Here is a 277642-nt window from a genome sequence, read left to right on the forward strand (position 1 = left end):
TGGGCCGCCTTCCCAGCTGCCCAGGAGCTTCCTCTCCTCGCCCAGAATTCTTGCTGAATGTCACTTTTCCTGAAGCCTGACCCTGCACCCCGCCGGGCTGCACAGGTCAGCACACTCAGCCAGGCCTGGTTCTGCCCCTCCAGGGGCCCCCGGATTCCTCACCAGCTCAGAGGTCCCTAACTGCGCCCAGGACACGGTGCCGGCGGAAACCCCAGTCAGCTGACTTAGATCAGATGCACCCTGGCCTAGAGATAAAGGAGCCAGTAACGGATGTCACTTGGGCGCTGGACACAGTCCTTGGTGCCGCTTGCCTGTCACCACCAGGTGGGGTGTCTAGGAGACTCTCCCTGAGCTGCTTGGAAGTGGAATTCACGTGTTTTCTATCCTTGCAAAAGCAGGCACGTGGCTCCAGCAGACAAGGGCCAGGCAAGGAGAATTCTAGAGGAATGTGTGAATTCCTCTACAGTCAGGTCTGGACACAGGCTTTTTATTTTTTTAAAGATTTTAATTTATTTATTTGACAGAAATCACAAGTGGGCAGAGAAGCAGGCAGAGAGAGAGAGAGAGGAGAAAGCAGGCTCCCTGCTGAGCAGAAAGCCCGATGCGGGGCTCGATCCCAGGACCCCGGGATCATGGCCCGAGCCGAAGGCAGAGGTTTTAACCCACTGAGCCACCCAGGCGCCCCTGGACACAGGCTTTTTTTTTTTTTTTTAAAGATTTTATTTATTTGACAGAGAGAAATCACAAGTAGGTAGAGAGGCAGGCAGAGAGAGAGAGAGAGAGGGAAGCAGGCTCCCTGCTGAGCAGAGAGCCCGATGTGGGACTCGATCCCAGGACCCTGAGATCATGACCTGAGCCGAAGGCAGCGGCTTAACCCACTGAGCCACCCAGGTGCCCCTGGACACAGGCTTTTAATCTAGGACTCCAATTACAAACTCGGAGAACAGATTTGTAACCTATTAAGGGGTAATACTGCTAATGCATAAAGAACTCTTAAAAGTGGGGAGAAAAGGGGGCGCCTGCGTGGCTCAGTGGGTTAAGCCTCTGCCTTTGGCTTGGGTCATGATCTCAGGGTCCTGGGATCGAGTCTGGCATCAGGCTCTCTGCTCAGCGGGGAGCCTGCAGCCCTCCCACCCCTGCCTGCCTCTCTGCCTACTTGTGATCTCTGTCAAATAAATTAAAAAAAAAAAAAGTGAGGAGAAAAGGATGAAAAATCCTATTGTAAAATAATCAAAGACCGGAACACAATCACAACAATTAGAATGTCCACGTAGCAGGTTTTTTTTAAAGATTTGAGAGCGAGCGAGCGAGCCCACAAGAGAGAGAAAGGCAACAGCAGGCTTCCCACTGAGCAGGCAGCCCCGTGTGGGACTCGATCCCAGGACCCCGGGATCATGACCTGAGCTGAAGGCAGAGGCTTCACACCTGAGCCCCCAGGCGCCCTCCATGTGACCGTCTTCAGGAGAGAAGAGTGAAGTGGAACCGGGCTCAGGGCGTCTCTGTCCTGCTCCCCTGACAAACGTCCAGAAGCCTGTAGACACCCCTAACCCCCCCCGCGGGCTGGGTGCAGGCCCTGTGCGGGGACTGGTGACCTCTCGGGACTACACAGGCACACGTCCTTGCAGCTGGCGCTCCCGCGGCACGGTGACCACAAGCAGAGTTACCGGTGGCTGACACCTGGGAGGTGGTTGACAAGTGACCAGAAATGGAGGAGCAGGACCCTCACCTGGTTCAGGTCTTCCTGTCACTGTACCGTATCCCGCTCACCTCTGCAGGCCCTGGGCCTCCCTCCTGTCCATCCTGACCCACCCTGGCCTCCGCTGTCAGCTCTGGCAGCGTCCAAAGCCGTGGGACCCGCGTCTCCAGAGCCCAGGGTGTCCGCCCCCCCTGGGAGATGGACTTTGACCGGTTGGAGCAGATGGGAGAAGGGAAACTTGGAAGCCCAGCGGGCAGCCCGGCCACACCCCCACGCATCTTCTCTCCCTCTCCCTGCCTTGTCCCTTTTCCTGTCTCACCTGCCAGCCCGGGACGGCACCCACTTCGTACTACTGTAGCTCAAGGGTGGGGCCTAGGCTCTTCTCCAGGAACCTGGAACCCAGTCTGGAAAGCTCCAGGGTGGGGCCTGGACTCGAGGCCAGTCTTCCCACGCCCCAGGGGTAGCCAGCACCAGGAATCCTCTCGATGGCTGAGGTTCCCCAGCTGTGAGCGGTCTTCTGCTAGACCTTCCCTGCAGAGCCTCAGAGAGGCAGGTGATTGGCTGAAGACCCAGGTAACCTCGCCCCTGTCTCTTTCATAGGACGTGGACGGCTGACCTGGGTCCCGCAGAGGATGGGCCCGAACCTGTGGATGTTAACTTACTTGGCAAGGGGACGTTCCAGGTGTGATTAAGCTAAGGGTCTTGAGTTGAAGCGGTGACCCCGGGCTCTCTGGGGGGCCCGATGTCACCTTAGAGTCCTTAGAAGAGGAGGCAGGGGTCCGAGTCAGACTAGAGGGGCCATACTGCCGCTGGGATGTGGCGGGCACGCGCCAGGAGCGCAGGCCTGTCTGGAAGCTGGAAACGGCAGAGGGTAGATTCTTCCCGGAGCCTCCAGGAGGAAGCAGCTGGGCCCACCTAGCTCGACCTGTCCCCTCCCTGCCCCCAGCACGGTGCATGCGCCCGCGTCGCTCTAAACCACGGCAGCCACACACAGTCGTCCACCAGGAGGGCCTTGGGGGCCGGTGAAGGGGCCTGGGAGAGTCCGCAGTGGGTTTGAGGTGAAGCGTGAGGCTTTTCGGACACCAAGCGATCCCCACGTCCGGTCCTCCCGCCCTCCTGTGCCTCTCTGGCAGGCAGGAGCCTGGTGCTCCCGGAGACCGCCTGCGGACTTACTGGTGAAGGTGTGGGTGAATCAGGGCGGGGAGCACGGTACCTGCCTGGCCAGTGTGACCAGCGCCGGCCCCATGCAGGGCTGAAGGACCCAGGAGAGGCAGTGACAGGGATCAGTGGCTGAAGCCGGTTCTCAGACTCTGGCCTGGAGGGACTGGGGAAAGGGAACCCCACCCTCTCCGGCACCTCTGCCCTCCGGCAGAGCTCACAGGCCAGCCCCCAGGGCACAGCGCAGATGGGAGAGGGGACCTGGACCTCGGCTGTGGGTCAGGTAGGGCAGGCTCATTTCTTGGGGGGGGGGGGGCGGGGAGGGGTGTCCTGTTCAGCCGGCGGCCTGTACCAGGCCAAGCAGCTTCCGGTACTTAACCGGGAGCTCCCGACCGGAACAGAGATCACTGAACGGCAGGACCATCACCAGAAAGATTTATTTGTGGGTGATCGTGAGTCCACAGCGCACAGACATGGACTTGACAATGCCGGTGGGGGCTTTATAAACACCCACACACGCACAGAAGGCGGGCTGGACACCCCGGGGCTGCCCCCGCCACCACCTGGACCTCAGGGACCGTCCCTCCCTCTCCCGCACGGCCGCCGCCACCATCCCAGCTAATGCCCCGGAAGGCCCAGGCCAGCGCGGTCAGGCTCGGAGTCGGCGCCGCCGTTCTCCTGCCCACCCAGTCCTGCCATCGGCCAAAATCCGGGCTAAACGTCTACTTGGAAAGGACGCGGCCGAGCGTCCGAGAGCACTCACACCACGCGCGCACACTGCTGTCCTCCGGCCTGTGTTGTCCAGGAGGGCCGCACCCCGTCCCAGGGCTGCCACCTGCCGCCCGGCAGCGCGGCGGGCCCGGGACACTGGGGCACAGGAGGCCGCGGTGCCGCGCGTTTCGCTTCCCTCTGTTCTTCGGGACCCGCCGAGGGCTGCGGCCCGGCCCAGCGCCTCTCCCCCCCACGGCCGCTCCCTCCCCCCCGGGCGGCCGCACTCTCCATCCCCTGCGGCGGCTCTAAAGCCGGGACCTCGCCCCACAGCTCGGGACAGTGTGGTCAGTACGGGGGGCTCCGGGTCCCCCGAGACCGCCGGCTCCGCGGAGCAGGAGCCCAGGGGTGCCAGGCGGCCGGCGCCCTCCGCTCCTCAGCTGAGCCGGGGGACGCGCGGGCCTGCGGGACGCGGGGGACGCCGAAGCGGGCCCTGCCCGAGCCGGTGTGGGCTGCGGTGGCGGGTGTGCACCGGCCCTGGCCCGCCCCCACCCGGGGCTCTCGGGCCGCCGGGGCTCCGGGCCGGACGCGCACAGGACTCCGGGCCCCGCAGCTTCGGGGCCGCCCGTCCGCCCCGGGAAGAAGCCGTCGGGCGGGAGCCAGCCGCGCTCCGGTGCGGCCGGAGGTCCGCCCCCGCGTCCGGTGTGCGGCGAGCCCGGGACGCATGCGCACGAGCAGCCCGGCCCCCGAGGGAGCCAAGCCCGGCGCGGGCCGCGGGAGAAGCGCCCCCTAGAGGGCGGGTGAGGCGCGCAACTGCCGAGGCGGCCCCGGGCCCCGCCCACCCGCCCCCTGCCGGCGGAGGCTGCAGGTGCAGGGTCGGCTTCCGCAGCCGCCGCGGGCTCTGGACACGCGCAGGGGTCGCGCGGGGGTTCGGGCCGCCTCTCGCCGCGGACGCTCCGACCGCCCGGCCGCCCGCGCCGTCCGGCGAGCGCAGCGCGGACACACACGTGCGCGGACACACGGCCGCTGTGCTCCCGAGCGGCAGGCGTCCAGCCGAAAGGAAGGAGGTGTCCTGGGGGAGGGTCGTCCCTCCAGACCCTCCAGACCCGTGCGCAGCGGACCCGGCGTCCCAGAGCTGCACCGGCTCGGCAGGGAAGGGGGAGCACCGAGCTGCGGTGACGGGAGGAGGGCGGGACCTGCAGCCTGGCGGCGGGCGGGGAACACGGGGCCCAGCAGCCGCGACCCCCGGCGCGCGGAGTCTGGCGGCCGCATGGATCCCACCCTGAGGCAGAGCCCACACTCTGCCCCGGAACCCTCTGCCCACTCTTCCTTCCCTGATTTCCAGTCCAGGCAGGTGCTGGGGGGGCCTCCCGTCAAAACTCCGACCTGACCCACGGGGAGCCGTGCTTGAGGGACGCGGAGCAACCAGCGGGCAGGACAGAGGACGACGAGAGGGACTGCCAGCTGTTCGGGTGCGGGCACAGGGCGCTCGCAGGCGGCTTCCGATGCAGGCAGCTGTGGCCCCAAGCCCCCGGCTGGCAGCCCCATCAAAGGCAGGAAGGGTGAGGGGAGGGCTTGCTCAAGGCCCAGCCTGGCAGCCAGAATGCTGTCACTTCCTTCGCCGCACATTCCAGCTGGGAGTGGACATCAGGTCAAGCAAGGAGGCAACAGCAGAGTCGGGACTGGCCTCAAGACACCCAGTGACCCCAGGGCCCACCCACCCTGCCGGGCCCCCCGCCACCAGCACACAGCATTACTCTTCCTGGATGACGGAGATGGGAGGGGACCGTACACCTGCACGGGGACCGGGCATCAGGGCGCGGGCAGCGCACTCTGGCCTCTGGCTGAACGTGGAAATCACCCTCTGCTTAGTCGTCGGGGCGGTTTTGGCAAACCACGCTCAGCCCATCGTAAAGCCGGGCAACATTTTAAAAAACAGGTTTCAACAAGTTTAAGAAAAAGACAACAAAGCATCATTTTTACCACCGCTGACATGTATTACAAAAATAATGCAGATTAACACGATCACCTCAGCAGGACTTGGCAATGACCTGAAAATGTTTTTTAAAAAAAGGGTATTTTGTAATTCATCTTTAAGGTCTACAGAAGCTTTGAAAAACTACTGAAATCTGTAATCTGGTCCTAAGCAGGCGATTTAAGACCAATACATCTCTCATCTTAAAATATATAATTATTACTTTGCGTGTTACTAAACTATGGAAAGTAGAAACAAAGATTAATTCTAATCTGGACCCAACCTGTATAAAAACACCACTGCTAACGACCACGTGCACTTCCGGATGGGAAATCGTAAGCATGACAACCGGGGGCTCTGGGTGCACGGAGGACGGGGCCCAGGATCGCATGGGCTCCGCGGCAGCACGGGACACACACACCCCTTGCTGGGAGCTGGAGGGTTGGACGGTCTCCCACGGAAGCTGATGGAACCGGACACCATTTCTACAGGAGCCCCACGCTCTGCAGAGGCTCTCTGGACACCCGGTTCCTGCTGCTGGGTGCCAAGGGGACAAGACACCACCTCTCCCAGTGCTCGGGGCTTCAGAGTCAGAGGGACAGAGGAACATGCCCAGAACCCCGCCAGAAAGCTGATGAGGGGGCAGAAGGCTTTGTACATAGAGTACCGGTGAAGGAAGTCAGGGGGACACAAAGGCTGAGCCTCTGAAATAAAAGGTGAACAGGCAGATGGACAGTGTTTGCAGGAGGCTCCCCAAGGCCACTGAACAGACCCAGTGAGCCCCTCCAGCCCCCACCGTAGCGGTGCGGAGGCTTTTCTGCCATAGCACTGCAGGCACACACTCAGGAGGCTTCCCATCTTACCCTCGCTCTCGGTATTAAAAAAGGGGAAAAAACCTTCCTTTGCTGGCTGGTGGCGTGGCCGTCTCCCCAGCTCTCCTTGGCAGTGACAGGCGGCCAGGCTCTACCCCAGGGCTAAGCGGAGCCCGGTCCTCAGAACCAGGACACAGGACAGGGACACATGCCCTGACCTGTGCCCGCCATGGGAGGCGCGAACCACCGAGCCCGTGCACAGCTGCCGGGCACTGAAGCGTGAGTGAGGACACTCAGGACGTGAAGGACAGGGAAAAAGAAAAGCGGATAGAACACGGAGGCCGGCTTTCGTTTTGGGGCGTCCTCACCGCAGTGGAGAACGCTGCCCCGAGGGGGTGGCAGTGGTTCTGGAGGTCACGGGGAACTGCCGCAGCGGGGGGTGTGGGCCGCAGGACAGGACCTGCCTGTGGGACGTGGGCAAGGGGGCTCCCCGGGGCGGGCCTGCCATCTGTCCCCACCCCCCGATCCTGCAGGCTGTGGGCTCCCGGGAGAGCAGGACCTCCGCACCACCCCCCCCCACAGGAACGGGGGCTCGGGGGCCGGGAGCTGCGATCGAGGCAGGCCAAGTCTACGGGACAGGCACGCCTCCCTCCTCGTAGCCACACCTGGGAGTCCTCAAATTTCTGGGCCAAGTGGGGCCAGACAGGCCACCCGGCAGCAGACAACCAGCCTGGTGCCCAGGCCTAGGCTGTGGCCTCCGTTGGCGGCTACTGGGAGCCACTCCTCTGGCACCGTGCCCCAGTCCCTCCCTGGGGTCCAACACCCTCCCCTGCGAGGGGTGGGCACGGCTTCGGCTGGCTTTCCCACCTGCCTCTTGCTTCCCAGCTTCCAGGAGGCATAGAAGGCAGAGGCAAGCAGGGAGGGGCAGGTGTCCCCCTCTGCCCTCCTGCACCCACCTCTGCCCTGGCCCCGTGTGCGACACACCTGTTCCCTGCAACAGGGGCAAACACAGGGCATACTCGACCTGCCGTGTCACTGACTAGGAACACAGCGTGCTAGTGCTCCCACAAGCTGTCCCCAACCCACAGGACCTTTCCTCGTCTCCGTCACGTCAACCAGCAGGTCCCTGGTCCCATGGATGGGCACGACACGAGCAGGCCACCTGAATGTTCACGGTCCTGGAAAGGTGCCCCCCGGCGGGACTGCACAGTGCCCGTGCGTGCTGGGCCAGCTGGTGTTCAACTGTCCCCACGGGACAACCTTCCCCGGCGACCTCCCCAACAGCGAAGTGACAACCAAGACGTCTGAGTGGGAGCAGAGAGGGTCGGTCAGAAAGACAACACAGAGATTTGGCAAGACCCTTCGAGGCGCAAATAGTTACAACCCAAGGGCTCCTTGGGGACACATACAGCCTGGGCTTCTGCAGCCCTAGGCTACTTGGGTCGGGACACATGGCACCCGGAGCCAGGAGAGCCGTGGGGAGCGACATTCCCCAAATTACAGATTTCTGTGATTGCTTCGTTACTCCTGAAAAGCAGGACCAGCACGTTTTCACAATTAAGACCGGTGGGTACTGGACACTCATGAAAGAAAAAGACGACCAGGTTTCAGTCACAGCTCTAAGGCAGACGCTACATGTTCACAGGACGACAAGGGAGACACCACACGCTGTGCGTCGGAGGGGGGCGGCCCAGGGGCCTCACAGCACCGTGGCCTGGACCACGATCTCCGGGTTCTCGATGTCCTTTTTGCTCTGGACCATCCTTAGTTCCAGCTGCGCCGGGCTGGGCTTCAGCCCTCCCACTGCCTGGGCTGCAGGACAAAGCGTCCGTGACAGGGACAGAGCAGAAGCTACCCTGATGTCCCCCCACACCCCACCTGAGCCCTGACAGCCCGCGTCACCCCCTGGAGCTCCCATCCGGAGCTCGCACCCCGCAGGCAGGTCCCTGCCCGAGCGAAGGCAGCGGTGGCGGCGGCCAGCACCAGAGGGCGCAGCTGCTGCCCTTCCAGCTCCCTCCCTTCGCTCTCTGCGCCGGCCGCCTCGCGCGCCCACGGGCCTGGCCGGAACATACCTTTTGCACATCTGATGGTTCGCTGCAGGACGTGGTGCATGGCAGACACGGTCTTCTCACAGGCCACCTGTGGGTGAGGGGGGTGTGGGACACACACACACACAGCCCGCGGCTCCCCCACTCCCGTGATGCCCGAGCCCGGATGGGGTCTTCCGTGTCCACAAGCGCGGTCTCCACCCCGAGTCCCCAGGGCACCGGCTTTACGGTCACATGCTCCCCACCCTGGGATGGGTGATCCCTGGGACCAAGATCCCAGGAGCGCTGGGCAAATGCCGCCGCACCGCAATGAACTACCTCCCTCTGGCTCCTATACCCTGGGGAAGGGCAGAGCCTTAGGACCTGTCAATACTTTCTGGCATGCAGTAGGTGCTTAATACCCATGTTTCGAGAATGAAGCAGGTGTGAAGAACCCACATGGAAAGGAGCGCCCCCGAAGCTGGCTAAGGTCATCGCTTGCTGGCATCTCAAAGACTCAGGGCTTAGCGGGAGCTGGGCACATGAGTGGACGCCCTCCTGCCCAATTCCAGGACCCAGGGTGGCGCCGAGCCTGGATTTGGCCTCAGGCGGCCCAGCAGCAAGGCCTCCACTGGGCACCAGCTGGCCAAGGTGCGCGTACCAGACGGACCGCCCACGGGGCCAACAGAAACAGCAGGTCTGTGCTCACCCTCATCCCTGGGTGTGTGGGCGGGGGCACTGGTCAGACACAGCACGCGAGGGCTTCACATCATAGCGTTATCCCTGCGCCTCGTAGGCAAGAGGGGCTGGACTCTGCCTAAGCCCCACATTTCAGGACTGGGGCTGACCGGGAGGGTGTGTGCCCCCCAGGGAAGACAGGCCCCTCCCAGCGCCCAGTACAGACGGCTTCAGAGAACCCATGTCCAGATCCTAACCCAAAGCTTCCCCATCGTCCGGTGGCCCCCGCACAGAGGAGGCGCTTCCTCTCTCTCAAGCACCCCTCGCTGCTGCCCTCCTGTGCACACTCCGGAGGTGGGGGCCCCGCCGCTGCGCCCCAGTAGGCAGACGGGGCCCCAGCGGCCGGGATGGCCTTGTGCACACGGGGGCCCTGTCCTACCAGGCGAGCAGCAACCACGCCCCTGCCCAGCGGGGCCTGCGCCAGGCGGCTTCACCCCTACATGCTCGCACCTGTGGACGTTCACACACAGTGTGGGGAGTGGGGGGGCGAGACGGACACACAGACAACTCCCAGCAAGAAAGAGCCTCTTTGCAAGTCTGGCTTCGCAGCCCTGTCCCCGGCCCTCCCAGGGGGCTCCCAGCCTCTGGGTCCATCGAGTGGCTGCGGCCATGGTACTTCAGCGTGAGCGCTGACCGGCTGCTCTCCGGTGAGAGGCTCCTAGTTACACACTCACTGAGGCCACACGGACCCCGCCCAGGCCCGGCTCAGCCCCCGGACCCCGTCTGGCTCAGGACCGCCCCGGAGCCACACCGGCCCCCTGCAGCGCGCCGTACGCGGTCCTGCTGTCGAAGCCCCCGCGGCGCTCAGACAATCCCTGCGGGGGCACGGAGGGGGCTGGGCCACTGACCTTGAGGTTGCTGGGGTGTCTGTGTGTCCACGCCAGGAGCATGGCGGCAAAGAGATCCCCGGTGCCCACAAAGACCGCGTCGACCTTGTGCATCTCCATGCGGATGCGCTCTGTCACCACGGAGCCGTCGGGGTTCCCTGGAGAGAAGAGAGCGGCCCATGGGCTTGCAGACCCTGGGTCAGCAGAGGACCCGCCCCTCGGGTCTGGGAACTGGCCGTCCCCCCTGCCCACTCCTCCCTTGCCAGCGTCCCCTCTCAGGGGCTCACTGGGGCAGGCGCCCTGTCCCAAAGAAGGTGGTGGTTACTGGAACCCCCAGCAGCATGGCGGGTGCGGGGGGGAGCACGGCTCCTGGGATGGGACACGGGCAGAACCCGCGGCCGGGGAGCAAGGAGGGTGTCTACGGCCACGGGGACGTGAACTTACTGAAATGGGGGTGTGTGGGGGCGCAGGGGGTACGCCCTCCCACAGACACGGAGGGAGCGGCGAGGAGGCCGTGTGCTCCCTGCGGCGGCGAGAGTGACCCGCAGGGACCGCAAACCCGGGCGCTTTCACACGCTCAGCGAGGGACCCATGAGGCCCCACAGGCCCCCCCGGGACTCACGAATCCTCTGGCTCCCCAGCGCGATCAGGTAGTCCCTGCCCCTCGGGGACGGCAGGTTGGAGCTGGTGATGACCACCGTGTCCGGGCCCATGGCGTGCAGCTCGTCCATGACCTGCCCGGGCACAGGGCGCGTCAGCACAGGTCTCGGGACGAAACACCCAGTGGGTGAACCGGCGGGTCGCGCTCATCTCCGGGAAGGGGGCTCGTCCCCTGGGGGCAGGGGCAGCATGGCTGAGCCGCAGGGACGCCCACCTGCTACGGGTCACCGGGGACCCGGGCAGGCTGGGCTCTGTTGCAGGTCCCAGATGTGCCCCCCCCTCCCGTGTCAGCGGGCTCCGGATGTTTGCGCCAACACCGTGCGAGGAGTGTCCCGGTGCACACGCAGACCCCCGTGCACTCAGACATGACTGCGCCGCACGCATGTGCACACACGGACGCCCCATGTGTGGCCATGCGCACCCTCCTCTGCCGACCCCGCCGGGCGCACACGGGTCCCGGCTCAGGGTGCACAGCGAGCCCACAGGAGACGCTGGGGCAGCCGAGCACCGCACTGTCTCTCCGGGACAGACGTGCGGACCCCCGGCCTTGGCCTTGGCAGGTCCCAGTCTCCTACTCTGGAAACTGCGTCGGCGTGGACGCAGCCGAGCACGAGGCTGCCGGCATGGGACTGGCTGCAGTGTGCGGCGTCTTTGGTGGGGACAGTGCCACCGAGACAGAGGACGCGCCCCCCCCCAAAATCACACCCAGAACGCCCGCCATCGCCCTGACCTCCCAGGACCCCGAGAGGGTGACGGATCTCGGACCCGCGTCTGCGGCTCTATTTGGGCCGCCCCAGGACCCCTGCAGGACCCCCTTGAGCAGAGCCGGCCACGGGGTCGCCCAGGCCCAGACCCACACTGCAACTGCGGTGCCCAACACAAGGGCCACAGCCCCTGCCGGCCCCCAGGGCACTCGGCTGTCCCCTCCCCACCACGCCCGTGCCCCCGACCCAAGCCAGCCTCGGGAGGTCTTACCGACAAGGCTTCTTCCTGACTCTGGATCTTTCTGCCACTCAGTAACCTGCGAACAGGTGGGCACAGGTGATACCCTGCTTCTCTGCCAGAAACGCCCCCAGAGCTGCGGGGGCTGGGTAACGCCTCCCACCCTGCGGCAGCTCGCGCCTGCTGGCCATCACAGACCCGGCTGCCGCGGCGACGTGGCCAAGGACCCGCTGAGAGTAAAACTTAACCCAGCAAGGGACAGCTGCACAGGCCCCTCAGAGGCCCTGACTGTGACCGACGTCCACGGGGAGTCAAAACGCGGACTGCAAACGGCAGGTGATTGACACAGCGCCCTCACAGGGACGGGTGGGCCAGGTCACGCACCCCAGCCCCCAGGGCCCCCAACCCCCACTCCTTCAAAAGACAGCCTCAGAGACGGGGGAACCCGCCAAGCCGCACTGTGGCACCGACGAGCGCACGCAGACACCCCACGGCACCAGACCCCGCTCGTTGCCCCCCAGACTGGCTCTTCATCAGGGGCCCCACGATCCGAGAGACGGTCAGAAGCTCGCTACCGCGAGGGCCCAACCAGCTCCTTTTAATCCCACCCAGAGACTGGGACGTGGGCTTCGGAGCACCTGGGCAGTCCCCTTCATCAGCTGGCGAGGGGGGGCTCCACCCGGGGCCTGTGTCACCCCCACGGGCCCTCAGCTCCTCCCCTCTCCTGCTGCTCAGGAACTCGGCTGGGGGTCAGCATGATCCCAGGACATGCGGCGAAATGACAGCCCACTGCCATTGGGCTGCGGCGCCCCGGGGGGTGAACGGCCCATCCCCCCGCCCTGGCCAGACCTCTGCTCCGCTCTGAGGCCGGGCTGTCCGAGGAGGGAGGGAGGCGCGGCGGCCGGCCCGGCCAGCCCCACGGGGCAGTGTGAAAGCCTCAGTGGCTCCGGGTTACTCACTCAGCCTCGAACTGGTTGGGGGTTATGATGTCTGCAAGCGGCACGACCTTCTCTTTGTAAACCGGAAGGAGGTCCTCCGGCACGTACTGCAGGGGAGGGCGACAAGGCACACAGGCTGATGCACCCAGGAGGAGGGAGCGGGACCAGAGCGTGTTTGCAGAGGAGCCCCCCGGTCCTGGTAGGGGCCCACGACAGGGGCGCTGCACAACGGGCTGACCTCTGCCGTCCCTCCCAGCGCAGGTGTCTCGGGGGCCACAGGCCAATTCTCGCCCGCGGGAATCCACCTTCCTCCCTGGATGGCGCGCCCCCACCCCGGCCACTGCTCTACATGACATTGAGGGTCGGAAGCCACGGCTGGTCTGCTGTCACACGGTTGGGGGAAGGTATAAAAGGCAGTACTAAGAACACGTGTGACACAGAAGTTATAGGAAATTCAAATTCCAGTGTCCACACGTGAACTTCTGCTGGGAGATGGCCCTGTCTGTTCCTTTGCAAAATGTGGCTTTTTCTTGAAAATTTTACTTTTAAGTCATCTCTACACCCAACATGGGACTCGAACTCACGACCCTGAGATCAAGGGCCGTACACGCCCGCAGCTGAGCCTGCTGGAGGCCAGCGGCTTTCTCCTACGGCGGGGACGTAGGGCCGCAGAGATCTGCTCTCTAGTCCTTCACGGGAAACCCCGTCCGCCAACCCTTGCTTCCAGGCAGGGAGGACACGGCCGCGCGCAGGGCCCTGTGTGTGGGCTCCCACGCGTGCGAGGACTAACCATGGAGCCTTGGCCGTTCCATTCGTCGCCCATCACCGGGTCGCACACTGTGGAGACACAGAGGGCATCAGTCAGCAAAACACCTTACCCGGAGGATGAGGGCCCCCCACGTTCCCTTCCGTGTGAAATTTCACGTATGCAGCCGACAGCCTGGAACACACGGCCTCCTTCCTTCGCTCGCCTTGTCACCGGGCACTGTGTGTTTTGCCGTCCCAGGCGATGGAGTGCTCGGGTTTCTATCTGACCCTCACCGTGCCTTTTCTGAGGGGACGTGGAGCAGCACCCCATTTGTCTGCACCCGCACGCCAGGAAGGCCCCATCTCCAGGTGTCGCACAGTGTGGGCCCCCAAAACCCGGCTCCTGCTCCCCTGGACGGGCCCCCACATTAGGGCACTGGCGTCCCCTCCCGGATGCAGGAAGTGTCCCACACATGGCAGGACCCTGCAGAGCCCAGGCTGTGCTTGTCTGAATGCCAGGGCGGGAGAGCGGCCCAGATCATCCACGTCCCTTGCAGCAGAGGCCTCTGGTTGGCGGACACCCTAGGAGCTGGTGTGGCGGCCTGGGGCTAGGGACTGGCCGGCCGGCATGCGCCTCAGCCTCGCCCCATGTCCACCCTCACGAGACAGACTCACCGGGACACCCACACCCTCTGCTGTCCTCTCTAGGCCTGACAGTGGCTACATGCACCCCAACCACGTCCGGCCGCTCCAGCCCTCACGCGCGGACACCGATTACTGCCCGTCTGTCACCCCCTTCCCACAACTGTCCCCACACAGACGAAGACGTTCTGAACCCTTTCCAGAGCCCTGAAGGCACGTGCCCCTGCACGCCCAGCATGTTCCGAGCTTACAGGCCGGGGGAGGTGGACAGGAAAGGAGGGCGCCAGGAGGGAGGCCGCGCCCCCTGTCCAAGGGCCGCAGGTGCGACTCGCAGGTCAGAGGAGGTGCCGGCCCAGCACGTACCATACACCAGCTTGGAGTTCTGCTTCTTCAGCTCCTGCACAATGTCCACCACCGAGGCCAGGAAAGACTTGTCCCTCGTGTAACCTTTGGGAGGGAAACCCGGGCCACGCAGAACAGAAGGGTCACGTCAACCGCCCGGGGACCAAGGCAACAGAGCGCCCTCAAAACCGTTCTGCTTCAAGGAACGGCAGGCGGGGCTCAGACCAACAAGTGTCCCAACGTCTGCGGTCCCTAAGGGGACACCGGGCCATTTCCCAGAAGAAAAGCCAAGGGCTACATGAATGGAAGAGGCCAAGAGAGGTGGACGGGAGGAACACGTCCCCCCTGTCGCGTTTCCCGAGTTCGAGAATAAGCATGTCACGCCTAATGACGCAGGTAAATGCAAACAGGTCCTTCACCGTAAACTTGACTAAGGAAACAATGCGGGGTTGGGGGGTAGGACGCGACAGACCTGGTGTCTGCACCCCACCCCTCCCCAACACCCTGCGGTCCTGCTGCGGGGGACCGGCGGTCACCAGGACGGCCAGGTCACCTGTCCTGAAGGGAGGCGGACCGGGGACTCACCTGTGAGCACGTAGTCATACTTGTTCACGCCGTTCAGCTGCAGACCCTCGTAGAGCTCGTGGAGCTCATCCGAGTTCAGCACTTGACCCTTCCAGTGTGCGTAGCCTGTGGGGAGAGTGCGACATTCAGCCCTTTTACTGAGTCCCGGCAGGTCCCCTAGCAAACTGCCACGTCTGGGGGTGGTTCCGGGGGGCCCCCAGCACATTGTGGCTATCCTTAACCCCTAGGAATGTCCCGTCAACCCTTGAGCTCCCAAAGCCTCCCTCCTCCAAAGCACGTCACCCTCTCTCCCCCCAGCGGGGTCTCTGAGACTGGCAGCACCAGCAGCCCTGGGCGGGGGGAGGGGGGTCCCATCTGCAATGCAGATTCTCAGGCCCGGGCCCCGCCAATGAGCCCGTTTGCGGGGAGGCTGGCATTCGGTTTAGCAAGGCCCCAGCTGATCCTTACCCACAGCAAACGTGAGAAACCTGGACCCAGAGGAGGAGCCACCAAAGCAGGCCCCAGGAGCCCCATCTGGCGTCCAGGCTGAGTGAGTTTTTGTGTTTTCACGTGGTTGGGGGAGAAAAAGTAATTTAGACTTGTGAGAATTCCGTGAAATTCCGCTTTCAGTGTCTGTTCGTAAACCTCCAGTTCTGCTGGGCCTCCGTCGAGCCCCGTCCCTTACACGCGGTCTCTGGCTGCTTTCACGGGGCGCGGGCACCGAAGGGGCCAAGCCTGGTTATTCACCCCCGTGCCAGCCCTACTCCCCAAACCCTGCTCACCCAGGACCGAGCCTCCCTGGCCTCAAGCCATGGCCAGTTCCTTTTTTTTTTAAGATTTTATGTATTTGACAGAGAGCGAGCACACAAGTAGGGGGAGGGGCAGAGGCAGAGGGAGAAGCAGGCTCCCTGCTGAGCAGGGAGCCCAGTGCAGGGCTAGACCCCAGGACCTCAAGATAACCACCTGAGCTGAAGGCACACGCTTCACCGATGGAACCCCAGGCGCCCCCGGGAGCACCCCTTGGAAGAGCCGTGCCCCGTAAACCCATGCCCATCAACAAATGGACACAGGAGGCAAGTGTGGTCCACCCCCACTGGGATGGACTGTCACCAGCCACGCACAGGAGTGATGCACGGGCACACACGACCACGAGGGCGAGCCTGGAGGACATGCAGCTCAGCAGAAGACGCCACTTAGGGTCAGCTGTCATGTGATCATTTCTCTGGAATCTTCAGAGCTGCAGTGAGCGGTCCAAGACCCAGGAGGAGGGCCAGGGGGAGGTCGGGGAGCTGCTGCGCTGCGGGTCCCAGTGGGGCAGGGAAGATACCACCCCCCGTGGGTGTGCGGGCAACCTGCAGCGCCACGCTTCACCACGTGAACCCGCTCGACGGCACAGAAATATACTAAGGAAGAGGCTGTTTACTGTGCCCGGGAGAGTGGGCAGGTGGCAGCTCACAGCGTACGTGGGGACAGAGCCGCGGTCAGTGCCTCTCCACTGGCCCGACCCCGGGACACAAGCAGTGTGGGCGGCCGTGTTCACAGGCCTCGGCAGTGACCAGGAGCTGCTCTGGGGCCCCGTGTATAAACCACGGACCCGCTCATTGAGCAGGGAGCCGACGGCACGGGGTGATGTCCCGGCCGGTCATGCACGGGGTGAGCCGAGCACCGAGTGCACAGTAGGACTGACGGTGGAGAGGGCACCACAGCGAGGCCCGCCCGGACAGCGGGAGCAGCGCGGTGCTGGGCTAGGACACTCGCGGACGGGGATGGGTGGTGCGGTCACTCCCCGTGGACACAGCACCTGCTCGCCGTTGAGTGCCTCGGTTCTCCTTACAGAGAGGCAACGGGCGCCTGAGGGTTGCAGAAGGTGAAGCATCAGACTCGTGGTTGCGGCTCAGATCATGATCTCAGGGTCGTGGGATTGGGTCCCGCACTGGGCTCTGTGCTCAGTGGGGAGTCTGCTTGGGATTCTCTCCCTCCCTCTGCCTCTGCTCACTCTCAAATAAAATCTTCTTTGAAAAATTTAAATAAAAAGGTAAAATGGGGGCACCCAGGGGGTTCGGTCAGTTGAGAATCCAACTCTTGATTTCAGCTCAGGTCATGGTCTCTGGGTTGGGAGATCGGACTCTGGGCTGGGCTCTGTGCGCAGCAGGAGTCTGCTTGTCACTCTCTCTGCCCTTCTCCCTGCTTGTGCTCTCCCTCACATACATACATAAAATCTTTAAAAAAAAATAAAGGGCTCCTGGATGTTCTGTGGGTTAAAGCCTCTGCCTTCAGCTCAGGTCATGGTATCAGGGTCCTGGGATCGAGCCCCGCATCAGGCTCTCTGCTCAGTGGGGAGCCTGCTTCCTCCTCTCTCTGCCTGCCTCTCTGCCTGCTTGTGATCTCTGTCAAATAAATAAATAAAATCTTAGAAAAACCAACAAGATTCTCTCTCCTCTCCTGCCGCCCCGCCCCTAACTTTGCACACACACTCTTCATCTGTCTCTTAAAAAGAAGAGACAGAGAGAAGGGGAGGGGAACAAAGGACCCGAAATATTTCCAGGTCCGAAGCCTTGGGCTGAACCCCTGGGACTCGGGATCCGGCTGCAGGGACCACCCTGTCGAGTCCACGCTGGGGGTGCTTGGGGTCCCTGCTGCCCGGGAGCTGCCCGACAGGTCCCCTCACCAGGCGGGTCTGCCCAGCACCTGGAGGCCGGAGTGGGGGCGCTGCCACGAGCCCCTGCACCTGTGGGTCCACGCACTCGGGGTCTGTCTTTAACCCCCTCTTCTGGGGCGGGTCAGAGGCCCCTTGTGATGGCCAGTCCAGCACCGAGGAGGTTCTGGGAGCCCAGGATGCAGCGCACTACCAAAGGCCCCAGAAGCCCCTCCCGCACCCGGGGATCTGGGCAGAAGCGGCGGAGTCTTGGCTTCTACCGAACTGAGGCTAACTCTGGTGCCGTGCGATGTTCAGCAACAAATTTAATTCCAGCACTGAGTGGCTCAGCCAGTCTGACTCCTTTACGGAGACAGAAAGGCAGGTGGTTCAACAGCCAGGAGAACCTGTGGGACCCGGGGAAGTTATTTCACAGCACCCGGAATGCGCGGCAAAGCAAGTTAGGGAAGGGCTTTCAGCGAGAACTTTCTCCTGAATCCCAAACACCTTCCCCTCCGTCCAAAGCTCACGGCACCCCGTCCCTTCTGAGAAAAACTGCACCAGGAGCGGCACAGCCCATCTTTCCTGGCGTGTGGGCCGGGGCCCAGGCACCCACCCGCATACCGGTAGGCACTCTGCCAGCCTGAATCTAGAAGGTTCTTGCTGCCGGGTCCATCTGGGTTCAGAGTCACTGCAGGAGGGGCGGTGCTGGGATGTTTGCAGGCGGGCAGTGGCCTCACGCCCCTGCCTCTGCGGCACCGTGGGTCACACGGCAGGTGGCCCCTGGAGCCGTGGGGTCAGCCGGTGGGGCAGCGGCCTCAGGAACCTTGTCCCCACGACCCGGGGCCTCTCCGAGGGCGGTGTCCCTCACGTGTCCGTGAGTTAGCAGTTCTGTGTCAAAGCCTCTGTGCACAGGAGTCGCTGTGTCCCCTGCGCTCAGACAGGAGGCACCACACGAGGTCCCCAGGTGCTGATTTCAAACAGAGAAAATCTGGATCCGCTCCACGCCCCCCAGGGGCACATGCATACATGGGGTCCTGCTCAGGGCCCGCGGTGGCACCCAGAAGAGGGCTCGGCCCCGCAGCTAGAACAGGTCCCCATCTCACAGAGGAGACCGGGGTGCCAGGAGGCTCCCCCAACCTGCCCCGGGGCACTCAGCTTCAAGCAGCCAGGCCAAGACCCAAATGCAGCACCTGCACCCAAGGCCAGGCTACACCCCAGCCCCCTGCACCCCGCATGTGCTGGGTGGCCCCCCGACTCCAGCTCCTGACCGTCAGGCGAGGGGTGGGGTCCCCAGATTTCTCATGGCCCTTTCCCGTGTCCCCCTCTCCCCGCTTTCGGTGACTCTCAGGCCAACAGCACCTTACCTGTGTGGTTGGAAAATTGGACGGAGTTCAGCGCATCAACCTCGAATCCCAAAACCTACAAGACAAAAAAGGACCGGCTGTGAGAGCGCCAGGGCGCTGGGGGCAGGCAGGAGGCTCCCTGGAGCTGGGCTCCACACGTGGACCTGGGGGCCATGTGTGTTGGCGAGGGGCCGCGGCCGGAGTACGCGGGGCACCACCACCCAGAGCGCTCAGTCTCTGGAAATCCTGCCGAGTGAAAATGCCCGGAAAGTGCGCAACAGCGAGGCGTCGGTCTCCAGCCACGGAAAGAGGGCTGTGAGGTCCTCTTTGTCTCAGGGATGTGGATTGGAGGCCACTGCCCCTCTCGGGGGGCAGTGCCCAGGGCTCCCCACTGCACAGCACAGCTGGCTGCTCCGTCCCCGGGAGCCCGGCTCTCACGGGCAGGGCCACCCGCTGCGAGGGGGCACCTCGGGGCCAGGGGCCGGCCGCGTGCCCACGGCACAGGGGGCAGGTGACTGCACACAGGCTCCAGGTGCCACGGAGTGAGAAAGGAAGTTTGTACAAAGCAAAAGCTCCTTCTTCAACCAAGGGGAAGAAAGGTTACGTCCACAATGGCCTAGATGCCTCCCCAAGCCACTGTGGGGCTGGCGAAGCGGCCAGGCCAGGGCGATCGTCCCTTCGGCTCACGCTTCCCGTTTCTGCGCATGCAACAGGCAGGCACGGACTCGCTCAGGGAGCAAGACGCACGCATGAGCCGCACCGTCCTCTGTGGGGCCCTTCCCACAACCCACAGCCATCAGAGGGGTGGGAGTCGGGACATGGCCCGGCCCAGCCCGCGGCCGTCGTGTCCTACGCCGGCCCCGTGACCTCCTACGCCTGACCTTCTGGCTGACCGTGGTTGGCATCGCTGCTGACAGACCCAGGCCCAGGGCCCTGCTGCACAGACTCCGACCGCTCTCGGGGCAGCCCGTGTCCCTACTCGTCCCTCTGCAGACCCAGCTCCTGAGAAGTCTGCCCGGCGTGGCACCAAGGCCTCTGGGGCTCGCCGTGAGGGTAAAGCCCCGAGGTGAGGCCCCGACACCCAGGACAGAACCGAAGCCTAACGAGTGTGAGTAGCGCCCCAGGGCTCAGCCGTGACCTCCCGACCCGTGGGAACCAGGCAGGCCCCCAGTGGGAGCTGGGCTGGGGCCCCGGGTCCATCGGCCCCGGGTCCTTCTCCCCCCACCCCTGTGTGAATGATGCGGCCGGGGGGCGGGGGTCAGGCTCACACTCGGGCTCCAACCACAACCTGTCTGGGGGCCACTTCATGCCCAAACAGGCTCACGGCCAGCCTGACCTTCGAGCCACGTGACCCCACGTCAGGACAGCTGTTTAATTCGGATTCTGCTTCTGTTCAGAGCGGGCCAGGGCCCTGGCGCCAGCACTGTGGGAGGACCCACAGCCGGGACAGGGACGGACCTCACCAGCCAGAGCAGGAAAACCACGCCCCCCTCCGCGGGGACGAGTGTGGCACAAGTGTCTTGCCTGGAAACCCAGAGGCACATGCTTACCCAGCAGCGGCACCTGCCTCCCCGTCTCTGCCTGCTTCCTGTCACCCCCGCCGGGTCCTGCCCGGGCCACCCACGTGACCTCTCCAAGTCTCTGTGTCACCCTTTCCTGGGGAAGCACAGCCTTCCTTGACCCTCTCTGTCCCTGCACACAGCTCCCTCCGGGGTGGCACAAGGCTTGAGCCAGCAGCCCACACCTGCCTGCGCAAGGCCACGGAGGGGCGGGGCCTGTCAGCCTCGAAGGATCCCGTCTCCTCCCCCAGCAGTGCTCCAGGCTACATCACACCCACCCCCCTGCGGCCCCAGGGCTCCTCTGCCAAGCCAGCCCCAGCCCTCCAGAACCCAGTGAAGCATTTCCCCTCTGCCCTCTCCCACCCTGGCTGGGTCTCAGTTCACGTTTAGGGCCGAGGGCGCCCACAGGCTCCCAGAGTCCCCGACCACACAAGCCACACAGAGGCAGAGGGACCCCGGGGAGGCACCAAGAGAAGGGCCAAGACAGCCACCCTGAGGGAATGTGTGCCATCCAAGCCCCCTGACCCCAGCGGCTGATGGTGGGGGCGGAGGTAACCCCCGGGAAGGAGGCCTGGGAACGTTAACACCCCCGTGAACTGAGTGCGCGGGTTCATCGGGTTCACAGGCCCGCTGACCTTTGGATTTTCTCCCTCTCCAACCCCAGGAAAACAAGAACAAAGGAGCCTTTTATGACACTGGTCCACAAGGACAGGACGGGGGACCCAGTGGGTGAGAGATTTCGACAAATCGGGAGACGCACAGATACTCCACGGGGCACGGGGTCACGGAGACCTCAGCTCCCGCAGAGGGGCGCATGGGGTGGGTTGGCGTCCCGTGTGATAAGGCGGCGGAGGAGACAGCGGGAGGGGTGCAGGGTGAAGGCGAGACTGGAGGGTCTGGGGAGACACACGGAGAGGTGACACCACGGGCTGTGGGTGGCCAGTCTCTGGCCGTCCCCTCCCTCTCCTGCACACCAGGGACTTCCCGGCCTCTTCCCTCCTCACTCAACACCGCCCGCCCTCCTCCAGGCCTCCCCCGAACCTGCAGAGACCGGCGCACTGACTGCTCTGGTGCTCTGGAGCGGCCTCGGGCAGCTGGGGGGGTGAGGGGACCTCTGGGTGCTGCTCCCGCTCCCGCTGCCCGGGGAGGATCCACGGTGGAGCTCCCCCCTGTGCTTGCTCACCGAGCCACGCACCTGTGACCTGGGACTACCGCGCCTCTCTGAAATATGTAAGCATTTGAGCGGGTGTTACCAGAACTCAGAGAAAGAAAATATGACCCAGAGGCCCTGTGAAACTCCACAGTTGACACTGGCCCTTGGCCAGAGTGCCTGCCCGACAAGCAGCCTCCCGGCCTGCCGGCGCGGCTTCAGATCCCGCAGAATTCTCATCACGGCGACAGACAGCTCTGAACTGGCCACGACACAAATCCCGAGAACCTGCCAACTACCCGCTCACTGCTGCCGGCTGTGCAGATAATTAATCCCCCGAAGCCAAAACACGATGGGAGAATGAAGTCCCTACTTCAAGCTTCAGGGCCAGGGCCTGCTTTTCCACGCCAAGAGCAGCACCAGACATGGCTTCTTACTCAGTGCACATGCTGTGCGCAGGGCATGTACCACTGCAGGTATGCCACTGCGCAGGCGCGGGCCGACCACGGAGCAAGGCCAGTTCAGGGGGCATGCACCCATGCAGAGCCCGTCCCCACCTGCTCCTGAAGGCCGGCGCCCCTCTTGGCTTCCCGCGCAGCTGCTTATGGAAGGTGGCAGGTGTGGCCGCGCTCGGAAGGCAGGTTTCCCGTACTTTCTGAGAGTAGGCGGCCCTTGGATACTGGGTGGAAGCCGGCGCGGCCGAAAGCTAGGGGCACCCCATGCTTCCCACAAGCTCGTGCAGCGCAACGAGGCTCAGACAAGCGGCCTGTATGAGCGCCAGCGGTTTTTCCGGGAAACATCCTCTGCGGGTTTCCCGAGTTAGTGGAAACGGGCCCCCATGGAAGCCGTCTGCGAAAGGGAAGCGGAGACTATGACGTCAGGACAACGGGGGACAGTGGTCCCCGGTTAACACCTAGTAAATCCTCTCACTCAGGTCCCCACTCCAGGGCTGGACCTCACTGCACCTGACACCTCTCCTGCAGCCCCTGAGGAGCCAGACACAGGTCGGTACTTGGTCCAGGAGTCCGGGCTGTGTCTGGACACCCTGGAAGTCCCTGGGTCCCCCCACCCCCTGGCCACGCTCCCCACCTGCTCTGTGTGCGGCCCACACCCAAATTCCTGCCCTGGACAAACTTCATGTGAGTCCTGTCTGGTGGGAGGAGTCCCTTGTGCCCCATGGGGTCTGCGGAGGGACAGGACCAACCCCCCACTGCTCCGGGACAGCCCTGCTTGTGTGCGTGTTCTGTGCGAGTCACCTGGTTCCAAAGTGAGCCTGAGAGCCCACGGCCCCTGGGGACACCCAGCACAGCCGCATCTGAGTGCAGGTAGCACCTCGAGATGGGGGTCTGTGGCCCCAGTGAGGTCACCCAGGTGAGGCCACTCTCCCTGCAGGTGCGAGGCAGAAGCAGGTGTCCAGGTGGAGGGGCAGAAGGGCAGAAGGGCAAGGGGGCCCAGCGCCAGCCGCTTCGGGGCAGGTGCTGAGCAGAGCAGCTGTGCGAGGCTGTCTGGTGTGGGACTGTTGCAAAGGCCGGAGTCACAAAACCCACACGTGTTACATGAGGAACGAATGTAACACCCGCCCAGCCTCAGCCCTCCCTAGGACTTCACCGCCTCTCACCACGAGCGCCGCTCCCTGGCCCAGCGGCTGGACTAGGGCAGGACCCCACATAACGGAGGCCACAGCGGCCACACCTTCTCCACCCACACAGACCGTGTGCGGTCACCACGGCAACGGGCACACACACTGGATCCAGCCTCCGCCACCCCTCACTTTTTATAACCTCTACCAGCACACCAGCAGCACGCAGTCAAAAGACGCAAAAGACCCTTTGAGAAAGAAAAAGAGAAAGCCTGGCCACAGGAGAGGGACCCCCGCCCCCCCGAGTCCCCTCCTCCCAGCACTGCCCAGTCAGTGGCCACCAGCCCCCATGGGAGGCCAGAAGCCCCTGCCTTCCCGCGTCCGCCATCCTGTGTGCCTCGGGACGACGGCAGGCGTGGCCAAAACCCGGGGCTCCGGCTCCACCAGCAAACCTGCTCCCATCCCAGAAAAACCCCGGGGCCTCGGCCAAGCAGACCCCACAACAAAGCCCGCTCCCTCATCACGCAGCTGCAGAAAGCTGGCAGCTCCTGGACCACGGAACCACGGCCACGCTGCGGTGGCAAGCATCTCAGGCTCGAGCAAGCCACTGAGGTTCCTGGCCGACCCCAACTGAAGGCATTTCTGGCGAGGTGCCAGGGCTGGGCTCCCGCAGAAGGGCCCCTCCACCTGCCAGAGGCTGGGGGTGCGGCCGTGTGCACGGAAGCAGCCCGTGTCCTGCTTAGAGAAGGCCGAGGGGCTCCCCCCTCCCATGCCTCCAATGAGCTCTCCCCACCCCTGCTCTCCATGTGCAGGGGTGGGGGGGTGCGGGACATCTGCAGTGACTCCTAGGGGGAGGGGGGCTTTCAGATGCTCCGTCGCGGCCGTGCAGCCACCAGCAGCGAGCGAAGACAGCCGGGACGCCGGCAGGCCAACAAGCCCTGTGTCCTGACCCGCACAGGGGCCACCCTGTGCCCAGATGCAGAGCCGGGGCCCTTCCTGAAGGCGGCTGCACATCGGGGGGGCCCTGGGCGGATGACGCACACTCTCCGCGGCCGGAGCCCCCTCAGTGCCGCAGCTTCAACCCACTCTGCTGACAGCCAACAAGACACGGTCATTAACGCAGCAGCTCGCGGGCGGGGGTGCAGAGCACTCCCAGCCGCAGAAGACGGGAGGCTCTGGAAAATTCCAGCGCGGCTCCCCCACCCTGCCCAGACCACCCTGGTCCCTCTGCAGGAGGGGGTCACTGTCTTCAAGAATCCTCTCTACAGCTTGTTTTGCAAGATCTGTAGCTGCTGCTGCTGCAGAAAAGTCAGAAATAGGAAAGAAGGGACACTACAGCGTCACGTGACCACTGGCCCCCGTCGGGGTCGGCCTTGGGGCTGAGAGCCCAGGCCCAGCCCGCACCCTGGGACTACTCGGCCTGGCGGTTCCGCTCAACCCGGGTCCACTGTCCTCCGACCTCCGACAGGAGCTCCTGCTGGAAACCGCCCTGCAGCCGGCCTTCAGTCCCGTGGCCACCCCTGCCCATGTGCGTGCACCCCTAGCCTCGGCCATCATAGCCCTGGACCCCCGAGACCCCTGCCCTGCTCCCAGCACACCCTGCGCCCCGACTTCCGGGCTCCCAGCGCTCACGGCCAGGACCACGGCCCCCTGCCAGGCCCCGCACACAGTCCATGCACCAGCGGTCAGCTTCTGCTGGGGGCTGGGCTGCGCTACAAAACCCCAGGTGGGGGGCCTCACCCTGAGCTCCCAGCAGCACCCTGGGTCTGGACGGGGAATAGGGCAGCTGCTCTGGGAGGGCAGGAGGAGAGGCACTGCCCCCCTGGCCAGCCACGGGATGCTGTATGGGGCTGGGACCCCGCGCCTGCCTCCTTGCTTCCTGAAACCCCATCACTGATTCTGTCCCTCTGTGTCACTCGTCCACACCGCTGTGGGCTCACAACTGGCTGGTTCTAGGTCAGCGTCCCACATCAGCATACCCCGGGGAAGACCAAGCCCACCAGCCACAAAGCCCACGACCCCTGCGTCATGTGAGCCCCTGTGCACGGACGTACCCGCCCCACCCAGACCGCACGGACCGCGCTACCCCAGACCCCATAAGGCCCAGTCACTCAAACAGAAGCCAGAGCCCCACGCGGAGCACAGCACACACGCACGCCCACTACTCATCACACACGCGCACACACGCCCACACACTAATCACATGCGGGCACACGCACACAGACACGGTGAGGAAAAGATCAGAAAACGGGACCAATTGCGTTCTGGCTTCCTCCATGACAAACAAAGAGGAGTAACAGAAACCTCAGTCCCAACCCAAGAAAGCCGGTTAGAGAACCAAGAAATTGAGCAATTCTGGACCTTCCTGGAGGAACCGCAAAGTGACTCACAGGCTGCTGACACACACACATTCCGATCAGCCGGGACCTGCGGAGGCTGGGAAACGGGAATCACCACAGGAGGCAGTGTGAAGCAAGCAGGGCTACGTGTCCTGGGGCACGAGGAAACATTCCAGAACATGCCTGGATCTGCTCCAGACCCAGCACGCCGCCTCCGAGGAAGTGGAGGTTCATGCCGGGCGGGAGGCTGCTGCGCTCCCTCATGTCAGCGGTCTGGCACCGCTAGCCGCTCCGCGCATCCCCGGGAACAACGTCAGGGCGAAAACCCCGTCTTTTAAGGATGACCTTCTTCCGGAATCTTCCAAGTGCGGTTCTGCTGCAGAAGGCCCTTCTAGCCTAGGGATGCTTGGAAAAGAACGGGAAGATCTGCCTCTCAGCAAGGTCACCTTGAGGCTCCAAGGGTTCCTGAAGGTGAAAAGCTGGAAATAAACGACGCCCGCTGCCCTCACACCGTGACGAAGACCCAGACATGGAATTAAACGGGCATGAGGCGAAGGCCCACAGCAGATACTCTGGGCTACTGGAGGGGACGCTCCAAGGCTGCGCCCCTCTGCTGTGAGCCTGCAGCGACATTGCCACCCCAGCACAGAGGTCATCCCTGACCAAGGCAAGGAAGGCCCCTCCCCCGGAGCCCCCGGAGCCCCCCGTGGGCGTGCAGCCCTGCCACCACCAGGACTTCAGCTTCTGGCCCCCAGCAGGGTGAGAGAATCTCTGTGGTTTTAATGCCGCCATCTGCAGCGCTGGGGAGAGTGGCCCCAGGACACTGACACGACCCCAACCCCCGCAGGTCTGTTCTACCCTCACCGCTATAGCCCAGGAGCAGGTGGTGTGGCTACCTGGGGGGTTCTGGGCGCTCCCCTCTCCCTGGGGGGTGCTGCTGACACACAGGCAGCCGGCTCAGAGGGACGGCACCTCCCGGCTCGGGGGAACTTCCAGTGTCCAATTCCCGAGAGGAGGCCATCCCACTGGCCTCTGGTGCCAGAGGCTCGCTTCATCTCCCGTCCCCCATCCTCCCCGCTCTCTCTGGGCCCCAGAATCGAAGGCCGGAGCAGCAGGAAGGCCGAGCCGTGCACAGAGAGGTGTCCCCAAAGCCCTAGACTTGTCAGCCGTCTCTCCACCGCCAGGGCCATGCAGGCCACGAGCCCACCCTTCCTGTCCTCACTCTGCAAACATGGCATCACCCGCCCGACGCTCTCATTTCTCTGTCGCTGGTCACTAGAACATACTTTGGACTCCGCCTGAAAGCCAAACTCAAAACCAGGGTCAAGGTTCTGCTCCTCTCTTTGGTCTGACCCCTTTCTCTGCCCAGGGAGGGCGGCTGCTCACGGGCCGTGCCTGAGGTGGCGAGCGGTGTGCTTTGGGGACCTGACAGGAGGCAGTCTGGGAACCAGGGCCCTGAGGCCGAGCCTCGCAGGGCTCCCCCCAGCCAGCACAGGTCTGTCTGCATCACACTCACCGGGGAGCCCGGCCCCGGCTGCGTGCAGGAGCCCCGGGAGCACCGCTCTCCCTGTACAAGCCAGGATTGGAAAGGCTCGGCCCGAGGTACCCAGTCCCTGAGCCTGAGATCCCGACACAAAGGGACAGCGGGCCAGTCCCCACAGGGGCTTCTCCAGAGCCCGGCTTCTGCTGCCCCTCCGAAGTTCTCTTCCCACACTCAGCTGCGTGCACAAGCGTGCCTTTGTCTAGCTCTACGGATCGATGACCCTGAGAATGTGCCCCCCACTGAGCACAACTCCGGGCGCTCAGGGATGCCTCCCCCCGACCCCCTGCTGGAAAGTGCAAGTGCGGGGGCCCCAAGCCTATCCCAGGCCCTGTCCAGCCCAGCCCGTCCTGTGCTGAGGCTACTCTGAGGTCAGTCGGCGGCCATCCCCACCCTCTCCCTACCTGGCTCTGCTCCAGCGGTAACCAGACTGGGGGGATGCGGTTGGGGGGGGGGTAGCAAAACGCCACAGCGTTAAGGGTTTGATCCTCCCAGAGCTAAGGGACACAGGCCAAAGCAAGCACTTGCAGGCTGATAGGAAATCGAGACTCTGATCAAGGAAGCAGTGTGCGTGCAGTAAACTAAGAAACTTCTGGAAATTGTTCTTTTTATGGGCCGAACGTGTTCCCCAGATTCCTATGCTGAAACCCTGGTCTTCAGCAATTCAGAATGTGACTGTGTTTGGAGACAGAATCTTTAAAGCGGTACTTAAGGTAAAACGGGGTCATCAAGGTCACGGCAGTGCACTCTGACCCACGTCCCCATGAGAAAAGAGGTGAGGAGACAGACGCGCGCAGAGGAACCAGGTGACCCCACCATCCACATGCAGACGCCGCTCGGGGGAGGCAGCAGTGCTGAAACCTTCGTCTTGGACTTCCAGCCTCCAGAACTGAGGCCACAGACGCTACGGCTTGAGCCGCCCGAACACAAGGACACTGCCCTGTCTGGGGTCCAGCTCAGCGGGGAGCATGTCTGGAGGACCACCACCCCTGGCGTTCTCCCCTCCTCAGCCCTCTCCATCTCCCAATGCTGTATCTTATTTTGGTAATCAGCAGGAAGAGGAGGAAATTAGGGCAAAAGACACACACAGGTACTGAAAAACCAACCCACATCCCCTCCTGGTAGAGGTCCCGGCCTCCAGGAGATGGCCCAGGCAAACTTCTGTGCCAACCCTGTCCGGTCCTCCTGCATGCTGGAGGTTGAGCACAGCGCCCCGGCGCTGGCCCACCTCATTCAGTAGCCAGCACCTCCAAGGGATGTTCACATGCCCCAACTCTTCTGGCCCTAAAACCACCCAGGAGCAGGCATCATGCCCATTCTACAGATGAAGCAACTGAGCTCAGAGTGGAAGAGCTTTCGGAGACCCCAGCCACACGCCTCCTGGGCCTCACCAGCCTAGAACGAAGTGCTGGGATGGGTCATATCAGAGGCAGAGCCCCTCCAGCCCCACGACAGGTGGGAAGGAGATGACGGGACCACCACCCTCGCCCCAGCCTATGTCCCACGGCCCCGCCACATGGGTGAGGATGCCGGGCAGTAGAGAAACCCCAGGTAAGAACCGCAGCTCTAACCCTAAGAGGCACCTTCGCTGTGGAAGTTCAGAACACAGGCCTGGAAGGAACAAGGGCGCCATGATGGGGGTGCCCAGGTGAGCCGAGGAGGGGGACGGTTTGCCCAGTGCAGGGAGAAACAAGGGAGTGTGTGTGGCTGGACAATGAGGAGGGACTGGGCACAGGACACAGGGAAGCCAGCAGGGGCCCCGCACACCTCTGCCAAGGGCAGCTCCCACAACTCCTTGTCCAAGAAGGGCGAGGGCTGCTCCTCTGACAGGGACAGCAGGCTGACGCTGTTCTCAAGAGCCCTTCCTGGTCCCGCTTTTGGGGGGGCCCCTGCTGCACAGACCCTGCACCTTTGTCCCAAGCACAGGACCACCCCAGGGAGTGTGTCCACACCATTCACCCAGAAGCAGAGCTCCCCCTTCTCCAAGGACCGAGGGGCACGCAGGGGCCCAGCCACACTTGCTTCTTGTCCTGGGGTTGCGGGCCAGGGACAAGAGGCTAAGGCGGGCAGTCCAGGAGAGCCACGACCTTGCTGTGACCACCCAGCACTCCTGCTGGGCAAACACGACAGGGGCGTGCCCCTACCCTGGTACTGCCTCTGGGCTGGCACGAAACCCCATGGCATCCAGGCCTCCTCCTGCCCCTCGCCAGGCCACCCAGCCATAACCTTGGGGCTGCAGCACGGAGCAGTGGGCTCCTGGCCTGGGAGACCCCCCCAAGGACAAGCCCGAGCGGCGGGAGTAAGCCCAACAGGAAGTCGAGGCTCTAAATTTGAGAAGCGGCTTCTGAAGCCCAAGGGCAGGGGCCCGGTTCTGCCTCCGGGTCTCCGTTGGTGTCGACACCAGCCGGGAGGCCTTCGCAGCCCCGCCCGCCGCCCCGGACCACTTCCCGGAAGAGTCCCCGGAGGTGGGACCCAACGCGGCCGGCGGGAGCCGGACTCCACCGGCTGGCTCGGCGTCCCCGGCAGGTGCGCGGCCAGCCCCCGCCCTCCCCGCGTCCCGCGCCCCCGCCCGGGGCAGGGTCAGGAGGCCGCCCCTCCACCCCGTCCCCCCCCCCAGTGCCCTCTCCCCCCCGGCCCGTCCCCCGGGAGCCGCAGCCGGCAGGGGCGCGGGCGGCCACTGCGCCACGGCTCCCGCGGGGCCTGACGCTCGGCGGAGGAGCGCGGGCCGGGCGGCCGGGCCAAGGTCGGGGGCTCGGGGTCCGGCGGCGCCTACCTGCAGCGGGAACGTGGCCGCCCGGTTGCCCACGTAGCCGCGGACGACGTGGCTCTGGATGGAGAGCACCCGGCACTCCGCCTCCATGCCGGGCCCGCCGCGGCCGCGCGCGTCTCCGCCGCCCCCGGGGCTCGGCTCGGCTCGGCGCGGCGCAGGCGCTCGGCTCGGGCAGGCGCTCGGCTCGGGCAGGCGCTCGGCTCGGCGCTGGCCGCCTCCCTGTGACCTCAGCGCGGCCGGGAAGCGCGGGTCCCGCTCGGCGCGGGGGCGGGCGGGGCGGCGGGGCGGGGCTTCCCCGGGCCCCGCCCCCTGCCTGCGCCCGCCCCGCCCCCTGCGCGCCCCCCTCCTCCCCGCGCGCCCGCCCGCCCCCAGCCCCCCTCCGCAGCGCCCCGGCGCCATCCTTCGGGCCACCACGCCGCCCCTCGCGGAAGCCCCGGCCGGCGCCCCCCTGCTCTCCCGGGGCTCCCGTCGGGGGACGCCCCCTCACCCCCGCAGCGGTCTGGCGGCGGGCCTCTCCGCCGTGCCAGGTCACCCTTGGGGACCCCCAGCCGCGGGCACGTGGCCGACCCTCCCGTTGCAGGACGCCCGGGCAGGCCACGCACGCACCCCCGCGCGCCCCGTCTCTGCCTTCGGAGCCCGCCGCTGGCGCGAGTCCGTTCCCACTCCCCGCGGTCACTACCCGTCCTTCGCCTCCCACGCCCACCTCCGTGCCCTGCCCCCATCCCGTGAGGCTCCCGCGCTGCCCCCGGGGGCTTCACGCAACAGGACTGGGTGATGGGGGTCCTTGGGCGGCTTGTGTCGGAACCCGTCTGTCCTGGGGACAAGACCGATGCGGGCGGCAGGCGCTGGCCCAGGCGGGAAGGAGAGCAGGGCCTCAGCGGTCCAGCTTTTCGAGAGCAGGGACATCCCGACTAATGCTAACGGCGACATGGAGCGCCTACTGTGTGCTAAGCCCACGGCCCCATGAACGTGTTTAAGCTCCCCAAGGCCCCATGGGGCCGACTCTCATCCAGCTTCCCAGAGGAGGAAGCAGGAAGAGAAACCCGGCCCTGGGGCCTGCCGGGACCAGACGCGCTAGCCGCTGTCCTCACTGCCTGCTCTCGTCCTCCTCCCTGAGTTCAGCGACCCTTGGCTCTCAGGACGCCTCCTGACTCTCTGCCACAGACCTCACCCCTCCCCACCCTGATCTCTCACCTCCCACCCCTCTGCTTTTCTGGACAAACCTCCTGGGCACCGACCCCCACCTTCAGCCCAGGTAAACCCAGAGCACTTGGGGGGGGAAGAGGCTGACAGGCCTCTGGGACCCCAGGCTCTAGTACCCTTCTTGACAGAGGGCCCAGGTTAAGGTCAAAACCCTGGGCATGACATTTTGGTGAGTTCGCTTTTCACTTGGCTTTGGAAAGGTCCTCACTCCCAGGGCACCCATGGACATCAGGCTAGTCACGGGAGAGTCCCCTGCAGAAGCTGGGAAACCGAGTCTGGCCCCAGGGGCACCTTTTCAGCTGCAGGTACTTTGGAGATCACTCAGGTGGGGCAGATAAGGGAATGTCTATTTCGTGAATACGGTTCCTGCTAGTGATTTGTCCTCAAACAAACCTCTTTCCTGGGGACAGATAGTGCAGACCTTGCGAAACCCCAGTCTGCTGAAAAGATCCTCAGGGTCCAGGCCAGCCAGGTGATAGGTGGGGCGCCTCACCACTGTGTTGGGGTGGGGGAGGGGTGCTGAGCCCCACCCCCACTCCCACCTGGTCCTTCCAAGGCAGACCTGCCCTTCCTGGGAGAGGACACAGAGCCTGTCCTGGAGGCTTGCTCTGAGCTGATTAGGAAGAGGCAGCTGATTGCCAGGTCCCTTGGGGGAGAGGGTGGCCGGAGAGGCAAGTGGGTGGGCTCCAGGAGGTTCCCAGAAAGTGGTTCACCGAGAAAGAACAGAAAGAATCTGTGGCTGAGCCTGCTGTGTTTGAGGCCCCCCAGACCCAGGTATGTGTGCACCTCTGTGCCGTGATTATTACTCCTTCAGAAGAGTACCCCTGGGGCTGGAACCGCACTTGGGCCTGGGTCGACCCCCCCCCCCCGCCAATCCCACAGGGGATTGTGACCTGGGAAAAGGCTGGTTGAGCCCATCCCCAGAGTGTATTACCTTCTACTGGAGGTGATCTTCACGGACAGGCTGCCTGTTATGGGTTGACTGTATTCCCCCAATCACATGTCCTAGTCCCGAACCCCAGTACCCACAGGGTGTGACCTTATTAAGAAATGGGGCCTTCCGCAGATGTAATCAAGTTACAGTGCAGTCCTTACGGTAGGCCCTAGTCCAGCACAACTGGTGTCCTTATGAAGTAGGGAGCACACTCTCCTCCGCAGCCCCCAGGAGGAACCAGCCCTGTTCACACCCTGGTCTTGGGCCTCTGGCCTCCCGAGCTGGGAGAGAGAATCCGTTTCTGCTGCTGAAGCCGCCCGGGTCCCTTGGCCATCAAGCTTGGCCCCCTAATGGTTCCAGGCGTTGGCACCGGTCCCGAAGAAGCAGACAGCCATGGAAGGACAAGCTGGCTGGGCTCAGCTCACATCGTGTGTCCCAGATTTTCTGCGGCCTTCCCAGTGTCCAATGTCGTGTCCTACCAGCAGACCGTGAATACGGACTTCAGCCCCAGGAAAAGTCATCACCGTCCCCAGGCTCTTCTGGGCCAGGGCGCTGCCTCTGAGGTCAGCTGCAAGGGATAGGAGAGACTTAACCGCTATAATCACTATTATATTGTCTGTTGTACCCCCAGAATCATATGCTGAAGCCGTACCCGCCAGAGTGATGGTTTCTGGAGCTGGGCTCTGCGAGGTCATGAAGGTCGAGGGACATTAAGGGGCGGCGCCTGACTTGGGAGGTTTGGGTCCTTAGAAGTGCAGCAGCAGAGCGGGGTCCCTGCGTGCAAGCTGAGGACAGGCCCGCGAGCACGCCGTGAGCAGGAGGGGACACCTGTACGCTGGGAAGCGAGCTCTCTCTGGGGCCAAATCGGGCCAAGTCCAAGGGGAACCTTCGACTTCCAGCGCGCGGAACTGGGAGAATTGAGCATCTGTCGTTGGAGCAGCCCGGCCTGTGGGATTTTTGTCCCAAGCTAAGCTAATCACTGCCAACATCCTTCTCCCTGGTGGGCCAGGCGGTTCTTCGATGCCCCTGTCTCTATGGTCAGACCACGGCACCTCGCAGACCACCGTGTCCCGAGCATACGACCAAGGCATGCACACCGACAGTGTCTTTCCCGACACCGGCTTTATCCATTCCTCAAGGTCAACGTGCTGATGAGGCAGGGTCAGGATTCCAAACTCAGCGACATCTCCCCGCATGTTGACCTTGGCTTCTTACAGGTCACACAGAGCACAGCACGAGACGGGCCACACGGCACTTTAGGCAGGGCAGGACGTAGAAGCGAACAACTCCCACGCGACGTCAGTCTGTGAGTGCAACATGAGATAAGGTCTCCGTCGGTCTGGGTCACCTCCTGGCGCTTACTGCTCTTATGTCCCAGCAGGGAGGGATCTTGGTTCCTCTCGGAGATCAGTCGGGCCCAGCCCCGGGCAGTAGCTGCCGTTTGAAGAGGTCAGACACGCAGCGGTCAGGGTCTGAGAAGTCTGACCGTTTGCTGTGAAATCCTCCCTTTGTAAAGGGCTGGCATCAGTCCCGGGCCCTGCGGACCTCCTCTGCTTCTGCTGGTTGTCGCTTCGGGGCTGTGGTCGGCCGGTGCTGGGCTACCGCAGGACCCCCGAGAGCTCACCTCGTGGCTTGACGCACGCCCCTGCTTGATGAGAGAGACTCCGTGGTGCTTTCTAAAATGTCATTGCACTAGGTGCTCTCTGTCCTGCTGGGTGGGTTTTGTTCTTGGCTGAGAGGTGGTCCAAGGTAGGATTTCGTCCTTACTCACAGGTGAGGTCAGCAGGTTGGGAGATGCTGCCATTGAAAAGATAGTCTGCCCCTCGAGGCTTCCAAGAGGTCAGCGCGCCCACACCACACAGGGCCACGTGGGCGAGCACCAGGTGGGTTGGAAAGGGGGTGCACAGGCAGGAGACTTTATTGGGGTTCAAGGAGAGAGGCAAGGCAAGGCTAGTGGGATGGACATCGATTGGTTTAAATACCTTTGGCAGGCTCTGGGGTCCAGGGCTGTCTCTGGTTGTCTGGTCCCCGGGCAGAGCCATGGCAGGAGAAGGGGCGTGGAATGTGGGTCTGGGCTGCTTCCTTGGCATGGCAAAGGCCCGTTTGCTGTCTCTGAGGGTCGGTTGGCCCTGAGACGGACAGTCTCTCCCCAGTCAGCCAGGCCCAGATCCCGGGGCTCGGGGAATACAGAAAATAGGGCAACGCAGGTCATGTAGCAGGGTGAGCTCTGGACACTGGGGTCACCCTGGCCCGGCGGATTCCAGCCCCTCATGGCCATGGGCATCTTGGAGTCAGGCCAACTCTTGGACTCAGTGTCTCCCATTTCTTCCAGTGTAGACGTAAGAAGAGTGTCTCACAGCAGAGCTGAGGGGACCCAGGAGACAGCTGGATGTGGAGACGACACTGGGCGGGGCACCGGCCAGCGTTCCTGGGAGTCTTCTCCTCACGATTTATCAGGATTCCCTGGTCTGCGGGAACCGAGCTGGTGGAAAGGTTCAGTCTCTGATGACCGCTGGACTCCAAGCGGCCACTTCCGTGGGATGAAGACTCGAGCTTGAAATCCTCCCTACAAGCGGCTCCATCCATCCTCTGAGAACAGGCTTCTGCACGTTGCTCAGTTCCAGAATGTTCTTTTTTATTTTTTATTTTATTTATTTATTTTTTAAGATTTTATTTATTTGACAGAGAGATCACAAGCAGGCAGAGAGGCAGAGAGAGGGGGGTAAGCAGGCTCCCCGCTGATCAGAGAGCCTGATGCGGGACTCGATCCCAGGACCCTGAGATCATGACCTGAGCCGAAGGCAGAGGCTTAACCCACTGAGCCACCCAGGCGCCCCTATTTTTTATTTTTTAAAAAAGATATTATTTTAATCTCAAGTAGGTCGAGAGGCAGGCAGAGAGAGAGAGAGAGAGAGGAGGAAGCAGGCTCCCCACTGAGCAGAGAGCCCGAAGCGGGGCTCGATCCCAGGACCCTGAGACCATGACCTGAGCCGAAGGCAGGGGTTTAACCCACTGAGCCATCCAGGTGCCCCCAGAATGTTCTTTTTTTTATTATTTAAATTTTTAAAGTAAGTTCCATGACATGAGGCTTGAAGTCACGCCCCGGAGATGGAGACCTGAGCTGAGATCAAGAGTCAGACGCTCTGGACCCCTGCTGTTGAGCCACGTGGCAGGCTCCGGGCTTCGCCAGGAATCTCCTTGGGATTCTCTCTCTCCTCCCTCTTCTCCCTCTGCTCCACGCCCGGCTCGCTCTCTCTCAGATAAATAAGTAAAATCTTAAAAAAGAACAAGAAGAGGAAGAAGGGGAGGAGGAAGAGGAGGAGTCGGAGTCGGAGTCTGATGCTGAGGAGACTAACCCACCAGGTGCCCCCAGAATGTCCTTCTTGAGAAGCAGCGAGTAGGGTGGGGGCCTGGCTGGCTCCGTTGGAAGAACGTGGGACTCTTGATCGCAGGGTCATGAGTTCGAGTCCCACACGTAGGAGTTTACTTGGTGCCGAGTTTACTTGGAAAAAACGAAACAAAACCCAAAGAGGCAACAGCAGAAGCCCAGGCCTGGGTTCCGGGGTGTCCTTTATTCTGACGGATTATCTCTTTTGCTTTCCTTGCGGGAAGAGCCTTGACTTTTTTAAATGATTTTTTTAAAAAAGTTTTATTTGTTTGTCTGACAGAGAAATAGAGAGCCCAAGTACACAGAGCGACGGGCAGAGGGTGGACGAGAAGCAGGCTGTCTGCTAAGCAGGGAGCCGAAGGCAGCTGCCCAACCAACTGAGCCACCCAGGCACCCCGGGCCACGACTTTTTTGAACCTTGAGAGAGCACTTTGGGTCAGAGTCTTCAGGAACACGAGAGAATCCACTCGATTCTTTCCCTGTGTGGGTGTGGTTCTGCCTTTTACGCCTCAAACACGCTGGTCGGGTTTGAGACTCACCTTGCCATGCTGGGCCAATGAGCTGGTCCCCGAGATGACCTCCGGCCTGTCCCTGACACCGCTCCAGGCCATCTGGAGAGTTTTCTCCCGAAAGTTCAGAAAAATGTGTAATAAGTCACCTTTAGGGGCGCCTGGGTGGCTCAGTTGTTAAGTGTCTGCCTTCGGCTCAGGTCGTGGTCTCAGGGTCCTGGAATCGAGTCCCGCATCCGGCTCTCTGCTCAGCGGGGAGCCTGCTTCCCCTCTCTCTCTGCCTGCCTCTCCGCCTGCTTGTGATCTCTGTCTGTCAAATACATAAATAAAACCTTAAAAAAGTCACCTTTAGCGTGTGAGGGACTATTGCTCATGGCTCCTGACCCAAAGAAAGAGCCTGGAGCGTCCCCTGTTGTTTCTGGCCGGGCCATATGGGACATGTTTCTTCTTTCTCCTTACTGAAACTTCAGGTCAGAAAAGAACCCAAATCTGGGCCCACAGCCGTGGATTTCAGACCCCTGAGGGACCTGTTGTGGCTCACTGTTCACCAAGGAAGAGCACAGCGAAAGCGACGGAATCCGCGGCCGTAGTAGCAGCTCTGGGAAGGGGAGTGGCCGGATGTCCGCGCCGTCCGAGCGGACCCGGGGCGCTGCCTGTTCCGGCGACCGCTCTCTCTCTCACTGTGCCCCACGGGGACCGGTAACGGTTACTCATGGTTTTCTGGTTGCAAGACAAACTCATGTCGTAGACCACTTGGGGAGACGACAAACATCACAGGGAAGAAAATGGAAACCACAGTCCCACATCTCGAGGGCAGACGAGGGTTCGGGTCTTCTTTCTCGGCCCGTCTGTGTGCGTTTACGCGAAGGTGGTGGGTGCTCAAGACACAGACTAACGTGAGACTTTCTTCTTCTTCTTCTTTTAAGATTTATTTATTTGGGAGAGGGAGATAGAGAGAGGGTGAGGGGAAGGGGCCGAGGGAGAGAGAGAATCCCAAGCAGACTCCATGCTGAGCACAGAGCCGGACATGGGCCTCAATCTCACGACCCTGAGATCATGACCTGAGCCAAAACCGAGAGTCGGACCCTTAACCAACTGCACCATCCAGGTGCCGCTTTAGACCTTTTTTTTTTTTTTTAAGATCGCAATTTGTGGACACCTGGGTGGCTCAGTTGGTTAAGCGTCTGCCTTCAGCTCGGGTCATGATCCTGGGATCCTGGGATCGAGCCCTGTATCAGGGTCCTGGGATCGAATCCCACATTCAGGCTCCTTGCTCACTGGGGATCCTGCTTGTCACTCTGACTGCCCCTCCCCCTGCTTTTGCCCCCCCATCCCTCCCTTCCTCTCTGACGATGGAAAAAAAGATTTTTTTTTTAAAGATTATAATTATTTGACAGACAGATCACAAGTAGGCAGAGAGGCAGGCAGAGAGAGCGAGGGGGAAACAGGCTCAATCCCAGGACACTGAGACCATGACCTGAGCCGAAGGCAGATGCTTAAAGCAGACTGAGCCACCCAGGCGCCCTATCGCTGCCGGCGCGACAAATCAACCAGGAAGCGTGAGGGAAGAGGGTGGTGAAAAGAAATTAAGAGACAAAGAGACGGGGTCAGGAGGGACACTGAGGAGGATGTCCAACAAGGCCGATTTTATTCCCCGGCTCACAAGCATTTATAAGGCAGAGCACACTAGGAGGAGGAATACAGCAGTACCTAGTCAGATGACCGCTAGTTTCTGTAACAGTTTACATCAACTACGAGCAAACCCCGTGATGCCAGGTAGTCTCGGCTAAAGCCATTAGCAGGACAATCAACCAGGGAGTGGGTTATGGGAGGTACAGAACAGCAAGGACCAGCTAAGAGTTCCTGAGCCTGACTGCATTGTTCCTTCTGTAGGGAGAGCGTGTGGGAGGTCACGTAGGCGAATGCACGGCACAGAGCACAGACCCTTTCTCCGTGTTCCTCAACTTTCCCGTCCTTAACCCCTCGTCAAGGGGTCTGGACTTCAAGGAGACACAATTCAGGGCCTGGTTTTTTTTTTTTTTTTAAAGATTTTATTTATTTATTTGACAGAGAGAGATCACAAGTAGGCAGAGAAGCAGGCAGAGAGAGAGAGAGGAGGAAGCAGGCTCCCTGCTGAGCAGAGAGCCCGATGCGGGACTCGATCCCAGGATCCTGAGATCATGACCTGAGCCGAAGGCAGCGGCTTAACCCACTGAGCCACCCAGGCGCCCTCAGGGCCTGGTTTGATCCGCGACTCCAACCGTGCCGTGGCCTCCAACAGCACCCCAAGATCACGACTTTGAATGGCTAATGTACATTCATAATACTACATTTTTACACCTCCCACACGTCCTCCAATATTCTCAGTGACCTTCTCTGCCTGGTTCACCTCCCTCCCACGGAGCCGCGAGAACAGGATGAGTGTCTTACTGGACGGTTGCGTCCAGTGCGATGACAAATACTTCACTAGACTCACTCGTGGGTAAATCTTCACGTGCATCCCTGACTACTCAGTACTAAGTCGTGGACACGGAATGACGGGTACGCAAGTAGTTCGCGCACCTTTTGCTCCTAAAGGTGAATTGTCCAATTTCACTCCCATTGGTCCCTGACGATCACTGTAGCTCGGCGGCTTCCGGACCATGAATCTCTGTTTTCAAGGAATCCTTAACAATTGGCAAATCAAAAACACAGGAGACAACTCCAGGTATGACTCCGTATCATTTCTCCCAAGAGTGTTATGGAAGTCGAAAGGGCAAATAAAGGGGATGAATATAATTGTGGTCTGTGTGCTTCTGAAATCACACTGGGCAGGGGTGACCTGGCCCGGGTCGTGTCCCCCTGGAGGCCACGGGAGCCCTGGGCTCGCATGCCCTCAGCCCCACCTGTGGGCCTCACGCAGGAGGGCGGCGGCCTGGGGGGCTCCCCTTTAGCGCATCAGCACCTCATCTGGAAAAGTCACAGGGGCTCGTGGGTGGTTCTGCTGGAAACACGTGGCACACATGTGGCACTAGCCAGTGCTATCCAGGTCCCAGAGGAGTTGAACCCTCCTTTGGCTGAGAGCCACCACCGCCGAGACCACACGTGGGCTGGCCTGCAGCGACTCGGGCCGCACCCTGACTGATTGCTTCTGTATTGGGGGGTAAATGAAATGTATTACTGAAATGGATTTCACCTGTTTTTTTTTTTTTTTAAATGTGGCTCCTGGAAAATTGGAAGTGACAGCTGTCCCCACGTTTCCACTGGACGGTGCTGGCACTTCCACGACGAGTGGCCTGCGGTCCTGGACCCCGAGCAGCCACCGTTGCTGCCCGCACGGCGGTGCCTGGCATTTCCTGGCGATCGCAGGCAGAGCCCGGGGCCCCTTCAGCGAGCCGCCGTGCGGTGCCAGGAACGGGAGGGCACTCAGTAGCAGGTGGCTCAGGGTGGGAGCTGGGCCTCCTCCTGCCTCTGCCAGGCCCCCTGCAGGGTGACTATGGAGCGTGCAGCGCCCCTGTTCAGACTTGGCTCCCTGCGTTATCAGGCGTCTCTCCTGGGGAGCGGGTCCCTGAGCAGGGCGCGCTACCTTCCCCAAGTCCCGCCTCCTCACTGTTCTTAGAATTCACTGACCAGGTGCCTGCCGCAGGGCCTTTGTGTGTGCGACTCCTTCTGCTGGACCTTCTCCAGACACCCACAGGGCTCACTTTTCAATCTCTTTGGGCCTGTGTTCAAATGCTACCCTCTCGTGAGCAGCCTCTGCCAGCAGAGTCAGGTAAGTTAGGGCAGGGACGTCCGCAAATAAAACCATGGATCTTACCAACGCTTGGCCCAAGCAGCAGCACTGCCAGTCTCTGGACTTCCATGAGCTCAGCAGAGACTTAGAAGGTAACACAGTGTCGAGTCTGGTACCAATCTGTACAGGCTCGGGCCAGGGTGATCGTTCCTCCGGACAGCACCCGCCCTGAGCACACTCCCCCCCCCCCCCCCCCCCCGGGAGCTCTGACTCACCTGTCCTCCCTGCCAGTTGGCTCCAGCCGCCCCTGCAGCGCAGAGCCAGACAGAGTTGAGCCTGTCACGGAGTGTGGGAGGGTGGGTGCCCCGGGGAGCTCAGAGTCCGGGCGTGCAAACGGGGAGTGCGCCCGTGCGGACCACTCTTAAAACTGGTAAGGACAGGGGCGCTTGGGTGGCTCAGTCTGCCTTTGGCTCAGGTCACGATCTCCGGGTCCTGGAATCGAGCTCCCTGCTCAATGGAAAGTCTGTTCCTCCCCTTACTGTCCCCCAGCTCAGTTGTGCTTTCTCTCTCAAATAAAATCTTCAAGAAAAAACCCCCAAAATAGAAAAAACCCAAAAGCTTTGACGTGTGCGGTTTTGGGTCTGTGGTGGGTGAGTGATGGGACTCCCGGCCCCAAGCCCCAGGCAATGGGTTTGCTCCCTGACACGTGCAGCATCTTAGGACGGGGTGGGTGCCGGCAGAAGGCCCCGTGCCCCGCCCCCCCACGGGGCGAAGGGTGAACGAGAGCCAGGCAGAGGCCGTCGGGCCAGGCAGGAGCCCCTTCTGGGAGTTTGCACGCAATCGAGGTACAGCCTGCAAAACCTGGGCTACGTTTTGGAAAAGCGAGAGCCCGAAACCCAGCTGGCCGCTGTGGCAGGAGTTCCCCAAGGGGACCTGGGGTCAGGTCAGGGCGACGAGCAGCGGGGACAGGTCCCACAGGCATTCGAGTTGCTATTTGAGGGGCGAAGTCACGCTCTGCGGGCTGGTCTGAGATCCAGACCACAGCCGAGGAAGTCTGGGAGCGCGTGCAGGTAAAGCTGGAGCACAGCCCTGGCGCCCGCCCGCCCACCCAGGGAGCCCGTCGCGGTCCCCCCATGCGGTGCGGCAGGTCACCCGGCAGACCGGCCTCACGCTGCAGTGCGGCCTGTCTCTGGGGCAGAGCTGGATGTCTCCGCCCGGGACACGGCACCTCTCTGCTCACGTGTCAGGTGAGGCCGGGGGAGCAGAGGCGTCCGGCTGGTAGTGGGGTTTCTGCACAGGCAGGTGCGGGGATGCTTGAAGGGTCCAGGAGCCGTGCCCAGCAGCCCCTCACAGAGCTGGGGTAAGGGCGTGTGGGGGAGGGACAGGGCCCTGAGCCTCCCCGTCAGGCATGTGGGCGGATGTCAGCGTCCGCCAACCCCCGCCTTCCGGTCGTTCCCCAGAGGCGTACGACATCAAGGACTGATGTGAGTGCAGACAGGTTCTGTTTATTGGACTTGGCTCGGATGCGACGGACACACTGCAGACAGAAGTACAGACCGATCGTCAACACACGGTTCTTGCCAGCAGAGCCAGGTAAATCCAGAGAAAACACACAGATCAAAAGACAGGTTCCATTTCATGTCCTTTCCAATACCAACAAGCGCTTCCGCACGTCCCTGACCCTCCTTTGTGCTTGCGGGTACACGGGAGTTAGGACTACGCATTTATAAAGTGTGGTACCAAATTGTACAAAACTAACCAGACAGGAGGTCGGGGGCAGGAAGAGGACTGTTTTACAAAATACTAGATCACCAGCGTTAAGGTAGGCGGTTTCCAGTTTCGGACTTCCAAGTCCCCTTCGCTACTCTGCCTGGGAAAATGACGTGCACCGTGTAGAAACTGGTATTCTAGATACATTTCTTTGTGCAACACACTCGTGTGTGTGTGTAACAAGAATTAAAAAAGTTTTCTTCCTTTGTTGCCAAAATCTAGGTATTAAAAATACGCCCCCGTAAACCTATGGAACTTACCCACAGAGTAAGTCAGGACAGATTGGGAGGAGGAGGGACAGGGTCCCCGGTTGCTCCTGGACCCGAGTCCGGAGGCACGGCTTCACTAGCAGGCCCATCTCCCGGAGCAGCAGAGGCCGCTGTGCGTGTGACGGGAGGTCCCTGTGTTCACCCAACTGTGCCCTTGGGTGTCTCGCTACAACATCTCAAGCCCGCTGGACTACACGGCCTATCTTTAAAGCTAAATTAAAAACCATTAGAAAAATAATCTGGCCAATGGTAATGGAACACTTTTTTCTTAGACAAAAAGTTAAAAATACATGACTCTTCCAATCTCATCTTCTGCCGTGATCGGGCTTGGTTCTGTCTTACCAAACGCAGCACTACCCGCCCACGCAAACACCGGCCCCGCACCTCGGACGCCAGACTTCCCGTTACAGTGACTGACGGCTCAGTCGAGTCACGTCTTCTCTCAGGGACTAATCAGGACCGAACTTCATTACAGAGCAGGCAAAGGACAGGGTGCACACCCCCCTTCTCGGCCGGCTCCGCTGCACGGGCCGCCTGACCCCGGGGGCGCGTAACTGCAGACAGAGTCCCACCCTGGCGACGTGATGAGAAACTAGAGTCACGTCAACACAGCCCCGCCAACCAAGGGGGCCTCCCTGGTCAGGCGAAGCGGGGGCTGGTCCCACTGAGGCAGCCCTGGGGGCCTGCACGGGGTGGAGGCAGGAAGGGGGAGGCAGCCCACACTCCCAGGAGGCCTGAGGTCCCCTGAGCAGACAGTGCGCACCAGGGCAGCACCGAGCACCCCCACCCCCACGTCACAGACCCCCGCGTTCATTCCTTTCTTGAGGTCTGTGATTTGTATTCGTAAACTCTAACGGGAGCCGGGGGCCCAGGGGCTCCCCTAAGGTGACCACGTGATTCCCGAACGCGCCTCCCACCCACACTCAGCTCGGGGCCGGATGCAGCTTCCCCGCGCTCCGTCCCGCTCCTCCTGCGCAAGCCTGAGCGCCCGCCTCCGACACTCGTAGTGAGCGAAAAGCAGAAATCTACGGAAATCTTCAGCGCAAGCTTCCATGCTTCAGGACAGGGGCCGCGAATGAATCAGACGCACACGCAGTCCCCAGAGGCCGGTTTCGGGCTTCCAGCGGGAATGCGGGCCGCCCGACGCTGCCGCCGCGCCTGCGAAGCAGAGCCTTTCCACCCGGAGTCAGGAGGGTGGCTTCCGTGGAGGCCGCTCACTCCGGCGGGCGCAAAGGCTTACAGGGAAGGGAAGGAGGGCGACCAGAGCACGGGACCCCGAGCAAGGAGTGTGCTCCGTCGCGGGTGAGCGCCGAGGAGCATCGCTCACCGGTCAAGACACTTTGGGCTGGCCTGAGAGGTAGGAACACGGAAGGAAACAGGGCCTAGGGGAGGGAAGGGGCGACCCGAGGGCGGAGGCTCTCCTCTCCCCGCCCCTCCTGCAGGTCCACGTTATTGCTGGTCGGGTTACGGGCGTCTGCCCGGCACACACTGCCAGGAGTCCGCAGACCGGGGGAGACCAGGAGCCCCCGTGGCCGCCGCAGTGCTGGTGCCCGAGCTACGCTGCCGCCTCCAGGCTCCCGCGGCCTCAGTGCCACGTGACGGACGGTCACTGTGCTCGGCTCCCAGGCTGGTGGGGGTCCCAGAAGTCACCGCAAACGCCAGGCCCGGAGCGCTCCCACCGGCGGCGTGTGTAGCAAACCCTTCAGGCAGAGGCCCGCAGCGCCTGCTCACACCTTGTTGACACGGAGATCACGAGGACTTAGAAACCAACAGAAAAGGCCCCACCTTCTTACAGTTATAATTTATAGACTCTGTACAAACGCAGTCTCTGCGAGGTTCTGCGGCTACTAGAAGAAGTCCGCAGCTGTCGGCCTCCTCTTTGGCGTGGCGGGCAGCAGCTTCCTGGTCCCCGGTGGGGTGCTGGTGGGTGAGCTCGTGGGGGTCTTTAGCACTCCATGCAGGGGCCTCTGCTCAGGGTTGAAGGCCACTCGGGAGGGGCCCGTGGGACTGACCAGGATGCTCTTGTCTGTCTTCTTGAACTCTGGCCCGGTTGAAAGCAAGGCCCCACGTTAATGCAGCAGCACTTCCGACCTGCCTCCCCCGGCCAAGCAGCGTCCCCCATGGGCACTGTCACCAATTCACACCGCCGGCGGCTCCCATGGGAGCCAGGCCATGCACCCCAGCAGGGCAGTGCCTGTCCCGAGGCGGAGAGCGGGCCCAGGGCTTCAGGAGGAAATGGAGCCGGCATCCTGGTTCACGGGGACGAATGAACCAATGTCTGCAGACACCATGGGAGGGGAGGGCCGATGGGTCTGGTTCTGAGAGGAGGGGGGTCAGGGGCGCTCAGGGAACATGATGAGCCTGAGGCTCGAGCGGCGGCCACGAGACTTTCCTTCCAGCTCTCTGGCTCCCCCCACCGCCGATGTCTCCAGCTCCCAGAACAAGGCCTTGCAAGCCCTGGGGCCTCTCAGGGCCTCGGGATGGTCCCTCCCCTCCTCATGCACACACACGTGCACACACACATGCACACACGCACACATTTACAGGTGGGCCCTACGAAGAATCAGGTCTTAAACACACTGCATCCTTTTAGAGTCTGGCTTCCGTTAACAAAACAAAACAAGCCGATCGCACCAAGACTAAAAGCAACCAGACGAGAACGTCCCTACTTCCGTCTCCCCTGGGACATGGCTCCCGAGGCAGCCACCGCTGGCTACCATCCGTCGGTGCCCCAGGCCAGGCCAGCCTTGCGCATTCTCAGTGGTCCAGGCTCGACAGGGCTTTCCACCGCGCCGGCTCCCAGGCAGACATGCCTAGAGGCCCCAAGGAAACCCCTCCGCACCCAACCCTGGCCGCCCCACCCAAAGCCTGGCGGCGGGACTTCCGACTCGGGAATAGGTCAGGGCCTGCGTCTCCCACACTCACCTGCGGTCATGTTTCTGTTCAGCCCGAAGGTGACTTTCTTGGAGCTGGATGGCGTCTTGTCTCGCTGCAAAGGGAGAACCACCAAGGGAATGTGACAGCAGTGGTGGGGGCGCTTGGCCGGGCGAACTGCACCGCCCCCCGGACACCCTCCGTCAGGACAGGCCAGCCCTGGGCCTGGTGTCTCTGGGCACACGGCAGGCACCCTGGGGGTGATGCAGGGCACGGCATAAGGTCTGAACCTCCCAGCCGACGGGAGAGCTCAGCTCTTCAGAGCGGCAAGGAAGCCCATTCACCTGGAGTTTCACGGTCTCACACACACCAGGGACGGACTCTGGCTTTGGGGGGCAGCGCACATGCTCCCCAGCGTTTCCCACACAGACAGATCGGGGGCTTCTAACAACTCAGAGTTAGCCAAGATGCCTTCCGTCTAGAAGACTCCGGGTACGGGCCCACACTGCATGAAACACCCCATTTCTGGTGAACCCCCCAGTTCTGCCCACACCATTCATGCTTTAAGGCCATACACGTTTCAGGACAGGAACTTGTCTCCTGTCCTCGGGGTCACGTGGCAGGTGTCCCCGGGACACGGTACGCGTACGCGGCGAACACAGGCAGTCGCCCCTCCGCTAGTTTGAGCAGGTGCCGTGGCAGCACCTCCTTTTCCCAGAACGGTCTCTGTGCTGTGGGCCTCCCGGCAGGGCCAGCCCAGCAGCCCCCGGCCCACTGGGCTTCGGTCTGCATCTGGCTCCACACCCCCAGCGGCACCTGGTGGAGCTGGCCATGTGCTTTAGCGCGACCCCGACCCGGCCTGCCGGGCGTAGCCGCCACTCCTTCCCCCACCCTGACCAGTCCTCCCCTGTGTCCTAGGCAGTGACCCCTGCTGACCTCCTCCAGGTCTCCCCTGTTCCCAGGCATTCAAAGACGAGGCTTCACCCACGGCACCTGCAATCCCCGCAGCCAATCCCTCAGGCCATCCCAGATTGCCGAGAGATGAGCCCGTGCGACCCCTGCCCTGGGGACCCCCAGCACGGCAGACTGGGGCTCCACGGACAGCAGTGGGCTCACTGAGCATGCTGAGCTCACGCACCTGCATGGCACGGGGCGCAGAGGCGACGGCGGTGCTGCTCTTGGCTTTTCTGAAGAACAGCGGCTTTGGTAAGAAGGGGGTGTCGAACTGCACAAAGTCATTCTCTGGCCTCAGCGGCCGCTTCTTGCAAGGGCTGCAAACGCCCCCACCCTCCTGTGAAGGGAGGGGGGAGAGGAAAGATCACACCGTGTGCAAGGGGGCACCGGGGCCCACAGGACACGGCGTCTGCAGCTCAGACACTCCCCGCCCCCCGCAGCACTCCCTGCGCCCGACACGGCGAGTGTAGACTGCGAGTCCCCAGCTGCTCAGCCACAAGAAGCCGCGCTTATCTGTCTTCCCACTTAGCTGTCTCTGCTCTGAAGATGCCTGCCTTTCAAAGACCACCTGTGACACGGAACTCGTCTTCTCATTTCTGACCAAAGACCTTACCAGCCGCTGAGACGTCGGGGCCAGGAGAGCGAGCATGGGGTCTAGTTAGGACCTGCAGGATGGTTATGGCTACGACCCTCCCCAGGTGTGCGCAACCAACTGCCGGCCCCCGAGGCCCCTGCTCCGGCAGATGTCACGCCGCTGGTCTCTGCAGGGTCTCGGCGTCCCTAGCTTGGAAGCTGCTGCCTTCCCTCAGCAGACCCCATGGTGCCGTAAGCAAGGGCCTGACCTGGAGGCCTCTCTCGCATGCCAGCACCCCACAGCAGAGACACACGACTGCTTTTGAGAGGGAAAACCCTCCCTTGAACGCATTTAGCAATTGTTCCGGTGCCGAGGAAAACTGTCTAGGCCTGAGAAGTAAGACGAGATTGCTCGGATAGTCTCAGCGAAGAAAGAGACCAAATGAATGGTGCGCGGGGGCCGAGGGACGGGGGTATCAGCGACAGAGCTGCTCAGGGGACGGTCTAAGGCGAGACCGGGCTTCCCAGAGCCCAGATCCGTGTGTTTCCCCAGCTAAGACTTTTCCCAAGCACAGACTCACCTACCTAACTGGTCAGAAGCACCGTTAGCCTGGGAACAGTGCTTAGCTGAGCAGACACGGGTGCCCCTGACCCACGGCCTCAGCTCCCTGGGCGCCGCATAGCAGTGCCCGCCCATGCGCATGCTGGACGCGGGCAGCAAGCCTGTCTGGGAAGGGCTAGGGAGGAAGAACTGACAGCTCGGTGGGTCGCAGGGTTGTAAATACTGCCGGGTGTCGAGGTGGCCACACAGTGGGGTGGGGGGGCAAAGGGGAAGGAGGTGGAAAGATCCAGAGCTCCAGACACGTAAGCACGGACAGGCAGACAGGCTTTCCATTAAAAAGATAAGAAAGGTAAGAAACCTGGCCCCAACAGCATCAAAGAAAAGCTGGGAGTTGACGAAGGAACAGGAGAATAGGGCCTGGCGGGGATGCCCGCTCGTGTATACGGCAGGGCAGCAGCGTCCTCGGCCAGGGGCACCCCCTCCTGGCTTGGGGCTGGCCCCTCTGCAGCCACGGGGGGAGCAGCCTGCTGGGGCGGGGGCGCCAGGGCACCGGCGTAGCTCCTCGTTGGCCGGGGCTGTTACAAACCAGGGCTGCTCCTCGGCCCGGAACTCTGGCCTGTCCCCCAACCTCTGCCCCGCAGATTAGGGCCGGCGGCCTTACCAGAGCTGGGACGAGCGTGTCCTTGGCCTCTGGCACTCCGCCGAGTGACACAGACTCAGGCCCCTCCTTCCTCCTCTTCCTCTTTTTCAGGATGGCAGCTTTCTGACCAGACGGGCTGTGCAGGTCGAGGCTGCTGGGCTCCCCCTTCTTTTTCTTCAGCCTCCCACCCGGGGCCAGGGGCCAGGCCAACACCGGGGGGCCACTGCCATTGACCGGGAGGGCTCCCAGTTTCCGCTTCTTCTTCGGGATGGGGGCCCCACCGGCTGGGGAGGCTCCTGGAGCCAGGGCCTGGATGCGGGCGCTGCTGGGGCCGCCGGGGGCCGCGTCCTCCGGAGGCAGAGGTGACGCAGGCTCCACACCCCCGCCCTGCACCGTGGGGCTCCTCTTCCTGGGCCGTTTTCTCCTGCTGTGCACTGGGGTGGGCTGCATGCTGCTCTGCTCCTGGGGGCCCGGGGTAGCCACTGTCCCTGGCTCCATGGGCGTCTTCGGGACTCTGCCCGTACTGGCCTCCGGCTCGCCACCCCCATTCTGCTCTGGGCGAATGGCTTCCGGCCCCGACCCCGAATGCTCAGGCTGGAGGTGGTTCTTCTTCTTCTTCTTCTTCCTTTTTCTCTTCTGAACGTTGGCTTCGCTCTCCTCTGCCTCAGCAAGAGACAACTTGTTTCCTAGAAAGACACCACAGCCCGTGAACAGTGTCCAACGTGGGGATGGCCATAGGCTTTGTCGGGCGCCTTGCTTTCCCTGGCCCAGCCAGGACCAGAGCCTCCGAAGACCAGTTCCCACAGCCGTATTCAGGCCCGTGGGAAGCGCAGAGCCGGGGCGGACGTGAACACCAGCTGGGGGGGGGGTGACGAGTCCCGCGCTCTTCACACCTGCGCACTGCCCCGAAGGTGCCCCCAGGAGGGAACACGGGCTCTCCATCCTGGGAGGCTGTGGGTGGTCCCCTGGACAGCCACGACACTCAGCTCTTTCCCCTCCAGCCGCCAGGAGCCCTGTCTGGGGCCAGGCCTCCCAGCGCTCCCCGACAGCGGCCCGCGCCCGCCGCGCCCTCCTCCCTGGCCAGCACCAGCTTCGCGGCTCACCTCCCTCCTTCTCCAGCTCTGTTCTCTCTAGAACCTTATTTCCTTTTCTCTTCTGCCTTCCTCGGTCAAGGGTTTGGTCATCTTCATCAGCAGAAACACCGTCCACAAAAGCGAACTGAGACGCGCATCCTGCCGGACCCCAGAGCCGCCGCTCGTCAGCCGAGACCGTCAAGACTCCGCACCCGCCTCGCCCGGGAAGCTTCTCCACCCTGACTTGCACGTCCTCATCCCTGCTCTCATGACCTCCCCAACCCAAAGCTGCCGCAGACGCAGGGATGGCACCCGTGGGGGAACACGCTGACAGCGGGGCCCCTGGGGCTCAGCCACCTCGCTCCCGCGGCACTGGCCACGGACGACAGCTTTTCCCCAGGGGCACAACGACCATGACAGCAGAGGAAAGGGAGCCTAAGAGGTCGACTCCTTTTTCCTGAAAAATCAAACCGGAAGCTTCCTGGACGAACAGAAATCCCCCCGTTGAAATGACAAGGACCCCCCTGCCCTGCTGCGGCCTGGGTGCACGGTGGCGGGGCAGCTCTGCCCGCGGACGGCCGTCACAGGCGAGGGCTGCTGCTAACGCTCCCAGCGCCTCTCTGTCCTGTGTCTCAGCATTTGCCGTGACTGCCCCAGCGGGGCCACGCGCAAGTACCGTCACCCGCTGCTTTCCTCCGGCCTCCTCACCTTCAGAGAGATCCCGGAACCTGAAACACAGAACAAGGGCCCCTGAGGAAAGCCCTCTTTTCGGTCTTCCGCAAACACACACGACCTGACGTGTAGGCTGCGCCCTCTGGGCGGGCACAGGCCACTGTCTTTTCCTTCCCCAGGGGAGGCCAAGGGTGCTGGCAGCCAGAGGCCTGAAGCGGGGGAGGAACTGCCCTCCGGGACATGGCGACCTGCAGACTCTGTCTTGGTTCGTTCACACAGAACAGAAGAAATGACAATTTCTTCCTCCGGGCTGGAATAGCTTCCCTCTCTGCTGACAGCCCCTTGTCCTCTCTGCTCACCCAGGGGGAGAAAACACTCCCCGCGGGGCCGGAGCACATGGGAAGCGTGGGGGCTGTGTGCTGGGGGGGGGGGCTGAGCTCTGGGGGCGTGGGGAGCGGGCCTGAGCCCGGCTCTGCCATCTGCCAGCTGGGACACCAGGCGAGCCCCGTGGGCGGTGGGGAAATCAGAGAAGCCGTCCTACAGGGCTTTGGTCAGCGTGGACTCCCGTCCAGTGCTCAGAGGGGCGGCTGTGCAGTCGGCTGCTCCGTCGAGTGACAGGCGCAGCCGCTCTCCGGCATCCCCATGGTAGGAGGGTGGGGCGGGGGCGATGAGGGGCCTTGATCCCAGCCGAGGGGCTCGCCTGCGCCGCCGTCTCTGGCTCTGCTGACGTCCGCCGCTGCCACCACTTCTCTCCGCACCACTAGGAGGCGGCCGCGTGTGGGCAGGGGCGTGGGCAGGGGCCGCACCCTCCCCCACGAGATGCGTGAATACAGGCCGTGCCCACTTGTCACCTACTTTTTGATGAGCTTGGAGAGACGCTTCCTGTTGAAGGGAGGGATGTTCTTCTTGTTGGTGATTTCCAGGAGTCGGTCGGCAACGGCCTTGTAGTCGAACTGTGCGAGAAGAGCAGAGAAACGTGACCCGCAGGCGAACCCACTCTTAGAAAGTCCCTACCGCTGGTGACAGACACCGGCGGCGTGGGACTCCGGGCGCACTCAGCAGGACGGTCCACAGGTGAGGGCTAAGACCCAGTGACCAAGAAGTTCAGGGCCATGTTTGAAAAATCTGTTCTACTTTTTGTCGGGGGACGCTAGTCCTCGTCTGTTCTATTTATTCTTTCCTTAAAAAAAGTCGTGGCAAACCACACCCCATGAAACTTGTCCGGGTGTGCGTCTTTGTCAACTTAACCTACATGTCCAACTCGTGCTTGGGAACACGGTAACCTTTACTGGAAAAGCACGGAGCTGCCTCTGTTGTACGGAACGGGATCTACGGTTCAGGCCAAAGTGGAGACTGACATCTTTCAAAATTCCGTCCCCTTGGTCTCCAGTAAGCTCCCTTGGTCTCCAGCAAGGTCCTCGTGAGGAGGAGGACGTCAGCGGTGAGGGATTAAGGACGGCTGCAGACTCCGGCCGTGCAGAAGATGAGCCGTGACCCTAATTCCCACTTAGCCAGGCCTCACCACAGCGAGTCCACATTCTACCAACCTGGAGCAGGGGCCCGGCGTCCTCCAGGCGCCCTCCAGGCTCCCCGTTGTCGTGGACCTCGTCCTTTCTGGACTGCTGCTTGCCCAGCGCTATCAAAACACACGCAGAGACAGAGCTCTTCAAACACACGGCCAGACTGCTTCCACAGGAGCCACCGTCTCTGTCTCTGCACAGAGAAAATCCTGCCAACACATCTGTCAGCTCCCGAAGAAGTCTGTTAAAGGAAGTCCCGGACAAATCGCACATTTTGCCTTTCAACGACGTCACAGACAAAACCTCTGCTGCCCTCAGTGCCCTCCAGGGCCCTGTCTTCACATCAACCCCAGCGGGGACAGGAGGCCCAGGCACAGGGGAGCAGAGCGCTCGGGAGTCTGTCCTGGTTTCAGGTAAATTTGAGATGATGCACTAACGTCTCACAGGGCTGCTGCGGCAGACACAAATTATTAATAATGCGACTCTTAACATTTAAAGAGCACTGATGCCCATGAAGAAGCAGACAGAAATCACAAGGAAAGCTCACAACTTGTCAAATCCTAGAGGCTGGTTAGTGGTGGGGCCTCCGGGCCCAGCCTGGAGAAGACGGCGCAGGGCTCTGTGCACGCAGGTCCCAGGCAACTTGCAAGACCCACAGAGCTGGGGACAGCCCCGTAATCCTGCAACACCTGCTCAAGGTCACCTGGCTAGTCCCCCCACCCACGCTGAATTTAAGATTGAAGTTTTTCTTCTTTCGTTGTAAAAGAGCAGTTTTTCTGATTAAAAAATAACGCACGGTTGCTGCAGAAAATTGAGAGCAACAGAAAAGGTACAAAGGAAGCAGAAGTCACCCGGACTCTGCCGCGACTCTGCCGCTGGGGCCGGCGACGGTCATTCCTGTAGCCGGCCAGACTTTTAAGGGCATGTGCCAAACCAGGCATCTTGTACGTAGTTTTGTGTCCTTTTGTAAAAAATGCTGAAATTTCCTCTGGCCATCAGTTTTTGAATCTCAGCTTCTTAAGGTCTATGTAACATTTCAAAAGTCTGGGTATACCCGGACTGTCCCGTTTACCTAACGCCACACCCCTCAGCACGGCCAGGGTCAAGGGGCCCCTGAAATGCGGGCTCCAGGGGCAGCCCCAGTGGCAGCAGCCCAGAGGCTTCAGGGAGCCCCAGGGGCCCTGGAGGTAAGGAGGTGGCACGGAAACAATGCGCATTCGCAGTGAGCACACCCCCGACCCTCTGGCAGACATAGGGCCCCATCAAGATGTTTAAACCTCAAAAACCCGAAACAGAAACAAAAGCAAGTGCAACGACAACATAAACCCTGTGGAGACTGGTGGGACCAGGAGGCGGCGCGGGCGTGGCGGGCGTGGCGGGGGCTCCCGGGTGCAGGGCTGCGTGTCAGCGCCCCGGCCTCTCTTCCCAGGTACGGCCCACAGCGGGGCCCCCCGCGACAAACTCTTAGGTTGTAGCAGTGAGACTCCCACGAATGCATTAAAAAGTGTTCAGCTGAGGGCGCCTGGGGGCTCAGTGGGTTAAGCCTCTGCCTTGGGCTCAGGTCATGATCCCAGGGTCCTGGGATCGAGCCCTGCGTCGGGTTCTCTGCTCCTAGGGGAGCCTGCCTCCCCCTCTCCCTCTGCCGGCCTCTCTGCCTACTTAGGATCTCTGTGTCAAATAAATAAATGAAATCTTAAAAAAAAAAAAAAATTGTTCCGCTGAGAACTTTGTCTAAACTGACTGTGGGGGATCCTCTCACCCGGCTGCTTTTTGCTGACTGGTTTCCTCCACGCCGCCTCGTTTTCCGGCTTCTCTTCCTCGGAGAACGCGGTCTCACCCACTTGGGTTTTCTGTTCCTCGAGGGTCTCTTCTGGCCCGAAAGGAGACTGGTCTACGATGACTTCCAGAACACCCCTCGCTATCGTCTGCACCAACGTCTGGCTGAGGGTGGAAGACGGCAGGGAGAAGGTGACGACAACGCGCGGCCCGGTCGTGAGCGTGGGGGGCGGGGTGCCCAGCGCTCGGCCCACTGCAGCCTCCCGAGCACCTGCCGGGACCCGTCACCCAGGCAGCACCGTGCCTGGGCCAGCCAGCCGCACGGCGCGGGGCCAGCGGACGCCAGTGGGAGGGCGTGACTCCTGGGATGTCTGGGGTCAAAGCCAGCAGAGCCCATGCCGGACTCAAGGCGTCCCACATCTTGCACAGGGAATTCCAGAGTCCAGCTGTTCTGGGCTCTGCATAAACCATCGCGGGTGCCCTGCGCCGCGCCTCCCAGCGACTCTACCACCATTGCCCACCGTTAGGCACCGAATGAAGCTGCGAGAGCAAACCCGGGACTCACTCCTTAGTCCTGGCCGCAATTTTGCAGAACGGATCAATAAACTTGAGATTCTGATCTGCCAAAAGCTGAAATTCAAAAACAGAATAGAAACAATGTTTGATACGTCCTAGGAAACGGAGCCATTCACCTTTTCCACACAGGTTATGTCTGGAAAACAGTTCTGTCCACACCCAAAACCCACCGCGTGAACTGCCCAGATGCTCGGAGGCAGGCCAAAGGCCACGGCTGTCTCCAGCCGCCTGGTCAGTCCACTGACCAGAGAAAACAGCCCGCCGACCCGTGCTGTTCTGTGTTCCCTGCCCTACAGACAGGCTCTTCACTGATGTCAAAAACTGTAAGACCAACCAGTTTTTTTTTTTTTTAAAAGATTTTATTTATTTGACAGAGAGAAATCACAAGTAGGCAGAGAGGCAGGCAGAGAGAGAGGGGAGGAAGCAGGCTCCCTGCGGAGCAGAGAGCCTGACGCGGGGCTCGATCCCAGGACCCTGGGACCATGACCTGAGCCGAAAGCAGAGGCTTTAACCTACTGAGCCACCCAGGCGCCCCCAACCAATTTTTAAAAATGTAATATTTCTACTTCCTTTTAATTAAAAAAAAAAGTGTTCACTGCAGAACACCTGTAAAAATAAAAAAGCAAAGATTGCTGACAGTCCCAAATTCAGACAATCACGTGCAAGCAAACCCAAGTCCTTCCACACACTGTCCACGCACGGGTGAATTCACGCTCGGGAGAGGTATCCGCGAGCACAGCTTTATTTGCTGCCTTTCAAAACATCAGTACCGGGGCGCCTGGGTGGCTCAGTGGGTTAAGCCGCTGCCTTCGGCTCAGGTCATGATCTCAGGGTCCTGGGATCGAGTCCCGCATCGGGCTCTCTGCTCAGTGGGGAGCCTGCTTCCCTCTCTCTCTCTACCTGCCTCTCCATCTACTTGTAATTTCTCTCTGTCAAATAAATAAATAAAATCTTAAAAAAAAAAAAAAAAAAAAAAAAAAACATCAGTACCATGACCCCGTCCTTGTGCTACTACTGGACTATGTCCGTTGCTTCCCACGGTCCCTAAGTGAGCCCTCCAGGGGCATCCTTAGCACACAGCCCATGTTCCCGCATGCCCTGTGCCTCTCACCACGCGCTCCCAGCTGGGGAATGATCCGCTGGAAGAGCCTGAGCCCGTTCCCGGCACCCGTGCGGCGGAGTACAGCGCCTCTTCCGCAGCCTGGGGGCCACGGGCAGAGCCAGCGCCCCGGCCAGGCCGGCTACGGTCAGGGGACACCGGCAGCCCCGCGGCGGCTTACCTCTCTCCCTCCCACTTTGGACAGCTCATGCAGATAGATGCCGATGAAGTGGAACTTCACCCCGTTCGGAGACTGGCTCTCGGGGTGCAGGATTTCTTTCATCAGGACATCGAGGAACAGCTTGATTCGGCTGAAGAAACCACACACACGGTTCTATGAACTACGGCAGGCCAAGGCCTCTCTCTTCCCCAAAAGGAAACAGTCACGTTCGTTCTCATGCTCCGCGGCGTGACAAAGCGCGTGAGGCAAGCAATCCGTGCAGAGGGCAGAACACGCGGCACGCGGGCCCGGCCCCTCCAGGAGCCTCTGCGGGCTCCGAGTTCTTCACGCGGGAGGAGGCTCTGCTCCTCCCCGGAGTTAGCAGAGCGGAAGGCAGAGCTGAGGCAACTCATCCCAGCTCGCTCATTGAAATGCTTGAAAAACACACTGTTACTTTAAAAGTTTTATTTTATATTTTTATTTTTTTAAGATTTTTTTTTTTTTTTTTTAAATATTTGACAGAGAGAGCCACAAGCACGGGGAGCAGCAGGCAGAGGCACAGGGAGAAGCAAATCCCCACTGGGCAGGGAGCATGACCCGAGCCGAAGGCAGACGCTCCCCGGAGCCACCCAGGCACCCCTACTTTAAAAGTTTTAAAGCCACCAAATGCTGGTCCCAATAATTTACCGACCTCTCTTCCCAGCCATCTCTCTTCAGAACCTCGAAGGACTGCCTCAGGACCAGACGGATCAGCTGGAGAGAGACAACTTTTGTTACCCAAGGACAGAAAGAAACGTCCGCCGGCAGCAGAGGAAGAGACGCATGGAACCGGCAGAGCCGCATCTCCGAAGTGAGAACAGTGTCACCATCACCGCAGGGAGCGTCGTCAGGAAGTGCTAACGAAGGACCCAGACTCACCGACCGCGAGACAGCAGAGCCGCCCTCCAGCGCGGACGCACATACCGTCCGAGACCGCAGGAGCCCTCGCCACGCCTCACCCGGACACCCTTCCCCTGTCCCGAAGCCGCCGGCCGCCTGCCCTCCCCAGGCCGCCTGCGTGGACGGGGGAGGCGCGCAGGTCTCACCATGTAGAACTTGTCCAGGCGCAGCCGGTCTATCCGCGCCCACTCGCGGTTCATGGTCTGCCAGAACGTCCGCATGAACAGGTGCTCTGCGGCGAACGAAAGGCTTTAGTACTCGGTGTCGGGCTCACGTACGACCACACAGCAAGAAAGTAACACGGGGAAGCAAACTAGGATTCTCTGTTATTTACTTTTCCAAGAATTTTTTTGGCAGCTAGAAAATCTGGTCAACAATTAAGCTCGCTCAGTAATTTCTTTTCCATTTCCACAAAGCCCGTCGTAACAGGAAGGCTGCGGGATCTTGCTGTTCAACCAGCCTGCTCTACGCAGCGCTTCTACCCCCCACAATGCCTTGTTTCTCTCAAAATCAAAAATTCTCTGAGCCTCGTCTACAGGGCCCTTTCCGCCCACCTACACCTAACCACCACTCCAGAGCCCTCGATTCTGACGAGCTTGGACGATCTGCGCAAACTCAGCTTTCAGTTTCGCGTTCTGTGTCAGCTGGTCGAGTTCTAACGAAACGTTCTATTTTTCTCTTCTGAGCCGCGAATCTACCACTCTTCCATCCAAAAATAACTGTTGAATTTTTCAGCCTGTTTTTACTCCTTTTTGCACAATTCTTCCTTGATATGTGAAAACCTAGAGTATATTCCGCGTGTAGACTTCTCTTGTTACGAGTGGGCTGGAGCCCGGTGGAAACATGGAGCCGCTGGGGTCCCTAAGGCCAGTGGGGGCCCGGGGCCGTGCGGCACTAGCGGAACCGACCGCCACGTCTGCCATCTCCTCTCCCTCAGTCAGGGATCAAAGCGCGAGTGTCTCAGGGAGACATCTATCCCTCTGCCTGTTCTTCCTAGTACAGACGGCTCACTGCGCGGTCTACCAGTGATGACCCTCCGTGGCGCCAGTCTTCAGGTCAGCCCGGCCGCCAGAGGCTCCAGCGAGCTCCGGCCCACGCATGCCGAGCCTCTGAGCGCGTTACGGCAGCTCAGAAGGCACAGACTCTGGAGAGTTTCATTTTTAAAAACAAACAAACAAATAAAAAAAAAAAAAAAGAAAAGAAAAAAAAAGATTTTATTTTTTTGAAATCTGTGCGAGGTCACATCATACTGCGCAAGATGCCCCTTTCGGGGTCACGGCTTTCCCGCGGGGAAGGTCTGTCTCCGCCAGGTGCGCACTGGTAGCCCCAGGTGCTGCTCAACAAGCCCCTGGAGAAAGGCAACCCTCAAGGAAAGAGAAACCACAGAGCCTAGTTTCCCAGGCAAGTTACCCAAGCTGATGGACGAGGAAGCTTTGAAAAGCATGAAAATGTCAGGACTTACGGGCCTCTGAGTTGTTAACAACGTGGACGAGTTGGGAAATAGTGTTCGCTAGCTCCTCCTGCAAAGGCGGGGTCGGAGAGAGACAGCGGGGTTACTAGGCGGCAGCACCGGGGCGGGGCAGCGTCTGCTGGCGTCCGGCCTCCAGCCGCGCACCATGACAATTCCACCACACGTGCAGGTCCCAGGCCCAGGGGACTGCTGTGCCACGGGACAGGCCTCTGCGGATCACGCTATGTGTTAGGGACAGCAGCTCTGGTTTCTGCGCAAATGACCCACACGGGCAAACTAGCTGCCAGTTCCTGGCTTTAAACATCTGATCACGGGATGGAGATTCTAGCCTTAGCCCCCAAATTATGGCACAGCCATGACGGCAAGGGGGTCCCTGGCGGTTAGACACGGGGACTGTCACTCCTCAGGGCTGCATGTGGACAGACAGTCCTGGCCTCCACTGGCTCGCGGCAGGCTAGAGTGGGCCCGGGTGGGACGCGAGGGTGAAGGGCTCCCATCCAGGCTCCGCCCAGGGCCCAAGAGCCCCATGAAATCAAGCCCTGCTACAACACGGCAAGCCCGCTGGTGGGGAGAATTTGGTGGTCCGGGTCTAGGAAGAGACCTCCCCTGGGGAGTGGCCACCAAAGAATCCTGCTCAGGACAGGAGCACAGCCCTCGTCAGGGGGACCTGCACTCTGTCCAAGCTCACGTCTTCCTCACCCGCTTTAAATGAACTCCCAGACTGGAAAGGGATGCTCCCGCTCCTCTGTTTTCTTCCCCCACTAAAGCTGTCGGCTGTCACTGCTGAATGTAACTGAAAAATATTTGGCCCTGCTGTCCTACTCAAAATGTGTTCAGCGGAGTAAAAGCAGTAAATCCAAGTGTGCCATCACTCCGCCTGGGGAAGCGGGGGGGGGGCGCACACGCTAATCCAGACACGTCAAAGACGCGATGGGCTTGCAAGCCGGCGTTCCCCGAGGCTCACCCTCTGCCCTACAGAGGCAGGCCTGCTCTTACGCACACGCAGCAAAGCTCTGTCAACACTGAGTCCCCTCCTGAGACGGCTTTGGTGGTGGGGCTCAGCGTGCGTGGCAGCTGGGTCCAGAAGAACACGCACCTCTGTGCCCAGCCTCCGCCTGACGTTAAGGTTCAGGCGTCAGAGGCAGATCCGGGGTTGGTCTACAAAGATCCCGACCCCCCGCACGGTGGCCACCCAGTCCTCACAGGCTCTCAGACCACTGCCGTGCCACGAGTGACCACCCGCAGTAACAGACAAAATAAAACTTGAAAATATGCAGTCAAGTAAAACTTCCATGGGACGAGCTATGAACTATGACAGAGAAATACGGAATCTCCATTGTAGGCACATTCTTTGTTACTTAAAAAGGTGACCTCACTGCCTGGCCCCAGGGTCGCTCTCTGGATGGACGAGAGGCGGGCAGCTGAACCCTGAGCAGTGACGTCACAACGCGTTTACGTGCACGGGACATGGACCCAGCAGGAAACGAGCAAGCCCTTTTCTCCACCTGGGCCAAAACACCCCAGCCATACGACAAAGGGAACTGTATGTTACCTGGAGGAGGGGTTCATCCTGCACCCACATGCAATAGAAGAGCCCTTTCCATATTTTTAGAAGTTCTTCTTGACTGAAACCTCCTAGGGGACAAAACAGCACAAACGTCTTAGAGCCCTCGCATTTCCCGCCCAGAGCCTAGAACCGCCACGCGAGCAGGGACAATAACATGTTTTCATTCTCTTACCCACAAAGGTCTTTTTAAAAAAAAAAATTTTTTTTAATTTTTAAGGTTTTATTTGAAATCAAGTAGAGACTGAGCACGAGTTGGGGGGCGGAGAGGAGAAGGAAAAGCAGACTCCCCGCCGAGGAGCTCAGTCCCAGGACGCCGGGATCATGACCGGAGCCGAAGGCAGATGCTTCACCGACTGAACCACCAGGTGCCCCACAAATGTCCTTTTTATTCTGAAGCATCCACTTCCTCGTGGTATAAAAATAAACCTGTGTAGATCGTGTAGTTTTATGCTTTACGGGGCAGGTGGCAGTGGTGGTACGTCCTCATTCTCTGGGTAGTGTAAGGAAGTGCATGTCATCACAACAAAGTCAACTAGCAAGGCGGTCATTTCCAAAAGGAGCTCCCTCTAGGTGGCCCTCTCTGCCGAGAGCCCGCGTCTCACCCCGGCACGCTCAGGCCGCACTACCCACCTCGGCACGGCTCTTACAAAACACAAGCGCAAGTCCCAGTCCCGTACAACTGCCCTGGGGAAACTAGGACAGCTTTGCGATATTCTTGCAAAGATACCTTATTAAGGATCCTGCCAAGAGGTCAAACGGCCACACCCCGACCTCTCTCCCTCCTGGGTACAGTTTTCACTAACTGGGCAATATCTGCCTGACTTTAAGTGACATCACCTTGCTTAGTCTTGTCCGGACTCATTTTCAAGCCATACACCCCCCTGAGCAAGACACGAGTCACGCACAGCCTTCTAGCTCCCGGGTAGAGCCCCGGTGTCATGGAGTAACTGCTGAGTGACATAAAGGATCGCAAAAATCAGGTAAGTGTACATCCTTGGAGTTTCCAAGCCTATGGAGAACAAACAGAATCCTCGAGGCTTGGCTCATGTCCCCAGTGGTCTGTGTTAACACTTCACTAGGAGACACTAGCAAAACGCTTTTGGAATATCAGAGAAGGACAAACTAGGTGAGTGCCAGGAAGCTCGTATACCCCGGGCATCAACGTACTTTCAATACATCGAAAGGTCGTTAGCAAGCGGCGAACAGACCCCTCCTGATGTACTGAAGTTAGCGCGTCCACAGCGGGAGTGCACTGCCTTCCAAGTTACCCGAGACCTTTTTCCTACCAGCTCTTTTATTACAGTGCATTTGGATTCTCCGTGATAGGCTCTCACTTCAAACCACTATACCAGGAGCTAAAGTTTATTAAAATGTATTTCCTTTAGGGGTTGGGCAAATGACATAGTGAGTGACAGATCTGGAGCCCCAGCCAGAGCGAGTGATGCAGCGGTCGGCTCCTGCCTGGATCCTGTGGCTCAGAAAAATCCACGAGGTGATGGGAGAGCTCAGCAGTTCAGTTCAGTTACTTCATAGGAAGGAATTAAAAAAAAAAAAAATGTGTGATGCTGGTAGTGTGGTTGTGTGAGAAAGAGTCCTCAGGCTCTGGAGAGCCACAGGGAGGTGTGTGGAGGGGAAATGTCTGCGGTTTGCTTCACGACACCCTGGTGGAACGGGGACGTGGACAGAGGGGACAACCCAGGCAGGGAGTAACGGGGCGGAAGCGGAACAGCGAGTCTGCTCCTCTCAGAGGCTCCTGCCCTCCCCCTGCAGACTTGAAGAGGACGCAGAGGACACCTGCCCGTGCCGGAGAGCCTGCGGGAGAAGGGAAGCAGCGTCAGGGCACGGAGTCTGCCAAAGAGAAAAACAGTTCTGGGGCCATCAGGTGAGCTCCTCTGTGAAGCTGTGCTTTGCTGTTTCCCCTAAAAACTAGTCTGGCTTGGGGGCGCGTGGGTGGCTCAGTCGGTTTGGTGTCTGACCCTTGGTTTCGGCTCAGGGTCACGGGATCTGCTTGACACTCTCCCCCCGCCGCTCCCCCTCTTGCTCACTTGCGTCTGCACACACTCTCTCTCCAACAAGTCAAATGAAACAAGGGAGTCGGCATGGATATTTTGTCAAGCTGTAACTGAAAAGAAGTCTTAACCAATAAAGACACATTTTTATTGCAAGATGTTCGTATGTTACACCAAAAGTTACACGATCAAAAGCGCCTTGTTTACTACCCGCTAAGCCCGCAGGGACCCGGCGTGCATCTCTCCGGATCCTCCCTGGGCACGATGTCACGCTCACACGTAGTACAGAAACGCACGGACGCACGGCTGTGTGTGTAACCTAGACAGCGTCACACGTGCTACGCATTCCACATTTGGCCGCGCGCTTAAAAATAGCGCAGCGTATGTTTATCTCCAGACGGTTCTTCTCACCAACTCCAAGCGACAACCTGCCGCACCAAGCACGTGGGGCTCACCCACACCTCTAACAGGCAGAGAGGCAAAGTGTGTGTATTGGAGAGCTTCACGTGACGGAAGACTACGGACCCCAACCCAGTAACGGGCCGACAGCAGACCCCAGACGGCGGGCAGGACAGGGGGTCGGATGTGAGCACACAGTCTGTTTCTTCCCCTGGGAGGCAGCGAAGTGTTGTGGACACGAACCTGTGGCTGGGCCCCAGCTTGCTCCCTACTGGCCGTGCTGTATCGGAAAGCCAGCGGCCAGCCCTGGGCCCGTTCCCTCGCCTACAATGTACGTAGTTTCTGGTTAGGGTCAAAATCAAAAGCATGTTCTAGACGCGCTTTGTGAGAGCAGAGCACTAGTCAGTGCTACTGGTAGGTTTTATGATTTTTCACGGTCTCCATCCACGTGCACGTACATGTACTTTCAATATATGTACAAAAATCATTAGTTTTCATCAGGAATTTAGTTGGTCAAAACATGGTAGCATTTTTTTTTAAGACATTTATGAAGTAATCCCTACCCCTAACGTGGGGCTCAAACTCATGAGCCCGAGATGGAGTCCCATGCTGCAGTGAGCCCCGCATTTTTCTTTTCTTTTCTTTCTTTTTTTTTTACGTGGGCTTACAGTTGACACACTGTGTTACATCAGTTTCAGGGGCTCGCTACAAGCTAGTGTGTCACCCACACGAGGCTGTTACCATGTCACTGCCTATACTCTCCGTACCTTTCACCCTGTGACTCACTCATTCCATAACCAGAGGGAGGCCTCAAGTACCCATTTTTGAAGCATTTAGAGCAAAACAGAGAAATGCTCATCGTTTAACTTCTCTTCACTGTGCGGGTAAGGTACTCATCCGAAGCAGTTTCGGCTCACAACTGCTTTTCATCTGTCTTCTTGGGGCTGACTTCCTCAAAGGAGTGCCACGAAGCTTCTGGCAACAATATGCGTTTAGTTACTTCGCAACAAACGAAGCGAACACGAAGTGAGATGTGGGCAAAGTAAACTCCCACGAGCTGTGGAACGGAAACACCTGACTGCCGCTGAGCACCGAATGAGCCCAGGAGTCATCTGAGGTCTGGTGAGTCCACAGGCGGTCAGTTAAAAACACCCCCAGCTCTGCACGAGGTCCAGAGACCCCCTAAACCTATCAGTATGAGAAAACACTTCCCCCATTACTGAATCTCAGAGCCCATCACCCTAAGATGCACGGTTCTTTTCTGAGCCACCGTATGAAAGCAAGAGGGCAAATAAAGTGCTCACAAGGTTGATTTTAAGAAAGGTTCCCAGGTCTGCAGATTTAAATGTTTAAAGTTGGGGCGCCTGGGTGGCTCAGTGGGTTAAAGCCTCTGCCTTCGGCTCAGGTCATGATCCCAGGGTCCTGGGATTGAGCCCCGCATCGGGCTCTCTGCTCAGCAGGGAGCCTGCTCCCTCCTCTCTCTCTCTGCCTGCCTCTCTGCCTACTTGTGATCTCTGTCTGTCAAATAAATAAATAAAATCTTTAAAAAAAAATGTTTAAAGTTGCAGAATCAAGAAAACTGGGGAGTGCGGGAATTCTGTCTTTTGTTGACTGCTCTCTTCCCAGTGCCAAGACTACCGACAGCACACAGGAGGCGCTGTTTGCTGAAGACGTGAACGAACGAAGAGTACAAACGAGCTCTCGTCTGGGGGACAGCGATCGTTCCGTGAGTGCTTCACGCAAACCGTTAAAACACCAAAGCAACATTTAGCTGCTTGAGGCACCGCAAAGATTTCCAATTTGTTTTCAGAATCATAAGGCCATCAGGGCATCTGGTTGGCCCTGTTGGTGGAACATCTGACTCTTGATCTCAGGGCCTTGAGTTTGAGCCCACTTTGGGTGTAGAGATAACTTTTATTTTTTAGTAAGTAGGCTCCGTGCTGAGCGTGGAGCCCAACATGGGGCCTGAACTCACGACCCGGAGACTGAGACCTGAGCTGGGCTTAAGAGTCAGACACTTAACGGACTGAGCCATCCAGGCACTACAAGATCACTAAAAAACAAAAACAAAAACAAAACAAAAAAACCCCAGAACAAAACACAATGCTATCTATGTTGCTGATGGGCAGTTTTGTATCACTAAGATGAAGAATTTCATACTTCCTTTACTATGCACACGACAACACACAACAAACTGGACGCCTGGGTGGCTCAGTGGGTTAAGTTGCTGCCTTCGTCTCAGGTCGTGATCCCAGGGTTCTGGGATGGAGCCCCGCATCGGGCTCTCTGCTCAGCAGGGAGCCTGCTTCCCCCTCTGCCTGCTTGTGCGCTCTCTGTCTCTGATGAGTAAGTAAATAACATCTTAAAAAGACAAGAACAGGGGCGCCTGGGTGGCTCAGTGGGTTAAGCCGCTGCCTTCGGCTCAGGTCATGATCTCAGGATCCTGGGATTGAGCCCCCGCATCGGGCTCTCTGCTCAGCAGGGAGCCTGCTTCCCCCTCTCGCTGCCTGCCTCTCTGCCTACTTGTGATCTCTCTTTGTCAAATAAATAAATAAAATCTTAAAAAAAAAAAAAAAAGACAAAAACAACAAAAAACCCACAACGAACTGTGAACCTGTCAACGAGATGCACGTCAGGCCAAGTTATTCCCCAACCAGCATTTCACGCTGATGGGGCTCAGTGGCGGCAAAAACCTTGTTTATTCTGTCCCCGTGGTCACTGCCTACCACACTCGCCATACGGTTCGTTTTCCGGAAGCCCAGCGTACTCCACGCAAGGTGGACATGGCGGTGAATGAGAGACTCAAAATAAGTCACTCTCAGCGTGATGGGTGCTGATCAGACTGGTGTATGCCCACTGGCCTCACACCCCCGTGTCCCCGGAGATCCTGGGTCTGCTCGCCAGAGGGGTCTGAGCAACAAGCTCTGTCTGGCCCTCTCAGCCCTCATGGCCTCACTCTGCTCTTGTGCACAGGCCGCCCCGCATTCGCCTGGATGTGCTCCCACCTGCAGCTGAGCAGACAGACGGACGCTCACCCTGTCTGGGGAAGGATGACACACGGACAGGTAACGAAGCCGCAGCTAAGTGCCAGGCAGGGACACACTGGCTGTTCTGGAACCCTGGCGGGGTGGGGTGAGACGGAGGGGAAGGCACTTTGGAGGGAGTGACGCTGGACTGAGCGCTGGGAGTGAACAAGAGAAGCAGAGGCCGAGAGGAGAGAAACCATAGCCAGGAACCGGCACGAGGCCGCCGTGCAGGGGCTGAGGTGGGAGGGCACAGAGAGGACAGACCGTTGCCTGCAGACCAGAAACCCAGGAAGGTCGGACGTGATGAGAACAGTTTCAGACCAGCCCTAGGCTGGTCGGTGGGGGACAGGTTCAAGAGAGTGGCAAACGGAGTTAAGGAGACTGGTTAGGAAGCAAGCTCAGAGTCCAGATGGCATAAAGGGCTCAGGGAGGGCAAAGAAACTCCGAGGATGACACACGAGGACGCAGGAGACAGCGGATGAGGGAGAGGTGTCTAGGACATCACCGTGTGCCCAGCCAGACGCTGACTGGATGGGGACAGAAGTGAGGCAGAGGAGAACAAGTTTTAGGGGGAGGAAAATGAACACTTCTGGGCGTCTGAGTCTGAGGTGCCCTTGGGACACCCAGGCGGGAGGACCCTGTCCACAAGACCTATCTGAGCCGGCAGCAGCCAGGTTTGCCCTGGCCACGTGGGTCAGGAACCTTCAGCGGACTTGGGATCCCTGAAGCCGGGACCCTAAGTGGACTCCAGGGGGATCCCTAGCAGAACTGAAGTTAGCAATCTGGTCTTCCCTCCTTTCCCACAGACTTCCCCTAAAACGGGGTCTTCTCTCTCCTGGGTGCCCCTCTGCGATTTCTCCCCGGCAGAACCACACCGAGGAGGCCAGCGCAGGGGCCCGTGGCGTCTGCTCCGTAGACTCCGAAGGCAGCAGCGCTCGCAGTCAACAAACCCAGACTCGTCCGAGCACGACGCAGAAGCCGCGCTACCCACGGCGCTCGCGGCGTCCAGAGCTCACGGAGCCTTCTGACGGCCTCGCACTGGTCAGGAGCAAACCACAGGGCCCGGTTGACCCGGCCACCGCCGCTCGTCCCGCTTCCAGCCCCAACAGCCTCCGTCTCCCTCTTCTGACAGCCGTTTCCGGGCGCGCTCGCTCCCCCCCGCCGCCGTCCGCACCCGCTCACCGCCCCAGAGGCCCGCCCGGAACAGGGGCTCCCCCTTCCCCGGACCTCCCTTCTTCCTCGCTCAGACTCTACCGCCGCTACCGCGCCCGCACGGCTCCCAGCGCCGCGGGCCGCAGGGGCCCGTCCGTCCGCTCCGCGGGACTCCCGCCAACACGTGCTCCCGCGGAGGCCCTCGGGGCGCGGCGGGGGTGCGGGGGCCCGGCCCCGGGTCAGCCGCCCGCCCCCCGCCGCCCCACTCCCCGCGCCTCCAGGCGCCCCAGCCAGCCCCTCGTCGTCGCGGCGCGCTGGGTCGGCGGGGGGCGGTGCCCGCGGCGCGGACGCGCACGGACGGGCCCCCGGGTCCCGCGCCCCGCACCCCCCCGCCGCCCGGCCGCCATGTGGCGCCGCCGGCCGCCCGCGCCCACCTGTCTCCCTCTGGGTCTTCACGCTGAGGTACTGGCGCAGCTTCCTCACCGCCCGCTCCCGGATGCCCTTCTCCTGGGACGCCAGCCGCTGCGCGAACTGCAGCTCGGCCGGCTGCATGGCGGGGGCCATCGCGCCCGCTGGACCATGCCCGGCCGCTGCCCGCCGCCCGCAGCCTCCCGCCGCCGCCGAGCCGCCCGGGGCCGCGACTGCGCAGAAGGCGGCTGGCGGCGGCGGCAGGCGCGGGCTGATGGCGTCACAAAGGCGCCAGCCGCGGGCGCTCGCGGCGCGTTCCGAGGCCGGGCGCGCGGACCCTGGCGGAGGGCCGAGCTGCCCAGCGGGGTTCGGGGGCGTCCTCCCGCCTCGGCTGCGTGCGGGCGTTCAGCGGCGCGGCTAGCCTGCGTCCGTGGTGCCGGCAGAGGCGGAAGACCGTCTCGGGGGTCTCGAGTCTTGAAGCCCACTCCCGAGAGCTCCGTCCGATGGGGCGCTCCCCGCGGGAGACACGGCGGCGAGCCCTTAACGAGGAGCCGCCTCTGCGCGGTGCAGACCCAGAAGGACGCGGTCCTTGGGGTTTTGGCGGGATGCTGAGGACAGCCCCACGGAGGGGTCGCCCTGCTGGGGGCCAGGTTTGAGCCTCTGCGGCCGTCGAGGCAGCGCCTTCCAGCGTCCCCAGTGTCCAGGTCCCGGGGCAGGTCCAGGGCGGGGACAAGTCCGGGGCGGGGGCAGGGCAGGACCCAGTGCGGAGTCTGGTAGTGTCCGGGTCAGCTCCTGGTGCAGGGATGGCAGGAACAGGGTCAGCGTCAGGTCTTTGCAGGGGATGGCAGGGACAGAGTCAGGGTGAGGGTCAGGTCTCTGTGCAGGGGATGGCAGGTTCGGGGTCAGGGTCAGGTCTCAGTGCAGGGGATGGTAGGGACAGGGCCAGATCTCGGTGAAGGGGATGACAGGGTCACTATCAGGGTCAGGTCTTGGTGCAGGGCATGACACGGTCAGCGTCAGGTGTCGGTGCAGGGAATGGCAGGGCAGAGGCAGGTACAAGGACAGATGCAGGGGATGATGGGCTGGTACAGGTCCCAACATGGATGTAGGGATTTAGAGTGTGGTTGTGAGTCTGTTCCCAGGCCTGGACAACGTTCAGGGGACCCTGACGTTGTTCCCGGCCAGTTACAGAAACGGAGGAAGTCTTAGTTGGGCAGTAACCCCGTCCACCTGATCCACGGGCTGCACCCTACTTTGCAAACTCGGCGGGCATGCAGGGGCAAGTGAATGGACGAGGTGGCCTCTTCCAGTTGGTGGTGGGCGTCTCAGTTGCTGCGCCAGCTGGCTGGACTGCCCTCCCTATCCAGGGCAGACGCGGAGCCCGCTGTCAGAAAGCTTCGGGCCTCGCTAGTGTCGCTCAGAGCCCCGCGAGGGAGCGTAGCCAACCGCCGTGTGCGGACGGTCCCTCGAAAGCACCGCCCCCGAGTGCAGCGTCCCTTGCCAAGCAGGACAGGTCCGGTTTGACTTCCATCACTTGACACTTACACTCGGGTCTCCCTGTCCTTCTACTTTGCAGTTAACGACTTTAAAAAATCCGGTTAAGCCGGGACAGCGCACGTGGGATCTCGCCCACCGCAACCCTCGTCCGCGGAGCCGAGAACGCCGCTGCCGCTCTGCGAGGTTTGACCCTCGCTGCGCTCCGTTTTCGGCCCCGCGTGGTCGCGTTCCCGCGCTTTCGGCCTGAAGGGTCAGAGGGCGCGGCGCAGGCGCAGGGAGCCGAGGCGGCGGCGGCGGCCATGGGCGAGGCAGGCGGCGCTGAGGAGGCCTGTCGGGTCAGTGAGGAGGCCCGGGCTGACCTCCCTCCCCACTGTCCTTCCCGCGCTGGGCGTTTGGGCTTGCGCGGTGCTCCCCGGCTGCCCGGGGCCTGGTCGGTGGCGGGGTGGCCCTGCGCGTGGGGCGGGGGTCTGGCGGGGCCGCTGAGCGCTGGGGTCGGGGCCGCGACGGCCGGACGTGTGCAGGGAGCCCGGCCCTCGGGCCCAGGTCCCCGCGCCGTGGCCTCCGCTGCCGGTGAGGAAGGTGGGGGAGCCCCGGGCGTGGGCCTGGTCGCGGCCCGTTCGCGGCGCTCGCTGGAGCAGGGCGCCCCCCCCCCCCGCCCCGTGCCTGTTGGCGGCCCGACCCCCGGAGGACGCTGCGGGCCGGCCGGGCGCTCGGCGGAGGCGGCAGCTTCGGCTTGGTGCGGGGAGCTGGGTGCGGGGCGGCCGGCGTCGACTCGGCCGTCGGGGGAGGCCCCGTGCAGGTGAAGGGCCGCAGCCGGCTCCCTCGGGGGCGTGCGGGGCGCGGGGCCGGGCCGTGGGGACACCTGCCTGTCTTCCAGCGCGTGGGGGCCCGAGAGGAGTTCGTTAAAGTCCGCAAGAAGGACCTGGAGCGGCTGACGACGGAAGTGATGCAGATCCGGGACTTCCTGCCCCGGATTCTCAACGGGGAGGTGCTGGAAAGCTTCCAGAGGCTGAAGATCGCCGAGAAAAGTGAGTGTCCTCCGCTGCGGCGGCCACGGAGGTGGCGCAGGCCGCCCGGGACGGCTGCGGGCTGCGAGGCCGCGAGCGCTGGCCTGGGACGGGGACAGGCGCCCGCCGCCGGGTCCCTGCCCTTCGGCCTCTCCTCCGGGCCGTGCGGACGCGGCGGACTTCCCGCGGCGGCTGCGCTCTAGAGCTCAGAGCGGTGCGGTCGGGGTCGCGCCTCCCCACGCCGCGCGAGGTGTTAAATGCGTCCGTGACCCGCGTGTGTTCACTTGCTTGGCGGCGAGTGGACAGGTCAGTCGTTCGGGGTAAGATTTCTATACTTCAGAGAGAGCGCGGGGCGGGGGAGGCAGAGTCCCTGGTTGACTCTGCTGGGCCTGAAGCCTCCCGTGGGCTCAGTCCCCCAACCCGGAGGTCACGACCTGAGCCGAAGTCAAGGGCTGCTGGTGGTGATGGCCCCACCGAGGGGCCCCGCCTGCGGCCAGGTCGCTTCCAGGACTGACTGAAGTGCAGAAGTGCCGGGCCTTGTCCACGCGGAGTCTGAGGTTTGGCCTGCGTGTCCGGAGCCACTGCAACGCTCTTAGATTCTGGGATCCGTTCTGCGCTTGCCTGACCGCGGCTGAGTGGCCGTGAACCAGGGTTTGGCGCTTCAGGCTGGTCCGGCCCCCTGCACTGGACACCGCCCCGGCCTGGCCTGCTCTCCAGACGTGTTTCTGGGGGTCGGAGTGTGTCTCTAGCGCCAGCGTGGGCAGGGAGCTCTGGGGACCCAACAGCACACAGTTCTGGTTTGTGCAGATGCTTCTGGTCAGGACGGCAGCCGGGCACGGTTAGAAGGGGGGGTGCTCATGGCCACCACGTCCCCTGTCCTGCTGAGCTTCTCTTTGGAGCCCCCAGATCCACCCTGGGCTACCCTGTGGCGTGCTCTGGGCGGGGGACTCCTGCACACGGCCTGCCTCTGACCTCCTTGCTGGCCGCCAGCAGGGCTTGCAAGTGGACAGCCTGATGGATGGAGAGAGAGGTTGGGTGCTTCCTCCTGCTCCCTCCATGGCTGTGACTCCCACCCCAGGACCTCCAGCGAGTCTCCGCTCTCGCTGGGCTCTGGTAACAGGTGTTCTCCGCGTCCTCCTCCTGGAGGGCTGTTGCTAGCCTCCGGGTGCCTCACCAGCCCCTGCGCTGCTCTCTGTAAGCCGTCCTGCCCGCAGATGTCAACATCTGCGATTTTCTCTGCCACGGAGACCCTGCGGGATATGCTGTAGGTCACCGGTTATGTCGTAGCTCCAGGTCCCCGGCTTCCCAGTCCCTGGTTTTGAGCTCACGCTCGGCCCTGACCTTCTGAGAGCCGCTAGTCACCCACGTGCCCTCGAAGCAGAGCATGTTGGCGTGCTGAGTGCTTGTGCTGCTTTGCAAATTAGTGAGCCGGCATTCTAGAAACTACAGCGGGGTCTCCTGGGTTGGTTAGCACGAGTCCGTCCTTAGTCAGGCTTCAGAGATCACAGAATCATAATTGTGTGTACGAGAGCAAGGGCCACGAACAGACCCGTGCCGACGTGGCCCGTGAGACTTCAGGAGCTCTTTCCTCATGGTCCCCAGGCCCTGTCGTCCTCTCTCCCGCCCTCTGGCCCTTTCATCATGGTTTGCTTGGTGGATGCGTCCTCTGCAGCAGCCTTTTGGCTAGTGGAGCTGTTTAGGGCCCTTCCCCTCACTCCACGGCTTTTCCGTGGGCGGTTTCAGGCACACTGTTTTCGTTCCCATCTTGGTGCCAGGGGCTCCCAGGTTTATCTGGCCCTAGGTTTGGCCCAAACCTCCAGGCTCAGTTAGGGCCCCGTATCCGACTCCTACTTGGCATTTCTTTTGGTCTCACCTTGTTTCAAGTTCTCAGCATTTGTCCTAATCAGCCTGCAGCCGTCAGGAAGCAGCCCGGGTCCGGCCGGGTCAGGTTCGTTGGTTCCTTACCGGAGGGAGACACACCCTGAGGAACTGGGGGCACCTTGCCAACGAGAGGCTAGAGTTGTGGGTTTGGGGAAAGGGTCGAGTTTAGACGAAGCGCACATTAAACCACATTGATCTGCTGGGCCGCAGGCGAAGTAGAGCTGTGCGTGGGGCCATCACCGTGTCGTACTGCCGTGGACCCAGGCCTCGTTTCTTGAACACTACAGAGTTCAGATCAATGTAGAAAATTGTGTCTGGATGTCCCTTGTTTGAAGTCCTGCAGCTAGTGAGAAAGCAGGGCTGCTTCCCTTTGTCCCAGTGACTTTGACCCCGCAGGGGACCGAGGGAGGTTTCCTTTTTACTGGTGTCATTCCAAACAGCAAAATTTCTGGCAGTCTGGGATTTGACGGAATGAGCTTGTTGTGCATAAGAAATCAGCAGTCCCTGATAGGGGTCGCTGTGACCCTTTACTGCCAAGCTGTGTTCTCAGGAGAAACTTCGTTTTTCGGTAACTTGGCAGCTGGACTTACACCTCTGCTGGCCCAGCCCCACAAACTGCAGGACAGGTTTCCTCTGTCTTACCTCTGACTCATGCTGTCCCTCCCCTCCCCTACCTCTGGGCTTCCTCGGTGTCCCCGGGGAGGGGGGCGAAGCTTCCACCTAGAGACCTAGGATCCCCCTCATGGCGCACCCCTCCTCACTCTTCACTCCCCTTCCGCCCCTGCCCCCACCTCTCTTCCCATAAGTCCTTACACGTCCCCTCCTGGCTGGATCCTGAATTCACGAGCCCGCCGCCACCGCTGCCACCGAGCCCAGGCCCCCATCATGTCCCTGAATCCCTGCCTCCTGTTTGTCCACTCACCGTCACTTTCTTTGTCCCGAACCCTGTCGCCCGTGTGGCTTTTCGTAGCCGAGTTTGGTGATGTCATTCCCCTGCTTGTGTCTTCCATGGCTTCTCCTTGCTTTTAGGATAAAGACCAAAAAAAAAAAAAAAAAAATCAGCTCCCCTGAAAGCACCGCCACCCAAGAACCGGAACCAAATGGTAGGCGGCTCGAAGGACTCTGTGTTGCTGGACTGAACCTCAGTGCGCACTCACGTGCTTGCCTGACTGCCTAGACAGGCTCGGTCTTCCTGTGGGTCCCGCCGGGCGTTCGTTCGGCGTACGGTGCTGTCCTTCTGAGAGCGTCATTTTACTGTCCTCCTCCGGTGACAGGCACTGGGGGGCGGGGCCCCGCGTTGGCCTCCCACTGCGTTCTCTGTGCCTGGGTATTTGGTCCGAGGGGCTTCCCCTTTCCCTGCTCGTTGTTCCTTCTGAATTGCTTGGTTCCCGTGGGGCCAGTGTGCTGTGGGCACCTGGGTGTTGAGAGAGAACGGGGGTCCCAGCGGACAGAGCGGGCTTGGGGCCTGCTTCGTGCTGGAGCCTTTACCGTGGACTTTGAAGCTGAGCTGAGCCTTCCAGGGCCTGTGGCCCCGGCCTAGATGTCCTCCCGGAGCAGCTTTTACCCAGTTTTGGCTGAATTTTTGCTGCTTGGGTGACGTGAGGTGAAGAAAGATCCCGTCCTTTTCCTTTTTGTAAGGACTGGGTTCGGCGACTCTTACCTGGGCCTTCTGAGACCAGTCACAGGCGCCGTGGCCTTGAGAATGGCCCCCTCAGAGGCCACCCGGGGACCACAAGGCGGCAGCGGGAGCTGCTGGACACTCCGTCCGTCTGCCCTAGGAGGGCTCTTGGCTTGGGCCAGGATCAGAGCTGCCTTCGCACCTGCAGTCCGTGCGCACTTGTCAGCTAGGAGGTGACGCCGCGAGGAACGAGCGCGGGCGGGGAGCGAGGACAGGGCAGCTCTGCCTGCCTCGAGGGGGAGCTTCGTTTGGGGTGTAGGTGTGGTTGCTTCTGGGGCTCAGGCCCTGCGGGCCCCACGTCGAACAAACGAGTGTCAAGCCGTGAGCGGGCCTTAATTCCGGCTCCAGCGTAGTCACTCCCTGGGGAGCCGGGCGGATGCCGGGTGGAATTTGGGTTCGGGGCAGTTCCTGCTGCTCCTGGGGTCTTCTGGGGCTAGGGGAGCATTGAGGAGCGAGGCGGGCTCTGTTAGAGGCGTAGGAGGAGGGTGTTCTCGGCTGGGGTCCTGGCGTGTGTGCACGTCACAGCCCGGAGACCGCGGGGTTCCCTGCCGGCCTGCGAGCTCTTCCTTCTGCTTGTACGTGGAGCAAGGATTGAGGTGTGGGGGAGTCAGGGTCAGTAAACGTCAGCGGTTTGTGGAAGACAAAATTATTGTCGTTTATTGTTTTTAATTTGCGACGAGACGCAGGTGGAAGTTACCCCGCGGACCGGAGACAGCGACCAGACGTCGTTCTCAGCGGACGATTTCTGATCCGAGCGGGAGGACTTGGGTGGAGGCCGGGGAGAATTCACGGTAGACGCTCGCCACGAGGGGGAATTCACGGTAGACGCTCGCCGGGGGGCCGGGAGTCCTCCGACCGCGGGGTTACGGCTGCGCGGACGGCGCGGACAGGCCCACGGAGAGGTGGTTAGTCTCGGTGCGGAGCGAGGCCCGGGCTCCGCGTGGAAATACGGAGTGGCCTGGACACTGCTTCGGCCGGACTCTCGGACGTGGCCCTGCCTGTAAGGCGGGGACGGGGCCGTGTACCTCAGCAGGTAGTGAGACTTCAGCTGAGGCTCTCTGCGGGAAGCGTGTGGCGTGGTGTGCGGCTCAGGGGGTGCCCTCAGGGAGCAGGACCCCCTCTGGCCGAGGGGCCCCTGAGCACTTGCCGGACGGAGTGAAGAAAGTGCCCCGAGCCGGCAGCCCCATTCCGGCCCGGCCCGCGCGGCTCCGTGAGTTCGGAACACGGGTAGAGGGTTAGGGGTGCGACGGACCGCGTTTGGATTCTTGTTCTTTCTCATCTGCGGGGAATGCGGTACCTGTGGGTCGTCAAGCCTCCGTAAGGTGACCTCGGCGAAGCAGAGACTTGGAAGTACCAGCAGAAGTGAACCGCTCCCTGTTCTCACCGGCTCGCGTCTGTTCATCTAACGATGACGGAGTTATTACTGAGTCTGTGTGTGTCAAGAGTTTTATTTTTTTATTTTTTATTTTATTTTTTATTTTTTTTTTTTTATTTTTTAAAGATTTTATTTATTTATTTGAGAGAGAGAGACAGTGAGAGAGAGCATGAGCGAGGAGAAGGTCAGAGAGCGAAGCAGACTCCCCATGGAGCTGGGAGCCTGATGTGGGACTCGATCCCGGGACTCCAGGATCACGCCCTGAGCCGGAGGCAGTCTATTTTTTTATTTTTTAAAAGATTTTATTTATTTATTTATTTGACAGAGAGAAATCACAAGTAGATGGAGAGGCAGGCAGAGAGAGAGAGAGGGAAGCAGGCTCCCTGCCAAGCAGAGAGCCCGACGCGGGACTCGATCCCAGGACCCTGAGATCATGACCTGAGCCGAAGGCAGCGGCTTAACCCACTGAGCCACCCAGGCGCCCAAGAGTTTTACTTTTATTACTATTTATTTTACTTATTTTTATTTTTATTAACATATAATGTATTACGTGTCTCCGGGGTGCAGGTCTGTGAGTCATCATTCTTACCCAATTCCCAGCCCTCCCCATAGCACATGCCCTCCCCAGTGTCCAGCCACCCCGTGCCCCCACCCCCTCCCCTCCAGCAACCCTCAGTTGTTTCCTGAGATGAAGAGTCTCTTAGGGTTTGTCAGGCACCTGGGTGGCGCCGCTGGTTCATCGACTGCCTTCGGCTCAGGTCATGATCCTGGAGTCCTGGAATTGAGCCCCGCATCGGGCTCCCTGCTCGGCGGGGGTCTGCTTCTCCCACCGACCTCGCTCCTCTCATGCGCTCTCTGTCAAATAAATAATAAAATCTTAAAAAAAAAAAAAAGAGTCTCTTGGGGTTTGTTTCCCTCTCTGGTTTCATCTTGTTTCCTTTTTTTCCTCCCTTCCCTTATGATCCTCTGTCTTGTTTCTCAACTTCCTCATATCTGGGAGATCATGTAATAATTGTCTTTCCTGATTGGCTTATTTCACTCAGCATAATACCCTCTAGTTCTGTCCATGTCGTTGCAGATGGCAAGATTTCATTTCTTTTGTGGCTGCGTAGTATTCCGTTGTGTATACACACCACATCTCTATCCATTCATCCGTGGATGGGCATCTTGCCATGGGCTCTTTCTGTAGTTGTCTTGTGGACATTGCTGCTGTGAACATTGGGGTGCACGTGCCCCTTCGGATCACTACATTTGTATCTTTGGGGTAAATACCCAGTAGTGCGATGGCTGGCTTATGGGGAAAAATGTGTGTCTTAAACCAGAGGCTTATTTTTTAAAGACTTTATTTTATTTTATTTTTTTAGTTTAAAGAGAATTTATTGACATTTTTTTTTAAAGATTTATTTTATTTATTTGACAGACAGAGATCAGAAGTTGGCGAGAGGCAGGCAAGAGAGAGGAGGAAGCAGGCTTCCCACAGAGCAGAGAGCCCGATGCGGGGCTCGATCCCAGGACCCTGGGATCATGACCCGAGCTGAAGGCAGCGGCTTAATCCACTGAGCCACCCAGGCGCCCCATATTGACATATTTTTTACTTACAAGTTGACATGTTTATTTTTTCCCCCTTTCTTAAATTTTTATTTTTTTAAATTTTTAAATGAACAGATAATGTATTATTTGCCCCAGGGGTACAGGTCTGTGAGTCGCCAGGTTTACACACTTCACAGCACTCTCCATAGCACATACCTTCCCCAATATCCATAACCCCAACCCCCCTCCCTACACCCCTCCCCCCGGATCTCTTATGGTTTGTCTTCCTCCTGATCCCATCTTGTTTTATTTATTCTTTTCCTACCCCCCTAACCCCCCACATTGCATCTTCACTTCCTCATATCAGGCAATGTCCACAATAGCCAAACTGTGGAAAGAACCTAGGTATCCATCCACAGATGAGTGGATAAAGAGGATGTGGGATATATACACAATGGAATACTATGCAGCCATCAAAAGGAATGAAATCTTGCCGTTTGTGATGACATGGATGGAACTAGAGGGTATTATACTGCGTGAAAGACTTACTTTATAGAGAGAGTGTGTGTGTAAGCGTGGGAGGGACAGAGGGAGAGAACCTCAAGCAGACTCCCCGCTGAGCACCGAGCCCGTCATGGGGCTCTGTCTCACAGCCCTCAAGCCATGACCTGAGCTGAATCAAGAGTTGGACTCTGACCGACTGAGCCGCTCAGCTGCCCCTAGAATCCTATTAGAAAAAAAAAAATCCTGTTTATATGTGGTACAGTATGTAAAATAGAAGGAAGTTACATTTTCTGCGTATTCAGAAGATTCTGTCAGAACGTTACTTGTAAGATCAGCACAATGAAGGAGTTTTGATGAAAACAAAATACAATGTTACAGGTTTTGGAAATCAGATGCAGTACCATCTTCAGTGTCTAACTTCTATTTTTAGGTTTGGTTTTCAAGTAACAAGGAAAAGACAGAAATTGTAGAGATAAGGAATTGCAAATGGTGAAGTTTTCAACATTTCACTTTGCAGCATCATGATGCTTTTCAGTGAAACCGATCTGAAAGTGTGAAGCCAGTGGGTCAGATGTTTTTGTTTTACAGTGAAGTCACAGGGTCCAGCAACTCCCGACCTGTCCTACTGGCCCAGGTGCATTTGGAGAGAGGTGGCAGAAAAGCCACTGGCCTGTCCTGTAAGACGCTTTGTAAACGCATATGCTGCCTGTGCGATGGTGGGTGACATCACTTAGCAACAGGCGGACATCTGAGCGGCAGGTGTCAGACACTCACCCCAGAGTCTGGGTATGGAATCAGGTACCATTTTCCTGTTGACACCAAGCAAAAATTATGGTCTCGTTTCTTATATTTTAAAATCTGCAACACTAGTTTTAACCTTTCAAAACTTTTTATTTAAATACATGTTTAAGTGCTAATACTGAGAAGCAGCCTTGTTTTGTTCCGGGAACATCAGTAATGAATAAGGACCAGTGCAGCCATGATACACGGGGAGAGACCTGGCTGATTTTCTTTAGCAACAGGAGAGAGTTATTTTGTGTAATTTAAAATTTGTACATGTCAGCATGGTCACATAGAGCCTTCTGTGCTGATGAAGTATTATGTGACTCACGTCGTCTTTGTCTGTTTAAGAAACAGGCAGTAGCCACATGTGGCCAGCTGGCGTAGCACCATTTACTGAAAACACAGCCTTCTGTCCTGTACTACGGTTGGTTTTGTTCTAAGCGGCTGGCATGTGCGGATTTGATTCTGAATTCTTTATTAGTTTTATTATTTGTTTTCATATTGTTTGTTATCAGTACTTACTAGTTTTTTAGCTGTTCTTTTTTTTTAAAGATTTTATTTGACAGAGAGAGAGAGAGAGCGAGATCACAAGCAGGCAGAGAAACAAGCAGAGGGAGAGGGGGAAGCAGGCTCCCTGCCAAGCAGAGAGCCCGATGTGAGGCTCGATCCTAGGACCCTGAGATCATGACCTGAGCTGAAGGCAGAGGCTTAACCCACTGAGCCACTCAGGTACCCCCTTACTAGTTTTTTTCAAAAAAATTTTTTTTTAAAGATTTTATTTTATTTATTTGAGAGAGAGAGACAGTGAGAGAGAGAATGAGCGAGGAGAAGGTCAGAGAGCGAAGCAGACTCCCCATGGAGCTGGGAGCCTGATGCGGGACTCGATCCCGGGACTCCAGGATCACGCCCTGAGCCGGAGGCAGTCGTCCAACCAACTGCGCCACCCAAGCATCCCCCCCCTTACTAGTTTTTAATACTGATTTTTTACTTGGTTGTGTTTTATTCCAGCTTCCCAAAGGAATTCTCTTCTCGTCTTTTGCCGGAACATTAAGCACAGTTATTTTAAAGCTCTGGACCTGGCAGCTCCATTGACTGGGTCACCTCCTGGTCTGCTTGTAGTGTCTACTTTCCCTCTTGGTAATCTCGGTAATTTTTTTATTGATTAACAGATTTTTAAAAAGTGAACACTTGTGGAGGCTTTGGATGGTAGTAATTTCTCTAACGAGTCGGCCCCCCTCCCCTGCACTGTCCACCTCTGCAGCCTCTGTTGCTGCTGACGTGTTGCTGAGTGCCGGGAAGAAGAAGGTGGCTCTGACCTCCGCTCACTTTTCTATGCGTCCGTCTTTTCTGGGATCGCGGCCCACCCCAAGTCCTGGCTGTCGAACCGCTCTGTAGCTTATTTTCATTTCCCAGCTCCGTGGCACTGCTGACCTCTCTGTCCAGCTTTGCTGCCTTGTTGCCTGTGCTGCTTTGGAATATGCCAAGGTCCCTGGCAGGAAAGGGGTGGGAGGCGGGGCTCCTGTGCCTCAGTGCCTGTTCCGGCTCCCTGGGTGCTGGCCCGAGGGCCCCCATAGCTCAGTAACTCTCACATACCTTCAGAGGGCTTCGTTGGTTTAAACTCCGCTCTCCTAATTATTCCCCATGGGAAGATTGGTGTGCATGCCTCGCCATGGAAGCCCTTCCATGTATGTGGTCGTGATTTTTAAGTTGTTAAAAACACACCGCGATGTCATGAAGACAGGCCGTGCATATGATCCAAATGAAAGGAGGCTGAAGGTGAAACTGAAGGCCGTACCTGCCCCTGGGCTGGTGGTTGTGCTGGAAGGAGAAAATACTGTAAAGGGCAGTTTGGGGTCTTTTGACAGAATTTGAATGTCAGTGGTAGATTAGTTAGAGGTATTAATACTAGTTTTTCTAAAGCTGACAACCAGGCAGAGTAGGTGTGTAGGACATTATCCTTAGTGTGTGTGTGTTGGGGGGCAGTGATGAGCAAACGTGAAATGTTGCCAGCACATACGTCTGGGTAAGAGGAATATGGGTATTGTTTGTGTTATTTTTACTCATGCAATGTTCTGTAAGTTTGAAATTATGTCCAAAGAAAAAGTTTGGGAAACATCGTAAAATGGGAAAAGTGTTTATGGAACATACGTGTCCTTTAGGCCCTCTTGCGTTGTTAGCAGCGGGGTTTGAAGGCCAGTGTACTGCGCGGTCTCTAAAGTGTTGGTGGGTGTTTCGAGATTAATTTCCCGAGAGTCTGGCGTTAGTGAGAAGAGGGAGCCCTCTGTTTCAGCTCCGAGAACGATGAGTTCTGGTCCATGGGCTCGGGAACGGGAGAGCGTCAGGAAGAGTACGAGGAAGAGGAAATGGCGGGAAGGGATTATAGGGGCACCTGGCCGGCTGGGTCGGTGCAGCGGGGACTCGCGATACTGGGGGTGTGAGTTTGAGCCCCACGCTGGGTGTAGAGATGACGTAAAAATAAAGTCTTTAAATAAAAGAGATTTTTCAAATCAAATAATGACCCAAAGTTTCTAGTGACCCAAGTCACTAATACCAGAATGTCTCCTGCCCAATGTTCGGCGAGAACAAAAGGGGCCACCGGAAGTGTGATGTAGTGAGGGCACACAGGTGTGGGCAGGGTTTGGGGGAGACGCACGAGGGTCACCCCTGGCAACTAGAGGACTGGGGTGCCAGGACTGCCCCCAGAGCGGCCGGTACACAAGAGGGCAGGTCCCTCACCCAGAAGGCGGAAGCTGCTGGAAGGTCGGCAGGGACGGCGCAGAGGAGAAGCGAACATCCTAGCAGGTCTCTGACCCTGTCCCTGTGGACACTGTCACTGTCCCAACTGAAGAGGAGGCTGAAAGCCTGGGAGACCGCGTACTCCTGGAGCACAGAGCATGGTGGAGGGTAGGTCGGAGGGGCACAGAGGAGGGGGATGGTAGCCGAGGCGGAGAAAGCAGAGACGGTGTTGGAATGTATCACTCTGACACCGTCTTTAACTTTGCGTTCATGTGCCAGTCAGCGGAACCATTTCCCGTCTCTCTGGTTTGAGAAATACGTTAGCAGAACTCTTGACTTCAGCAAGATCCGTCTTAGTTGTTTGTGACGGCGTTGGTTTTCAAGTGTTCAGTGAACGTAGTTTCTAAGTCCGTTAGGGAGGTGTTCAGTATGTGCCCGGCATCTGTCAGCACTGCTAGGTAGGATCGTGACACGCAAAGGACAAAGTCTGCCCCTTTTCCCTGGGACTTTACAGGGAGCCCAAGGAGCTCGCATCTTCAGACGCTGCCGGCGGTGACACAGGTGCTGCCAAGTCCATTGGCAATGCCAGTATGGAGCGGATTCCTGTTAGTCCCATGTGGTCTTCGTCTTATAGAAGATAAATCCAGTGGCCTTTAAGTTAGAAGAAGAGCGGTTTGGGGAGCAGATTTTTGGCAGCATGGGGAAAAAAAATGCTATTTCCATGTTCTGGTTCCAACTCTTTTCCTTTACCCCCTTTGATTTGTTTAAAACACAATTACGGTTAATCAAAGTGTTGTTCGGCTGGCTTGTAGTGTGTAGAAGGATCTGAAATGCACTTAAGCTCTTTAACTAAAGCCCCCCCTTTTAATGAACCCTGAAATATTCTCATTTTTCCACTTTCTGAACTTACACTGTGGACAGGCTGATTAAGTGAAAATGAGATCTTTAGGATGGGTCCTGATCCAGGAAGGGTACATTTGGACCCGGAGACAGCTGTGCACGGGGAAGCTGATGTGAGGAGACCAGGAGGAAGCCCAGTGACAGCGGAGGCTGATGGGAATCCTGGGAGATCCAGGCTGCTGAAAGCCGGAGGAGCCAGAGAAGGATCCTCACCCACAGGTTTCAGAGAGAGCCCAGGCCTGACACTGTGGCCTCTGGAGCTAGGGGAGAAGCTGTTTCTGTTGTCATAAACTGTCCACTTGGTGGTGCTTTGTTGCACATCTTTCAAATCTCAATTCACGGCAAAGACAGGGTCCATCAGCAGCTAATTATGAATTATTTTCTAAACCCATTAGAGACCGATGTGGAGAAGTTAAGAGCTATCAAAGGCACTTTCTTTTGGGGGTGCCTGGGTGGCTCAGTGGGTTAAAGCCTCTGCCTTCAGCTTGGGTCATGATCCCAGAGTCCTGGGATCGAGCCCCACATCGGGTTCTCTGCTCAGCGGGGAGCCTGCTTCCTTTTCTCTCTCTGCCTGCCTCTCTGCCTACTCGTGATTTCTGTCAAATAAATAAAATCTTAAAAAAAAACCCAAAAACCCTTTCTTTTGGATTTGGGATCTTAAGCTGTTTTGGTCAAAAATAATACTTTGACGTTAACGTGAAACAGCTGGTAGTGATTGCGCCTGGTGTGGGCACGCCGGTGACACAGGAAGGGGAGACAGTGATCTCTTTCACAGGGTTTCCACTTCTTCGCTCAGTATTTCAGACGCGCAGCTTTTCCTTTGTAGCGCTGTCTCTGTCGCTGATAGTTCTCCGCACCCTTCCCGTGAACAAGTTAGGTTAAGGGGTACAGTCATTCTCGTGTTACTAAAACTTTTAAAGAAGGAATGTGCATTTCGGAAGCCATATCGATGTGGAAACGCCTGTGGCGCAGGTTGCGTGTCTGCACTGGGAGTCCGTCCTGGCCGCCCTTTCGCTCCGCCGACAGGGAGGCGGGTGCCAGAGACGAGAAGTCAGAAGACGGTGTCGGCTGGGGGGCAGCTCCTTTCCTGTCCTGGTACCGAGGCTGGGCGAGATCATGTCTTGACTATGTATAATGTGTCATTCACTGTCCATATTCCTTCCGTCCCTGTTTTGTTTTTTTATTTAAGATTTTATTTATTTATTTATTTGAGAAAGAGATGGAGAGAGAGCGTGAGGGGGGAAGGTCAGAAGGAGAAGCAGACTCCCCGTGGAGCCGGGAGCCCGATGCGGGGCTTGATCCTGGGGCTCTGGGATCATGCCCTGAGCCAAAGGCAGTCGCTTAACCAACAGGTGTCCTCCTCCTCTCTGGTTTTTTAAAAAAAAAAAGCCATGGAAACAGTATCTTCTCATCATTAGGCCTAATCGCAGTGGCTGTGTGTTTTTCTCTGTTTGAGGGTTAGCAGAGGGAGTGGGTAGAGAAGCGAAATTCTTCTGTGTGACAAATATTTATAAAATTCCAAGTGCCATTGTAGGGATTTGGGGTGTATGGGAAAATGAACCCTGAAAATGTCTGCCTTGCCAGGGGTTTGTTCAGGGCTGCAGGCCCCGCTGGGGACCACGGGAAAAAGCGAGGTGTGGGTTTTGTCGGAAGGCGGTGGCAGTGCTCCCCTCCGGCCACCAGGCGGCGGCCTCGTACAGCGGAAAGGCACCTGCCGCCTCCGGGTGCTTGGGGTGGGCGGGTGCGGACTTGGAATTCTGTGCGGCACCTGGGGGGGAGTGGGATGTCTGATCCTGCCCGTCATTATGGCAGCCTGTGGCAAGGTCAGGTACAGCTACACAGAGCGACTGTGAAGTTGTCCTAATGAGAAACTTTTGGGCGGCCAGAATTAATTCCTGCCTATTTTTGTAGGTGCGGCTTATAGAGATGAGATGTTGTGTCTCCTTTGCCACGTTTGAGTGACGGACAGCTTGATGATACAAGCAAATTCAGAAGTGAGCTGGAAAGAAAAAGCTTGCACCACTAATAATTTTATTTTAGTTCCGTTTTTCTTTTTTTTGCTGACCACGTACACTTCATCATTCCCTCATAATTACAAATAACGCAAGTCTTCATTTACGTTGTTCACGGCGCAGGTGGGCCGCTGTCAAAGCATAGCCCTGGAGTGATGGCTGATTTCCTGGGCGGCCCGGGCTTGGAGGCGGAGCAGAATCCCGGGGAGGGTCCCGATGTGGCGTGATACGTGGCAGAAGGAAGACTTGAGCAGAAGAGATAGTCCCACTTTATTTCCCGTGGCTTCTGGGAAACGCATTTTAAGGGCACTTCTGCCAGCCGGTTTCAGAATCTGTAACTGAGTTCGCAGCTTTAGGTGCTAATCTTCCCTCTAGGACAAAGGTTCCCTGGAACACGCAGACTCCGTTTCTCCAGAGCTTCGGGGATGCCCCTGCTGTTCTTGGCAGTCCCCCGCCTTCTCCAAGCCCTGGGCCATGAAGCCGCACCCCTCCTCTTGTCCGCACCTCCCCCGAGCGAGTCCGCCAGCCGTCTCCCCCTCAGGTAGAGGGAAGTGCCAGCTCGCAGGCCGCTGCCTCCCACCACCTTCTGGTTTTCCGCCCCCCCCCCCCCCCCGTTCCGGTTGCTGGGCTCGCGCTGGCTCTCGCTGGTTATGTGTTGATTTCATTGTGTTAATGACCAGAGACGGGCTGTCGTCCTGAAGCCGTACCTCTCAGTCTGTTCCCAGACCAGCGCCCTCTGCCTCACCTGAGAACTTGCTGGAAGGGCAGGTTCCCAGGCCTGAATTGGCAGCTCTGCCCTTTAGGGGCTCCTGGTGGACAGTAACACGTGGGGACCACTGTCCACAGCATTGCTGCTTGAGTCGGACAAGGTGTGAGTACTGCATTCCCTCAGCTCTCAATCTACGGTCGCATAAAAATGGAAGATTTCTTAGTGCCTGAAGTCAGGACGCTTAAATTTTTAAGTCCAATATTTCTTTGCTTTTTAAATGTCAGTATTTCTACATCATAATATCTTTTATTTAAAATTGATCAGACGTGGGATGCCTGAGTGGGTTAAGCCTCTGCCTTCGGCTCAGGTCATGGTCCCAGGGCCCTGGGATCGAGCCCCGCATCAGGTTCTCTGCTCAGCGGGGCGCCTGCCGCCCCCCACCCCCTGCCTGCCTCTCTGCCTGCTTGTGATTTCTCTCTGTGTCATATAAATAAAATCTTAAAAAAAATTAAAAATCAGTCAGACTTTGATTTCAGACACAAATGTGGATATCTTGAGGATTTTTGTGGGCTTTCGAATCACCATCTGAATGACTCTCGTGAAGAGGAAGAAAACCTTAGCTCCTTGCTCTCACGGTGGCCTTTTCTGGTCCGATCCCGGCTGCTGCCGCCCCTCTGTTGACAGCTGCCGCAGCTCTTCCTCCCGAGCCAGTCTGCCAGTCGGTGTGAATCAGCCCCGGCTGCCACCGGCTCCGTGCCGAGCCGCCTCCTGCTTGCTGTGGAGCAGATCCAAGTCTGTGCCGCGAGGCAGGCGGGCTTCTCGGCCTGCCTTCCGTCTCTTACATAACCCACTTCCTTACAGCCTTCACTACGAGTCTGGCAGTAAAATGAGGTCTTAAAACCCGAGACTGAAAACAACAACAAAAGTGCTGTCTGGTATGGGCTAAAAATGGACAGAAACCTGGCAAGCAGAACTTTCAGAATGTCGGTCATCAAAGGCCCGGCTCTGCGGCTTAGCCCCCCCCCCCCCCCCGAGCGGCCAGGGCCCATTTTCCTAAAAGATGTGGCGCGATGGGTTCTTAGAGGGACCCGTGATTTGAAACACTGAGTGTTACTGTGTCTCTCTCTTTCTAGGCCTGGAAAGGAAAGAGCAAGAGGTAGAGCACCTGAGGACAGACTGTGCGCACTTCCGAGCCCGCCTCGAGGCCGTGCAGGCTGACAGCCTGAGAGAGAAGAAGGTAGGACGCCCGCAGGCCGCCGCCGGACCCCACAGAGCGCTGGGCGGCCGCACTAGCCCTCGAGCCTCAAGAGACTGTAGTTTAAAATGTACAGAATTACGGGGGCGCCTGGGGGGCGCCGTCCGTTAGGTGTCAGACTCTTGATTTCCCCTCCGGTTGTGATCTCAGGGTCTTGGGATCGAGCCCTGCGTCAGGCCCAGTGCTCAGCGAGGCGTCCGCTGGAGATTTTCTCTCTCCCTCCCTCCCTCCCCCACTCCCCATCGCCGTCCTCTTGCGCGTGTGTGTGCTCTCTCTCTCAAATAAATACGTAAGTCCTAAAAAAATAATAAAACGTGTAATTCTGAATGCTTGGAAGATAGTCAAACATTTGATTTTTTGACCATTTCATGTGGAGGCTCTTTACTGGTTGCCTTGTGATTGTCACTTCCTGTTTATATTACTCTTTTTACTTCTCATTTTTTAAAAAGACTTCTTTGAGAGAGCCAGCGTGTGTGTGGGCGCGCGAGGGGGGGCAGTGGGAGAGGGAGAGCGAGAAAGAAGCAGAAGCAGACTCACTGCTGAGCGAGGAGCCAGATGCACGGAAGATCTCAGGGCCCCCAAGGTCATGGCCTGAGCTGGAGTCAGGAGTCAGACACTCAACCGACGGAGCCACCCAGACGCCCCTAATTTTTATGTTCCCACTTGAGGGCACCCGGGTGGCTCCATCGGCGAAGTGTCTGCCTTGGGCTCGGGTCATGGTCTCAGGGTCCTGGAATCGAGCCCCGTGTCAGGCTCCCTGCCACTCCCCCTGCTTGTGTTCCCTCTCACTCTCTCTATCAAATTAATAAATAAAATCTTAAAAAAAACCCACCACTCCTGGACATTAAAAGCCACAGCATGATAAGAATCTTGAAGAAAGTGCACATTATAATTTATAATCAGAGATGTATTAATTAGAAATATTTGTACTTAACCTAGGGGATCATTACTGATCATAATTTGTTGATGTTAGAAGTAGCCGATGAGTTTTATTATTTGCTGAGACTAATAGTATTTCTTCAAAATTACACATTCATGGTGTTTGTATGGACTTAGTTGTTGCCCCTTCTCGTCTATAAAACTGGAACGGTCCTGCCACATCTGATGAAATTCGGAGTGTGTATGTTTTTATTTTTAACCCCTGAGACGATAACAGTGTGAGGAACAGTAGCTAGCATATGCTGTTCCCTGTGCGCCCGCGGGTGGCCCGCCGCTGTCCGTGCCTCTCCCGTGGTCGACCCACCACGGCGGGCTCAGGAGGCGCTGTCAGCTTGGAGGGGGCCAGGTAGCGGGTCACAGGCCAGCTGCCTCCTGCGGAGTGTCTGGTCACGCTGCCTCCTTATGGGAGGGAGTTCCGACGGTTTGTGGCTGCTGTGGACTTTCCCCCAAACTGGTGGATTTTGTACAGACTTTAATACTGAGCAAGCAGAAAAGGTCAGGGAAAGAGTTTTAGTCTCGAGACTGAGTGAGGTCGAGTGTCACATCATGAGAGTTGAATCTTAGCTTTGTCCCGGGCTAGGTCACACTGAGCTAAGGTGGAGGGCTGGCTTGTTTGTCGGGGCCCCAAGGGTTCCTGGTCTCAAGGAAGTCGGCCGGCAGACCAGAAGGAGTTTGGTAAAAGTTAGCCACGTGCCTGTCGGTTTGTGACTTACTGAAATTGCTGAGACGTCCTTGTTAAAGGTTGAGACTTAACTGGGCAGAATCTTCGCTTTCCTTTTCTTCCTTAATCAATAAGGATAGGGGAAATGGGCGCTTTGTGAGCATTTTAGATGCGATACTTAAAAGTACGCCCGGGCACCTGGGGCCTGAGGAGTGTGAGCATCTGACTCTTGACTTGGCTTAGGTCATGGTCTCAGGTGGTGCTGACCCAGAGATCCGTGCTGGTGTGGCACCTGCTCGAGAGCGTCTCCCCCTGCACCGCTCCCCTGCTCATGGGCCCGTGCGTGCCTCTGCACGCTCTTAAATCAATAAAGAACAGAAAAAAACCCAACCATTCCGGTCAAGCGCGAGCGTAGAGGATGAAAGGGCCTGGTAGAGGAAGGTCAGACGAGTAGCGTGTTCCTGCCCTGACAGTTTGCCCTGAGTTAAGATGTGCAGATATTTTGGATTAAACGATTTCCTGTTTCCCCTGAAGTTTCCTGTTTAATTGTCCTGCCACCGTGCTACAGAGGGGAGCCCTTTCAAGTTTGCCGTGGCAAGGCCACGTCTCTTCTCGTTGTACAGAAAGGACAGCTGCCTTTTCCGTAGCCTTTTCTGTGGTCTCTGTCCAGGTCTGCACAGATCATGAGGCGGACTCTGGAAGCTTCTTTTAGACTTGTGCAATCCGGAAGGAATGCAGGGGCCGGACCCCAAATGAGAGCTCCGCCAGCAAGTGCTGTGGTATGGGCAGACGTCACGCGCGACAGACAGAAGCTTCTGGGTCCAGGCTGTACGATACGATGAGGAAACACAGTGTGGACTCCAGCTCGTAAAGACGTGTGCCTGCCGAGCCCCAGCCCCAGCCCTGTCCCCCGAGAACGGCCACCGGACAAGGGAAGCTTGCTTGTGGTGGTTGAATCAGATCGGTGCGAGGCCAGCTGGGCCGTGCTGTGGACTCGGGGGCCGGCCGAGTGCCCCATGAGGATCCCCTTCACCCACATGAACTTGTCAGGACTTAATTACTGTTTCTTACTTTACCAGCCGCTCTCTTGAGAGATGTTTCGCGTGACAGAGCTGTCGTGCTGGTGGAGTTCGGTCACCTGTAGTGACTGTGTGTGCGTGCGCAGTATTACCACAGCCCACGCTGCTTTTGGTTAAAGTTTTTAGAAAGAATTATGCATGGCAGGAAGGTACGGAGAAATCCGGGGAGGTCCCCTGTGCCCTGCAGCCAGCGTGCCCCGTGGCAGCATCTGGGCTCACTGCGGTGTGTGGCACGAGCGGGAGACCAGGGAGACGACCCTTGGGGTGTGTCTGTACATCACCGGTGCGCACGCACTCCTGTGTGTGTGTGTGTGTGTGTGTGTGTGTGTCTAACTGGTTCCGTGCAGTTTTTTAAAGAGGATTTCATTTACTTAGCGTGCGCTGGGGGGGAGCCGGGTGAGCGGGACGAGTAAACTCCCTGCTGGGTGTGGGGCCGCACGGAGCCGATCCCATGACGCAGAGATCAGAACCTGAGCGGAGAGCAGGAGTTGGACGGTCAACGACTGACCCCCGCAGGCGCCCCCCAGTGCAGTTCTGTCCCACGGGGACGTTCCTGGGACCACCACCATCTTCTAGAGGGTGAACTCCTCCATCAGCATGGACGTCCCCTCACGGCCCCCTGCCGCAGCCACACGTCCCCTGCTCCCCGCGCTCGCCTTCTGGCACCCACGAACACGGAGCTGCCACGTTCGTCCTTGTGATTTTATGTCCAGAATGTCATGGAAAGGGAATGTCATGAAAATGACTTTTTTCCCTCAAATTCATCCAAATTCTTGCAATCAGGAGTCTGTTCCTTTTTATTGCTGTACGGGCTTCCACGGCACGGAGCTGTCACAGCTATCTAACTGACTTCCTCCCTCGAAGGACAGTTGGGTGGTTTCCGGCTTTTCACTGTTCCCGAGAGCGGGACAGTGAGCATCCGTGCGTAGGTTTCTGTGTGATCGTGCGTTTTCATTTCTTTGGGTAAATGCCTAAATTTGCAGTCGCTGGGTTGCATGCTAATGCATGTTTCATGTTTTGTTTTGTTTTTAAGGATTTTATCTATTTATTTGACAGAGAGAGATCACAAGTAGGCAGAGAGGCAGGCAGAGGTGGGGGGAAGCAGGCTCCCCGCTGAGCAGAGAGCCCGATACGGGACTCGATCCCAGGACCCTGAGATCAGGACCTGAGCCGAAGGCAGAGGCTTTAACCCGCTGAGCCACGCAGGCGCCCCAATTCTTTTTTTTTTTTTTTTAAGAGATTGGTTTATTTTAGAAAGAGAGGGGGCATGAGTGAGGGGAGGGGCAGAGGGAGAGAGAGACTCTCCAGCTGACTCCCTGCTGAGTGAGGGGCCTCAGGGGCTCGATCCCACCACCGCGAGATCACGGACTGAGTCAAAAACAAGAGTCCGCGGCGGAGCCACCCAGCTGCCCCTGCGGGTTTGGTTTTGTAAGGAATTGCCAACTTGTTTAGCAGAGCGGCTGCTCCATTTTACGTTCCCTCTGGCAGCGCGTGAGTGATTCACTTGTTCCGCGTCCTACCCGGCATCTGCTGGTGTCGCTGGTTCTGTTTTGGCTGTTTCGGCAGGCGTGTGCCGGCCTGACTCGGCGGCTCTCTCCCGGCTGATGGCGTCGAGGCCGGCCGACATGCTCGTCGGCCGTCCGCGCGTCCTCTCCTCGATCTGCTCGTGTCTTTTGCCCACTTTCCCATGAGCTGCTGCTTTTGCCCGTTGGGAGGGTCTTGCCTCCGCCAGGCAGACGTCCCTTACCGGACGGGCGGTTCGCCCACCGCTCGTGGCAGGCGGGAGTGAGGTGCTCCCCTGCTTGCTGGGGTCCTCCCGGGGCACACGTGTTCCGTCTGCTGGGGTCCCGCCTGTGGCTCGTTTTCTTCCGTGCTTGCGCATTTCGTGCTCTAGGATCTTTCCCTGTGGCCCTAGGTCCCCACGATTTCCGTTTGTCTAATATTTTCCTATGTTATGTTTAAATTCTTGATCCATGTTGAGGCAAGTTTTATTTAAGTTATAAATTTCGGTCGAGGTTTTTTGTTTTCTGTTTTTTTTTTTTTTTTTTTTTTTTTTTTTGTCCAGTGGCTCTTGTGCTTGGTGGAAGAGATGCTCTTTCTTCCACGGACCTGCTCTAGGCCTCGGGGGGGTCCGTCGGGCTGTTTGTCTGGTGTGTTCTTGCTTCTCGCGTCTGGGAGCTGTTCTCCCGCCTGAGCTCGCCGGCCAGGTTACCGTGGCCATGTAGTGAGCCCCAGTGTTGGGTCAAGGTTTCTTCCCGTCGAACATTTCTTTCCCCAAATTGTCTAGACAGGCCCTTTACTTCTCCATATACGTTTTGTAATAAGCTCCTCTGTGTGTGTCAACATTCGTGCTGGGATTTTGATGGGAACGGTGTCAGGCCTGCAGGTGAGTTTAGGGAGAGCCGTGATGCTGTCTGTCGTGTTCTGCCGTCCGTCGACGAAGCACGTCCTGCCACTTCTGTGCGTTGTCTCTCATCTCTCGTCACCGGCCTGTGATTTTTCGTACACGGATCCTATACACGTTTTTTTTTTTTAGATTTTTACTGGAGGCTTTCATTTTCTTTCTTTTTTATTTTTTGGTTTCACAGAATATTTTTATTCAACTGTAAGCAAGTTGCAGAATTAATACACCATTCGGAAACTCCCGACTGGCTTTCCTTCCTCCAGTGAAGAGCGATCAGTTTAATGGTGGAGACCTGGGGCTTTCTCTCCCAGCCCCGCAGCTCGTCTCGCCCACCGCGCCGAACCACAAAGCGACCCTCCCTGTAGCTCCTTCCAGTACTCTCTTTAAAGGAACCAGAGACACTGACCCCCAATAGCTGGTCTCAGACATAGCATACTAGGGGGCTGGCGGTGTCATGAAGACGGACCAGAAGGTGCCATCAGGCCAATTCCAGACTCAGACTCGCAAAGGCAGCAGCAAGGAACCTGGTTTAAAAAACAAATCTGTTTTTTAAAAAACCTCCCTTAAAGAATCGTTGATGCTCTGCTCGATTCCCGTAGACCTGATCTTCTCGCCTGAACTTTTTCTTCTTTAAATTCCGAGTTGCTCTTCTTATGTTGAGGACTTTCTGCCGTCCTAGCACCAACATGTCCTCCAAGGCAGAGTTCAGATTTGATCAGAACATAAAGGTATGACTGTTGAATTACAAAGGACAGGCAGAAGGGAAGGTCAGCCTGAGCTCTGTCTGCGAGAACGGGAGCAGGGAAGGGGGGAAATCTGCCGGCATCGCCGAGCTCGACATACCGCTCGGCGTCTCCAGGATGTGCCCTTCTCGGGGCTCCTTTCTGCCTCCAGACAGCTGCTCACCGAGCTGGACCCGTCGTCATTCTATTCAGCCCGGAACACGTGCTGGCCACCAGGGGCCCAGGCTCATACTTCTCATGGGAAGATGCCACTTCGAATTTACCAGAGCGGTCTCTGGATTGGCTGCTGAGAACGACCTTGTCCCACCTCCGTGGCCCACCATGCTCGTAAAGCAGCCAGACAGACGTAAAGGTGAAGGTGTGGGGGGCCCAGATCCCATGTAATTGGAGAGAAATGTGCCACCGCTGATGACATTGCCCTTCATGTTGACCTCCAGAGAAGGGAGCCATTGCCCGGGTTTGCGGTTCTTCCTGCTGGGAGCGTCTGGGTCTCTTGTGACCAAGGCCTGGGTCAAGGCCATCCCATGCCATACTGGTGGGCTGATTCTTAACCTTGATTGGCGTCAACACTTTGCCCAGCTCGTCTGACCTCTGCCCTGGTGTATTTGACCTGCAGTGGGTGTCCTGGCTGCTTGTTGACTTCCTGCGGGGTCAGGGGCCCAGACTACTTGCTGAGGTCCACCAGCATCGCGGGGCCGACCTGGGCAGACAGTGCCAAGTCTTGGCAAGGCGTGGGCCTGTAGCACTGACGCAGAGTGGTCTGCAGACTGGCCGTGGGAGGCATGGGACCAGCGGCTGGTATGCATTTCTTTTTTCTTTTTTTTTCCCCAAGATTTTATTTGTGGGGCACCTGAGTGGCTCCGTCGTTAAACATCTGCCTTCAGCTAGGTCATGATCCCTGGGGCTTGATCCCAGGACCCTGGGATTATGACTTGAGCTGAAGGCAGACACTTAACTGACTGAGCCACCCAGATACCTGGCATTTCATTTTCTTTGGAACAATTTTGAGTGGTGTTGTGTTTTAAATTTTAGTTTTCACTTTTTTGCTGTCAGCACACGGAAACGTGATTGCTTTTTGTGAGTCGATCTTATAGCTTGTGAGCTGGCTGGACTCACTTATGAAGTCTGAGGATTTTTTTAGATTCCTTGAGATTTTATATAGACGTTCACGGCATCTGCAGATAGGGAAAGTGCTCGTTCTTCTACTGTCTCTGCCTTTTGTTTCTTCTGCGCTCTACATGCTGGAACTTCTGCCACCGCGTTTAATCGGAGCGGCGCGAGCGGCAGCTTGCCTTGTTCCTGACCGTGGGGGAAGGCAATCTCTCACCACTAAGTATGATTTAAAAAAAATAGATCTTGGGTTTTTTTTTTTAAGTTTTTATTTAAATTCCAGGTAGTTACATAGAGAGTTGTATCCGTTTCAGATGAATAGTATAGTGATTCAACACTTCGTACATCACCCAGTGCTCCTCAGGACGGGTGCCCCGACTCCCCACCCCTACTTCCCCCAGCCCCCGCCCACCTCCCTGCAGTTGCCATCAGTGAGTTCTCTGTAGCTGAGAATCAGTTTCTTGGTTTGCCCCTCTCTCCTTTTGTCCCCTTTGTCTGTTTGTTTGGTTTCTTACATTCTATGTGTAAATGAGATCGTCTGGTATTTGTCGTAATACTCTCTAGTTCCATCCATGTCATTGCAAATGGTGAGATTTTCTTTTTTTTTTTCTTAAAGATTTTATTTATTTATCAGAGAGAGAGAAAGTGAGAGACAGAGGAGGAGCGGTGGTGGGGAGGGGAGACAGGCAGAGGGAGAAGCAGGCTCCCCGCTGAGCAGGGAGCCCCATGCAGGCCTCGATCCCAGGTCCCTGAGATCATGACCTGAGCCGAAGGCAGACGCTTCACTGACTGAGCCACCCAGGCGCACCGATTTTGTTCTCTTTTATGGCTGAGTAGTATTCCCGTTGGTTCACAGCGAAGTTGAGTGGGGAATACAGAGATTTCCCGTGTATCTCCTGCGTCCGTTCGCTTGCAGCCCTCCCCGCTGTAGACAGAAATGCGATCGTAGCTGCAGTGTTTTGTAGATGCTTTTTATGGACTTGAGGACATTCCCTTCTGATGCTGGTTTGCTAAGCATTTTTATCACGAGCGGGTGCTGGATTTTGTCTGGTTTTCAGAACCTTCCATCCCACACTTCCATCCCATATCTGTTTATACTTAGTCCTCGATCCCTGGCTCCGGCCTAGGCTACCCAGACCTGCCGTCTCTAAAGGTCTGCCTCTTAATGTTTTGTAGAAATACAGAAACACAATGGGCTGTCTTCCACGTCGGTGTAATCTTTGGAAGTTCATTTACATTAGCACGCGTCGGTTGTTCCTTTCTGCGGTACCACGTTTTCTCTCTCTTTTCACCAGTTGATGGACATTTACTTACTTGCAGTTTTTCACTCTGACGGGTAATGCTGCCTTGAATGTTCATGTACACGTGTCCGTGGGGGTATGTACTGTAATTGTTCTTGGGGGCTCCCTGGGGGCGTGGTTGTGGGGCCGTACGGTGAGTGTGCGGCTCCCCTCGTGAGGACCCCCCGTACCGTCTGGCAGAGCGCGTGTGCTGTCCTGCGTTCTGCCCGGCAACATGCGGAGGCCCTGCTTTTCCATATTCTTGTGGACACTTGGTATTGCTGGTCCTTTGAGTTACAGCCGTTTTAGCGAGTGTGTAATAGTATCTCACTGTGGTTTTCATTTCCATTGTCCTTGTGGTGAGTATCTTTTCACGTGTGTATTATTCATTGTGTAGTTTTTGGACAAATGTCTGTTCACATCTTTTACCTTTTTAAATTGCGTTTTTGTTACTGAAACAAACTTGACACACAATGTTACATGAGTTTCAGGTGCACAACTTTGGCCTTTTTCCCAACCAACATCATCTTTTTAAAAAAATTTAAATTCAGTGTAGTTAACACACAGTGTGTTACTAGTCTCAGTGGTAGAGGTCGGTGATTCATCAGTGGCATAGAGCACCCAGAGCTCACTCCATCACGTGCCCTCCTGAATGCCCATCCCCTGGTTACCCCATCTCCCCACCCCTTCCCCTCCAACAACCCTGTTTGTTTCCTGTGATTGAGTTTCTTGCGGTACCTGGGTGGCTCACTCAGTGAAGTGTCTGCCTTCGGCTCAGGTCATGATCCCAGAGTTCTGGGATCAAGTCCCACCTTAGGCTCCTGGCTCAGTGGGGAGCCTGCTTCTCCCTCTGCCTCTGCCTCTCCCCTCTGCACGTGCTCTCTCTTCTCTCACACTATCTCTCAAAATAAATAAATAAAATATTTTTTTAAAAAAGGAAATAATTTAGTTTATTGCTTGTCTTTTTACTTTCCTGATGGTGTCTTTTGAAGAGTAAAAGTTTTAAATTTTGATGTTCAGTTTTTTTAATGGATTATGATTTTGTTATGACATCTGAGAAATTTGCCTAACCTAGGGCCAGAGACACTTTTTCCTGGTGATTTTACATTTAGATCTGTGATTCATTTTGAGTTAATATTATTATTATTTTGGGTTGCCTGGTGGCTCAGTGGGTTAAGCCTCTTGTCTTTGGCTCAGGTCATGATCCCAGGGTCCTGGGATTGAGTACCACATCCGACTCTCTGCTCAGCGGGGAGCCTGCTTACCCCTCTCTCTCTCTCTGCCTGCCTCTCTGTCTACTTGTGATCTCTGTCAAATAAATAAACTCTTTTAAAAAATATATATATATTATTATACATATGAATACTTATCTAGTTGTTTTAGCATCAATTTGTTTAATAGATTATACTTTTTCCATCCAATTGCCTTGGTACTTCTGCTAAAATCAGTTGCCATAAATCTTAATGTTTCATTGATCTTTATGTTTATGCTTATGCTAATACCACACTGGTTTGATTTCTGTAGCTTTATAATAAGTTTTTGTTTTTGTTTTTGAAATCAGGCAGTGTTAGTCCTCTTTAACATTGTTTTTCTTTTTCAAGGTTTTTTTTTTTTTTTTTTGCATTTCCATATGCAAAATGGAAATTTTAGAATCAGATAATCTCTTTGAACAAAGAAGCCTGCTGAAATTATGGCAGGGATTTGCTAGACATTGAATCTGTAGACTATCTGGAGACTATCATCTTACTAATATTAGTCTTCCAGTCCATGAACATGGTATGTCTTTCCATTGATTGATCTTCTGTACTTTTTCTTGGCGATGCTTTGTAGTTTTTAATATACAGGACTTAAACTGCTTTTCTTAAGTTTATTCCTTTTTCTTATTTTTGAAGTTATTGTGAATGGAATTACTTTTGTTGAGTTCTTCTTGATATTCTTGTACTAAATGTGCAGCCCTGTGCCAGGGCATATATGCCTGTAACCACCACATGTGACTGTGGTGAAGACCGTCCTCTCTGGTCATTCTCAGCAGTTACTGTGTGATCTTGTCAAAGGTCATCATAACAGACTAATTGGAATACGGACTGCTTCAGCTGTGAGAAAAGCTAGATTTCAGAAAGGGAATGCTTGATGTAGGTTTGCACATGGCCCCCTGACTGTGGGTTCAGCTACAGACCCCTGAGGAACACATCTAGGAATCCAGACTAGTTATTAGGATGAAACCAGGGTTTGTAATCACCTAAGGCAGTATTAGCGTGTTTCGTCAGTTCAGTGACCATCTTTTATCCTACAATGAGTGTGAATATAGGTCTGAATGTGTATGGCCCTCTGCATACCAAATACCTCTTCCCCAGGGAGATGTGAATGGACTGCCGTCAGTCCAGCTGTGAAGGCAACAGAGTTTGATTTGTGGCCCATTGCTTCCTTTTCTTCCCCGCTAACTGACCTGCACTGACCTCTCTAAAAGAAAAACCTAAAACATCTAAAACACTTTAACTTTTCAAAAAAGATTTATTTGAGAGAGAGCATGCGTGTATGCAAATTGGAGGGGGGGCAGAGGGAGAGGGAAGCAGACCCCCAGCTGACCGTTGAGCCTGACATGGGGCTCGATCCCACCACTCTGAGAGTGGAACCTGAGCTGAAATCAAGAGTTGGACGCTCAACCGACTGAGCCACCAGGTTTCTATATTTCTTGAGTTTAAGGGAACGCTCTCACCTTTTGAGGGAACTTCAGGTAACAGCAACAGTGCAACCAGGGGTGGAGGCTGGGGAGGCCAGGAAGCCCCATACGAGCCAAGAGCCACGTGGAACGAGTCTAGGAGTGTTCATAAGGTCTAAGGGCACATCAGGAGGACGGTTCACTATTAGCAGTCCTGGCTGAGGTTTGCCAGCTGGCCTTCACGTTCCCGTCACACTGGCACTGGCATGCCTGGGCGGCCCTCCTTCCCACTTCTCCCTGTCTTTGCCCCAAATGTCCTAGCCAGGCTTAGCTGTGTCATCTGCTGTCTTTCCACTCGAGTGAGCCGTCTGGAGGGGGCCCTTCTACTGGAAACGGTGCTCTGTGGATCGTCGCATTCAGTTGGTACTTGGTTCAGGTGCCCCCACTGGCGTCAGCTCTTGGTGCCTTATGTTTCGTTTTAGTTGAAGCTGGTTCAAGTCTTTGGTGAAACTTACAAGCTCTAATGCAGCAGTACATTCTTTTTTAAAGAGTGTTATTTTTCCTCTGAACTTTTAAAAAATATGGATCATGACTGTCTAAGGATTAGTTTTCATTTGCCAACTGTTTTCTGTAATTCTGCATGCATTTTTATTTTTTAATTTTAATCTTTATTTTTTTAAAGATTATTTATTTATTTGACATAGAGAAATCACAGGTAGGCCGAGAGGCAGGCAGAAGGGGTTAGCAGGCTCTCCGCTGAGCAGAGAGCCCATTGCGGGGCTCGATCCCAGGACTCTGAGACCATGACCTGAGCTGAAGGCAGAGGCTTAACCCACTGAGCCACCCAGGTGCCCCTGCATGCATTTTTTAAAAAAAGTTTGAGTGAGAAACATGGTAGAGGCATTTGAAGGTTGAGTGCTGTTCATTTGGCGGATCTTATTCTGTTCTGATTTTAGGAGAAGCTCGCTCTTCGACAGCAGCTGAACGAAGCGAGGCAGCAGCTCCTGCAGCAGGCAGAGTACTGCACGGAGATGGGGGCGGCGGCCTGCACCCTGCTGTGGGGCGTCTCCAGCAGTGAGGACGTGGTCAAGGCCATTCTGGGAGGAGTAAGCATGCCCCCTGCCGTCCCGCGTATCGCCCATCCATGTGGAGGGGCCCCAGAGGGCGCCGGGTGTCCTCTAAGGCGCCCACAGATGACGTCCACGTCTTCCGTTCGTCCGTCCGGTAGCGTTGGCGTGGCGGTGTGCAGGGGCCTGTGAGGGCTGGGGCTCTGGCGGTATGTAAGATGAACGACAGAAGACCCCTCCTGTCCCAGACCACTGCACTTCACGATCGTTCCTTGACCTCTGCATACACTTAACGGGATTCACAGAGGTTGTCATATCCACCCTATAACGCAGGTTATTTCCTGGTAACATGGTATTTGATTTGTTGAAAGTTACATGTTCCTTTACATACGTATGTTAATAGTACACTCTCTCTCTCTCTCTCAAAGCTTCCCAGAGGAAGAGAGATCTGACATGGGCTTTGACGAGCTGGAATCGGGGTCAAGGGCACGCATGGGGAGGGGAGAGGAGTGGCATCCTCAGAGGCACGGGCTGAGAAGCCTGAAGTTAGATTTAGGGACGGTGCCTGGGTCAGTGGACCCAGAGCGGGGGCTTAGCACGGTAGGGCCGGGGGCAGTAACATCACAAAACAAGGACGGCGTGTGATTTTGGAAGGCCTCAGGTGCCAGGTTGCTGATTTTACCCAGTAGTTGGCACAACTGGACCCCCGAGGGTCTTGAGAAAGAGAGTGACGGGGCGAGAGACTTCGGGAAGATGGTGCCGACCTCGAGTGAGGTAGACAGGAGCGGGCAGGCGTGGGAGCGAGGCGGGAAGACTTACTGGAACGCCGGCCCCGTGGCGCAGGCAGGGCCCTGCTGTGCGGGGCAGGGAGGGCAGGCCCGGTGCCAGAGCGCCAGAGGGGCCGGCGCGTGTGGCTGCGCTCTAGGCGGACGGTGAGGTTGTGCACGGGGAACAGGTGCAGGAAGGTTTGACAGGAGGCCTCGCGGCCTGGAGAAACAAGTTACGTGTGACTTTAGGTGCAGACGAATTGTGTCCTAACATCTGTGGAGCTTTATTAGGCTCAGTTACCGTAAAACCCAGCCCGCAGTGAGTGTGCAGGGCGCCAGCTCGAGCCCATTTCCAGAGCTGCCATCCCCGCAGCCCGGTCTCACGACACTGTGGAGCCGTGGAGCTGCCTTGTGCGGTTGGTGGGTGCGTCGGCCTTGAAAGTCTCCCTGAACCCGAGTGCCCCGGGAGGCGCTTCAGCGGTTCGGGGTGCTGGGAGGGACCTGCGCTGAGTAACAGAGATGCGAGGTGCCCGCCCCCCTGCTCACCGCCGCCGCCTCCCGACGTGCTGGCGCTTCTCTTAACATTCTGTTTGAAAAGCTCTTCTCCGGTGGCTGAAACCTGTGGTTTCCTGCCTGGACCCAACAGAGAACGTATTTTTCTCGCATATTCCTAGTGGACTCGGGGTGAAGCCCCCGGTACTCCCACCGCTGCGCAAGTTTGCTCTGGTCCCTCCCATGTATTTTGCTCTTTCCGTCGGGCTGCAGCGTAATTTTTCTACGGATTCCAGACTTCCTCTTTTTTGCTTTTTTCCATATGGGAACTTGTAACGAGGGAGTCGACTTTTAAGAACTGCTTCTGTCCTTCACGCGGAGGCTTCCTGTTGTGCCCTTGTGTTTTGCACCAGTATTTGCGCAGGGGTGTGACCCTTTCCTTTCCACACTTTCAGGAGAAAGCTTTGAAGTTTTTCAGCATCACTGGTCAGACCATGGAGAGTTTTGTGAAGTCGCTGGATGGGGATGTCAAGGAGCCGGATTCTGATGAGAATCAGTTTGTGTTTGCTCTGGCTGGGATCGTGACAAGTAAGTCGTCCTTCGGAGACGCGGGGACTGCTAGCCGTGTATGTCGGGTGGCGAATACGGCCCGGCTGTGTGAGTAGGAACGTCTCCCGGGAACGTTTTCAGTGTCCTGAGGTTCTGACCCCACAGAGCCTGGTCGGGTGGGTCTGGGGTAGCCACGCAGTGTGTGTGTTGTGGGGCATCGCCCAGGCGACTGGGATATACTCAGTCAGGAAGAAGACTGATCTGGGAAGCACAGGATGGGCTGGCGTGTTCTCTTCAATTCTGTGCCTGGAAAGGAGGCAAAACAAAACCGTACGTTAGCTGCTTGTTACTTGGAATCACTTTATTAACATCTGGTTAAAGTAGAAGCCTTAAGCATAAGCGGAGCTCTTGCTGCTGTTTGGCAGAGTAATTAAAGGGTTCCGAAAACCCCAATAGTCTCCGAGTATAGTTACTCTAAGGTAGAGTTCTGTGGCAAACCTGCTGTAAGTGATAAAGCCGGATAACTAGGTAATTAATAAACGTACCTCCGTATAGTGGGAAGTGATAGGTAGTAGTGAGTATCACTGTTCTGAACTCAGTGAAACAGATCTGTTGCTGTGACTGTCAGATTTACTCTCGGTATTTTCGCTCTGTTCTGTCGCTCTTTCCTCTCTGCCCGATCCTATGCCACTCTTAGGGCAATTCTCTGCTATGAAAGAGAGACAAAATCTTATTTTTCTTCATGGCATTATCCCTCATTACTGAAATCCGAATGAGGTAGATCCTGTGTAGACATTTTCTTCATAATCCCTTAAAAATTGGTGATTTAAAAAAAATTGATAACACTGCTTTGAACTGGATATAGAGACTCCAACGGTGTCTGGGCCAGTCCTGATTCAGCCCTGCCCCTTTCCAGGCTCGCATGGCACCTTCAGAAGGAGGGGGCTTGTGTTGCTCCACTTTTTAAATTGTTTTAAGGTATTTTTTAAAAAAAATATTTTATTTATTTGACACAGAGAGAGAGCATGCACGCAAGCATGCGTACGTCAATCAGGGGGAGTGGCAGGCAGAGGGAGAAAGAGAAGCAGGCTCTCCGCAGAGCAGGGGAGCCCAATGTGGGAGTCAAGCCCAGGACCCTGGGGTCATGACCTGAGCCGAAGGCAGTTGCTTAACCAACAGAGCCACCCAGGTACCCTGTTTTGAGGTCTTTTTTTAAACAGAATGCAGACTTGGCGATTGGATTCTCTGCTGTTTGCTGGGACCCCAAAGCCCTGTGATGAATGTAATTTGTCATTCTGCTAAGTTGTGAGTCCAAGCTGCTGGAATTGCTGGCTGGCGTGTGGGGCTGAGGTGGCTGGCCAGCAGGTAAAGCAGCCTTGTTGCCGAACATACGAGCTCAGTTTGACCTTATTTATTTCGACTCGGAGGGGCTCACGTGGGAACTCATAAAGAATTGGGAAGTACCCACTTAAATTTGTCACTTATATGATGTGAATTTCACTGGAAGATGACTTCATTAAAGTCCTGCTTCACAGAGACCACGGGGGCTTATGCATCTCTCATACCAAGACTGTCCTCTGGGGAGCAGGCAGTACAGTAACCTTGGCTCAGCTGTCACATAGATCCTCTGCCTTCTAAAATAAGGAGTCTTTAAAAACAGCTGCATGTGCTTGGTATTTTGATAGGGATTGCCTTAAGTGTGTAGATCGCTTTGGGTAGTATAGACATATTGACAATATTTGTTCTTCCAATCCACGAGCATGGGATGCCTTTCCATTTCTTCGTGTTGTCTTTAATTTCTTTCATCAGTGTTTCATGATTTTCAGAATACAGGTCTTTCACCTCTTTGGTTCAGTGTATTCCTAGGTGTCTTTTTTTTTTTTTTTTTTTTAAAGATTTTATGTATTCATTTGGGAGAGAAAGAGAGAGAGAGCAAGCACAAGCAGGGAGAGAGGCAGAGGGAGAGAGAGAAGCAGACTTCCTGCTGAGCTGGGAACCTGACTCGGGGCTCTGTCCCAGGATCTGGAGATCATGACCTGAGCCAAAGGCAGATGCACTTAACGATCTGAGCCACCCAGGTGCCCCTATTCCTAGGTGTTACTGTTTTTGGTACAGTTGTAAATGGGCTTGTTTTCTTGATTTCTCTTTCTGCTGCTTCATTATTGATGTATAGAAATGCAATAGATTTCTGTGTGTTGGTTTTGTATCCTGAGACTTGGCTAAATTTGTTTATCAGCAGATTTTTGGTGGAGTCTTTCAGGTTTTCTGTATAGAGTGTCACAGCGTTTTTCACAGAGCTAGAACAAACAATCCTAAAATTTGTATGGAACCACAGAAGACCCCAAATAGCCAAAGCAACCTTGGGGAAAAAAAAACAAAGCTGGAGGCATCACAATTCGACTTCAAATTATTTCAAAGCTGTAGCCATCAAAACAGCATGGTATTAAAAAAAAAAACAGCATGGTATTGGCACAGAATAGACATATAGCTCAATAGGACAGAATAGAAAACCCAGAAATGGACGCACAATTGTATGGTCAGTTAATCTTCAAGAGAGTAGGAAAGAATGACCACTTGGGAAAAAAAAACCCATCTCGTCAGCAAATGGTGTTGGGAAAACTGGACAGCAACATGCAAAAGAATGAAACTGGACCATTTCCTCATACCACACACAAAAATGATTTAAGAACCGGGGGCGCCTGGGTGGCTCAGCGGGTTAAAGCCTCTGCCTTCGGCTCAGTTCATGATCTCAGAGTCCTGGGATCGAGCCCCGTGTCAGGCTTTCTGCTCAGCAGGGAGCCTGCTTCCCCTGCGCCCTCTCTGCCTGCCTCTCTGCCTACTTGTGATCTCTGTCTGATAAATAAATAAAATCTTAAAAAAGAATGATTTAAGAACGGAAAAGACCTAAATGTGAGACTTGAAATCATCAAAATCCTAGAGGAGAACACAGGCAGTAACCTCTTCGACATTGGCCAAAGCAAGTTCGTTTTAGATGTTTCTACATATCTAAAAACAAAAGCAAAATAAACTAAAAACAAAAGCATAAGAAAACTGTTGGGACTTCATCAAATTAAAAAGCTTCCACACAGCAAAGGAAACAACCAAAAAAACTAAAAGGCAACCTACAGAATGGGAGAAGATATTTGTAAATAACGTATCTGATCAAGGCTTAGTATCCAACGTATATAAAGAACAGATGTAACTCAATGTCTAAAACACAAATAATCCAGTTGCAAATGGGCAGAAGACATCAGTAGACATTTCTTCAGAGAATACTTCCAGATGACCTGTAGACACATGAAAAGATGCTCAATACCACTCATCGTCAGGGAAATGCAGATCAAAACTACAACGAGATACCACCCCACACCTGTCAGAATGGCTAAAATCAACAGTGCAAGAAACAACAGATGCTGGCGAGGGTGTGAAGAGAAAGGAACCTTCTTCCACTGCTGGTGGGAATGCAAAGTGGGGCAGCCACTCTGGAAAACAGTATGGACATACCTCCAAAAGTTAAAAATAGAACTATTCTGCCGTCCAGCAATTGTACTTCTAGGTATTTACCCAAAAGACAGGAGATCACTAATTTTAAAAGATATGTGCACACCTGTATTGGTAGCAGCATTATCTAGGTAAATTATAGGTCAGTTATGGAGACAGATGAAGTGTCCGTTGACTGGTGAATGAAGAAAGAATAGGTAGTTTATGTGCACAGTTAATCAGCCATAGAAAAAGAATAAAATCTTGCCATTTGCAATAAGGTGGTTGGAGCTAGAGAGTATCCTGCTACGTGAAATAAGTCAGAGAAAGACAAATGCCCTATAATCGCACTCATATGTGGAATTTAAGAAACGAGCAGAGGGGGAAAGAGAGAGAGAAACCAAGAAAGAGACTCTTCACTCTAGAGAACAAACTGGTGGTCACCGGAGGGGAGGTGGGCGGGGGCGGGGGGAAGTGGGGGATGGGGACTCGGGGGACACTGGTCCCGATGAGCACTGGGAGGTGTATGGAAGTGTTCTGTCGCTGTACTGTACAGCAGAAACTAATACTATGCTCTGTCACTTCCTGGAATTGAAAGAAAAACTTAGAAAAAAGTAAAATGTACAGACAGTAAACTCGCGCGTGTCGTGGACATCGGGGCACCTGAGACTCGATAGCAGAGACTCGTGTCCGTGACCGTCGCCTCTCCCTGTGGCCGCTTCTCCCTGCCCTCCCGCGTCCTGCACGACCACAGGCAAGCAGTGTGGGGGAGAAGGTGGGCTGCGACGTGAGGCCCAGTGGCCGTTTCCGCTTCTGCCTCTGACCAGCCCCGTGTTTTTGTGTCTGGGACCCTCGGTTTCGTCTTCTCAGGGGAGGGTCAGACCCCACATGGTGACTGAGGTCTGTGCTAACCCTGGGCTTGAGTGGTTGTGCCTGTGCCTAGAGCATCACTTTTCAACCTCAGCACTAGAATCTTCCATTGTGGGGCCTTCCTTTGTGGTGTAGGAAGTCCTCAGCATGCCTAGGCTCTACCCTTAGAGAGGCCATTGTTAGTCCCCGAAGTGTGACAATCAAAAACGCCTCCAGATATCCCCAAGTGTCTCCTCAGGGCAAAATCAGCTTTCTGTGTCACTTTGAGAACCGCTACCCTAGGTCATGACCTTAACCTTTCATGTACATAGACAGATTTAATTAATTAAATCAATTATCTAATTTATTTATTTAAGTAACTAATTATTTAAATTAACTAATTACCTCTCACATCTGGGGTGTGAGAGGTAATTATTGAAAAGTGTTTTAGGGTCATCGAAGGGCTTTTTTGTTTCTGTGTTCCATGGGCCTGGTTCTGACATACTGGATTTAGTCGGGTCGCACAGAGGTCTTGCAAAATCAGGGGAATTAGGAATGTATTATCTACAATATACGGTTAGTCATAGATATTTTCTTAGTTGTCGTTCAGCGGTTGGTCTTGGATAATGTTGGATATCTTGTAATCCTTCCTTAGATAAGAGCTTTCTTTCAGCTGACATTGTATGGCCTAGATAATGGACTGTGTTGTTGAACTGGACTGTTTCCTTAGACGCTCACATCCCTCTTCATCTTGCTCAGTGAGGAAACAGTTATAGTCAACCTTGGAGTTTTCTGGATTAATGGGATGGAGGAGGCAGTTGATGTGCATGTTGGATCAGAGGGATCCCAACAAAGACTGTCCAAGTATCCTTCAGATCTGGGGTTATGATCCGAGAGAAGTAGTGTGGAACTCAGTGAATCCCTGCGGATGTAACTTTCTGCGTGAACTGTTGGTTTTTCGAGGTACGTTGGCCAACTTTATAGAAGGGACAGTAAAGGAACCCGAGCATTAACCTGTTCCAGCGGGAGGGTGGGTGGCATGTGGTTGGGCAGCTCAGCAAAATGGGATACAATTATTTTGTTACATGTTCACAGACCTTGGATGAGTGCGTACCCTTGACCAGTAGGCTTTTTAAAAGCAGGTGACACTAGGTGATTGGAAGGACTGGTACAAGGAATAACCAGTCCTTTTTCTTTGAAGCTGGCTGCCGTTGGCCTGTGGCCTTCTGAGGCTTCTGCTAGAGGGCATTGAGAAAGTTTTGTAAAGATTTAGCAGAACTCTTTTGGCTTTTGCTCTAGTTATGGGATTCCGTCCATAGAATCTTTTCCCCATACAGATCACAGTTCATTCATGCTTATTTCTTGAATCATATACATAGTTTGGACAAACTAATATTCCCATCAGCTAGAATCTGTGTATGAGAGAATTCTCTGGGATTTCTCCAAGTCATCCTTCTATAGTCCCACAGGAGCTAGGTCCCCCAAACTATGAGCAAAACTGCCTTCTGGAGGCTACTTCCCAGTGGGACTGGGCACCCTCTCAGCTCCGAAGGGCGTCGCCGTAAATGGCGCACAGAGGCGGGGCTTTCACGGGGAGATTGCCCATGGCCCCCGGCTCTCTCCCTTGCCCCTGACAGCTGAGTGATTGACTCAGTAAGAAGCCACCACAGCAAATGCAAAGAAACAAAAACCAAACAATAAAGCAAAGGTCACAGTATTAATGTTAGAGGAAACTTGCTTATGTTTCTTTAAGAAAATGTGGTGTCGTATTAGTGCTGTCCATGAGAGTTTTGTAGGAAGCAAGTCCGAGATGAGCAGCAGAGACTAAGTAACTTACCAAACACGGAAACTGTGTATCTATGTTGCTACTGTTATTTTAAACAGCTTTTCTGAGATGTAATAATCTACTCTACAGTTTCCCAATTTAAAGTGTGCACTTTGATGGCATCATGTGATTTGCCTCCATGTCCACAGTCCACTTTGAGTCCTTTTTGTCCCCCTGAGAAGAAAGGAAGGAATCCCGCTAATGGCCGTCGCTCCCCAGTACCGCCATGCGCCAGGCTCCAGGTGACCACTGATCCGCTTTCTGCCTCTGGACTGGCCCGGTCCCTGCTTTTACATGGTATAATCACAGCGTATGGGGCCCTCTGTGCTGGGCTTCTCCCACTCAGTGTCGTGTTTTCGAGGCTTGTCCGTGTCGTGCCTGTGTTTGACTGGGATTCCGGTGTGTGGCCGAACCGCACTTACTCCTTGTCCCTTATCCATCAACTGCAGGGTGTCCGGGTAGCTTCTACTTTGTTGTTATGAATAATGATGCTGTGAACGTCTGTGTCCATGTTCTGGTGTGGACGTGTGTTTGCATTTCTGTTGGGCGGTAGGAGTGGGATTCCTGGGGTCACATGATCATAGGGTTTCAGCCACTTCAGGGGGCTTTGAGCTCATTTTCCAGGCCCACCAGCGATGCCCGAGGGCTGCAGTTGCTCTGCGCACTCGTCCGTGTTCTTAATTAACTTTCTGATCGTGGCCATCCTAGTGGGCGTGAAGTGGGATCTCACTGGCTTTCATGTGCATTTCCCTGCTGGCCAGAAATGTTGAACATCTTTTCACGTACTTGCTGGCCATCTGTATATCTTCCTTGGGGAAATGTTTATTCAACACTTTGGCCCATTTTGAAATTGAGTTACTTATCTTTTTATTATTGATCTGTAGGAGTTTTCTGTATATTCCAGATACCAGTCCCTTAGCAGACACATGATTTACAAAATTTTTCTCTGGTTCTGTCAGTTGCCTTATTACTTTCTTTTTTTTTTTTTTTAAGATTTTATTTATTTATTTGACAAATCACAAGTAGGCAGAGAGGCAGACGGGGGTGGGGTGGGGTGAAGCAGGCTTCCCGATGAGCAGAGAGCCCCACGCAGGGCTCAATCCCAGGACGCCAAGATCACCACCCGAGTTGACGGCAGAGGCCCAACCCATGGAACCACCCAGGTGCCCTGCCTTATTACTTTCTTGATAGTGTCCTTTGAAGTCCGGAAGTTTTAAATTTTGATGATACCCAGTCTTTTTTTTCTTTAGTTGCTTGTGTTTTCGGTGTCATATCTGAGAAACCATTGTCTGATCCAAGGCCATGAAGATTTATCCCTATGTTTTCTTCCAAGACTTTTTGGTTTTAGCTGGATATTTAGGACTTTGGTCCATTTTGAGTTAATTTTCATATATGATGTCAACTTCATTGGTTTGCATGTGAATATCCAGTTGTCCCAGCACCATTTATTAAAAAGATTATTCATTTGTCCTTTCTTCATTCAATCATTTTGATACCCTTCTTGAAAATCAGTTGAGGAAAACAAAACGAGGGTTTATCTCTGGATTCTCACGTCTATCATGGATCTGTTTGTCTGTCGTTACGCTAGTACCCCGTTGTTGTTTCTATTGATGAAAATAAGATGAAATTATTATAAAGCAAAAATAACAGATATAACACATCTCAGCTCTTTGTATATATGTATTTTAGGATTTTTTTAAAAAGACTTAATTTATTTGAAAGAGAGCCCATGAGAGCGAGAACACAGGCAGTGGGGAGGGGAGCGGGAGAGGAGGAAGCAGGCTTCCTGCTGAGCGGGGAGCCCGATGCAGGGCTCCGTCCCAGGACCCCGAGATCATGGCCTGAGCTGAAGGCAGATGGTGGCCCAAGCTTTTTTTTTTTAAGTCATCTCTGCACCCAACCTGGGGCTTGAACTCATGACCCTCAGAGATCAAGAGTCGCACCCTCTTCTGGCTGAGCCAGCCAGGCGCCCCTCAGCTCTGGTTTTTTTTTATCAGCATGCGGAACTGACACCAGATTCACTTCTTAAATTACATAATTACTGTGGTAACTTAATAGAAATAATGGTAAATAATTTGAAGAAAAAATAAACCTAGCGGACCCAAGGACATTTTGACAGAAAGTCCCACGGGCATCCTCTGGCCTTGGAGCTGGCGCCCCAGACAGACCCGCGAGGGCTGGGGCTTCTGTGCAGGAGTTGGGTCATGGTCCTGTTCCTCGGTCGCGTGCTCTTCAGTTACTGGTATGCCGCGGGCTTGGGGGCTTGACGGACCCGCCATGCGGGCCTTGGCTAATTTGTTGGGTGCTGTCGCCTGCTGAGATGCTGTGTGTGGCTTGCCCTGTAGCGCTCTCTCCGGCAACACCCCGGTGATGTCCCCTTCTCTGCGGCTTGTCACACGAGCCACCTGAAGCCTCAGGTCCTCACATGAGCCCAGCCGGCTATGTCCTCCGGGCTCGGCAGGGGTGATTCGCTGCTGCTCCGCAGTGTGTGGGGCCTCGGCTGGGGCGGCTCCCAGCGCAGAGGGGTGGAGCTGCGGGGGGCTTGCAGGGCGGGGGTCTCTCTCCCCTTCAGTCTCCGCTTCTCACGGTACCTGCTGGCTCTGGTCTCTGCATCGGGCAGCCTCGGCATGGTTCGATTTCTTCCTCAGTGACTCTAGGCTTCCAGAGAAAGTGGCAAGAGACCAAGGTAGAAAGTCACACGATGTTGGTTCCGCTATGTTCTGCCCGTCACACGAGTCACAGGGCAGAGACAACATAGGGTTTGTGTGCAGGCGTGGTTTGTGGGCAAGTCATCTCCAGAAACGAAGGACGTGGCTAGATGTAGGTTTTTCTGTGGGGTTTCCAGGAGGTGGTCTACTATAGCTACGTGAAGAACACTTTCCTCTGAAAAACCGTCTTCACATGACTTTCTATCAATTTTTGATGCCAAATGCTTGAAGGTTGCATTTCCTTGCAAATATTTCTTTACTAAAACTTGAGTGTGTCATATACTAGAAAATATGATGGTTAGGTTCAAATTGAACAAAGAAGGCAAGTTCATGTCAGTGAAGGGTCCCATCTTCAGCAAAGCTATAGCTCTTGTGAAATTACATACCAGATAACACTGTACCATTTAGGAAGCAGCATTTGCTGGAAAGGCAAGCAGAAGTGGGGAAAAATCTGGTAGGGTTCAGAGACTTGATGATCTCTCTCTTGATTCTTCTTTGTCCGGATAGACAAAAAGAAAGAGGAGCGTCCAGGATTGACACCGTGAGCTGATCCGGTAGCACAGATGGAATTTTATGTTCGTCGTCAGATTGTAGTCAACCAGAGGCAGAACGAATAAGTGATAAAGTTCATCCTCCATTCTTTTTTTTATTTTTATTTTTTATTTTTTTAATCCTCCATTCTTGATAATTAACAGCAAACTGAAAACAGAAGAAAAGTTCCTGAAACCAGTGAAGGAGATCTGTGAGAATCACCTGAGACGCCGCGTTGACCTGTGGATTACTGGAAGCTGCCCGTCGGGGTCAGGGGGCGGCCAAGGCTGCCGCTGCCCTGCTTCTCTCCAAGTTTGGCCTGGTTGTCTGAGCTGGCAATTTTAGTCCCTGTGGATCATGCTTTATTGTTAGACCTAGCTAAAGAAAAGTCTCAGCAGCACAGACACAAATAAATGCGGGGAGCGCCGATGTGGCCGGATGGGTGTTCACTAGTATGGACAGAGCCAGCAGGAGCCGCGGCCTTGGAATTCCAGTGGGGGCCGGTGGGATTACCTGGTCTCATCAGGGCCTCCGGCCTGCAGAAACGTAATACTTGCCAGCCCACAATAGGATGTAAAATTTAGAAAAGAGCTTTTTCAGGATTAGCGGTCATACTCTTTTTTGATCTCATGATTTCAGTTTGCTACTGTGGTTCGAAGTCGTTAGGCTTTCACTCCCAGGGCTGAAGATGGCTTTCAGTGTGTTTGGTCCCAGATGGAGTCGTCTGCGTCCTCCTCCCGTGTGAACCCTGCCTGCCCCGAGCTGTTGAATCCAGGCCCCGGAGCGCGCTGCGGTCAGGTCGCAGACATACTTAGATCCTGAGCTCTGTTCCCCCGACGCGGTGTCTGCTAAGCACGGGGGACATTGGGACATTACTCAGCGTCTTGGTGACTGTTGTGCCTGTCAGTTACTCTCTGGACTGTCCGCTCCTGGATGGCCGTTCGGTCGTACTTCGAGGGCTAGTCTGCGTTTTCAGTAGGTCTGTTAGGAGACAAAGAGCAAAAAACCACTCCGTCTCGGGCAGGCTTTCCCAGGCCCTGAAGGAACAGTGATTCTGATGCTCCGTCTTCTCTTTCTGTTGCAGATGTGGCCGCCATTGCGTGTGGTCGAGAATTCTTGGTTAACTCAAGCCGGACTCTGTTGGACACCGTGCTGCAGCTTCTGGGGGACCTGAGGCCGGGACAGTGCACCAAACTCAAAGTGTACGGTGGGCGGTATTAAAAAGCTCGTGTGTATTTACTTATTAGTTAGAATTTGCTGACTGGGCTTCTTTTGCAAGTAAACACAGGTAATTTGGCAACAGTTCCAAAAAAGCAGAAGAAACACATGACGTGGAAAGTAAGGGATGCGTTCTTTATTCACTGCTGTCTCAGAAAAATCCTAAGAAGGAAAAGAATATTCTCCCCCGTTAGAGCAGTCAGTGAGCCCCAGATGCTATTATGTGACGCTTCAGGGTTCTGTTAATTGCCTCCACAGTGAGCTTGGAGATGTTTATGACAGCAGTGTCCCATAGCCAGGTACAAAAATCGGACTGGATTTCTGCTGGGTAAAAACCTGGTGGTTCAAACAACACGTCCTTCTCGGTTCTGTAGGTCCGAGTGCAGTGGGGGAGCTTACCAGGGTCTCTGACGAGGGTCTCTGGCCAGAGTCACCGTGTTGACTGGCCCTTTTCCAGAGGCTCCAGGCGGGAGGCTTGTAGGGATGTTCAGGTTGCCAGCGAATCCCGTCCCTTGCCCTTGTGGGTCTGAGGCTCTTATTCCTTGCTGGCTGCCACGTGTGGCTTTTCTAGCTTCCGGGCTCACTGAATTTCTGATCGCACGAGCCACCCGTCTCCAAGCTGCGTGAGCTCACTGCATCCTTCCTCTACGGGGAAGCTCTTGGGCTTCCTCTTCTACCAGCCGGAGAGAATGCGGTGCTTTTGACGGGCTCATAGGTGTAAGTTAGAGATCACGCAATGCACTCCCTCTTAATGGACTCTGAGTCCCTTGATGGGTCATGTCCGTTCTGTTTGCGTCACTGTCAGCCATAGAACTTACCACAGCCAGGGTGTTTCGCTCTGCGTCCAGCCCCGGGGACTAGGGCAGGAGATGTCTGGCCATTTTAGGCTTCTGCCCACCACACTGTTCACTCAGTGGCTGCTTTTCCTCCTTGGAACATTGTTTCTAGTAGCTTCTTTTTCTTTTTCTTTTTTTAAGATTTTATTTATTTATTTGACAGAGAGAGATCACAAGTAGGCAGAGAGGCAGGCAGAGAGAGAGAGAGAGGAAGCAGGCTCCCCGCAGAGCAGAGAGCCCGATGTGGGACTCGATCCCAGGCCCCTGAGATCATGACCTGAGCCTAAGGCAGCGGCTTAACCCACTGAGCCCCCCAGGCGCCCCCTCTAGTAGCTTCTTTAAAGTCTCTGTCATCTTGGCCTGGTGTCTCTTGGTTGTCTTTTCCCTTGTGAGTTAGGATTTTTCCCGTTTCTTCATGTGCAGAGTAATTTGGGGTCGTACTGTGGACATTGGACTATGGGGATACCCCAGGTCCTGCTGAAACCGTGGAGAAAGCGTCGTTTTGTTTGAGCAGGCCGCAGCCTGGTTGGGTTCCCGTCACAAGCTCTGACCAGCCTTTTGGGTCACTTCCGGCTTCAGAACTGCCCTCTGGTGCCACCCGTGCCTGCCTGACGCCTGGCTTGTCACCGGCCGTTTCGTCCCATATGCTGCTTGTGACTAGACTGACACGCGCGGCGCCTGGCGTGAGGCCGGGGCTTCTGAACAGCCTTGTGGGGTCGCCTGCCCGGTTGCTGAACTTCCCGCCGCGGGCCGGGGACTGGGTTTCCCCTTTGCCTGGGCTGCTGGGGTTCTGCGCGCCCTGCCGCGTCCTGCGCTAACGCAGCGTCCAGGGCCGGGGAGGATTTCCTTCCACACAGCTGGGGTGATGTGGGGGCCCCGCGCTCTGCAGAGCCCTTCCCTGCACCCCTGCCCGAGCGGTGCCCGGTGCGTCAGTGCTGCCCCTGGGCTTGGGGGCGGGAGGGTGAACTCACTGGTGGTCGCTGCTCTCGGATTCTATACTTCCCGGTCCGCCCGCTTGCTGCGGTTTGCCTGTCTGGGGTTTCACGAGCCGCTCCGTGCTTTCTGTTCAGAATTCTTAGCTGCGCTCCGCGGGACCAGAGGGCGGGCTGTGGCTTCCGCCTTATTGGAAGCAGATTCTGGAGTCTGTTCTGGTATTTTCTACCAGCAGATACGTGTCCGTGAGCAGTCCGCTACAGCACGGCGCGTGACTCCTGCAGTTCTGCGTATGTGCTCACACGTGCGTCTGTGGCTCGAGTTCATTCCTTTCAAGTGTCCTGCTCGGGAAAACGCGGAACGGTTGGCTTGTCCGATCCCCGACAGCCGAGCACTGGGTTATTTGCAGGCTTTTCTGCCCACGCGGAGCGGTGCGGGAGCGTCTGCGGCGAACTCCCCCTCGCCCGCCCGTGCGAGCGCCGCTCCGGGAGCCGGACGCAGAGGGCGGCGACGGGCAGGGAAGGAGCGCACGGTCCCCGGTGAGGCGGCTGCCGCGTGGCCACCAGCGCCCGCACCTCCCCGACAGCAGCGGCGTTCCGGGCCCCGCGGCCCTCCTCAGTGCTTCGTTCTCTGTTCCCCTCTTGGGAAGACTGTTCTCTAGATCCTCCGGCCTGTCTGTGGGTGGATGTTACGAGCGAGGGGCAGGTCTGCAGCAGTTTTGTTCCTGTGAATTACCTGTTCGCGTCTGTTGCCTCTTTTCCGTTGGGCTCTATCTCTCCCGACGGGCTGTGGTTTCCTACGTGTTCTGGATACTGCACGTTGTCTCTCCTGCTCTGCGGTCTGTGCGAGGTCAGGGCTTCGGGGCCAGTTCGCCCGCTGCTCCGCTTCCGAGGCTAGGCTTTGTGTGGGGCTGCGTCTCTCCTAGTCCCTGTGGTTCAGCATGCGGAGCCCATGCTCGCTTCCTCGGCAGCCCTTGTCCTGCAGCGGGAGATGCGCAGACTCGCATTCGGAGACGTTTGCTTGCTTGCTTGCTTGGCTGTTTTCCTTCTGCCGGGGAGCAGAGCGCATCTATGGACTGTTTGCCTCAAACCCCACTTGGGACCTCGGCATTTGCCATCCCAAAGTGGCTCTCCTGCCATCATGGTCTCTGGCCGCCTTCGGGTTTGCAGGCCACTCGGCCGAGTTTTTCTTCACTGCACACACCCGACCTCGGTCCTCTGGAACCAGGACGTTTCTTGCACTGCAGGTCAACTTCTCTTTTTGGCCTCTCGCTCTCCGGACTGTAACTTGGCTCTTCCCTTTTCATCTCTGTGAGCAAAGGCTGCTCATTTTCAGCAATTTGGGTGCCTCAGACCCCGAGATAGGGAATTTAAAAAAAAGACTTAAATCTTTTAGAACAGTTTTAGTTTCACAACAAAATTCAGAGGAAGATAGAGATTTTCCATATTCCCTCTGGTCCCCATATGTCGTCTTCTCCACCATCAACATCGCTCACCAGAATTTTTTTTGCCAACAGTGAGCCCACACTGACACGTCATAATCTCATCATCGTCCAAAGACTGTAGTTTACCTGCATTAACTCTTCGTGTGTGCGCTTGGTGTGCTTGGACCGCTGTGTTATGACATACGTTCATCAGGGCAATAACATACAGTGTTTCCACTGCTAGAAATCTGTTGTGTTCTCCTGGTTCCTCTTTCCTCCCCCACCACCCCTGGCAACCACTGATCCGTCACCGGCCCCACCGCTGTGCCTTCGCCAGTGATTGAGTCCTGTCGCTGGGATCCCACGGGATGCAGCCTTCTCAGACCGGCTCCTGTCCCTCAGTGACATGCTGTCACGGCCCGTCCGAGTCTTCCCGTGGCTTTGAGTTTTAAGAGTTCTTTGTGTATTTTGGATGACTTTCCTCTATCAGATGCGTCTTCTGCAAATATTTCCTCTCTGTCCGTGGCTTGTCTTCTTACTTTCCTGGCACGGTCTTTCACGGAACACAAGTTTTTAATTTTGATGACGTCAGCTTATCAGTGACTTCGTTCACGGAGCTCGGTATTGTGTCTACAAAACAGGCGTCACTGTATGGGGCGCAGATGTTCTCAGACATTATTCCCTGGTAGCTTTACAGTTCTGCATTTTACGTTGGGGTCAGCGACGCATGTTGACGTAATTCTGTGGCGCACGTAAGATTGGCGTCTGGGTTCATTTTCGTATGTGCAGGCGTCCGGTTGTTCCAGTGCCACTTGTTGAAGAGACTGTCTTCGCTTCCTTGTGTTGCCTTTGATTGTTTGTCCGGCGTCCGCTGGCTGTGTTTGTGCAGGTCTGTTACTGAGCTCTGTTCTGTCCCATTCATCTCTTTGTCTTTTCTGTCACCAGCACCAGGCTCTTTCCACCCCCGTAGCTTCATGGTAAGGCCTGAAGCCAGGTAGGGTTGGTCCTCCAACCCGTTCTGTGCCATGTCGGCTCTTCCGGCCCTCTGCCTCTGCACAGAACCTTACAGTCGGTTTGCTAAGCCCCGGAGTAACCTGCTGGGATTTTGACTGGGACTCGTGCATCTGCCGACCAAGTTGGGGAGCGCAGGCGTCTTGACAATGTGGAGTCTTCCTGTCCATGAAAGTGGAATCAATCTACCCATTTTTTTCTTTTTCTTTTTTTTCTTACTTCCCTTCCCTTTTTCTTCCTTTCTTTCTTTAAGATTTATTTATTTATTTGAGTGAGAGAGGAGGGACAGAGGGAGAGGGAGAGAAAAACTCCAGCAGACTCCTCACTGAGCCCAGAGCCGGACGTGGGGTTGGATCTCACGACCCTGAGATCATGACCTGAGCTAACACCAACGGTTGAACGTTTAACCAGCTCTGCCACTCCGAGGCCCAGTCTGTCTTCCTTCCTTCCCTTCTCTCCCATCTGCCTTTCTTTCTATCTTCCATTTATTTAGTTATTGGCTTCATCAGAGCTTTCTAGTTTTCTTCATGCAGGTCTTATACATATCTTGTTAGATATATACCTGAGTACTTAATTTTTAGGAGGTGCTAAGGTGAGTGGTATTGCATTTTTAATTTCAATTCTACAGGTACATTGTTGGTATATGGGAAACCACTTGGCTTTTGTATGGCTGTCTGGTATCCTGAAAGCTTACTATAATCTTACTGGTTCTAGGAGGGTTTTTTGGTTGATTCTTTTAGATTGTCTACATAGACAGTTATGTCATCTGCGGACAAAGACAGTTTGATTTCTTCCCAAACTGTATACCTTTTTTTTTTTTTAAGATTTATTTATTAGAGAGAGAGAGTGCACGTGTGTGTGTGTAAGAGCAGGGGAGGGGCAGAGGGAGAGGGAAAGAAGCAGACTCCTTGCGGAGCCCCCCATGCAGGGTTCAATCTCATGACCCTGAGATCATGACCTGAGCCGAAACTAAGAGTTGGAGGCTTAGCCGGATGAGCCACCCAGGCACCCCAATCTATTTTTCATCCTTTCCTGTCCTGTCCTGTCCTTTCCTGTCTTCTCCTGTCCTCCATGGCAGGCTCCGTGCCCATCGTGGAGGCTATCATAGGGCTCAGTCTCACAGCCCTGAGATTGTGACCTGAGATCGTAACCTGAGCTGAAACAAAGTTTATCAGATTTGTCCAATTAACTATTCCTAGTTTACCGAGAGTTTTATCATGAATGGGTGTTGAATTTTATCAAGTGCTTTTCTGCATCTATTGATATGATTTTGTGATTTCTCTTTTTAGCCTGTTGATATGACAGGTTACATTAATTGATTTTCAAATATTGAACCAGCCTTGTATACCTAGGATAAATGCCACTTGGTCATGGTATACAATTCTAGATATGCTTTTTGGGATTCAATTCGTTAATATTTTGTTGAGGATTTTTGCATCTGTGTTCATGAGAGGGATGGCCTATAGTTTTCTTGTCTTCGTGTTTTTGGTATTTGGGTAATGCTGTTCTCAAAGAATGAGTTAGGAAATATTCTCTGCTTCTGTCCTCTGAGAGAGATTATAGAGAATTAGTATAATTTCTCCCTTAAATATTTGGTAGAATTCACCAGTGAACCCATCTGGGCGTGGTGTTTTCTGTTTTGGAAGATCATCAAGTATTGACTCAGTTTCTTTAATAGATAGAGGCCTCTACAGATGATCTATTCCTTCGTGTGTGAGTTTTCGCAGATTTTGTCTTTCAAGGAGCAGGTCCATTTCACCCAGGTTGTCCACTGAGCTGTTCCTGATATTTGGTTATTATCCTTTCTGTGGGATCTGTAGTGATGTCCCTTTTCTCATTTTTGATATTAGTAATATGTGTCCTCTGTCAATTTCTTTTCAAAGAAACAGCTTTTGGTTTTCTTGATTTTTTTTTTCTACTTGTTTCTGTATTCAGTTTCATTGATTTCTGTTTTAATTCTTATTTCTTCTGCTTATTATGGATTTAATTTGTTTCTCTTTTTTGTGGTGTCCTGAGGTGGAAACCTAGAAGATTGATTTTATTTTATTTTATTTTTTAATTTATTTTTAAAAAGATTTTATTTATTTATTTGATAGGGTGAGATTACAAGTAGGCAGAGAGGCAGGCAGAGAGAGAGGGGGAAGCAGGCTTCCCCGCTGGGCAGAGAGCCTGATGCAGGGCCTGATCCCAGGACCCTGGGATCATGTCCTGAGCTGAAGGCGGAGGCTTTAACCCACTGAGCCACCCAGGCGCCCCGATGATTGATTTTAGATCTTTCTTTTTTCTGACGTATATCCAGTACTATAAATTTCCCTCTGAGTCCTGCTTTTGCTGCATCTCACAAATTTTGGTAAGTTGTATTTTCATTTTCATTTAGTTCAAATATTTAAAAATTTCTCCTGAGACGTCTTCTTTGGTCCATGTGTCCTCGAGCAGTGTGTTGCTTAATCTCCGGGTTATTTAGGGATTTTCCATTTACCTTTCTGTTACTGATTTCTGGTTGAATTCTACTGTGATCTGAGTAATGGTAAAGTTTCTAATCATAATAGCGGGTTCATCTATTTCTGCTAGCAGTTCTATCACCCTTTGCCTCACGTAGTTTGATGCTCTGTTGTCAGGTGCATATGTGTTAAGGATTGTTATGTCTGCTAGAAGGACTGACCCTCTTGTTATCATGCAAATCTGTTCTTTATCCCTGGTCACTAATTGTGTTCCTAAGTTGCTGTGTCTGAAGTTAATAAAGCAACTCTCCTTTCTCATTACCATTAACATGGCATGTCTTCCTTCATCCATTTATTTTTACTCTATATTTATCTTTATATTTAAAGTGGGTTCTTATGGACTGCCTACAGCTGAACTATGTCTTTGATCTGCTCTGACAGTCAGTCCTTCCATGGGGGCCTGTGGACCATTGACGGTCATGGTGATGACAGATACCGTTGGACTCACGATGACCACACTTGTGATTCTTCTCAATTTGCTGCCCTTGGTCTTTGTCCTGTTTCTATCTTCCCCTCTTTTTCTGCTTCGCATGGTTTTCATCGAGCATTTTATATGGTTCCGTTTTCTCTCCTTTCGTAGCAAATCAGCTGAACTACTTTTTCACTGGTTTTCGTTGCTGCCCTACAGCTCACAGAGCCTTTACGAGGAATCCACTTCCACTTTCAGACAACGCCGTGTCTGCCCCCGGGTGGTAGGAGGGCCTTCTGGTCACGTGGTAGTCATGATCCCTGCCTCCCTGCTGCCTTGAGTTTCCTCACCTGCAGGCTGTAACCATTGATGGCGGTTGCAGCTGTTACTTTGAGTGAACTGCTGATTGAGTAAGAAGAAGAAAAGCAAGTTTTTACTTTTCCTTCACTTATTCCTTCTTTAGACCTCTTTCGTTTTTTTAAGTAGATTTGAGTTCTGACTAATGCTCCTTTTCTCTAAAGAGCTTTTCACATTTCTTTCAAGGCCGGTCTACTGGCAACAAATTCCAGTTGTTGTCTAAGAAAGTCTTCATTTCTCAAAAGATTTTATTTATTTGTCAGAGAAAGAGAGAGTGAGCACAAGCAGGGGGAGAGGCAGAGGGAGAAGCAGGCTCCCCACTGAGCAGGGAGTCTGATGCTGGGCTCGATCCCAGGACCCTGGAATCGTGACCTAAGCTGAAGGCAGGTGCTCAGCTGACTGAGCCACGAAGGTGGCCTTCTTCTTTATTTTTTTAAAGGATAATTTCACTGGATGCGGAATTCTTAGTGTTTTTGTTTTTGTTTTTTCCCTCTCAACACTTTAAATATTTCGCTCTGCTCTCTGAGGAGAAGCCACTGTAACTCTTGTCTGTGGCCGTGTGCAGGTGAGCTGGTTTCCCTTTGGCTTTGATCAGGGCTCACTCAGTCTCTGATTTTCCGCAGTTTGGACACAGCGTGCGCAGGCGTGATTGAGCTTTGCACTCACGCTGCTTGCGTTCTCCGAGCCCCTGGGGCTGCGGTTCGGTGTCGGACAGTGGTTGAGGGAATTCCCAGCCACTCCTGCTTCAGGGATGTCTGCTGCTTTCCCTCTCGCTTCTCCCCTGCTGTCCCACCGCACAGAGGTCACACCTTCCGTGGCATCCCATGGTCCTTGGGCGTTCTGTTCCAGTTTTTCATCTTTGGTCCCTCTGCCTTGCGGGTGTTTGGGTTTCCATTGCTGTGTTCTCCAGGGCAGAGATGCTTTCTTACCATGTCTGGTCCACTAGGGAGCCCATCCAAGGCTGTCTTCATCTCTGTACAGTGTTGTTGACTCTAGAGTTCCTTTCTGGTTCTTTCTGAGGTTTTCCGTCTCTGTTTACATCTGCCCGTCTGTCCTTGCGCGCCGTCTGCTTTGCCCGTCAGAGCCTCCAGCACGTTGGTCAGGGCCGTTCTGAATCCCCGGTCTGACGGTTCCGACACGTCGGCCACGTCTGGTTCTGGTGCGCGCTCTTTCTGCACGTGTGTTCTTTAGCTTTTTGTCCTGTGATTTTTGTCTCGGTAGCCAGACACGAGGACCTGGGTGGAAGGAGCTGCTGTGAATCACCTTGGTACGGTGGTGCTGAGGTGCTGGGGGCGGGACGCATTCTGCAGGTCAGTGATCAGGGCTCAGGCTTCCGGTGAGCCTGTGCCTCTGGACTCTGACCTTCATGAGCGTTTCTCAGTTTTTTCTTCCTCTATCCCCCTTAAGTGGGAGAGGACGGCTAGAGTGGGCTGGTGCTGGTTTTTTCCTTTCCCTCGGTCCGGCAGGCTCTGGTTCTACCTGCCTTCCCCGAGGGCAGGCCCTGGTGGAAGAACGGAGCACCTGGCTGTTTCTCCGAGCGGTGCTTTCCCCCGCGCCTGCTCTGGGGGCCTGCGTGGGCTCCTGGAGGTACGTGTCACCCTGTCGTGGAGGCCTCCGTGAGTGGGTCCCTCGGACGTGTTAATTCTCACACTTGTCCCCACTGAACCGCTGGAGGTTGACCGGGTCCACTCAATTGTCCTGCCTGTGCTTCTCCTGCTGTGGCTTCCGCTCACGGCCCTCTGCTCCAGTGAGCCGTGACCCCCCGTGCTCACCTGTCTCTCCCTCCTTGTCTTGGGGTGACCGTTTGTCCTATGCCCTCCTTGGTCCTTGGGGTCTTACAGGAGCTGTTGATTTTTCAGCCTGGTGAGTTTTTTGCTTATTAGGGTGGTGTGGTGGCCTCCAGCTCCTGAACACGCAGAACAGGAAGCTGCAAGTCCCAGCTTTTTTCTTTTCTTTTTTAAGACTTTAGTTATTTATGAGCAAGAAGAGCGAGCGTGTGCATGGCGGGGAGGTCCCCAGGGCTCCTGTCGGACCCCTCTCTGTGTCCTTGTCAGTCTCCACTCTGGTCTGCGCGGTGGCTGGCTCAGACTTCGGACTCTGTGACCTCGGCCATTTCGCTCTTCCTCCGTTCTCTGCAGATGGCCCCCAGCAGCGGCTTCCCTTCCTGCTCCCCGGGGAGAGGCGGGGGTGGGTGAGAGCTTACTCAGCGCAGCCGCCTCCCTGGCACCCACCCACCCTCACTTTCTTCTCTCACGAGTCAGAGGACTCTGCGTCCTTCTGGGATTCTTGGTGAGGGGTCCTGCCGCCTCTGGTTTTGAGTAGCTGCCCTGGGGGGTTTTCTCAGTTGTCATCTCTGGCACCAGCGTCTTCACATTCCCCCTCCTCTGGCTCCTCTTCAGCCCCTTTCCTCCCAGGTGTGCTGTGACAGGCTTCATCAGGGCCCGACAGGCAGCTCCGCTCAAGCTTGGGTGGCCTTGGCCTTACCATGACATGACATGACACAGTTCCAGGATGAAGGGTGCCTCATGGTGCCCTGTTCGTTTTGCTTTCCTTTGAAGTCCCCGTGGGCCAGTGGCCTTGGAATACACTTGATTCTACTGTGGGAGCTGGGGCCATCTCTTTGGGGGGGACACACCCACAGGGTGACATTCTTGTGGCTCGGCCTCAGTGAGTTCTTTCAGTGTCCTATTCTTCGGGCTGTAGAATTTCCCACTCGCCCTGGTTTATCTGCTTGTTTTGGGGGAAGACTCTACAAACCTAGAAACTTCCGCTATCTCGTGGCAGACGCACGCGCCGAGGCTGGGCCTCTTGAGGCGCTTTGTGCTGGGTGACAGGACTGCTGCCTGCACAGTTCGTATCTCCCAAGCCTTGGCCCCCAGGCCCCTGAGGGGGTCGCCTTCCTGCCACACCAGCCGGGCTGCTGCACTGTGGGCAGTTCTCACATTCAGCACAGCCTCTCGGGTGCCTGGGTGCAGCCCGGGCCGGCCTAGACCAGGCTCCATCCGCCGAGACTGGAGACTTCGGGGCCACCAGCTGGTGACGAGCCCTGTCCACCTCTTCTCCGTGCATTCAGGGCGTGCCATGCCGGGAGCTCCCCTGTCACCACTGGTGTCTGTTCTTGTCACCCAGGCCTGCAAGCAGCACCGGGACCCGCACCGTGACCTTGGGGTTGCGGAGGGCCACGGTGCGTCCTGCCGGCGCTAAAGCTGGTGTGGACTCCGAGCCTCTCCTATTGTGTGTCTTCTCCCGCCCCGACCGTAACATGACACTGGCTTTGCCCTTGTCCTTGACACTCAGGAGCTGGACAAACAAAACTTTTGTTTCATGTGGGAGATCTGAATTTCGGGAATCAGGCTAACTTCCAGCCTTTCTTAGTACCCACTATTTCTTTTGTCTTTAATTTTCTCATTGTTTCATTTCCTGCCCTTAGTTACGATTCTACCAGCCTTATCAAACAGCCGGTGAGAGGCCTTTTAGCGTCTTGTTCTAGCTGCTCCTGAGGGTCAGGCCTGTTGGAGACGTCATCACATGGGTTTGCTGGAGGCCCAGGTTCGAGGTGGCCAGCGGGAGAGAGGAGCCCTCCGGCGGGGCGGGCCGTGGCGGGTGGTCAGGGATTGCTTATCCACATTCCTGAGTGGTGAAAACCACTGGGTCTCAGCACACCACCACCCCCGGATTTGGGCTTGAGACACATGTTCTGTGAAGGGAATGTGTTTACTCTGTACCAGCCGTGGGGTAGCCACAGGGCACGGTTCACCGTTCAGGGCCCGGGGAGTATATGGTGGGTATGGTCAAGGACGGCTGGAGAAGATAGCAGTTCTGCAAAGGTGTTTCTTGCCCAGGCACCTAGGGGTGGAGGATTCTAGAAATGCCCCTGGAGTTGGGGTGTACTTGGCTCTGCTTCTTGAAGAAGTTGTTGGTTGGTTTATGCCTCCACTTGACGGCGTCCCAGTGGTCATCAGCAGGGTTCAGGGAGAAGTCCCGTGTGGAATTTCCCAGGCCCTCTGCTGCAGAAGCAGCTTGTGAGCGCTGCAGAAGACCAATTCATACTTTATAGCCAAACTAGCATCGTTACATCTTTGAACAGATGTAGCTCTGAGTGGTTGTCACCCTGTTTGCAGAGCTGAGCCCCGTTGAGCGATGATTCACCATCCTAAGGACCCGCGGGCTGATTCTTCCCACAGAATCCCAGTTTCCAACGAGGAGAGAAACTTGTCTGGGGTAGTCAGAAGTCAGACTGTGTTTGATAAAGATGATTCTAGAAGCATTTCCACAAACTGTCTTTGTGGCAGTGCCTTAGAACTACCCTGAGGACACTAAGCTTGGAGGGGGACTCTGGAAGTGCCACCACAACGCATTCGGCGGGTGTGTTCCTTTCCCTCTTCCATGCTCTGTGAACTTGTGCGTGGCACAGACGGTTTCAGCTCTGCTTTCCCAAGGCATGAGACACAGGAGGTGCTCAGCAAAGGATGCTAAAGCAGCAAGTGAGATACAGTCATTCACTTTCGGGCGATGGTTATATCTGCTTTGTTGATAACAGTCATACAAAGTGTTAACCACGGTTTGGGTGGCTGGAGACCTTCACATAAGGATCAGATTAATGCCAGTTGAAAAGAAATCTCCAAACAGGATTGGGTTTTCTCAATCATTTCTAATCAATGCTTTATTATGTAGGAGGAAAGTTATCCTTAAGGACAGTTATAACGTATCTTGGTTGGTTAAGAGTTAAATATTATAAGAGTTAAGAGTTATATTAAGTTGGACGCCTGGGTGGCTCAGTGGGTTAAAGCCTCTGCCTTTGGCTTTATGATCTCAGGTCATAAAGGTCATGATCTCAGGGTCCTGGGATCGGGGCCCGCATCGGGCTCTCTGCTCAGCGGGGAGCCTACTTTCTTCTCTTTTTCTCTGTGCCTGCCTCTCTGCATACTTGTGATCTCTCTGTTTCAAATAAATAAAAATTAAATCTTTAAAAAAAAAGAGTTATATTAAGTTATATATACATATATATATATGTTAAGTGTTATGTAAGAGTTAAGAGTTACATATTTTGAAGAAGGAAGTATGTTTTGAGGACAAATCTTAGATTATGCTTGATTTCGTTAGAGTTGGCAGCATTTCCAGATATTAACAAAGGTCATCTGAGCTTCTGCAATGTTTCTCTCTATCATTTGGGATCTGGAGCTGCTACGTATTACTCTTTCTCAGGTAGTAGAGCTTTCAGCCACGAAATGTTTGACATCTAGTGAAGTGGTCTAGTGCCAAGGTACAGATTGGTTGGTGGTGGTTTGAATATAACCTTGATTCTCCTGAAAGATGTTTTTTAGGGTTTCAAACTAGTTTGATCATTCTATGTACATTTTTTAAAAACAAAAAAAGCTGTATCTGGCATTTTCATTAAGAAAAAGGCAAATAACCTAATATCCATATGGTGACAGAGAGAATCCTGCGGTTTACAGAGGAAGCCCCAGCGGGCTTCGTGAGGATGGAAGAGGTTCTGAGTTCAGTTGTAATGCAGATCACAATCAACACGCAATAACCTTTCTTTCTCTTTCACTGGGAAAGAATCAGTATCTGACAGGAGCTTTGGAGAGATATGAGGCCAGAGAACGCGGACACCTGTCCACTCTGCTGGTGGGAGGGAGGTGGAGGCAGGTGGACAGCATCTGTTGCGGTTAATTTGCTCACGCCAGGACAGGTAATCCCCTTTTACGTATATACTCCAGAAAAGGTGTTAGCTATAAACACTGGGATGCTTGTGCAGAAACATCGTAGCGTCTGCGATTGAAACAGCACGTTTGGAAGCCTCTGTCAGCGGCGGAATAGGTGAATGGAGTGTGCTCGAGTCACCTGGGGGTGCATCCGTGAAAATACACTGTTACTGTGCGAGTCAGCGTAGACAGGTGTCTGCCCGTGGCGTGGAAGGTTGCGTATGGCGTGCTGCCACCCATTCGGGCAAGGACGATGGAGTTGTTGGGCTCTGTGCGCCGTGAAAGCACCTGAAAGTGCGTGGCTGGCCGTGACGTGTGACCGACGCGGGGGCAGCTCCCACCTCCCTCAAGTGTCTGTGTTCTGACAGAGATCACAAAGGGGATTTGATGATGGTGACAAGATTTTATTTCTTAACCAGGGATGAGGATATTGTATCATTCTTTGTATCTTTTTGCGGGCCTTTGATGTTACATAGTAGATAACAATTCACCTATAGACTCTTGCTCAAGGTCACACACAGGATTTTACGAGCTGGATGAGGGGAGCCACAGAATCTTTGTTTTGTTTTGTTTTGTTTTTTAAGATTTTATTTACTTATTTGATGGAGAAAGAAAAGACACGGCAAGAAAGGGAACACAAGCAGGGGGAGTGGGAGAGGGAGAAGCAGGCTTCCTGCTGACCAGCGAGCCCAATGCAGGGCTTGATCCCAGGACCCTGGGACCCTGACGTGAGCTGAAGGCAGCTACGTAACTGACTGAGCCACCCAGGTCCCTGGAGCCACATTACAAACCAAATAATCCTAAAACTGGTCTGGAACCACGACAGACCTCAAACAGCCAGAGCCACCTTGAAAAAGAAAAGTAAAGCTATTCCAGATTTCAAAGTTGCATCATAAAGCTGTTGTCACCAAGGCAGTACGGAGCTGCACAAAAGCAGACACATGAGCGGAACGGAGCGGAGAGCCGGGCATGGGCCCGCAGCGGAACGGAGCGGAGAGCCGGACACGGGCCCGCGGCTCTATGGTCGGTTAGTCTTCGAAAGAGTAGGAAAAATGTCTCCTGGAAAAAAGACAGTCTCTTTAACAAATGGGAGCACTGGACAGCAACATGCAAAAGGATGAAACTGGCCCGCTTTCCTACACCACACACAGACGTTCAGAATGGATCACGACCTGTGCCAAAGGCAGACGCTTAACCAGTTGAGTCCCCCCCGACGCCCCAGCCCTTGTGCACTGTTGGTGGGACTGCAAACTGGTGCAGCTCCCGTGGAGAACAGTGCCGAGGGTCCTCCAAAAGTTCAAGAGAGAACTAGCCTACGGTCCACCAGTTGCACCACTAGGAGTGTTCCCAGAGGCTACAGAAACCCTAATTCAAAGGGACGCGTACCCCCTGATGTTCACAGCAGCATTTTCTACAGTAGCCGGGCTAGGAAACAGCCCACGTGCATCCACTGAGACGTGGTGTGCGCACCACGGGATGTTGTCAGCCCTCAAAAGAAGGACCTCTTGTATTTGCAATGACATTGATGCGGGAGCACGAGGCTGGCTGAAGACAAAGCAAAAGCTGGCGCCTTGTACTCCCCCTGCATCCGCTCCCCCTCAGTCCTATGTGTAACATCCCTCAGGCAGCCCTGACTGCCATGAACAATAAGCAAATAGTTAACTTGCAGAGCTCACAATCCTGCTAGGCTGGAGTCTCCCTTGGCTTACAAATGTCCTAAATCTCACTAACAAAGACGATTGATAGCAGGATTGTGACATCCCACCAAAAAGTCTCCCAACTATCTTAACGTTAATGGCTGGTCTAAAGACAGCATTGATCCAGCCGCAAGGGCAAGGCCTCTGGTAGGCCTGGGACATCCTGGTACCTTGTAGGCCCTCTTTAGCATATGAAAACTCCGTTGAAACCTTCCTTCCCCTGACCTTCTCCCAACCGCAGGGTACAGAACCTGCCACCCCTCACAACCCGGGGCAGCAGCTCTTCCTGCCCACGGGTCCTGTCCCCGTGCCTTAATAAACTACCATTTTGCACCAAAGATGTTTTAAGAATTCTTCCTTGGTCATCGGCTCCAGACCTCAGCCCACCGAACCTCACCTAGGTTCTAGAACTTCATCAACATGGCTGGAGCTACAGAGAATTAGACCAAGTGAATAAGTCAGAGAAAGACAAATACCATATGAGCCCACTCATGTGGACTGTAAGAAACAAAACAGATAGCAGAGGAACAAAAAGGCAAACCGAGAAAGACTCAACTTGAGAGAACATACTGATGGCCACCACCGGGAGGTGGGCGGGGGCTGGGGGAAGTAGGGGGGGTGGAGAGTCAGGGGGCACCTGCCCTGAGGAGCACTGGGTGATGTATGAAGTGTTGAGTCACTGTATTGTTCACCTGAAAAAGATCCAACTCCGTATGTAACTACCTGGCATTTAAATAAAACTGAAGATTTAATGGGACAAGCACTTGCTTCTATAATGGGCGCATAGTAAATGCTCAATGAAATTTCAAAAAAAGGGGCGCCTGATGGGTCAGTCTGTTAAACATCTGACTCCTGATTTCGGTCAAGGTCATGATCTCAGGGTCTTGGGATAGAGCCCCACGTGGGCTCCCCAGCAGGGAGTCCACTTGGGATGCTCTTTCCCTCTGCTCCTCCCTCCTGCGCACGTGCTCGATCTCAAATAAGTAAGTCTTTAAACAAGTTTGGCAGGCTTCCAGCTTCCAGTTTCTGTTGGTCATTTGGTCTGAGATGTCCGGTTGCTTCTCTCTCATTGTTCCTTAGCATCACAACTGGTGGTGGGAATTTGGCTACTTTAGATTCTAGCCTAGAGGAGCAGTTGGTGGCTTTTGTTTCTGGAGGGTGGACATCACAAGCCTTTTTGTTTATTTTCATTGCCGGCTGGTTTTGAAGGACCAGGTGTGTTCATTCTTCATTGTTTCCAGTTGTAATTTCTTCCAAGATGAATACGATCATTGAGTCACTCACCTTTACTTCTAATGACTCAGCCTTGTGCAGCAGACCGCCAGGACAGCTTTCTGGCTTCTCACCAGGCCAGTCCACTGAGCCCCAGGCCTGCTACAGCTACGTGAAGACAGTGTCCTTTTCCTTGAAGGAGAGTTTCTTGTATTGCTTTTGTAGCCTTTTGAGTTTGCGGGTGTCTTTCTGTTAGCCTGGCTTTCTGTCCTTCCATTGGCAATGTTGGCTGTGTCTGCATCCCCAAGGCTGCAGAGCCGCAAGCTGTCTTCTGGAGCCTGTAAATCCGTTTATGACAAACCATCTGCTTAGCTTTGAGATAGGAAGCAGCATTTACTGTTTTTGTCCCTGGAAGAAAGTCTGACCCCTAGTCCTATGGTAGTTCGGGAAACAACATTTACTTCTAGTAACCCTGTGCCAGAAGAGTGCATTCAATGAGCAGTTTCTCTTGACTTTGCAATGGGAATCTCGATATATTATTTACAAAGTATTTGTGGTTAGGATAGAAATCTTGGAACAGAAAGCACTTGCATAAGAAATAGGAAGTTCTCTGGGGTTGCTGTTTGCTAAGTCCTCTGCTACCTTGGAGCCATCTCCGGGCTTCTGCGAGATGTAGCCTGGCAATGACACAGGGTCTCGGGTGGTTCTGTGGTCGTTACAATGACCTTTATCCATCCTAGCTTCTTAACGATGCCTAACTTTGACCAAATATAATCTTAAAGACATTTGTCAATTTTGTGGGTCGCCTTTGCCGCGGTAAAGTTAAGTGGCAGTCAGTGGAGAATGTCAGTGTTTCCTGGAATTTGCCCCGTGTCCAGTTATCCCTCAAATGTTAATTTCACCTTTTACGTTTTAAAGAAGATTAGCTAACTTCATGTTCATTTGCTAAGGCAGGGGTTGCAACACTTTTCTGTCAAGGGCCGGATAGAAACTGTTTCAGGCTCTGGGGGCCATCGGTCTCTGTAGCAGTGACTCAGCCCTGGTCTTGTAGCGTGGAAGCCGCGTGCACAGCACGTTGTGTTTTAAGGACTTCCCGCTCCCTGCATTCGTGATCAGAAGTGAGAACTCCTCTCTTAAGAATCCTGGATTGGAGGCCTCAGAAAGTTGTAGTTATGAATATGACCTTTGAACACTTGTAATAACTGGAGAGCTAGAGGACTAGTGAGTAGGTTTTGAAATGTGTAGAACTTGTCAGGAGAACTGGAAAGGAGTGGCAAGTTCGGCTCATTTTGTAGCCCGCGAGGAGGCTGAGGACCATAGTCCGAGACGTGGGCATCACTGCTCTTGCGGGCGATGGTCTAGTGTCGTCTTCTTGAACCTGGTAGCATTGACTTGACTTTGAAAAAGCCATCGAAATACGGGGAGATGGAAGACAGTCTCTGCACGCTTTGCCGGGCTGAGGCCCTCAGTCACGGGGGTGGGTTCACGTTCCCTGTCTGAACTGAGCGCTCGCCCTGTCCCAGGCCCCGGGGAAGCTGTGGCACGCAGCCACCAGCTCTTTCGAGTTTGTGCGGGCTGCGCGGACGCACGTGCCACAGTGTTGCATCAGGCCCTTGTTAATGGCCAGAATCGCTGTTACGGATTTTCTTCTGCCTCCGGCTCCATCGTGTCTTGGCGTGACACTGTTACTGATCCCATCTTGATTTAAAATTTCGATGTTTTGCTGATTGTGGAGTTTGGGGAGTAGTTATGATTTTTTAAAAACTTGCTTTACATTTTAAAGATCCTGGTTACTGAATGTCCTGGCACCCCTTACGTTTGCCCCCAAAGCAGGCGCTTTACTCCCTGCGCCCCAGTGGGCCCTGCTGGTAGGTCACTCTGTCGTACACTGGACGTTGCCCATCTGCATTGGACTCCGGGCCTGGTATCTTTTCCTGGAGAGAACGAGCGTTTGGGTAGTTAGCTCTTCTGGGTTCTTAGCCCTGGCTCGCCCGAGGTGATCAACAAGGTCTGAGCCCGTCCTTGGTTTTCCAGCTCGCACTCTCCACGGGGTGTCTTCATGGCTGCTGTGAGGAGGCGTGGCCCGGCCACTGAGGATGTGTGGCCCTGGCTGTGGCCCCGCCTGTCCGGGCTCCCTCCTTCGCGCACCTGTGCTCTGCTCCTGCTCTGTCCCTACCGGTCCTTACCTGCTGCCGCTGCGCCGCTTTCCCTGAACTTGCACGGTGTGATTGTTACACTTTCATTCGTGTAAGCTCTTCTAGGTTCTCCTCTGGATGGGCATTTATGCGCTCGCTAGCTCCCCGACGGCGTTCTGAACTTCCTTTTACGCCATTTATACCCACTGAACGTAAACGTACCCATTTTCTGTTGCACGATTGATCATTCTAGTATCTGACAATTCTCTTTTTAAATTTTGGTTCTTGTTGGTTCTTGGTGCTGTTGCTTCTGGATTTTGTTTTTCATGATTTTGTGATTTTTGTCATGAAGTCACATTAGTACTGTATTTGTGGGGATTCTTTGAAGATCAGGTTGACGGTTCTTTCCTTCAAGAGGATGTTTACTTTGGCCAGGGAGCTGGAGGCGCTCCTGCCCCGGCTGTCCTTTTTCCTTTCCTTTTTCTTTTTCTTTTTCTTTTTCTTTTTCTTTCTTTCTTTCTTTTTTTTTTTTTTTGAAAAAGGAAGTCAGGAGGGACAGAGGGGGGGAGAGAGAAAATCTTTTTTTTTTCTTTTTTAAAGATTTTATTTATTATTCAGCAGAGAGAGATACAGCGAGAGAGAGAAAACAAGCAGGGCAAGGGGGAGAGGGAGATGTAGGCTTTCTGTCGAGCAGGGAGCCCGATGCGGGGCTCGATCCCAGGATTCCCCCTGGGATAATGACTGAGCTGAAGGTAGACGCCCAACAGCTGAGCCACCCAGGCGCCCCTGAGAGACAGAATCTTAAGTGGGCTCCATGCCTGAGATCCCGACCTGAGCCAAAACCAAGAGTCAGACCTTAACTGGCTGAGCTCCCCAGGGGCACCTCCCAGCTCTCCTTTGTATTAAAATTACACGGCTTGTGGATTTTCAGGCCACACAGAAAGTGTGGATTCATACCAAGCTTGGAAGCTCACTCTTCCCTGGCTTTGTGTGGGGCTCTGTGACCGGAGTCTCTGTCTTGGGTTGGTCTGAGGCTTTTCCTTCTGTCCGTCTTTGCAAAGCCAGTCTGTCGGCCTGAAGCCGTGTGCTTCTGGAGCCAGCCCGCTTGCGCACATGCCTGCTTAGAGTTGCACTTTCCTGCAGTTCTCATCACGGATGTTTCCCTTCGCTTCTTGTAAGCTCATTCGTTCTTTCAGGGGTTTGCAGATCTCCATGTTGTCTTTTAAAAAAAAATTGCTTCGCACTGTGAAATTTGGGGATCGTACTCTGCAGTAGTGTTAGAATCCTTGTCCGAGAGTTTTCCCGGTTTCATTAGACTCTGACTTGCCAGCTGTGCTCTGTTCACAGGATAGCTTGTAGGATCCCGTTTAATTCAGACACTGTCCTGTCTCGAGAGCTGGCTGGGGCTGTGGTGCTCTTCGTGCCTGACGCCGCGGATCAAACACACGCGCGTGGCCGGCGCGGGCTGCCCAGACATCACGGACCGTGTTTCCTGAGTGCAAAGACAGGGTTAGCTTGCAAGCCGCTGACCGAGCCGTTGGCGTGCAGTATCCTTACGAACTGGGGGTCGCCCGTGTGTAAGTGCGGGAGCGGTGACAGAAGGGAGGGCTCGCTGAGTCAGGCCTTGAGGTGTTCTGCGGGACCCGCTCTGCGGCTCTACCCCTTGATTGTGGACTCTGTCCAGGTGGGATTCTATGGGCCTGTGGCCGCAGCTTCCGTTCTCCTGTAGGGTCCCAGGGAGCCACACTGCTTCACATAGGCCCTGCCTGCGGTGCCCGTCCCCCTGCCTGCAGAATGGGACATCGGAGCGGAGGAAAGCCCCTGTCACACAGGAGTGTCGAGGGTGAGGCCTCGCGTGGGGCGGCAGCTCAACCTGTCTTCTTTCCGTTTCAGGTTACTGCTGATGTCCCTGTACAACGTGAGCATCAACCTGAAAGGCTTGAAGTACATCAGCGAGAGCCCAGGATTCATCCCGCTGCTCTGGTGGCTTTTGAGTGGTGAGGACAGGGTGTCCCCGTGAACCCTCTCATAGCGCCTGGGCCCCTCTTCCCCTCTGGCCCGAGGAAGGTGTCGGGTGTTAGAAACATTGGGACGGATTGTCCTGACGTGTTAGCAGGGTTAGCGTTCTTCTCAAACTGCGGAGGCCGCAGTGGTGTGCTAGGTTATGTCTAGCTCTGCTGCTCAAAGGCTCTTTTGGGTTAGTTAGGAGTTTGAGACACAAAGAAAAATTACCTTTAAACATTTTATACTTTTCATTTTTTTAAAAGATTTTATTAGAGAGAGCGCACAAGTGCAGGGGAGGGATAGAGGGAGAAGCAGGCTCCCCGCAGAGCAGGAAGCCTGATGCGGGGCTCAATTCCAGGACCCTGCGATCATGACCTGAGCCAAAGGCAGACGCTTTACTGACTGAGCCACCCAGGTGGCTTATAAAAATTCTCTTATAAAACTGCTGGTAAAGGGTGTTTACCCGCTCCTTTCTCTGTGGACAAAAGAGCGCTGTGTCGTCTGGGCCCCTGAATGTCAGGTGGAGGCACGTGGGGGAAAAGGAATCTGAGCTTACAGCTCTGACATTACGTATATGTTATGTGTACGTGGAGTTTTTGTTTTCTCAGAAATAAAAGCTCTCTCTACTCTTTCTTTTTCTCTCTCACCACTAGTCTATTTATTTTTATTTTATTTTACAAAATTCTCGTTCCATTGTAGTGAACATACAGTGTTACAGGAGTTTGTGGTGTGCAATACAGATGACACTTCTGTGTTACTCAGTGATCATCACGAGACGTTTCCCCCATCCCCTGCCCACCTCCCTTCTGGGGACCGTCAGTTTGTTCTCTGTAGTTGAGTCTGTTTCTTGGTTTGTCTCTTTTCCCCCCATTTGCTCATTTGTTTTTTTCTTAAATTCCATATCCGATTGAAATCTTATGGTACTTGTCTTCCTCTGACTGACTTACTTCCCTTAGCACGATACCCTCTAGCTCCATCTGTGTTGTTTCAAATGCTAAGATTTCATTCTTTTTTATGGTTGAGCAATATTCCATTGTATATATATGACACCTTCCTTATCTTCTTTATCCACTCATCAGTTGATGGACACCTGGGCTGTTTCCATAATTTGGCTGTTGTAGATAATGCTGCTATAAATATAGAGTGCACATATCTTTTCAAATTAGTGATTTTATATCCTTTGGGTAAATACCCAGTACTGCAACTGCTGGATGGTAGCATAGTTCTGTTTTTAACTTTGGGGGTATGTCCATCCTGCATTCCGGAGGGGCTGCCCCATCTTGCATTCCCACCAATAGTAGAGTTCCCCTTTCTCCGCACTCTGGCCAACACCTGTTGTTTCTTGTGTTGTTGACTTTTGCCATTCTGACAGGTGTGAGGTGGGATCTCATTGTGGTTTTGAGCTGTGTTCCCTGATGATGAGTGATGCTGAGCATCTTTTCATGTGCCTGTTGGGACTCTCGTATATTCTTCAGAGAAATGTCTGTTGATGTCTTCTGCCTATTTTCAACTGGATTATTTGTGTTTTGGGTGATGAGTTGTATCTGTTCTTTATATATGTTGGATACTAACCCCTTAACAGATATGTTACTTGCAAATATCTTCTCCCATTCTATAGGTTGCATTTTAGTTTTGTTGTTGGTTTCCTTTGTTGTGCAGAAACTTTTTCTTTTTTTTTTGTCACTTTTTTTTTTAAGTAGACTCCATGCTCAGCACGGAGCCCAGTGTGCAGCTTAAACTCACAACCCTAAGATCAAGACCTGAGCAGAGATTGAGAATCACACTCTTAATCAACTGAGCGACGTAGATGCCCTGAGAAGCTTTTATTCTTGGTGAAGTCCCACTAGTTTTTTTTTGCTTTTGTTTCCTTTGCCTCAGGAGACGTACTGAAAAATATGTAACGGTCAATGTCTGACCATGAGTTTAACGTAAGATTTCGTCCCAATTTATTCATCATAACTTTTTTTTTTAAAGATTTTATTTATTTATTTGACAGACGGAGATCACAAGTAGGCAGAGAAGCAGGCAGATAGAAAGGAAAGGAAGCAGGCTCCCTGCTGAGCAGAGAGCCCGATGTGGGACTCGATCCCAGGACCCTGAGATCATGACCTGAGCCGAAAGCAGTGGCTTAATCCACTGAGCCACCCAGGCGCCCTATTCATCATAACTTTTAACGCTGGGTATTCAGGAGGTGCATATTTCATTCAGGTGTGCGACAAATGGACTTCCCTATTTTTTCATTATTTAGATTGACCTCTATTTGAGCTTCAGTTCTACTTGGTGGTGAAAGCTTATTTTTTGTAACAGCTTTTTTTCAGTTATAATTGATATGCTATAAACTGCACACATTTGAGGCAAACAATTGATAAGTTTTAATATGAATATACACCTGTAAAATCACTGTGCGATAAAGAGTGAAGGTGGGCATCACATCCAAGAGGTACCTGTGTTCAATGGGGGTGCCTCCCTCCCACCCCTCTACTCCCCTCTTCCCAGATACATTCACCCCCTTTCTGCACTTGAAGTTGTTTTCATTTTCCACGATTTTATGTACCTGACGTCATACATCCTGTGCTCCATGTACCTAGCTTCTCTCATCAATCTAATCGTTTTGAGACCTGTCCGTGTTATTGTTGTGGACTCGTAGTTGTTTGCTTTTTATGGCTAAGTAGTGTTCTGTGCTGTGGGTACACCACGACTGCTTATTTATGTGGGTGATGGCAGAGAAATGCTGCAGATGCCGGTGATGGATGCCTGGCGCGTCTCCGGGTTGTGATGATTACACACGAAGCTGCTGTGAACACGATCATCTGTCTTTGCAAGGACATACACTCTCCTTTCTCTTGGGTGAATACCTTGGAGTGGCATGTCTGGGGGCGCGGAAGGTGGATGCTACCATTTTGCACGCCCCTGAGCAGCACGTCCGTGTTTGGCCCCTTGTCCTCGTGGCTGCTTGCGCGTCTCTGCTTCACTCTAGATAGTCCAACAGGGCCATAGCGCTGCCTCCTATGGTCTTAATTTGCAATTTTATTATGACTGGTGATGCTGAGCGTCTTCTCATGCGCTTATTTCCCATTCATGTATCTTCTCTGATAAGGTATCTTTTCATATCTTCTGCCCATTTAAAACAATTGGGCTGTTTTAATTGAGCATTGAGAGTTTTTCCTGTATTCTGGATACAAACCCAAATACTGGATCCAAATGCCGATATTTTCTCCTGGGCTGTGGCTTGTCTTTTTGTTTTCTTAAGAGCATCTTCAAAGAAGGTTGGAGGTTCTTCATATTTGTAAATAAAGATTTGTGTATTTATTATTTTAGAGAGAGAGTGAGAGCAGGGGGAGGGGCAGAGGGATAGAGACTCCCAAGCAGGTTCCCTACTGAGTGTGGAGCCTGACGTGGACGTGGGACTCGATCTCATGACCTTGAGATCATGACCTAAGTCGAAATCGGGTCAGACACTTAACCGACTGAGCCACCCAGGTGCGCAAGAGTCTTAATTTTGATGAAGTTTAACTTACTCTTTTTCTTTTATGAATTGTGCTTTTTTGGGGGCGGGGATAGAAATCTTTGCCCAAGTCAAGATCTTAAGTATTTTAAGTTTGTTTTCCTTTAAGAGTTCTGTGGTTCTGCATTTTACATTCAGGTCTCTGATCCATTTTGGACTATGACTGGCATGCTGCGAGAGGTGGGCGTCCCGGTTCTTGTGTTACGTAAGGCTGCCTGGTTGGCATGAAGTCTCTTTTCTCCACCGGATGGCCTGTGCCCCTCTGCTGAAAGTCACGGCGGCAGATGTGAGGGTACGCTTTGGGACTCGCTGTTCTCTTCTGTGATGCATTTCTGTACCGTTACACCAATACCACACTCTATAATAAATCTTAAAAGTCAGGTGCTGTAAATCCTCTAACAATGTTCTAGTTTTTTCAGAGTTGTTTTGGCTATTTCTGAGTTCTTTGCATTTCTACCAAAAAAATCCTCTGGCGATTTTTATGGAGATTATGTTGTATTGACATTTCGTTTGGGGAGAATTGATGTTTTAGCGATATTGCTTCTTCCAAGCCACGAACACAGTATATATGTCTGTTTATTTAGATATTCTTGGGAGATGGTCTCTCATGTTTCCTTATGTCTTAAGAGCAGAGGAACTGACCTCTTTTGTTCCCGGCTGCCTTTGTAAGGCTGCTAGTACCGTGAGCACCCTCGTCAGGGGAGAGAGCAAAGGGCGGGTGTGTATGGGCATGCAGCAAAGGTAGTGCCTCCATCCAGGGCAATGGTCGGGCAGGCTTACTCCCCATTATGAAAGATTTGGGGCTTGTCTTGTGTCATGCACCGCCTGGCCTATGCATGGCCCTGTGGGATCGGGTCTCGCGGGACTGGCACAAGTGTGGATATGGTGAATAGTGTGATTCTTTTTCTCGGGCTCAGGAGGCTCATATCTCTCCTGCCCAGACCTGTGAACCTATGGCCTGCGGACTTGTTAGCCAGCAAGCAGGATCAAACCCGGCTTCGGTAGTCTCCGGGCTGTGTTTCCTACTGCCTGATAACACCCACCACCAGGGTTTCATGCTTGACCAAATAGCTTGTTTTCTTTTCTTTACTTTTTTTTTTTAAGATTATTTATTTATTTATTTGACAGACAGAGATCACAAGTAGGCAGAGAGGCAGGCGGGGGGCGGGGGGAAGCAGGTTCCCTGCAGAGCAGAGAGCCCGATGTGGGACTCGATCCCAGGACCCTGAGACCATGACCTGAGCCGAAGGCAGAGGCTTTAACCCACTGAGCCCCCCAGGCCCCCACCAAATAGCTTGTCTTCTCTTGAGAACGTGAGCGGAGGGACCCAGAGGATCAGAGGTGGTTGTCCCGGGCGCCCAAGGCACACCGCGTCTGCGGGAGGGGAGGGGGTAGTGAGAGCGGGAGGTCAATGAGGTGGGGGTACCTGCTCTTTCTTGAGGGCCAGTCACTGTTTTAAGTGCTTTAGTAGGTTCACAGATTGATTTCTCCGAATTCCATGATGAGGTGCAATCCTATTTTATGGATGAGGCAGCAGGAGCATTCGGGGCGCAGTGGCTCCAGGTTACGCAGCCGCGGCGCAGGAGCCCTGCTTGGGCGGGTTGGGCTCCAGACCCCACCTCCTGGCCGCTCTGTCGGCCTGCTGCTTGGCCGGAAGCCCCTCAGACATGAGCCTTAGTCCTGAGCGGCATCCCTCCCCCCGCCTGCCTGTAGGTCGGCTTGGCTTGCCTCGGAGGTGGGTGTCCGGGAACCACACGCGTCTCCGTCTCAGGAGCCTGCAGCGGGGGTTCCTTCAGCACCTTCGGGCAGCCGCTCGCTCATCGAACAGGGCTGTGGCTCCGTGTTCCGGGCAGCCCGTTTCAGCGGTGGTGCTCCGGAGACTGTCCGGGGCTGAGCGAAGATGGTCGCGAGTCTCCCTATAATTTGTACAGCCCTCCAGGTCCAAGCCGCCCGCGAGCGTCCGTTCCTGACGCTCCCCAGAGATGGCGCTCTTCGACCAGGTGGCGGTTCCTGCGGACACTCTGGGTCACTCACGCACAGTAAGGGAGGGACCGGGGTGAAGTGGCCTTAATGCCACTTTTCCCCACTGTGGCATCGGGCTTCTTTGTCCACGAAGACAACTCTTGTTCTTCTGATACAGTGAGCACCGCCCGAACCCGAATAAATCTGTTTTCCTGGAAACTTCAGAGTTGCTGCCACAGTCAAACAGAGACAAGGTCCCGTAAGCCCAGGATGTTTGACCTCTGAATTCCCTATGGAATTACTTCAGCTTACAAATTGAAACTTGTTACAGAATTTGGTGCGTGTTTTAGGAGGGTGAGTGTCTATTTTATTACAGAATAGGAAAATAGGAACAAAAATAGTTTCCTGAAAAGTCATCTATCTGCCTTCTTGGTGCTCGGCAGTGGTGGTGTGACGGTTTCCCGCATTCTAGACCCTTGTGACTGCTTAGAGCTAGGAGGGGATTTGACCCCGGCTTCCTGTACCCCTTTGCTTTTAGGTAGATCTGCTTTGTGAAATACACGAGAGAAATAAAAATCTCCTCTAGTGTTTTAGGTGATCTAGGAAAAAGGATTTCATTGCTTCTGGCAATAATGGGGTCCTATTTTTATCAGTTCTCCATCGGGAGATTTTTAAACACATCAACTTTGGATGCATTTGACTCAGATTAAAACTGCAGATTTTCTACTTGGGAATTCACCCAGCCTTTTAGAATCCCACTTTTCTGATCTGTGAAATGAAGATTTCTACCCCAAGCGTCTTAGTTTGTATTAGCATTCAGTCTCGGCAGTGAAAGCTCGTTTTTTTTTTATTTGCTTTGCCTAAAGGTGGCAAGTTATCTCGCGTACCTGGACTTGTCCTACCCAGAGTGCAGGACAGTTGGTGTGAGCCGTCCCTGCCTTAACAACCTCATTTCCTGTAACGTTTGTTGGATTTCACTTTCCTTCCCTTTGTTCAGCTCTGTGCCTGGCTTTCCCCCAGGCTTTCTCCACATTCCTAACATTCCTCGTAGGCTGCAGAACTGGGCATAAGGCCTGTGAATGCTGACGGGGGCAGGGTGTGTGGGGATGGTGGCCGCACGTTGTGTAACTGCTCACGCAAACGAGTATTTCCATCACACTTTCAACTTTATAGTGCCGTATTTCCTCCCATGTGACAGTGTTGCCTCCTGCCTTACAGTTACTGTTGGTCCAAGGGGTCTGAGACGTGTCAGTCCTGCCAGATTCCTGTCTTTAGCCCAGACCTCTGTCCTGACCTCCGAACTCACTTCTCCCACTACTGGCTTGCTGTCGCCACGTGGCTGTGTGAGAGCCTTCCGACGTCCCCCTGTGCATGACCGCCAGCGGCATCCGGACGGCTCCGCATGGACAGCTAACGCACGCCAAGGCTCAGTTGCTCCGACCCCGTGCCTCGCCTTCCCCACGCTGACCTCTGGCCGTGGCCTCCCCACGACAACTCTGTTCCGATTTCTCAGGCCTTTGAAAACCTTAGAGGGAATCTCAGCTCCCTTTCCTTTTGCACCCACATCCAATCTGTTAGGACAGCTTGATGGCTCCACTTTCAAAGTCTGCCCAGAACCTGACCGCCATCTCCCAGTCCCAGCTGGCTTTGGGCCACGTTCATCTTTCCTTCCGAGACTCTGGCGGCTTCCTGCAGGTCTTCCTCCTGTCCGGCTTCTCAGGGCATGAGTTGGGAGCCAAGGGTATGATGGAATGGATCCCAGACCGACTCTCTGTACTGAAAATAGTCAAAATGCTGAGTGAGATGAAAAAAAAAATGTGAAAAATTGCTCCTCTGAGCTAGAAAAAGGGTAATTGTATCCAATGCCCAAAAGCCAAATGAATGTGGGACAGAAGAGAAGTTATGAGACCTGAGCTAATGCCCGCTTTGAGGACATTTGTCAAAATGACTTTCAGTTTCCATGGCCTCGCAGGGTGTAGGGACAGGAAACAAAGACCAGGTCCCCTCCCAGATGAGTACCCTCGCAGGGACAGCCGGAAGCATTTACCAGCATTGCAGGCGTAAACTGAGGGTGCTTTCCAGCCCTCGGCGACTGCAGGAAAACTGCTCTTGGGGAGGCCATCGAGAGGACATGAGTGCTGGGTGAGACCAGTGAGTGGGACCCCGGCAGACAGAGGTTTCCCCCCGCCGTCCACTCTGTCCTCGGAGCGTGCGCGTTCCTTTCTGCCCTGCTCCCATGAGCTGTCCCAAGGATGTAGCCTTGAGATGGAGATGTGGTGTTGAGACCAGTTTGAAGGGATACATGACTGAACCCACTTACGGCCTCTGTGAAAAATTTTACATATTTATTTATTTGACAGACAAAGATCACAAGTAGGCAGAGAGGCAGGCAGAGAGAGAGGGAGAAGCAGGCTCCCTGCTGAGCAGAGAGGCTACTGCGGGGCTTGATCCCAGGACCCTGGGATCACGACCTGAGCTGAAGGCAGAGGCTCAACCTACTGAGCCCCCAGGTGCCCCATGTATTTATTTTTTAATTTGGTAAAGTTTTATTTCAATTCTAGTCAGTTAACACACAGCGTCGTCATACTAATTTCAGGCGGGGCAAGATAGCGGTTCAGCGCCCGATGCTCGGGACCCGAGTGCACCGACTCCTCCCACCCCTCGCTCCCGACCCCCGCCCCTCCTCCCCTCTGGCGGCCGTCAGGGTGTTCATCGTAGTTGAGAGTCCATTTTTTGGCTCATCTCTCTGTTTTTTACCCTCCGCTCGTTTGTTTTGTCTCCTAAATTGCACAGATGCGTGAATCGTACGGTACTCGTCTCTCTCTGACGCTCTTGTTCCATCCACGTTGTTGCAAGTGGCTAGAGCGTGTTCCGCTGTGTGGCGGGGGACGCTCTGTTGTGGATATACCCGTGCCGCAGCGGGCGCGCACGCGGGCTGTCTGCATAGTTGGGCTCTGCCGATAATGCTGCTGCGGACATCAGGGTGACGTGTCCCTTCGAATTCGTGTGTTCGTGTTCTCCGGGTGAAGCGCAGGCGAGTGTGGGACTGTAAGGTAGCTCTGTTTCTGTTGTATTCTGGCGGGGGAGTGTGGGGACGCCCGGGTCTTGTGGCTAGCCGACACAGGCCTTGTGTGTGCGTTCCCTTTGCTTATGAAACCTCCCAGCGGCTGTCCTAGAGCGGCCAGGCTTTTTCCGTGGTCTTCCCTCGCCCTCCGTCTCCAGAGGCTGATCCCAGGTCACAGCCAGGAGGCTCCGAGGAGGCTGTGAGGCAGCAGTCGTCTGACCCCTGGCCCTGAGTGTCGTGGAGGAGGATCTCTTCCGAAAATTTGCTACCCTCGGTTGGTGTTTAGGCAGCTTTGAGGCTTTCATTCAGACCCCATGGGTGGTCCTCATTTAGAGAACAGTCTTTTCTGGAGAGTTCTTGAACTGCAGCTAAGTCCTTAAAGAATTGTTAGAGCTAAGGTTTTAAGAACCTGAGCTCATATATTAAAAATCACAGAAAGTATGGGAAACATCACTAGCGAAGTGATAATAGAGATAATACAGGCTTGCAGACGATTTCAGATATAAGAATTATTGGATTGGTATAAAAATAGTACGTTTAATATGTTTCAAGAAATAAAGGAAAGGACTGGTACATGAGTGAAGAGCCAGAGATTATAGAAAGGACCCGCAGATCTGAGAAAGGAGCAGAGGTATTTCTGGAGATGAGCAGTGCAGTGATTGGATATACAGTTATGAGACTGTTTAATCGCGGGTTGTACATATTTGAAGAGAGACTTACATTGAGAGGGACACACGTGAAGAAATTACTGAGAACGAAGCCCAGAGGGAGAAGGTGGTGGGGCAGGTAGGGGTGTGGAGGGGAGACACAGAGTGTCGGAGCAGGTAGGGGTGTGGAGGGGAGACAGAGAGTCGGAGCAGGTAGGGGTGTGGAGGGGAGACAGAGAGTCGGAGCAGGTAGGGGTGTGGAGGGGAGACAGAGAGTCGGAGCAGGTAGGGGTGTGGAGGGGAGACAGAGAGTTGGAGCAGGTAGGGGTGTGGAGGGGAGACAGAGTCGCCGGGACCAGCCGGAGTTCTGGGAGGACAGCGGGTGGGACAAGCCACCCTTGAAGAGAGCGGCTGAGACGTTTGCCGCACTTGCTTCCCTAACGTGGGACATCTACCCGCTTGTCAGCAGGATGGATGAAAAGCGCCCGCTCCGCGGCGCCCTGTAGTGAAAACCGCAGCATGTCAAGGACGGAGACGGTCTTAGAGGCAGCGGCCAGTAAAGACGTGGCTTCCGGCGGTGGCACTTGGGACGCTAGTGGCTCCTGGTAGCAGCGGCGTCCCGTCTGACGCCGGGAGAGTAGCTGCCGACCGAGTGCGCGGGGCCTCCGGACACATTCATTCCTCGGAGCGGGGGCGGCATGCAGCTGCCGCTGTCCCCACAGCCCTCCCCCGGTGTGTGCATCGGGGCGCGTGGGCGCCGCGGGCATGTGTGAGAGAGCGTGAGGACTTGGGGGAAAGCAGATGTGTGGGGAAGTCTGAGTAGGTGCGGACCGCAGGAAGCGACCAGAACCAAAGCGAGGGGCTTAGAACGCCGGGAGCAGGCAGCCGCGGGGGCACTGGTGGAGCGAGACAGGGGGCGGGTTTAGGAGGGGGTCCTGCCCCCGGGCTGGCGGGGGCCGGGAGGAGCCGCGGGCACGGCTGACTGCAGACTTGGACGGCTCGGCGCAGGCTAGCGCACAGGTGACGGAAGCAGCACGTACAGCCGCGGGTAACCGGAGCACAGCGTGAACTGCAGGGTGAAAACTAGTTCAGAAGGTGGTGAGAGAGAAAAGAAACAACGGGGCAGGAGAAGCGACCAGCGCAGGAACTGTGAATGGGCGCCACGACCCGCTGAAAACCGCGTCAGGCTGGGCCCGAGGCAGTCATCGACAGGGTACGTGGTGTTCATGGCGGTTCCAGCTCGGGCTGCAGAGTGCGTACGGGCTGAGAGTGAACGGAAAACATACCAGGCAGGTTCTTGTCCGTTCATCAGAAGGACATAACCGCTGTGAATTTATATATGCACTTGCTAATGCAGTCTCAAAGTAAACCCCAAAACTATAGAATTTTGGGTGCCTGGGTGGCTCGGTTGGTTGGGCGACTGCCTTGGGCTCAGATCATGATCCTGGAGTCCTGGGATCAAGTCCCCCATCGGGTTCTCTGCTCAGCGGGGAGCCTGCTTCCCTCTGACTCTCCCCCTCTTGTGCTCTCTCTCTCTCTCTCTCATTCTCTCTTTCTCAAATAAATAAAATCTTTTTAAAAAACTATAGAGTTTTGGGTTATAAAGCAGGCCTCAACAAATTTCAGAGCAGAATCGTGAGGAATGTCTTCTTGGACCACAGTACAGTGAAACTGGAAATTAGTGACAAAAAAATAAGTAGAATCCCACATCTAGAAATTAAGTAATCCGTAAGTGAGAGACGAAATCATAACAAATCCGATATTTTGAAGTGAACAATAAAAACATTACATGTCAAAAACGATGAAATGCATCTAAGTAACTGTTATTAGAAGTTTTATTAGTTTAAGGAGGAAGGCAGAAGTTGATGAGCTAAACATCTACTGTAAAGATCTTTGTAAAAGTTGAGACCACCCAAATAAAGTACAAGGAGGAAAAGAAGAAAGTAGAAACAAAGGGGCTGTTACCAGCAGGTTCCACAGCTGGTCTGCGCCGCTGACCGAAGCGTCAGCAGAGCGAAGGCTGGACCCACAGAGACCATCTGGGCTGAAGGATGGAAACAGAAAAGCGTGTAGCAAGTGCTGGAAGTCCGAGGCCTGCGGGACCCCGGGGGGCGCACCAGTACGTGCAGGGCCCGTAAAGGAAGTTCAACAGAGAAGAGAGCAGAAAAACTGAGGGAGTGATGTCTGAAAACTTCCTCCCTTTGATGACGGACAGTCCGTACGGGCAAGGAGTACCGTGGGGTGTCAACAGAGACCCGTGCTGGACGCATCGCAGTCGGACCGTTCGCACTCGAGACAAAGAAAGCATTTCGGAATCAGCAAGGGACCACGACCAGGTGAACGGCTCTCCGCTCGTCGGAAACCGTGGTCGTGGCACGGGGGAGGATCTGTCCACGTTCTGAGTGGAAAGACTGAGCACCAAGAATTCCATGTCCTCCTAAACCACACTTCAGAAGTGGGGGCGAGCCACAAGCCTGGATACATGAAGACGGGGGCGTTTTGTCGCGGGCAGAAAGGGCGTTCCTCAAGCTGGGAGGGCACCACGGCAGGACATCGCCCCATCCTTGCCGGGAGCTGCGGGGGTCACGTGGGGACGGCTGGGGTTTCAGAGCGGCTCTCTCTCCGAACTGGTGCTTGGAGAGATCTTCTCCCCATGCTCAGTATTTACCGAAAAGAACTAAAAACGGGATCTTGAAGAGCTGGTTGTACAGCCCTGTGCACTACAGCGAGGCTTACAAGAGCCGAGATACGGAAGCGACCAGAATGCCCGTCGGCAGCTGAACGGACAGAGGGGAGGCGGGGCGCGCACGGTGGGACCTTGCTCGGCCACAGAACAGAAGGACATCCTGACCCCCGCGGCCACGTGACTGCAGCTGGGGGACCTGACGCTGAGTGCGGGAAGCCGGACCACAGATGCTGCGGGAGTGCACTCACTCGAGGCGCGCAGAGCGGTCTCGCTCAGAAGCTGGGAGTGGAGTGGCGGGCGCCGGGGCGGGGGCGTCTCACGGGGCCGCAGTGTCGGATCTGCAGGAGGAACAGAGTCCTGGGGACGGACGGACAGCGGGCACGGTTGCACAGCCGTGTAGACAGACTTAGCACCACTGACCCATGCCCTTGAAAATGGTTAACAGCCCAAGTTTATGTTATGTAAGTCTTAGCATGATAAAAAGTAGAACATTCCGTGTGTCAGCCGTGGCAGTCTAGTAAGGCCGCATGGGAGCAGTCCGAGGCGATCACGCCCCGAGAGCAGCTTCCCCAGACTGTAACATGCCCCGATTTGTGCGACACACACACACACGAAATGGCATATTTAAACATCCCCACGGCGGTGACTCCCCCTCCTCTATGTTCGTGCTCCTGCGGGGGCTCTGGAAGCTCAGCTCGGCGGTGCCTCGTGGGAGTCTGCGGCGCGGCCCGGCCCGGCCCGGCCCACAGAGCTCGCCCTCCTTTGGTTTCTGTTTCACCTGGAGACAATTTAACATTTTCTTGTTCTTTTGTTTCTCAAATGCCATTTACCTCCAACTAGACTGAGGGTGGGAGCTGGATCTTAGGTTTCTCTCGTGTTCCTGTGACCCCACCGCCTGCCTCTCCCAGTGCCCCTCAGCCGTGGCCTCGGGCCCACGAGCCGTGCAAGCAGCCCCGCGCGGTGCAGCATTGCCGGCAGCTGCGGTCCGATCCCTCAGGCCGTGGCTGCGCTGCCCGCGGGCCGTGTCCTGCCTCCCTTCAAGGTCTGCTCTCCAGCTCTCCACTGGCCCGAGCCCGGACTGGACCGCAGGCTCTTCTGGATCTGTGCCACCTTCTCCCCAGCCTCTGGGCTCTCTGCCCTCGCCTGCCAGCACTTGGCGCCCCACGCGCGGCCTGGCCTCAGCGGCAGACGCCTCTGGCTCTGTACGCGCCTCAGGGTGACCCCTCGGCTTAGACGGAGACCAGTTGTGGCGTAGTTGGCCTCTGGGTGGGGAAGGTTAGCCCTAGACTTAGTTTCTCTGGGGCCGTCACCCTGGTTGCCCACCATGCTCCTGGCCCTTTTCCCTGGAGCGGGCCTTCCGCACTGGCCCCCGGTCAGTGAGGGACCCCGCAGTGCCCAGGGATGGTCTCCACGGCACGGTGGGAGTGTGAGCGGAGCGGGATGGGCTCTTTCTCGTAGACTTTCCTGGCTAGAGCTGTGAAGAAGGCCACTCTGGGCGCAGAACTGCTAGGAGGCGCCAGTCTGTGCTGCCTGTGGCAGTGTCACCGGCAGCTGGAGCTAGGCCCCCTGTGCAGCCCGTGCCTGAATCCGGGGGGAGGCGCCGAGGCCCGGGACGCCGGCAGGAATCCCACCGTGGCTTCATCCTGTCTGTCCCAGTCCTGGTTCTTGAATTTTTTCTCCAATTTCAGGGTACTCTGGAGGCTTCTGTGAATCACCCGTTTTGTTTTCCTTCAGGTAGGTCAAGGCTCGCTTCCTTTTGGTCGGGGTCGTGTACCTCCTCCCTCAGCCCACACCCGGTGCCACTTCGTCGTCTTCCATGGCGCCTGTCAGCCTTGACGCACAGCACAGCTGCCCTCCTCGTCCCGTTGGCGGCTCCTGTCTGTCTTCCACGCTGGTGCGAGCGCTCCGGACGGCAGGGCTCTTCACCTGGTTTGCAGGGGGAACCGGCCCCTTTAACACGTAGGAGGTGCTCGGAACTGTGTCTCCGATGAAGGAATGAAAGACCAGTTGGCTTGAAGGTGTATCCTCTCAGGGGTGAAAATCACTGTTGATGATTTGTTAGATCACAGAGGAGGTGGAGGGCTGGTTTGTACGTCTCTGGGTTGTGTAATGAGGGAGGCTGAGAGGTTTGGAGGCTGGGGAGAGTTGGCCGTGTGACCTCAATGTCCCTGTTGGCCCAGGGATGTGCCATTGCAGGAGCACCGTCTGTGCTGAGTCTGGTCAGCTGTGTCTCTATTACGTGAACAGTGGTGGTAACTGTGTGATCAAAAAGTGAACTGTTTATGACCTTTATTTATAAATGTTTTTTTAAGAAAAGATTTATTTTTATTTTTAAAGATTTTATTATTATTATCATTATTTTTTTTGAGAGCATGAGCAAGAGTATAAATGGGGGAGGGAGCAGAGACAGAGGAAGAAGCAGACTCCCGACTGAGCAGGGAGCCTGACACAGGGCTCGATCCCAGGACCCCGAGGTCATGACCCGAGCCGAAGGCAGATGGTTAACCAACTGAGCCACCCAGGTGGCCAAGATACTTAATTCTTTTTAAGTGATCCCTATATCCAGTGTAGAACTTGAACTCAACGCAGAGGTTGAGAGTTGCAAGCTCTATGGGCTGAGCCAACCAGGTGCCCCTGTTAAGAAAGATATTTAATATAAGTGTTTTGTTACGTTGGTTAAATATTCCTCCTAATGCTTCTGCATTAGGCCAGTGTTCAGACTGGCAGTGCAGTAGGTGTGGTATTTGTCTTAAAGAAAAACAACCCCAAACTCTCCAACAATTGACTTGATATTTGGTCTGCAGAAGGTCTTACAGGCCAAAGAAGTCCACCTTTCTATAGGAGATGGTGGGGCCTGTTCTTTTTCATTAATCAAAATTTACATAACTCTTTCTTTTTAAGAAAAGGTTTTATTTATTTGAGAGAGCATGAGGAGGGGGAGGGACAGAGGGAGAAGTAGACTCCCACTTAGCAGGGAGCCAGAGGCAGGACTTCATCCCAGGACCCTGAGATCCTGACCTGAGCTAAAGGCAGATGCTTCCCAGACTGAGCCCTCCAGCTGCCCCTATGTAACACTTAATAAGAAACATAACTTAAAACACTGGATGTGCAGCCACGGATGGACTTGACTGGTCAGATGACCACGTCATACCTTGAAGCATGGCGGAAAGTGTTTGGCTCTGCACATTGGATCCATCAAGATGGAGGCCATCCCAGATTTACTGTCGTCTGATCAAGGTGTGACTAACTCTCACAGTGTAGAAGCGGGAGCTCGTGGACATGGGGAGAAGTTTGGTGTGGGATGTGCTGTTTGAAGTCACGGTGGAAACTGTGTATCCACATGGAACTATCCAGAAGGCGAGGAGAAACTTGGGAGTGTGTGATCGGCCAGAGGCTTGGGGTGTGGGGTGGTGTGTGCTGCGCAGGCTGCGTCCACACAGCGGAGGGCAGGTGCTGCGCCTGTCTGCCTCACGGGAGGCCGTGGCAATCCAGTGGAGGAGGACGTGGAAATGGCCGAACTTAAAATAAGGAGGAAACAGTTCTCTGAGAAGGAGAAAGTCTAATAGGGTCAGACGCAAGGGAGGCTCAAGACAAGAGGGATGGAGACAAGGCTTTGCTGCTGGGGGCCTGCTGGTGATCTGCGGCGGAGCTTCTGTGGGGACGCGGGCAGGAGCCGGTGCCGCCGGGAGGCAGAGGAGGGGGGTGTTGCCTGGGCCAGGCTAGCCGGACAGCGTTTTGGGCGTTCGTGTCGAGGGCAGTCAGATTCTGACTTCAGAGAGAAAAGTCCCTAAAAGCTGAGCATCAGTGCGTCTCACGTCGAACACATGCAGCTTAGCATCTTGGACTAGGAGTTATCTTCCCTTACGCTCTGTCTTTACATGGCGATTTCCTTTCTGGCATAAAAGTAGGTTCCTGAAATGTGAAATCTGCTTCATGTTTAGTGGTTTGTTTTCATACAGGTCCCTAATGCTGGAATCATTTTCATGATCATCCTCTCTGTTCATCTTTAAGAAAAGACATCCCTTGGGGTGCCTGGGGGGCTCAGTGGGTTAAAGCTTCTGCCTTCAGCTCAGGTCATGATCTCAGGGTCCTGGGACCGAGCCCTGCATCGGGCTCTCTGCTCAGCAAGGGCCCTCTGCCTCTGCCTGCCTCTCTGCCTACTTGTGATCTCTCTCTCTCTGTCAAATAAATAAAATCTTTAAAAAAAAAAAAAAAAAAAGACAAGATGTCCCTGAGTGGTCGTCATCAGCTCGCTAGCGAGGGACTTGGAGCTTAGGGTCGTTGCTCTTTACCCGACTGTGAGACCTCGGCTGAGAGTGCCCCCCTGATTGGCAGGCCTGCCGGCTGTGGACACTCCACTGAGGACATGAGTTTTGTGTCTTCTCAGAAGCCATTTTTACTCAGAAGTCAAAAGAAACCCTTCAGAAGGTAAAACTGGGGAGTTAGTGTTTTCCACATATTTGTTGGGTTCTATTTCTTGGACACAAATACAACATTGTAAGTGCCACAGTTGTGGAGGGAAACACTTATGTCCAAAGGTTGTACGGTCCCAGTAGAGGGAGGTCCTGGCTGGACCAGCAGACACCGACCGGGCAGGGTGCCCCTAGCCTTGTGGACATCATACCCCCGGCCAGAGTGTCTGGCCCCAGAGGCCTGTGTAGAGTGGAGGTGTTGTCAGGGCACCAGAGGCTCTTGTGACTTCAACCCAGGAACAGCCCAGAAGGCAGGGACCCCCCCCCCACCCCCAGCAGTTTAATCCGGGAAGGTGCCCGTTAGATCTCTGCTCGTGTCGCGGCAGGCTCCAGGACCCTTCAAAGTCGTCTCTCATGCTGGGTCAGGTCATAGCACGCCGACATTACTGACGCTCCTGTGCATGACAGGAAACTGGGCACTGGGCGGGGAAGTGTAACCCAGCTCCCAGCCCGGTGCTGCTGGGGTTAGGACCACATCGCCCTTCTTCCCTGCGGTACTGGCTGGGGTCTGTATTTCCAGGACTCTGTGCACAGCTTATCCAGCACCTTCGTCTTCTTCCTCGTGTCTAATTAGTCAGGGCTTCAGTCTCCCTTTTTCTTTTTCTTTTTTGTTTAACGATTTTATTTATTTATTTGACAGAGTGAGCACAAGCAGGGGGAGGAACAGAGAGAGAGGGAAAATCCGCCTCCCCACCGAGCAGGGAGCCCGATGTGGGGCTCAATCCCAAGACCCTGGGATCATGACCTGAGCCCCCGAGATGCCCCTTCAGCCTCCCTTTCATGATCCACATGACTCGGAGAATGGGATCCTAAACTCCAGGAAGGGCTGTGTGAAGCCAACCAACCAACACCCACCCTCGCCGCCCCCGCCCCGCCCTGCGCTGATAGTCACGCTTGGGTCTCTGTCCCTAAAGGTTGTAATGTAGGTGATGGGGAGTGGGGCACGGGCCTCTGGGTTTTCACACCTGCCCAGGTCCCTTTAATGTGTGAGGCAGGTTGCAGGGTTCACGGGCCGACGCTGTTGTACAGTCCTGTTGTCGTGCCCGTGACTGGCTTCAGCTTCGCGGCCTCAGCGGGTCCGTGCCTGGCACCCGTCTGTCCACAGTTGCTGGCCCACAGGCGCGGGAGCGAAGTAGGTCCATCTGGACCCCGAGGGTGGAGGCAAGGCAGCTCCCTCCCTGGATAGGAACAGGGACATGCACTTTAGCCTGATGGGAGCGGGGAGGGCAGCCTGTAGGCGATTCTCGGGAGGGCAGGATGGAGAGAAGAACCCACCCGGGCCTTCGATGACGGCAGCGAGCCACTGAATGCGGCCCGGCCTCTGCACTCGACGAGAGGTGATGGGCTCTTCCTGCTCAAGCCGTCTGAGCCGCAGTCTCGTACTTTCGACCGAACTGTCCTGACGCGCTCTTCTGTTGCAAATCCAGGAAAAGTTCCTAAATTGGGTCCAAGTTTCCCCATACGCAGAGTGAGGGCACGTATGGAAGGTGTGATGGTTGGAGGTCATGGACACATGTGCTTGAAGACTCACCCCGCCAGCTCCGTCCTCCCTGCCTTTCTGTTCTGGACCAGATGTGCAGCAGAGGCTCCCACCGTGAAGCCTGCGGTGCGTGTGACGCCGGGGTGGGGGTTGGATGCTCTGCAAATCCTGCCTGTCAGCTCGGTATCGAGCCAAGCTGGCTGAGCCGCCCGTGCTCCCGGCTCCACCGTAGAATGTAGACGGTGACACCAACCCGAGCCTCAGCGCCCGCAAGAGCTCAGTCAGCCGCAGACCTCGTGCGGCCAGCACGGGAGCTGGGCAAGGAGGCAGGGCCACGCGGGGTCACCGGCACTTGTCCAGTTTTGACCTGCAGGAAGGGTAGCTGTCATAGTCTCAGTGGTGAGTGAAAATTGGGAATGAGGATGTCGTCAGGATAATTAAAACATTATTTTGGCCTCAAATAACATTCAGCGAAGTTTCCTTTTAAGCCGAGTTAGCTGTGTTTCACTTCACTTTGCACGACTGTAAACATCGGCCCAAACAGTAGCTTATGTGTGTGGTTTTCAAGGGTGGGCACAGAGGGCTTCGCTCTTTGGAACACGGAGCACTGTTACGTCATTCTGCCGGGAACCCAGCTTCACTGGGTCGAGGCTGTCATCCGTGAGGTGGGGTAGTGGAGGGTTGCTTTCTACTTGAATTTGTTTTTTTTCAAGATTTTATTTGACAGAAAGACACAGTGAGAGAGGGAACACAAGCAGGGGGAGTGGGTGAGGGGGAAGCAGGCTCCCCGCCGAGCAGGGAGCCTGATGGGGGGCTCAATCCCAGGACCCTGGAATCATGACTGACCTGAAGGCAGACGCCCAACGCCTGAGCCACCCAGGTGCCCCTGGCTTAGTTTTTAATCCCCGGTCGCCCACGTCACGTTTGTGTCAGGAACCGCAGCGGATGCCAGTATGAACTTGACCTGCCCCCGAGCGCTTGTGGGTAGCGGCCGCCGGACTGAGGCCCACGCTCACCACGTTTGGGCGCTGCCCACAGCCGCCTGCTTTGCACAGACGGACACTAGGACTCGCGGAGGTGTGCAGGCACCCCAGGGCCCCACGCCCCGGGAGCGAGCTGCCTGAGCCGCGCTGACTCAGAGGCACGGCTGTGGGGAGGGTGAGCGCTGGGGACAGTCACGAAGGTAGAAAGCAAGTGGCCGACCCTCGACTTCTTGTCCACATAGGAATGGAACTCATGGGGGCCCAGGAGGCTGGTGGCCTGTGTCCGACGTTGCTGTCCTTCCCTGAAACTGGACATGGGAAGGACATGAGTGATGACGTAACGCCCCCGGGCCCGGGCCCGGCCCCTGGCTTCCAGCCTGCCCTCATCTCGGTTGCTCTTTCGACTGTCAAGGGGGGAGACGTGCCTCTAGGGGTTTTCTTCCTCCGCAGCAGGACCCAGCAGTCCGTCCCTATCGTCCCTCCTGAGTCAGCGGGGGTGACTTCTCACTTATTTGGCGGGTCACTTGCCAGCAGTGTTCCCTTTCCTTCCGGCCCGGAGAGATCTGCCCCGCGGTGGAACTGCCGTGATGTGTGTGGAAGCGCCGGGAGCACCCGCGGTGTGGACCACCGTCCCCTGGGGAAGCCGCCGGCCTCCGGGGACGGCACCACGGTTGTCCTGCGGCAGTCGGCAGTCCGCGGCCGCTCCTCCCGCCTTGCTGCCGGACACACGCGGCGTTCTCTCTAGTTCCGAAGGGGTCCAGAGCCCGGAGGACGGGCACACGTCTCACGGCAGGCTTCGGACTCCTCCAAGGAAAGCCTCAGGCCCCGCGCTCAGTTGGGAAGGCCGGGACCGCCGCCCCGAGGAGAGCGAGGCGCACACCCATGCAAACGAGGCCTTGTGTGTCCGTGAGCTCTGGCCTTTGTCTGTGGCCGGCAGCCGGTGGCCAGCATCGTGGTACAGATACACGGCAGCATCTGAAAACCACCAAACGCTGGAGGTCCTGCCGGTCTGAGTTCTAGTTGTTGAAGCAGAAGCCGATAGGAACATTCTGTTTTACGGGCATAGCGGGAACTCCATTCGAGCAAGGAAGACAGGGAGGGCCTCGCGCTCCTGCGTTTCTGCTGCCCCCCCGGGCCTGCGCGTGGAGGGAGCGAGAGGCCGCCGGAGCTGTGCGTGTGCGCCGGCTGGTCTGGCTCTCCTCGGCAGCCCTCAGTGGGAGAGGAGGGGCAACGGCTCTGATCGGGGCATGTTGCAGCGGTCCCCAGGGTGAGGCGAGGCAGTGGGGACCGAGGTCTGTCCGGGGCATTACTGGCTTGGCCCCCGGTGCTTGTCTCTGCGGGATCCTCGAGCGATGGGTGTGCGTCTGTCGGGCTGCAGGGGCTGGAGAACCGGTGCTCTCGAGGTAAGGACCCGACTGGCGCATCTGTCGGGTGTCTCAGAGCCGTCTGCCGGGGTGTGCTGGCCGACCGATAGGGCCGGATTGGTTTCTGTCACATCCCCTTGCGGACTAGATCAATGGCTTGAAAGCGCATGCCTGTGCCCGCAGCGTTCCCCAGGGGAAGGCTTGCTGACGGCGGTTTGCTAAGAAAGCTGCCCGGCCCACGGTCTGCGCCTCCTCCCTTCGCGGCCCGGAATGATCCGGATGCTGGAAAGCTGCCTCGGCATATTCTCCATGCAGAAGCTGAGGTTTGCAGTCCTAATGGAGTCCTTGATCTTCGGGCAGTCACTGCTGGTGATAGAACCCTTTTGTCCCCGTCCAGAGCACCTTCTTCATTTCTGACTCCAGCAAACCAAACTGCTCATCGCGGAGTTGCATCAAAAGCATGGGAACTGGAGTCGGGGGAAGAACAGGCAGAGCGTGCGGGCAGAGGACCTGAGAAGCCAGTGGCGTCTCCTTTGTCCCTCAGCTCGGTGTTAGGCTCCAGCGGTAGGCCCATGTCCTGTGCCTTCCGAGCACACTCCTCGGCACTGCCTGTCTGCGACCTCTTGCCCTGCAGGAGCCCAGACAGCGCTGCAGCCGCACGGTCCGCCTCACCAGGGAGGTCGTGCCGTCTGCCCCGTCCCTGCTTCACACGCAGCCGTGATGTGTGGTTCGGGGCCCATGGTGTCCCGTCGGCCTCTGTCCGATGAATGAAGGAGCCCGGTCGGGCCGCTGGGGACCGCAGCAAGGCTTCCGACCTCCTAGCCGCGCGTTTGCAGTTCAGTTCCTACTTGTACATTTGAAGGACATGGGTTTGCCTCGTTTCACCCCGAGCAGCCAGCCGGTGCCCCTGCTCTGCACGTTGCCGGCCAGTCTGTGGTGTGCGTGAGTGTGCAGGAGCCCCGCACCCGTGCACTGGGCTATGGTTGCCCGCCCATCTGTTGTGTGGAGCAGAGGCTTTCAGAAAATGCTGTTTCTAGGACCGCAGTGCCCGCAAGGTTGGGAGTCAAACCCGGCTTTGCTCACCCAGGCGGGAGTGAGCCAGTGACTTCCTGGGAAGACCACTGTTAGGTTCTCCGTTGGTTCATTTCATTTTCCCTGCATACCCGTGAGCCCGCGAGGAGCCCGGCGCGCTGCTGGTGTCCTGGGAGGGGAGGGCTGGGTGTCGGAGCTGCTCTAGTGCGGGCGGCTGGGCCAGAGCACAAGCGAGGCGGAGGGACGGAGGGCAGCAGGGCTGGGGATGGCAGGAGTGCGGAGCGTAGCAGTAGACGATGGGAAGGGAGCGAGCCGGCTTGGGTGAGAGGCAGCCCCCGAGCAGAGGAGTGTCTGCGAGCGCTTTTAAGACAGGAGTGGCCCAGAGCTTCGCGGGGTAGGAGAGACTTCGTGGGTCTTCGGAGTCTGCATTTGTATCGGGGACCTCTTGAGCATCCCTGGTTGTCTGCAGTGAAGAATGTGTTGGTGCACGAATATGTGTGGATTTACTACGAAGCGAAATGATTACCCACGACCGACCGAGCATGCAACGTAATGTTTATAAAGCATTTCTGACCTCTGGGGACCTGTGACACCATGCATCTGCTTTGTGACACCACCGTACTCTGTGATACAGCGTGTGGCACCTGTTCTCATTTAGATCGGCTTATTTAATTTCCAAATACTTGAAGATTTTCCAGACATATTTTTATTGATTTTTTTTTTAAGCAGGCTCCTCACCCAGTGTGGAGCCCAACGCAGGGCTTGAACTCATGACCTTGAGATTCAGACCTGAGCTGAGATCAAGGGTCGGACAACCGAGTCACCATGTGACTTGAATTCTAATTTATTTCTGCTGTGGTTAGAGAACATGCTGTGTGTGATTCTAATCCTCCTAAATTCACTGAGATGTTTTCTAGCCCCAAGTGTCGTCTGTCTTGCAGATGTTCCTCATGTACTTGAAAAGATCGTGTGTTGTTCTGTCGTGGGTGACGTGTTGTACTTTGAAGGTGGTTGAAGCTGCTGCTGAGGCTTCTCTGTCCTTCCTGGTTTTCTGTCTCCATATCCTGTCAGTTATCAGGAGAGGGATGTCAAATCTGTGGCCATCTCTGTGGATTCCGTGTTCCTTCCGCTCCTGTCAGTTTTCACCCTGTGTGTTTTGCAGCTGTGTTAGTAGGCGCGCGTGTGTTTAGGGCCGTCATGTCTGCTTAAGGAATTGACTCCTTGATCGTTCTGCAGTGTCCTTCCTTGTCCCTGGCCATCATCCCTCCTCTGAATTCTCCTTTGCTGAGGTCCGTACAGCCACTGCAACTTCCTTCTCATTAGTAATATCTATCTACTTATGGGTATGTATGTACAAAATACACATATAAGATACACAACATATATTAAAAGTATATGTACATCAAAAGCATATTTCCATTTTTGTAACCTACCCTGCCTTTGTATTTAATGAGTCTTCCTTGTGTTGACCTTAAAAACAAAACTGTCAGTTAACTTACCAACCAAAATGGGTTTATTTGGGGATAACTGAGAGTTGTAGCCTAGCTAAGGCAGCACCGTGGACAGGTCAGGAGAACAGAGCAGAGGAGCCTGTTTTGTTTTGTTTTAAAGATTTTATTTATTGATTTGACAGAGAGAAATCACAAGTAGGCAGAGAGGCAGGCAGAGAGAGAGGGGGAAGCAGGCTCCCTCCTGAACAGAGAGCCCGATGCGGGACTCAATCCCAGGACCCTGAGATCATGACCTGAGCCGAAGGCAGCGGCTCTAACCCACTGAGCCCCCCAGGCGCCCCAAAGAGGCTGTTTTATAGAGGAGGGGCTGGGCTATGTGGACAGAAAGCACGGCAGCCAGTGGGAGTTCCGGTCCCATTCCTCGCCCGCTGCTTACACACTACTCTGTGCGCTCCATACGGACTGTGCGGTGGCCGCGCGCTCTTGGTTGCTGACAAGGAAGTCGAGGCTCAGAGAGCGCGACTGCCTTGTCGCAGCCTGACACTTTGGACGGACCGCAGCTGCTGTTCGCGTCCTAGCCTTCTGCCTGCAGACCCTCTGCTGAGCTCCTGTGTTTTCTGCTGGGCCGTGCTGTCTATAAACTCCCCCACCACGGAATGTGGACTATAAAAATTACATGTTGCCTTCATCTAATAGGCTACACCCTTCCGAGACTTCCGTGTCTGCCAGGGGTGTTTCTGTTATGCTCACTGGCATCTGCTTATTTTACTGTGTTTTGGCGTGTGTTGAAGTGGGACTGGCTCGGTTGTGCTGCAGCCTCTGCCCGTGTACGGAGCGGAGCCGTCTGCCCGTGTACGGAGCGGAGCCGTCTGCCGCCCAAGAGTATTTTAGAAAAGGAGCAAATTCCTACTTGGGCTAAGTAACACCTTCCCCCCTTCCCTCTGTGTGTGATCTGTTGTCTAAAGTGTCACGTTGAAAAAGTCGAGGAGTGATTTTGGAAAGAGGGAAGCGAGGAATCTGTTGCTGGTGTGATTCCGAAGCAGATGAGCTCGCGGAAGAAGCCAAGATGTTCACATCCGTCACGAGGGCATGTTAATTCAGAAAGGTTGAAGTTATAATATCTCTTTGGATTTTTAAGGGAAAACTTAAAGTAGCTACTACATAAAGTTCTGCCAGTCCACGTCCTAGTCATCTATCTAATGGTTGATGCGTTACGCTCCCAGACCGTCAAAACCCACTTGAAGGCACTGTCCGGGGAGCCTTTCCAGATGCCTGTCTTCGTGTCTGATCGTTCCTTCTAGAGTGTTCCATGCTAAGTATTACAAACGGGTCATATTTGCACTTTCTGCTCTCTTGCTTGTTAGTGGCCAGGAGCTATTCTAATTTGAGAAAAAATCTCTAGCTCAGAGAGACTAGATAGAGGTTGTATTTCTTTGTCTCCCATGAAGTACGTGTTGGGCTCAGCGTCCCGTCTGTAGTCCCTGCTGCCGAGCTGCGGGTTTACCTGTTCCCACGGTGGCTGGTGCCCAGGCCCGGGCGCCCTGCAGCTCCCGGCCCTCGGGAAGCTCATTTAGAACAGCGGTCACCGAGCTCCGGGCCGTCCTCACAGCCGCCGGCTCAGAAGTGAGCAAGACGGAATTCTTCCCCGGGCAGCCTACACGCGGGGGGAGAGACGTGACGACACAGAATGGCGTATGTCATGCGATGTCGATGATGGCGGGGCAGCACCAGGGGCTGGCGGGGGACGGCGGGGGGCTGCTTTCCAGGCATCCGAGCGAGGCCTGCGTGAACCGAAGGGCCGCCACGCGGAGGTGTGAGAGCAGAGCCTCGCAGGCCGAGGACGGGCACGAAGGCCGCGCGGCAGGCCCGGGCAGGGAGAACGTGGGAGTGGAAGAGGCTGGCCAGGCTTGGGGAGCGTCGGCAGAGCCAGAATGAGCTGGGAAACGCCGTCAGACGAGGGCCGGCCCCTGCTCCGAGCACCGCCCAAGGTCTTCACGGCTGTCTCCAGACCTTGACCGTCTCAGCGCAGGGGGAGGAGGGGGAGGGAGCACAAGGAAGCGAGGCGGGGGGAGGAAAACCAGGAGGATGTGGTGTCCCTGAGGCTCAGGGAAGGCGGCATTGCCCAAAGCAGCCCTGCCTGCGCCCCGCGCTCCCGCGCTCCCAAGCCGTGGCCGGCGGTAGGCCGGGGAGGCGGGGGCTCAGCTGTGTGGGGGTGGGTGGTCGGGGGCCTAAAGCCCAGCCTCGAGGTCGCTCCCTTGGTCCGTGGTGCGTGGACGAAGGTCAGGTACGCTGCCGGCTCGGTGTGGCCTGACCGTGCGAGGACACACTCCGCACCGGACGCCGACCAGCGGCGGGGGCGGGCCCGAGGCGGAGACACTGACGTCCGCGTGTGGCTCACAGATGGGCTCTGCAGCCGTCTCCGGGGAGGCCCCGACGACGTTCTGCACAGAGGCCGTGTCGCCGACTCTTTGGCGCAGGGCAGGAACTCTGGAAGGGCTCCTTCACCACCGGCGTGCCCGGAAGCCCCCCACCCCCGGCTGTTTCTGCTTCCCACGCGGACCCCTGGCCGGACGCCGCCGGCTGCAGAGCCCTTTCCGGGAGCAGCGGCCCAGGCGGCGGCCGACCCCGCCCTCTCCCGCCCGAGCCAGCTGTTGACGGTGACCGTTGGCTTCCGTTCGGATAAGTTTCATTTAGTAGGTTGTGATTTTTGTGAGTTAAAAATAAAATTCTATTTTAATTGTTCTTGTAATTTAGCAGGATTCTGTCGTCAGACCTTTTGTAGTTGCCCTGAAGCTCATGGGTTTGCCGGTTTCTGTGTCCTTTGCTGCGGGCAGCTTGCAGCGGGCTCCCCCCGCCCCATGCTCGGGTGTCAAGAGTATGGCTACGTTCCCCAGACGTGTTGCCTTTTGGGGTGGTTTCGTCTTTCGTCAGTTCCTTGAGCGAAGGTGGGGCTGATGTGGGGCTTATCTCCGAGTGGCCCCGTGGCGGAAGAGCTCTCCTGCTGGCCGAGGGGCCGCTGCTCGATGGCCGACAAGGTGCGTGGCCGGGATCAGACGCTACCCGTGAGAGCGAGCGCGCACCGGCGTTTATGGAAGTGTGAGATTTCCTCCGACCGTTACTTTCATACGAGGACTCCTGGGGCGGTATTGAACATCCTGAACGTGTCTGTCTTGATGCTTGAGGCTCAGTAACGTGTCCTGGTTAGGGACTGAGAGAATCAGGCTTGGTTGGTCTGTGAAGACGGGTTTTGGTTTTATTTTAATGGGATTTTTTAAAAATGAATTTTCCCTCCACCACAGCACAGAAAAGTAATTTTAGAGGCACCTTCTGTGGTGTTTCAGGAGTAACATGCATTTACATTTGTGTGTGAGGCACGTGGGGGCCTCCGTAACCTGGAACGGTCAGATGTCATCGTCGGGCCCGTGGGGTAGGTGGGAGGGCGTGTTCTGTCCAGAGGGACCGGCAGGGCAAGAGCCCCAGGGCCGGAGTGTCCTGCTTTGCTGGAAGGACACCGAAGGCCGCGTGGCAAGCTCGGGTCGCCTGTGGAGAGTGGGCTGAGGTTTGTCCCCTGTGGTGTGGAAGTTGCTGTTTGTGGAAGGGCAGCCCCGTGCCGAGCATCTCGGGAGACGCTTTGAGCCGTCTCCTCGTTTGGTCTTGCCGGGAACCATGTGGGCGATTTAACAACCAACGCCTAGCGAGCCTGTGTTTCGGTAGTTTTGCTGAGATGGCGCTGGCGAGTGGCTCTGGATGACCTGTGTCCCCTCCGTAGGCTGCTGCCCTCTGTCCTGGAGGAGGCTGGCCCCTCGCCTCAGGTTCTCGTCTGCGCATTCAGTGTAGGAATTGGCAAAGACAAGGGCGGTCACCAGGGCAGTCAAGGAAGGGAGCCGGGTTGCTTTCATTTCCGGCCTGGCTGCGGCCAGAAGGACCCTCCGAACGTGTATGGAGCGCGCGTGTGAGTGAGCGTGTGTGTCGGGAGCACGTGTGAGAGCCTGTGTGTGAGCATGTGTGTCAGTAGATGTGTGTGAGCGTGTGTGTGTCAGGAACACGTGTGAGAGCCTGTGTGTGAGCGTGTGTGTGTGTCGGGAGTGTGTGTGAGCGTGTGTGTGAGTGAGCGTGTGTGTGAGCACGTGTGTGTGTCAGGAACACGTGTGAGAGCCTTGTGTGAGCGTGTGTGTGTGTCGGGAGTGTGTGTGAGCGTGTGTGTGAGTGAGCATGTGTGTGAGCATGTGTGTGTGTCAGGAACACGTGTGAGAGCCTTGTGTGAGCGTGTGTGTGTGTCGGGAGTGTGTGAGCGTGTGTGTGAGCGAGCATGTGTGTGAGTGTGTCAGATGTGTGTGTGAGCACGTGTGAGTGTCAGCGTATGTGTGAGCATGTGTGTCGGGAGTGTGTGTGTGAGGGTGAGTGTGTGTTTCAGGAACACGTGTGAGCGTGAGCGTGTGTGTCAGGAACGTGTGTGTGAGCATGTGTGTGAGAGTGTGAGTGTGTTGGGAGCATGTGTGGGAGCGTGTGTGTGTGAGCCGTGCTTCACGGAGCCAGTTCAGCCATCAGGAAACCCATCGGGCTCGGTCTGGTGGGTTTCCTTGTGTCCGCGTGAGCGCCTGTGCTTGGGAAGTGTGGCGCGGGGGGCAGTGCCCGGGACAAGCGCTGACATAGGGTGTGTGGGTGTCTCGGGGACATGTCCTTGTCCCCTAGTCCTCATTTGGCGCTGGCCTGATTCCCGGAGTGCTGTTTCGCATGTCCTTCCTCCTCCTGCCCTGTGAGGTGGGTGTGGGCTAGATGGAAACCCCCGTCATCGCCTGGGGAACCGGGGTCCGGGGGGCCCAGTTTGGGACGCATGGAGCGAGCATGACGGTGATGATGAACGTGTGTGGAGAAGGGAAGGGACAGTGAGGGGAGAGGTGGGCAAGGGGAGTTCTTCGAGCTTCCTGCCTTCCTGTCGGGCAGGTGTGCCTGTCCCAGGGCTCCTTCCTAAGGAACCTGGGTCAGCACGTGCCAGCTTCAGGGTCTGTGTTCAAAGAAACGCAATTAAGAATTCTTTATCCTTTTCTTGAAATCTGGTTACATCCTGGCCTTCACAGTTTGAATTTTTCCCCAAATCCCTGCAGATAATAATAGGGAAGTTGCCTGCCACTGAGCCTGTGGCCAGCAGTCAGTCCTGCGGCCCAGCAACCGGCCCATGGGGTCGGCGGACCTTGCGGAGCCCAGCGGGTTATGGGCGTGACGCGTTCCTTAAGCCTGCCTGCAGGCACGGCTCCTTCCAGATGCTGCTGCAGGGGACAGATGTGGCCGTGTGAGCTGAGTGCTTCTCAGAGGCGTCTGTGACAGACACCAGTGACGGGAGAGCTCAGAACTGTGAAGGATGTCACCCAGGGAAGTCGCGGCTGACTTCGGATTTGCCCGTGGCTCTCCTCGCCCGCTTTTCTCTCCCACATCCTCCGCACTCCACGATGTAGAAACGTTTACAAAGAGATCCGCGTACTGTTTCGGAGGAAACACGGTATGGTGCAGTGATTTCCTGTCCCTCTAAGTGCTCAGCAGGACTTCGTGAGAAGAAAACATCCCCAGAATGTCAGGAGGGGACTAAACGGGTAGAAATGTAGAAAAAAGCCAAGCAGACTGTTACTTCATTTGTTTCGAGTTGCCAGAGCTTTAAGAACGAGATAATGCTTAGGAAAATAGCGCGGGCTCACTTGTCTGATTTTCAGGAAGGGCAAAGTGACTCTGTGTCCATAGGAATCAGGACGTCGGTTGTGAAAGGTCGGGGACTGACTGGAAGGGAAGGGGCACGAGGGAGCTTTGTGCTGATAGAAGGGTTTTGTATCCCATCAGGATTATGGTTCAGATGGGTGTGTACACGTGTCAAAACCTTCTGAGTTGGGGACGCTTGGATGGCTCAGTTGGTTGGACGGCTGCCTTCGGCTCAGGTCGTGATCGTGGGGTCCCGGGATCGAGTCCCGCCTCGGGCTCCCGGCTGCACGGGGAGTCTGCTTCTCTCTCTGACCTTCTCCTCACTCATGCTCTCTCTCACTCTCTCTCTCTCAAATAAATAAATAAAATCTTAAAAAAAAAACGAAAAACCTTCTGAGTTGTACAGGTAAGATCTGTGCAGTTGATGCAAAATTTAACTTCATTTTGACAAGACCATCCAAGAGAAATGGGAGTTTTTTCCACATAATTTTACACTCTGTAGTAATTGAGGAGCAGAGCTTGTTGTACGTGTCCTTATTTTTATTCTTTTCGTTCTTTATTTTTTCTTGGTGTTCCAGGATTATTTCTTTTATCATGTTTCTCCTGTGTAGGGAATATCCTTTAGCTGTTCTCTCTTCAGTTTGTTCCTTCAGACTTAGACAGACTTTGCAGAAGTGGTGCCCATAAGATTGTACAAAGAAAGAAGCAAACATTGAAAGCTGTGTGACAAGGATGGCACACCAGCCATGGGAGAAAAGTAATTCAGTGAAACCTGCTTCCCTGATGTGCCTTCTGGAGCCACAGACGAGTCGCTGACACAGGAGATCCACGTCGGTGCCCTACTAGGGCCTCGTCTGTAGCTCTCAGCAGAATCTCGACTATTTTCCTACTCATCTTCTTGCTCTGAAAACAGGTAGAACTCACAAACCATGAAATTCAACTATTTACAGTGTACGATTCCGTCATTTTTCGTACGTTAACAGTTGTGCAAGCATGACACGGTCTCTCTAATTTTAGAGTATTTCATCACTACGAGAAATCACCAGCCCATTAGCAGCCACTCCCGTCCTCTTCCCCCAGCCCCTGCAAACTGTGAATCTGCTTTCTCTGTCTATGCATGTCCTTTAATCCGGGCCATTCACGAAGCTGGAATTTTGTCATTTGTGAGTCCTTTCGTTGAGTGTGTTTTCACGGGTCGTCTGTGCTCTAGTGTGTGTCAGTATGTCCTTCTGCTGCCAAATAATGTTCTCCTGCGTGGATACACCACATGTTGTTTGTCCACTTGTCGTGTGATGGGCACTTGGGGGACCCCCATCCTGGGCCTGTGTTGTGACTTGTGAAGTTAGCACTGGTGAGGTGCAGCGAAGCTGCCCAGATGGCCAGCAGTGGCTCAACAGCAGGCCACTGGAGGGATTGGAAAAGAGTCCTGGAGGGGCCTGTGAGGGCCACACGGGGAGGGAGGGCAGAGTGCGACACAGGGCAGCAGGACGTGGGCCGGGTCACGGTCTGTGGGCGAGTGCTCTGGGCTCCTGGGTGAGGGCTGGACAGAAGAGTGGGGCTCTGGGAAGTCCACGGGGCTCCATCGAAGACGTACGTCAGGGGAAGGTGCTGGGAGGTGGGGCGGGGCTGGTCCTCAGGGCTGCGGGAGAAGTCCTGCCGGGAACTGCATTTGCTTGTGACTCGCTGGGCTGTTTTCTAGGGCACCTGTGTGCTTGAACGCCTGCTGTCGGTTCCCAGTCCCTTCAGGCCACTTGAGCGAACGGAAGGGATGGTGCAGCTGAGCTGCGGTCTCAGCGGGGACGTCACTGAGCGGGGCTGCGGCGAATGGTCCCAGATGCGTTTTTGTGTGGTGCAGCCTTGCTGTGAGAGTACTCGGCTGTGACAGAGTGTCTTAATTTTCTTCCATCTGAGGACGTCTGGTGTTCCTCTTCATTTCTGAAGGACATTTTCACTGGGTATAGGATTCTGGGTTGATGATTCTTTTCTTGTGACATGTGGGAAGTGTTGTGTGTCACTCTGTTCTGGTGCCTGTGGTTCCTGGTGAGGGATCCAATGTCATTGGATTGTTTTTCCTCTCATAGGCAACGTCTCGGTTCTCTCTTGCAGCTTTCAAGGTTTATTTTCTTTGTTTTCAGTTTTTAGAAGTTGGGCTATGATGTGTCTTGGCATAGATTTCTCTTTGTGTGTGTGTGATTTTATTATTTTTTTCAGTGTTCCCAGAGTCATTGTTTACGCACTACACCCCGTGCTTCATGCAATACATAGATTTCTTGAGGTCCATCCCAATTTGAGTTTGCTCAGCTTTTTAGATCAGTAGGTTTGTGTTCTGCCGAATAGGGTAAGACTCAGCTCTTGTTTCTTTCTTATTTTCCAGCCCTGCGATGAGACAGATGCTAGATCTTCTTTATGGTCCCACTGGACCCTGGGGCTCTGTGTTTTTTTTTCTCTTTTTTTCTCTCTGTTATTCAGGTTGGGTAATTTCTATGGTGCTATCTTCCAGTTCACTGATCTTTCCTCTGTCTGTCCCTCTTTCTCTACCAGGCTTTTAATTTCACTTATTGTATGTTTCAGTTCTAATGTTTCCCCTTTGTTCTTCTTTATATCTTTGATTTCTTTGCTGAGATTTTTTTTTTCATTTGCTTCCAGCAGGTTACAATAGCTCATTTAATAACTTTTATATTGTCTGCTTAAAAACTCTCCTCCGATAATCTTCATATCTACATTGTTTTTGTGTTGGAGTCAGGTGAATGCCTTCTCTCACTCTGGTTGATTCACTCATCTCCCAACTTGGTAACTGAGCCATCTTAGGAATGTTTTCGTCTCAAGTAATAAGTCTCCCGTGATTATTTTAAAAGATAAAGTGAGTAGTTAAAGCTCAGAATTTGCTAATCTGTGGCCTGAACAGACCTAAATTCTGTGTTATGTCCCTCCTGTAGAGTACATAAAGTGATTACCTTTCTCTTCGTCTGTGTTTCCTCCCAACTGGATTCTCTCTTTCACATGTGTTGGCCTTCCTGATTCTGTCTGTGTACCCATGCCGTCCTCTCTCTTGGTGTACTTCCTTGTTAGGCGGAGCATGTCCCGCCAGGTCTCCAGAGAATGGGTGTGTGGGAGACAAAGCTTCTGAGATAGTATGTGTTTGGATGATTTTTATTTTACCCTCACCTAAAATAGTCATAGTTTGGCTGGGTATAGAATCTCAGGTTAGAATTATTTTTTTAATTTCTGAATTTCTGAGTTTTGAAGACTATTACTGTATCTTCTAGTGTCCAGTGTTGAGCAGTTTTGACTCCTAACTCTTTGTATCTGATCTGTTTTTTCCTCTAGAAGCATATAGAATCTTCTGTTTCATTTTTTGAGCTGAAATTTTATGCTGATTTGACTGAGGTATTACATGTATATTTTATTAATGTTGGTAGAAACTAAAAGGGCCCCTTTCAGTTTAGAAACTTAGCTCTTTTAGTTCTAGTAATCTTTTTTCAATTATTTTGAATTATTGAGTCATTACTGAGTGATTCCCTTTCTTTGTTTTACTCAGTTTTCTCTTTTTGGACTATCTGTTATTTGAATGTTGAGCCTCCTATTCTAGTCTTTTCTTCTGTTCTCTGTCTCTTTGTATTTTTTTAGTACCACTTTTAAAATTTTTATTTTTTTAATTTCTTTTCAGTGTTCCAGAATTCATTGCTTATATACCACACCCAATGCTCCATGCAGTACGTGCCCTCCCACCCCCAGGCTCACCCAACCCCCACCTCCCTCCCCTCCAAAACCCTCAGTTTGTTTCTCAGAGTCCACAGTCTCTCATGGTTCATCTCCCCCTCCGATTTCTCCCAACGCACTTCTCCTCTCCATCTCCTGATGACCTCCGTGTTATTCCTTAAATGCTCCACAAGTAAGCAAGACCATGTGATAGTTGACTCTCTCTGCTTGACTTATTTCACTCAGCATCATCTCCTCCAGTCCTGTCCATGTTGCTACAAAAGTTGGGTATTCATCCTTTCTGATGGAGGCATCATACTCCATAGTGTATATGGACCACATCTTCCTTATCCATTTGTCTGTTGAAGGGCATCTCGGTTCTTTCCACAGTTTGGCGACCGTGGCCATTGCTGCTATGAACACTGGGGTACAGATGGCCCTTCTTTTCACTACATCTGCATCTTTGGGGTAAACACCCAGTAGTTAGCACCACTTTTAAGAGATTTCCGCAACTTTATTTTCCATCCTTCCTATTGAGATCTTCATCTCTACTAGCATGCATTTAATTTCTAACTGCCTTTTTTTGAAATTAAAAAATATAACATCTCATTCTTGAATAATGGATGATATAACTTCTTCTATCTCTTTGAGGAAGGTATTAATATTTTTTTAAATTTTTCTTCTCATTGCACACTCTTTTCTTTTCCCTCCTTTTGTTTCTGTTGAAAATGATGACCATCTTTTTCTCAGAGATCTGGTGATGTGCATTGTCTTCTCATGTTTAAGGGTGAGATTCATAGTACAACACCCATTCATGATAAAAACCCTCAACAAAGTAGGTCTAGAAGGAATTTTTTTTTTAAAGATTTTATTTATTTATTTGAGAGAGAGAGACAGTGAGAGAGAGCATGAGCGAGGAGAAGGTCAGAGAGCGAAGCAGACTCCCCATGGAGCTGGGAGCCTGATGTGGGACTCGATCCCGGGACTCCAGGATCACGCCCTGAGCCGAAGGCAGTCGTCCAACCAACTGAGCCACCCAGGCGTCCCGGTCTAGAAGGAACTTACCCCAACATTATAAAGGCCACATATAAAAAACCCATAGCGAACATCATAGTGGGAAAGACTGGGAGCTTTCCCCCTGAGGTTAAGGTCAAGACAAGGATGTCTACTCTCATCACTTTTATTCAGCGTAGTGCTGGAAGTCCTAGCCACGGCAATCAGACAACACAAAGAAATAAAATCATGCAAACTGGTAAAGAAGAGGGAAGACATTCACTATTTGCAGATGACATGATACGCTATATAGAGAACCCCAAAGACTCTACTAAAAACACTACTGGACTTGATACATGAATTCAATAAAGTCACAGGATACAAAAATCAGCAAAGAGAAACATGTTGCATTTGTACAAGCAGCAGAAAGTGAAATTAAGAAAAAATCCCATTTATAGTTGTACCAAAAATAATAAAATGCCTCGGAATAAACCTAACCAAGGAGGTGCACGATCCATACTCTGAAAACTATAAAGCAGGGATGAGAGCAATTGAAGGTGACGCAGAGGAAGGGGAAGACATTCCGTATTCATGGATCCGGAGAACAGATACTGTTAAAATGCCCATATAGCCAACGAATCTGCAGATCTAATGCAGTCCCTATCAGAATGCATGTTTCACAGAACAAGAATAAGCAGTCCTTAAGTTTATATGGAACCATGAAAGACCCCAAATAGCCAAAGCAACCCTGAAAATGAAAAAGCAAAACAAAACTGGAGGTTTCACAATTCCAGACTTCAATTTATATTACAGAGTTGTAGTAATCAAAATAGTATGGTACTGGCACAAAAAGAGACACACAGACCAATGGAACAGAAATAAACCCACAATTATATGGTCAATTAATCTTTGACGAAGGAGGAAAGAATATGCAATAGGAAAAAGACAGTTTCTTCAACAAATGGTGTTGGGAAAAGTGGACAGCTACACGCAGAGGAATGAAACTAGACCACTTTCTTATACCACACACAAAAATCAATTCAAAATATATTCAAGACCTAAATGTGAGACCTGAAAACATAGAAATCCTAGAGGAGAACACATGCAGTACTTTCTCTAACATCACCCATAGCAACATTTTTCTAGATCTATCTCGTGAAGCAAGGGAAATAAAAACAAAAATAAAAAAATAAAATAAATTTTGTCTTCAAGAAAAAAATATTTCTGCACAGCCAAGAAAATATCAATAAAACTGAGAAACAACTTACAGAATAGGAGAGGATGTTTGCAAATGACCTATCCAACAAAGGGTTAGTATGCAAAATACATAAAGACTTGATACAACCCAGCACGGAAACCCCAGATAATCCAATTTAAAAAATGGCTGGGGGGCGCCTGGGTGGCTCAATGGGTCAGGACTCTGCCTGCGTCTCGGGTCATGATCCCAGCTTCCTGGGGTCGAGCCCCATATCGGGCTCCCTTTTCGGCGGGAGGCCTGCTTCTCCCTCTCCCACTCCTCCTTGTGTTCCCTCTCTCGCTGTGTCTCTCTCTGTCAGATAAATACATAAAATCTTTAAAAAATGGCCGGAAGACCTGAACGGGCAGTTCTCCAAAGAAGACATTGAAATGGCTAAAAGACAAATGAAAAGATGCTTAACATCACTCATCGGCAGAGAAATGGAGATCCAAACCACAGTGAGATCCCACCTCACACCCGCCAGGATGACGAAAATCGACAACACGAGAAACGACAGGTGCTGGCGAGGATGCGGAGGAAGGGGAGCCTCGCGCGCCGCTGCCGGGAATGCGGGCTGGCACGGCCGCTCTGGGAAACAGTACAGAGTGTCCTCAAAAGGTTAAAATCGGAGCTACCCTATGACCCAGTGTTTGTAGTACTGGATATTTACCTCAAAATATAAGAGCACTAGTTCAAAGGGATACGGACACCCCTATGTGAGAAGCACTATTATTTACAGTGGCCAAACTGGGGAAGCAGCCCAGGTGTCCAGTGACTGATGAACGGATAAGGATATGGGGTGTGTGTGTGTCACACGTATACATACATACACACATATGTATCTATACATGTATATAAAATGGAATATCACTCAGCCACCAAAAAGAATGAAATCTTGCCACTTTCAGTGATGTGGATGGAGTTACAGACAGTACAATGCTAAGCAAAAGGAGTCAGAGAAAGACAAATGCCGTATGATTTCCCTCGTGCGGAATTTAAGAAACAGAAACGAGACACATGAGCAAGGGATAAAAAAGAGGCAAATCGAGACACGCCCCTTCCCTGAACAAACTGACGGTCAGCAGAGGGGAGGTGGGCGGCGGGGATTCCAGAGTGTGGTGTGGTGAGGAGTAACGCGTAGGAGGGCTGGGTCGCTGCATGGTACGCCTGAACCGAGCGCAGCACCGTGCGTCACCTCCGCTAGAGGGGACGGTGGGAGCGGTTTCTGCCGCCCGACGCCCCGCTTGTGGTGCGGTCGGGAGCTGGACCGCGGTGAGAGCCGGCGCAGCCGCTCCCTGGGAACCCGCGGCCGGCACCGTTCACGCTTTCTCTGATTGGCCGCAGAGGCCTATGGACTCTGGAAACACAGTAGGGAGGACGGGGTGTCTTCGAATTTATGGGTATGTTTTTGCGTAATTCATGTGCTCTCCAGAGAGAGCATCCTCCTTCACTCGTGCCTGAGGTCCCTGCCCCAGACATTGTTTAGAAAATAGATAACCAGGGGCGCCTGGGTGGCTCAGTGGGTTAAGCCTCTGCCTTCAGCTCAGGTCATGATCTCAGGGTCCTGGGATCAAGCCCCGCATTGGGCTGTCTGCTCAGCGGAGAGCCTGCTTCCTCCTCTCTCTCTGTCTGGCTCTCTCTCTGCCTACTTGTGATCTCTCTCTGTCAAGTAAATAAACAAAATTTTAAAAAATATATATAGATAGATAGATAACCAGTCCTTGAGGGAAAAAGCAATTGCTTAGGGAAAGGGAGTAAGGAAGAGGGTCCAGAGATGTAGTTTTTTCCCTTTTTTAAAGGTCAGTGTTACTGAGTTATAATTTTACGTGGGGTGAAATCCACTTACCAGTACAGAGTTCCAAGAGTTGCGACCTACGCGTCACATACATGTAAACCGAAGTTAATACCCAGGACGGTTTCATCTCCGCAGAGTAGTCTCCGTGCCACGGTGGGATCATCCCCTCCTCACTCCCAGGCCTGGGCAAGCGCACGTCTCTTCTCTCTTCCTGCGGCGCTGACATTTCCAGGGGCGGACGTATGCAGTCGTGACGTGTGCAGATTTTAAAGTCCAGCTTGTTTCTCGGCATAATTCGAGATTGATCATGTTTTTGTGTGTATCAGTTGTTAATTTATTTTATTGCTATTTACATTTTTACTCTATGGAGATGCCATGGTCTCTTTTTATCTGTTCATCAGTTGAAAGATGTTTGGGTTATTTCCAGATTTTCTCAATGATGAGTAAAGACCCTGTGAGTAAAATATTTGAAGATATATTTAACCAAAGTAGATACATGAATGGGAAGTGAGCACGTGAAAAGATGTGTCTTTTCCAGTATTTTGACAATTCTTATTGGGTGGTTTGTTTTATTATTAGTAATTATTGAGTATTTTGGGGTTTATACTCTGTATTCAGTTTTTTTTTTTAATAAATCCGATACATGTTTTACAAGTATTTTCTTCTGGCCTACTGGTTCATCTTTTCATTTCCTAACTATATCTTTGGAAGAGCAGATGTTTTTAATTTTGATAGCGCTTACTCATTTTTTTCTTCTGTGGATTGTGCTTTTGGTTTTATATCTGAGAAATTCTTACCAAACTCAGGATTACAAAGATTTTCTCTTGTTTTCTTCAGAAGTTCTTGGTGTTTTAGGTTTTACATTTAAGTCTATTGTTAATTTTCATGTAAGTTTTGTATGTGAGGCAAGGTATGTATTCAAGTTCTCTGTTTTTACCTATGAGTGTTCAATTTTTTCCAGCACTGATTGTTGAAAAGGCTATTATTTTTCAAATTAATTAATTTTTTTATGGTGCAAAAGGTGCTTTAGTTATAGCACAGGTCCATAGACTAGAAGAGTTGCACTGGGTTTGGTGAGGAGCATCTGATTGTTTGTGGAGGGAGGGGCAGGGGTAGAGATAATGTAAATTTCTAAGGAATTTCTTTCTGTTTGCTGAAAGTAGGGAGTACTAGTTCGGGAAGGTCTGGCTGTTTGTCAAGATAAGGTTGTATTTAGTCTTTGATGAAATATCTACATTAAGACAGCCATGCGTTACTTGAGGAATCCTTATTTTCTTTTCTTAAGATTTTATTTATTCATGAGAGAGAGAGAGATTACAAGTAGGCAAAGAGGGGTGAAGCACCTCCCTGCTGGGCAGAGAGCCCAATGCGGGACTCAATCCCAGGACCCCGAGATCATGACCTGAGCCAGAAGCAGAGGCTTTAACCCATGCAGGCGCCCCTCCTTTTAAATTAATTAATTTAAGTAATCTCTACATCTAGCATGGGGCTTGAACTCAAAACCCTGAGATCAAAATTCCTACTCTGTACTAACGGAACCAAGACAGGTAACCTGAAAAGACTATATTTTTTTAAATTAAAATGCATTTCTTAAAACGAATATAAAATGCCATTTATATGTTTGTTGAGATTTTATAAAACTGTGGTGTGGTCCAGTGTTTTCTAATCCTGTTTCTTTCTTTCTTTTTTTTAAAGATTTTATTTATTTGAGAGAGAGAGCATGAGAGGGGAGAGGTCAGAGGGAGCGGCAGACTCCCCGCCGAGCAGGAGGCCCCATGTGGGACTCGATCCTGGGACTCCAAGATGGTGACCTGAGCTGGAGGCTGTCGCCCAACCGACAAGCCCCCCAGGCTAATCCTGTTTCATTGATCTCTGATTGTCCCTTCACGGGTATCACACTGTCTTGGTAACTCTTAAGTCTTGAAATCAAGTACTCGGAGTCTTTCACTGTTTTTCTAAACTGTTTTGGCTGTCCTAATTCCTTTCCTTTTCCAAAGAAATTTGAGAATTAGTTTGTTGATTCTACAAACAAGCTTCCTGGGACTCTGGCGGGGAGTGTGCTGGGTGTGGATCACCGGGCGGTTGACACCGCAGTGTGGGGTCCTCTGGTCCATAAGCACGTTCTCTCTCTCCGTTTACTTACGTCGTCATTAATTTCTTAACATCGGGGTTTTATGGTTTTTAGCATCCAGATCTTGCACACATTTTGTGAGATCTATACCTAAATACTATGCTTTTGGTGCTATTGTGAATGATAGTCTTTCTTAAAAATTCTGTTTCCAAAGTATTGTTACTGATATGTGGATACAGTTGGTCATCCGGGCTGACCTTGCTCAACTCAATTGTTCAGGGCTTCTGTGTTTTTACTGATTTTCTTTTCCTTACTTTTTAAAATCAGTAATGGAAATAACAATCAACTTTTCAGCTCTGAGAACCGATTTGCCCATAGAGTTCTATCCTATTTTGCTGTGTCCTTTGAAGCTCTGTCATTCGGTACACCCATACCTGATTGAGGCTTTTCTGTCTTCTTGGTGTGTGACCGCTCTGTAATTAGGCAGTGTTACCCCGTGGTCCTGGTAACATTTCCTGTTCTGAAGTCTACTTTATTTGGCAATAATAAAGGCTCTGTAGCCGTCTTTTAAGTGGTGTTTGGTGTATTTTAAATACTTGATTTTACTTTTAACCTCTGTCTTTGTATTTATCTTGAGTGTCGTGTGAGCAGTGTATAATGAAGTCTTGCTGTTTTATGCATCCTCTGGCTTCTAATTGGTGTTTTTTTTAGAATTTTTATTTCTTTTCAGTGTCATTGGTGTGTTGATACTATTTGCATTTAATGTATAGAGAAAAATAGAAAAATATCTCTAGTTTCTTTTTTCCTCTTTTTTTGTTCAGTTAGATTATTTTAATATTCTATTTTATGGTACTGTTGGCTTATCATTTATGCTTTAAACACTTTTTTTATGACTTGCCCTAGGGTCTACATTACGATCAGATGCGCTCTAGGAACGTACATCGGTGTTTCCCATCTATGAATCCTGTTTGGTTCAGATTCGTTTTCTAGCTGGGTCATGTCTGGGTCTGGCCCTGGATTACTTTGTCACTCCACCGTGGGCCTTTTGTTTCCCTTGCTTTGTCGTAATTTCTGATTGGACGTTAGACATTGTGTGCAGAGCAAAAGAGCGGACTTTTTCTGTAAAAGGCTGAATAGTAAATACCTTTCGGGCCATATGTGGTTTCTGCTGCACATTCTTCTTCCCCCCTTTTTAAAAAGGTGTCCCTTTAAAATGTGAAAATCACTCTTCGCTCACAGCCTGTACAGAAATGGCTCATGGCGGCACTTGGTCTCCGGGCCGCAGTGAGCCAGCCTGTCTGCAGCAGGGGTGAGGTCAGCACGGCTGTGGACGTGGCGGTGCATCCTCTCCTGCTGGGCTGTCAGTGTGCGGTGAGATGGGTGTGGGTTTTGTTCTCGCCTTCTGTGCACCGCAGGCGTCCAAGGCTCCTCTCTCCCTCCTGCGGGGTGAGGCGAGAGCTGCACTGCCCGAATGTCTTCCTCGGCACCTGCTCCCCCCCCGCGCGGCTGTCCCTCCCTTTGCGCCTGTGTTCAGGGGTCACCTTCCTTCCTCTCGCTCCTTTCCCGTCGTAGACGGCTGTTCCTGGCTGCTGGGAGTTTGCTGCACTGATGCTGGGGACAAGGGAAGTTCTTTGTTGTCTTGGGTGAACTCCTGCCCATCTGCGTCCGGGTGCTGGGGCCTTCCCAGCGATCCTGTCCTCCTCCCTGTGGCAGCCACACTCCGCCGCGTGTCTCTGGCCAGCCCATACTGGGGGAAGTTGCCATGTCCTCCCCCAGCGTAGGACTCAAATGGTCCAGGCCCAGGACGCCCTGCCCTCCGTCCTGGATGGAGTGCTGCCTTCTTCACTGGGCCCCGGAGGCCCAGCTCAGAGCGGGGCCTGCGGCAGTGTCCACACGCGGCAGTGCTCACCACGGACTTCCCGAGTCTGCTCTTGCGATCCACTCATTTGTTCAAAGAGTTAAGCATAGCACTAAGAAAGAGGGATTGATTTTGAGCCTGGTTCCCAACACGGCATCCGGCCGAGAGTGGACGGACGGCACATTGAGGCGCCTGCCGAGGAGCCGGACAGCCGGAGCCTCCTGGTTACGGCTGTGGCTCCGCGCCGGGCCGTTCGCGCCCAGCTGTGCTGTGGCGATGCTGCGGCGCGTGCCCGCCACTAGGTTCCCGGACTCGAGAGAGCCTTCCTTGGGAACAAGGCGGCACAGTGTGTCCTGCCGCCCATGACTCTGGGGCGCCTGTGTGGGGCTCGGGGGGACCGATGTGCTCCGAGTACAGACGGGGCAGTACCTCTTCCACAGTCTTCCGTGGGCGCAGCCGCGGCACCTCTGCGAGCAGCTCGGCAGCAGGAAGGCGCCTTATTTTTAGTTCTGCTTCTTCAGACTGTCCGAGTGCGAGCGGTATTTGAGGATGGACGTCACTAAATCGATGGTCATTGAGTTCTGTTGTGTCGCTCTTAGGCGCTAAGCCTTTAGCTCAGGAAGTGACAGTGTCTCGGTCAGCTGGTGGTCACCGAGCCGTCAGACTTGTCGTTCCGAAAGGCCGATCGACTTTGCCAGGTCCTGCAGAGTCTCGTTCTAACCAGAAGCGTTCCCTCTCTCCCCCAGACCCGGACACAGAGGTGTGTCTCCACGCGCTGCGACTCGTCCAGTCTGTGGTCCTGGAGCCGGAAGTCTTCTCCAAGTCGGCCTCCGAGCTCCGGAGCTCCCTGCCCCTGCAGCGCATCGTGGCCATGGCCAAGAGCCGCAACCCGCACCTGCAGACCGTGGCCCAGGAGCTCCTGGAGGACCTCCGCGCCCTGGAGCGTGACGCGTAGGGGCGCTCGGTGTGTCCCTTCCCCTCCCCCAGGCCCCCACTTTGTGTTCCGAAACCGTCACCGTGCGCCATGTGTTAGAGACGGTAGAACGTCAGTGACTGGAGAGGGACATGAGTGCGCAGGCGTCCACATCACTTCCTCCTGCAAGCGAGGGTGCCCGTGGGCAGCGGCTTGACCCGGCCAGGGGGCGGCTGCGGAAGATCCACCCTTCGGGCAAGGCCCACGCCCAGGACCTGGAGGAGGGCCGTCTTCGAGCGGCTCCCGCTGCTCAGGGGACTTCCCGCGACCTCTGGGTTCGCCTGCACGAAGGGGATGAGATAGCCACGTGCCCCGCTGGTCAGCATTTTCCTGAGATACATGTTTTGAAAAACAATTCATTCTCTCTCTAGTAGTGATAATTGATTCCCTAAAATGCAAGTTCACCTTTAAGCCTTTCGGTGAACTTGCTAGTTCAGGTGACATTGGACGTTTCAGTTCTGTTTGTTGTGCCTGTTTTACTTTTGAATAAAGAAAGCCAGAAGAGTCACTGGTGTGCATGACTCCTGTGTTCTGAAACACTGTGCGCTCGCTATCAGGAAGTCGCTTATTGTGACGCAGGTACTTGGTCGTGGGAAACACTGTCCTTACGCTGTGCTGGGCATTTGTACACTCAGAAGTTCCACTTTCCGTACAGGAGAGATCAGGAAAAGGGGCCTCCCAACGAGCGCCCAGACCGCTGGGTGAGTTCTTCAGATGACGTCTGCCGGGGTGTCCCAGGGTGCCCCCAGCTCGCAGATCCTTCTCAGCTGCGCCTGGGCCGCTGGCAGAGCAACGGAAGCCGGCGCGTGAGAGGGGACCTTCCATCCGGGTCACCCCGGAGAGGCCCATCAGGGAGCTCGTTCGCTCCTTTCTTGGGCTGCTTCCCTCATAGAGATGCTGCGGGCGCTCGGGCTCGGGGTACCTCTTGGGGAGAAGGCACGTGCCACAGCCCGGTGCTGGGGGCCTCGTCCGCGTCTGTAAGCTACGTCTGCTGTGTGGCGCGCCCCAAGAGCTTCATCTTTCTAGCCAGGGGCGTGGAGGACAGCGCGGGCGGAGTCTCAGGGGCTGGCAGACCGGGGGACGCCGTCAGTTCTGCAGATCCGGAAAGCCATGCCGGGAGGTGGCTTGAGACCCGTGAGTGCAGAAGTCGGTCCGTCTGTGTGCACTGGCTCGGGAGGTCTGACCGCTGGTGGGTAAAATTGAGGACACTGTGTGTTTGGACTCTTTCTAGTGTGGGATTTTCTGTTGTGTTAGTTAGGGTAATGGGAATAAACCCATGTAATTTGCTTGCGCTGCCTCTAGAATGCAGGGTCTTTTCCTGCCAAAGATGGGATCGCAGCGCAGAGGGACGCGGAACTGGGCCAAAGCCCAAGTTTTGTGTAGTTTTGCTAATTAGTAGATGGATGTGATAAAGAAGGGTACTTCTCCTCCTCCTAATTATGAAGCACAGTAGAGATAGCAAGATCCTCATGGAAACTCCTTCAGGAAGAAACGATGGCATATGTTTCGAGCATATATCTCCGGAAAAGTACTTACGGCCAGTTTTAAGGAATGGTTTAGCCTTTCTAATATTTCTGTTTTTCACGTGAAGGTCAAGGAGACACTTGAGTTCGGGCAAATTATGACCAAAAAAGCATGTGCTTGCAGTGTTTGGGGTGTCTTGTAAATTTAAAATCAGAAATAAAGGCAGGAAAATGGTACATATATTTTTAAATTTATTATTTTTTTAAAGATTTATTTATTTATTTGACAGAGAGACATCGATCACAAGTAGACAGAGAGGCAGGCAGAGAGAGAGGAGGAAGCAGGCTTCCCGCCGAGCAGAGAGCCTGATGCAGGGCTCGATCCCAGGACCCTGGGATCACGACCCGAGCTGAAGGCAGACACCCAACGACTGAGCCACCCAGGCGCCCTGTTAAATTTATTTTTTAAAGAATTCCTTTTCGGGACGCCTGGGTGGCTCAGTTGGTTAAGCGGCTGCCTTCGGCTCAGGTTATGATCCCAGAGTCCTGGGATCGAGTCCCACATCGGACTCCTTACTTGGCAGGGAGCCTGCTTCTCCCTCTGCCTCTGCCTGCCACTCTGTCTGCCTGTGCTCGCTCTCTCTCCCTCTCTCTCTGATAAATAAATAAAATCTTTAAAAAAAAATAATTCCTTTTCTATTAAGTTGAGGCTTTCTTCCTCCTTGGTGCTCAGTCTGTCTGTAAAGGCGTGGAGCCTGCCAGGCCAACAGCCAGGCCTCATGGCCCCCGCTCTGCCCCCAAGGGTTCTCGGAACTGCCCTTTTGCTCCTGGAGCTGGGGGAGCCTCGTTCCAAAGCAGACCCGTGCTGCGGCTTTGAGGCTGAGTGTTCTCAGCAGGGTCTACGCGTGGTGCGGGCGGGGTGGAGGCGGCCTCATCCCCGAGGCTACAGGGCCACGTGCCTTTTACTTAGTCCGGAGGGTTTTGAAGTCAATGAGAGGAGCAAGCAGAGCGCGGGCCTTGGGTGCTCGAAACCCGCCCCAGGCTGGCAGTCAGACCGGAGTCCAAGGAAGGTGTTAATGAGGGATGTAAATACGCCTGTTACCCCGGTTCTTCAGGCCGGCCATGAGCTCCGCTGCTGTGACATTAGTGGGAATGGAAAAGGTTGATTCATGCGCTTGCAGACTAATTTCCTGAGAAGGCTCCAAGACAGACTTGGCCCTGTTTTCTCCTGGGATGCAGATGCGGACTCCTGGGTGTAGGTCCTGGTGTAGTGGGGGACATAGAAAGAAAACAGATTTTGTCTTTAGCATCAGTACGTGGCCACACTCTCCGTCCGGAGCCCAGGGGTGGCCCGCCAGCGCTACCGCCGTAAGCTCCCGAGTTCACGGTACCACGGCCAAGGAGAGTCAGGCCTCCTGGGGCCAGTACCTGGCCCTCCCATGACTCTGCACCTGACTTGCTGCCACACACGTGTCCTGCAGAGCACAGGTGAGGTGGAGGTGACGTGTCCCTGTCACGTGCAGGACGGAGTGGTCTCCGTCACTGTGCTGTCAGCCCCTCGGCCGTCCCAGGTCCGTGCGCTCCTGGCCTGCAGACCTCAGTCAGAGGCTCTTAGTGATGCTGGCGCCCTGGGGTGCTCAGCCGATCCGGGAAGCTTCTCTCCACACACATGCACGGAAGCACACGCGTGGCACCTCCTTACAGTGTCTGGCATCTGCGGGGATCCCCCCAGTGGCTGGGAAGGGACCCCCGGCCCTGGGCGTGAGAATCGCGTGGCTGGGGTAGGGCCAGGCCCGTGATGAGGGGCTGTGGCACGGCAAGCATTGGGTCGTACCATGGTTTCTGTGAGACGCTGAGGCCTCTCACACGCACACGGGCCCCGGAGCTGGACACAAGGCATTGGTCTCCTGGTGGCCGTCAGGGCTTGTGTCCACGCTGCTGCAGCTCAGCCCTCACACTCACGGTCTGCAGGGAGGGGACCAGCCGGGGCCGCCGAGCGGCTTGCCTGCGCGGCGCAGCTGTGATCATAGCCTGACGTCCCCGCCTCCCCTCGGTGTGCGTCCCTCCTCGTCTGGGCTCACTCCTTCTGCAGACCAGGGTCTGGGCCTGCGGTTGGCCTTTTGCAGTTCTGGCGACCAGTGGTGGCAGTCTTTCGGGCCCCCTCTGGCCAGTGTGCTCTGGGTGCTCCCCGTAGGTCCCTGAGGGCGCGGAGGGAGGCAGGGGAAGAAGAGGACAGCAGCAGATGTCCACCGCTGACCCCTCCTGCCCACCCACCCGAGTGGAATGTGGATGGCACGTGTGGACACATGACGGGCTCCCGTGGCTGCCTGAGCCCACAGTAGCACGTGGCTGACACCGAGGGAGACACCCAGATTCATCATCACTATTAAACACCTTGATTCTTAAAAGATTCTGGATCTGCGGATCTGGATCTGACTTGGATCCGCAGGTCAGCTTACAAAACTATTTCCTTCTGTCCCAGAGAGCTGATCGTTCTTGGGGTCACTGCAATCTGGTTTACCTTTGCCTAGGAAAACGGAGTCTTCCTCTGTGTCTTTCTTTGTCTGCGTCCCCGAGAGCTGAGGCTAACGGGCCAGGAGCAGAAAGACTTTCCTGCCTGCTCTGGGCCAGCGAGCCACCCCCGGAGGCCAGGCTTGGGCTGGGTTGGGGCCGACTGGGCAGGGCGGTAGGGCCGGAGGGAGAGGCGGCCCCGTGCGGAAGGGCAGCGCATTGGCTTTGCTTTCGGTCTTTAACCAGATGCCCTTGGAGACAAGCTCAAGGACAGCGGCAGCTGGGAAGGTGCCGCTTAGCAGAGCGGGGCGAGGCCGTCCTGTGGGCACAGAACTCAGACCTCCTCCCCAGACCGGAAGCTTGCCTCGTAGGCATCCACGCTGCTTTTGTGAGGGGAACCGTTCCCATGGCAATCTTTGTAAACGCGTGGCACACTGGCTGCCTTTCTGCGTTGTACTTGGCCGCTTCTCTGCGGGATGAATCAGTGTTTCCCCCGCCCGCCGCCGGCCGGGGGGAATCTGGCAGCGGCGCTGGGGCGTGTGAACGCACTTCGTCCCGCTAGGAGAGTGGGAGGCGGTGTCTCATGTTGGGATGAGCTCCTCGCCCACGTGCACCCCCTGCTTACAGGGTGGGGGCAGGGCACATACGGTTGCCCAGTCCCTGCCGTCAGAGCTGCTTTCCGTTTGGTTCTGGCTGGGCACAGGGGTGGCGGGGCAGAAGGCCGAGCTGTGAGCCCGCCAAGATAGCCACCTGGGGCGTGTGGGGGCAAGACCTTGGGGTTCTCTCCTCGGGTCCTCCTGGTCTGCAAGAGGGTGCCTTTGAGAAACATTGCCTTGCTCTGGCTGCCTCTGGCGGGGCCCGTCCCCCGTGGCTGTGCTGGCAGGTCTGCCCTTGGGGGAAAGAGGCAGCTGGAGGCCCCGCCCCCACTGGTGAGGCTCAGCCCTTCCTTGCTTCTCTCCCATCTTGACGTCTTGACCCTGTCGGAGTCCAGGCTCCCCGGGAGTGAGGAGGGAGAGGTCTTTCCAGGGCGGCGGTGGAGGCCCTGAGCTCCTGGGGTCCTCGTGCTCAGGGCTTTACCCTCCCTGGGAGCGTGTGAGCTCGTGGCTGGCCCGAGAGGCCTCCAGCTACCGCCACAGCTGTCCCTCTCCTGCAGCCGCGTGCAGCCCTCCCTGCCTCCCCAGGCACACAGCGCCACGGCGCCTTCCCGCAAGCCCTGCCCTCACACCAAACACTGACTCAGGTGTGGACACAGTCAAGCCTTTGTCATGACGTCCCCGACGTCGGTGAGTGGATACAGCCACAGAGCTGGTGTGTGAGCGTGCAGCTGTGCGTACATCTGGGCGTGTGTGTCAGCAGGCGTGTGCATGAGGGCATGCGTGTGCATGTCGGGGGGAGGCGGATTCTGTCGTGCCTTCATGGCCTAGCCTGTGTCTTGTCCCTTGTCCAGAGGTTACCTGTTAGGTCTCTTCTCTGAGCCTGTGAGACCCTGGTGGGAGTTTGGCTACAAATAAGAAAACCCAAGCCTCCGTGTGTAGCTTGCTTTCTTGGAGAGCGAGGGAAGCACGTTAAAGAGTAAAAATCCAGAAGCGGCAGGCTCCTGAGGGATCGTCCTTCAGGGCACAGCCTCAGCCACATTGTCAAGCAAACAGCAGGTCGGAGAGGGCTGGGTCATGGGGCTGGACTGGGGCTGCCTTTCCTGACCTGTGTCTTGTCGGGAGAGATGGTCCCAAGGGGCGATGATTTTCCGTCTGATGCTGTGCTCCAACATTTTGCACACGGAACTAAGGAAATCCATAGTAAGGTTTTCCCAGACACACACGGCCTTCCACCGAGGGGGCTGGGCTATGGTTCAGAGTGGACATGTCTTCTCCTCTCCCCCTCATTTTGGGTCCCCGTGTTAGACGGAGTCTGGGGTTCGTGTGCGTGCACGGAGGCACTTATGTCCCACATCTCTGGGGATGTGTAGCTGTTTCTTTTGGCCATAGACCCAGCGTACTGTGGTCCGACGTTGGGTTAAGCTAAGGAGATCGTGGTAGATGACTGAGGCCATCTCTGAGCTCAGCAGGACAGACCTGAACCACCCCTCCTCCGGGCCCCGCTCAGATCAGGCTTGCGTTTCCTCTTACAACCAGCCAAGCTTCTGCACAGCAAAGGAACCAGTCAACACAGCCAAGAGGCAACCCACGGAATGGGAGAAGATATTCTCAAATGACAGTACAAAGGGCTGACACCCAGGATCTATAAAGAACTCCTTAAACTCAACACTCAAAACACAGATAATCGCATCAAAAAATGGGCAGAAGACATGAACAGACACTTCTCCAAAGAAGACATACACATGGCTAACAGACACATGAAAAAATGCTCATCATCACTAGCCATCAGGGAGATTCAAATCAAAACCACATTGAGATACCACCTTATACTAGTACCAGTGAGAATGGCCAAAATTAACATGGCAGGAAACAACGTGTGTTGGAGGGGCTGTGGAGAAAGGTGAGCCTCTTACACTGTTGGTGGGAATGCAGTTGGTGCAGCCACTTTGGAGAACAGTGTGGAGATTCCTCAAGAAATTAAAAATAGAGCTTCCCTATGACCCTGCAATTACACTCCTGGGTATTTACCCCAAAGATACAGATGTCATGAAAAGAAGAGCCATCTGTACCCCAATGTTTATAGCAGCAATGGCCATGGTTGCCAAACTATGGAAAGAACGAAGATGCCCTTCAACGGACGAATGGATAAGGAAGATGTGGTCCATATACACTATGGAGTATGATGCCTCCATCAGAAAGGACGAATACCCAACTTTTGCATTGACATGGACGGGACTGGAAGAGATGATGCTGAGTGAAATAAGTGAAGCAGAGAGAGTCAATTATCATATGGTTTCACTTACTGTGGAGCATAACAAATAGCACGGAGGACATGGGGAGTTAGAGAGGAGAAGGGAGCTGGAGGGAAACTGGAGGGGGAGGTGAACCATGCGAGACTATGGACTCTGAGAAACAAACTGAGGGTTTTGGAGGGGCGGGGGGTGGGGGTTGGGTGAGCCTGGTGGTGGGTATTAAGGAGGCACGGATTGCATGCAGCACTGGGTGTCGTGCATCAACAATGAATCTTGGAACACTGAAAAATAATTAAAAATAAAATAAAAAAACCAGCAACAGGGTGCACCGGTGGGGGCGGAGCTCTGTCTGTTTGGCTTCAAACTCTCGGTTTCGGCTCAGGTCATGACCTCAGGGTCCTGGGATAGAGCCTGTGTCAGGCTCGGTGCTCAGGGCAGAGTCTGCTTCAGATTCTCCCCTCCCCTCCTGCCCCTCCCCGTCGCACTTGCCTGTACGCGCTCTCAAATACAAAGAAATCTTTAAAAAACAAAGAACTGGCAACAGAATGACCAGGGACCCGAAGCAGAGGCCTCTGTTCCGCTCCCCCTGCTCCCCTCTGTCCTGCAACTTTATCCTGTTTTTTTTTTTCTGCTGCGCTGGGAAAAAATCCCATTCCTGGAAGTTGCCAGGAGAGAAGCCCTCCCTTCTCTCAGGCCCGCACCCCTGCTTGGGGCTGAGCGTCCCTGTCCTGCAGGCCCCGATGCTGGCTGCCAGCTCCCTCCCCGACGCACCCCTGCGGGCCGGGCACCGTCTTGTGCCCTGCTGACGTCACCAGCACGAGAAGCTCCCGGAGAGGAACAGAACTGCCTGTTCTCCGGGGCTCCTGATGCTATCGTCTGGTAGGAAACCCTGACTGAGCGCTGGGCAGGTGAAAAGCCTTCCTGTTTGTCAAGCAATTAGTCACGCGGTTCTGGGCCAAGACGCGTCCTCCGTGCCAGGGCTAGTCCCCGGGCCAGAGACTCGGGCCGGCGGCAGCCCGCGGGGCAGGGGCGGCTTCAGGCAGCCGGACGCCCGCTTCCCCGTCTGGGCCGCTGCCGCCCTGCTCAGCACGTGCCTGCGCGTTTCCAAGTCCTTCTGGAAGCCTGTGCTCTGGGCTACGCTTTGCCCCGCTGGGGAGAGGCGGCCTTCCCCTTCACAGAGGGAAGCCATGGTCCGTGCTGGGAGGGCTCGGGGCTGCTGCTCCGGCGGGAGGACCGGGGCCGGGGCGGCTCCCAGACGCTCCTCCTCCTCCGGAAGGTGCCGGGCAGCACGGCCTGAGTGGCCGGCTGGGTGGTGGGGCCCCGCTTGGGCTTCGGGGTTCCCAGGAGCCGGAGGACGGGCGCACCAAGAACACCCACCACATTTCCCTGTCTCTGTTGTTTTCGGATCTGCAGGGCTGGGATCAATTACCCATCGCGGCGCTCTGTGAAGACACTGGCCACACAGCAGGCCGGTCTCGCCCCAGACTTGCTGCTGGCCGTCAGGGTGAGCAGGCGGCCCTCTCTTCTCAGGCCGGGACCAGAAAGCACCTGCCTCGCCGAGGCGGGGCCTTCAGAGCCACAGGATGTGGGGAGAACGGGGTCGTGGGCCGGTACTGCATCACAGGGCAGGAGAGCGTGTGCCCACAGAGAGGCCTCCGTGGGCCCTCGTCCTTCTGCGATCCCAGCGTGGTTCACCCTTAGAGAATCGTCAGCTCCTGGAGCCGTGCGGTGGGAAGGGGCAGGGCCGCACAGAAAAGCCCCAAGCGCGGTTCCAACCGAAATCAGCTTTCACTTTTGACTTTGGATCGCGTCCCATGGTTTTGGCCCTAGTGTTCATGTTTTCCGGATTGCATTTGGTTTGGGCTTCTGTTACGATCTGCGTTTCCCGAGCACGCCTCCGGCACATGAGGTGGGAGGTAGGGACCCAGGTGTTCCTGCAGACGGGGCCCAGCAGAGGCAGGTCGTGCTGCTGGGACGAGCCTGTCCTGATGCAGGTCCCCGGGAGCCCAGCTGGGCTGGCCTGGCCCCCGGCCCCACACCCCTGGCGGTACCGCTGGCCCACAGTGGCTGCGGAGGTCTCCTGCTGGGGTCCCCCCTTCCTTCCGGCCTTGACGGTGTCTAAGCTGTGTTTTATGATGTGGCCAGTGGCTCTGGGCTGAATCTTGGGGGATGATTATGGGGCCGACGGGAGCCGTGTGCTGTGCTGTGACGCCGCACTGCCGGGGAACGTCATTTCGGGGAGGCCAGGCCGGTAAGGGGAGGTCCCCTTGCCACAGAGTTCACACTCCCGAAGCTAAAGCCTGCCCGAGAACAGCCCCTCCCCCGCGCGTCTTGTGCGGCAGCCTGGGGGCCCCGGCCGCATACCCCGACGGTGCTGACCTGACGGGAGGGACGAGAATGGGCCCTCGAGGCCGTTCTTTCTCGGCAAAGTCTCCTTGGCACCAGCGCTTTCCCTGCTGGCGCAGCCCGGTGTGAAGCGGCCCATGGTGCAGCCCGGGCGGGGCAGGCGCGGCGTGGGGCCCTCAGGCCTTGCGGGGTCAGAGGGCAGAGAGAGCTGGCATGAAGGATGCCATCTCACCGAGGATCCCCGGGCCGGCTGCTCCCTGGCCGCAGAATGTTCCGGCAACGCACTGCCCTTGCCCGGCTGCTCCCTGAGCGCCGCCTTCCTGGAGATTGTCCTCCCTACTTCTTAGAAAGCTGGTTACTAGAATTTTCTTGCAGGCTGGGTCCCTTCTTGGGAAACAGTTGGGAGGGCCGAGGGTGTGCGCGTATAAACATCCCAGTCCTGGCCTCTGGGCTCCCATGTGGGGCTGCAGACCTGCTCTGAGCTGGGCCAGGAAGGACGATTGCAGCGTCTTGGGGCCCCGCCCCAACCCCCTTTTCATGTTCCCAATTCAGTCCTGCTCGGCCCTGCACACCAGGACAGGGACCCTGAGCTAGAGGAGGCTGGTTCCGGGGTGTCAGGGGTGGCCTGGGGAGCCTGGAGAGCGGGTGTGGGTGTGTGGACGGCTCAGCACTGAGCAGGAGGGAGCAGGGGGAAGGGCCCTGCCCCCGGGAGCTCCTGCGGCCAGCAGCCGTGCATGCATGTGTGCGTGTGTTGACCAGAGTCCACAGGGAGCTAAGTCCTTGCTTCACAGATGTCTCTCTGGCATCTTCTGTCCGACTGTGCCTGCCCCTTCCCTGCTTCTTCTTTGTGGCTTGGCCATCGAAACCACCAGCCCTGGTTCCTGTGCAGCAAGCAGTAGCCCAGCTTGTCACCCAGGTCCCCAGACCCTCAGCTGTGCCGTCCCTCTGCAGGACCAGTCCCCGGGCGTCGCTGCCCGCCCTCACCCACCCTGCTGCTCCTCTGCTCTAGGCCCCACTCTGGCCAGCAGGGACCGGCCCTGAGCTTGCCCCAGCCTGCCCCACCTCCCTTCTTAGGAAGCTCCCTCTGTGCCTGGCCTTGGCATCACCCCGTTGCAAACCCTTGCCCGCTGGCTCACGGCCACACATCCTGGCAGAGCTGGACCCCAAGGACAGAAACAGCTCAGGGGCCCTGGGCTGCACCTGGGCAGCCGGCCAGTGCCAGGAAGAACGGCTGCACCCCTCGGAACACCGGGGGCAGCCTTGGGCTGAGAAGCAGGTGCTGTGGCCTGACCCAGGGCCATGCACGGGCCACCGTCAGGGTCAAAGTGGGCCTCTTGGTTCCTTCCTTGGTGTCCCTCATCTTACGAAGCTCTGGCCTCTGTGCCCAGGGCGTTCTCCACCCGGCGGCCAGCTGGGTCTTTTGAAAACCTAAACTGGCCACATAATTCCATTGCTTTGACTTTCCCGCGCTGTCCGTGGCCTGTGGAGCAGGTGCGCAGAGCCTGCCTGTCGTGTCCCAGCCAGTGCGGCTCATGCTGCTGCCTTGGCTCTTGCCTTCTGGGTGCGAGAAGGGGGCCTGGAGGTCCACCGTGCCAAGAACATGCCTGGGATGCGGAGACGCAGGAAGTAGCAGGTGAGCGAACACTGCGGGGGGCAGGCCCCCAATCATGGGGCTGTGCCCTCTGGGACACCTCCCGCAGCCCCCTCTTGTCTCGCCTCTCCAGACCTGTCCCTTCTGTGCCATAGCAGGGACAGGCTTGGTTGTGGAGGGTGGCAGACTGAGCGGGGTGCGGGTCCGAATGCCCAGGCGGGGCCACCCCTGTCCGGCCCCTCTCTGCTGTGGGGCCTCTCCCAGGCTCTGCACATCAGCTGCCCTTGTGTTCTGCACATCACCCCCTGCCATGTGCCTTCTAGAGGAGGCTGTGGACCAGCCTATGGGCTGAGCTCCGGAGGGCCACCAGGGTGGCAAGGCAGCTTCCTGGCTTTGGCTAAGAACGAGAGGGACACTGTCCCCCAGAGCTCTCGTGCCCCGGCAGGCCATCCAGGGAGGACTCTAGCCTGCCGGAGCTAGTGGAGTTCGCCCTGATGGGGCCGTGGGGAGGCTGGCTGGAGGTGGACATTGCTCACGAGGAGGACAAGGTGGGACCAGGACCCCTGCCCTGCTCAGCTTTCCGTCAGTGCCTCACCTGCTCTGCTGGACACACATTCTCAGAGCTGGGAAGGAGGACAGTCTTCGGCCCCGCAGAGGGGCCTGTGCTCGATCCCCACGTTCTGCTGCGCCGGCTGCGGGGCTGGGAGGGGCAAAGAGTGAGAGCAGGGGCCACAGCCACAGGCCTGCGTGGCCCCACGGGTGCGGCTCCCTCCCTCTGCCCCTGTGACGGCGGCCCACTCGCAGGTGGTGGGAGGCAGGCAGGAGGGGCGCCCCTGCTGGGATTGCGTTTCCTCGAGGCGGCTCTGGTTCTCGGCGCGGCGCTGCGTCTGAGGACTGTAACTAGGAAGCCCCAGAGGGAGTGAGGGGGGCCCGAGCCCCAGATTTCAGCGCCGTCTGTCCAGGGCTGGGCTCTGAGCCCCTAGTCCTAGAGACCCTCCGCCCTGTCGTCCTGGGCACCAACGGGGACTTGCACTTTGGCAAATTCGCCGCAAGGGACTGATGCCTGGTGTCCCTTAAAGATTCCTGTGCAGGGACCCTGGGCGACTCAGCGCCCAGCTCAGAGCTCCCAGGAAGTGTTGGTGACAGGGACGGTGTCACATCCCCCAAATTCCTATGTTGGACCTCTAGCCCCCAGTGCTTCAAGATGTGCCTATATGGAGACGGAGCCTTTAGAGAGTTGGTTAAGGTAGGACGAGGTCGCTCGGGCGGCCCCCATGCTGTCTGACCAGTGTCCCCACGAGAGGAGGAGATCGGGACATGCACAGACGGAAAGTACGTGAGGACCCGGGGCGAGGACGGCGTCCACTCGCCCAGAAGAGAGGCGAGAGGAGCCAGTCCTGCGCACGCCTGCATCCGGTACCTCCCGATTCCGGGACCAGGACAGTGAACTGTGGTTGGAGCCCCGGTCTGTGTCTCTGTCGCAGCGGCCAGCGCCAAGACCGCGAGTGAGCCGGACCCTGCGGGTACACCCAGGTGGTGGTCTGTGCCCTGAGCTGGGCACCTGCCCGCCCACGGGACACAGTGCCGTGATGCAGCCAGGCCCGCCCTGTGAGGCCAACCTTGGCCGGCGTCCTGGTCCCGTCGCTGTGCTGGGATGGGAGGGCGTCGTCCGTGGAGGCCGCCCACCTTGCTCTCGCCGGCTGCTTCCTGACAGCTGTCTCCTCCCCGTTGTGCCCATCTTGCTCCCGGCCACAAGGTCACGACCCAAAGCCTGGGGCTGCCGGACCCCGTGTGGCTGAGAAGGTGTGTTTCACTGTGGGGGTTGGGGGAGCTAGGCAGGGACTCCCTTCCTTACAGGTCTGACCACAGGGGCCACTGAACTCCCAGCTCCGAGGCCAGCGCATATCCGTGGGCGATCGGCCCCAAACACCTTTCCCCGCCCTAGCTGTCCCCGGGCAACTGGGTCCCTCGCGGCTTGTGGTCTGTCCAGAAGACAGCAGCGAAGCCAGGGGCCGCCTCCTGGTGACCCTCTAAGGACTGGCTTTTTCCCAGGAGGGCAGCACTTCCCTCTGCTCTCAGGGCTGGTGGAGAACATCCTGGCTGAGTCTCTACAGACCCCGGGTGGGGGCCCGTAAACCAGATCAGAGCAGCCTAAGTGCAGAAGCTGGATGGACGCACGGGAAGCCGGTTAGGAACATACGTTTACCAAAACCACCTTAACGGAGATGTAGGAGCCCGCCACTCCCCGGGACAGGCACCTAGCGCTGAACCGATGGGATCATTGCATAGAAAATAGAGAAGTCCGGGGCGCCTGGGTGGCTCAGTGGGTTAAAGCCTCTGCTTTCAGCTCAGGTCATGATGGTCCTGGGATCGAGTCCTGCATCGGGCTCTCTGCTTAGCGGGGAGCCTGCTTCCCCCCTCTCTCTGCCTGCCTCGCTGCCCACTTGTGATCTCTGCCAAATAAATAAATAAAAATCTTAAAAAAAATAAGAAAGAAAGAAAGAAAAAGAAAATAGAGAAATCCTACGAACCAGAGAGAACAGGGCCAGCAGGCCGATGGACAGATGGGCAGCGGTCCCCAGCAGACGCTCTGTGGCCGTTGGGCCGTCCGCGTGGGAAGCGGCGGTCATTCACCCGGCGGGTGCCAGCTGGGTGCTGACCCGCCTCCAGGGCTGGCAGGAGACGGGGAGCCACGGCTCTGCCCGCGGCAGCCACGTGTCGTGGGAACGCGCGGGTGAAGAGAACGCGCCGGATCCTTCCAGCACAGCCCGGAACCAGACCTACCTCGTGTAGGCGGTTAGGCATCGAGGGGCCTGCGAGGGGACCTCCGTGGTAGAGAGGGAGTGACGCACAGGGCGTGCGGAGGGGCTCCTGGCGCGAGGGCGTCGTGGTGAGAGCCACAGGGGGCCTGCGTGGGCAGATGGGAATGTGTGGCAGAAGCCGGGGTCTGTGCCCTGGTGCCAGGAGAGGGAGGGAGGAGGAGGAGGAGGAGGGGCAGCCCGGCCCACGGGCCACCACCTGGGGAGGCCCCCCTCCGGCGCCACACCCGCTGCCGTTACCGCGCGAGGGCACGGTGCCATCCTCTGTCTTCCGTCCTGAGCCCCCGGGACTCCTGAAGGGGGTGGACGCCCAGCTGGGACCCGAGCTGACTGCCAGCCGCACCGTGTATCCCGAGCGTCGCTGTGGGGCTGGGAGGGAGGGAGGCCGAGGGCGGCGTCCGCACTCCCGCGGCCCCGAAGGCTGCCCTCCTGCTTCTCCGTCCCCCACCCCTCGTCCAGGCCTAGCCTCGTGACCAGAGGCTGCAGAGACCACGCGGGCTCCGAGAGCTCTTGGCTGTTCTCTCCGGAAGGTTTCAGGACCACAGGAAGGACCCGGCGGTGCTGGCTTTGGGCCCTTGGCAGGATCCAAGGGGAGACGCGTCCCCGTTTGTAGTTGTGGGAACGGAGGTGTGGCGGGGCCGGGCTTGCCCTGAGCTGTCCGCGTGGCCCGGGCTGCTTGAGAAGGCCCGTGCCTCTGTGCTCCCTGCCCATTCTGGGAACAGGGGAAATGGGGTCGCTCGCCACGCTTCCTGAGGAAGCTTCGCCAGGAAACGGGCCAGGCTCCGGGGAGCTCGAGTCCAAAGCTGGGAGAGAACCTGGGGAGCCTGAGCCGTGGCCGTCGCCGAGCAGAGAGCAGGCAGCCGGTCTCCGCCTCCACGGTCTCGCAGCCACGGCCGGGGGCAGCTTCCGTGCATACGCCGGCCCCAAGGAGCTGGCCGGGCCCAGGGACCAAGCTTCCAGGAACCGGCCCAGGGAGGGGGCTCCGGTCGGGGTCTGGGGCCGTGCCAGAGCTGTGGACGGTGGGCCTCCAGCCAGAGTCTGTCCCCCAGGGAGATGCTCGGGCCTTCCAGAGGATGCCAGCTCACCGTGGCTCGCTGGTTATTGATTTCAGAAGCCCAGCTCAGACTCAGGCTCTGGCCCTGGGGCCTCAGCTGCTGAATCAGCACCTCTCGGAAGAGCTGGGTGGGGTCAGGACGGGATTTTTGGCCTGGCCTCTTCCCCACGGCCTAGTGGCGTTTGGGTCTCTGGCTCTTGGGGCCTCTTCCCGGGATGGCGTTGTGTCTGAGTGCTGGTGGCCCTGAGCATGGGCCCAGCGTGGCTCGGGGGCAGGGGTTGGGACCATGTGGGCCATGGGGGGAGGATGGCTTTGAGACACTGACCCTGACATTGATTGGTCTTTGCTTTGTGTGGTGCCTATTGTCCCCAAGTAGATGCTGTCCTCTGGTTGCTGGGGGACCCTGGGGAGGGCAAGGGGCGTCTGGCAGCTGTGAGTTTCCACCTGCTCAAGGCCCAGACTGGAGAGAACCAGGCTTGGATGAAGGTGGGAGCCTGGGGACACAGTGCAGGCTGTGCTGGGAAGGAGGCAGGGGTGAGGGGAGTCCCGGGAGCACAGGGTCTGCCCCGTCCTGGCTCTGATGATGGAGAGCAGCCCCGCCCCTGCCCTTGGGTGGTGGTGTTGCCCTCGGGTAGCTGGGCTGTTGCCTTTCTGCAGAGCAGCCCGGAATGTCACTTTCTGGGGGTGCCTCTGCTACTCCGACTGGTGTCCCGCTTCCCGTTCGCCTTCCCGGTCCTTTCTCAGCTTGGCGCACGTAAGCACTGGGAAGGGGCAGGGCACGGCAGATGCGGACCGGGAGAACAGGGGAAGGAGTCATTACGTAAGCCCCTGCAGCTGGGTGACAGCTAGGAAGGGCACCGACAGTCAGCACTGGGGACAGCTCCAGCTAAGACCAGCCGGGAGCACAAGTGCAAAGGCCCTGAGGCAGGAGAGAGCCAGGCGTGTGGAGACCAAGCAGAGAGACCGATAGGTCTGGGGGAAGGTACAGGACTCCGGTGTCTCTGCGATGAAGACCAGAGCTTGTCACTGACCCCATCTCTCAGTGACCCAGTGGTCAGTGACACACGATGGGCAGTGGTGCCCAGGAGTGTGGTCAGTGGCAGGTGAAGGTGGTTGTTCTCCGGATGGAAGACCAGTGCCAAGCAGACCCGCCTTTCTGGCTCCCAGGCTCCCAGATATGAGGGTGTGGGGAGGGCTGTCGGTCCCAGCAGGAGTCATAAATGGACTAGAGGTCGCCATGGTGACTGAAGTGACTGCTCGTGGGGCCGCCCCAGTCGGCGCCCCCACGGCCCCTGATCTCCCCCTGGGAACAGGAGCCTGGCCGGCCTCGGCCTTCTAAGGGCATTTCTGGGCCAACACCTGCATTAGCCATCTTCGGCCCGGCTGAAATGTGATCTCGCCGGAGCCCGGCTCTCCACAGGGCAGGAAGCTCTTCCTGGCTGGGCCGACGGCCAGCACTGCCTGTCCCGGCAGGCGCCCCCACGTGCCACCTCCGCTGGATGGGGAGGGGACGCGCAAACATCCCCCGGAGCTGCTCTGCTGGTCTCGGTGGTCGGCCACGGCAGGGAGGATGGCTCCCAGGGGGAGGGGGTCCCTGGTGGGTGAGGGCCAGGGTCCCGGGACCCTCTGTGCACCACGTTGCCCCTTCCCTTGCCTGACTTTGGGCTACTTTCAAAACCAGCAGCATGTAGCCCTGCAGGAGGCAGGAGGTGAGCATAGGGGTCCCCAGGCTGGGACCACCTGGGGTCTCAGGTCAGCTTTGTGTGCACGGGGCCCAGATGGGAGGAGGCAAGCTGAGACTTCCCGAAGCCTGGACAAGCGGCCCCTGCGCCTGGTGAGGCTTCCCCGCTGTCTCCCAGCCAGGCTCCCCCAGGTCAGGGCGAGGGGCCCTTGGGCATGGCAGAGGGGCCACCCCCGGACTCTGGCCCGCTGCAGCCCCGGGGACACTCTCAAGGTCAGCTGTGGAGCTGCCCGGGCAGGCAGGAGCGCCCTCAGAGAGCTTCCTCAGACACCTGGCACAGCGGGCCATGCAGGCTCTTGACCCCAGAGCTGGCCGCTCGGGCTCTCTGGCCTCCCCCTCCCCACCGGGCTCATTCCCTGCCCACCGCGGCCCCCCATACCAAGGTCATGGTTCCCCGGGCCTGGCTGCTTGCTTTGTCCAGCCTCGATGCGTTCTCAGCAAGTGCCTGCTGCTTGCTGACTGCGCCACCCTACCTGGAGGGACAGACAGCAAGTGTGTGTGCGGGTTTGCTGTGTCCAGACGGCAGACGGGGGAGCCGCCTGTGTGCCACGGAGAGCTTACAGCCCGGGGCCCCCTGCTTGTCAAAGCCGGCAGCAGGGGCCAGGGAGCTCCTCGAGGCCTGGCAGGCTTACGCCCCAGCGTCCGCACGGAGTGGCTGCCGGCGGGGTCCCGTGGAGAGCTGAGTGGCAGCCCCTGGAGGGTAAGTGCGGACTGCTCTGCCGGGCTGCAGCGGGAAGAATGCACCGACGACGCCACGCTGCCCGGATGTGGGTTGGCGCCACCTTAAATTCAATCAACTTAATTAAATAATTGTATTTATTCATTTATTTGCAAGTGCAAGGGTTTCAAACAGGTAAAAGGCGTCTCTGAAAAACCCACAGCTGGTGTGGACGGCCGGACGCTTCTGTAACAAAGCCCCAGGGACTGGAAGGCTTCAACAGGAGGGAGGGATTGTCTCACAGTCTGGAGGCTGGACACTTAAAATCCAGGGGTCGGCAGGGTGCCCCCTTCTGAGACGGAAGGAGACTCCGGGCTAGGCCTCCCGCCGGCTTCTGGCGCTTGCTGACATCTCGCGCGCGCCTTGGCCTGGACATCTTCACCAGCACCCCTGTCCTCTCCCTTTCTCCGTGTGCAGGTCTGTGCCCATGTTCCCCGTTTTACACAGACACGGTGGTGCTAGATGGGGGCCCTGCCCACCGGTGTGACCTCATCCTCACTCGCGACATCTGCCACAGGCCTCCATCCAAAGAAGGTCACCTTCTGAGGTGCCGTGGGTTAGATCCTCAACTTAGTAGGAATTGTTAGGGGACGTGTTTCAGTGTAGGAGGCCAGGAACAGTCAAGGACTGTTCGCAGTTTGGGGCCATGGCCAACGAAGCTGCTAGAATGCTTGTGTGCAAGGCTTCCCGCCGACCCACGCTTTCCTTCCCCCAGGAGTGTGACGGTCGGGTCATGCCTTTTCAGGACACTTCCAGACTGATTCTCTAAAGGGGGTCGATTGGTCCTCTCCGCAGCAGGGATGGCGCATTCCTGCTCATTCCCAACCTCGTTCTCCCCCGGGATGGCCTGTCGTTGACATTACAGGCTTTCTGAAGGCTGCACGGCGGCATCTCTGCCTGTGTTCGCGGCATGTCCCTGACGACAAGTGAGGGGAGCTTACTTGCTTATGTGCGATCGGTGTGCCTTCTTTGGTGAAATGTGTACTCACGGTTTTTGCCCATTTTTTAAACGGGGCGGTTTGTTTTCCTGTTTGGGGTTTAGGGAGTTCTCTATGTAGTCTGGATGTAAATTCTTCAGGTAAGAGCTTGCAAAGCCTTTTCTCCCGGTCTGTGGCTCGTCCTGTGCTTCTCAGTGCCACTTCTGGAAAAGCAGAAGTTCTTCATTTCGATGCGGTCCAACTACGCACATTCTTTTATGGCCCGTGCTCTTGGTGGTGTAGCTCAGAAATCTTTCCTTAGCTCAAGGTTACGAATCTTGGCTCCTGTTTCCTTCTAGAAATGTTATGGTTTGAGGCTATATATTTAGGTTTACGAGTTTGAGTTCTTTAGTGTATGGTCAGAGGCGTGGGTCAAAGTTCCACTCGTGTGCCTACGGACGCCCGACCTCCACTAAATTGTCTCTGCACCTTTGTTGAAAACTGTCTGTGTGTTTCTGGGTCTGTTTGTGGTCTATTCCCTTCGTATGCTGTCTTCCCTAATGTGGACACCGCACTGTCTTGATTGTGATAGACTCGAAACCAGGTAGCATCTGTCCACACTCAGACTCCTTTATCCCATTTGGGCTCTCCCAGACCTTTCCCATCTCCCCACGAACTCGACACTCAGCTCGTCGGCTTCCGCAGAAGCGTCTGATCAGACTTTGATTGCTTCGAAGGAACAGAGCCGCATATTCTGATCCACGAACATGGTTCATCTCTTCATTTATTTAATTCACCTTAATTCACGTCAGCGATATTTTGTAATTTACAGTCAGAACATGCACACTCCTGGTAAGACCTCTCCCTAAATATTTCATATTTTGGGTGTTATTTCTTATTTAAACTTGGATTGTGCGTGTTGCTTGTAAACAGAATACACTTTATTTCTGCACAAAGATCTTGTATAAACCTCACTGTGTTTACTAGTTCTAGGCGTTTTTTGTACATTTTCCCAAGATGGCCCACACAGCGAATTCTGTCATCAGTGCAGAAAGACAACTTACTACTCCCCCCCAAGCTGGATGCCGCGGTTTTATTTTCCTGCGCCTGTTGCCCTGGGTCGGATGTTCAGAATGCTGTCGGACCAACAAACGTTCTCACACCGATCGCACATAAGCAAGTAAGCTCCCTCACTTGTCGTCAGGGACATGCCGCGAACACTGGCAGAGATGCCGCCGTGCAGCCTTCAGAAAGCCTGTAACGTCAACGACAGGCCATCCCGGGGGGAGAACGAGGTTGGGAACGAGCAGGAATGCGCCGTCCCTGCTGCGGAGAGGACCAATCGATCCCATCATCTCCCTGAAAATGGGGCTGCTGTCTGTGTGGGGCGCTGGCGGGGAGGGTCTCCAGGCCCAGGCAGCCCCCCACCCGAGCCCTGGGGCTCAGTTTACCGCACACGGGGCCCCGTGAGACGGACAGGCACCCCGAGCATCCTCCACTCCCCGGAGCCAAGCAGAGGACGTCGGGCAGGCTGCCGCTCAAAGAAGACCCTTGACCCACACCTGCCCTTCCTGGTTTCTTCATGGCCCCACAGACCGGCCCCGCGTGTGTGTGCACGCGCATGCCTGTGCCCCTGTGTGCCCCTGTGCTGGGGCACTAGAAGGGGAGGCGGTGGGCTCTCCAGGTGGGAATACACGTGGGTCTTGGGGCCCTCCGTCAGGCCCTGTGGGGTTTCCGGCCAGCTTGTTTCCCAAACCGGCGAGGGTGGTTTGCGGCTCTGGAAGCTCCCCGTGCTCTTCGTCCCCAAGGTCGCACCGCCCTGCTGGGCAGGCAGGCCCCCGCGGGTGGGGTGGGGCGTGGAGCATCAGGGCCCAGAAGGTCATGGGGGGATGGGGGGGTTCAGCGGGGGTGGGAGGTGGGGGGCCCTCCAGCAACCCGGCAGGAGTCTGCAAGAAGGTGAAGAGCACCCCCTCTGGCCTTCCCCGGTCCCCGTTCCACCGCTGCCTCTTTCTCCCACTGTGGCCCGGAGAGGAAGGGCCTGTTTGCAGACTGGCTCACCTCGTCTGGCTGCCACAGGACACTTGCCATTGAGCTGGAAACCCCCCCGGTGAAAACACGGCGACCTGCCGTTTGAAGCTGGGCTGCTGGTCCCTCAGGAACGCCCCGGGTCCCGTGAGCCCCTGAGTGGGACGGGGCCTGCCCCTGCCTGCCCCGCCCCTGCCTGATCCAAGGAGGTTGGGGTGAGAGACGCGGTGGCTCCTGTCGCATTGACCCCCGTCCTTCGGGTCGCCTCCTGAGGCTTAGCCAGACTGTTCTAAGGAGCCCACTTAGGGGCAAGGCCGGGGCTCAGCCTACGGCCGCCAGTGGTCTAAAGGGCACAAGTCTGGGGGCGTCGGCCGTGCGAGGGTCCGGAGCTGATGGTCGAGGTCGGCCAGCAGAGAGGCTCCAGGAGGACAGCTAGGGGTGGGCACCTGAGGGTCACTGCCCGTCAGCATCCAGACTCACTGACCCCTCAGATGTGTCCCTAACGACCCAGGGGTCATTGCTGGCTTGTGTCCGTCCTACAGCCAAGACTTCCCGGACGTGGACTGATAGGCCGAGGGCAGGGGCGGCTGCTGACCCCTCGGGGCAGCTCCGGGTCCCTTTGAAGGTCCAAACAAGTCCTGGGTCTGGCCTGGCCGTCAGGACTTTGGAACCAGAAGGAAAGCCCCACCCGCGGGCCAAGGTTTTCCTGCTCTTTGTAAGGATCTTGGTTCCAGGGTCCGGCCCTCAGAAGCTTCCGGAATCAGTCCATCCCCCTCCTGCCGCAGAAGTAGCCAAGGCGGCGGGGCGGGATTGGGCGGGGCGGGGCGGGGCGGGGGGGGGTGGGGTGGCAAAAGCGAGGGCGGTCGGTGGCGGGTCGGCCTCCGGGGAGCTCTGCTGACCCAGCGCCGTGGGACCGCCTCGCGGGCCGCCGCTCGTGTTCCAGGACAGCGAGCAGGGCCGGCTCCAGGTCCCCTGGCTGCGGGAGCACCGGCCCACTGGACCTCCCCTGGACTCCCACCTGCACTGGTTTTGGAACCCCTGGGACACCCTGGCCCAATGCGGGTCAGAGAGCGGCTGGTGCCTTAACTTGCAGCCCGTACACGGGGACGCGGAGCTCTGCTCTGACCAGCCGTGCGGAGCCTTCTGCACACGGGGCGGGAACGCCCGGGCCACCCCAGGGCCCTGCGGCGCTCTGGCCTTCCTTGCTGGAGCCTCACGGGGCTCGCTTTCCCCCTGGCAAGGAAGGGAAGGGCACAGAGCTGTGGGGAGCCCGTGCCGGGGAGCTGTGTCTCCTGCTCTGAGCTCGGCCCGGGGGTGGGCACCACCCCAGGCTGCCTTCCCACCTTCCAGGGCCCCTTGGACATCGATGAACATCTTCTGTGGAACATGTGGGGGACCATGTTCCGGCAGCTTTCACGCATCCTGGCCCCTCTGAGCCAGCGGCCCTCGGGCTACACAGCCCACGTCTGTGGGTGAGTCCAGAGAGGGCCGGCTCGCCACCTCCCGCCCCTGCCCTAGAGAGTGCAGCGGCCCTCTGGCACCCACATCGGTGGGCACCCCGCCCCTCCCACCTTGGGGGCTGTTTGAACCTCTCATCAGGCCCTGATGGCAGCCTCTGTCCATCCCTTTTCCTGCCCAGCACGGCCGCACCCAGCTCCCGCCCCTGCGCATGCCTGCCTGGCCCTGCAGGAAAGGTAGAGGGGAGAAGGGAAGGCGCCGTGGCCGCCAGACGGGGCCCTGAGTTCACACATCACGGCGCTGGCTCTGGGAAGCCGAAGGCCGTTCCACACACTTGCACACACGTGTCTAAGCACACACACCCGTGTGTACCTACGACGTGTGTTCCACGCATGCACCCATGCCGGGCACACACTCAGGCTGCGCCCGCACCTCCCCCCCCCCCGGCATCCGTGCCTGCGTAGATGCACTCGCACACACCAACCCGGTTGTGCAAGCTGAGGACCCCAGCCTGGGGCACACACCACGGTTCAGAGGTGATGAGCGGCGCTCGCCAGGCGTCGGGGGCTTGACCTGGTGGGCAGTCTTCTCCGAGTCAGCCGGGGTGTCCTGTGTCGAGCTGGCTGTCCCACGGGGCAGTTCCTGGGGACCTGCTCTCAGCCTCTGTGCCCCGATTTCTGCCCGCGGGACGGAGCAGCGACCGTGCCTTAGCTCACCCTTTCTCTGTGCTTGGACTTTATTCAGACCCAACATTCCCGCAGGGTCCCCTACAGAACGCTCAGTGCCACACCAAAACTCAGTCCCTCCGCCTCCCCTGTGGCCCCTCTGCCCGGCAGCCTCCCTCTGGCCGTGGCCAAGTGTCTGGTGACAGACCCAGGCAGGGCACATCTGGGGGCAAGGACCCACCCACCGCAGCCGGCCCTTCGCGCCCTTTACCCCTCACTGTGTCCCCCGGCCGCGGGTCATGGCCTTCGTGTCTGGACGTGGGTGTGAGTGTCCGGCTCACCTCTCTGCCCGCGGCTGGCGTCCCACGTGTGCGCACCACGGTCTCTCCAGCCGTCCCCGTGCACGGACATTTAGGCCACGGACTGGCCGCGGGGTCGTCCTTGCCAGTGACCGGACTCCTGCCATGGGCGCCGCTCACTGTTTGAGAGACGCCGTCACACGGCCTTCCGACGCGCTGTCCGAGCTGTGCCCCGCGGGGACGGACACTCCGGTCCCCACTCTGGGGACAGCTGCCAGGGCTGCCATTTCCCCCGCAGGTGGGACAGGGCCGGGCGCTCAGCATGGCATTGGGGGAGGCCACGCGGCTGCCGTAGGTGGTGCGTGTGCCCTGGCACCGGGGGGCCAGTGGACGCGGACATCTGGGGCCACGTGCCTGGACGGGCTACCTGGGAGGGGGACCCTGGAGCAGTCCCAGGACCCCCGGCAGTCCCTTCCTGCGTCCCTCACCGTGCTCTTAGCACCCGGGCCGGGCTGTCCTGAGTCCCGACGGTCACAGGCCAGAGACGGGGGGAGGCTGTCGCTCGCACTCTAGCGTGTGTCCCGAGCTGGTGGGAAGGCCCGCGTGACCCTGGCTGGGGCACGTTGAGTGAGACTCCCAGAGTGTGGGGGGTAGCGGTTGGCTTTGACCCTGACCCCCAACCATCACTGCACACAAGGTTCGGGAGGGCGGCTAAAACCAGGGCGTGGGGGACCTGATACAGGGGGGTGGGGGGGCAGGGGTGTGTGTGAGTGTAGCCGGGGTGGGAAGGGGAGAGGCCTGAGCTCTGGGGACAGCAGGGTCACGGGCTGCTGAGGACGCTGGGCCGCCTGTCCAGGCAGGTGCATCCGTCCGAGCAGGTGGCATCTGTCCCCCTCCCCCGCCTTCTGGCCTCACTGTCCCCCCTTAGCCTGGTCATGCCTGCAGCTGCCCCTTGAGCTCTGCGGGCACAGGGACCACAGGGTGAGCACGTGGCCACCAGGAAAAGCCGCTCATGTTTAGAAGCCCCCCCCCGGGCTTGTGGCCGGTCCCCCCAGGCCCTCGGCAGGCGGCCGGCCATTTGCCCCGAGTCCCCTCCTGTGTCCTTTTAGAGACAAGGCCTTCGGTCCCACCCAGGCCTGTGGCTGGAGCTGAGGGTGCTGGGGTCGCAGCTGGGCTCCCCCTGCCTCCCAGGGGCCTTCCCTGCCGCCCAGGACTCACGTGACCGGGCGCCCGTCACACACGGGGGCACACCCAGCGGCTTGAGCGCTCCGTGACTTCTGTATGACACTGTCCCCCCGAGCCGAGTCCTCAGTCACGCCGACAGCAGCAGATACAAATTCTCTTATGTCCAAGCACGGACCCAGTGACCCCGAGGGCGACTTCCCAATACCAGCTGAGAGTCCACTCTGTGAGTCTGAGTGGCCACAGGACAATGGTACGTGAGCCGCTCCGGGGCGGACCGTGCCGGCCCCTGGGGGAGAGCAGGGGCATGGGCAGTGGAGCCCCAGCTGGCTCTCCTCTGCCCCCCCGTCCGGCCCCCAGGAGCCAGGGTGGGGGACGGGGAGGCCCAGCTGCTCCCAGGGACTGGACCTATCCCTGCCTGTCGACCCGTGTTCCAGAAAGTTCCTCTCCCGCTCCAGGCTGCCCTTGTCCGGGGAGCCCTGTCTCACTTCTGAGGCTCCGCCTGAGACGCTGCTCTGGGGCCTTCCCAGTAGCCGATGGGGGCTCGAGGACCTGGCAGTGTCTCATCAGACTCAGCCCCTCCACGGCCAGGGAGGCCCCGCCGGGGCGGCCGAGGCCACGGTGCCACACCAGCGAGCCACGTGACGTGTGACGGTACGGCGGGCCGGGGCGAGCACACGCAGCAGGCCGCAGGGCTGTCCCTCCTTCCGGCTCAGGCTGCAGGGCCCGGAGCGCCCCTGACCCCTCGGGCCCGCCCTGTCTTGCTAGAGCACAAGACACATCCAGTTACCGCGAAGCCGTCCGCCGGCTGCGGGTCCGGGACACTCCGCACACTCGCCGCTGTGCACCGTCCCCACCGCCCACCCCCAGAACCGCCATCTGCCCACACGGACACTCCGTCCCCACGACACATGGCCTCCCCGCGCCCCCGCCCGGTCTGTCTCCGGACCCGCCCGCCCCGGGGACCTCACGTGCACACAGCGCGTGGTGCTGGTCTGCCTGTGTCTGCTGGCGTCCCTGAGCATGACGTCCCCAAGGTGCATCCACGGCGGGCGGGGTCGGAACGACCTTCCTTCCTAAGGTCGCGCACGGCTCCCCCGTCCGCCGCTGCAGGCTGGCGGTCGGCGCGCCTCGCTTCTCGCTCACCTCCTCACCCCACCGTGGCGGTGTTCTGCGGGGGAGGGGCCTCCGGGAGGCGATCCGTCCGTGGCGGGGGGCACGGCACGTGGGATCAGCGTCCCCCGCTGCTGGGAAGCGGGGAGGGGCCTCGGCAGCCGGACACCGAATCTGGGCGCGGTGACGGACCGGCCCGACCGTGGTGTGTCTGTGCCGGCGGCCCGGACGGACTGGGGCGCGGGTGTCTGGGACGTCTTGTTCGTGCAGGGACACGTCCACGTGCGACCGCTGTCTGCGCTCCCGGGCCCGGCCGCGCGAACGCGAGTTTACCCCTCAGCGGGTTTCAGCGAGCGAGCGCCGGGCCCCTGGCGGGTCCGTCGGGTGATTCCGTCTGTGGCGGGGTCGTTCCTCACGCTCCTGGTCACGCCGGTCGCTGTGTGTGCGGGAGCGCGGCTGGGCTCTGCGTGTGGATTTTCATTCCTCCGCTTTGCAGAATTCACTCCTCTGTGCTGGTGTGTGCGCGTGTGCATGCGTGTGCGCGCCTGACCTGTGAGCATGACCCCTGCGTGCGGAGGTGACTTGACTCTTTCCCTGCTCGGAGGCCTGCGGTTCCCGCCTGTGGCCCCGCCGCTGCCGTGGGTGCCCTGCGCCCTCTGGACGAGCACTGCGCTGGCGGGAACCCTCTCTTGCTCGTTCCCTTGAGAGCGGCGATCGTCCTGGGCCTGACGGTTCGGCCAGCGCGGTCCCCTGGCAACATTACAGGGGCCTGACCTTGAAGGAGGCGTGATTCCCCCGAGCCCGGGAGGGGGTCCCGAGCAGCCGACCTCCCTCCTCTGTCTCACTGCCCCGTGAGCACCCCCAGCCGGGACCAGGCCACCCCCTTGGGACTCGCCGGCCGGTGGCTGGAGCAGCCGGACACGGGCCGTGTCCCAGGGCTCTCTCCAGCCGGGTCTCTGTGAGCGCCTGGAGCCACGCTGCCTTCCTCGGGGAGCACCGCCGGCGAGGGCCGCGTCCTCTGGTGTTAGGGGACCACGTGCCCGCGGCGGCCCAGGGACGAGCCAGCCCTGCCTGAGAGGACCCTTGGGTGGGTCACCCCAAGCAGGCGGGGCTCCAGGCCAGTGTCGGGGTGCGGGGCCGTGACACAGGCTCACCATGGGCGGAGCAGCCGCCTCCCCTCTGTCCCCACAGACAGCAGGGAGTGGGGGTGGTCCTGGGGGCCGTGCAGGGCTCGGGGGCAGCGGGGCTGGGGTTCGGGGTCAGCATCCAGAAGGGCCGCGGGTACCCTGGCCAGGAGTGCTGCTGCTTCCTTGCATATTGATCCATCATCGATCTGTTATTGATCTGTTATCAGCCAGTGCTTATGGGGTCGGGGAACCTGGAGGTCGGGGGGTGGAGGGCGCCCTCCTGCCCTGGGGAGGCTGTCTGCGGGGAGCCCCAGGCTAGGTCCCAGAGCCAAGGGGCAGGGCGGTGCCCAGAGCCCGAGCCGTGGTTGGAATCAGGGCAGCGCACACGGCAGGGGCCTTGCGTCCGGCCCCTGTGAGCGGGCCTGGGAGGCCGGGGCCTCAGGAGGGGAGCGTGGAGATGGGAGCCCCAGCCTGACCTTGCCGCACCCCTGCCCACGGCACACACCAGCTGCCCCAACCGTCAGCGGGGGCCGGCCCCGAGTTCCGGAAGCCCCGGCCAGCGAGGGCGCGAGCTCTGGCCTGGCGGTCGCTCGGAGACCCCACACGGCACCGAGCACCTGTCATCCGGGCGGGGGGGCGGCGCTCAGGGCCCCCACGGGTTCGCCACCCCCGCTCCCACAGCCGCTTGGCTGGAGCCTGGACTCCAGGTGGGGCAGCGGCTGCCTCAGGACCCAGACGCCCCCCCCCCCGGCCCGGGCTCCCGCTCGAGTGGGGACACTGGGGGACAGCGGGGAAGCTGCCCTCCTGTGTGTGCGAGCTCACGTGTGCAGGCGTGTGGGAGTGTGGGTGCAGACAGTGTGTGCGCGGGTGAGCGTGGCAGCGTGTGCACAAGCATGTGGGGGGGGGGCGAGGACAGCCCTGGGACCGCTCTGGCATCCCCGTCCAGGGGAGAGGCTGGCTGCAGCTGGTCTTGGAGTGGCCTTCAGAGCGTTTCTGGATTTCAGTAGCCAAACCCCAACCAAGGGCACCGGTGGCAGCTTTGAAATGATTTAAGGGGTCTCCCCGGTGGCCGGCCTCCCAGAGGCCGCGCAGAGACAACGCCGGCCTCCGCCTGGCCGCGGGCTCGACTCAGCCCCTGGGAGAAGCGTCCGCCTGCCTCCCGCTCGGGCCGTCTGTGAGGAGGGGTGGGCGAGGCTGTCGGGCATCCTGCTTGGGACCAAGGTCTTCTCCTGCAAGACACGGTCAGCCCCAGCAGCGGTCCAGCCCCCGAGGTCCCCGAGAGCCGGCATGTCCCCACGAGTGCCGCGATCACACAGGAGGGCGCAGGGGGCCGGCAAAGCGGGCGGGGCCTGCGGACGTCCACCTGCCCCCTCGGCAGCCGGGCAGGTCGGAGATGTCAGTAACGTGGGGACGTCACTCGGCTCAACACCCGGGCTGTTGGGAGAATTAAACGGGAACTTCTTGTGCCGAGGACTCCCACTGAGCCACTAATTTCCATCTCCTCCCAGGGCCAGGGTGTGAAGCTTGCTCTGCCGGAGTCCGTCCCGGGGCCTGCTGTGGCGGGAGTGAACCCCAGGATTCTGACCCACTTCTGCTCTCTGCTCCCCAACCAGCCCAGCAGTGGCCGTGTGGCCCGTCCTTCCTGCTCCCTCTCCGTGGTCCCTGTGGGGGACTGTGCCGTCCACAGACCCTTCCTTCCCAAGGTCGAGCTCTGCCCTGAATGATGCCATGTGCCCCCATGTCCCTGCTACGGGGGCCTGGCTGGGTGACTCAGGCCTTGGTGTCCCCCTTCCACGTGCCTGATGTGAGAGGAAGCATGGAGTCCTTTCCCACACGGGATGGTTTGTCATTTTTGGAATTCTGTACTCTGCACGTGGGAGAGACAGAGACAGTGGCAGAGAGAGGGCACGGGGGAGAGTCACGGGGGCACCTAGACAGGTGAGATGTCCTCTGGGCATGTGGTGAGCCCCTGTGGCCTGGCTTGGGACCCCAGTCGTGGTGTGTGACCTGCAGCTGGCCCTTCCTGGGCTGAGAGAGGACAAGCTGGGTGGTCTTCCTGGAGGTGTGGGGGGGTTGGTGTCCGCGGATATCCAAAGAGAGGCTGTGGGACAGGACACCGAGGAGGCATCCCACAGTTCCTCCAGACCGTCCGCCTCACCCCTTGCCCCTCAAGGTGGGAGCAGAGCTGGCCTTGTAGGGAGGGGACCGCCCTGTCCCCGGCAGTCCTGCATCCCAGGCTAGGGAACAACCAGGGCTGAGCCACGCCTGCTAATTCTGCCCAGAGGAAGGCCAGTCCCTGGGGTCCCTCTGAAGCTCTTCTAGCCGCGCTCTGGCGGCCCTGCCTCCACCTCTGAGTCGCAGGACGGTGGGCCCGAGGTGGTAGGGGTGCGGGTAGGGGGCTAGCAAGGGGTGTGATGGCCCCCAGAGCCCCCCGGCCTGGCCTCTGCCGGGGGGCGCCTGCTGCTCACGCGGACCTGGGGGCCTCCACGCTCACCGCACCGTGCAGGGTCCCGGGGAGCTGCGCCACCTCCGGCCTCCATCGTCCAGACAACGGGGACGCCTTGGTCAGGGCCCATGCAGGAGCCCGCGAGGGAGCTGCTGGAGATACGAGAGCTTAGGGACGGCCCTCGAGGCGCTCAGTTACACACGCATGTTGCCCCCACCCCAGCTGCTGCGTCAGGAGGCCTGTGGTCTGGCAGGGCTCATGGGACACAGCGATCAGGACTGGACAGGCTCAGGGGAGACGGGCCTCCGTGGCTCCTCTGAGGGGGCTCTGCCATCCAGGGCTCCACGAAGCCACCCCCTGCTGCCTTCTCCCCCCTCCCTCTGCCCTTCGGAGCTGCCCAGGGGGCTCCCTAGGCCTCTGTCACCCCTTCCTTCCGTCCTGGAACTGGACCCTGCTCTGTCCTCCACTCGGGGTCACAGAGTGGCCTCAGGACCTTTTGCACATGATACCCATTTTCTGGACATGATACCCCGGGTTCTCACAGGTTCACATCCTCTCTTCATTTGGTCCATGTGGCCTCACTCCGGTCTCGCGAGGTGAGGCGTCCTGTCCCTCAGGATGTGTGCCCTCAGCAGCTCACGGGTCCCGCACGCACCGTCATTCTGCCTCACGCCCCTCCTTTGTGGCCCCTGCCAGAGCCGTCGTCCTGTTTATTTTTCTTTCAATTAATTGCTCAGCCCTTCACCTTGGCAGGACGCTAGGGAATGGACCCCTTATTTGGTAACTGATCCGGGGGCAGAATCAAGAATTTACCCGTCTTTCCCAGCAAACAAAGTGTTGATGAAGGAGAACTCTTTCTAAACAGCCAGCTAACGCAAGTGAGCCTAATGAACGTAAATGCTCGTAAGCGACGTGAATTCAGTACGAACATGAATGAACGGAATGAAGATATCACCGTTTTGCAACTTCCAGTGAAAGACGGATACGGTGTGCGGTCCGAGCGGCTCCCGGAGGGGGGGGGTGACCGGGCTGTGGGGCTCTCACAGTGGATCAGGGCACGCAGACCCCACCCGGACCCCCACCCGGCCAGTCGCAGGGAGAGGGGCGGCCAGACGCTGTGCACCGCGGGACGGCGCAGACCCCACTCCCACCCGGGGCCGACCGGACCGAGACGGAGCCTGCGGGTGGCACCCGTAGCTTCCAGAAGCTCAGAGGGGGGAGGGTCTTCCCGGCCCCACCACGGCTCTGCGCACTGACCCTCCCCCCGGCCCCACCACGGCCCCGCGCGCTGACCCAGCGTGGCCCGGCCGAGCGAGCCCCGCGGAGCAGCACAGCTACGGTCTCCTGGAGCACCTTGGCACAGAGGGGAGCTGGGGACCCCGAAGTCGCCAGCGGATGTTCACTTCATTTTCGGGTGTGACCTTTTGGGGAGACTTGTCTTCCGGGAGGCTTGGGCAGCACTGTGGGGACACCCGCCTGGCGTGCGGGGTTTCCTTGGGTGGAAACATGAGCCGGGCCATGGGTGCGGCGTGGCCGGGAGCCACTGGCCGTGGGTCACAGGTCACAGGTCCCTGCTGACAGCGGCTGGGGGTGAACGGCTCTCGTCTCCACGTTAGTCTCTACCAGACGGTTTCCTAACAAGAAGCCAGACATCAGCCAATCACTCCCTTGTCAACGTCGGTTGAGGACACGGTCGTGTCCTGTGGGTCTCCAGGAAGGCTCAGCCTAGCATCATCAGACTTCTGGGAAAACGTTAAACACTAGCAGAGCTGTGGCTTGGAAGGGTTAAGCACGAGGACAGAAAGCAAGACAAAGTGAGAGGCAATGCTGGCGTTTTCCAACCTGTTTCGTGCAACCGGAGCCACAGTCCTGGCAAAGACGACACGCGTGTGTGTCCTGTCCGCCGCGCAAAGCCGTTGACAGGTCCGGCCGCTCGCACCCAGCCCGTACCAGCCGTGTGACCGCACGGGGGACCCACTGACGCTCATCCCCAAACCGGGAATGGCTGGGAAAACTCTAAGTGCCCTTGACTTTTATATTAGGCTTGAGAAGTGAGGCATTGAGAGAATAGAAGGATGCCACGTAGCACTCCTGCCTGACGCTTCTCCGCGTGCTTCTGGTCACCGGCCTCCTAGTTTTCTGTTGTTTGGGGGCGCTGGGCCCCTGCGGTGGGCGCCGCTGGTTCGCCAGAGGCCGGGTCAGAGCAGCAGGTGGGACGGGGCGGGTGGGGGGCGTTCCTGGGCGCTTCCTCTAGCCGGTGAGTAAGCAGGAAGGTGCGGGAAGCCGCCTGGGGCCTGGTGGCCCTGGGGTCACAGCCCCTCGGAGGGAGGCTGGAGCCCGAGGGGCTGGATGGCAGCGGCGGGCGCTGGAACAGAGCCGCGGGGGCCCAGACACTGTCCCCACCCCAGCCGGGAAGCCCGTGGGCCCTGGCCTCCCTGGCCACTTCTGTTGTCTGTTTAGGGTTTTCTTGTTTGAGCTGCAGAACTGAGCTTGAGAAAGGAGAGCCTGTGGCAGGGGTGACGGCGGGCGGGTCACCAAGCAGGGGCAGCTGCACCCAGGCGGGCCGGGCCTGCCAGCCCCCCCCCGCCGCCCCCTCGGGCTGCCTCCCTGCATGAACTCCCGGCCTGTTGTGGACGTTTTGTTGAGACCCAACCTCATCGGGTAGAACTCACGTCCCACAGAGCCTACCTGTCTTCAGGGCGTCAAGGGTCCGTTTTAGTAACTTCGCCAAGTTGTGCAGCCACAGCCGTGACCCATGTTTGGAGCTTTGCCGTCGGGTTGTCTGTGAAAGAGACGGATCTTCGTTTGTGGTCCCCTGATGGTACAGCTGGGGACAGGGACTTGGGCGCGAGGCGTGGCCTTTCTACAGGGGAAAGCCCCAAGATGGGACACGGAGAGCCCGCGAGACGCTGGTGCGCGGGGTCTGTCCACTCTGCTTCCTCTTGCACAGCTCAGGGATCGGCAGAAGCGCAGCCGGGGGAGTCCTCAAATCGGGGGAAGGACCCACGGGGCGCGGGTGGCCCGTGTGTAGAACCCACTGGCCCAGGGGAAGCACGGAGAGGTGCCGACGTAGCCCGAGACCCTGCCTGGACCCGACCCAGGCCTTCTCAGAGGGGCCCGCCCCGCGCTGGGTCCCACCTGCGTTCCTGCTGGGGCGGGGCCTTGCCGCTGTGCCTCTCTGGCAGGGACCCCTTGTCCCCGGTGGGGACCCGCTCACCCGCGTCCAGGCTCCTGCTCACGGCAGGCCCAGGGGCCCAGGCAGGGGGCTGCGCCCGGGGAGCCTGGCAGGACAGGTGAGCTGTGGCCTTGCCCGCCTCCTGCCCCGCCGTCGTGTCCCGGCACTGGGTGTGGGGCTCCTCAGGATCTCTCGGGCTCTAGGAGGTGCTGGCCTGGTGCCGGCCTTGTCTGCAAGGCGGCGGTGGGTTCTCAGGCTGAACCAGCGGAGCAAAGAGAGAGAACGTGGCATGGGGGGCACCCAGTAGATGCTGGCCTCCCCCGTGGTGGCCGTGGCTCCAGCAGGAAGGGGCAGTGGGGAGGGGCTGTTGTAGCGAGAATCTCCGGTGCCCAGGCCGGCCTGGGTGAGGACAGCCAGAGCGCTCGCTGGAGCCGGACCTGTCGGTCAGCCAGCGCCGAGATTTCCCTGGCCCAGGGCTGTTGGGCACCCCGGGATACGGCTGGGTGCGTGGGGTGCCCACTGAGAGGGGGAGGCGGAGCCGGGCACCCGAGGACGGGCAGGAACGCCTGCAGGGGTGTGCCGGGCCGCGGAGCTGGAGGCACGAGGGTCCCAGCCTGGTGGGAAGCCACAGTCTCACTCGGAGTCAGGAACACCTGCGCTGCTTCCCAGGTTTGCCTGTCAGGGGGCGGCTGCCGGGGGGGCCAAGCTCTGACCAGTTGCACCAGCCCCGCACCAGCATGTGGGACTCGGAGGACTGGGCTGGGCTTCCGAGCTGGACTTTTCTCCCGGAATCTAATTCCCCTCCTGGCCCGTGTATGAGAGGCCCAAGGTGCGGGAGGAAGCCATCTGTCACCCGACGCAGGTCCCCAGTGGGAGGGAGATGGGGCTTTCCGGGCTGGCGGGGTGACAGCCAGGATGCCTCAGATGCCACCGGCCTGGGAAAAGTGGACAAGGCCGCGCGACAAGGCGGGACCAATCACAGAGACACGTGGGGCTTGGTGTTGGCTGAAAAGGTGGAACAAAATTTCTAGGGTCCTCAGTGGGGGACACGCACTGTCCACCCCCCGCCTTAGGCCGTCTCCCTGGGTCACACTGCCCGCTGCAGAGTGGATTCTGTCCCCCACCACCTGCGTGATAAGGATGCACCCCAGGTGGCGAATCAGCCTGCCCGTGGCCCCCCTATGCCTGATCCGAAAGGCTGCGCCATCCACGTCCAGTCTGGGCTAATGGGGGATATTTCTGCTGGGATCAGGTGTCCTCTTGTCCACAGAGGCCCCGTGGAGGAAGGAACCAGCTCCCGGGCCCTTTGGCAGCTGGGGAAGCCCTCCTTCAACGTTCCCCTAGCCCAGCACCGGGGACCAGCACCCTGGGCCGAAAGCCCCCGGCGTGCAGGGGGCCGCCCGGGGTGGGGGCTCCGAGTCCAGGGGGCCGCTCCCTCCCCGGGAACGCAGGTGGCCGGGCACAGGCCAGGGCTTGTCTGCGGGGCAGGGCAGGCACGGATTGTGCCCTGGGTGTGGGCATTTCCATGCGAGACTGGGCTTCTCTCCTTGGAAACCGCGTCAGCCTCCTATCATCCGGGCCTGGCTCTGGGGACGGCGGTGACTCACGAGGTCACACCGGTGGCACTTTTGCACTTGGGCTGTCCTGGATCTGCCTGGGTCTGGAGCTGACCTCCCCCTCTCCACCTTCCCATGCTCAGGGCCCTGGGCCCTGCGGGTGACATGGCTGGCCAGAGCTCCCATCGATGGCCAGCGGCCACCTCGGGCCCGAGGCCAGCGGCTCTGTCCTCCCTGGCGGTGGAGGGCGGAGGAGGGGCTTTGGGGGCTGGTGGACTAGGACCCCTGTTGGTCTCTGGCCTGGGGGGCTGTGTGTGACCGCCACTGGAGGTCCCCACGGCCTTGTCTCTCTGATGGAAGGGGAAGTCCCTGGTCCTGGAAACCCCCTGGCCGACAGGTTTCCTCACTTGGGAAACTGCCATCATGTCACATGCTGAGTGTGGGGGACAGTGCCAGCTGGGAGCGGCTCCCATGGTGGCCCTGGGCAGCAGGTGCGGGCTACCTCCCCATGTGGGGTCCCCGTCTGCCATGTCCATGGGACTCTGAGGCCCCTGACCTCGCCCAGGAGCCTCTGTGACCCCCACCAGGGAGCCGCTGTCCCCTCCCCAGTCCTCTCTCCTGCCCACTTTGTCCTGCTGCTCCGCCATCACGAGCTCACCTGTGGATGCTCCAACCCAGACCACAGTCCCGGAGTTGCGTCCCCACCTGCCAGGCCTGCACCCCGACACCTGGGCGCCCCTCCCTGCCCTTCCTCTGCCTCCCAGGAGCCAGGGACTTGCGTTTCCTCCCCTGCTCAGCCCCTGCCTGCTCCTGGGCCACCAGGATTTTCAGAGTCACACAGCCTCCCATTCAAGTCTCGTCCCCCCCTGGCCAGGTGTGTGGCCTTTGCCACCTCTGGTCTAGAGCAGACCCAGCCCGTCCCTGCCGTTCGAGGAGGGCACCCCCAGCCCGGGCATCTTCTTTTGTGAAAGAGACAGACTCCAGAGGGAAAGCTGCCTGCGATTCCCTGCACAGTCGGCAACCTGCCCGTCAGCGGCCAGTCTGAGAGGAACCAGAGCTACGGGCCAGGCAAGGCCTTGACCTTGTGGCCAGAGGCTGCCAGGGGCACAGAGAACGTCTGTTCCATCAGCCCTTCCAGCAGCGAGGGGGCTGGCTGGAGGAGGGGACAGGTTCCTGTACTTGGACCACTGCCCTGGTTCTGAGGGCCCAGCTGTGCCCCTTGAAGCTGAGAGGAGGGGGACACGTGGCGGTGGTCCCCGGAATCCATGAAATCTCCAGGTTGGGCGAGGGACTGGGGAAGAGGGGGCCACAGGCGTGATCAGGGCGGCAAACCCAGTAGCGGGACTGTTCCGCGTGAACCAGCCGGCCCGGCTCTCCGAGGACTGGGCCGCCGCTCCCCCGCTCAGGCCCCCAGGGTGGACATGTGGGGCCACTGCAGGAGGGACAGCAGCTCTTGTCTTGTCCTGCGGGGCCTGGAGGAGGCCGTCCCTCTACGTACGACTGTGAGGCTAATGTCCTCTTAGACGCGACACAGTTCCGGACAGCGGCCGTGTCCGACGCTCCCGGGCAGGTGGAGGGATCCCACGCAGGAGGTGATGGGTGTGGATGATGTCACCGTGCGCGCCCGCACACCCCTGCTTCTTAGGACAACCTCCCCATCGTGGGCACAGGAGGCTGAGTTGTGATGTTTTTGAGTGTGACTGTTTCAGGGAGGCGCCCTTGCTCCAGGTTCTGGGACTTCCTGCTCTTGCAGATCGGCCAGCATGTTTGAGAGCCGAATGCGGGGCCCTTGGGGACATGGGAGGTGCCGTGCCCGAGGCCAGGCGGCGGAGGGCCCCCGAGCTCTGGGTTCCGTCCTCCCTTGCCGTGGCCCCTCTTGCTGGCTCTCTGGGCCGAGGCCTGCGGAGGGCTTTATCCCTGGGCTTCTCATCGGCCCATCGGCCCATTTAGGTAATGACACTTCCTGCCCGTTTGTCTTGGCCGAAATGAAGTCGGTTCCGCGGGGATCTGGCCAGAAGCTCGCAGGAGACTTCCTGTTCGGGGAATAAAACGGAGCTGGGCCTCTGGCGCGTCCAGGAAGCGGAGAGCCCGGCTTCCGGAGCCGCGGGCAGGACGACAAACAGGGGACCGGGCGCCTGAGCGCCGCGGAGCACCCAGGGCAGTGCACGGTCTCTGGGGGGCTGGAGGCAGCCGGCTGGGCCCGAGTGTGGACATCCTGGCCCTGCAGACCCTGCCAATAGGAAATGGGGGGGCGGATTGGGCTGGTGCTTTCCTGGGGGACTAGTTGGGAGGCCCTGGCCTCGGCTCCCTGACCACTCGAGGCACGTTGGGTGCTCTCGGCTCTGCCGGTCTGCTGGACGCACCCCTGCAAGGCCCGGGCCACTGCCTCCCACCGGACGCTTTCCTTCTCAGTCTCTGGGAGGCACGTGGGGTGCTGGGACCCCCCTCCCCTCCCCGCTGAGCTCAGCTCACAGGCTCCATCCCAGGCCCCACAGCTTCCCGGCCTCCAGCCCCCAGGCCTGGGTGATCTCATATTCCGGTGGGTTCTGAGCAGCAGGACCCGGGAAAAGCCAGTATCTCCCCCTCCCTCCGTCTCCTGCTGCGTCTCTCTGCTTCGAGCTTCGGCAGGGGGCCCCCGGGCCTTGGGTGCCGGAGCACCCCCTCCTCCTTCTGTCCCTTCAGCCTGGTGCACAGCGGGTCCCCGAGCACTTGGCATCCTGTGATCACTGAGGCCTGAAGCCTCCCTCATTAATGCCGCAGGAGCCACTGGCCATGACAGAGACGACTAGAGGCCCCCCAGCTTCCTCCTTCTCCAGGCAGGGCAGTCCTTGCACGTGTCCGTAGTGTCCCCAAGGCCCCCACGGGTGGGCCCCACTGCCTGCCCTCCCCCACTCACCTCCCACATAAACTGCCCTAGAATACTTCTTCAGCGTCTGCTTCTGGGGTGCCCACCCCAGCCAGCCCCCAACTCGTGCCTCAGCATCCCCTGCTGGGCCTCAGGGTGGGGGGGACCCTCACCAGTCCCCTAGGCCGCTCGAGCATCACGGTCCAGGACAGACAGTGAGCCCACCTCTTGGCCAAGCCGCCGCTGGCTCTCTGATCCTGGGACTGGGGGCAGGGCGGGAAGGTGGGCTAGGAAGGGGGGTGCATCGGGAGGTGGAGGCAAGCCGGACGCTTTGGCCAAGGCTGCCGGGAGCGGGTGCAGACCCCCCGCGTGGGTGGCGGGCTTTCCCTTTGCCGGCTTCCCTGGGACGGCGGAGCCTGCCCGGGGCACACACGCTGGTTACATAAGCGCGCGAAGACACACGGAAAGCCCCGGGCAAGTCAGAACAGCCCCAGATGGGCGGGGATCCCAGATGGACAAACACCGGGAACGCGGTGAGTAACCGGTCGGAAAGCCCCGGCTGGCAGGAAGGGGACTCTGGGCGGCGGCTCTGGAGGAGAAAGTGGTGGGGCAGAGGGACGGACGCAGAGGCCACCAGTCTGGGCCTCCGGGTGGCCGCCTGCCCCAGCCCTGCTCCAGCCGCCCGCCTCGGCCTCCTGCTGCCCGCCTCGCTCCCATGGCGGGTGCGCATGCGTGGCTGGCGGCTGTCGAAACCGGGCTGGAGCTGGGGCCCTCGGGGGTCCCGGGACGTCCCATCCCAAGGTCCTTAGCTCAGTCACATGTGCAAAGACCCCTGCTCTGAATAAGGCCTCATCAGAGGTTCCAGCGGTCAGGACATGGGCAGAGTTTGGGGACCAGCACTGCCCCTACTCCAGCTGGCAGGGCACGGCGCCCCCAGTCTGTGGCTCTAGGTGGGCTGGGGGGTGGCCCCCAGAGGTGTCCAGAGTCGGTGAAACGAGCTCAGGTCAGGACAGCCTCCCCAAGCAGCGCTGTTGCCCTAGGATCCCCGTCCTGAGCAGACCCCCACCACCCCGCCCTGAGCCCCTTCCCAGCCAGGCTCCCCTCTGCCCACCCCCTGCCTCCTCGGGGCGTCTCCCAACCACCCCACCCCCAAGAGCACCTCCATCGAGGCCCTCCTTGCACTCCTCGGCCCCACAGCTTCTCTGGATGGGGCTGAGCCTGCCGGCCCCTGACGCCCGAGCCCGGGTGGGATGCCGGGGCACCCAGGCGTCTTCAGATTCTCAGAGACAGTGAGGATGAGCCAGCGCGGGGCGGGGGGGTAGAAAGGAGGCGGGAGGGGCTGGACTCCTCGAAACCCGGCGGTTGGACGCAGCACCCCCCAGCCCAGCTCTAGAACCCCAGCACCCCCAGACCCCCTGTAGGCTGCCCTCCTCCAGTGCCTTGTGCCCACCTGGTCCCCTGGCGCTTACAGGGGCCCCGTACAGAGAGAGCATGGAGCCTGGGACCCCAGCGAAGAGGGTGCTGTTTATTTCACTCTCAGTCCCTCTGCAGGGGCTGCCCCTATGCTCTTCCCGCCTCCCCCTGCACTGTGCTCCCTGGGGACAACTGGGTGCTTCCGAGGCCCCCGGGACCCCACTCTGGGGCTGCCTAAGGACAGCAGATGCAGAAAAATACCTCCATCTCTCTAAGCCACAGGCCTCTTTTTTAGGATGCTGACCCCAACTTCTGGCTTCCCTGGACACAGCCCTTAGACAGGTGGAGGTTTGCAGCTTGCCCGTAATGGCCGCGCCCTGCCCTCAGCTGCTAGGTGTCCCCCTGAGCTCCTGTCTGTCCCTGTGAGCTCCTGTCTCCTGCTGCCATCCCCCCACTCAGTCTCAACTTCCTTCTCAGGCTGGAAGGGAATCTGGACCTTTCACACCCAGCAGATGGCTAGACAGGGAACGTTCTCACGGAGCCAAAAATGACTCAGGACGGGAAGTGGGGTGCTCCCCGGAGCTCTGGGGGCACCTGTGCTTTCCAGCTCTGTGGTGGGATCCCACGCTCATCCCCACCACGGTGGAGGGCCACGGGACCCTAGGATGCTGCTTCTCCAACGGGGGAATAGGAGGGAGCCCAGCTGGGGTCACAGGGCACCCCAGGGCAGTGGCCAGAGACCCACGGGTCCCTACACCTCACCCTGCCAGGTTCCCAGGGTCCTGACCTCCCCCATGATCCTGGTCTAGGGTAGGGCTGGCTCACTGTCTGTCTCCTGCTCTGCTCCCTCTTCTAGAACGTTCCCACCGAAGAGTGGACCCCCTGGTTCTCCCTCGTGTTCCCTGTGGACACACGCTGGTGGTTGTTTAACTGTTGACACTGATGTGCCCGAGGAAGCAGTCGGGCTCGGTCCGACGTTTCGCTCATTCGTTCGTCCCCTCCGGCTGTGTCCCTCTGCTCCCTCTGCTTCTTCCTTCAACGACTGGCTGGACTCCCTTTTAACTTGGCTGTTGGCTCTCTGGCTTTACCCCCGTGTGTCTTCTGTCGCCGTCTGTCGCCGTGACTTCGGGGCCGTGATCTTACCCCTCCCCTCCCCCGCTCTGTGCGGTGCCTCCGTTAACTCGCAGGAGTCCTTCCCCTCTGGAGACTGTCCCACTGCCTTCTGCCTCCGTGTTGTTTGAAAAGGGGGTTGGGCTTGTTTATTTGGGGCCTGATTTCTTTTTCATTAATAGATTAAGGTTTGCAGAGAAATCGAGCAGGGAGCCTAGGGCAGTGACCCTCCCCCCTCCCCTGCTCCCTGCTTAGAGTGTCTCCCCCCCACCCCGCCCCCGCCCCACGCCCTCCTGCCCGCATTCACAGACACACTTGTCACAATTGCTACAATATGACTATCGACTAAAACCACAGCTTACAGGAGGGGTCCCTCTTGGTGCTGTACGTTCTGTGGTTGGGACTCACGTGTAATGACACAGAGTAGCCTCAATGTCCTGAAACTCCGCCCTCCCCCCCCAACCTTTCTTCTGTCTGTCCTTCTGCCTTTTCCAGAATATCTCGTGGGAAGCTTACGGTACACAGCCTTTCTGGACTGACTTCTTTTACATAGCAATGCGCCTTTCAGGTTCCTCTGTACCGTCTTGTGGTCTCAGTGGTTTGGGGGAGAAAGCGAGGGTCATTGGAATTTCTCTTCCCAATATGGCATGCGTCCCTTTGCTCTTAGGTTCATGGGATCCTGGGGGTTTTGTTGGGCACGTTGTGATGTGGCTGGGCATGGTTTTCTTTGAGTTAGCTTTTTCTGGATTGCCAAGCTTGTTAAAACTGTGTGTTTGTCTTTCCCCCAATTTGGGACATTTTCTGCTATTATCACTTCAACTATTTTCCCCGCACCATTGTTGCCCTCCCCTCCTCCTGACTCTCACGGTGTGAATGGTGGACACTTGCTAGTTTGCCACGAGTCCCTAAGCTTCTGTTCAGTTTCTTTTTCAGGCTGATTTTTCCTCTGTTGCATAGGTTGGAAATCTCCTATGGATCTCTCTGTACGTTCTGTCCCCTTTCCTGTCACTGCCATTCTAGTGAGCCCATCTAATGATTTTTTAAATTTTCAGATATTTTAATCTTTCAGTTCTAAAGTTCCTATTTAACTGTTTTTTGTAATTTCTATTTCTCTGCAGAGAATTTCTATCTTTCCATTCACTTCAAGTGTGTTTTCCTTTACCACGTGGAGCATAGTTATAACAGGTGTGTCAGAATCCTCATCAGATGGTTCCAGCATCGGGGTCATGTAGGGGGCAGGGGCCGTACCTTCGGGTTTTCATTCTCTTAAGCATTTTTGTGTCTCCTTGTAGGTCAAGTAATTTTGGATTCCTTGGATTGTCCTGAATATTTTCAACAGTATGATGTGTAGGCTCTGGGTCTTGTGAAAATCCTCTGGAAAATGTGGACTTTCTTTTTTAAATCACAGCTGAGAGCCGTGGGTCCAGCTGGGTCAGAAGTTCTGTGTCCCCTGCCATGGGCCGTGTTCCACCTTAGCTCAGCTCTTGGGGACTTTGCGGGGCTGCCACTGGTCGTCTTCTCCAGCTCTTCTCTGTCCCCGATTTCTCCCAACGGGACCCTTTCCTGCTTCCTCTGTCGAGAGAGAGGGAGTCCCCATTGGAGTCGTGGCTATTTGTACCCACACTGCCATGAGGCCTGGATGTGCACTGGGCTTCCTCCTACTTCTCCGGGACCACAAGTCCACACCTCAGTGTACAAAGTCATTGTTATGGTGTGGCTGGTACGAGATTTTCGGGCTGATATTCCTCTATTGCTTCTGATAGCAAGAAACATAATCTTAATTAAACCCAGGGAAACTATGTCATTCATATCGTAAATCGTTATATTTTGTATTATCTTCTCCCCTGACTTGCTGGTGAAGAGGGATAGGGTGGCCCGTGCCTGACTCTGGTGGGTTTCTGGGCTGCCTGGAGGACACAGGTGCGGGGGCGGGGGGGCTGCCAGGGATCAGCATCCCAAACACCAGTTCTAGAAGCGACTCCTTGGGCAGGGGTCCAGCCAGGAAGGGTTTCACTCCTGTCACAAAACTTCCCCGAGACCACGAACACCCTCTGTGGTTCTCTGGCCCCCAGAGCACAGCAGAGTCCGGAGAGCAGCGGGCGGCCAGGAGACAAGCTCGTGTGTCAGGCTCTGGAGGGCTCTGACGAGCTCTGGCCCTGCCCACCCATCAGGCTGGGTACACGGGACCTGCCAGCGTCCCAATGCCAACTTCGCCTGTGGGTTCTGTCCCTCACTCTGGGACTACTGTGGGGTTTGGCCCAGCCCATCATTGGCCCTGAATCTGAGGGGCAGTGCTGTGACAGGGACAGGTGACCTGCCTGTTCCGCTGTCACGATTTGTGCATGTTGTCACGTAAATCCTATCAGGAATGGTTAAACCACTACCTAAGCACGTTCCGTCCCACACCATGGGAGCTCCGGACAGATGGACCCTGTGTGCACGGCTCTGTGTCCTACCGGGCATGTTGGGGTTCCCATGGGTCTTGCTAGAGACCCTGGCCCGTGAGGGTCACACTCCCGCCAGCTGATCCCTTGGGAGTGTCAAGGATGTCCTTGTCACTGTGGACACTAAACCCAGGTTGAGGGGTGGCGATGGGGATTCAGAAGCTGAGCTCAGACAGCGGTAAGAAGCGGACCCCACGGTTTCGTGGGGAAATACACCAACCGCGGAGCTGTCTGTGTCTCCTGCCTTCGCGGGGGAGGCGGGACATGGGCCGTGCCGTGCGGAGGGAGCAGCAGACGGAGTCCCACTGGCCGATCTGCCCACGCAGGAGGGAGGGCAAGGGCTGGTTTGGCAGGGGCTACAGGAGAGGGTCTGCGAGCTGGGTGGGGGAGGGCAGCTCAGGCGGCGGCGGCAGAGGGAGGCTGAGGGGTGGCGTCGGCTCAGGATGTCCCCGGAGGGTGGGGCTGCTCGCGGGGCCGTGCGGTCCAGCTGCAGCCTCTGCGCCCTTCCCTGGCCGGCGGGTTCTGGAACCGGGTGCTGAGGAGGCTGGGGGTGAGGACGTGGCATCTGTGGGAGACCTTGGAGGCCATGGGACAGCGATCTGGGGGCGAAGCCTCCAGCTTTCCTCTTGGCACAGCAAAACTCAGAGGGACCGCAGCACAATGGGAGGAAACCTGTTTCCTTTTACTTTCTTAGGGGGAAAACGTGCAGTTCCAAGTCAATGCAGGGAAGAGACGTCTCTGCTTTGAACTTGGAGCCCACAGTACTGGTGTCCTTGGGAGCACAGAGAGCGGGCCCTGTCGGGCAGCCACAGAGCACTCTGGCACCCCTCTTTGCTTGGGGCCGGGGGTCCTGGCCTCCCATGCCCAGGGCAGCAAGGGGCCCTGTCCGGAGAGAGACTCCATGGCCTGACCTAGTCAGCAGGAGGGCTGCCCGCGCACAGGGTCTGAGAAGTCACCCGTGTAGCTGGCTCGGGGGTGGGGATCTGGGCCCACGGAAGCCCCAGCAGGGGAGGGGACTCTGCACTCTTGTGCCCGTTTGCATGGGTCACGCCCACCAAAGTTTGCTCTGCCCGGGGCCCCGAGGAGGCCGAGCGTGCGACGGCTGGTAGGCTGCTGAGTGGAAAAGCTCCAGACACGTGCACGAGACCGTGACCGAGCCCGGGCGTGGTTTGCACATTCACACACCGGCACACGCTGTCACACGTGCGCGTGCTCACAGCGTGCCCTCACACGCACGCACAGGAATCTGCATGGTCACACGCGCGTGAGCTCACACACATGGCTGTGCACGCCACACATACACGTGAGCTCACACACGCATGTGCTCGTGCATGCACAGCCCACCCCAGACGTGCACGCACATCAATTCTCACACACACGCCCCCCTCTCCTCTGCACGAGAGCAGTGAACAAGGTAGACGCCATCCCAGCTCATGTTCAAGTGCTCGTCTGAAGCTGCTGCGGAGGGTCCCAGAGGTCCTGCTATGTCGGGAACAAGCACAGATTCTAAAGAAGCCCGCGCTTCCGCAAAGTGAGGTGTGCTGGGATGAGGTCCCCAGGAAGCCACTTCTGCGAAGGCTGACACCGGTGTCACTCCGAGAGCGGGAGGACCCGGAGACGCGTGAGTGTGTGTCTGGTGTCTCGGAGGACACGCAGGCCCCGTGACCGGCCCCTCGGATCAGGAGTTCCCGCGATGGCCCGCTGTCCACACCGGCCGCTGCAGACCCCCAGGAAACGGTGCCGGGCTCGGTCGGGGTTTGAGGGCGGCATCAGGAGATCCTGCCGTGGGAGCATCTCCCCACCCAGGGCGCAGGCCACCCGCCGCCCAGCTCAGCAGGAGGTGGAGGTCAGCGAGGGCTCCTGGGGCCTGGGTTCGAGGTTGGTGGGAGGCTCCAGGGCAACCAAACAGGTGGGAACGGCAGGGCCGGAGGTTGGGAGCCGCAGATGGAAGCCTGTCCCGCTCCTCCGTGTTCAACCACAGTTCCCCACCACCGTCCCGGCTCTGGCTCTGCTCCACTGTCCGTCTCTCTGCAGACCTGGACCCCGAGCGGGCACACATGCCACCCGCTCCCCCCATGCCCTCGGGGCTGCTGAGCCAGGCCCACCTGTGGGGGGACTCACAGGCTCTGTGTCCTGCAGGGAGGCAGCGACCTCGTTTGGGGACAAGTCCTTCCCCACCCACATCGCGGGCACCCCTGCCATTTCTGATTGGTTAACCAAGTAGAGCCCAGGGGCGCGGTGTCTCTGACCCCGCTCTCCTGGGTGACTCTGGTCCAGCAGGCCCGTCTGCCAGCCCGCATCAGATTAGACGGCAGGTGGTAGCCAGCACCCAGGAGAACTCAGTCCGCACTCGCGTCCCCCATACGCCGGGTGCCACGTGGCACGTGTGCATGCGCACACCACACACACACACACACTCCAGCCCCTTCTCATGCCCCCTTCTCTGTGCCTTTCTAGACTCTGTCCCCCTCCCTAGTCTCCCTACAGTGTGTCCCCACTGGGACAGGAGGGAGGCAAGGACACACGGGAGGGAAGGGATCACTGGAACGTGGTCCCGGGCTCCAGAAGGAGCGAGCCGGAGAGACGGGGCTGGAAGGAGGGGTGGTACCTGGGAAGACGCTGTCTGGGGGGGGCCCTGCAGGCAGGGAGGCCGGCAGCGCGAGGCCAGCAGGCTGAGCAGGTGGGGCGTGGAGGCCAGTCCAGGTGGACGTGGCTTTTCCAGGAATGAGGGTGGAGTTGGCAAGAGTTCCAGAAGCTGGGGTCTTGGGGGTGGGAGGGGTCCCGAGGACCCCGGGGGATGTCACAGCACAGGGATGTGTTTCAGGAAGCGGGGCCTTCACAGCAGGAGGCGGGAACAGGAGGAGGCGCTGGGGGACTTCGCAGATGCCCATTTGCTCAGAGGGTGCAGGGAAGGTTATGGGGTGGGAGGGAGGTTGGGGGCGCGGAGCCGTGTGGGGAGAGACATGGATGCCCTGGGAGCCAGAGGCTTCTTGGGGGCACTGAAGGTTGGAACGGGGCTGTGGGCACGTGGAGATGGGTCTCCGGTGCTCAGGGCAGACCGAGGGAGAGGTGGGTGTGAGCGCGTGTGAGCGACTGTGCGTGTGGGGTGTGTGCAGCACGTGTGTCCACGTGAATGTGTGTGCGTGTGGTGCTCACGCGAGCGTGTGTGTCCGCAGCTCCTGTGGACGGGGCCGGAGGTGAGCTTCCCTGCTCGCCCAATCCCCAGGTCCCAGTCCAGGCAGAGGGGCTTTCCTGTGGGGCGGGAAGTTTGGAGTTTGGCCCTGGAATAAATGTTTTGAAAAGTAAGAGGGAAAAACATCGGGAAAAAAAAATTGTAATGCAAGGGATTTAGCTAAGAAAAAAACAGCATTAACTTCCAGGAGCCGTCCCGAGGTCAGGCTATGGTCAGCGTGTATTTCTGGCCCTGAGCGATGGGACTAGAGCTCTGGAATGTTCCAGACACCTGAAAGGTCAGCCCAGCTCTCTGTTCCCTTCCCAAGGCAGAGAGCAGATTTAAGAACGTTTTCAGCAGGGACTGAAATGCAAGGGGGGGCGGGTGTTCCTGACTCCAAGTGAGACTGTGGCTTCCCACCAGGCTGCCCCGGGGCAGAGGCGTCCCTGGAAAGGGGGATCGGAGCTCCTGCAGTGCCGGGCTCGGTCCCCATTTCTGCACGGGGGCCACGGCCCTCTGCCTAGGGTTCTCTCATCTGCTTCCGTGCTCTTGCCTGGGCCAGTGAGCTCACCAGGACCCCAGTCTTACAACAGGACGCAGACATGGGCCGGTTGCCTCGCTGCAGGGGGGAGGGGTGCTCGGCAGCCGCCCGCCACGGGCGTCAGGGAGTGGGGGGGACCGTGGCTCCATCCTTCCCTGCCAGCTTGTCTGCTTCCGGAGCTGGGCGCCCAGGACCCCACAGAGCCAAGGGATTCCTGGAAAATCAGTCCACCCTGGGTTAAACCCACCGGCGTGCCTCCTGTGTTTGGCTATTTCCAAAGATCGACCATGTAAGCAATGTATGATTTGTGATGTGACAGGACACCCAAGATAGTGTGGCCTTTGGGTGAAATCTGTGATTCCCGCCGTTTCTAAAGTCTTGCATGTTCAGTCCTGGAAAAGTGAGCAGCAGCCCCTGCCCCGTAGCTCTGCTGCAGCGGGACCACCAAGCGGAGAAGCAGAGAACCTGGGACAGTCCGTACGGGGCGTTAAGGGGGTGTGTCGGGGATGCCTCGATGGAGGCCCTCTGTCTCCCTGCGCTCTCCCCTGGGGGTCGTGTAGACTGGGTGTCCCCAGCCCTCTCTTGGCGGGTCCTTTCTGGAAGATACACCTGGAAATACAAGCCTGGCACTTCTGTCCTGTTGGGGACCCGGCCCCCAGCCCCGAGGGCCCCCGGCAGCGCCTGGGGAGACTGACCTGCAGGGGAGCACTCGGGACAGTGGCAGGCAGCGGCTCAGGGCTGGCCGGGGACCCGGCGCACGTCATGGGCGCTCCGCTGCCATCTGCTCTCCGTGACCGGGGCTGCTGGTGGGCTTGGAACCCAGTCGTGGGGCAGGACCACCGTGGGCCAGGGTGGGCACAACCTCTGGGGCCACTCTGCCTCGTGATCTCTCCAGGAGGGCTATCACCAAGCTTTCATGATTGCCACGGTCTGAATGTCTGTGTCCCCCAGATTCTTGCGTGGAAACCCCAATCCCAATGGGCTAGTATGTGGGGGTGGGGCCTTTGGGAGGGGATCAGGTCGGGAGGGTGGGGTCCTCGTGAACGGGTTAGTGCCCCTGTAAGAAGGGACCCGAGAGAGCCGGCTACTGTCTCTGCCACGCGAGGACACAGCTCGAAGGCGCCGACCGCAGGCCGGGAACGGGTCTCTTAGCAGACACGGGACCTGCCAGCAGCCGGTCCCGGACGTCCAGGCTGCAGGACGGTGAGGGGGGGGAGCCTCTTGGCTGAGGCCCCCAGGCTGTGGCGTTACAGGCGCCCGAGCTCAGACAGCGACGTCCCACTCTTGACCAATAAGTATTTCGGGGCGCCTGGACGTCCCTGTCAGTTAGGAGTCTGATTCCTGGGTTCAGCTCAGGTCATGATCTCAAGGTCGTGAGATCCAGCCCCACCTCGGGCTGCACCCAGCAGGAAGTCGGCGTGGGATTCTCGTTCACTCCCTCCTCCCACCCCTCTTCCTTGAGTGTGTGTGTGTTTTTTTCCCCTTTCTTTCTCTCAAATAAATACATTAAAAAAAACCAAAACCAGCCCAGGGCTGAGTATCTGCTCTCACTCTCTTACTAGTACGTGGATGTGCATCAGTTTGCAGGTCCCGTGGACTGGCACCGGCACATCTGTCGCCGTGTTACAAAGCTGGCGCATCCGAAGCGGGCAAGGGGCACGGCTGCTACCTCCTCGGGCATCCCCGGGGGCACCTGCCTCACGTCGCGGCTGGCCCCGGTCTAGAGCCAGCATGGTGGGCCGGGCACACGGCGCCTCCACTTTGAACTTGAGGCCCTGGTTGGCTGCCGACGCCTGGAGCGAGGCTCTCCCGGGAGGCCCCGAACACGGCGTCCCAGAAGGGTCCAGCTGTCGGAGCCTGTCTCCCGCGCCTCGTGCATCGAGGTCCTGGCACCACGAAGCCTTGTGGTGACTGGTCAAAGCAAAGGCGTCCCCAGGACGCCTGCTCACCTGCCAGGACAGCCGGGCTGCTTGGGATCGGGCACATCGACGGTACGGAGCCTGGCTCCCAGGGGTGGGCCGTGTCTGTGGTGGTGCCGGAGGTTCTCGGTGGGCAGGGGGTAGCCTACTGAAGCCAGATGGGTTCAGAGTGGCCAAGCTCAGCCCTATTCTCCTCCTCCTTCTAAATTAATAGACTGAATGCCTTTTATAGTAATTTTCCCTTTCCACTGTGGTTCCCGCCTTGCGTCAGTGACAACACACTCTTACGAACGGCAGCCCACGCTCGTGCAGGGTTCAAACTTCGGGGCGTCCTGGCAAGTGGAGACAGCGGGTGGGCCCCACTCCAGAATCACAGAGGAGCCCCACCCCCCAAACGGCCTGTGGTGCCCTTATTCACCCCTCCCTGCCCCACCCTGCAGCTCCCCATCTGCTCGCTGTCTCTGTCGCCTTGTCTGTCCCAGAATGTCACGGAGCTGGAATCACACACGCAGCTCATCCAACGCCTTTCAGAGGATGTGGCGCGTGAGATTCTAGAGCGGTGGGGGGGAGGGGGAGGGGGCAGCCGGGCTTCTTCCTTGGGTTTCTTCCCTTGCACTTGAGTCTGCATGAACCGGTCTAGATTATCTTCAGATGGTTAGTGCAGGGGTGATTTTCTTCTTAGGATTCAAGGAGGGTCGCAGCTGGAGAGGCCTCAGTCTCCTAGGAGAGAGAGGAAAAGGGTGAGCGGTGGCAGCTTCTCCTGGGCCAATAGCTTCTCCAGGACCAGCAGCTTCTCCAGGGCCAGCAGCTTCTCCAGGGCCAACAGCTACTCCAGGATCTCCAGCTTCTCAAGGGCCAACAGCTTTTCCAGTGGCCAACAGCCATGGACTCAACCAGCAATGCAAAATCCCTCCTCCCAGTGACCTCTTGCCCTTGTCTGGAAAGCTGCTCTGGGCAGCCCACAAAGCTCACCCACTGGGAAGTGTCCACTCTGGGCATAAGCTGGCAGCCCCCTCAATGGGCTGGTCAAGCGAACAGGTGTCTGGTAGCCTACCGGGGTCCCCCCCGACGGTTTGGGCTTGTTGGTGCAGCTGAACCCATGCTCTGTGTGCTCGTCCCTGGACTCAGGTCAGTGGGCTCCCCAAACATCCCGCCGATGCCTGTCCCAGCACCACCTCCAGCATCTGCACCAGCCCAAGCAACGCATCTGTGTCCCACCAGCAGCCGCCACGTCCTGCCAGCGTCACGGCCACCATGAACACACCGCCCTTCCCAGCACCGACGCCACACCCTCTGCTTGGGTGAGGACAGCCTGGCGTATGAAAACTCCCAGCATCCTTCACTCCCTTGATCCGTGGGGTTTCCCTTCGACTCAGGTCTTCACGGCCAACAACGGGGTCTACTGCTGAGGCTTGCTGCGTCTGCCGACCTCTGCTCCGGGCCGGCTACGTATCTGACATCAGGGCGACTTACCAGCCTGACCGCGGGGTGGGCGGCCCTGGCTGACCTTGGGTGGTGCGTTGAGCGCGGGCTCTCTGTACCAAGTCCTTCCGAAGCCATGTGCCTGGCAGAGGTGCCTCGTGGAGGCTGCCTGACGGGAGCTTGGCCTTCAGTGCAGGGACAAGGCGGCCAGCACCTTCCGACCGAGCAGGGAGCGCATGCGTCGCTGTGATCACAGCAGTGTGGGGAGGCTCCCTCGGACCGTGGCTCACTTCTGAATGAGGGACAGTCATTAGCAACCACTAAGGGTCCTTCATCTCAGGACAAGGATTCAGAGCACAGGCGTCTTGTTAGGGGGATGACCCCAGGGAACAGGGGTAAGGGAAGGACTGAGGGGCAGGGAGGCCGCCAGGGACAGGGTGTAGCGGGGCTGCTGCCGCTGAGGGCCACCCAGCCTGCACGTGTGTGTCGCCGGTCGGGGTGGCCACAGGCTACCTGGGGAGACGGAACACCGTGCTGCGTCCCTGAGGCCACAGGCTTCCAGCGCAGATGACCTGAAGCCGGCAAGTTACTATCCCTGGGGCCGTGGCCAGAACCCCAGTCTGCGGCCGCTCCCTCCCGTCCTGCTGCTGCCGTGCCTAGGGAACCGCCTCCGGGAGAGGACACCCATCTTTAGCAAGAGGACACCCCTTGTTGGGTGGCTGGCCAGCGGCCCGGTGGTGGGGAGGGCTGCCGCTGGGAGCCAGGCCGCCCCAAGACGCCCCTGCCTTTCAGCAGTGCCTCCAGGAAACAGAGCTGCGGCAGTCCAGGGAACCTGGCTGCGACCCCCTGAGGGCGAGGTCAGGTGGTGAGCGCCCTTCAGGGATGGCCTCGGGCCCAGGTGAGCGCGCCGGGACGCAGAGCTCGCTCAGCCACTGGGAGGACCGTCCCCAGCCCCCAGCAGCGTGCGTCCCCTCCCCACCAGTGGAAGGGGTCTCAGCCTCTGCTTTCATTAGCAACTCGGAAAGGGACAATGGGCTGATGGCCCTGGGCCGTGTATGGGCCTGAGCACTGCCTCTGGCCCCCTCGAGTCCCGGGACCCCAGGTTCGCCTTGAGGCCTTGGCGAGCAACCATCTGGGGGTCCCACAGCCCAGGCCCTGGGGAGGAGACGTGATCCTGGGTCCTGGGTGCTGCCCTGTCGGAGCCTGCCTGTGGCCCGTGCGGCAAGGGACACAAGCCCTCTGTGCCTCCGCCTCCTCCTCCTGGAAGTGGGCTGGCAGGGAGCCCTCTGTCGGGCAGGGCAGGGAGGGGGCAGCGCACCTGCAGGCCCGGGCGCAGCCGGGTGGAGCTCCTCCTGGAAACTTTCCTGCCCCTCCCGTTTCCAACGTCCCTTTTCTGCTGTGAGATAAGCAGAGCAACCGACTCCTTCTGTCTCGCAGAACCGTCCTCAGCCGAATTCCTAACCTCCTCCCTGAGCATCAATACCAGCTACATGTGCACGTGAGGGCCTCGTGGGGCGGGGGAGGGGCTGGCCCCTGCACCCAAGCTGGGGGGCGCGGAGGAATAGGGCCCAGCGACAGAACAAGGCCGTGTCTGTCCCAGCACCGCACGTGAACAGAACGAGAGGGACCCTCTGAGCACAAACGTGGCCAGATAGCACCCGGCCGGGCTGCCCCCGGGACCCCCACCGCCTACATGGAGGCCGTGCAGACCAGGGAGCAGAGTTCGGAACCCGACAGGGTCGGTGGGGACCATCTCCAGCTCCCGGAGCGAATTCACGTCCAGCACGCAGAGGAGTCCCTGCAGCTCACTGGCAGACGCCCGGTCATCCGACGGAAGGCCTCGGACCCCCACGGACGTTTCCCCACAGAAGACGTGCAGACGACCCACGGCCACACGTAAAGGTCACCGTCACAGACCGTCTGGGGTCACGTCCTGCACGTTCAGGCCCCGTGGGCAGTCACGCCGCCCATGTCCAAGCGCTGCTTGGAGACTGTGTGCTTTGTGTCTCGGGGAGCGGCCTCAGTTTCCCCGTCCGTCGACGCAAGGATCGTCGCCCTGCCCTGGAGGGAGTGGTGTGTGAGATGCCGCGTCGGGGTGGGGTGCCCGGCTGGCTCTCCCGCGGCTGGGCTCCGTGCCCGCTCGCCTGCACGGCACGGGGGAGCTAACCTGTCCCAGGGACGGTGCCCTGGGCCTCAGCCCTGCTGGCCGTCCATGGCTCTGGTCAGGCACCCCGGCCCTGGGACCAGCCCTGAGCTCAGGCAGTGTCGCTCTCCGACTGTCTGTCTGTCTGTCTGCTTCTTTATCAGGCATCAGGCATCCGCTTGACGACATGCTTTCACGGCTGGCTGAGTCTCCTTCCCAGCCCGAGGCCCGGTCTTCCTCGACCCTTTCTGCAGAGGCTGGAGCCAAGGAGGTCACAGCAGCGGGGCAGACTTTTTGGGTCTCAGGTCTAAAAGGGGCTCGTGAACTCCTTATATCACAGGCGATCATGGCAGGGAGGCAGGACCCGGGTGGGATCACCAGAGCCCCTGTGGCACCCACCAGAGTCCTTGCACGCAGTGGGGTCTCCTGAGCTCCGGCTGCTGAGAAGCACTGGGCCCGCTGCCCCCATGCAGGGAGGCAGGCACGCTGTGGGGCAGGGTGGTGGGTCCCCGAACACGCCTGCTTCCCGCCCCAGCCGGCGGCCGGGATCCTGAAACGCCGTCTTGCGTTCGCCTTCTTGATGGGGGCTCCCCACCGGCTCAGGAGCTCCTTCGGGGAGTCTGCGTCTTAGAAGGGAAGACTCCGGCCCTCACCAGCTTCCTAAACCCAGGGCTTCCCCCCCAGTTTCCCAAACGTGAACTGCGGGAGGAGGCACAACGTCCCGTGTGGACACCACGAGCCCCGGCACTGACCGCTCCTAAGTTTCGCCCTGGGGTCAGCTTGCTGAGTTACTGAAGGCTTGGCGGGGACAAGGAGGACACTGTTTGTCCTCAGGCACCAGGAGGACGAGCAGCTGGCTCGGGACACGACTAGGTCACGATGGGCGTGCCTGGAGCCGCGGCCCCATGACCTGGGGGAACCCCAGATTCATGTCTAGCAGCTCCGGGCAGGGCGATGGAGGCCGGGGCTGGAGTCGTAGCCCAGAGAAGTGTCCCTGGTGCCCATGGCAGGGACAGGGTCTACCCAAGGCTGTGGGCTGGATGCCTCCTCCCTCCAGCTGAGAGGCCACGGGGACTTGGCTGCCCTGTGCCCACGAGGGATGGGGATGCGGGGGAAAACGGTCCCAGGAGCTCATGGGTGCAGTGGCTTGGGGAAGGGCCTCCTTTCTGGGAGGCGTGGAAGACAATTCGACCAGAGTCTGGGGGGTCGCGGGGCTGGAGAATCCCAGTGGCGGGCGCCTTGGCCCGGGTTCCGTGCTCAGGGAAGGAGACGCAGCCACACTGAGGATGGACTGGGCTCGCTCACTCGTGGGGTGAAGAACGCCCAGGTGTGTCTGGGTCGCGGGGGGCTGCAAGGGGCAGGCCTGGGTGTGACGAGGTCCCAGGCCTGGGGACACCTCTCCAGCCCGGCCTTCCAGGTGATTGTGGCCCCCGTGTGCCCCGTGGGCAGACGTTCCTTCACCTCGGTCCTGGCAGCCCCCCCGGCTGGTGGCCGGGCCTGTGCCCTTGGGTCTCTCCCCAGGACGCACGGCACATGGCTGAGAAGGGGCTCCCTGTGGTTCCTCGCAGCCCGTGCACAGACGGACACCTGGTGGGCCCCTGCTGGGCACTGGGTCACCTCCAGCGCCGTGCATGGCCTCCCGGGGAGGCATCCGAGAGAGCAGGTGAAGCCGGCCAGGTGGGGTGCAGGCCCCTCCCCACGCAGGGGGCTCGCGGGCTGGTCCCCACTGCCTCTGCTGCTGTGCGCTGGGCGATGTCTGGCTGTAGCCCTGGCCTGGGCCCCGGACCCCTGAGGGAGCCGCCCGGCTCCTGGGCTCTCCTTGTGGGGGGCCATCGCTGAGTATGTCGGGACCCCAGCACATCCCGGACAGGCCGGCTGGTGTCCCCTCCCTGCCTGCACACACACCCGGCCTGTGCACGCGAAGGGAGTTCCCCAGCCTCCTGCAGCAGGGCGCCCGCGGCCGGGGGATGAAGGCGTGGACGCCTCCAGCGAACACAGACATCGATCCTCCACGGTCTTTAAAGCGTCTCCTCCTCGCTTTTGATCCAGAGTCTAAATGGAAGCCCAGGTGTTCCAAGGGCCATTTAATATTTAAACAGTTGTCTCCGCTTTGAAGGTCAGTCCGGAGCTCGGGGGCACGAGGCAGGGCCGGGGGCAGGCAGGGAGGCAGGGCCGGGGCCAGGGTGATGGCGGATGGCTGTGGGGGACGTGGGAAGGGACTCGGGAGACAGAAGGGGATGGGGTCCCCACTCACTCTCATGGGACCTGGGACACAGCAAGAACCTTGTCTGTACCTCAGTGTCTCCGTCCGTGAAGTGGGTCCACGACTCCCTTCAACCCAAGGACAGGAGTGACCCCATTCACAGAGGGGAGCACGTGCCCTGCCAGGCGGAGGGGCTGCTGGGGAGCAGCCTCTGTAGACCGAAGCGGCCGTGGCCCTGGCAGTAGCCGGCGGTGTTGCCGAGGGAAGCCCGAGGCCTCCTGACCCATGAGGGCGAGGCTGAACCCCTTCCCAGCCTCCCCTCACTGCCCTTCTGCCGTGGCCCTGACGCCCGCAGGGCCTTCTGTCCTGAGCGTCTGGCTCCCCTGCGGGCACCACCCCGGGAATGTGTGCTTTTTAGAACGAAAAATAAATAAAATCAGTGTATTTGTATTTTCTCTGTTGTTCCTTGTCAATCGCAAATACAGGGGCAACGGGGGGCTCCGTCGGTGGACCCTGCAGTTCTTGGCTTTGGCTCAGGTCAGGATCCGAGGGTCATGGCATCGAGCGGCGCTGGGCTCCCTGCTCGGCGGGGGGTCTTCCTCTCCCTCTGCCCCTCCCCCATCTCTCTCTTTCCAAAAAAAAAAAAAAAAAACAATCTCACGGATATAAAATAACACTTAAAAGCCTGAGCTTCATTTTTTGATTTGACATCGGATCTCAGATTTCCCCGGCAGACACACTCAGGAGGCCGAGGTTGGCGGTCGGCGCCTGTCGGGAAGGCCCCTGTGACACCCGCCGTCGCTGCGGCCTGCGAGGCCTCGGGCATCCTCCCAGCCCGGGGCAGGAAAGCAGGGGTGCATCCTGAGCAAACAGGGATTTAGGGGAAGGGACTGGCAGGAGGCGGCTGCATGTTTGGGGTTGTGGGACTCACACGGGGCCGAGCTCCCCACCCCGGCACAACCTCTGGAGAGCCAAGTCCACGGTCCCCGAGATGGGGGCCTCAGGCCTCGGTCAGAGACAGGGGCTGTGTGTGTGTGGGGTGCACGCGCGTGTGTGTGTGTGCGTGTGCGTGCGCGCGTGTGTGCGCGTGTGTGTGTGTGCGCGCGCGTGTGTGTGCGTGTGTGCGTGGGTCCTGCCCGGGCCAGGCAGCCCTGCAGGCCGCACCCCAGACCCCTGGGCTCTCAGAGCAGAGCTGGGCGCCCTGGGCCAAGGGAGGCCAAGACGGCCAACGCCAGACGCTGGGACCGCCGGGAACAGCCTCGGGGGAGCCGTCGCCGCGGACAGCCCGGGCTCGGGCTTCTGGGAGAGGACACGGTCCCGATACCGACACCCCCGCCCCCGTCTGTGCTGCTCCGTCCAGGTGGCCCCAGGGCCTCCTCGGCCTCCCTTGTTGCGCAGCCTAATGCAGGGCCCACAGCCCTGACTCGTCACCCCTCTGCCCCCCTCCCCCAGCCTCCAGGCTCCCCGCGGGACCTGCGTCTAGGAGCCTCGTGCCTGGACAGGCGTGCCGCGGAGCTGCTCCCGAGGGCCCTGAGCAAGCTGCTGACCTCAGGCCCCAGGGCCGTTTCCCAGAGCTCCTGCGTCTCTAACTGCGAGGCCCTGATTGCGGCTGATGAGTCTGTGGCGGGGAAGGTCACCAGGGAAATGTGATTAATACCGTCCGTCGGGCGGCATGGGCGACCGCAGCTCTCAGCTTGGCGGGAGCCGCAGAAGGTTCCGCTCGTGCCCCAGGGCGCTCGAGCAGCCGGCGAGCCGGGGAGCCCCCGACACCCCACCTCACTGTGCTGAGCTGCCACATTTGGGCCTGTGTCCCCCTCGGAGCCCCCACGGGGAACAGTCAGTGGGCGGGCCACCCAGCCCTGGTGGGTCCCCGCAGCCTCTGTCATGGTCCTGAGTGGGGGGACGATGGAGCCTCTCCGGGGACTCGCAACACCAGGGGGTGCCCACGGCCCCTTTGCACCAGCAGGGACACGGCACGAGCCCACGGCACTGGCCGTTACTGGGGGAGGGGGGCTCCCCTGGTTGAGAAAACAGGGTCACGGACATCGGTGCATAGAATGGTCCCTCCAGACCCTGCCCCCCAAGCAGGCCAGCGTGCCCTTTGGGCTCAGCAGCGGGCTCGAGGCCCCAGTCACAGGATGGGGCCCAGAACCCTCACCCCGTGCTCTCGCCACCCAGTTCGGCGTGTTCCGCAGGAGGGGCCGAGTCGCTGGGAGGGGACGCCTGTCTGGAGAGCCGGCCGAGGGCCAGGTGGGTCTCCTGGGCGTCCTCACAATTGGGGTGACCTGAAATACACCAGGTGTCTGTGCCTGTCAGGGGTTTGGGTGTGGCTTTGCATGGTTTATGTTCAGGGCCCCGGAATAGTGTTCCCAGTGCTCCCAGGACACGCGTGTCCCCGTTTCCTTCCAGCCATGACACGGGGCCCCGGGGGAAGGGAGGCCTGCCGGCCCATCCTGGGCTGGGCACCGGGGCAAAGCGAGGGCCCAGGGTGGCCCGAGGGGTGAGAGACGCTGGGTCACGTCGGACCATGGTGCAGTCGCCCAGGCCCAGGCCCAGGTGTGTTCTCTCCTGGGCTGAGGCTCCTGGAGGACACGGGGCATCTGGGTTCTCCCGGGACACCACCCACCGCACACAGCGCTTGTCGTGCGGTGCACGTGCTCAAGCCCCAACCCTTCCGCGCTGGCCCCTGGCTCGGTGTGGACGGAGCTAACACACCCGCGGGGACATCCGTCCCCTCCAAGCCGGGCCAGCCTTCCAGCCTTGCGGTCCTAAAGCCTCTTCCTTCCTTACGCTCTGACAACTGATGTGGCTTTCTCCCTCCTGCCCCCTGGGAAGGTGCTTCCAGAAAGAAAAGGTCAAGAGCCAGCAGGCTTCCCCCGCCCCGGGGAGTCAGGCTCGGGGCAGACTCAGCAGATGGGGAGTGGGCTCCGTTTCAGGGAGCTCGCCTGGGAGCTCACGGACCAGCCTCCTTCCAGGGCTGGGCGGGGGGTGTTCTTCAGTCGGGAGGGTCGAGCTCAGAGCGACCAGCGGCTGGGGCTTCGCCTAGTGCATTCCCCGGGGCCCTCTGGGAAGGGTAGAGCGAGGCCCCAGGGCACCGAGGCAGCCCAGCATCCTCCCAGCCCTGGCCCCGGCTTTGCGGGGAGCAGCCGCATGAGCAGGAAGAGCACGGCCCCCGGAGGGCAGAAGGGAGAGGAGGGAGGGAGGGGGGCACACAGCTGTGCCAGTGGGGAGGGGTGGGGGGAGGGGCTGCTTTGTCTTGTGGACTTCCCTCCTGCACCCGCCAGGGATGAACTTGGGGTGGAAGGCTGGACAGCACCACTCCAGACAGACAGACGGACAGACAGGCTTGAACCCCACTGGGCCACACTCAGCAGGACCCCCAACACTCACAGCGACATGTTGGGGGAAGCCGCTCTTCCCACCTCTCGTGAACTAGATACGACACCCCTCCCCTTGCAGGGGCGGAGATGGGGTCAGGCGAGAGGGCAGACGTGTCCCTCGGTGGGGGGTGGGGGTCCTGAAAGGGATAGAGGGGTGCAGAGAGGGAGCCTCGGAGGCCAGACCGGCAGGGCACCCCCCCAGAGTTCTCAGAGGGGGGGCACAGCCTGAAGTAGCCCCTGCCCCCGTGTTAGGAGGCGCTTTCTTCAAAGCCAGGGTGTGAGATGCTCAAAGCCACCGTGAGGATGCTCTCGTGGGGGTGCAAGCCCAGAACCGACCTTGGCCGACTTGCTGTGGGGGGACGTTGACCCCTTCCTCAGGAGCAGGGTCCCCCAAGCCCCCACGAGAAGGTGTACTTCCCATGTGCCTTAAGCCCCTGGTCACCCAGGGTGTCCTCGCTGAGCATGGGGCCCCGGGAGCTCAGGGACATCCCTGCTGGGCTGAGACCCCAAGATGGCCGGCCTGGGGCCGGGAGCTGGACCATGCGGGTTCGTGTCCCCCCAGGAGACTCGGGCGCTGTCCGTCAGCACCGGCAGCGGGCGGCCCCTTCGGGGGTCCTGTGATTCGTCACCGCAGCTGGAACTCAGGAGAGCCGCGGGGCTGTGGACAGTCACTCTGCGTGCCCGCCGACCCGCCGACCCGCCCCCTGCCCTGCCCTGACACCCCAGCCTTACAACAGCATGTCCCTCCCCTCTCCAGCTGTGCGGTCAAGGCCGCAGCGCAGGGGCCCCTCGGGGCCGTCGCCGTCACACTGGCCACACCTGTGTCTGCTCCGCCTGGAGGCCTGGAGACCCATCACCGTCCTTTCCCATCAGACCAGACCCTTCCTTGATTTCATAAATGCGCTTCCTTTAGCAAGGCACAGGGGTGACTTTCTCCGTGGGACGGGCGCTCGTCTGCGGAACTGCGAGGCCGGCGTGGGCCGTCTGGCCGGCAGGTGCCGGGATGCGCTCCGGGAGCCAAGCCGGACCTGCGGCAGCTGTCGGAGCTCGGGGAAGTTTCCGGGCTCGGCTTCGGTTGTGGCACAGCGAGCCGCCCGAGAGCTGGGTGGCCGTGACCCTTCCCACCTGTGCAGGTCTCCTGGGGGACAGCGGCATGTGGCAGGCGATGGAACACAGAGCTGAGGACGAGGCCCGTGGCGATGAGGCCACGTTTGACCATTTAAGGAACCCCAGGCTGCTTGGAAAGCCCCGAATTAGAAAGGCATCCAGACCCGCAGGGAAGATAAGCCCCCGGGCGCCGCCTGTCCGGCTCAGCCACGGCCACGGGGGCCCGGCTCTCGGGGAGTCTCTTATTGACACCCAGACGTTGAGGGCTCGCGGCTTAGTCTGGGCCCTTCACAGATGGAAACACCCAGATGGTTCTGCCAAAGGCCAGGCTTTGCTTGCTCACCCAGGGGTGGGTGGCCCAGTTTTAGGAAAAGATGTCTCCGTCCCCATTTGTAAAACAGGTGCGTGGCTGGGCCCACCGGCCGCCCAGCTTCATGGTCCTTACAATTCAGCGGCGGGTTCCACGGCTGCCCCGGTGTCGCAGGTGGGAAACAGAGTCCGGGGGCGGGGACCGGTGCTGGGCTCTCATGGCGAGGACGCAGCGGGCGTCTGGCCGGCCCGCTCCCTACGGGCGGGAGCCGCTGCGCACAGCCCTGCGTCTCCCGTCACCCGGCATCAGCCTCCCGCAGCTTCCCGGTCCCCGTCTCCCTCCACTTCTCCGCCCCACGACATTTGATTGTCCCCTTCGTCTTGCCCACCTGGCCTTTCTTGATCCCCTTCCAGGTCAAGGGTCACAGGCCTCCACCTCCCTGGACCATCGGCAGCACGGTTACTGTCCCCCAGGCGCTGTGGGTCCCTGAGGGCATGGCTGCCACTTCAGCTTCCTGGAGCCCAGAGCCACCAGCACCACCGAACGTGCAGCCGACCCTTGTCCCATTGGCAGACAGGCTCTGCCCCGTTTCTGCCAGAGCCGGGGGCAGGGGGCCGGGGGCAGGGGGCCGGGGGGCTGGGAGAGAGGGGCTGGTATCCCCCCGCTCTGCCGCACCTGGCAGGGCCATCTGAGCCTTCCCGGGGGAGGGCCCACAGCCCTTGGAAAGACAGACGGGCCTCCCTGGCGGGTCCCCGAGGGTCTGCTTACCAGACGCAGCCCCCTGTCCCGCGGGCCCCCTCTTAACTTGGTTACATTGGCAAAGACCCCGTTTCCAAATAAGGTCCTATTCCAAGGTCCTGAGGCATGTTCTGGGGGGAGGGGCAGGAGACATTGTTCCGCCCACTGGAACAGATGATCAAAAACTTACCCGGAAACACGATAGGCCTCCAGCGGCCGTCAGCTCACAGTCGAGCAGGACGACACACTCTCTTGTACACACGTGGTAAAAATACCCCCAGAGTAGGAGTGAGGTAAACGTCGGCGTCAGGGAGCTGGCCCTGGGGGAGGCAGCAGGTGGATGGGAGGAGGGGCAAGGGGGACAGTGCGGGGAGGTGCGCGGGGCTCCAGCTGCCTGGCCCAGGGGAGGCCCAGACACGCTCTCTGGCCGCACGGCCTCCCTGGCTCGCCACCCACGGGAACCCGAGTCAGGAGCCCAACCCAGAACCAGCGGACCCACGTGACCAGGGCCCCCCTCCCCCACTGCAGGGGTCAGGGTCCTGGCGGAAGGCACACCTCTGCTGGGAAGGGTCCCGCAGGCCGTCCCCGCCTCCTGTGGGGTGGTCCCCCAGAGCAAAGGGCCTAGAGCAGGAGGCAGGCTCTCTAGAGGCGGGTGTGTGACTTCTGCCTGGGGTCATCTGCTTTCCGACTCCCCCAGGCCCCGGAAAGGGAGCCACCACCCTCCTGAAGTCACACCTGCTGATCTGAAACCCAGGCCGCCCCCACCTGCACTCGCTCCCTGCGGGGCCCGGCAAGGCGTGTCCTGCCCGGACGCCCGGGCGCCCCGGGGAGCCGCAAACAGGGCGAAGTCCGGTCCGCGTCAGCCTGGGCCGCTCCTTCTGGCATGTGTTTGCAGCAGCGGGGAGTGGGATGGCCTTGTCTGCACCGGGGTCAGCGGTCCCCTGCGGCATCTTCCTGACCAGTCGTGACCCCGGCTGAGATCCTGACCCCTCCTGCCGGAGCCCGCTGCTCTTGGCTCCTAAAGATCATGGAAAACCCTCAGAAAGGGACACCTCCAGGCCTGCTGTCCTTTTTTCCTTTTTCTTTAGAGAAAGTGGCAGAAAGAGCAATATTCTCCCCTGCCGGGGTCGGGGAGGTGAGGCGGGGGAGGGGCAGAGGGAGCGAGAATCCTTAAGTAGACTCCCTGCTAAGCGTGGAGCCGGACGTGGGGCTCGATCTCATGACCTGGAGATCATGACCTGGGCCCAAATCAAGAGGGCCAGACTGAGGCTCCGGCAGCGAGTGCAAGGGGGGCCAGCCCGGCCCAGACAATGCCGCCGTCTCATTGGCCCTGGGGTCCATCTGGGGGGGTGTCCCTTTCACAGGGGTCCAGGGTACTCAGCGGCTCCAGGGGACTGGGCAGACCTAAGGGATATTTAGGAAACAGCCCTGCCCCATGGCCAAGGCCTCTCTGTGGACACCTGAAGCAGACCCCTCAAGGGCCTGCCCCAAGGACAGGGGCCAGGGGCTGCCCTGCCCCATGATAGGGACACGGGCCATAACGCCCAGGGCTGGGGGAGCCAGCAAGGGCACAGGTCCCACCAGGTCCCATGGAGGGCCATGCTGGGCCCATCGCGGGGGCCTCTGGAGCCTGGAGCTCATGCCTCAGGGTCTCTTGGGGGCCGGGAGCCCGGAGTGATGACATTCCCAGGCACGTCAGTGGAGGGGGTGGGAGGGAACTTCTCTCTGTGCACGCAGGGTTTTAAAATCTAGGTTTTATTTGTCGTTCATTCGGTGAGGCCAAAAGATCAGGAGAGCGTTTGTGCACAGCACGTGGGTCTCACAGGGAAGCTCCAGGGCCGGGTGGGGGTTGCGGGAAGGGGCGGGAGACCCCACTGCGGCCTCTCAGGGAAGGGAAGGTGGGGCAGGGCCAGGGGGCTGCAGACGGCTGGTTTGCATAATTTCGGCCAACTGGAGGGACGTAGGCCTGGCCCTCGTCGTCTGGCTCCTGGCCCAGGGTGACCGGGGCAGGGGGGTCGTGGCCCGGAGCGTGGGGGTGTGGGTCTTCATGGCAAGAGACGCCCCGCCGGGGCCAGCGCGCCCCGGACATCAAAGCACAGCCACCGGAAGCAGAAAGCCTGGTGATCGCAGGCTGTGCGGTGTGGGGACCGGGAGCAGGACGGCGGTCCTAGGGCCGAGGCCTCCGCGGGTTCCGGACAGAGCGTGGCCAGAGTCTTACTTCCCGGTGGTCCTGTGCGTTCACCCCCATCCCTGTTGCCACACACGGCACTAGGGGAGGGCACCGTGGGGGCCCACTTGGCTCCGTCTTGTCCCCCGAAGGGCCCTTCGCACATTTTGGAAGAGGGCCTGGATGGGAAGCCATGTGCCCAGCGTACGAGGGGCAGAGCGTGAACGCAGCTCAGGGGCTCAGATCCTGCCGGGTGCCCCAGAAGCAGCGTCCTGGGTGCTCGTGGGCCACAGCCCAGCGGGGCCTCCTTGCTGACAGCCGCCACCCACCCCCACCCGCCCCGCCGGACCTCAGCACTGACAGGCTCCCACGCGCGGGGCTGCGTCAGGCCTGGGAGGGGCCTGGACCTCTCCAGCAGGTGGGGGAGCCGCGTGTGCGGCCACACCACCCATCAGTGGCCAAGCCGCGTCTGGACCCCCAGAACGGGCAGAATGGTGGACGGTCCTCCGCAGAGTCGTCCTGGCACTGTCGGCGTTCCCCGGCGTTCCCCGGCTCAGGCTGGTGTCGGAGAAGGCCTGGTCCGGCGCCACCCATCACGTCCGCCTGGCGGAGGGGTTGTGACAGACCGAGGACAAAGCATGGAAGCCACGGTGCCACTTGGGCCACTAACAGATGCCGTGGCCTGCAGCCCGGCTGTGCCCTGCCCCCCAGCTCATCCAAAGTCCTGGGGCTCAGAACGAGGTTTCGTCCAGTGCAAAATGGCAATGACAGTGAGGGTCTTTGGCCAGTGAACCAGAGGAAGAAGCTGGGCAGTGCTCGGTGTAGAGCCGGTCACGGGGGTGGGGGGACCAAACTGACTGCCCACAGGGGCTCCCTTACCTCAGCATGCCTGGTGAGCGGGCAGGGCGGGGAGCCGGGGCTGGCCGGCCTCACCGGGCACTCACCAGGCCCAAGGCCAGAGCAGACCCGGAGCTGCCCCGCACAGCGGAAGGAGAGCAGACCGAGCGGCAGGAGGGAGAGCCTTGGAGCCAGGGCCGCCTCCGGGCCACCCCGGCCACACTGGACTACTCTGGGCTGCCCTAGCCACGGGGGGCATCTTGGGGCATCCTGGGCCATGCCAGACCGCCTGGGGCCGCATGGTGCTACTCTAGACCACGCTGGGCCACCCCGGGCTCCTTCCCAATGCCGTGCCCCCTGACCCTGGTGGGGTCTGGCCTGGAGGCCTTGGGCTTGTGCGGTCCCCACACAGGAGGGCCATGTTGAGAAGGACATGCTGTGCCACACCCAGGCCCGATTTCCGTGTTTTGGGTGGGTGTTGGGGAGCACAGGCGGAAGCGGCGGACTGAGCTGTGTCCACGGAGGCCGAGAGCCATGCGGACATCAGGCCCCCACTCCTTGCTGATCAGTGAGAAAACTGACAGAACCGTAGCGAGTCCTTAGGGCTTACATATCACTCTGCACTTGGAAAGAACTTTCTGGAAATGCAGCGCACGCGCGCACACACACACACACACACACCCAGCCCCACGTCCCTGCGAAGTGGGACTTGGATGCTCTTCTCCCCACCACGTGGAAGGAGCCGGTCTGGTGCTGGGAGCCAGAAGAACCCCCAGACCCGCCATAGAGCTGGGGAGCACAGGGAACCCAGGGCTCTGCCCTCCCCTCTGCCTGGCTACCCTCTTACCCACTTGGGCTCCAGCCATGGCCTGGTCACTGCGGGCCCCAGGGCAGCTGGCAGGGGCCAGTCCTAGCCCTGTGTTCCGTTGATGTGTTGGCTGATTCACATTCATTTTCTACAAAGCCTTTGCAGAAAGAGCGGCTCTCGATAATAGAATTTTTTGTTTAAATGTATTTATTTGTCAGAGAGAGGAGCACAAGCAGGCAGAGGCAGAGGGAGAAGCAGCCTCCCTGCTTAGCAGGGACGTTCCCCATCCCGATGCAGGACTTGAGCCCAGGACCCTGGGATTGTGACCTGAGCCCAAGGCAGCCGCGTAACCGACTGAGCCACCCAGGCGTCCCCTCTTGAGTGGCTCCTGAAATGGAGACACAGGCTTCCTGTCGCAACAGCCCAGGCAGGCTCCCTGCGGCTTTCCCAGGAGGCTGGAGGACGAGGATGGGGCTCACGGCCAGTGACGTGGGGACCGCACTCAGGGGCACCAAGGCGGGCGGCCGGGGAAGCAGGGGCTGCCGGGAAACAGAGCAGGGCTGCTGGCTGCCAGGGCTGGGCTGGGGCTACGTTCCCCTCCGACGTGAAGACAAACGATGGGCTCCCTGCGGGCTGCCCGGGCTGTTTGTGCCGAGGGACGAGGCTGAGCGGCGGCCATCAGGGCAGGACTTGCTGGGAAAGGGGGAGCGCGCTCCTGCAGTGGGCGGGGGGCTGGGGTGCATGCTCCGGGCTCCGGGGGGGCAGCCCCAGCCCCTGGGATGGTGACACCTGGTCTCACGGCCAGGACCCCGGGCAGGGGTGATGGATGGACCCGCTCACTGGGACACGCAGGAGACGGTCAGCAGGGTGTCGGCACCCACATGGGCTTGGACCCTGGGGCGCTGGCAGGACCAAGGAGCTGAGAAGGGCCAGTGTCTGTCATGTTGTCCCCCCCCTGTCCTCCAGCCCGGGGGAACATCTTGGTTTTCAGGCACACGTAAGAGGAAGCGTCCAGCAGCTCGAGTCAAGCTTTCCCGCTTTCCTTCATGTTTTCGCAAGCCGTGTCCCTGCCAAGGTCCTCTGTCGGAGCCCGGGCCCAGCCCCCGAGAGCGGGACTGCTTTCGGGGACGGGGCCTTTACAGAGGGGACCGAGCTCAGATCAGACCGCTGGGCTGCTCCTGACCCTGTACGGCCGTGTCCTCAAGAGAGGGCGTGAGGGCACAGGGGCGCAGAGGGAGAGCACGTGGGGACACACAGGGAGGGCGGCGTCCACACGCTCGGCAGAGAGGCCTCGGGAGGAGGCAGCGCCCGCAGCCGGCTCTCACACGCCAGTCCCCAGAACCGGGAGCCCGTGCGGGTCTGGTGTCCCAGCCTCCGGCCAGCTGAGCGCTGGGGTGGCCGCCCCAGGACACCGATGATTTCGTGTAGACATCACAATTCACAAAGCAGTTTCCTTCCCTTCCTCCCTCTGGTGCCATGGGACCAGACACTCCCAGTTTTAGGCAAGGACCACACTGGGCAGGGTGGCTCAGCAGCACTGGGGGAGGGGCGGCACCCCAGGCCCCAAGGGCGAGGGCATCGCTCCTGCTTACTCTCCGTGGACGGCTGCCCGGGAGCCCTGCCCCTCCGCTCACCGGCCTCCCTGGGGCCGGGTATCCTCCGGACCACCCCTGGGGCTGCCTCCCCTGCCCCCACCACGAGGGAGTGCAGACCCACCGCACGCCCGGAAGGAGGACAGAAGCCCTGGCCGGAGATGAGACGGAGCGTGGGGCGTCGGGAGCCAGCCACCGGCCCCCTGCCTTCGTCCTTCCTTCCAGGGGCGTCCCCGCGGGGTCAGGCAGGGGAACTCAAGGGGCTGGGCCCCGTGACGTGGTCCGCGCACCAGATGAAGGACTCAGCCCTGAGGCTCCCCCTCCCGTGGGCCTGACAGGCGACCCCCTCCGAGGCCCGCATGACTCATCTGGGTCCCTTCGCTGCCCTGGCCGCAGCAGACCCTCGGCATCCGGAACGTCTGTCTGCAGGGGTCACCGAGCACCTTGTGCTACGGTTCAAGCCCCGGGCCTGGCCCTCGAGCCTCCTGCCGTCCCAGCGCCTCCCTGTCCCACTGCCGGACCCCTGGTCCGCGTGACCTGCTTCCAGGAAAGCCGCTGCAGAAGAGTCGTCACCGGTCAGGCCATGCTGAAGGGAATCCTTTCGGGAATTCATTATGCGGGAAAACAATTCCTCGGCAACTTGCATTTTCTTTGAACTGGTATTTGAAAATGTCAGGTTTCCCGAAGGTGGATCCCCCGGACGCTACCCAGCAGTCACGTCGGGGGAGGGGCAGGCGCGCGGGCGGAGTGTCCCCAGCGTGCTTCGCTGCGACCCGGCAGCTGTGGCTAACGGCCTTTCCAGCTGCAGGCGCGGGGGGACGTTCCCAGCTGCGCTCTGGGAGGTTCCATACCTCTCCTCCGTGGACTCCCCTGAGTGCCGTAGCAGAGGTCATGTCCCACCTAATGTAAATGGGGGAGGCGGTTCTCAAGCTCTGGAAAGGAGACGTCAGGATGACCTCACGGCAGAGGCGGGGAGGGAGACTTTGCCGATGGGCACGGGTCAGGGAGAATGACCGCGCTGTGCCCAGGAGCGCACCCTCCGCGGTCCCTGCGGCCAACCTGACCTGGGGCATGGGGAGCACCTCCGGAACGGGGACAAGGCCAGAGGCGGGCGCGCCCTGAGTGAAATGAGCCTGAAGCCGTGAGCGGCGGCCGGAGGCCCAGGAAGCCGGCGTCAGATGGCGGGGTCGGCGGGGACCACTCCTCTCCCAGGAGCCTGGACGCAGGGACAGAGCAGCTGGGACCCACTGGCCTTCCGTCCGTCTCAGCAGCTGCCCTGCAAGCACGTGTCCTACAGGGACCGGGCCCCAGCTCCCACTGGCCCTTCTGGCCCCGCAAGGCCAAGACCGTGACCCTGTGCACGGCCAACCCCAGCCCGAGAACCCGCCTGCAGCCAGGAGACCGTGCCCGCCGGGCTGGACGAGTCTGACAGGCCTCGGAGCAGGAAGCGGGAGCCGCGGGCCGGGGCGGGGGCCGCCTGCTGAGCCACTGGTGGTAGCACATTTACCGGCGCGTCCCAAGCGCCTCTGGTGTGACTTTTGTCCCAGCAGCTGGAAGCCTGCAGCGGTGCCAGGTGGCTAGGAAGGGACGTGAGACATGGTGCCTGAGGGGTGGGGACACAGTGGGGGGCTGAGCAGGGCGGTGGCAGAAGGGGGGGCATGTGCGTGTTACTACGGGAGCACACGTGGGTGTGTGTGAGCGTGGGTGCGGGAGGGACCAGCAGGCCGTGTCCCCGCCAACCGGATCGGCCCTGAAGGGCTTGCAAGCGTCTTTATGATTCGCAAAGTTGTCGGAAATCCCTATAAAGGAAGAAAATGAATTATGTGCACTGACTGCCATGAAATGACGGGAAGGTGCGATTGTCCCCCAGTCACAGACCCCCCGCTGCTGCTCTGTGACAGCTCAGCTCCTCTCTGGGGCGCAGGACGCTGGACAAACCACACGGGGCGATGGGGCTCAGCTGTTGTGCTCTGCGTCACGGCCGAGCCCCAGCACCTTGTCCCGTGTTGGCTACAAGATGAAAGTGGTCAGTGGGCCTGGAGGGGCAGGTGTGTGGGGCCAGATCTCTCCTGGCCGTGACCCTGACTGGACAATCCAATCCCCCCTCCCGAGGAACTGGGCATTTGGAGGAAGGGGCCGTCAGCTCTCCAGAGTCCTCAGGAGGAAGTGGGGAGCTGGGGCGTCTCCTTCTCCTGTCCTTGGCTCAGACCAGGGCTCAGAGCTGGGTCCTGGCTCTCCAGGCTGCAGACGGCAGGCCCAGGGGCTGGTTACGCGCCAGGACCCCGTGAGCCCGTCCTCCTTCTGTGTCTGTCTCCCAGCCCCTCCTGCTGCTTCTCTTGGGATCCCGAGAACTCAGCCCTCCCACCGGCCCCCATGGCCCTCTCCTTGCCTCATACGCCTTTGCCCCCACCCTAGTCCCCCCAGCCCCTTCCCTGGGCTGCGCTGTCAGTGCTGAAGACCCCCCTCTTCTGAAAGGGACGCCCCCCCCTTAGCAGAGCGGGACTGCGCCCTGTAGGGCGTGTCCAGGACGCCTCCTTCCAGGCAGCAGCTTGGGCCACAGGTGCCCGTGAGCCTCCCACGCGCCTGGCTGGCCTCCCTGCCCCGGGCCGGCCCTGGCACGCTCCTTCCAGGCAGCCGTGCGGAAGGGAACGTGGCGTCCCCAGGACCCCAGGGCTCTGGGCCCTTCCCGGGAGCCCCGGCCACGCTCTGTTACCCTTGAATCTAAGCCTCAGGACTGGGCTCAGGGTCCTCATGGGGGAGAAGAGTGTCCACACAGCCGGCCTCCCTGGCAGTTGAGAATTTACCCCTCGGACGGGAGCAGAGGGAGGGTGCGCGGGAGGGGAGAGCAGGCGGCCTGGAGGGCGGGTGCCGCATGCCCGTCCTCTGGAGCCCCGATCCCGGGGCCTGCCCGGGAGCCCCTCCTGTGGGGGCAGCGCCAGCCTCTGGTGGGTCAGCAGTCTGGAGCCCCATCGCGAGGCTAACGAGCGCCCCGTCTGCCCTTATCGCGTCTCTGGGTGGGAGTGGGGGCTACAGCCCGCGCCCGAGCAGAGCCCTTGGCGCTCGTTTCCTTTTCCTGCCTGACCTCGGGAGCCGGGGCAGGAGTGGCCAAGCTTTTATTAGGCCAGGGACGGTTCCCTGCTCTCCTGACGTCCGTGCCACCCAGATAAGCTTTTACACACTCCGCCATGTACTGACGTACCGGCCGCAGGTGTTTTTCCTTTTCTGTTTGATGACATCATTCCTGCCTGGGGAATGCGGCTTAACCAAAGCCTGATTTAATGTCGTTACACAAGGGTGCTGGCGGGCAAGGGCACCGTGGGAATGACAGCTCAGAAGCGCAGCCTTGGCCTCCAGGAAGAGACTCATAGAGACGGGCAGGAGAACCGTATATGGAAGAAAGAGGTAAAGGATCCATGTTCTTAATATGTAAAGAGTTCTTAGAATAAATAAGAGCAGCATTTACCCTACTAGGGGACATCCTTTGGTTCCCCCAGCCTGCCCCCAAAGGCGTCTGTGGCTCCTTCCCGTGGTGACAGACCTCAGGAGCTACCCCTCCCTCAACCCGAGCCCACGGGATTCAGGGAGCTGAGCTATACTGCAGCTCCAGAGGTCAGACGTGCGGTGCGCTCCGGGCTGACAAAGGACCTCCCTGGGCCGCGCCCCGGCTGGAAGCACTGAGCAGAGCTGGGAGCTCCCCAGATGTCTGCCATCAGCACTGTGAGGTGCCATGAGCCGCAGGAAGACAAAGTCCACACAGGGCAGTTGAGCTGGGAGACGGTGGCGAGGGCGCTAGAGAACAGAGACACTGCCCACCAGGGCCTAGATCAAGCTCAGCCTGAAGCCAGTGCCAAAACCACGAACTTTCCTTCTTCGCTGAAAGCCATTTGGGTTCCATTACTTGTTTTCACAACTGAGGGAGTCTTGGCTAAAAGCCACTCACCAAAAACAGGGCAGAAAAGGAGAAGTGACCCTGTAAAGAAACAAAAATGGCCAAGAACAGGAAAATAAGAATCCATCTCTGTAAGGACACTGAAGAATCACACATTAAGAGACACACACTGTTATGAATTGAATCATGTTCCCCCAAAAGAGATACTAGATCCTAACCCACGTGGGGACCTGAAGGAAATGTTCTTTCCCTTCCAGGGAAAATGTAGGGCCGGGTTTGCGGCTGTCGGAGGGGTCTAGGGCAGGCCAGGGGGCAGGACAGCCCGGCCTGCCGCGAGAGGCCCAGACCAGCGGCAGCCAACCCCCCCAGGGAATGTGGCCTCGATGGCCTGCCTGACCACGCATGTGCAAGCCATGGGACCGTGGGTGGGCGTGGCTGGAGTGGGGGTCTCCCTGTGAGTGGGGCGGGTGCAGGGCTGGAGCCTCCCCCTGCTTCTTTGGACGTGGGGTGCTCAAGGTCCGGTAGCCCCAAGGACCACCATTTCCTCCTTACCAGTGGGGGCCTGACACACAGAGACCCCCGCACCACAGACCCACACACCTCGTGCACCCACACGCCGCTGTCCACGGGAGCCGAGGTGTCCTCTCCTGGGAAGAGCCTCGCAGGTGTGCGGTGACAGCTCGGCGTGGCGGGCGGGGTGAGGTGGCCGGCATGCTCCCGAGAGCCCACCTTGGTGCCACGCGTGGCCTCTGGCCCACAGGGATGGGGGTGGGAGGCTGCCGGGTGGTCCTGTCCTGCTTTGGGGCTCTTGCTGGACCCTCACACCTGGTTTTTTTGTTTGTTCGTTAGTGTTTGGTTTTTACTGTGATAAAATATACGTAACATGAAATTGACCATTTAAACCATTTTTAAGAAGACCATTCTTTATTTCAGAGAGCTAGAGGGCAGTGGGGGGGGCGGTGGGGGGAGGGAGAATCTGCGACGGACGCCGCGCTGAGCGCAGAGCCGGACGCGGGGCGCGATCTCACCACCCCGAGCCCCTGACCTGAGCTGAAGTCACGAGTCAGACGCGAAACCGACCGCGCCCCCAGACGTGCCTCGTTTCAGCCATTTTTAAGTGCGCGGCTCTGTGGCATTAAGCCCATCCGCGCTGCTGCGCACACGTTACCGCCCACCGTGCCCGGAACTGTCCATCTTTCCGAACAGAAACTGCGTGCCCGTGGAGCCCTGACTCCCCACCCCCTCCCGCAACCCCCATTCTGCTTTCTCTCGGAGTCTGACCGCTGCAGGAAGCGCGTGTCCGAGGGACCAGTGGAGACCCGGCCTCCGGTGACTGGCTCGGGTCACTCAGCATGACGTCCTCCGGGCTCCCCCGCGTCGCGGCAGGCGGCTGGCTACGTCGTCCCGTGTCTTCCACACGGCGGACGTCATCCCCCGTCGAGGGACACTCCGGTGGCTTCCACGTGTAGGCGTCTTCAGACACCAGCCATACCCCTGCGCACACCCATGGGTGGAAATAAGCCGACACGGAGACAACTCAGGGTTGAGGCCCCACCTTCTGGTTGCCCCAGGACGCTGGGCGGTTTCCAGCACACGGGGGGGGGGGGGGCCCTGCTCTTCAGATGGGAGCCGGGAGACCCGGCGGTGGTGGCCTTGGACCCGAGGACTGAAGACACCAGCTAGGAGAGCCGGCCCCCTTCTGAGCAGGACTGGAGAGGGGCCCCTGGAATGGAGGCCTGAGACTGAGCGTACCCAGGGGACCTGTGGGCCCCTGACCCAGGTGGGACAGGTGGGGGTGGGTAGAGCGAGCTGCACTGGCCGCAACGTCCCCGCTCTGCCGTCCACGCTTTCAAACACAGGCTCTGGGGCACACGGTCCCCTCCCTGTGGGTGGGCACAGGCTCTTGATTGACAGGGAGGAGGGAGCGTCCTGAGAGCGGCCGGAGCCCATCGGAACCTGCAAAGGAAGACTTCTGTCCCTAGAACCTGAATGTCTCCTTCCCCGTCCTCGCTCCCCTTCCCTCCACCGGTTTTGGGGGCAGAGGGGGAGAGAGCGTCTGGCCCAGATGACCCGTAGTGGCTGGGCCTGGGGGTGGGGGTGGGTGCTGTGTCGTGTCCCTGGGTCCCAGTCGGGGAGGACGCCCGCCACTCGGGCCTGGAAGGAGCAGGGTCCCACACCAGCCCTGGGGCCCAGGCGCCTGGGGGGAGCACCGAGGAGGGGCCGAGAAGGGAGAGGGGAGGTCTGGGCGCCTTCTCTGAGTGGTTCAGCGTTGGGGGGGGTCCCGGAGGGGGCACCCCCAGAGTGGGGAGATGGGAGCAGGCATGGCCAGGGGGGATCAGTTCTGGGGCCAGAGGGCAAGGCCCAGCAGGACACCCGGCCTCACACTCCTGAAACAGTCCCAGCCCGCGTGCCCTCACCCCCGCTGCCCAACACCCAGGCGTCTGTCCTGCTCGGCGGAGCCTCCCCCTGCCGCAAGCTCAGTCTCCCCCTCACCCCATGGCCCCCGGAGCCCCCAGAGCCCTGCACATCGGGGTCCCTTGCTGCCTTCCCTCCACCGGGGGGTGTCGCTGAAAAGCCTCTCATGTTCTCCTCGCACCAACCCGAGGACCCCGGGACCACACGCCGTCGAGTGGGGACCGCAGGGGCTGGGCCGTGAGCTGGCCTGGAGTGGACGCCCCAGCTGCCTCCCCCTGCTCAGCTCCCACTGACTTGTCCCCAGCCCTGGGGGCCCGACAGCCGGTGGCAAGGGAGAGGCCTTCCCGGTGGCGGTGTGAAGAGCCCAGACCCCGCGCCGCATGGGCAGGCCTGTGCGGAGAACGTATTTGCCCCAAAAGAGCCCCTGGGGTTCCGTCTGTCAGGATGGAAACAACGCTGACGTGGGCAGGGGGTGGCGGGGACACGGGGCCTCCCCTGCTCTTGAAAAGTTAAAAACTGCTTTGGGGCTCGGAGTAGCTCCCACCGTCCCACGGCACAGCTCGGCCTCCTCTGCCGGCGGACGGGCGAGGGGAGCCACGAGGCAGCCCACCGCATCCTCTGCCCCTGCTCCTGACTCCGAGTGGCCCTAGCCACTGGGCAGGTCTCACTTCCGTGGCTCCAGTCCTGGTCTGGCCTGTCAGTTTTAGGTCTTTGGTTTGTGAGAAGAAGGCTCTCGAAGCCTCCTCCCAGGTCTTGGAGGGAGCCAGAGCGTCCGGCCCCGAAGCAGGGCTGGCTGGCCCATCTTCCCAGTCCGGCCGGTCCCGAGAGGCTCCGCCCACCGGCAAACGCGCCCAGTCCTGAGTGGTTTGGGGCCGCGCCGCTTGCTTCCTCCCCAAATGTTTGTCCTTTCTGACTTCCCAGGGATCACTGTGGAGACGCGAGCACCACCGTGGAGCACTGGCCCCGCTGGACACTGTCCCACTCGGTTCCGTGGCGTATCTCTGCACGGCTCATTGCTTGTCACCCTGCGCCGGGGACGTGTCATGACGGCAGGTGCATGGTCTGGTCACCAGCTCGCAGTCGTTCCTGCTCGCCGATGCCTGCGACGTCTTTGCCGCCTCGTGACATAAACCTACGTGTTTTCTTTTTAATGAACAATACAACAGCGATACCAAAAACCATGGAAACCAGGTCAGAAAGAATGAAACACCTTTCCAGGCTGTACGGAAGAGGCTGGGTGCAGAGCCCGGAGCCGCATGTCCTCCTGGGCCTCCGAGTCACCTGAGCAACCGGGGAGGGGGGTGAGAGGCTCTCTGCTCTCTGCGGCCCCCACACCGCCTGCTGCGGTGGCCTGAGCCCGCAGGTCCCCAGGGTCCGCACGCCCCGCCGTCCCTGCGACCCCGTCTGCAGCCTCCAGGGACCATGCTCCTTGCTGGGGCTGCGCCGTCCCGAGCTGGCCGGGCCAGGTGTCCGGTCGTGACCCCGATGCTTCTCCAACAGCCGCATCAGCTCCAAGCCAGGCCCCGGGGGAATGTCAGAGCAAAGCCTCATCAGAGGGACCAAGATGTCAGCACGGAGGGAAGGACAACCAGGGGTTAAATCGGGGATGAAAGGGCCACCTGCGTGGCAGGATTCCAGGCAGACCCTAAAACCACGATGCCGATGACCGTTAATGACAGGGCAAGAGGCTTCCCATAGGCGGCTGGTGCAAAAGGCGGGCAGAGGCTGTTGTTAGGAAAAGCCTCGGGGAGAAGCATCACGCTGCCCGGAGCATCACCAGCGTCTTCTGTTTCGGTCTTTGTGTACTTCTGTATTTTCTAAATTTCCTACTGAACATTTTTTTACTGATTTTGTGCCCACTCAGTGATGCTGAAAATGCCTGTGTTCCATCCCAGGGTCCCAGAAAGGCCCAGTGTCCCTGCCTCTTGGCCACTGCCTGTCCCTCCCATGGGTCCCCCAGGAAGCTGCTCCTGGACGGGGAACCTTTGCCTCTGCCCCAGGGTCTGGGCGGGCCAAACCACTTAACCCCCCCGCCCCCGCAGACCTTCACCCCTGTGCTCTATCCCTCCTCCCCCCCGAGGTGGGAAGCCACACTCCAGACCGGTCCCCGGCCAGACAAACATCCCAACTCGTTTCCTTCCTCATCCTGGCCTCTTTCCCCGGCAGTGCCCCACCCCCGCTTGAGCCCAGACACCCCCTGGGCCACACCGGCCCTCACGCAGGCACCTCCAGAGAAAAGTCACACGGCCGCCGTGCAGTACCTTGCAAAGGCACGTTGGGCAGTGCCAGGCGTTTCCACCACCTGTGCCTCTCCAGCCTACCAGCTGGCCTCGATCCCCCTCCTGCATCCCCTCACAGCGGCCTCCTCCTGCCCGCCTGCCCTGTGTCCTCCGCCTCAGCTCAGGGGACATGGGAAGGAGTCCCCCATGGGAGGCCACTTCCCCTGCCCAGCCCCTCTACTGTGTCACCTGGAGTCACTTTCTTTCCTTCCGTCTCAGCTTCTGAGAGCACCTTCCTCACGATCTCATGTCCTGTTGTCTGTCTCCTTAGCTAGACGCCCGCCCTCGAGAGAAGACGCCTCGTCTATCCCCTTCCTGCTGTGCCCGCACTCCCAAAGCACGCACAGTGCACAGCAGACACTCGGACGCCTGGAGGGTGACTCCCGGGCATCACACGCCTGGCCCTCCCCTCCCCGGCAGACCTGTCCCTTCCCGCCCACTCCATCCATGCCGGTGCCCCTGTTGCGGTCCCCGCGGGAGTCCGGGCACGCGCCTGTTCCCGGTTCTGACAAACCGCAGAAACTCACGTCATTTCTGACTGGACACCAACCAGCGGATATCCCGGAGACAACCAGACAAGAAGCGCTGCTCCCAGAAGGAATCGAGGTGCTCTGGGCATTTGCTATGCAAAGCCCAGAATAAGGGATGTGCTCACACTGGGGCTCCGGGTCCTGGGTCCTGGTCTGCATGAGGCCAGAGCATCCCACAGGATCCTAGCTTTTCTCCCCAGTCGCTTGGGACCACCAGGAAGATGGAGGGAACGATGGCATTCAGGGCTGTGGGTTCTTCCCACCCGAGGGCAGCTGCTTTACTCTGGGTGTGCGCCCAGGACACGTGACCATCCCCCAGGTCTCTGGTGAGCCCCATAGGTACTGAGGCCGGCGTCTCGGGCCCCGGCTGCTCCCTCGCCCTGTGCTGACTGTCCTCCTACCTCGGCTCCCCAAGACCACCCACCGTCTGCAGAACATGGATTGGGGAGACAGACGGCCGAAGGCCTGTTGGCATCAACCACAGCCCTGCTTTAGTATCCGCCATTAGGCACACTGGGGATTCCTCACCGGTGACAGAGACAGAAACGGGCACCAGAGCCCAGGAACTCTGCATCAGGAGCCAGCAGGTCTGAGGGTAGGACACGCTTGCTGGTGTGTGTATGTGCATCAGCCCGGCATGTTGGAATTCTGCCCTGCCTGTCCCATGGCTGCCTCTCCAGGCCTCCCCGGGGCCCATACCCCGGCCCGAGGGTCCCCAAGACCCAGGATGCCTCCCCTCCCAGCCTGTGGAGGGCCTGACCGAGGAACATGACCGCTACTGAGGCAGTTGCAGAACAAATGCATCCTAGAGGAGCCGTGATGCGGGGGAGGGGTGTGAGATCATTGGAGCCGATGGCCCACTGAGGCTTTGAGCTTTCTTCCTGCCTGGCGGACCCAGGCCGGGGCAGTGTGGACGCGTCTGCAAAGGTAACACACAGCACAAGGGACGGTGACCACCGCTGAGGCCTGAGGATGCTGCCGGCAGCCCGGTTTGTGGTCTGACACCTGAAGTCATGGCGCCGCTGCCTTCAATAAACCACACTAACCCAAATGGAACAGCCGGGAGCACGGAGAAGGGCCTGGGTATCTGGGAGGAGAGTGTCCAGAGAGAAAAGCACCTCGTCTTCCTATCGGCGACGAAGGGAAAGCCGTCCTGAAAGGGGCGCCGGCGTCCCCAGCCCCTTTAGCCCGGAGAGAGCAGCTTCAGAGCCCCTCCTGGGGACAGGCCGGCTGCCCTCCTGCGCCAGGACAAGTGCTGTCTTCCAACCCCGCCTGCACTTACCGACGTATTTTGAGACGTTTACAGCTTGTTCGTGCTTAGCACCTTGGGAGCCCGGCCAGGAATACGGGAAAATTAAAGAGACCCACTTGCTGGGGGTCTCCCCACCTCAAGACCTAAAAGCAGGAAGATGAATTCCAGAAACGCTGCAGTGACAAGTCGGGCGTAAGAGGTTCCGAAGAGAAGAGAATCGGAGTCCCTGCTTCTCCCGAATCTGCCGCGGCACAGGCAGCATCCCCCCGCGTGCGCCTCGCAGACCCTGAGCACCTCTCCCGCGACGTTCAGGGAGCAGACGTCCGATTTGCTTCCCTCTACTGAAGCACACATTGTGTATTTTTTTCCTTCCTCAGAACACGTGCAAAGCATATAAGACTAGAAATCTGAAAAGAATTCAAGGATTCTGGAAGGAATTCTGGCCTCCGTGTGCCAAGGATCCAGAGGATAATGGAAGACACTTGGGAGCGGGAGCCCATCGAGGGCAAATTCACGGGGGTGCCGGGGGAACCCCACTGGGAGAGACGGCAGCCTGAGGTCAGACGCTCCCTCCCTCCTGTCTGCCCTCTCCGCAGAGCGCGATCTGCACCCAGGCGCTGGGGGCTGGCCGCAGCGCACACAGGGCTGTTCAGATGGTCGGAAGCTCAGGCCCGGCTGGGAGCTGGGGAGGTCCCGGGCGCCCGGTGCAGGGACCTTCTGTGCGAAGGCAGCTTTGGCTCGTTGGCTGCAGTTTTTACTCAGTGATGACAAAATGTTTCCAAACAGCCGGCCAGGTGCTTGCAAACACCTATGACCTTTCAAAAGACTTGGCTGGATCTGGGATCGGAGGGGGTGGAGGAGCCCCGTAGGCTAGATGTCCCCTGGATGAGCCTGTGGAAAGTTCTGGGCTCCCGGAACGGGGTGGGGGGGGCAGGTGAGTGTCCTCAGGCCCCTGGTTCCTTCTCTCTGAGTCTCACTCTCCCATGAGCAGATTCGTGGGATGCCCCAGAAGGGAAGAAAAGCAGTTATAAATGATTCCGCCGGAAGAGAGTAAAATCCTCCTCCAAATTCTCGGCGGAGAAACCTGGGGCGGGTAATAACCTTCTGAAACACGAAGGAAATCTCGGGGGTTACTGGTGTCCTCGAGAGGCCTTTCAAAACTGACCCATGAACCACTGCCGAGGGAGGCCCATTGGGAAATATTTGGTCCGGCTGCCGACTACGCATCAGGAGAAGCACAGCTCAGTCTGCCGCGACGCCCTTGCCCGGCCAGCCACGTCTCCAGGCGACGGTCCACACGTGGAAGCTTCCGGAAGAAGGCTTCAAGTCGTGCATCCATCTCCCTCAATGCTTGTTCCCCAGCCCCTCCTATGAAGGAGTATTTTCACGTAACACAAAGGAAAACGATTTGAGGCTCGATACAGAACTCAGATCGCACACCACGGCCTTCCTAATGCCTGACGCTCAGCCCGCACCGTCCACCCGCCGCCGCTGTCTTCCCCCGGACACTGTTTTCTTTCCTGCCCAGGCACAGAGGAGCTCGGGGGGAGCAGCGGGGCCCACAGCGCTTGTCACCCTTGCCAATGTCATCCTGTGCACGGCAGGACCGCCCCCCTGCAGCTCCAGGGAAACAGGCCGCGACATTAGCGACCCGCCCCATGGCCCCTGCCAAGTGTCCAGCGCTGGCAGGAGCAAGTCCTGGCCTGAGGTGGATGCACCTGCCCGCGGGGGCCGCTCCCCAACGAGCAGAGCCTGTCCCGGGTCTGGACACACAGCCCGGCTCCGATCCCATCTACCTCGGTGTCCACAGCGGTCCGAGAACCCGAGGACCCGCTCCCGGCCACACGGCTGGCCCTCCCGAAAACTGGCCTCGGGCCTCTTCGCCCCTCTCCATCCCGCCGGGGCCTCATCAAAGTCGGGCCGCCCGACAAAGGCCTGCTCCGGGGGACCTGGCCCGCGCTGACCCGCGTCCGCGGCAGGAGGGGCAGGGCGGGCGGCACCAGGCTCCGGCGCGCGCCGGGTCGAGGCCGGGCGGCCCCGGGGTCAGCGGACGCTGCCCGGTCCCCCGAGTTTCCCACCGGGACAAAAGCGACCGGAGGCTGGTCGCCCGCCGGGAGCGCTTGTCGCGGACGGGGCGGGCCTACTTGGGACTGGGAGCGGGCGTGTCCCCGGCGCCCCGAGGGCCGTCCTGCGGGTCCGCGGGCCGCTTCCCCCGACGGAGGCGCCGGGGCCGGGCCGTCCGGTTGGACCGAGGGAGACCCACGGCCGCTCCCCGATAACGGGACCCCGGACCCGGCGCGCAGAGAGGGCGCAGCCGCCGCCGTGCGGAGCTTCGGGGGGCGAGGAGCCCGCGCGGGAGCAAGCCCCGGGGGCGCGCGAGGGGAGGGCGCCGCGCCGAGGGCCGTGCGCGCGCCGCTGCGGAGCGGGGCGCCGGGACCCGAGGCCGAGCCGCCTGCAGCGCTCGCGGAGCCCGGCAGGGGGCGCGCGCCGGCGGGAACGCGGGCGCGGGCGGGAGGGCAGGCCTCGGCGGGCCTCGGGCGGCCGGCGCCCCTGACGTCACCGGCCCGCGGTCGCCGGGGCGACGGCCCCATCAGCGCGCGCGTCAGAGCCTCCAGTCTCTTGGCAACGGCCCGATCTCCCGCTGTCCCTTCGCCTGGCGCTCGTCCGCGCGTCGCTCTGGCGTCAAAGTGACGTCAATGGGGATGTATCAATCCGGCGGCGGCGGCGGCGGGGGCGGGGCCGGCGGGGCGGGGCGGGGCCGTCGCGGCGCGGGCGGGGGCGGGGCCGAGGCGCGGCCGGGGCGGGGCCGGGGCGGGGCCGGGGCGGGGCCGGCGGCGGGCGGCGCGTGCGGCCCGAGCGCGCGGCGCGGCCTCAGAGCTGACATGCGGCGCGGCCCGGGCGGCGGCGGCGGTGGCGGCGGAGGAGGCGGCGGCGGCGGCGGCCCGAGCAGCAGGCGCCCGAGCAGCGCGAGCGACCGAGCGGGCGGCGGGGAGCGCGGGGCGGGCGGCGGTCCTGCCTCGGCGCGCGGAGGGCGGCAGCGGTAAGGCGGCGGCGCGGCCGGGGTGGCCGCCTCTGCGCTCGGGGCGGCGGGGCCGGGGCTCCGGGGCTCGGGTTTGCGGCGCCGCGCGGGGCTCTGGGGCCCGGAGGCGCGCGCGTGGGGGTCAAGGACCGGGACCACTGCCCCCGCCGCCGCCGCCGGGCTCCCCTTTGTTGTGGGGCGGGCGGGCGAGCAGCCCCCGGGGCTCGCGGTCCGGGGTCGGGACGGCGCGGGCGGCGGGGCGCGGGGCGCGGGGGAGCGGGCGGCCCCGCGGGGTGAAGGGCCGGCGGCCGAGACGCAGCCGACCGCGGGCGGCGGGGCGGGGGGTCGGCGCGGGAGCGGGGCGCGGCGCCCCGCGGGGCCGGGGGTCTCGGGGGCCCGAGCGCAGCGGCCCCGGGCGGCGGGGCGGGCGCGGGAGCGGGTGCGCGCCCGGCGGGGTGAGGAGGTTGGGTCGGAGCAGCGCGCGGGGGCGGCGGGGTGCGGGGCGCGGGGCCGGGCGGGTCGGGGCGGCCGGCGCTGAGCGCGCTCCCGGCGGCCCGCAGGTGCGGCGCGGAGCCATGGTGATCATGTCCGAGCTGAGCGCGGCCCCCGCCGGCCCCGGCCAGGGCCAGCAGAAGCCCCTCCGCGTGGGCTTCTACGACGTGGAGCGGACGCTGGGCAAGGGCAACTTCGCGGTGGTGAAGCTGGCCCGCCATCGAGTCACCAAGACCCAGGTGCGTGCGGCGGCCCCGCCGGGGCTCCCACCGGGGGTGCGGGGCGGGGGAGCCCCTGTCCACCGCGGGCCGGCCCCGCGCTGACGCTTCTCAGTCCCGTGAAGAGAAAACGCTGGATGTGACGATCCCGAGTAATCCGTGCGGCTGTCGGGGGCGGCGGGGCCGGGGAGCGCCCAGACGTGGCTCACCATCTGATCTCGGACTGTCTTGGGTTCTGCTGACGGTCACTCTGCTTATTTTTATCTCCAACTTTTTGTGGTGTTTTGGGGCTGTAAAGTGTTTTAGAAATGAAGCTGTAAAAAATAGAGTGTGTAAGCAAAACGTGTTTTTTTTAAACAGACTATCTTTTTTTTTTTTTTAAACCATAGGTTGCAATAAAAATAATTGATAAGACCCGATTAGATTCCAGCAACCTGGAGAAAATCTACCGTGAGGTTCAGATCATGAAGCTTCTGAATCACCCTCACATCATAAAGCTGTACCAGGTAAGGGCTCAAGTTCGCCTTTTCCTGTGGGTCCCCGCAAGGGTGTTGTTCTCCGCAAGAAGCCTGCAGTTTCCCGATTTTGCCCCTCTTTGGGTCTTTGTGGCAGTCAGGGAGCGGAGGGGGGTGTGTACGGAAACTGGTTCTTGTGAGGTCTTCAGATGTATTTTCAATGATTTTCTGGCTTTTGGATCATAATGGGAAGTTTGCTTCATCAAAATGTTACTTGGTGTCGGCATTCATTCCCGTTTTAGATGCGTAGAGCTCAGATGTCACTCTGAAAACAGCGCGATCTGTGTACTGTCGTAAGTCAAGTGTTTCGTGGAGACAGACAGATTTTAGGGAAACGAGACGCTGTCTGCTTTTGCAGATAATTGTTAAAGTTGAAAACCGGCTGCTCTTACTACTTCTTGTAAATTTACCTTTGCACAGGCCGCAGTGATCATCCGTCTTCCCCTTTAAACTCTTCCACCAGAAAAGGAGAGAGGGAAATGCTTTTGCCCTGGCAAAAACAGGGAACTTGCCATTGAATCCACGTTAGGAACACACCTCACCCTGGCCGCCTGTTGGTGTGTTTTCTGACTTGATGTTTGTTATCGTGTTGAAACCAGAAATTATATCTTTGGGATCTAAGCGTTGATTTAATTAGGACAGCAAAGTGAAGCTGCCTTGGAGTCAGCTGCCGGCTTGTGCAAACGAGGGGCAGTCAGCTTGCAGAAGAAGTTCTGTGCAGATGCTCAATGTTCCATCCAGCTGGGCTGGGCGTCAGGTCCTCTCGGTGATTCTCGTGAAGGCCTGTGACTCTGAGATGAACGTGGCACGGGGTGCGCGTGTGCCCATGCCGTTGGCAAGGCTGGGTGTACAGTGTGGTGGGAGAGGGAATTAGAATAGAAAATTACCCCACGGAAGCCGCGTCATTGGGCTTGTGTTCCCCGGAATGACCGTTTACTCAGAGTCATTAAGAGCAGGGCGCCCGTCACTGTCCACGCTGGCCTGGGCTTTGTTTCTGTGTCATCTCCAAGTGGTGCTGCTCTGATAAGAAGTTTCCTCATGGTCCCTGATGTCAGTGCCTGAGAAATGTGCCCGGCCTGTTTCCGCAGGAGTGGGCTGAGCCCTGTTTTTGACTTTGCCGGAGGGATGAGCCAGGCCACACCTTCCTGGGCTTCCTGTCCCCCGGCCGGCCCACTGTGTGGAGCAGCCCGGTTAGAGGGCGCACGGCCCGCGTCCCCGGAGTTCACCGTCCTTTCTGGGGGGCGGGAGGGGGGTGTTTGGTGGCTGAGCGGCTCGGAGAACAGCCGCTCCCGTGGGACGGCCGCGCCTGTCCTTCCTCGAGGTCTGACACCGGTGTGATTCTCCTCCGGCTGGCCCAGGCCCGCAACCGTGGGGAGACACTTCCCTCTTGCCTTGAGCATTTCTAAACCTCAAAACATGTTCAGTCTTCGTTCTTTCTCTTGTCTCTTGAATTGAGAGAAGGGAGAAACCGTGGGCCTCTTACTCGCGACGGCTACACACACCGAGGGCCGGGACGGTTGAAACTTCCTGGCCTGTACCGCCTCCCCTTTCTTCTTAGATTTACGGCTGAAAGCAGTTGTCTTTAAAGTGTCTTTTTAAAGAAACAACTATATCTTGAGCCTTAAAAAAGCCTGCTTCTGTAAGAATGTGTTGTCTCTGTGTGTGTCTCTCTCCAAAATATTTTAAAATAGAGGGACACGCGTTGCTTCTTCTTACCGTGCCACAGATTTAAATTCTACCTTGTTTCTGAAAGCCTCTTAAACATTGGTTTTCAGAGCGACATCAAGTTCTTGGATCAGTATGTGAACCTGGCGGGTGTATTTGACCTTGGCTGTTGCTGTTCACACGGCCCGAGTGGGTCGCGTACAAAGAGCGGTCTGTTTCTCACCTGGCAGCACCTCCTGTCAGCCCCTAAGTTATCAAGTCAGTGAGGCAGGTGGGAAGCGGGTATCGGCGTCCGGGTGAGCTCAGCGGCTGCGGGCCAGGCTTCGGGCGGAAAGCCGCAGCGGCGCTCTCCCGGCGTCCTGGTGTCCGGGGCCGAGGCCTCGGGGCGGCAAGGCAGCGGGGCGAGCGCTGTGATACGGGCGGGTTCTGGCGCAGCCGGCTGGCGGGCTGGTGCAGAATTCCGCTCCAATGTTTTAAATTCTTGTTTTGCGTAGGAACCCCTGTCTCTGTTCCTTTAACGCAGAAGTGTAGAAGTGTGTGTTTTCTCTTCCTTCTTAAACATACTGGATGCACTCGTCCTGGGAAGGTTAACAAGTGACAGGGGTTCCAGTGGTCTGTTTACTCCACGGGTGTGTTCCCTTTCCGTGGGGTTAAACGTCAGGTCTTTGTGTTTCTAGGTTATGGAAACAAAGGATATGCTTTATATCGTCACCGAGTTCGCAAAGAATGGAGAAATGTTCGGTAAGCCACGCCTCTTTTTGGTATCTGCTGAAAACAGACCTGGGAACGTGTCCCCAGCCGCCCCTACAGCCTCTGGGGCCGCCCTCCCGAGCTCCCACGGTGCTCTTTCGCCGCGCCCCAGAGGCCGGCCGGCTTCGGGGTGTCGCACTCTAGCTTTGGGCTGTCACTCCTCAGATTATTTGACTTCCAACGGGCACCTCAGCGAGAACGAAGCGCGCAAGAAGTTCTGGCAGATTCTGTCGGCCGTGGAGTACTGCCACAGCCACCACATCGTGCACCGGGACCTCAAGACCGAGAACCTGCTGCTGGACGGGAGCATGGACATCAAGCTGGCAGGCAAGGGGGCCCGGGCCCGGCCGCCTCGTGGGGGTGTGGGGTGCCTACCGCCCAGGGCCCCCGGGCTGCTCGCGCACACAGCTGCACAGCCCGGGCCCTGATGTGTCTACCGTGACTTCACCGCCCGTGTTCTTGTTCCTCAGATTTCGGGTTCGGGAATTTCTACAAGTCGGGAGAGCCCCTGTCCACGTGGTGTGGGAGCCCCCCGTACGCGGCCCCAGAGGTCTTCGAGGGGAAGGAGTACGAAGGCCCCCAGCTGGACATCTGGGTAGGAGCCCGCGTGTGCGGCCTGCGGGGCCCCCGGTGCTCTTGGGAATGGCTATGGAGCCCAGGGCGCGGGCACTGACGGGCAGCCTGTGGTCCTTCGCAGAGCCTGGGTGTCGTGCTCTACGTCCTGGTCTGCGGCTCACTCCCCTTCGACGGGCCCAACCTGCCGGCTCTGCGCCAGCGGGTCCTGGAGGGCCGCTTCCGCATCCCCTTCTTCATGTCTCAAGGTAGGCGCCGCCGCCGGCCTGCTGCGGGGATTGTCGGGTCCCCCGGGAGGAGAGTTTTGGAGAGGGAGGAGGAACTGATCGCCCGAATTGCCGCCTGACTGGGCCAGAGTGTGCTGTCAGGTGTATGGGTCAGCCCTGTGTCCCTGCGTCGGGTGTAAGGGTCAGCTGCCGTGGGAGAAACCTAGCCCACTGGGCGTTTTCCCTGTGCCCTACTTATGGGCATGCGGGTGCCTGGGCTCTGCTGTCCTCTGGAAAGGGCCTGGTGTCGGGTCCCCCGCCGGCCCCAGCACTGGGGATGCTGGCCCAGTCACTGTAGCATTTAAGTCTCCCTCTGTCTGGGCCGGTGAGCAGGACCACGTCCCTGGCCATTTGCCCTCAGGAAGGGACTCTGGTCCCCAGCAGGGCTGCAGCGGGTACCGGGCGAGGGGTGGTGGGCACATGCCCGCAGGTGGCTCCTGCCCCGGGCTCAGCGGGTCCCCTTCACCCCCAGACTGCGAGACCCTGATCCGCCGCATGCTGGTGGTGGACCCCGCCAAGCGCATCACCATCGCCCAGATCCGCCAGCACCGCTGGATGCAGGCCGAGCCCTCCGTGCCGCGGCCCCCCTGCCCGGCCTTCCCCACGCTCGGCTACACCTCCAGCCTCGGCCACTACGACGAGCAGGTGCTGGGCGTGATGCACAGCCTCGGCATCGACCGGCAGCGCACCGTGGAGGTGAGCACCCCGCCCGCCCCGGCCCCGCGGGTGCCCCGACAGGGACGCGCTCCCTGCGAGAAGCGGGCTCTCGCCCATCGAGCTAAAACGGGAACCTGGGCTAATTTAAGGGCCAGCTGTCCGCTCCTCTAGAGGACCTTCTGGGCCACCCAAGAATAACCCTGGGAGCAGCGTCCAGGCCCCGCCCCTGCTCCCCAGCCCCGCCCTGTCCCCCCCAACTCCCCACCCCCGGCCCTGACCCCCTCTCTGACCCCGCTCCTCTCCGCCTCCCCTAGTCCCTGCAGAACAGCAGTTACAACCACTTTGCTGCCATTTATTATCTCCTCCTGGAGCGGCTGAAGGACCACCGGCCCACCCCGCCAGCGGCCCGGCCCAGCCCCGCCCGGCCACAAAGGCCCAGGAGCTCGGACCTCAGCAGCTGTGAGGTGGGGGAACCGTCCCCTTCGCGGGCTTTGCCCTGGATGGTGCCCCCTGCCCCTGCCAGAAATCCCTTGCCTGGGCAGGCCCGGGAGCCAGATGCTGAGCGCACCGGCCCCCGGGCCTCATCTCCTGCCAGTTAGGCATGGGTGTGGGGGATGGGTTCCTGTGTGAGCCACAGACCAGAGGGGGCACTGGCCACCTCTGCCGAGGGTCAGGCACCACCCCACGGCCACTTGTCCCTTAACCGTCCCCGATCTGGCCTCTCCCTACCTCCCGGTCACCCCGTGCAGCGTGGCCTCGGAGAGGAGGGTGCCTGTGTCCTAAGCCCGGTCAGCAAGCGACTGATGTCTGTGAGGCCCACAGCAGAGCTGGTGGGGTCTTCCTGGTGACACTGCTGGTGACGGTCCCCAGAGCCGCCTGCCTGATGGTGTCTGTCTTCTGCCTGCCCACAGGTGCTTCAAGAAGGCCTCTCGGGCGACTCTTTCCAATCTTCCCTGCTGTGCCCACAGCCCCAGGCCTTGGGGCAGTCTGTCCTGCAGGCCGACACGGACTGTGACCCCCTCAGCTCCCTCCAGGTGTGTGACCTTCACCGGGCGGCCGTCGGGGGAGGGGTTCTCCCAGCCGTAGCGACGCCCCCCAGCCAGGCCCCACGGAGCCCTGGAGTTACTGGTCTGTGTCTGTCCTCTCGCAGCCCTTGCTTTTCCCCCTGGACGCCAACTGCAATGGAGTGTTCCGGCATCGCTCCGTCTCCCCCAGCGGCCTGCTGGACGCGCCCGTCGGAGAGGAAGTCAGGCAGGGCCCGGGCCTGGAGGAGGAGCGGGAGGCCCAGAAGCCCCTGTCCGGTGGCACGGGCCGCAGGCATACGCTGGCCGAGGTCTCCACCTGCTTCTCCCCGTGCGCCCCTCCGTGTAAGTGTCCCCGCGGGCCAGGGACGCGGTCCTGGAGTGCGGCCCGGGTGGTGGGTTGATGGTTGAGGCTCTGACCCACCGATGTGAAGTGAACGTTTCTTGTTGGTTTCTGATGACACAAGTCCAGATTGGTCACTTGTTTGACCGCCTCTGCCCCCCTGGGCCATGCAGATGATGCCACAAGACTGCACGTGGCCCTCTGGAGGCAGAACTGTGGGGTTTAGCTGCCCCTGGGGGCCAGGAGGGCAGGTCCTCCTGGATGGAGGGTGACCTCATGGGAACCCCCCACCCCGAGTCAGCTGCAGGGGCCACTGCCCACTCGTGGTGGCCGGCCATTGTCACAGCTCCCAAACTCCGATAGCCTCTGGCCGTTGTGGGCCCCTCTAGCACGGCTGAGGGTAGACACGTGGCGGCAGGTATGGCTGCCCGCCCTGTCCCCAGGCCGCATGGGCACCCACAGGCCCAGGAGAGGCTGCGCCAGGCACGGAGAAGGTGTCCCTGCCTGTTCCTCTCCCAGAGCCATGGCCACTTGTGGTTTCCAGTGAGAACGGTTGGATCCCGGGGGTCTGCTTCTGGCCTTGGGAGCCTCAGGGCCCCCTCAAGAGTGCGCGCTCCTTCCCCAGGTATAGTCATCTCGTCCTCCACCGCGAGCCCGTCGGAAGGCACCAGCTCTGACAGCTGCCTGACCTCAGCGGGTGACGGCCTGGTGGGGCTCAGTGGACGCCTGGACGCTCAGGGGCTGGTGGGCACCTGTTCCCCTCTCAGACTGGCCTCCCCGCTCCTGGGGGCCCAGTCTGCCACCCCAGTGCTGCAGGCTCAGGGAGCCCCAGGAGGGGTCACGCTGCTCCCCATCAGCTTTCAGGAAGGCCGGAGGGCATCGGACACCTCGCTCACTCAAGGTGACTTCTGCTTTTGTGCACACTTCCCCTTCCCAGTAGATGCTCTGTGGCCATGGAGGGCATTGCTTTGTCCTGGGGCAGAAGGCATGTCCCCAGCATTTCCCCGGGCCCGGCCCAGTGGCAGAGCTCCCAGATTCTACGTGTCCTGCTCTTCCGGGACAAGCTCTCCCAGTCTTCTGGTGGCTGGTCTGAAAAGCGCAGTAGACACTTGGATGCCCAGTCCCTCCTAGTTTGGAGACGGTGGCTCCCACCTGCCTCCTGGGCTCCCTCCCTTGTCCCAAGGCAGTGCTCATGCCCTCCTTCCCCAGAGGCTCGTCTGCCCCAGACTTGTACCTGTGCCCCAGGAGGGGCTGTAGCGAGAAGCGGCCAGGTAACCAGAGGGTACCCGTAATCCCGGCAGGAAGGCAGGCCATCCATCTGTCCCCTCACATTTGTGCCGGGTCCCTCCCTCTGCCTCCCCGCGGTCTGCAAACCCCTCGCCGGCCTCGGGGAGGAGACCCGCTGACCATCCTGGTCGTCCGCCCTCCCCCCAGGGCTGAAAGCCTTCCGGCAGCAGCTGAGGAAGAACGGGAGGACCAAAGGGCTCCTGGGCCTGAACAAGATCAAGGGGCTGGCTCGCCAGGTGTGCCTGCCCTCCTGCTCCAGCCGTGCCTCCAGGGGCGGCCTGAGCGCCTTCCAGCTGCCTGCGCAGAGTCCGGGCCTGCACGGCAGCGGGGCCAGCAGCCGGGAGGGCCGGAGCTTGCTGGAAGAAGTCCTGCACCAGCAGAGGTACGCGCGCTTGGTGCCCGTCACGGTCCCCGCGGGAGCACTCTCGGGCAGCCGGGTCTCTTGAGTGACGGTATCTCTCAAGCTGGTCCCCTTGTCCGTGCAATCCGATGAGCGCACCGCCCCCAGCCTGGGGAGGGCTGCGAGGTCGGGCCTCGTTCCCTGTAGAGGGTGGCGGAGGTGGGGAGCCGTCAGGTGCCCTCACTGTGAGGCCCGCCTGTAAGTGGGGGGATGGGGAGGCCGTGACTAAGAATGTCACGTCTGGTTGGCATCTCAGCTGCTGCGAAAGCCAGACGCAGAATGGAAATGTCAGGAATTGCTCAGGGGATTAGTCACGCACAGCGTGGGGAGCAGCTCCAGCCGGAGGCTCGGCGGCGGGGAGCCCCGGGAGCGCGTGCGCCGGGCCGGGCGGCAGGACTTGCTGGACAGCTCAGCGGACAGGGCGGCCGTGACCCGGTCCCTCTCCCCACCCCCTCGTGCCCCTCCAGGTTGCTCCAGCTGCAGCACCACCTGGCAGGCCCGCCCAGCTGCCCGCCGGCCCCCCAGCTGCCCCCGGCCCCGCTGGTCCTCGCCCCGTGCGACGGCGCCCTCCTCGTGTCGGGACTCCAGAAAGAGCTGGGGCTGGGGCCCGGCCCGCTGCTGCCGGCCCACCTCCTGCACGCTGGGGGCTCCCCGGTGGCCTCGGCGGCCCAGCTCCTGGACACCCACCTGCACATCAGCCGCGCCCCGGCCCCCCATCCCGCGGCCACGCTGCCCCCTGGCTTTGTGGCAACAGGACTGCCGCCGGCGGACTGCGAGATGGAGGACCTGACCGCGGGCCCGCGGGGCACGTTCGTTCTGGTGCAGTGAGGGCTCCGCGTTCGCTCGGGCCGCCGGCCCTTCGAAGCAATAATTTCGGAGTATGTGAAGACGGTTCCGGACTCAAAGCCAATACGTTTCTAGAAGCGAAACAAGCAATACGTTTGGTGTTTTGGCTTTTTTGTTGGTATTTTTTTGTTTTATTTTTTTCTTTGCACTGAGCAAATGTAACTCTGAGTAGGACCTGGAAACTTTCTGAAGAAAAATAATAACCGAGGGGTGTGTTGGGGTGGGCAGACGGGAAGGGGACGGCGGGCGGCGGCGCGCGAGGCGACAGGGCTGGGCCGGACGGGCCAGGGCCGCTGCGGCGGCCGGGGGCGGCGGGAGGGGCGGCGAGGGTGGCGGGGGCCGCGGAGGGAGCCGCGCGTTCATCGTGTGTGTGCCTGTGTGTGTTTAGTACCTTTTTTTTTAGTTAACAATCCTCCACTTCCTGACACATTTACACTTCAGAGCGAGAACTGTGAACTTTCTGCTTAGGCGTCCGTTTCTACAAAGCTCTGTTGGCCAGCCCAGGAGAAAGTAATCGATTCCTGGAATTCCCTACCCTGAAATCAGAGCCCCGAGGACGGGTTGTTCCCGATTTTAGATGAGAACTTTTGTCAACTGCTCGAGCGTCGGGTTTCCAGGATTCTTCAGAGGAGCCTGGAAGGGGGTGGGGGACTGGGAGGCTGGGGCTCCAGCCCCGGACCCGCGTGCCTTGGAGGGGCCCGGAGAGGTTTCTTCCTGCTGCCCGTCTTATTTCCGCTGCTAATTAAGTTTTTATGCATTTCATTATCAGGGTCCAAAAAGAGCAACCGCCTGGGGGTGGGGCATGCAACACGGCAGGGGTGCGGCAGGCGGAGCAGGGCTGGCGGGCTCGGTCCGGCTGGCTGCCCCGCCTGCCCACGGCCGGCTGGCGATCCGGGGTCCCCGCCTTCTGCAGGCCCCACGCTGGGCGGGCTCTCGTTCCAGAGCGTGGCGCGGGAGGTCGGATCTGTGTTGTTCGAGCTTCGTTCTTTTTTAGAGCAGACGTTGTACGTGTATATAAATAGGAAACAGACACTACTTATTTTTTATATTTTTTACTACACCTTTGTGTTCCTGGTTGAAATCCTCCTCTCTGGTAACGTTACAAAGCGCGAGCCCCGGGTCTGCGTGGAGGAGGGAGACGAGGCGCGTGCTCCCTGCCGGTGAAGCCGGGCGGCGGCTCCGTCCCGCGGCAGCCGCCGCCTCACCCCCTGCGCCCGTCCGCCCCCGATCCTTTCCCGACCCAGGTGCCTTCAGCTCACTTTGGCTCTTACGACCTACAGTATTAACAGGGGAAAGGTGGGCATTTGTAGAAGCCAAAGACTGCCCGGGCTCCCGGCGGCAGGGAGGCCGCGGGCCGCGCGCCCGGCTCCGTGTGTCTGCCCTGCCCGCTGCTGCCGGTCCCCCCGCACCCCCGCCACCACCTCTGCTGCTGGCCTGTGGCTGTCGCCAGCCTCGGGGAAGGGACCGTCCTCGTGCCTGGCCACTGAGAAATCACCAAAGCCTCCTGCTGCTCGCGGACGGGGGCAGGGGGCCGGAAGGTGTCGGCGCAGCCCGGCCCACGCTTCCGGGGTCCGCAGAGGCCGCTCGGCTGACTCCCCCGCGAAGGCGACCCCTCGTTCACTCCTCGCCGTTCTAACGCCACAGATCAAAGGCCTCAGAACCGTGACAAGCACTTTACTTCCTCAGAAATTTCCTTTCTTGCTGTGAGTCGTGTGTCCCTGCGTCTTGTGTGTCGGCGTGTGCGATGGCTCCGTAGTTCCCCACACGCGTGGGGCAGGCTGGGCGCCTGGTTGTAGGCACTACGTGATCTGAGATGTACATAGTCTGTTTTTTTACTGTAACTGGTTTAATTATTTTATTTCTTATGTTAACATGAGAAATGTATGCCAAATGATTAGCGGGTGTATGTTTTTTAATTTAATATTTAAATAAAATATTTGGGCGAAAACCCTCAGCCTCTCCCTGTACGTTGTCGGTGTGGGAAGGCCGGCCTTCCCGGGCTTTGCTTCTTAAAGGGGGGGCACGGTGCCAGCTCCCGCATCAGCCCGGCCGCGAGCAGCCCGCGGGCCCCTGGCCTGCCTGGTGGCGGCCACCACCTCCCCTCCCTGGAGGTGGGGACCCGCCTGCCACTGAGCCTCAGGTCCGGGCACGGGAGGAGCAGCCCTGGGCTCAGCGCTCCTGGGCCTCACTGGTTCTCTCTGCCTTCCCGGGGCAGCCAGTGGCACGCTCTGCTCACCTAGTTCTTCCCCCATCCCCGACCCCATTCATGCCTCCCTCCTTCCCCCAGAATTGCTCTGCGGATCCACCGGCAACTCCAGGATTTGGAAGCCTCTCCTGGCCTATATCGCTCCACCTCTTAAAATCGGCTCCACGAGTCCTAGCCCTGCGCCGACAGGGCTGCTGGGGGAACAAAGGATTCCCTTCATTTTGATTCCCTGGCTCGTATTTTTTGGGTAAAAAGTTCTTCGATCTCTTTACACCCATTGGGACAGTCATTGTCCAAAAACTGTGGAATGGCCCCTGGACCCCGTGTGTGACTAGAGGGAGGGTCGTGCTGCCGGGAAGGCCGCAGGCACCGCCACGGGCACCTCCGTGACAGATGGAGCAGCCTCCGTGTCACACGCTGGTGGGCACAGATGGTGGCCCTGGAAGCAGAGACTCCCAGCAGAACCCCGCACCCCTGGGTTCACACTGTGACTCTAGCCAAGAGGGGGACGTGGCCACAGGCCTGCTAGCACGTGCTCAGGCAGGAATGAGGCCCGAGGAGTAGCGCTGGGCCATGAGAGGGAGGGAACTCTGCCTCCTGCTGACATGGGGACGGACCTTGAGGACATGACACCGAGCACAGCAAACCAGGCAAAGAAAGACACATCCCCATGTGACCCGCTGACGTGGCTGCCCAGAGCCGTCGGATCCATGGAGACTGGAAGGCGGATGCTGGGCGCCAGGGGCTGCGGCAGGGGAGCAGGGAGTTAGTGGTGCATGGGGACAGAGGTCAGTGCGGGGACGATAGAAAGTTCTGGAGACAGTGGTGAGGGACAACACAAGTGGACTTAAGGCCACAGAACTGGACACCAACATGGCTGAGAGGTGACTTTCATGTCACGTGTGGTTGTAGGTTCTCCTGGGGAGAGGCCCGGCTTGCAGAGTAGCGTCCCGTGGCGGAACTGTGGGTAAGAGGACGCGGCAGGACAGCAGGCTGGGACCCGCAGGGGTCCCAGGAAATGTCCGGGTCTGCGGCCGGCCCGGGGACCGCAGCACGCATGACCGCACCTTGGCTGGTGCCCGCCTGGGAACAGTGGCCACATCCTGCTCTGGGCAGAGGCTCTGGGCACTGGGAGTCAGCAGGGGCCTCGAGGCGGGTGGGGGGGGCTGCAGCCCCCTGTCTGTCCCCAGCCAGGCTGCTGGGTGCCGGCCATGCGGCTTGGGCTGCAGAGGAGTCTACTGTGTGCTGACCTGGCGTGGGGCCGTGGCCCCCCAGGGAGCGAGAAGTGTCCATGGACCGGCTGGCTCAAGGCTTAGCCACGTGTCTCCAACTGTGGACTCGGGAGCTTTCTCCCTTCGCCGGGTGTGTCCTCTTCCAGCCACAGGGCTCAAGTGTAACCTGGGGTTCATGGGTCCCACCGGGTCACGGATCAAAGACCACGAGCAGCACAGGGTGGGCGCCCCCGCAGAGAAACCGCGGCACCATGCACCCTTCCCATGCGTGTGGCTCGGGAGCTTGGACAGCACACCGCGGGCGCGGCTGTCCCCAACACCAGCGCGCCTTCTCCCAGAAAGCCGCCGGGGTCCTCGGGGACCCTTCCTGTTCCCCCGGCCTGTTCCCTGTCACTGTGGGTTAGTCGTGCGTTTCCTGGGGTTTCCTACAGACAGACTGTGCCTTGCCTGCCCTCCATTTGCCCGGCTTCTTCCTCTCGCGTGGCTGCTTGGCGGCTGGTCCCGGGCGGCCCCTCCCTGTGCCGGCCCCTCCCCGCCACCGAGCGCTGCTCCCGGTGTGGAGATGCCCGTCTGGGCCGTGCACCTGCCGACAGCTGTGGGGTCGTCATCGGTGTGGGCTCTTCCCGGTGCGGCTGCTGGGAGGGTCTGCACCCGTGTCCGCGTGGACGTGGCCCGTTCAGCCTGGGTGGGGAGAGGTGGACACCCAAGGCTGCATCGTGGGCCGTGATCGCCGCTCACTCTAGCAGACGTTGCCGAGCCCAAGCCACCGAGGGGCTGTGGCTGTTCACCGACCTGCCCGGGGCACGGGGGCATGCTGGGGGTTCCATCCCCCCGGCACCCGGCAATCCTGGTGCCATTCTAACAGGCGCACAGGGTGTCTTCCTACGGCTTTGTTTTGCATATTTATTTTGCATTTTCCTGAGGATGAGTGATGCTTACGGGCCGTTTCTCTCAAGGTGATTGAGTCCTTGACAAATTTTTAATTGGCTCGTTTGGATTCTTATTACTGAGTTGTAGCAGTTCTGTACCTCGTTCGCACGTACGTTTCTTCCTCCGACGTGTGTATGTGAACATATGAACGCCTACACGTGTGCATCGACCCACATGCATGTACGGACGCACGTACACACGCATGCACATGACCACACACGTTTCCCCCACCTGTGACTTGCCGTTCACCGGAGGAGAGGAGGTCAAAGGTTTAATTTTTATGAAGTCCTACGTGTTTTGTCTTTTCTGGAGCATCTCGTGTCCTAAGAGACCCTGCCCCCCCAGCGCTGAGAGGCTCTCCAGAGCTCCCTTCCGGAGGCTTCCTGTGCGCTTCCCTTCCGGTCCGCGTCTGTAACCCACTCCGAGCTGAGTTCGCCGGTGGCCTGGGGCAGCAGCTGAGGCTTGTTCTTTCTCTGTGCGTATCCAGCTGTCCCAGAGCCATGTATTGGAAAGTCTCTCCTTTGCCCCCGTTGAATCAATTTGAAACATTGGTCAGAAATCAAGCAACCATGAGCGGAAGGGGCAGTTCCGGACGCGGTTCTGCTCTGCTGGGCGGGACATCTCTCCGGCAGCGACACCACACTGTCTGGCCGATTTCGTTCCTATAGCTGAAGGCTTCATGACCGTGCGTGGCGTCCGTCTGCCCCCGTGGCTCTGTCTCTGCGTTCGTGCTGCTTGTCCTGGGCCGTCACACTGCCACACGTACTTTATTTGTTTTTTTAAAAAAATCATCATTTATTTGACAGAGAAAGAGAGCAGCCCAAACAGGCGGGGCGGCAGGTAGAGGGAGAAGCAGGCTCCGCACTGAGCAGAGAACCCGATGCGGGACTCGATCCCAGGACCCCGGGGTCACGACCTGAGCCGAAGCCAGAGGCTTCACGGACGGAGCCCCCGGGCGCCCCTTCCATACACATGTCAGAGTCCGCTTGTCCTTCTCTGTCACCTGCGCCGCGTCTGTCTGCGTGGGGTTGGCGTTCTTTCTTCCGCAAAGGCTTGGGGGGGAGCGTTGGAGGGAGCGCGGGGCCGGGCCTGCTCGGCGGTGGGGGCTGTAAGTCCCACAGTCTCACTGCCGCGCCGAGAGCCAAGCACAGTCCCTGTTCCATTTTCCAGCGAGCTTTGGACGTTTGTTTCTCAAGGCAATTGCGCATTTCACCTGGGCTGTCGGGTTTCTCTCGGAGGCTCGCAGTCACTCCCAGTCCCGCCGTCTGCGGAATCTGCAGCCACGGCCCCGGGCGCGGAGCCTGGTGCGGCCGCCCACGGGTCCCTCCGAGGGGGAGGCGGGCGCGCGCGTGTCCCGGGGCTGTCGGGGGCGCGTTCTGGAAGCACGGGCGGCGCGCTGGGGGGCACCGCTGCCCGCGTGCTCTCCGCCTCCTGCTTCTCCGTCTTCCTTTCTTATTTGTTGTTAAGACCCAAGTGTGCGGAGCGCCATTGGGCTCCTGGGGGTGTTTGTCCATCTGTGTCCGCTGCCCACACGCAGGAACCGTCCCTTATCAGCTCCGTGCGTTTTAGGACCGTGCGTTCCCTCTTCTTGAGGAATTGACCGTGTCTTCGTCGTGGACACCCTCCTGTCTCCTCGGGGGTCCTCCTTGTTCCGGAGTCTGCCCTGACGTTAACACAGCCTGTCGGGCTCCCGTGTGGTCGGCGTGGGTGCCCGCTGCTTTTCCGCCCGTGCTCCTACTTCCTGTAGACGGCCCTCGGGGGTCTGGGAGGCGAACACAGCCCGGCTGTCTCTGCCCCTTTAACGGTGAACGTAACCAGCAGGCCGGTCCCCGTCGCCGTCTTCCCCCTCACCCCGGGGCTGTCTCTCCTTCGCTCCTCATCCTGTCCTCTTTGCGTGTCTTCTGCTGGGCTGTGTCTCCATTTCCCCAATGAGAGGGACTGTGCCACCCCTCTGCCCTGTCCACCTCCTGTGGGTCACCTTGGACACGTGACCCCATGCCACACAGGGAGGCCATGGGCTTCAACAAAGCCGCCCACGTTTACTGTGTTCTGTGGAGCAGTGCTGGCTGGGACTTACGTCTCCGACAACGGCAGGTTCGCAAGCACAGCGGCTCCCACCGGCGGCTACCAAGATGAAGTCTGAGTGAGGGCAGGGGCTCCTCCTAGCCTGGCACAGAGGTTGCGCCGCACGCGCCTGTGGGCCTTTGCTTGTTCCGAAGGGCCTGGGGAGGTGTGTGGAGGTGGCAAGCCCCATGCTCTGTGGCCCCGATGGGCCACGGCCTCTCCAGGCCCGTCTGCACAAGCCCACCGGCCATGCAGCTGAAGGCGGCACGCGCCCTAGGCGGCTGGGGGCACGTCCAGGTAGGCCTGGGCAGAACGTGACTGTGGACGCTGGGCCAGCGTGGCTGCTGCTGTTCTCCTCTGAAGCTTCTCCCTGACAACTTGCAGCCAAGGTACCAGCCCCCAGAGGAAGGGGCTCGGGCCCAGCGGCTTGGGGCTGGAGTCAGGCCCGGGTCCGCTGAGCCTGGCTTCTGACCCGGTCCCTTGACAGTCCGCGTCCATCTACTCTCACTGGGTGATCAGAAGATTCCCACAGAGCGAGTGGGGGCAAGAAATGGGTCCTGGGCTGGGTCCAACCATCCAAATGGGCATCGGGCAGTCTTTCCCGAGGCTGGGCTGTCCCTGGCCTCAAGGTGCCAAGGCTGAAAGCCACACCAGTGCCACCCGATGTGTCCTGTCCCGTCAGCCCCGGCCAGGGCCCCTGCAGGCAGCGAGCTGGCTCAGAGTCTTGGTTTTGCAGGGGAACTCCCTGGGCAGAGGATGATGGACGGAGAGGCTAGAAGCCCAGCTGGAAGGGCCTGGAGCCCCACTGCCCACCCCCCAGGAGCCTTCCAGATGCCTAGAGCTCCCAGGGACGCTGCCCAGACTCCCGGGGGCCGGGAGCTGCAGGCAGCCTGTCCACGGCATTCTGGGCCCGTGCACGTAAGACACCTAACGGGCATGTTCCCTCCACGTGTGGGATGTGATTAATTTTCCCGAACTAGGCACGACAGCCCCGCAGGCTTGGCCTATCTGACTGTGCGGACCTCCGCCTCTCACGGGGGCAGCACCGCGTTGGCCCTGGGAATCCCGCGTGCTGGCAGCCCCCCGCACCTGCCCGGTGGTGCAGGGGTGGGTCTGCGCAGCCAGAGGTCGGCGAGGTGCTGCCTGCCACAGCCCCCCTGCCCGGGGACCACGGGGCCCGGAGTCGTGTAAGGTTCGCGGGTGTGTGGCAGGTGTGGGGGGGACTGGGCAGGGTCAGTAACGCTTGGACGGGGCGGTGGGGCTGCCTGTGAACGGAATGTGAAGCCAGGCCCTATGGGGGTGGGGGGATACGTCCAACACACACTCCAACCACGTCCCCCACCCCCGCTGGAGCCTGGTGACGTGGGGGCCGCCTGGGGCCAGCCTCGGTCTGGGGCAGGGGATTGAGCAGGCTGGGGACGGGGTCCTGTCGGAGGCCCTCTGTGTCCTGGTGTTCTGGGGTCACTTTGCCCCTCGCACAACGTGGTGGGAGTTAATGTGGGAGCCGCGGGGGCAGAGGGCTGGTGGGGGGGCTGCCGTCCCTTCGCGGCCGAGTCCTCCCTCCCCGAGGCCCCTCCTGCCGCTCAGAGGACCACGGTCTCACCCCGATCCACGCGGAAGGCTGGAAGCACAGAGGCCTTGTCCCCACGGGGTGGCACGTTGGGACACAGGCCTGAGGCCAACCGTGGAGTATGTAGGGCCCATCCCCCCCGGCCAGAGCAGCCGACGGTGGCCCCAGGCTCACTCCCCCAGTTCTCCCCTCCAGCTCCCCAGCCTGCCCCCACGTTGAGCCAAGGTCATCAGGGTAGGCCCTCATCGCACAGGACTGGTGTCCTTACAAGAAGAGGGGACTTAGGACACGCAGAGGGGAGAGCACAGGCTGAGACGCGTGTGCTGTGCCCACGAGCCAAGGACATGGAGGCTGAAGCAGGCCTCTGTCCCCACCTCTGTCGGGTCCAGGCCCCTGGCATGACGTCACAGGGACTCTGGGGTCTGTCGGCTGCCCTTCGATGCTCCCCATTCCCCCGCCCCCTCCAGGCTCCGGGACCACATTGTCTAGAAGTCCTGACGCATCGTCGGGGTGGAGGGACCCCCCGCCGGCACGGGGAGCCAGAGGCGTCTTTAGGGAGACCAAGCAGCCCTCATCGCCTGCTGACCCTCTCCTCTCTCCAGCCAGCAGTGGACAGTTGGGAGCCTGGCACTGTCCTGGGCCAACTGTGGGAGGGGTCAGTGGGCCTGACTTGGCGTCGGAGGGCTGGACCCCAGCAGGGGACACAGGGCGCCCCTCCCTGCTGGACAGACAACACTGTGTCCACCATCCCAGAAGGGCTGCTGGCCGAGCAAAACCAGCTGCCCCTGAGGTCCAGGCTTTATCTGCGGAATGGCTCCGGGAGTCTCCGGGGTTTGTGGGGACCTTGGCCACGGGCTGCCCAGCAAGGGGCAGCCTTGCCTCCAGGGCTAAGGGGCTGAGGCAGGCTTAGACCAGGCGAGGGGTGCTCTGCTGGGTGGGGTGCAGGGGCACCTGTGCCGGCTGTGGGGGGTCCCCGGAGGGGTGGGTGGAGGCTGTGATGGGAGAGCTGGCCACTCAGGACCCCTCAGGAGGAACGGGGTTGGGGGGAGGAGCAGAGCCTGGCCCACGGTCTGCCCACGCCAACCACAGAAGGGGCCTGGCAATGAGGTAGGGGGCGCGAGTGGCCTACGTCGGGGCCAGCGCAGTCCCCAGCAGTGATGGACAGCGGGGGGTGGGGCGGGCGAGCAGGGGCTGAGGCTGGTGCTTGCCCCGCAGGCCAACCGCCCAGCCGGGCCCAGGGCCCCCTGTGCCACCTCCCAGTGTCACCGCGGAGGGCTCGGGGTGTTTGTCTCGGTCGGTTCAGGCTCACGGGGCGGCCTGGGGGGCCCTCGGCTATGCTGGGGCGACCTGGGGATGGTGAGGGGAGGCTGACCTCCCCGAGACCATGGAGAGGGCAGGCTGCTCCGTGGCTGTGGGACCCCTGCCGCCAGACTCGGCCACTCGCTGGCCCTCAGTCCCTTCTCCTCCGGGGGCTGGTGACATGTCTCTCGACTGGTACACAAGAAGGACACTGAGTTCCGAAACTGCCCCCTGCCCTGGGTGCCAGGCTCCTTCCAAGCCAGGCCTGGGAACGCAGCTGTCCCTGGGGAGGGCCGTGCTGGGCCGAGGCAGGTGGCTGTCCCTTCCTTGGGAAAAAGGGAAGCGAGAACACAAGAAGGAAGCGGCTTCCCGTGCCGTGGAGTCACAAGTGCCCGGGACACGGGAGGTGGCCGTGGGGACAGCGGGTGCCAGGCTGCTCCGCTCTCGCGGCCAGATCCGGGGACACACACGGAGAGCGCTCGCTGGGCTGCGAGGAGAGCCGGCGGGGCGTCTCGGGCCCGTCCCCAATCACACCGCCCCGGGCTTCCGGCTCCCCTGTGCGGCGGGGCTCGCACCGCTGGCCCCACGGAGCTGCTCCTCTGTGGGACACAGAGGTGGGGACGTGGTGCGGGGGGGACGATGGGCGGAGAGAAGGGGTGGATGTAGTGAAGGGGCCCGTCTGCTCCTGGGGGCAGCGCTGAGAACACCCTTATTATTGTCGCTCCGAGAGGAAAGCCTCTTCCACGACGTCCTTGAGCGCAGGGCGGCTGGAGAGACGGCTCCTGGGATGTGGCGGGGTTAGGACAGCAGGGGACTCCCAGGAAGGGCCCGGGGAGCTGCGGGGAAACCCAGGCTAGCGCCGGGGAGGAGTGGCTGTGGGGCCGCCACCGGCCAGGGGGTCCCGGAGGCTAGCAGGGCGCGGGAACCCCGTGCCCCTCTCTGCCCCCCAGATGCCCTCTGGCAAGGTGCCGGCTGTCCCACGCCGTGACTCACCCTCACCGCACTCGAGGGGGCAGGGTTGGTGTCTCCAGGGCCCGGATGAGGAAGCTGAGCCCTGGGGCTCAGCCTGCGGGAAGCAGAGGAGAGGGCGTTGGTGCTGTGCCCTGCACCCCCCACGGGCCCCGGCACCCAAGTGCTCCATGTCACCCCAAGCGGGGCGAGCATCCTCTGGCCGGCTTCTGTCCACACACGTGTGCGTGTGTGCGTGTGTGTGTGTGCACGCACAGACCTGGGTGCCAGCAGGCCCAGAACCTGTCTCCCTACTTGCTCTGACTTGGTCACCACCGCAGGCTTCAAAAGCAAATATTTTGTCCCCAAGCTGCGGAGGAGGAAACCCGAGAGGTCTGGTGACTCAGACCCGCCCGGCTCACCAGCTGTGTCGGCCTGTGCGACTCCGGTCAGGCTCCCGAGACCTGGGGACAGCTCTGCGGCTCGGCCGGGCTCTCGCCCTCTGTGGGCGCGTCTGTCCCCTCCGGCCCGGCTTCCCCCAGCCCAGCAGGCCCCCGTGTTTCAGGGTCCCGGACACCCCTCCTGGTGGTGACAGCCGCTGTCCAGGCTGGGCGGCGTGAGCTGCGCCAGCCCCACCATGAGGGAGAGCACTTTGTGCGAGTGTGTGTGCGTGTGCACGTGTGTGTGTGAGCACGCGTGCGTGCGTGTACACATGTGTGTGTCCTGAGGCCGAGACCTCCGCTGTCCAGGCCCGCGGGGCTGTCCAGCGAGAGCGAGGAGGCCAGGACGGGAGGAGGCCTGAAGTCATCTCTGCTCCAGAAACCGGATCTGGGCAGATCTTCTTTCCGGGCCCAGGGGAGCCCTGTGCGCCCAGGCAGAAGGAAATGAAAGTTTACTGTCAACAGTGCTCCCGGGAGCCTTCATTGATTGTCAGATATTATCACAGAGACCTGCTTCAAGGAAGGCGCCCTGGGGAGAGCTGGCCCGGCCAGCGGGGGAGCAGAGCCCCAAGGAGGCAGAGGGGCCACTCTGCCCCGCTCAGGCTTCCCTAAAGCCCACCATCCCCTCGGCCCCCGGGGCTGGGGTCACAGCTCAGTGTGCAGGTTCCCGGGCCCTTGGGGCTGGCCTTCGGGGGCCTCGGGGCCCAGGGCTGAGTCATGGGCCCGGGCTCGCTGGGCCTGAGCGTGGCCGATCCTCTGCACAGACATTATTCTCAGTTTTCGCGTGAACACCTGTCCTCTTCAGGTGGCCTTCCGTCCTTGACGCTGAGCCCTGGGGGACTTTCTCTTCTTCTTGCTTATCTTGGGGGACAGACTCAGAGCCAAAGGCAGGGAGCCTGGCCGGCTTGACTCCGAGTTCCCGAGGACCCACCAGGATCCTTCCAGATACGGGAGGTGTGGCCGTGTCTTTCTGCTTGGGGGGTCAGCAAGTGCGGGGGGCGCACAGACTCCAGGGAGAGATGCTGGGGTCCACGCAGCCTATCGCGCTCCTGGCGGAAAACGCAGGCCAAGGACTGATTTGCAAACTACATGTGGTCGCCGTGAGCTGCGTCCGTGCGTGCTTAATCCCATGGGGCTCCAGGATGGGGAGAGGCAGCACTGGGCACGGGTGCCCACCACGCGGGCAGCACCTGGCCTTCACCCCGCCACTCCCTGCCTGTCCCCCATCCTTCCTGTGCTGACCTGCCCCCAGCCTCTCCGACGCTTACACACCCTCCTGCCAGGACACCCTGAGAACCCTTGCCTGGGCACCCGCACACCCACACTTCCTTCAAGACCGGCCGTGCCCTTCCACTTGTTTCCGTGGCGTCTCTGCCTGACGCCCCCTTCCTGAGCACTTTAGTATTAAGCTGGTGTTCCTGCGTGAGGGTTGGTCAGTCTACATTAGACCTCTCTTGGCTGTACAGAGGCTCCTCAAAAAGTTGAAACTAGAGCTACCCTGTGACCCAGCGATCACACTACTGGGTATTTACCCTAAAGATACAGACGGAGTGACCTGAAGGGGCGAAGCAGTGATGTCCACAACAGCCAGACTGTGGGAAGAGCCCGGATGTCCATCCAGATGAACAGATTGAGAAGATGCGGTTCATATAGACAACAGAATATTACTCAGCCATCAAAAAATAAAATCTTGCCATTTGCAACGACGTGGATGGAACTAGAGGGTATTATGCTGAGTGAAATAAGTCAACCAGAGAAAGACAATTATCACATGATCTCATTGATTTGAGGAATTTGAGAAACAAGACAGAGGATCATAGGGGAAGGGAGGGAAAAATGGAACAAGATGAAACCAGAGAGGGAGACAAACCCTAAGAGACTCTTCATCTCAGGAAACAAACTGAGGGCTGCTGGAGGGAGAAGGGTGGGAAGGATGGGATGGCTGGGGATGGACACTGGAGAGGGTAAGTGAATTGTGTAAGACTGATGATTCATAGACTGGTACCCCTGAAGAAAATGATACATTTTATGTTAATAAGAAAAAAAGAAAGAAAACTTTCTTGGCTCAGAATCTCCATTCAAATAAACATTAAAAAGGAATTCATTAGCTTACATTAACTACATCTCCCAGGAGCAGCTTCAGGCTTGGCTGGATCCAGGAGCACAAATCATGGTCTCAAGGTCTGCCTATCTCTCCGTGTCTTGGTTCTGCTTATCTCTTATTGACTTCATTCTGGGTGACAACTCTCTCCCCACGGGGTAGAGGTGACCTTTGACAATCCCACATTTGCCTCCTACCAAGTTCGCAGCCCCTAGGAAGAAGCTGATTTTCTGGTCACTCCGTAAACCAGTTCCAGAGAGGGTGCTCATGATATGGCTTGGGTGAGGTATGCACCCCAGAGCCAACCACTGTGGCTGTCAGATGAGATATACATCTGTCCTTATACTGGATAAGCTTAGCCCTTTAGGAAGGAGAGAGGTTTGCTGCCTGGTGGAGGGGAGAGGGAGACTGAATAGTATCGCCAGCAGGATGGGTGAGTTCCTCGCAGGAGCCTTGTGCATTTTAAGTGTCTTTGTACATGCAGCCCCTTGCCCCGTGCTTGGCACATAGATGGGTACGATCTTTCTTCACTGGCAATCACCCCTCTTGCCCTTAGGGGCTTCTGGGCCTTAGAGAGTGGAGCACATGGGCTCCGGGGAGTTATAAAATGACAAAAGTCATCTTTGGGAAGTCTCTCAGCTGCCCAGGTCAGGCTCTTCCTCCTCTGGTGGCCTCAAGAGGAAGGATTAAGCTGAAGCACACCTGACAGGACACCCAGTGCCAGCTCTGGCAGAGTCCGAGCCTTGAGGTCATTATTTGGGATCCTGGATCTAGCCATGCCTGAAGCCGCTCTGGGTGATACAATGTGGAAGCCAACACATTTTCCTCTTGAGTTCATCTGAATCGGTATCCCAGATTACCACGTCCCAGACTCTGGAAGAAGGGGGTTAGGTCTTTTAGGTCTTCCTGAAAGTGTGCATGAAAATGACTTCCCCTGTAGCCACCATTGTTAATAGGACCAACCATCCCGCTGTCAGGGGTGGGGAAGGAGTTCAGATGGATTCGGTTCTTGATGAGCCATGAGGGCACCCCCCCCCGCCCCCGCCAGCTGGGGCTGGCTGCTTCCAAGGCCCTCCTTCCTCCTCAAGGGTCAAGAGAGCCCACGCCCCGCCCCACAGGGGTCCTCTGACCGCAGGGAACAGTGGGGCAGGGTGTGCGGCACTCGCGCAGGCCTCCAGCTCACCCCGCCGTCCTCACCCTCTCCTTCTCTTCACCTAAACCACAGACGCATGTGCTCCCTCTGGCTTCCCAGCTCCTTGCCAGCCCAGCAGGTGCAGGAGAGCAGCGGGCCCACGACAGCCGCGTTCTCTCTCTGTGCGCGACGGTCGCGGAGCCGCAGCTTGGCGTGAACACGGAACGGTTTCGTTTGGGCCCACAGGCGCTTCCAAGCCCCCCCTGAAGACCCCACCCCACCCCGTCCCTTTGGACTGTCCCAGTGCTGTCCACCGTCCAAAGCAGCTTCTCATCCCTTCCCGGGCACCTCCCAGAGTGAGGGTGTGTCGCACGGGGCTCGGAGGAGAGGTGCAGGCGTGTCCACCCTCCAGGCCACCTCCACTCTCGGGCGCCGGCCGCCCCGAGGTCCCCAGCTCGGTCCCAGACGGTGGGGGGCCGGCCCCAGGGCTCGTCCGGTGACTCAGCTGCGTGAGGCCCCGCAGGCAGTGTGCATCCCTGGAGGGCCTCCTGGCATGGGTGTGCGGTGTGGGGGGCATGGGAGGGTCAGGGTGGCTCAGCTGCCGCGTGCACCCCCAGTCCCCAGTTCCAGGGCTCGAGTGAGAGCCTCCTGCAAAGTCTCGCTCACGGTCCTGGTGCTCGCGGGGCCGTTGCAAGTTCCTGAGGCGACCCCACGCCCCCCCACCCCCCGGAGCTGGTGCTCTTGCGGCATCCGGGCCGCCGAGACTCGGTCGCGGGGGTGCAGCGGTTTCCAGCCTACTCCGTGTCGGGTCCCTGTCTCCGGGGACGCCCGCTGGCGTGCTGTAAGCAGCTCTGTGGGGCGGCCCCGCGGCAAGGAGTGGCGGTCCCTGCCCGCGGCGGTGGAAGCCGTGCTCTCGAGAACAGCCTCCCGCCCCGGCGACAGCGTCCGATGACACGGGCCTGTCTGACATCTTCGTGGCGAGCTCGGGCTCAGCCCTGAGTCAGAATTCCCGAATCCCTGAGCCACAGACACCGGCGGGAATGAACGCTTGATGTTTTCTGGTGCTGAGTTCTGGGGTGAAGCGTTGCCTGGCCAGGGCGGACTCCTCTCCCGCGTGTGTGTGTGCGTGTGGGCACGTGCGTGTGTGTGTGCACACGTGCGTGTGTTCTTCTGGAGAGCCCTGACAGACACGGCAGCTGCATACGCCGCCCTCCCAGGCTCCCAAGGTCAGCTTCTGTACCACCTGGGCCCCCCCCGCCCCAAGGACACCCCCCATCTGTCTACACCCCTGCACACGGCTTCTTTATGAAACGCCTCCCAAGTGACCCGGGTTTGAACGAATTTCTCGTCCGGCCCAGGCACGGCCAAGCCAGCCCTCAGCCGAGCCAAGGCCCAGCCCACGGCCGTTGGAAGGGACTTTCCAGACCTTTCCTGGTGGGAGGAACCCGCAGGCAGCTCCCACCTGCTCCTTCCATCCACTCGCAAGAGCACCGGGGACTGGCAAAGGACGTTTTAACGAAGAAAATGCAGTCAGAGGCACCACAATTCCTTTCTGCTTTCTCGGGACTAACGGTCAACCTTGACGTGTCCTTGTTCCAGGGGAACGTGTGGCCTCTGGGGCTCCAGCAGGGAGAGGGGCAGAGGGGCTTGGCCCCTACCCGGGGGGAGGGATTTCCTTACCCCGTCCCTGGCAGATCGCTTTCCCTCAGGAGGAGGGAGGCACGCTCTCCTCCTGGCAGGGATTCCGGGGCTCGGTGCCTCGCTGGGGAACCACAGAGGGGCCCGGTTTCCCCATGGGCAGCAGGAGTGGAGCCTGCCTTTGTTAAAAATGTTTGGCATTTTGGGGACCCTGGATGGCTCCGTTGGTTGGACGTCTGCCTTTGGCTCAGGTCGTGATCCCGGGGTCCTGGGATCGAGCCCAGCATAGGGCTCCCTGCTCGGCGAGAAGCCTGCTTCTCTCCCTCCCTCTGCCTCTCCCCCTGCTTGTGTTCCCTCTCCTGCTGTGTCTGTCTGTCAAATGCATAAATAAAATCTTTAAAAAAAAAAGATTAGGGCGCCTGGGTGGCTCAGTGGGTTAAGCCGCTGCCTTCGGCTCAGGTCATGATCTCAGGGTCCTGGGATCGAGTCCCACGTCGGGCTCTCTGCTCAGCAGGAAGCCTGCTTCCTCCTCTCTCTCTGCTGCCTCTCTGCCTACTTGTGATCTCTCTCTGTCAAATAAATAAATAAAATCTTAAAAAAAAAAAGATTAAAGTTTGATATTTCGTTCACTATGAGTCTTGTATTCATTTTGATTTTTAAGAGTGTTGCCCTAGGACAGCGCTCGCTTTCATGAGCGAGTAGTTCAGTGAGACCCGCGGAACATTCTGCACCAGGAAGAGGATCTCCCTGCTGTGCCCCGAGGTTGGTGTCTGGTTTCTGCCCTCAGGGGTGTGGCACACAGTGAAAGCCTGCGTGTCCGGGGTCGTCTGAGCAGGGCTATCTCCCGCCGAGCCTGAACCCCATGCAGCAGGCACCTGTGAGGCTTGCTGCCCACTGGAGCCCAGGGCCAGCCCCTGGCAGACCCCGCAGAAGCCCAGCAAACAGCGGTACCCGTGAGGGGCCTGACCCCCCCCCCGCCCAGGCCAGGATGCTGCATGGCGGCGGTCCCTGGCGCGGTAGGAGGGCCGTCTGGAGGGACACAGCAGCCGCTGTCCGTCAGCTTACCTGTGCGAGCCCCCACCCCGGGCAGTGCTCTGGAGGGCAGGCAACCTCTGAGGTAGAAAAGGCCTCAGGGTCAGTGTGGATCCTTCCAGAAGAGGCTGCATCAGGTCTTGCCAGCTCGGACCATGGGGCCCTTGTTATTCCATCTGATAAACTGAGGGAGGGCAGCGAAGGCTCCTTGACCCGGAGCTGCACTGGGGGCTTCTTCCTGTCGCCCACCCCACCCTCCTGACCCCCGTTGTGTGGCGGGGGCTCACTGTGTTCAGCGACCTGTCTGAGGTTGCCCAGCACCTGTCCCCGGGGCACCCCGGAGCGCAGACCTCCCCAGTCTCCCAAGACCGGGTCCCCCGGAAAGGGAACGAGGGGCGGGCTCCACTTCCTGGTGCTTCTCCATTGACCTGGTTGGGGACGTGCAACCGAGCCCTGGGACAGTCCGGGTGGCCACTGGAAGGGACGGGCGTGGGGGAGGCAGGCCACTACAGTTGCCTGGGCTGCCTCGAGGAACCCCTCTGGGCCATCGACTGTCTGTTCTATGTGTGACCGACTAGAGGGGTCCCAGCCCACCCGAGAGCAGACACCCACGGGGGCCAGAGCCCCGGTGCTGGGGTGCCGGGAGGAGCCCCATCCTGAGGGCAAGGGAGCGTGCCGCCCTCTCAGAGAAGGAGCTGGAAGTCCAGAAAGCTGCTGGCAGGACTGAGGGAAGGAGGAGCATCAGACGGAGAGGTCTGTGTGTGGGCAGACCCTGCATGGACGTAAGCACACACGTGTCATACACGCACTGTGGATACGGACACACACACACACACACACGCACACACACACACACAGAACTAGGCTTTCCGCTTACCCCCACTCAAAGCTGCCAGGTCACACATCAGCCAAAGCTGGGTTTCCACTCACCCTTTTCCCTGTCTGAACTCTCCATCTGCATCCCCCAAGGCCTGCACACCCAGATCCAGGTCAGCCCAACCTGCCTCGCCGCCCGAACAGGGCCATCCTAGGATGTGCGAGGCCAGCGACTGGACCTGCTTCCGAGATGGGCCCTCGGAGGGGCAGGCTCAGACCTTCCTGATGGAATCAAAGGCTCCATTCCAGCCCCAGGAATTACTCCGTACCCAGAGAAGAAAGCCAAGGCTCCCCCAAGGTCACACAGGTAGGCAGGTGGCCTGGGGGTGGAGGGACTCAGCTTGGGAATCAGAATCAGCGTGGTGAGCACGTCCAGCATTTCGCCCTGGGTCCCGGCCCCCAGCCCTCTCCTGGATAGACAGTGGGTACCAGTGAGTACTTGCAGAGGGGCTAGTGGAGGGAGTTCTGATATCCTCCTTCCTTTTTCCCATTTATGCCCAATGAGGAAGACCGCACAGATGACCTAGAAAACAACCTTGATGCCTACTTTGTAAACAGATCACCATTATTGCTCAAGCCCCTGCCAACCCACTCCCCGCCCTCAGACGGGCTTCCTCTCCTGCTAGTCATTCTCTGCGTCTCTTCCTCATTCCTTTCTTGAAGGCAGGTGAGCGTGTTTCCCTTCCGAGCCTCCCTCTTCCCTGGGATTCTGACCCACGTCACTCATTCTTTCTGTCATCTGCAAACTGCCCTTAGGCTCTTTGCCTACGTCTGCAGACATCCTGAGCATGTCTTCCTCCTCTCCCTGGTGAGTCAACACCTCGCTCGGGCAGAAACGTGCCTCTGTAGCTCGGGGGTTGCTCTTGTCCTGAGGTGGACTCTTCCGGAATTTACGCAGCCTCATCCGCTTTCTCGTGGTTAGAGTGGACGCTGTGTCTTTCCCTATCCATTACGTTCAACCTCTTTGTGTTCTAGTATTTAACCCGTGTCTCTTGGCGAGACCATACGGTTGAGTCTTGGTTTTCTTAGCCAGTCAGATAAGCTCTGTCTCTCCATTCGAATGTCTAGTCCATTTACATTTAATGTAATCAGGGACACAGTTGGCTTCAGAGTTCCCACTTGCTATTTGCTTCTTCAGTTGTCCTACCTTCTCTTTTATCCTTTGTCCCTCCTTTCCAGACTCTTCTGGGGCTCTGTCTCTGCCTTCCTACAGATCAGTGTTCGCAGCTGGGATTGCTTTCCTTCAGCCTGAAGAGCTTCCTCTGCTGTGGTTTCGTTGTGTAGGTCCGTCTACTGGTAATAAATTCCTTCAGCTTTTGTTTGTCTGGAAATACCTTTGTTTTCGTATTCATTTTAGAAGGATGTTTTCACTAGGTATGGAATTCTAGTTCTTTCTGTCAACACTTTGAAGATGTATTAAATTGTTTCTGGTTTCCGTTGTTCTTAACGGGAAGGCACTTGTCATTCTTACTGTTCTTCCCATGGAGGCAACGTGTCGTTTTCTCTGGAAGCTTCTCAGGTTTTCTCCGTATTTTTAGTTCTTAGCAGTTTCCCTTTAATGTGTCTGGGCATGGTTTTCTTTGCCTTGATCTTCTTCGGAATTTGCAGTGTTTCTTAAATCTATGGGATGATGTCTTTTATCACTTTTGGAGAAATCCTCAGCCGTCATCTCTTCAAATATTTATTCTGTCCCATTTTCAATCTCTTCTTCTGGGATGCTGATTACATGGAAGCTTGGACGATAGCTTATTTTTGATTTTCTCATACGTCCCTAAATTCCGTCCTTTTCCTCTCCATTTCTTCTCTGTCTCTGCCTCCCTTTGGATAATTTTTATTGACTTGTGTTTGCCCAAACTGTATTGTTGAACACACATAAATCCAGCGCCTAAAAGATGTAACATCCTGCGCACATAGTTAGTCTCTGGCACTCAGGCACGCGTCCAGAATGCTGTTTTGCGTCTCCTTCTTTCTTCTGGCTACACAATCTCCCACCTCTTTAGGCACTGAGCTTTCGGCTGTAGAGTGCTTTTGGTTCCCTTTCAGAGATCCCATTTCTCGGTTGAAATTCTCCATCCTTTAGTTCATTTTATAGGTTTCTCCAAATTCTTTAGCATATCTGTAATAGTTATTCAAAAGTCCTCGTTCAGTAACTTTAACATCCGGGTCATGTGTACATCTGTTTCTCATACCAATTTTCCCTCTTGCTCAAGGGTCAGATTTTCCTACTTCTCATGTCTCAAAGTCTGTTATTGTCTTCTGGGCATTATGGCTAAAGGAACTGCAGGTCGTGGGGTGAATATGGCTTTCCCCCAGAGGCATGCACTCTTTCTTCTGGTAGGTAACTAAGCAACTGGCTGACCCTCTGGTCCACTCAGGAGGTAGAGGTCTTCTTCATCCTAAAAACAACAAGACCACATTGACAATAAAAGAACAAAACCCCTGATCTCCTCATCTGGCTTTCCTCTCGCTGCCTGGCTCCTACCTCCTCTGAGTCCTCGGCCGACTCCAATCCATGTCTGCTTCTGAACCTGGAGTCTCCGTCGGCGGCCTCAGCTGCAGCTGTTGGGGCCGGGGTGGGGGGTGGGGGTCCCAGCTCTGGGAGGCCTCCTTGAGATCAGCCCACCGGCACCCCTCCCCTGACTCTTCCTCCAACTCCACCAGCCCCAGGGATGGCCCATCCAAACGTTCCACTCTCCATCCGACTTCCGTCCCAGCGTGCGCCTCCTCTGGCCACTGGGAGTGAGTGAGTGACACACGACCTCCGGGGGACAGCCTGTAGAAGCCGGCAGATTCCTGAGTCCCCCGCAGCCTCCCTGCCATGGCCACTGCGTGTTTTGGGAAGGTCCCTGAGTGAGATAAAGATGGGGTCATAAGCCTTGGAGAGCTTGGGGCTATTGGTGACCTTAGCATGACTTGACCTGTTGGGACAGATGAGGGCCCCACTGCCCGTCTCCAGCCTGTTGGTCTAGAGAGAGGGGCATATCCTGGTTCCTTCCTCTTCCTCACCTCACACCCAGGACAGACCAGCTCACCCGGATGGAAGCTTGTGTGCTCACCTATTGCCCTGCTGACCCCTGGTGTTGCCCTGCTGACCCCTGGCCAGGGCTTCGTGGTCCTCCCCGGTGTATGATGGAGCGCTCTCAGCTGGGGGGCGCAGGATGGCCCTCCCTGACTCCGAGCACGTCTGCGGAGCAGCTCCACGAGCAGAGCGCCTGCCGCTGGGACGGTTGCCCACGCCGCAGGCAGTAAAGCCCCTCACAGCCCTACACGGCGGGTTCTCTGCCCGGAGGCCGCCAGCCCTCCAGCTCCTGACCATCGCTACCGCCAAACCCCATGGCCTTTGCCAGGCGGGTTCCCCTTCCCGCACCCTCTGCCCCCGCCATGCCTGGTCTCCGTTCATCTCGCCCCCCATCCTGTGACCTCCCGTGTCCGTCATCGGGAGGATGAGACCAGTCTCCCCGTGACACCAGGCCCCTGTCTTCCGCCCCCGAGCGGCGCTCGCTGCAGCTGGAAATGCCGCGTGTGTGTGCGCCACGTCGGGGGTCAGTGTCCGCTCTGTGACCGGACGGACACTCCTAGGCAGGGGTGTCCACTCTGCTCGCTGCTACACTGCAACTGCCTAGTGCCCGCACAGGGAAGTCACACGATGCGTGTTTGTTGATTGAATATAGAAGCAGATGCTCTGGGACACCTCGCCCTCGGCTCCCCACGCACGGGACTGTACCGCCCCGGGCAGTGGGGACAGACGCTGATCGGGATCTGCCCTGGCAGCGGGGGATATTCAGAGAGCAAGTCCCCACAGGGTGGGTCGCGGAGGGCAGCTGTCGCCGACACACCTGGGGCAGGAGGGGAGGAAACCGCCCATCCTTTGACGTGGGGCGCCAGGTCCGCCCCTTTGATGACCGGCTTCACAGCATCACAAGCAGAGCGTGGGGCCCTGGGCCAGGGATCCCTTCCTACATACCACAGGGAGCCTACTTTGGCCCCTGCCTTCCCGGCTCACACGTTGTCCCTAAGCCTGGGGTGACGGGCCCGGGAAGGCGCCTCCAACTTTTTCTCAAGTTTTCTCTCTGCTTGGTCCCTGCTCACATCTCTCCCCGTCACCCTCGGGAGTTCGTACCATTTTGCTGCTGGGGGTGGCAGGGGACGGCGCTCTCAGGGGGTAGGAAGCAGCTTCTCACACTCTGTGTGGTCTCGTGGGTGACCGTCACCTTCAGGGGACGCCAGGAGGGGGACAGGAGGGACGCTTCCTGAGAACATCTGACTGACCAGGCCTGTCATGACCACGGTGGCCACCGTCAGCAGACCAGCTCGTGGCTCGGGGCCAGAGAGTCCCACGAGGCCACGCACAGACCGGGCTGTGGTTTCCTTGAAGAGCCGGGAGCAAAGTCCCCCGGAGCCCGGACAGGCCCGAGGCTCTGTCCTTGGCAGGCCGTTCCCGACAGGCCTGTCCCCGCACCCCGGGATCGCCCCGTCCCTGCTTGTTTCAGGGTGACCCTGCCGGTCTGGTGTGGGGGCTCAGACCCACCCAGGGGGCCTGGTCTCCGACACAGAGCGTGGGATCTGGGCCCTCCCGAGCTGGCAGAATCTGCAAAAATGAGACATTCCCATCACGACCATTTACCCCCTCGCTCTCTCCACTCCGGACCCCTCCCCACTCCAGATATGGCCCCTCTGGGACCTTGCGGGAGCCACAGGCATTTGGGGGGCACAGAGTTGGGGCCACAGCTGGCTTGGTAGAGTGGATGTCTATACTGGCGGGCCATGCCCCCATCTGGGCAGCACACCTGGGTCGTGTCCATCCGGTCACTCCCCCTCGGCCACCCTGGCCTCAGTGGCCACAGGGTGAGAGGTCGAGTCTGGAGGCCCCTGTGTCCGTGGGTCCCGGTTCTGGAAACATGTGAGCTTGGGAATGTGGCCAGAGCTGGTCTGCAGAACGTTCTCCGAACCTGACAGCTCATATAAAGACAAAGAACACCTCGGCCGGGGTCCCTGTATTTGATTATCCTGGAAATGGGTTCAATGTCATCAGGAAAGAAGCTTTTGTATAAATAATTAGAAACAAATCTTGATCAACCATACAATAGGAGAGACTGAATTATCTTTTTATTCTCTTTATAGATTTTTTTAATAGGAAATGCTGCAACATTATGACATCATTGCCCCATCGAGAGACAACCTCGGTATCCAGTTGAAAGGGAGGAAAAAAAGGGAATTAGACAGGTTTGTCACGTGATCGACAATTTTCCTAGATTTTGTCATGTACATGGAATTTAAAATATGAGCCTTCGCTAGGATTTCTTTTCTCATTCCAAATAGGCACTTTTGCACCTACATTTTGTGGTTATAATTTTGTATTCTTTTTTTTGGAACGCTGCCCCGAAGTGTGAAAGCTTCAGGCCCACGAAACCTGGATCTGCTGCTGTGCGGGCCCTGAGTGACGCGGCAGAGTCAAGGAAGCTTCTGGAAGGGTGGAAGGGAGAATGAGGTGTGTCGGGAAGTCTGCCGGCAGCCGAGCCAGGGGCCCCCAACTTGGCTGTTCCCCAAGGACACGAGGGCCCGTGTCGCTGCTCCCTGGGCTTACTTCTCGTCTCAAACAGAACGAGAACAAATCTTGCCATCACAGGGGGATATTGCAAAGATTTAAACATTAAAATAAATGTCCGGTGTTTTAATAATGAAATACATTTGAATTTTTAGGGAAAGAGGCATTTTGAAGGATTGCAGATAAATGCTTAAAAAAAAAAAGAAAGACTATTTTTTAGAGCAGTTTTAGGTTCCCAGCCGAACTAAGCCCAGTACCAATTTCCCATGCCCCCCCAGCCCCCGCCCCAGCAGCCTCCCCGCCCCCGGCAGAGCGACACACTTGCAGGAGATCACCGAGATCGATGGCCCGCTGACGTCATCGCCCTGCCGAGGCTGGGGCTGACGTCAGCATCGCTCCTGGAGGTGTGAGTTCTGTGGGTTTGGGCGAAAGTCTGATGACCCGTGTCTGCCCTCGCAGTGCCAGACAGAGCAGCCTCCCTGCCCCGCCAGATCCTCTGCCCTCCCCCTGCCCACCCGCCCCCCTCCCACCTCTGGGCTCCCCGCAGAGTTCAGAGTGTGCTTTGAAATGAAGCTTTTGATCGGAAAGTAATGAAAGAAGACAAGCACAGGAAAAACAAGACCCGGCAGCCTCCCGCATGCCCCCCGGGGTGGCAGGTGGGGT

General features: G+C 58.3%; 4 protein-coding genes, 1 long non-coding RNA gene and 1 pseudogene across 10 annotated transcripts; 3 read left to right on the forward strand and 3 right to left on the reverse strand.

Annotated features, from left to right (window-relative positions):
• Positions 1 to 5535: 5535 nt before the first annotated feature.
• On the reverse strand, positions 5536 to 29853 carry PDXK (pyridoxal kinase). The gene is made up of 11 exons (XM_044250842.1): positions 29698 to 29853; positions 18779 to 18833; positions 14798 to 14902; positions 14234 to 14317; positions 13272 to 13318; positions 12503 to 12588; positions 11577 to 11622; positions 10564 to 10675; positions 9963 to 10099; positions 8422 to 8488; positions 5536 to 8161 (listed from the first exon to the last, which is right to left on the reverse strand). The coding sequence occupies exons 1-11, from the start codon at positions 29782 to 29784 to the stop codon at positions 8049 to 8051; spliced, it is 939 nt and encodes a 312-aa protein (XP_044106777.1). The 5' UTR covers positions 29785 to 29853; the 3' UTR covers positions 5536 to 8048.
• LOC122908263 lies at positions 27347 to 34521 on the forward strand. Of its 2 annotated transcripts, none has more exons than XR_006384945.1 (4): positions 27347 to 28475; positions 33049 to 33137; positions 33605 to 33714; positions 34164 to 34521. It is a non-coding gene; the product is annotated as an uncharacterized LOC122908263 (long non-coding RNA). The 2 variants fall into 2 exon arrangements; XR_006384946.1 differs by having other exon boundaries at positions 34169 to 34521.
• Positions 34522 to 40925: 6404 nt separating this feature from the next.
• Positions 40926 to 65129, reverse strand: RRP1B (ribosomal RNA processing 1B). Of its 2 annotated transcripts, XM_044250800.1 has the most exons (16): positions 64956 to 65129; positions 57921 to 58003; positions 56360 to 56417; positions 55044 to 55129; positions 54650 to 54711; positions 53980 to 54109; positions 52689 to 52753; positions 52107 to 52288; positions 50375 to 50463; positions 49683 to 49780; positions 48864 to 48883; positions 48186 to 48314; positions 47104 to 47768; positions 45492 to 45644; positions 44405 to 44468; positions 40926 to 43520 (listed from the first exon to the last, which is right to left on the reverse strand). In XM_044250800.1, exons 1-16 carry the CDS (start codon positions 65083 to 65085, stop codon positions 43327 to 43329), a joined length of 2208 nt encoding a protein of 735 aa, XP_044106735.1. In that variant the 5' UTR covers positions 65086 to 65129; the 3' UTR covers positions 40926 to 43326. The 2 variants fall into 2 exon arrangements, with proteins under 2 accessions (XP_044106735.1, XP_044106736.1); XM_044250801.1 differs by lacking the exon at positions 48186 to 48314.
• A 155-nt stretch (positions 65130 to 65284) lies between these two features.
• Positions 65285 to 168851, forward strand: LOC122908240 (heat shock transcription factor 2 binding protein). 3 transcript variants are annotated; one of them, XM_044250813.1, is made up of 9 exons: positions 65285 to 65633; positions 66506 to 66761; positions 67304 to 67454; positions 82675 to 82778; positions 94628 to 94777; positions 96453 to 96585; positions 107024 to 107141; positions 127273 to 127376; positions 168117 to 168851. In XM_044250813.1, the coding sequence occupies exons 2-9, from the start codon at positions 66726 to 66728 to the stop codon at positions 168323 to 168325; spliced, it is 1005 nt and encodes a 334-aa protein (XP_044106748.1). In that variant the 5' UTR covers positions 65285 to 65633; positions 66506 to 66725; the 3' UTR covers positions 168326 to 168851. The 3 variants fall into 3 exon arrangements, with proteins under 3 accessions (XP_044106748.1, XP_044106749.1, XP_044106750.1); XM_044250814.1 differs by having other exon boundaries at positions 65285 to 65579; XM_044250815.1 differs by lacking the exon at positions 168117 to 168851 and adding an exon at positions 131027 to 131269.
• On the reverse strand, positions 88782 to 89310 carry LOC122908389 (annotated as a pseudogene).
• Positions 168852 to 244935: 76084 nt separating the features above from the next.
• On the forward strand, positions 244936 to 254163 carry SIK1 (salt inducible kinase 1). Of its 2 annotated transcripts, XM_044250794.1 has the most exons (14): positions 244936 to 244953; positions 245493 to 245663; positions 246032 to 246148; positions 248500 to 248563; positions 248738 to 248899; positions 249043 to 249167; positions 249270 to 249393; positions 249884 to 250107; positions 250383 to 250532; positions 250980 to 251102; positions 251219 to 251435; positions 252059 to 252334; positions 252868 to 253102; positions 253588 to 254163. In XM_044250794.1, the coding sequence occupies exons 2-14, from the start codon at positions 245508 to 245510 to the stop codon at positions 253946 to 253948; spliced, it is 2334 nt and encodes a 777-aa protein (XP_044106729.1). In that variant the 5' UTR covers positions 244936 to 244953; positions 245493 to 245507; the 3' UTR covers positions 253949 to 254163. The 2 variants fall into 2 exon arrangements, with proteins under 2 accessions (XP_044106729.1, XP_044106730.1); XM_044250795.1 differs by lacking the exons at positions 244936 to 244953; positions 250383 to 250532 and having other exon boundaries at positions 245487 to 245663.
• The last annotated feature ends 23479 nt before the right edge of the window (positions 254164 to 277642 follow it).

The sequence above is a fragment of the Neovison vison genome, chromosome 6, assembly GCF_020171115.1.
Source record: "Neovison vison isolate M4711 chromosome 6, ASM_NN_V1, whole genome shotgun sequence".
Classification (NCBI taxonomy): domain Eukaryota; kingdom Metazoa; phylum Chordata; class Mammalia; order Carnivora; family Mustelidae; genus Neogale; species Neogale vison.

What these genes read in the sequence shown, in the direction of transcription:
- LOC122908240 (XM_044250813.1), top strand. Translation starts at nt 66,726, where the DNA reads ATGGGCGAGGCAGGCGGCGCTGAGGAGGCCTGTCGG. An exon ending in TCTGGCTGGGATCGTGACAA is followed by an intron (nt 96,586 to 107,023) that starts GTAAGTCGTCCT and finishes TTTCTGTTGCAG; the next exon opens with ATGTGGCCGCCATTGCGTGT. An exon ending in GCTCTGGTGGCTTTTGAGTG is followed by an intron (nt 127,377 to 168,116) that starts GTGAGGACAGGG and finishes TCTCTCCCCCAG; the next exon opens with ACCCGGACACAGAGGTGTGT.
- SIK1 (XM_044250794.1), top strand. Translation starts at nt 245,508, where the DNA reads ATGGTGATCATGTCCGAGCTGAGCGCGGCCCCCGCCGGCCCCGGCCAG. An exon ending in CGGACCTCAGCAGCTGTGAG is followed by an intron (nt 250,533 to 250,979) that starts GTGGGGGAACCG and finishes GCCTGCCCACAG; the next exon opens with GTGCTTCAAGAAGGCCTCTC. An exon ending in CTCCCCGTGCGCCCCTCCGT is followed by an intron (nt 251,436 to 252,058) that starts GTAAGTGTCCCC and finishes CTCCTTCCCCAG; the next exon opens with GTATAGTCATCTCGTCCTCC.
- PDXK (XM_044250842.1), bottom strand. Translation starts at nt 29,784, where the DNA reads ATGGAGGCGGAGTGCCGGGTGCTCTCCATCCAGAGCCACGTCGTCCGC. An exon ending in GTATGACTACGTGCTCACAG is followed by an intron (nt 14,318 to 14,797) that starts GTGAGTCCCCGG and finishes TCCCTCCCAAAG; the next exon opens with GTTACACGAGGGACAAGTCT. An exon ending in AACCATCAGATGTGCAAAAG is followed by an intron (nt 8,162 to 8,421) that starts GTATGTTCCGGC and finishes TTTGTCCTGCAG; the next exon opens with CCCAGGCAGTGGGAGGGCTG.
- RRP1B (XM_044250800.1), bottom strand. Translation starts at nt 65,085, where the DNA reads ATGGCCCCCGCCATGCAGCCGGCCGAGCTGCAGTTCGCGCAGCGGCTG. An exon ending in TGTTAACAACTCAGAGGCCC is followed by an intron (nt 55,130 to 56,359) that starts GTAAGTCCTGAC and finishes CGTTCGCCGCAG; the next exon opens with AGCACCTGTTCATGCGGACG. An exon ending in ATTGCGGCCAGGACTAAGGA is followed by an intron (nt 52,289 to 52,688) that starts GTGAGTCCCGGG and finishes TTCCACCCTCAG; the next exon opens with CCAGACGTTGGTGCAGACGA.